This window comes from Aphelocoma coerulescens, chromosome 3 (assembly GCF_041296385.1).
Source record: "Aphelocoma coerulescens isolate FSJ_1873_10779 chromosome 3, UR_Acoe_1.0, whole genome shotgun sequence".
In the NCBI taxonomy this organism is placed as follows: Eukaryota; Metazoa; Chordata; class Aves; order Passeriformes; family Corvidae; genus Aphelocoma; species Aphelocoma coerulescens.
The window spans coordinates 114,344,950-114,633,307 of record NC_091016.1 but is presented as its reverse complement, the minus strand read 5'-3'; the positions used below and the strand labels follow the sequence as shown (position 1 = coordinate 114,633,307).

Sequence of the window (288,358 nt, the reverse complement as noted above, 5' to 3'; positions counted from 1 at the left end):
TTTGTGAAAAAAGACCAGCTGTCCTAAAAATAAAGTACTATTTAGTATTTAACTAAGTCTTTATAGAAGACTGCTCATTGGAGTGCAACACAATATATCTCCCACTTTCTACTCCTCAAACCTGCTCTTCTCTGCATCTTCAGCTGGAAGTTTTGGCAAACTGTTTGGGACTTTCTGAGGATATTTGTGTGGAGCAAGTCCCTACAGGACAGCCCTGCTCCACGTAGTCATGTTTTGACAAGAGCAAGCTTCTTCCATGTGCCAGGTAGCACATGGACAAACACATTCAGAGCCCTCCATGAGTACAACCCAAGTAGGCAAGCTGTGCCTGCCACCAGCATCCCAGTCCTGTCCCTCTTGCTGGAATTCCCAATGTGTTTGGCACAGTGTGCCTGACCCTCTCTATCACCTTCATCTTCACCCTTGTACTCTAAGAATAAAGACTCCCCTGGCCGCGGGGCACCCTCTCTTCCCTGCTCATTGCAATGAGGATATGAGTCTGCAAGGGTCCTCATAAGATTTTCTGCAACTCCTTTTCTTGCTGTTCCCTCTGTTTTTCCTTCCTTTCCTTTGGGAAAATTGAGATGCAGATGTTCAGCATAAACAAAGTAATCTTATTCTACAGCAAACAATCATGCAGTTACTGCTACCAGACGTGTCAGTGTGGCACATACAGTTTTCAGTAATGGTAGGGACAAATACAGCTGTTTCAGAATGGGTTTTCATCCAGCCTGGAAAAATGCTAAGCAAAACAGCTACAGAGATAAAGGAAAGAAGGAACACCTGCACTCTCTGGATCACCAATAAAGTATCCCAGATTACAGCATTCACTGCAGTGCAAATGAAGAGCCCAAGGGTCAAACAAAAGAGAGTCTTCCCAAACTTCTTTCTCAGAAGGGCCTTTAAAGGGCCTTTAATAGTTGCAGATGTATCCAAGGCTGGCTGTATGCTGCTTCTGCCGCCTGAAAGGAATGTTTATGGAAACTAAAAGAGGCAAAAGTATGAGGAATAAGGGATGTTCAGAGTCAGTGTGTTAAGCACCAAAATGTTCCCCTGCAGTTCTGCAGAAATGGAACAAAAATGGCCCTGATTGCCTTTGACATATGCCTAGGCAGGGTGCTAAAAAAGAACACACAGCAGATATTTCAGATACTTCTGCCAGGAAGGAGAAAACTAAGAATACAAAACTGTACCCTGCTACCCACTAGCCAGTGCTCTATGATAGTTATTTCAGTTAAAGTCTCTGTCCTTTCCTGCCCCTGGCAAATCAGATTGTATCAGCAAAGAAAATAATGACAAGGAAAAGGAATGTATAAATAATTGCCATAAATTATATACTGTTTTTTTCTACACAGAATTATCTGACATTTTAACTGAATAAAAGTCGCAGATTTGCACAATCTTAGAAAAACAGTAAATGCACTAAATTTTTCAACAAAACTTGGACTGTACTCTCAGGCTAGAGATTGACTGATAGTGTACAGGGAATGGAAAAGAATCACCCTTACTAACCAGAGCTTTCCTCAGAGAAGGAAGGGTGTGTTTTCATCAATTGCTGTTCAGAGCTGTAGATCAGTTTAAGTGTTGTAGTCGAAACCATCAAGGAATTATCTACCCAAAATATAACTATGTAAGGCAGTCATTCTCTGGGTGGGGATTTCCACATGTTGAGAGCAGTTTAGGCTCCCAGAACAGTCTCTTTAGTTTACAGATGTATCTATCTGACCCAAGATAACATAGCCTACATATTACAGCTGGTGATTGGGGTCAGCGGCTCTGACCCAGGAAGAGGTGACCGGTCCAGGGAGATGGTCCCGAAAGGAATCGCCTTCCCGAGGCCCGGTGTCTTCCCTCAGCTGCTGGCAGGAGGGCCCGTGCAGAAGCTGTCAGCTCTTTAGTGATTATCAGCTCGTGATTCCAGCTCAGCTCTGCAGGGCAGCCTCCAGGCCAAGCCAGACCAGAGAGAGAGATGAGAGGCCCGTGTGGCTGGTTCCTCACAGAGGTAGCTTTATTGTTGGTCCCCTCTGGCGAAGGGGAAAGCCAGGGACGAGAACTGTCTCTGCCACGGGCAGAGGGCTTGCTTTTACAGGGATACAGGGGATGAATGAAAGCCAATCGGTTACAAAGGATCTGCATAGGGTCTCCTAAAGGATTGTGGGTCTGTCTTTTCTTGCCATGACCAAAGAAGTGGTTGCCTTTCCAGGGAGTCCTGCTGGGCGATTGTGAAATTGCTGATAAGATCCCAGCAGAGATCCCTCCAGGGCAGGGGCTGGGCATACCCCACACCTACAGACAGCTGAACAGTGCCGCTTCAGACCCTGTGAGGGTATCCAGGGCAGACAATCTCCCCTGGGTCTCGTGCATTTCTGCCAGCCCTTAGAGAACATTTTGGAAAATGAAGACATCTCAAATGGCAGCTGGTACCTAAATTTAGACATCTTTCGTATTTAGGATGAGCAGGACAGATTTTCAGGCTCCACTGACAATATTGACTGGATGTCCACTGACCACTCAACACCAGCTCATCCAAAAGCATCCACAAATAAATACCTGGAGTCAGATACATTACTCAAAAGCTAAATCCCATCCCAATTTTAGATCACATCAAAAACCCCATAGTTCATAGCAGGAACTGCACCTTAGATGCAGGTTAAGAGTAGCTGTGTGTCATAGGTTAGCAAGGATAGTCCCGGAAGGGATGTCCTTGCTAAGGGGTGCTTACAGCTTCCTCTGGGACCTGATAGAACCTATCAGCTGGCCAGTTTGAATATGGACAATTCTTTAAGCCACTTAAAGTTGTGACCGCCTCTGTGATACACACTTAAGAATAGACAAACTCCCCCCCAAGCTCTCTCTCGTTTCCGGCGCTGGCACAGGTGGCTGCAGGCCCCGTGCGGGGGCCAGCGGGCCCGGCCAGGCCCTGCTTGGGCCAGGCCGGGCCGGGCCACGGCCAGCCTGGAGCCATGGACCTGTTCCAGCTGTGGAACCCCCCCCACTGCCTTGCTGTGGGCAGCCGGAGCAGCTCGGCTCTCCCCCCTCTCCACTGCGGCCAAGATTTCAGCAAAGCGGCACCTCTGTCCGGCAGAGGTCAGTGACCAACTGCGATAAGCCACATTCCAGCTGCAAGGCTGAGGTGAGATTAACCCTTTTATTGCTGTGAAGAGCTGAAAACCTGAGGGAAGAGAGAGAGGAGATGCTTAAAGCTGAAATTCTGTTGTGAAGCTATGATACATCAGAGTATCCCATTGTAATTTCATGAAGATCTGGGGGGTGGAGTGTTCAACTTGTAAGCAAAAGCACCTGCGCTGAGATAGGCAGATGCTGACACAGCTGTAATTTCATGAGAAGCTTGGACAGGGAGAGATGAACCAAATGAGGACTTTTGCTCCAAATGGGAAAGGAGAAAAACCTCAATTCCTAGAGATGCTCCCAGAGATAGTCCTAACGATGAAGATGAGGAAGACCCTTTGCTCCCAGGGAAGGAGAAGGGCCTCTGTTTCTTTGTTTCTGAACAGCTCAACCTTAAAATTGTACCCCAAAAAACTTTCAAGAGTGGACCCTCAAAAGCAGTTGCGGGAAAAGCTGCAAGTCGGGGGAAGGGACTCACATCGCAAGCAGAGAGACTCCTCTTCCTAAATGGACTGAACAATATTTGGAAGTGGGTGGCTGTCGCGGTGTGATACTGTTTTCATAGCACGAGCAAGAAGAGACTTCTCTTTCTACATGGACTGAACAAGGTTATTATGGAAGTGGTAAACAGACTGAACATCTTAAGGGTTGTCTTTACATTGTCAGTGGGAGAAGGGAGGAAGGTGGGGGGAGGAGGAGAGTTCTGAAGGTGGTATAATTTTTTTTTTCTTTCCTTTTCTTCTTTTAGGTCTGTTAATAAACTTCTTTATATTCTTTCAAGTTTGGTGCCTGCTTTGCATTTCTCCTAATTCTTATCTCACAGAAGATAAACAGTAATGAGTATTTTAGCCCAAACCACTACACTGTGGCTCTTGAGTCTTCCTGCTGTAAGGTCTTTTTCATTTTGATTTAGTTAATCTGCCTCCATGGCCAGGAGCAGAGCTGACCTTTAGAGCCCACACTTCCACATGAACACCAGCAATGAGAGCGATATTTTCACTGCTTTTGTTGCTTTCATAACACAGTACCGGAGAATCCTGGAGTCCTCTTATACTGACATTTCCTTTAGAGGCTGCCTGCAAGGGAACAGCTACTGGTTTTGTTCCATTTTGGAGGAGTGTGCAGCTGAGGGGTCATATTTTTAAGGTAACACCATCACTGTGAACACATATAGCCCAAGTGAAATTTTTAAAGCACCTCAGACTCTAATTTCAGATGAAAAATTAGGCTCTTTGTGTCTAAGTGCTTCTGAAAATCCCACTAGGGTCCCATTTGCTGATTCATTGCCTAACTTGCTTGTAAATTCTGCTATGGCTTGTTCAAGGTGACATACAACTTTTGGATGCTACTTTTCATCTTCTTGTCTCCTCAGATCACTTTGGTTTTGGTCACTAATCTTTTTGCCTCCCTGACCCCAAACCCAAACTCATTCCTAAGGTCCATCTGGCATGAATGCATCACAGTGGGATGTGGTCTGCAGGGTCAGTTCATTTGCTGTTTTCCTCTGCATACAGTGAGACCCAAGGGATTCTTCCTCATAGCACTGCACTCATTTTGCATTTTTGCTATTAAAAATCTTCCCACAGTCTTAGTATTTTGCTATGGGTTACTTATATTTGAATTAGCCACTTAAACACATCCAATGAAACAGGTAACACAATCTTTCTAGGTAGCTGCTGTACCACAGTTTCACCAGAAAACTAAAAAAAAAATTATTAATATCCAGCATAAAAATTTGCTGCAAATACAAACAATTCCTGTTTTCTTCTAGCAGTAGGAGGCTTGGAAAGTAATCTATCATTGTTTCCTTTCTAACCACTTTTTCTAGACATGGAAACAGCAAAGGGCATTTTTTTCTCTTAAGAAAATAAATCCATTTCCTCATAGTTTTAAGTTGATTTCTCTGTAACAAGAAAAGTTGCTGTTATTTGACATATCCCTGATCTAAAACGGGGAATGGATGAACATATAAGAGAAGATGGCACTAATAAATGGGAAATGGTTTAATCCACCAATTAGGTACCAGTTTCTGCCAGGTTATCTCAGGAGATGTTGGCCTGCTGCCTGTAAGCCTCTTCACAAACACCTTGTATGCCTTCAGCAATATATACAGAATGATGAAGCTTTCAAAAAGGAAATCTCTTCTGAATGTCAGAAGTGACTAATTTCCTCAGTATCTTGAACAATTTTCCAAAGCTGTAAAGTAGTATACAGGAGAATTAGCTCATAGCTGTGCTTGATTTCCCTAGCCAGTAAATTCAAGCTCTATCTCTGCATTTTAAAATGTTTTATAATAGGAAGTGAATTCCATAATTCATCATCCTACTCTCTCCTTATGTGAGTTTAAAATTCAGCTCCTCATCTTTTATGAGGTGGATAAGCAACAGTGAAATTAAAATAGGATTTTTCATTATTTGTAAGAATTGTTATATCATTAGAAGGGTTATCCAAAAAACAAACAAAAGAGCTTGTGGGTTACAAATAGTTTAGAAAAAATGATGCAATCCTCATATTCAAAAGAAAAGTGATATACCATATAAATGACAGATGTCTGTTGAGAAACTACTAAAGCTGGTGCAGACAGCTTTGGACACCAACAAGACGCTTGCTGAAGGAAAAAAGCACATCAAAAACTTGCTGGCTTGAAGGACTTGGAAAGAAGTAGTAGAGATATGCTTCAGATAGTTTTCGCCACTGTATCAGCAACACTGGCTTTCTTTCTTTCTTTGGAACTGAATGTGAGACAAGGATCAGAGAAATGTGGCTTCTGGGATGGAAATGATTATTCCTTTCATATTAACTGAGTTGCAAATGTGTTTTTCTTGTGAAAAAAACAAAAAGCAAAAGAGTCATAAAACAAAACATGATCTTTTTTTTAAATGAAAACAACATTCAGAGTAAAAAGTCTGATCAAATGGGAAAATGAAACAAAATTTCTGCCTCTTGAAGAAATTTAAAAAAAAAAATTCCTGACTAGCTACGATCAATTTAGGTATAGAAATGTTGGTGAATAAAGCAATAGATGGCATTACTTTATGGAATGCATTACTTTCAGGAATGACAGAAAGACCATGTTAAGCCTTTCTAACAGTTCCTAAAAAAAAATACGTTATTATAACATTTAATATTAGATAGATATACCTTTTCTCTTTGTTATATATAGTCATAGAAGGTCTGTCTTAAAATGTACATTTTATCTGGTTTTCCTTAGGCTTAACAAAAGATTTGCCAACAATTATATTGAAGAAAACTAAAAGGAGCAGTTAATCTGTAACACATGAGATCTCTCCAGTGGGTCTGCTACTGGGAAAATGCAATGTTATCAAAATAAAACAAATGATAATGGCAAATTTTTGCAACCGCACTTTTTATTTTTTCTTCATAAACGTCTTGTTTTCCCTGCACAATTACATCAAATGACATTTTAGACTTTTAGGGTAGTTCAAGGGGAAAGCAGAAAGCAGGAGTACCCAGTTTCCAATGGAAACAAACTTTATGCAAACCCTGTCTACCAACTGCTCGCCTTACCTCCCCTACACAAAGTCAAACCTAGTTGCTTATCAATAATTAGATGCTACAAGGTGGAATGGCAAGACCCATTAAAGCCTGAGGTCATTTTGCTTCCATGTAGTAGGCATATAAACAATAAATATAATTCTAATTTCCCTTTTACTATGACCCCAAAATGCTATGAGATTTTTGCAAGTACAAAGTTCATGGTATAACTATTAACATAGAGCTGAGTAGATCTAAATGGGCAGTGTAGTCAGCACGTGGAATCTACAGAATATGGACAAAACAAAGTTGAACCTGAAAAATCCTCTTCAGTTTATGTAAATTATATAGCTCCAACAACTCTAAAGAATTTACAAACTTATGTCAAATCCCACTTGTCAACTAACTGATCCGTAATGCTTAGCCATAATCTGTACACTTCCTCTAAAGAGTAAAACACGATGGTTGACATGCAGAGAAAATGCACTAATCAGTTAATAACCTCTGTTGCTTGACAGATCTTTTCTTCTTACACATAATATCCAAACAAATAGTAATATAAGAGTTTTATTTTCTCCAGGATTTTCCGTGCAAATGTAAGAAAGATATATATTACTTGTGTTGTTCAGAACATCTGACAGTTCTGCAGTATGCTAGCAAAGCCCAGCTCATATAGCTGATTCAGTGAGCATTGATATTCATTAAAAGCAATAATAGGGTGATATTGCCCTGATTTAGAGGTCTGGCAGGAAAGTGGTGGCAAGAGTCAAAGCTGGCCCCAAATTCCCTGTCTTACTCCTGACCCAAGCATGCACATACACCAGCCCACAGCTCACTATGTCCTGCTGTTAAAGGAAGTCTGCTTCTCACGAAGAGCAATGAGGTCAGGGTATGATCCACTTCAGTCTTGATATCTTTGCACTACAGCTTGCACTACAAGAGCTGTGGCTTGCCATGGACTTGATAAGCTGCTCCATTGGCACACCGGGCCAAAGTTTTAAAGACTGGTGAATGCGATGCTGGAGAGCTGTGCCATGGAAAAGGACCTGGGGGTCCTGGTCGATGGTGAGTTGAACATGAGTCAGCAGTGCCCTGGCAGCCAGGAGGGCCAAGAGTGTCCTGGGGGGCATCAGGCACAACACTGCCAGCTGGGCAAGGGATGGGATTGTCCTGCTCTGCTCTCCACTGGGGCAGCCTCACCTCGAGTGCTGGGGGCAGTTTTGGGTGCCACAATATGAGAAAGGCATTAAGCCATTAGAGAGCATCCAAAGGAGGGTCACAACAATGGTGATAAGCCTTGAGAGGAAGATGTGTGAGGAGCTGCTGAGGTCACTTGGTCTGCTCAGACTGGAGAAGAGTGAGGGGAGACCTCACTGCAGTTACAGCTTCTTCATTAGGGGGAGAGAAGAGGCAGACACTGATCTCTTCTCTCTGGTGACCAGTGACAGGACCTGAGGGGATGACCTGAAGTGTCAGGGGAGGTTTAGGCTGGATATCAGAAAATGGTTTTTCACCCAGAGGGTGGTTAGGCACTGTACTGGCTCCCTAGGGAAGTGGTGACAGCACCAAGCCTGACAGAGTTCAAGTGTTTGGACAATGCTCTCAGCCACATGGTGTGACTTTTGAGCATGGTCCTGTGCAGGACCAGGAGTTGGACTGGATGATCCTTGTTGGTCACTTCCAACTTGGCATAAGGTGTGGGTCCTTGACTCTCAGGAGGCAAGGTTCAGCCTTGAGCTGGGCACAGAAGCCCTTTATTACATTATTTACATTTGATGGCCTGGGATATTGCTAAATCCCCCATTTCCCAGGAAAGATTCTTAGATAGCAAGCTAGAAGTCATTTCTAGTTGTCCTGAATTTCTGCAGAAAATAGTTTAAGATTAGCTGGGCCATCATTGACACCAAGGCTCTCTGCCTTGAAGATGAGGTCACAGGTTCCAGTTCCAGCTCCCTAGCGTGTTTGTTTATTTTATTCACTGGCTGTTTAATATTTAATATATAAACACTACTTAGGACAAGAACAGTGTCATGGGTTAGCAAGCATAGTCCCAGAAGTGATGTTCTTGCAAAGGGGTGCTTACAGCTTCCTCTATGACCTGACAGAACCTATCAGCTGGCCAGTTTGAATATGGACAATTCTTTAAGCCACTTAAAGTTGTGACCGCCTCTGTGATACACACTTAAGAATAGGAAACTCCGAGGCAGAGTCTCTGTCTTGTTTCCGGCGCTGGGACAGGTGGCTGCGGGCCCCGTGTGGGGGCCAGCGGGCCCGGCCGAGGCCCTGCCTGGGCCAGGCCGGGCCGGGCCATGGCCAGCCTGGAGCCGATGGGCCCTGTTCCAGCCGTGGAATCCCCCCACAGCCCTGCTGTGGGCAGCCGGAGCAGCTCAGCTCCCCCTCTCCAGTGCGGCCAAGATTCAGCTGAAGCTGCACCGCTGTCCGGCACAGATCATGTGACCAACAGCGATAAGCGAAATTCCAGCTGCAAGGCTGAGGTGAGATTAACCCTTTTAGTGCTGTGAAGAGCTGAAAACCTGAGGGAAGAGAAAGAGGAGATGCTTAAAGCTGAAATTCTGTTGTGAAGCTATGATATATCAGAGTATCCCGTTGTAATTTCATGAAGGCATAGGGGACGGAGTGTTCAACTTGTACTTGTGAGCAAAAGCACCTGCGCTGAGATAGGCAGATGCTAAAGCAGCTGTAATTTCATGAGAAATTTGGACAGGGAGAGATGGAAGCGATGAGGACTTTTGCTCCAAATGGGAAAGGAGAAAACCTCAGTTCCTAGAGATGCTCCCAGAGATAGTCCTAAAGGTGAAGATGATGAAGACCCTTTGCTCCCACGGAAGGAGAAGGGCCTCTGTTCTTAGAGATTAAATGTTCCCAGAGGTGGGTGAAGAGAACTTTTGTTTCTGAACGGCTCAACCTTAAAGTTGTACCCCAAAAAACTTCAAGAGTGGACCCTCAAAAGCAGTTGTGGGAAAAGCTGCAAGTCGTGGGAAGGGACTCACACGCAAGCAGAGAACACACCCAGGTGGCTGTCTCGTTGTGATAATGTTTTCATAGCATGGGCAAGAGAGACTCCTCTTCCTAAATGGACTGAACAAGGTTATTATGGAAGTGATAAACAGACTGAACATCTCAAGGGTTGTCTTTTTACATTGTCAGTGGGAGAAGGGAGAAAGGTGGGGGGAGGAGAAGTGTTCTGAAGGTGTGGTATAATTTTTTTTCTTCTTTTAGGTCTGTTAATAAACTTCTTTATATTCTTTCAAGTTTGGTGCCTGCTTTGCATTTCTCCTAATTCTTGTCTCACAGAAGGTAAACAGTAATGAGTATTTTGGACCAAAGCACTACAAACAGGAATCCACAATTCATACTTTTTAGGCAAATTTCTTCATAACATTATTAAAGACTTTTCCTGTTCTTGTGTTTTCTGGCTTCTTGTAGTGGCTCTTCATTTCTTTGCTGCACAACAAAAAGACTTCAAGGAAAAGGGGAAGTGTCTCAGGATGTCAAGATCATGTCGAGTTTGGATAGTTTCCTGGTGAATGATTTTGAACTTCTCCAGCATTAAGAGCTTGTGTGGGGTTGTTGACTGTCCCTAGGGTGAATTACCCCTGACATCTGATCCAGGTGAACTGCAAATTAAGTGATTTCTCTTTCCTCTTAATTAGTAAGGTAGTCTCATAGAAGTAGGTGATTTTTTGCTCATTTTGCTCATTTTCACGGATACACCATAGGTATATTTTGGATACCTTTGATTGAGTTTTTCAAGAAACTAAATAGCAAAGCAAAACAAAAAATCTCAGCTTTGACTCGGGTAAGACACAGAGCTGCAGGAAGGAGAATTTGGTGGGAGGAACTTTAGATACCTTTGCAATTTCACCAGCATTTGCAGACCTGAGGATTTCTGATTTTTCTCCTCAGGCTGCATCCTAAATTCTAACTATATTCATTTTAAAAATTCAGTTTAGAAGTTTTCAGTGATCCCATGTTCCTCTGTCTCAGTTTTTCTTGTTGCATACAGCTAGGACCATTTCCCTGCTTATGACTGGGGGTTTAAGAACAGCTACTGAAAACTTGGAAGTTTTTGTGCTGTTACACATTTCCTTGGATGAAATTTTCATTAAGATTGCTGGAGTTCAACTCTTGCTGCTGCTAAGTTAGGTCAGTATCAGCGTAGACACCCAGTGAGGAACTGGCTATGAAGTTTTCATTCAACCAGGAGAAAAGAAGGATAGAAAATGAAGCAAAGGAAAATGAATGAGAGAAAAAAGTGAAGGAAGAAGTGGGACAGCTTTGTCCTTCAGAGTCCTAGAAGCTCGTATCCACAGCAATAACTTATTATCTCAATGCTTGATTTTAAAAAATAAAATAGTAAAAATATAAAAAATAAAAAATAATTTCCTGCAAAACTTAGCTTTTCATGGTACTGATTTAAATGGGGTCCTTAATTTCAATTGGGAGTATAAACACTTATTTCAGTGATTGTGTTGGAATGAAAAACTGAAAGAAACATGAGACTGAAAAATCACAAAGTGTATGTTAAGAATGCTCAGTTGAACAGAGAAAACAAGGTAGCATCCCTCCAGAAGAGACCAATATCTCAGTCCTTACTCTGACAAGATGCTGAAAGGGTCTGAAAGCAAATGTCTCCAATTCATTCTAGCTGGGTGGTGAAAGAAGGATAGCCTGCATAGAAAGTGTATTTTACTAGAGTTCATTACAGGACTTGAAATTAAGAATAAGGCTTTGGTCCTGCACCTAAAAAACAAACTTGAGAAATGTTTCCCATATGGAAAGCAAGCAGAAAGAATTGTGCGTTAAAGAAAAAAAATCCCTCCTAAACTAAACCAGACCTGTCCAGTCCTGTCCCAGCCTGAGGTTAGACGAATATTTTGTGTGCTGCTTTGAGATACATTACTTCTGGGATTCTTTCCCCATTTTAAGTAAAGAAGGCTGGAAGACAGTCCATCTGATTTAAGCTATTTTACTGGGAATTGCTGCCATATTTTGAGCATGTTCCAAGTAGCAGTTGAGATATAAATAGCAGAATAAACAAACAGCTGTGCAAGCAAAGTTGAAAAGTCAGAGACCAACAAGATTATCAGCTGTTTCTGCAGTACTTCCAGCCTGCTCACATACCAAATGTGATATCATATGACAAACATATTCTTTATTGCCAGCATCTAGATTTGGCATTTCTTCATTCCCTACTTATTCTGAAGACTCTTTTTCCATATTTCCTTTCTGAAAATAGAGAAAATTATATTAAAACCCCCAACAATGAAAGTCCCATGGTTTTGGTCAAAATTCCTGGCTTATACTTTGCATTTCACTTGCTTTATGGTATATTTATAAATATAAGGGTAGTTATATGTTGCAAAATGAAAGTCCAGAGGTAAAAAAAAATGTTCCTTCCCTTCTAAACCTACTTTTATTCAAGGCTCTGAAGTGGGAAGATGTCTTTTATTTGATATTTGTGTGTAAATACTGTTTATGATAAAATAATGAGCAGGCATAAGACTCTGTGTATCTCATATTTGATGAAGAATACTACTCATTTGGCATTTCTTCCTGACTATAAACACAAAGAAATAGACAATCCTGCATAATGAAATAGCTAGACTTATGAGAATGCCAGTCTTTTAATGCTCTCTACAGATACAAATAAGTTAAAATGTATTTACTGGTTGCTGAATAAATACCTGTCTTCACTGGGTTTCAATCTATGTCCTCTAGTTCACAGGAATTTTTTTTATTAAACTGAGTTAAAGCTTTTTGGTTTTTAATGGGCTATAGTGTGGGTGACCAAAATGTTTAGATCTGTTAACATTTTCCAGAGCTCTGGTGCAGAAGATGATTTATGATTCTTACCAAGAAGGACCAAAGTGTCTGTTGAAAGTACTGTGAAGAATCACATTCACTTTAATGCCTTGAAATTAAGCATAAAATTGAGCTTCTTTCATTTATTTTACTGCCAGTTTCAATAGTGTAGTAAAAGCATTTGAATGCATTGCATTGGTGTTCAGTCATTAATGTGCAAAGGAAGTTAAAGTGTATTTTAAAGACTCACTGCCCAAAAGTAATTTTTAAACTGCTTTGAAATTCCTCTTCATGTTTTGACATTGTTTCAATGTATTATGACTTATTTATTTCACTGGGAATGGCCATTTGCCCTTTAAATGTGCCAGTCCTTTTTTGAATCCTGGTAGTTCATTTTCTAACTTGGGTGTAGGTCTCCTCTGATTCAGGTTGTCATGTCAACATTGAAGTGATTCTTCTGAAACACTGCTCTTTCGTTGTTGTTTTGTGAGTGATGGTGGCATTTGTGAATTCTGTAAGTATGATTGCAGCTTGAAATTGGAGAGTTAATCTAGGAACACTTATTCTGCTGCCATTAAACCACAGTCTCATGGGATGAGCTGAGAGGAAAGTACAGGATGCCCAAAACATTTACTATATTGGACAAGAAATTGGAGCCCTTTGAGCTCTTTCCAAGTACTTTTATGTTTGACCTGTCCATTAGTCATATTTGGTCTATGATCTCTGAAGTATCTTTTATAGGAGGTGAGCTAATAGCTGCAAAAGATGGAGAGTCAGCTAAAACACTTAAAGGGATACAGCCTATCAAAACAAGATGGAGTTTTCTATATTAACAGTTTAAGTAATACACTAATATGCCAATTACCAATCTCAACCAATTACCAATCTCAACATTCTGTAGAGACGGAATGGGTATCATCATTCCCATCTAACAAAAATTATATCCAACTTCCCATGGTCACCCACACAGCACGTAGCAGAGCTAAGAGTGAAATGAAGGTCTAAGAAAACACTGCTTGTGATCAGCCAACAGCAGGCTCTGTAACAAGCTACTTGCTATCTAAAGAGTTATGGCATGGGGGAAGGAGAGAAGCAGAGCAGTGAAGTCAAGGGACAGAGGAGAAGCAAAATGAGATTACTTCCCCCAGGGAATTCAGTGGTGAAGGCAAAATTAGAGTTTGCGCACATCACTCATAGTCATGCTCACCCCACCTGTAGGACATCCACAGTACAGTGCAGAATGTGTTTTCCCGAGTGTCGATGTTTATGGCACTGAATATCCAGCCCACCAGATATTTTAGAGGACTCTCCTCAGACAGTGCCAGGCAAGAGCTGGTAGGTGTTCCCATTACTTTACTCAAGGTCCTGTAAATATAACTATTTATCCCAGTCTCTATGTGCTAATTGCTATCCCCCTTCCAAAGTCAAGAGCTTTCCTCTCTCCTCAGACAATACTGTCAGTAAATTCTCATCTTAGTGTCCTTCACATTGCTCCTGACACTTTTGTTATGTAGAAATACCTTTATACTATTGCAAAACTCCTCTCAAAGCTTTTCTTTGCCAAAACACTTCACAGTGGTTAACAAACAGCCTGCTATTTTTAAATCTTTCTGCACAAGTGAGTAAGTAAGTATTGAAATACTTATCTTCTGTCTGTACCTAGCTATGGTCTCCAGATTTATAAATGCTTCACACAAGGCAATCCAGGTTAAGCAGAAGGGTATCCATGCACTATTAAAATACAAATATGCCTTTGTTCATGTTTCTCTCTTTTTAAGCCTGTTTAATCTAGAACATGATCTTTACATGCAGTCAGTCAGATATGAGAAGAGGTTTATGTCAAAAGCACTGACTCAGAATCGTTCCTCAGCCTTTACTGGGCAGGATATGTGGCTGAGAAATGAACAAAACTTCAAGAACAACCAGTTTCCTCAGGTAACAAAAACTTTGCAGAAGGAATCGGTATGGGGTCTGCTCAGACCTGTCAGGAGAGCATTCTTTTTTTTATTGTAGAAATAGTAAGATTAACAGTAAATATAGATTATTTCTGGTATGTTACTCCTGGTGCTGGAACTAGTAACTGGTAGAATTAAGAGGAAATGAAGTTTTATTAAATATTTTTTAAATTATTTCAAATATTCTGTTTTTATATAGCAATGTGCACCATGTTGGTTTATTCTATTTACAGCAGCTAAAATAATATATCTTCAAGAAGATGATTCTTAACATAATGATATATGTACCAGGACTCTTTTTTGTAGCCAGAGATTAAGTTAAATTTGTAAATGTAGGATTTTTTGTTCTACAGTGCATAATTTTGGTCCTAAATGTTGAAAATAAACACATGCTTTGACCTCTTAGTATAAAAATAAAGTTACAAAACCAAAATTATCGTGGATTTCTTTCTTCAGAGACATGATTGATATTATCAGGCAGAGAAACTTTCTAGTAGTATGGATACCTCCTGAATCTGGGACAGCTAAAGTCCATTTATGAATTTTCCTTTATTTTATGACAGGTACAACATCGTGGAGAATCTGACACCTAGCATAGACTTTTAATGCTCATGTAGAAGTAGAGCAAAAATCTTGGGATCTGATCACAGAAAGTTTTTCTCATCTTCCATCATTTAAAATATTTATTACTGTAATCTTTTACTTTGTCTATTCCACCAGAATGTTGGAAGCTCACGTCTTTATGAGAGACAAGATGATGCACCACAAAAAAAAACAAAGCTAAATATTTTGTTCAAAACAGAAGCATGTCATGCCTGGGAAAGGGAGCTTGATGCTTTTTCTTCTCAACATTTAGTATCATAACATTCACAGTAATGAGCCACTTTACATCGGGCTTTGATTACCTGGGGTGAGAGAGGATGTAATGGCTGACGTGAATATCACTACTTTGAGCTCTTCAGCTATTATCTCTTTCCATCAAATGTAAATCTCTAACCAGATTATGATTTTCTGTCTCTCTTTTCCTATATATTGCAGTAAATCATCTAAGACAGTTAAAGGAACCAGAATTTTAGATTTTATTTCCTTTCACTAATCTTGTGACATAAATTCAGCTCAGCTTAAATCAAGCACTCAAGCTGAGCTGCCTGCTTTGCATGCTGATCTGCCAGTTGTCAGCAGCAAGCTGAATGGAAATCAAAACCAGTATCTCAATATTTGAATAACTGTTATTGTAAATAATTGCAGGAGTGCAGCCTCTTAGAGAATGACTATATATTGAAAGTGTGAATGCTGTGCCTCTAAAGTGCTTACGCTGCTGCTTGTAGACAAATGAAAGACAGAACACATCAATGCAACAAAAAAGACAGAAAGAAGAAATGAGATGCAAAATTCTTACAGTGCATATAAATATTTAAATGTCATGTATAGTTAGAATTGTCAATAAAAAGGTTAATATCAGCAGCATTTCCAGGAAGAAGCTCTGAAAGATGTGAGAGGAAAATGCCACCCTGTGTCTTGTCACTTGCTCAAGTTAATCAGAAGTCCCAAGATGAAATGCAACCTAAAGAATTCCATCTTCTTGTTTCATATGATAATAGGGCATTTTGTGTGACTATAATTTGGTCTCAGTTGACTTGAAAATTGCTCCAGGCCTCCATGAAGTGCTTAAAGTTGATAATACAAAATACACAAATTTTGCAACATCTGTTTCTCACTTTGATTATTTTGCATAGTTCATTTTGCTCCATTCCCAGGCACTAACATGAACTTTTTAGGTCTAACAACACAATGTACCTTTTCAGGTTATAGCACCTACTCAACAATAGTTCAATCAAAGTTATTTTGGAAGAACTTCAGTTCTTTTATTATATTTCAAATAAGGAGGAATCTTTGGGGAAATAAGGAAGCATAGATAAAATGGGCTGTCTCCCCCATCTGTCTGAATAAGTGCAATTCAAAAGTAAAGCAGTCCTAATAAAGTAGGAGAATGAAACACTAAAAAGGACCATTGAAAAGTGGAATAGAGAATAATAGCTTTGTTTTTTAAAGTCAGCAAGGGGCTTGCATGTTAAATGTGTATAAGGTCAAATGAGCCAGATGAAATAAGTATTTATCATTGGCTAGCACAGAGTGAATTCTGAATGGAAAACAATTTTCAATTAACTGGTCATGCTACACTTATCTGAGGTTATGTTGCATAATCAATCATGAAGAAGTGTTATTTGCCTACTGTTTATGAGCCAGATGGTTCCAATACTTATTTTAAAACTGAAATACGATTTAAACAAAGAGGGGACACAATGGCAAAACTTGACTCCCACTGCAAAAAATGAATAAAAGAAGTCTGTGGACTCTGTTGATGCATAATTTCAAAATATTTTGAAGATTAATATATATGTTGGCATCTAACAGCAGAAAGAAACATGGCATTATCCTTTTAAACTAATTCCATGACTACTTGTCATAGGTTAGCAAGCATAGTCCCGGATGGGATGTCCTTGCCGAGGGGTGCTTACAGCTTCCTCTGGGACCTGATAGAACCTATCAGCTGGCCAGTTTGAATATGGACAATTCTTTAAGCCACTTAAAGTTGTGACCGCCTCTGTGATCCACACTTAAGAATAGACAAACTCCCCCCCAAGCTCTCTCTCGTTTCCGGCGCTGGGACAGGTGGCTGCAGGCCCCGTGCGGGGGCCAGCGGGCCCGGCCAGGCCCTGCTTGGGCCAGGCCGGGCCGGGCCATGGCCAGCCTGGAGCCATGGGCCTGTTCCAGCCGTGGAACCCCCCCCCCCCCACTGCCTTGCCGTGGGCAGCCGGAGCGGCTCGGAACCCCCCCCTCTCCACTGCGATAAGAAAAATTCAACATTCCAGCTGCAAAGCTGCAAGGCTGAGGTGAGATTAACCCTTTTAGTGCTGTGAAGAGCTGAAAACCTGAGGGAAGAGAAAGAAGAGATGCTTAAAGCTGAAATTCTGTTGTGAAGCTATGATATATCAGAGTATCCCGTTGTAATTTCATGAAGGCATGGGGGACGGAGTGTTCAACTCGTAAGCAAAAGCACCTGCGCTGAGATAGGCAGATGCTGAAGCAGCTGTAATTTCATGAGAAATTTGGACAGGGAGAGATGGAAGCGATGAGGACTTTTGCTCCAAATGGGAAAGGAGAAAACCTCAGTTCTTAGAGATGCTCTCAGAGATAGTCCTAAAGATGAAGATGAGGAAGAGCCTTTACTCCCAGGGAAGGAGAAGGGCCTCTGTTTTTTGTTTCTGAATGGCTCAACCTTAAAATTGTACCCCGAAAAACTTCAAGAGTGGACCCTCGAAAGCAGTTGTGAGAAAAGCTGCAAGTCGGGGGAAGGGACTCACATTGCGAGCAGAGAGACTCCTCTTCCTAAATGGACTGAACAATATTTGGAAGTGGGTGGCTGTCTCGTTGTGATAATGTTTTCATAGCACGAGCAAGAAGAGACTTCTCTTCCTAAATGGACTGAACAAGGTTATTATGGAAGTGGTAAACAGACTGAACATCTTAAGGGTTGTCTTTTTACATTGTCAGTGGGAGAAGGGAGGAAGGTGGGGGGAGGAGGAGAGTTCTGAAGGTGTGGTATAATTATTTTTTCCTTCTTTTAGGTCTGTTAATAAACCTCTTTATTTTCTTTCAAGTTTGGTGCCTGCTTTGCATTTCTCCTAATTCTTGTCTCACAGAAAATAAACAGCAATGAGTATTTTGGACCAAACCACTACACTACTTTTATAAAGAAAATTATTTCACTCTTGTTAATTACTGCAGGCTATGAAAGTGGAAAGAGACAATTAAAATGGTAAAGGGATGCCTGCAGATTGTCTGTATTCCCTCTTTGTATAGTGAAAGATGGTCAACTGTCCCCTTAACTAGCATTTATATTGCATCATTTGGTGTCTTTTAGCATGTGTCTTGAAGTGGTTTCTCTCTTAGGCTAACCAAAATTTCACTCCTCTGCCACCTAGAACCCCTTTGCAATGCTGCTGCAAGGCCTTGTGTCATCCAGCTCTCCATGAGCCTGAAATTTTATGGAAAGAAGGCAAATTTGATGAAGGGTCTGGAGTACCAGTCTGATGAGGAGCAGCTGAGGGACCTGGAGGTGTTTGGCCTGGAGAAAAAGATGCTCAGGAGTGACCTTATCACTCTCAACAACTGCCTGCAAGGAGGCTGTAGCCATGTGGAGGTTGGTCTCTTCTCCCAAATAACAAGTGGTAAGGCAGGAGGAAACACCCTCAAGTTGTCCTAGGGCAGGTTTATATTGGATATTAGGAAAAATTCTTCACTGAAAGGTTAGTCAAATATTGGAACAGGCTGCCCAGGGAAGCAGAGTCACCACTGCTGGGGGTGTTTAAAAGATGTGTAGATGTGGCATTTAGGGCCGTGGTTTAGTGGTGGACTTGGCAGTGTCAGGTTAACAGTTGGACTTGAGGGTCTCAGAGGTCTTCTCCACCCTAAAAGATTCTGTGATTCTAAGATGGAAAGGCACTTAGGGACAGCCATACATAAATCTGCTTTGCAGCACCTCAGACACAGCATGTGGCTGAGACCAGCCATGGGTGCAGACACCACTGATGGAAAAGATGCAGAGGCTGCCCTGTCCTGGTACCACAGTGAATGACCCCACACCCCACAAGGTGTTCTCACACAGAGACAGATGTAGCTGCAGGCACAGTATCACCCATTCCTGTGCAATACAGAAACAGTAAATGTCCCATCCTTCATCTCCTTCAAGAGGGACATATTCAAGCATGATAGAATCAAGTTTTTTTAGAAGAGATCCATGATTTTGGGTTCCTCTTGAACATAACATATAACTATGCTAAGCTTGCTCCTTCCCAAATTTGAAGTCCTTACAGTACTGAGGTCAATGGCAATTTATCACTGAAGGTATGTATCAGACCTGGTTCCTTTACAGTCTCTTGAGCTTCTTTACTAGTCACCTTTGGAATTTCTGCCTCTTGCCTACTTTTAACTAGTTAAACAAATATATTCTGCACTCAAGAGCACAGAATGCAATTCGTGCTGACTTTACAATTGCTTAGGGCAAAGAGCTTTTTTCTCGAAAGAAAGAACTCCCAAAACCTTTGTAATATAAACAAATATCAATAATACTCATGTCTTGGAGCAGTCTATGTTTCCTATGCCAAAGTATTCAGTTAAAAATTGATATATGCATGGGGCAATGAGAGATGATGTTCATAATAAAGCATTCTTAAAATTTAGCTTGCTTCAAGTAGTAAATAAAATGGTTAATTGTAATAATTTGATTTAATAAATACATCTATAAATGTACAAGTGACTCTATTTGTAAAATATCAAAGAGGAATTCTGTTTCCCACAAATACAAATATTCCAAATAACTTGAAAGGAACTGCCCACATAATTACTAGTAAGCATGTGCACAAAGATCTGAGAAATGATTGCATAGTCAGAGGCATTATTTTCAGAAGGCAGCAAAGATTATTTTAAATACAAACACTGTATCACCCTAGAATTTCAAGCATTTTATAAAAGCTAGTTAATTATATTTCATGTTTACTGAACTCTTAATCGGAAGAGCTCAGCATCTTTTGCAGTACTTAATTAATTTTCTCTTCTGACACCAAAGTGAGGTAGGAAAATATTATTGTTCTCTCTTATAATTTGAGGGAAGCCAAAAGCAGTGCCTCTTTTCAGTGATGCTGCAGGTCACCAGCTGCCTCCATCAGCCTATCTCAGCAACACACTGAACACTACTCACTTGCTGTGTGCTTTTTGCAGGTGTTGGAATTTTTCTCAAGCAGTGACATGTAAGAAAGTCAGAAACAGCAGCTGACGGTGATGACTTTGAGTTACTGAGCTAACCAGTAGGAGAACATCTTCTCTAAAGAATGCTAACTGTAAGGCACTTCTACACTCTCTTTTCCAACATCTTTATTAAATCAGCTTCATACACTTACCAGTTGCTGTTAACCAAGTGTGCATTGACACCAAAGTAAACAGAAGGGTCGTGCTAACAGAGACAAGATGTGTTTCAAAGGGAACTGAACCCTGTGAAACAGAGAAAGCAATTCCCCAGGAAGTGCTAACAGGTGAAAGATTTGCCTGCATACCAGTGCGTCCTATGGTGGAAGCCCTCCTGCTAACCAATGTTGTGCTAATTAAATTGGATGCACTAAGTTTACTGACATGGTTATTATGCATCAGATACCACTCATCTCAAACTTATGCAAGAATTTCAAAGTGCTGGTGAAAGTGTAGTTGGCATTCAAGCAGTATAGGATGTACACAGGAAGTGCACGTTGTGTTGTGTTGGGCTGGAACAGTTTTTGTTATAGAACAGGAGCAGATATTTTCCTCTTAACCTGCCTGCCCATACCAAGGGCATGAGCTGCACACCTCAGTAGTGTTGGTTACTGTGCTGTTCTTCAGCAAGTGGGTAGCATATTAGTGATGTGTCTGATGTAACTTACTGGTAATGTGCCTGGTGCATCTGCTCGCATCTGCTGGAACATCTTCAGGCAGGACTTAGGGACTGCTTTACAGAAACCACTTTGATGACACTACTAATATATTTCAATCTCCATTTGTCTTTCTGTGCAGTTTTCTACAGCTACCACTAAGAAATGCCAGTAGCATTTGGGAGATGAAAGGAAAAGCAGTCTCTACATTCCTGATATTCCTGAAAACACTGGTCAATCACTTGCTTATCTTCTGCTGTTAGCTGTCACCACAGCTTCTCTTAGGAAACTTTGCAGGGAAAGGGCAGAAAATCTGACTTGACTCTCCTCATAAAATAGCAGGTCATCATCTTCTAGCTTCTGTCTAAGGTCACAGACAGGGAATATTTGATAAGAGTTAGCCAGTAATCCTCTCAGAGATAAGGATTCCCTCCTGCAAGTGGATACTGCAGGGGTTTCAGTGGCAGAAGAGGATCTCATCTGCTTTCCATCCCCTCTTTTTCCGTCTTCCAAGAATGGAGCCATAAAAATAGCTTTGGATGGTTACAGAAATCCTTTGAACATTGCTAGGAGTCGATGGCTGGTATGATCCAAGACTCTGTGAAGAAGAGGGAAAGTGTTTCCTGGGCTGATGTCAATCAAATACCTTTATAAGCTTCAGCTCATGCCCAACATGTGCACAAGGACTGTATCAATGGCCCAGTTAGACGGGGTTCATTGTTCAAGGTTATCATACACCTTTCTCCACTCTTTGTAATCAAACCAACTCTGAACAATTGATTCACTTTTCTTGCAAATACAGAATGGCATCTTTTGAGGCATCTTTGATGAACGTAAGGGACTTCTCTCTCTTCACTTCCAAAGGTATATAAAGCCATGATAGAAAAGATCATGCTATATATAAAAAAAAATATATATATAGAAAAAGCAGTTGGGAAAAAAGATCTGTAAGACTGGTTTGGAGCTTGACCCTCACCAAGTTCAGTCCTAGCTTTGCTGCAGGATTTCTTTTAGATCATGAAAAATTCTACATTCATAATGAATGTAGAATTTTCTGACAACTCTCTTTTATCATGCCATTTACATTAATTTCAGAGAAGTAATATAAAGGGTTCTTAAAAGTAGAAGCTTATTCTATGTGCATGTACTAATTCAATGACATACACTCATACTCATGCAAAAATACACATGCAAATTTTGTGTATATTTACATGCATGTGTATATGTATAAGTATATGCAAATATATAATAGATATATTAAATAAAAATTATGCCTGTATTTTGTGATGGGTATTCCAGTCAGAATACTCTAATACTCTGCCTTTCTTAAACTCTCCATTTTCAATTCAAAGAGGAGAAATGGAATTGCATTTCTATTCAATTTTCAAGCTTATTCAGCACTTTTGGTTCCAGAGATGGGATTGGTACTTTGTCAGAGCAGTAATTTAATGCAGGTCCACACGCAGAAGCTCAGACTAAAAAATTCTTCATCAACAATGCAGTATTCCCTCCTCCTGCAGTGCAATCGCTCTTCAATTTATTGAAATGTGAAGGTGATTCACTGGGAAAAGAGAAAAAATCATCTTGTCCTGAGAGTTATTCATAACCCTAAAGACATAGGGACAAATCCAAAGAGATCCTCAGGATCTAAAACAATCATTTGAAGGACTGAGCTACAAAGAAGCAAAAGTACTGCACTGTAGTCACTTAAGTTGGAAGTATCTACATCCCCTCTGTGGCAATAAGGACATGTAAGGGTATTGAAAGTCTGCAATAGGCCTAATTGTGTATTCTTTGAACTTGACTAACTATTAAATATTCAGATCCTCCTTCTATAATTTACCTGATTCTTAGTGCTATAGAGAAAACCAGATTGTGATTAAAAATAAAATAAATACTCAATACACAAATTCAATATTATTACTCTACTACTTGTATTTAACCTGACAAGCCATACAGTTTATTTGTCAGCCAGCAAGACACATTATTTAGCATAAAAAATCTTCGCAGAATTTATTGTTTCTACATCATCTGAGCATCTTGCTCCACAGTTCTTAGAGAAATCTGTGTAAATGCATAGATGTCAGCCTGTAATTAATCAGTAAGTTTTTTTGGTAGGATGAATCAAAAAATGCAGCCTAGGAGACAAGATGTATAGGGCTATTTCAGGGCCTTGATTAAGGAAAGGTGCTTTACTTTGTGTCTGCTCCACAGCAGACTCGCAGAGCAGAAGAGCTGCCCAAATAATTGTGAGAAACTCAGTTGTGAGAAACTTGTGTTTCCCTCATCACTCTCCAAATTTTCTCCCTGCCTGGACATATCTGTAGCTGGATATAAACTCTGTATTGTGACATAGCCTCTCAACAGCTTTTCCACAAGGAGACCTTATTCTTGTGTTTAAATCCTCTCAGTGGGTGTGTGCATATTTAGACTTAAGATTGTTAAATCCCAGACTGAAGAGAATTTGTGTCTGGTTCACATCACTGCTCTTCTGGAGGCCTGAACTCACACTTATCAGTTACTCAACTCACCTTTTTTGCAGACCTTTCCAAGGCCCTTGCAGCCTGAATCCCTTGCCAGACTTTTCTGCCCATCAAAGACTATGCCCTCCAAGAGACCCTTTTTAGGAGATTCCTCAGCATCCATACTGAAAACACCACAGAGGCATGAAGCCAACTTCTGTCACCACTCTTTCTGTGAAGTGGCAGCTCAGAGTTTGGAAGATGCTTTATCCACACACTTTATTCAGGGGCCAGAAACACGTGGCTTTGGGAAGGAAAGCAGTTCTTCAGCTCCTCCTGTGTCCGGATCGCCAGGTTGGGAAGGTAGCCACTCTATCTGCAACAGGTTGGTGCAGGCAATGTTGTAGGCTGTGTTCAAGCCTCTTCTTCCCTCTAAAGTGCACTGAACACCTCTGGGTGAAAACTCAGCACCTTATGGAAATACTGATCCTCTGGGACAAGAACTCAACAGGAAAAGGCCCAAATTCAGCACTGCTAGAAATGTGTCATCTACTGAGTAGAAGCTACTGACAAAAGTTAATATTTTCCAAGGTTAGATGGCACAGCAGACACACCTTCGGCTGAAAAGACAGGTTAAGGGGCTTATGAAAAGGGGAATGACAGAACCACTGTGATAGCTCCTAAACATATGCAGTTCCTCTGTAAACAGTACCCAAACAAAATCCTCTTTTAAGTGTCGATGAAGTTTGGGTCTGTACTTGTAGTCTGAGAGTGTATTCAAAACATCTGGTACAGCCTGTGTACCCACTTGACTCTGCTTCCAGCCATCAGCCAAATTAGTACCATAAAGTAGCTTTTTTCTGTGAGTTCTGGCTTTGAATCACAACAGAAATGTGTGTAATTCCAGAGAGTCATTGAGGAGTATTGAGGGGGCCAGTTTTGGCCAGATTATTTTCGGGGTGAGTTTGTTGTGTGCTGAAAAGAGTGACAATGCTGTTTTGAGGATCTGGTTTTCTTTCCAGGACCTTCATACCACCTAATTTGCTATCAACACCAATAATTAGAAAACTGGTTTGTGGGACACTGGATGCAGTGGTCTGCATAGAGTTGGTTGGCAGTGGGTGGAGAGAGTATGAACAGCAGACTGAGAGGCTACAACACCGCCAGGGACTGTAGCAGGACTGTGACAAGCCAATGCAAACTGGTCAAGTGCTGGTCACATTTGATACCTTCAAGATGCCTACATGATCCTACTGTCCCACTAAAACATCCCTCTGATCACCTTTTCTTGCTGCCTTTTGACAAGGTTTCAACAGAAGGATGAGTTTCAGGTGAGGGCTGGCCTGGGAGCTAATATTTGAAACCACTGTGGCTGAAAGGCAAGTCAGATTTGGCTCTCCTGCTTCCTAGGGGAGCACTAAAAGCATCAGGCTACTAGTTACAGTTAAATATTGCAGAAAGACTGCAGCCAGCTTCCCCCATTTTCCTGTCTTATCCACAAAGCTGGGACAGAGCTACAGAAAGACTCCAGTATAGTTCACAGAGTTTCAGTGTGTCCTATGAACTGAAATTCTTCAAGCATCTGGGAGACAGGCAGATCCATATTAGCTAAAAGGTAGGCAAAATGTGGCTGGATATTAAATCACCTTAAACCCCCTCAAAGCACAAAACAGTACACACCTACTACTAGGAGAAAATATCAGTTGAAGTTCAGTATCCTAGGCACATACACTGGGAAAATTTAATCACCATAAGCCTATGACAGAAGACAGTTTTAATGGTTTAATTACAGATATTACAGCAGCTTTATTGATAATATATGCAGTTCACAAAACAAATTCAAGAAAAATTCTCTGTGAGACACTGACCCTCCTGAAAATCCCATGCTGTGATCCTTCATTTTTAGTACTGTCTTTATTGCCCCTAATATAAACAGATTTGCTTTCATAAAGGTTCCAGAATTTGGCCCAGAATAACACCATTATGGACCAAATAACAAGGTTGGGTTTACCTCAAGCAATGACATTAAAGATGGAAAATTCACTAAAAGACACAGGGAAAAATACACCAAGAAAGTAATGTCAACATTTTATTTGTGCTGAGGTAGCTTGCCTTATTGTGGAATAGTCAGCTGAGATATTTGCAGTTTGTATAGTGGCATTTTTCAGTTTTATTGAGATTTTAAACAGTAGGAACAAGGAAATAGCAAGCAGCATCATTTACATGTCAGAGCATATCCAGATTCCACAAAGGCAGCAGCAATTGCCAGCAGTCACAGTTTGAGCAGCTGCACAGAACCCAGAAGCTCCATTGTCACGCAAGCGCTGCGAGTCGTGCGAGCGCCAGGAAAGTGATGTTAAAAGGGTGACTGGGAGGGGGCAGTGTGTGATTTAATGTGAGCCCTGTCCTGATAAAGGATGCTTGCCAGTAGTGAAAGGTGGGTTATCAGATGGAGAAGCAGGTATTGGCTATGGATCTACTGGTGAATGGATCATATCCATCACTACTGCCCTCCTCACACCACACATTGGGAGTTTGGCCATTGAAGATGGGCTACACAGCTCTGCTGGCCACTTGAATGGGAAAGTGCTGCTGGGTCTCTTCAGGTGCTAAGGAAGGTTTTACCTGATTGAGTTTATAATCATGACAGGTTCAATCATAAATGGGCCCTCAAAGAGACTAAAGATGCTCTATGAGGAAAAAAAATCAAAACAAACACACTTTTTAAATGGAGAGTTGACATCCAAGGAATTAAAAACCCACCGTATCTTGCAGCCTCCATGACTTACTGGAGGAGGAGAAAACTGAAACTAAAAGAAAACAAATGAAAAAAAGCAACCAAAATTTAACTTCTTGCTTAGTTTTATGCTTTGTGCAAAGGAAAAGATGCAACTTACATTAATGTTGTAAAATTAGCATGCAGTGTATAAGCAATAGGACAAGCATGTGCAATTATATCTGACTGCAGAATAAGAGCACACAATTGTTTTTTCATTTCTTCTTTATATTAAAGAAATGGCTGCAATTTTTTTTTATTTTTTAGTGCTGGTGAATTTTTTTGTTTGGAAAACTAAATCAATGATTACAAATGAACTATAACATCTTTTTTCTCAAACTAAGCTACAGAGAATAAATATTTAAATGTTCTTTAGCTTTCTGGTAGTAATTCTGGATAAAACAGATGGAGATGGTAAAGTCTACTTTAAAAATTTAGATGTAAGCATTGCTATGTGTCTACAACTTCCTCTTTTCCTTCTCCACTCTTTACAAACATCTCTTCATTCAAGTGCATCACAAAAACAAACTTGCTTATTCATGTAAATATGTATATCAAATAGCTCATAAGATGATTGCTATAGAACAACTGTTGGGTTTTATTTGCAAATCATAGTTATAAATTAAGATGAATTCTTAAAAAGAGATATTACTATTCCCTACAGCTAATTCAAAATAAATGAAATAATAAGTCCAGGATCAATTTTTGAAAGGTTAAGTAGTCAAACAAGTTTGATCACATGTTTGAAAATCCACACTTAGACTCCAGCTTTGGAATTGGAAGTTTCCCTAAACTTACAGCAATTACTGATTGTTTTTAGACTACAACTAATGTAGAAGTGGTACTTTTTGGTATTTTTGTACATATGCTTTTGATTCCTATCTGAATGAAGAAATTCTTTGATGAGAAACAGTGGAGTAAAGACGTAACACGGCCAGATTTTAAACCTCATCATTTATTCCACTTATTAGTAACTCTTATCCTACAATATCCATTTCTCTGAGAGCAATGACACTTCCAGCACTCACATATTTTAAAGCTCTGCATGTAGTCAGTGGATTTTGCATGGGAATTATCTGAAGGACCCCAAAGGAAAGGGGATCTTGATCGTGCCAGTGAGTGTAACAAAGTGCTGAGCAACTTGTCAGCCTGCCCAAAAGCATCCAGTCCATCACCATACCTGTAGGACAGGCTTTTGTGAGGTCCTCACTCCAGATTTCAAGATCAAAAGTATCATCAGTATCCACACACGCACCCCATAGCTGTTGTCATTACTTGTTTTGTTGTTGCACTCAGTATTGGGGAAAAAAAACAGCTAGAAATTATATAAGTTGCAAAGTTGGCAGAACACTACCCATAGGTGCACTGCCATCTTCTGGGAGATTTCATCCAATTTTTTAGTCAGATGAATTTGTCATTTAGTCCAGTCTCTGTCCAGTGAGTGAAAATGTTGATTTCCAGCTAGCCACCAGTACAGCTAAAAGATTGTATTTTAATTTTATGATCTCTTCCTTGACTCAGCACCAAGAAATAATAATAGTCACAAACTAGAGTTATGAGCAGTAACGCGTCAGACTGCTTAGAAAGATCTCTCTCATGGCCACAGAAGGCAAGAGATCACTGTAAAACATAATTTTCAAACAAAGTGTTCAGAGTTTTTAACTAGTGGATCTCCTACCCAATAAACCAAAGGAAAACATAAGAAAATATTTGGGTTTCACATCCAGTCAGAGATTCATTATGAGTTTGAGACATATTAGCTGATATTAAAATAATTGAAGTTATTTTTGTATCTATTTTTTCTTGATGATGCACACTGACCCTCTTGAGCAGGGTGTTAATAAACTTTCTTGGACATATCAGTTGGAAATCAGCTTCATGAAGGGATGTGTGCTTCTAAAAATATTTTAATACTGCTAATAAAAAGTCTGGATGTCTCAGATAAAAAAAACAAACACTCTGGTCTTTTGAAACATTTTTTCTCAAAATAATTATGTTCGTTTTTATAGAGAATGTAGAAGAACACTTCCCAAAATCTCTTGCAGAAATCACATTAGTCTGTAAAATTTTTAAGGCTAATATCTACCAAGTCTCCACTGCACTACACTCGGCAGGCTACAGAAGGTCAGTCTGTGAGTCCTGCAGTGCAGATGTAAGGAAATAGAGAAAAGAAAATTTTACTCCATCCTATTAGGTAAGTAAATGTTATTAAGTGAAACAACCTGTTTAACAAAGTTAAAATATCCATTTTACTGAGCCTCAAAACCCTTTAATAACAACATGTTTTGCTGCTTATATTGATAAGCAATGGACATGAAAGTAACTATCAGCAATACCAAAGGAAAAAAAAAATTCATTTATAATCACCAAACTCAATAGGTTTCTTAACTCATACTCTTTTTATTCTATCTCCTTTAATCACAGGCTGGATGTATGTCAGGCTGAGCAGTTGGAAGGACTGCCATTAGCTAGTGCTGAACCTCATATTTGCTCTTTAGGCTAATGAGCCATTCCCAAGGCAGTTTATCAGTTACTACTCTCAGTCAGTCCACCAGGAATCGCACTCATCAAAACAGTTTGCAAAGCAAATGCCTTGTCCTGAAATGAAATTAAATGTAGCAGCTACTACAGCTGATAAATGCTGGTAAGCTCAAGACAGGATGCAAAGATTCCAGAGAGGTCAGTGACTCCTCCTCTGCCACCACCTTGTCACAGCTCAGGCTCTAAGAACAAGGTTTCATTTGTTTAGTGGCTGTCTGCTACCAGCTGCTTTTTCCATGTCTCCACTAACTCTGACCTCCAGAGAAGCTCAGCTAGGGTCTCTGCCCTGTGTTTTGAGGGCAAAGGTTATTACAATCAATTAGGCAACAATGATGTCATCTAATGAACTCGAACCATGTACCTTCAGACTTTCTGTGACCAAGAGTATCTGTGATGTTCAGAGACGTCAACTAGGGGCATGTTCCAATCACTGTTTAGTCAGCAACTTAGTTTTGTTCCAACCACTGTTTAGTCAGCAACTTAGTTTGGCAATTTTGTTCCTAAAAATGGGAGCCCCTGGGAAGCTCACAAGTATGAGTGTTAACTAATGGAAAAGGCTGCCAGATCCAAATAGCAAACTCTGGTAAAATACCTTCTTATTCTCCTACTATTATCTACCCAGTGAAAAGGACCTTGCAAAGAATAGCAGTCACTGGGCATAAAGAGAAGTTCACTGATAATATCAGAAGTTAAATCCATAGTCAGTGTTTCCAAGGAAAGCTTATGCACACCAATAGGAATTCAATGAAGGAGGCATGTTTCCCTCAACAGTTATTCTGTGCCATAAATACACTCCAGAAAATTTAGAACTGACAGACAGCTACAGTTGAGAGGTACCAAAGTATGTTTTGGGGATGGGAGAGGACTGGGAGGAATGGATTGTGATGCACAGCAATGAAATTATAATGTAAGTGTCCATGCTCACTCATGTCAAATAAAAATGAGACAATTCAATTTGAAACTGGGACCAGATGCATTTCCAAGATCCAAGCAGGTTTCCGGGGCTGCAGATGAATGGAAATAATTTGATGACCAGATAAAATCAATCCATGATTTTGTCAAAGCCAGCTGTCACAAACAAAGTAAACAAAAACTGTATTTTTCTAATGTTGATAGACTGCTGCTATCCACACTCTCAAGAAGGAAAGGAAGAAAAAAAAAAACAACAGAAAAAAGAAGGATTAAATGGATTTAGAGACAAATTTAATTAAAAGAGGGATATAGAAGTAGAGTAGATCTGTTTTTGTTTTCCAGACAGTATCACAGTAAGCTATAATGCCCTTCCCCTGGAAAGGCCAACGTGCCCTGTGGGACAGCTTCAGTATTCTCCTCTGTTGAGAGAAGATGCAGAAACCATGATGACCTAGAACACAGAACCTTTCCAAAACCAAATTTACAAACACTTCCCATCCACAGGGATCAGAAACAGAACGACTGGAGAGGTCTTTAGTATAGGGATTATTAAAAGCCACTGAGAAAAGCTGTGACTACTTGGGCTCCTCGTCCATCTTGGTTTCATCTGTAAATCTGTGATGGTCTTTTTACCAAAAGTGAAATTCAAGAAGTTTTTCCAATGTAGATAGCAGCTAACAAGAAAAGTTCCAAAAAGACTGCAGTTTTTAAAATTATTGCAAACTGATTTTCTTGTCCATGGAGACAATTAACTCTTGATCTCACTCTTTTGCTCCAGACTACACCTGCCACTCTGAAGAGTTTACAGATGAAGAAGTGCCTGAACATCTCTCTCCATCACCTCAAGCTGGGACCTCTGCCCTGTTCCTTGCCCTTCTCCCAGCTTCAGCCTGGCAGAGGCTCTGCCCTGGGCTTCCCAAACCCACCCACCAGCTTTCCAGCAAGACCTCCTCTGGCTGGGAACCACGCAGAGGCTGTGGTTTGCCAGTGACCTCCAAAGAACGAACACACAGCTCATTCCCGGTCCCTTCCCCTCTCGCCCTGTCAGAGGGCTCGGATGGGCTGTAGATTCTGTTTTTCTTTCAGCCCAAGTCCATTTGAAGTCCATAGACTTGTGTTGCTGAGAGAGCAGGACATCTGTCACAGCCATCACAGCTTCAGCTTCCTAGTGTGCTCCTAACGATATTTTTATGGAAGGGTCAGGAAGAAATAAAGATGTTTTGATACAAAGTATTCTGAGTTATTCTAATGCCTACAGTGTGAAAGACACACATTCATTTGGGACACAGTGAAAATTCTGGGGTTTAAAAGCACCACCTACCCAAATATGACAAGAGATGAAAATGAAGCACCAAAAATCATTAGATACTTAAGCAAAAAGAAGTAATATATTTTTTGCTGACATTTGACTTTATACTGTAAGTGGCTTTTCTATATTCATTTAAGGATAAGTTTTATGACTGAGTAAGGATAGATGCTGGAAAAAATAATTGTTTCTTTCCACCTTCAGAAATTAGAAATGTTATTTTAAATTATTACAAAGGCATGGACTGGAATACAATTTCACAGTTTCTAGTGAATTAATCTAGAACAAAAATAATTGCTCACTTTCCCACAGGAAGAAATCCTTATGTTTCACCCATGCTCCCTTTCCTGCATGATTAACAGATACTTCTGAACCAACCACACATGACCTCCAGTAACCATTCACAAGGGGCTAAAGTCATAAATAGATACAGTCATAAAAATATTTATCTAAAAGCAAAACAACTCTCAAATCAGCTGAGCAGCATGATAGGTTTGCTTGGCACAAGAAAAACAAATCAGATATAGTTATAAATATCTGTGCTGGTAATGAATACAAGCTGGTTATATTTCACTGAGAGAAAAAAATAATATTGCAGAGCAGCTCTATCATGACTTTCAAACAGTAGTGGAGAGTGCATTATTAAGCTCAGATCTCAACATTAACAGAAAACTCAATTTGTAGTAGCATCAACAAAGTCTATATAATATAAATATCTATTAATAATAAGCAATGACACCAAAGACACGGATAAATAGAGCAAAAGACTATAAATAAAAAAGACTGCATGTAACTGCCCAAATAGGCAAAGCTGGAAGTTAAATCTTATTAATGCTTTAATAAAATGAAAGTGTCCTTCTATCAGGACAAAGTTCTCTAAGAGCTGGGAAGCACCTGGAAATGCCTATTGTGGTTGTCTGCTGTACTCCAAAGAGGCAATCTATCCCCAGAAGCTGTATCCCAAGCAGATCCCTTTTTTCAGCTTTTTTCCTTAAGTTCTACAACTGTTGTGGTGGCAAAGCAGAGTTCAAATGTTGCACTGCTCCATTAACTCACTCTGGGCTTTATCCTGTTGCCAGTAACTCACATGTCAGGGTTGTTGGCTCTTTTCTCCTTTATCAAAGCGAGGAAGGATGTAGATCTGCACAGCCAGGTGCAATGAGTGCTGGCCTAGTTTGGTTTTACAGAGAACAGGAAAAGTTTAGGGGGAGGTTTGGGGACCTATTAAAAATATTTTCCTCTCCAATTAAGGAGCCATGCATGTATTTCCAGCTCAGCTGGAGACAAACTAAGCAAGAAAACTGTACCAGAGACGTACAACAGCATTTACAGTATGATTCACAAATTAAATACTTGCCAGTGGGACACAGAGATGGAATTTATTTCCTTCCTTGTGGAAGGAGCTACACAGGTAGGCAAAGCACAGAAGAGTAAGACTGTCATGTCCCTGACTTTCTTCTAGTCATCTTTCACATTCAAACTTTAGAGGCTGCTTGAATTTAAACCATGTATCTTGAAGCTTTCTAGCACTTAAGATAATTAGGTGTCACAGGTGATGTCAGATGTTAAATACAATGAGATTTCATCATTCATACAGTGAATGACAAAGCTCTGCAAACCACAGATGTCTGGCATCTATTCAGGAATTAATTGAAGCATTTTGTTCAAAATCGCAGGAGACTCAGTGCAAAGTTTAATGATTATGTAGCTGGCACTCTTCAAGCACACTCATGGGCTGGCTGATGAAGAGGTCAAACACTGTAAGATACGTGAATGTAAGCAAAACATAACAAAGACAGTCAGCGCCTGAATCTAAAATTATAGTGGTTATATTCCGCAACCTTGAAACTAGATTGGGAGTAAGTTCAGTGCTTAGAAGCAATTTAAAAAGTCATAATGCCTCTAAGGAAAGAGTGAACTCCTAAGTATAAAATGTGGGTATATTTCTGCTATCAGCACACTGAATCAAATTATATCTGAAAAATAAAGAAAGTATGGGAAAAAACCTGTCTGTCCTGACTAAGGAGAGAGAGATTGGATTTCACAGAACTAAATGGAGTCAAGGGGTTAAGGACAGGGGTTCAAAACACTTGAGGGGATAAAAATGTAAACTGACGTATTCAAAAGAGCCCAGGGAAATTAGACTTTTGTATTCAAACACTGTCAGAAAACAAATTTTTCTGTTGCCATGGAAATTGAAAGAAAACCAAAACCCATTCACAACCACAATGGAAGGGTAGGATTTTGAAATTTCCTCTGGCAGAAAGCTTCCAGTGGAAAAAAAAGGATTAATTTAGAGGATAAAAATACATTGTTTCTGGCAGATGAAACACTTTGTACAGGTAAGGAACAGGATTTCCTTTCAGTTGTCCAGCTCACCTCTATTTATGTAATTAAAATGGTAATAGCAATATGATAACAAACTATAAAAACTTTCTCAGTACTACATGCAAATATGTGCATGATAATCGATGAGTTCACAAAGAAAGCAATTGCACTTTGACTTTTAAAATCTGAGAGGAAATATAATTATTAGAGATCCCTTATGACTGTGCTGATGGCAAGACAAATCGTGTATGTAGTGCTCACACACCAAAATCATCTATACCAAGAAAAATTAGGCAAATACATCAAAGACTGGTAGTAGCCATGGAATTTGCTCTCATGGCAGACTGTCCCTGTGTCTCCATCATGCTCCCAAGGACCCTTTTACCAAGTAAAAAATTATTTCACTTTTTTATTGACATGTATTCCCAGTTTTCTCCTCAAAAGTCCTTCTTCCTGTTCCATGGGAAAATACTGGCCAATACCACCAAGTACATGAGCCCCTTCCTTTGAGTCCAAGATAGAGTCATAAAAGCAATTCAATGTACGAGGCTGGGTCCCATCATCCAGCTGTTTTATCCTCAGCACAGCCCAAGATCCCAGCCAGGGACACCTCTGGACACAGGTAGGTAGCCCACTGAAGTCCTTACTGAAGCCTCTGACTCAGAATCTCAGTGGAGCATGTTTTCCAACCCCCAACAAAGTGAAAAATTATGCAAGTCATAGGTCAGACTCAATGATCCTGATGAGGTCTTTTCCAACCTCACTGATTGTATGATTCTGTAATTTGGACTGCTGCCACAAGTATGGAGTCACTGAAAAAAAGGGTTGAGTCTCCATCAAGGAAACAATGATCCAGGGCCTTTTCAGCTTTTCAGGCTCACATCTCCCTTCCATCCACTCAGCAGAGAATTGTTATTATTCTACACCTGGGTCATTGGAGCAATCTACTCTACCTTTACAAAGATTTGGATCAGCATGACTGAGATAATGAGCAGCTGGTGCTGGGGCTGAGCCAGGGGTCCCAGGCAAACAGGAGGAATTCTTGAGCCACTTCTACCATCAGCCCTTCCTCTTCATTCTCCTTGGCTTGAGCTTTGTGCCCTAAACACTAAAGTAAAAAAACCAAACCTGTGCTTTTCTTGCAAAAGGCTTTCATATACAGTAAGATTTCTCTACTGTCCAAATCTCCTCTTCTCTAGACTAAACAGCATGAATATTAAATAATAACATTATAACATTCCCTCTTGAGCTGACACATCCATTTAAGAACACTACAGCTTACCAGGCATTAAGCAGTTACTGGCTGGTGCAAGTTTATTTACTGAAGAGTACTCTATTCAAAACATATTCACTAATTACTGCAGAAGAACACACATATCCATTTGTAATTATGACTTAAAAGAAACAATGATTTTCTCTCTGATCAGCCTTCAGTTAGATTCCCATCAAAGGAATCACATGAACAGATGGGGTCCAAAAGGCTTTTCATGTGTTTTCTTTTTTTGTGCTTCATAAGGAGGCTCTCCCTCATAAACTTGTTAAAATGGACTTATTTCCTTTACCAGGATGTGATATTCTGGTAACTGCTTTTTGTTTTCTGTCTTGAGCAAAGCAGATAATTTATTTCTATTTACCAATAGCATGAGTGATTGGTTAAGTGTCACACACATCAATGGATCCATGACAGCAATCATGGAAATGACAAAGATTTTTTTTTCCTCTATCTGACTTCTCCAAGGAAAAAAAGCATTTTCCAAAGAATACAGCTAAAACTGGATGAGAGCAACTTTTTTGTGAATAGAAAATTCATTGAAAAAGGCTGTGACAAAGAGAGAAGCTTTATATCTGAATCCAGCCCACAGTTGGTGGGAATCTTCTACAAAACAAACAAACTGAACAAAAACAAAACAAAAAAGGCAGGAGGGATTTTGGATCAGTGCACATTTCATTGTGAAATTTTGTGAGAGCCTCTTGTTTCCAAAGATGCTGAAATGTTGCATTTCAACATATCCTAAAAAAATATTTTTTCATTGTGAAACTTTTTTTTAATGTCAAACCAGACTAAGTTTAATTAGATGCAAAATAATTAACTCCTCCAAATCAAACTAAACATTGAGTCAAAGTAAAAAAGCTTAAATTACAGATTTTTTTAGACAATTTGGTTCAGCAATCAAGTAAAAAAATCAAATTTTTGGTGTATTAAATTATACTATTTTTCATATAACTATGATAGGACAGCACAGAGGACAATTACTTTTCTTTCCCCTTAAATTAACGTCTTCCTTTTTTTTCTTAGACATTTCATTAAAGACATGAAAAATGTCATGTTAAATAACTTGGCCAAAACTAAAATAATTTCTTCCAATAAACCCTCAGCTTTTTCCACTTCTCTACAGAAGCCACCATTTTCCCAGGAATGAGGACTTCAAGATCCCTGCCCCACTTTTGACCACCACACCCTTGCTAGGGAAGGAGCACATAGACTGAGAGACCACTGTCACCCTATGCAGTTTGAATGCCAGAAAGAGAGGCAAAAGATGTGATGGAGACCAGAAGTGCTGGATGACAGAATGGCTGTCACAGGATCACATGGAACTTCAGACAGGGTCACAATGTTTTGTAGCCCGGAGGTGTTTCACCGTGGGAAGCGATCCTTGATCCAGCCCGGATCTGTCCCAATGCTCCACGTCTGCTCTATTGCAATGCCCAAAGTTGTCTCTTCTTGGTGGAAGCAGGACTGGCTGCTGATCCTTTCAGTACTCTTGTTGCCAAATGACCACAACAAAATGCTTAGTGTCCGCTTTCCCAGCACTGGATCTGACTTCACACTGCCAAAGATAACTTTTAATTAAGGCAGCAAAACCTGACAAGATTGATCACAGAGGTGGTTTCCTCCATGCTGAACCATCTCAGATTCCAAACTCTTTTTTCAACTACACCTTTCAACCACCTAATTAACAAGTTGTTCATCATCTGACTTGCCAAAAAGAAGGAATCTCAATCTCCACAAAAGGAGTCAGAGATAGAAAAGAGCCAGCAATTTTTCTTTACTTGTCCTTAGGTTCATGTTCATGTTCAAATGTCTATATAGCTTCCTCTTTGATGATTTCACCCAACAATGATCACTTTGATAACTGTGGAATTATTTGGCCATGAGAGTTTTTATTCAAATATTTTTGCTTGCCCTTTTTCACCACAAAAAAAAAAAAGCCAAGCATTTTTCTTCTCTTTTTCATCTTCATCCAAAAATAACCAATCAGCCCATGTAGGGTCTATTCCAAGTGGTTTTTTTTTTGTATGCTGGACTAGATTTGTGATAGGGAAGTCATCTGCATTTTAAAGGAACTGGATACTGAAATTATATGCAGAAGAACAGGATTTTAGTAATAAAAGCTGTTTCTTCTGACGTTATTCCCTTCACCCTTTCTTTTAGTTTGCTGAATATCTGGGAACATTGGATGGATTATAAAGCCTGACACATGCTGTACACATAGAAGGGGAGTGCGTGTTGCCAAAGCCCACTTGGATGCAATGAAGTACAGAACCAAAAGGAAAACAAAGTCCACAAAGTGAGATAGACTGTTCCCTTCCCAAAACAAATTTATCTCCCAGGTTACATTCCACAGCAGTTTATCAATACCGTAATGACCACAAGAAGGGAGAAGGCGCTTTGCAAAAGCTGTGCCAAGACACTTGGTCCTTTTAACTTCCAACCACGAGTACAGGCTGGGCAGAGGCTGGATTTAGAACAGCCTCAGGTAGAAGGACCTGGGGGTGTTGATGGATGAGAAGCTCAGCATGACTCACCAATGTGCTTTTGCAGCCCAAAAAGCCAATGGCATCCTGGGCTGCATCCAAAGCACCGCAGGCAGCAGGGTGAGGGAGGAGATGCACTGCTCCACTCTCATGAGAGCCCACCTGCAGTACTGCATCAGCTCTAGGGTTCCCAGCACAGGAAGGACATGGACCTGTTGGAGCAAGTCCTGAAAGGTCCACAAGAATCACCAGAGGGTTTGAGCACCTTTCTATGAAGACAGACGGAGCGGGGGTTATTCAGCCTGGAGCAAAGAAGGCTCAAAAGTGACCTTAACTGTGGTCTTGAGTAGACAAAGAGGGACTACACAAGAGCTGGAGAGAGACATTTTACCAGGGCATGTAGTGACAGGACCAGGGGCAATGGCTTTAAACAGACAGAGAGTAGATTTAAATTGGATGTAAGGGAGAAATTCTTTACTAGGAGGGTGGTGAAACACTGGCACAGGTTGCTCACAGAACCTGTGGATGTCTCATCCCTGGAAATGTTCAAGGTCAGACTGGATGGGGCTATGAGCGACCTGGTCTAGTGGAAATTGTCTCTGCCCATTGCAGGGAGTTGGAACTGGATGATCTGTAAGGTCTCTTCCAACCCAAACCACTGATTCTCTGTGGGAGATTAGGAGAGGAAAAGCTTCAAGACATAGAAGATAAGATTTTCCAACAAAACATCTTTGCAGCATGTTCTCTCTACAGATGTGGCTCTTGTCATCAGCCCCTCTTTCCTATTCCATTACCTCCTTCCAGTTGTTCTCATTACATCTATTTTCAGTTTTCAGGTCTGAGGAAGCATTTTAACACTTGTGGACATGGACAGGGGCATTGGACTCTAAAGGACATTGTGGAGAGGGCACAGAAGGCTGCAGTCAGTGCCACCTAAGCAGCAGAGAGCCACTGGTGCAGAGATGTCTTCTTTCCACCCATCACCTGGAGCATGGAGCATACAACAGCTGCGTGGCACATCCAGCACACAGATCCCCTACCCCAGTCCCCAGATTCCTTCAATGCTTATTTTCATAGGGACTCTCAGTGGCCCTAAAGGCTCTCCAAACTCTAAAGTTTGTTATACCACTCCCATTCCTGCCCTGTCATTACTCCTATGACAAGGCAGAAAAGCCAGGGCAAAAAATTTTTGAGCCACCTTGTTGCTGCCTGTTCTGAACTTCCCCTCCCCCTCCCAAAGACACGTGCTCCGGCCACATGCTCCGAGCTCCTTTGTTCGAAGCGCGGGCAAAACCAAATGTAACTCAAACTCTTCAGCAGTGTCTGATTGGCCCCTCACCCCAGGTCCTCCCCTTCCCTCTTCTCCGAATAAAGGATAGTCGAGGGGAGGCTCCACCCTCTCTCAGCTCAGCTATCTTCCTGTGAACATCTGTGGTTGTCTCTCTCTTTCTTAAGGCTTCTAACTGCAGGAAATTGAGCGGGCAGGGAGCTATATTTCTCCCTCTTTGCTTCTGCTGATGGTATTTGCTCTGCAGCTGATACAGGTACCGATTTTAGAGCTATTAAGGTGCTAGATCGCCTGTGCTGCCTCTCTGGGCTGCTCGAGGCTTTCTAAGGCATTGAAATACAAGCGCTAGCCGGTATAAAGCTGAAAAGATACCATCCACACCACCTCTCCACCCTCATCTCAGTATTTGCTTGCAAGGAACACTTGTGTTTTATAAAACCTTTTCAGATACCATAAATCTTTTTGGGATTAATTAACATATTAGGTGGAGAACACAGATGTTTTCAGCAGGTGGCAATACAGTGAAAGCAGGCCAACAAAACCCAGCAGTTCTGCTGCATGTGCCTTTGGCAAAACCCCACAGTCCCACTTGCCTGCTCTCCCTGCACACCTCTGGAATGCAGCAGCTCCTGGGCAGATTAGCAGAGTTTACCTTTGGTGACAGACAGCTAAAAGCCTGAACAATAATGCTCTGACAGCTGTCCAGACAGTCTGAATATGGCCAGATATATGAACTTGCAGAAGAACTAGACTCCCATTTATAGAGGCAGCCTAAGAGCCAAGAGTCCATTACTGCACCAGAATATGCAACTAGAACAGAACCAGATTAACACCCAAATTTTTATTAACCTTTAATTCACTGAACACTGCCAAAACTTTAGTTTTGGGACTTGAGATACATCAAATGTACCATACCTATGCATAAATTCATATGTTTCTTAGGAATGCTTCTGATGAGTTCTTAAATTCATTGTCAAGACTGAAAGGCTGAAACCTAACTTTTCCTTCAAATTCAATTGCCTAAAAGAAGTCTGCAGATAAAGATTGTCTATTATTTGATTCTTCAGTAAATACACAAAAAAATTTCAATGCAAAAGTGTGTGATGCCAAACAAAAAGCACGGGATATAAAAATAAATTATAAAATCTTCATGCTCCCCTCCACACTACCGACTGATTCTCTTTCCACACCTCTAACTGGAATTAATTTAATCTTTAAAACACCCAGCAAGGGAAAACAGTGCTATGGTTTTGGTACATTATGTTTTTGCCTTTTAAAAAAAACTTGGAACAACATGAAAATTAATGTCCCAAGGGAAGTGGGGTGTTTACAAAAAAGTCATGTTCCTTTTAACTTCCTTAACTTTATTGTGCCCTTCTTTCATTCAGCGCTCTCCATCACCACAGAACAGCAAGACTGTTACTCCATCCCCCCCCTGAAATATTTAGAGAAATAAGAAAAAAACTGTTTTCCTTTCCACAGAAGAGGCATATAAAGCCATGCTGTCTGACACCAGGATCATTCTGGTTCATAAGGAATTTGCTCAATGAGCATTCAATCAGCTTTTTGGCACCTGGAATTATTTATTCACCACTTTTTTCCCAGAAGATACACAATCCAAATATGCAACTGTGTAAACTGAAGTAATGGATACTTAGCTGTGTACTTAGGGTTACACCACCTGGAATAAAATTAGGTATCAGGACCTAAGCCGCTCTTCAAATAATTGATTTGAAAAAATACCTAAAGTCCTAAAATTCACAGTTCAGGAGCAGGGAAAATCTCTTTCCATTAAATGCATGTCATTTGATGCTGTCAAAAAATAATATTGAGCTAGAGAAACTACTTTGAACTCTTTCACACTTATAGTTTCCAGGTTTCTAGGAAATGGGGTAGAAGCCACAAGGATGATTTATAGCACGTGCAATGCTTCAGAAAGATCCAAAGTCCAGTCAGCCTGAAAGGCAGCGACAGCATCACATCTATAAACTGGCTCAGAGAAGAGCACATTTTGTAGGTGTAACTCAAAGGGAAGACAATGCACTATTCCACCTCATGGAATGGGTTCAAGGCTAAATACAGAATCCTACCTGTGATTCAGTAAAAGCCCTTGGATTAACACAAAGTAGCCTTCATATGGCTGCTGCTAAATGTCTGACCCTTCAACTTCTCCCTCATTTCTGCTTTCTCTCCCAGGCCTCGTAGACACATAGGAGGGTAGCAACACCAAAAATTCAGTGATACTGTTTTACCTCCCCAAAGGCTATTTCATACAGAACTCATTATTTTCTCACACAACCACCTCCCTCTCTAGGGACCACTGGCTCCACACCTAACTGCACCCAGGAAGGGTCTGCTGAGCAGCCCTTGAGGCTACAGGGGGCCCTCAGCCTGTATGGTCAGTGTCAAATGTGCAAAAGAAGAGAGGGAAGCCTGCATACCAATGCTTGTGGATGGTCCTTTGCTCCTTCTCACCACTGAGGCAGCTGCAACAATAAAACAGCAGTGGCATCTAAACAGTATTTCTGCAATTTCTCCAAGCCAAGATTTTTTTTTCCATCTCTAATGCTGTAATTCCAGGACTTGGCTCCACTATTCTATTTGTATTAATGCACAGGGACAGATTTAACAACATATGACTGAGTAAGAATATTTTATATGTCTTAAAAGCCAAGAAATAATGCAAATTTAGGTTATAAAAGTACTCTCAGCATATTGCACCTGCCTCTTTGCCAACACCAGTTTGCTCCCTCTCATATTTTATTATGTGTTTTTTAAAATTACTACAGGACGCTGAAATTCCACTTGCAGGTCATTACAGAATCTTAACAGACAGCTAGCAAGGCTTTTTGGGAAAGTCCAAATGAGACCACATAAAACCACATGGTATTAGTTCTCCCTCACTTAATGTTTTCCCCCACCACTAGCCCTCATCCTGGGAACTCAAATCCTTGGGTAAAGGTTCAGAGATTTGTTGGGATGCTGCAAAGTCTCTCCCTCCCACTGGCATACGTGATTTAGAGAAAACTGGTGTGTGGATGAAAGAACCCTTGAGCCACAGCCCTTGACCTGATAAAAACATGTGCAAAGGCTGTTCCTTCCAATATATTCATTAAAAAGGTATGAGATGCAGGTGGTTTTTCAGCAAAAGTGTCATACCTTATCTGATCATATTATATACCTAAACGAGCTCTGTCCAGAGGGCAGATATACAATTACATATAAATGATATTCATCCCCAAGGAGCTCTGCCTTTACTCCTTACTTACCTGTAACAGCCATCGGCCCATTCCACTGTGAATTACCACTCTATGCATCACCTGAATTGTGCAAGGGAGGTGAGAGAGCACCTAAGCTGAAGTCAATAACATATTGTAACTTTTCTAGAGACACACAGTGACCTTTTCTTCTGCAAGACTGTGCTTGGACCACAGGCTCATCAGGAAAAATTAACTACAACTATTCACGAAATTAAAAGAATAGGTCTCAGCAAGCCATGACATTTTGCTGTGCTTAGAAGAGATGCCGCTATTCTTGTGCAGCTGGAAATTGCTGAGATAGTTTTAATGGCATCTGCTGTCTCTTGATTGACAGAGCATAAATATTTCAGAAATACAGGCAACAGCACTGCAGCCACACAGCACCAGACAGCATTATTTACTGACTGCGACCAAGCTACTGCTATCAGTCACAAACTGCATATCCAGCTCAGGGTTATTCTGACTCTGTTTGAGAATGTCCTCTTCTGGATGAAGAGATATTAGCAGCTTCGCAAACACTGTCAGCTAATCAAAAAATATTAGAGAAGCTCTCCACAGCTTAGTGGTTTTTTGTCACTTGCCCTAGATGCTAGGAATATGTGGAAATGAATAAATGTATTAATACACAGCAGCCTGTCAGGAGCCCTTGGCATGCTGTGAGCCTGTGTACTGCATTTGCCAGTCAAATCTGCCTGATATTCTCAGCACCCCCTGACAGCAACCCATTCGCATGGGAATCAACAACGAGTCTGTTTTTAAATGGTAATATCTGGCATTATCACAGAATCATAGATTATGCTGGGTTGGAAAGGACCCACAAAGATAATCAAATCCAACTCCTGGCCCTGCACTGGACACCCCAGTTACCATACCACGTGCCCGAGAGCATTGTCCAAACGCTTCTGTCAGGCTGGTGCTGTGACCATTTCCCTGGGAAGCTGTTCCAGTGCCCAACAACCCTCTGGGTGAAGAACCTTTTCCTAATATCCAACCTAAACCTGCCCTGACACCACTTCAGGCCATTCCCTCAGGTCCTGTCACTGGTCACCAGAGTGAAGAGATCATTGCCTGCCCTTCCTCTTCCCCTCATGAGGAGGTTGTGGATTGTGAATTTCTACCTAAACCATGAAGTGGTATTTCATTTACAGGCCTGACACAGATGTGATGTTTATTTACCCCACACTGATGTTCAATAATCTGAGCAACCGTGACTTTTCTTACAACAAGCACTGCCTGCGCTCACTAATTTCATCCCTGCTAAGTTTTACTTGCTGCTATCTAGGTGGATGGAACAAGTCTTTCTGGATTCAGAAAGACCCTCATTTTGGGATATAAACAGGCTGCTGGATCACATGCTCGTTGGGAAGGGGGGCCAAGATAGGTGCAGGAGGGGATGTAAGGGAGAAGGGAGGAAAAGGGAGATAAGCACTGGTGGGAAAAAAACCCAGGAAATAAGTGAAGTGTGGACTCTGTCAACTTCTTCTTTTCCTTTCTTCTGAGGTCCTCTCATGCTTCTCCACCAGCCCTTTTTACTGACAGCTTCCTGCCTTTTCCCATTTATCTTCTTCAATTCCTTTACACTGGACTTTTTCTTAACCTCTTACTGACACATCCCAAAAATTGGTCCCAGGAAGGCAGGAGCCTTGGGCACTGGGGTGATACCCCTGCCAATTGGAAGCCTCTCAAACAGGGAACTGCAATACAGTGCAGTGCTGCCTTCCCACTATACACTAGAGAAAACCATGCAAAGATGGATGCTCCTGTGGAAATACTGGATATCAAAAGGGAAGAGTTTGGCATCAATACAAAGAAAGCAACAACATGCCACTAAATTTTTTGTATAAAAACAAACAAATCTCTCCCGTACAAAATGGGATGCATGCCTGAACAGTAATCTTCTTTGTGCTTTGGTGTCTGAAGCAGAGCAGCTGGATGGTGAAGCATTTTTAAAGCAAAAAACATGTGGTTCAGGAAAACAAAACCAATATCCAATATACCTTCTGTTGACATTGATTTCACAAATCAACAATATGCCACTGTAGACCAAGGAGGAAGACAAATTCAATAAGAAACAATCCCCTAGAATCTGCAGTATCTCAGTGTTTGCTCTTATCTGCTTCCTCCTGGCACTCAAAGCTTGTGACACTCTCTAGCACCAGTGCATGTCACAGCACTGCAGTTCTGCCTTGAGAGGAGTATCTTTTGGCAGCAAACACAGCTCACATCCTGCTCCCAGTTATGTCTGTGTGAAATCAAGGTGCTGGATTTATTCCAGCAAAGAGCTAAGGATACAAGAAAACCATTTTTAAGATACAACTGATTTGAAAAAGGCCAAGATCTCATCACAGAAATCAAAATAGAGTACACTGAATGATACACGGATATGTACTTTACTTTCTGATGTGTTCCAAAACATGTATCTCACTTTGCTGCAAGCTGTATCAATGCATTAAAAAAGTCAGAGGAACTTAAACAGTGTAACAGCCTTAAGACTGATTCATGAGTTTGATCAAAAACTTATCAATTTTATGACAAATTACCAGTCAGCAAAATTTAAGTTGTGTATTCTGTGATCCTTGAGTAATGCCTCATACATAAAATGAAAATTTTCAGTAGCACTTTTTCAACTATTTAATACACTTCCTTGCAGGTTTTGTGGCATTATAATATTTTTCATTGCTTTTGATTTTCAGTGGCAATGTAATATATGTTTATGTGGAGACCACCAAGAGGTTTTCTTTGGACAGAAAGTAACTGTTTTGCTGTTATTCTGCTGGTTCCTATTAGATTCATATGCACATACGTATTTAATATTTTGTGTCATTGCATCTTTTTAATATTAATTGTTGAGTAAGAACAAATAATATTTGGGCTAACTTTCCCTTTTGGCATTCCTACACTAACTATGGGAAGAATTATCTTTAATTGTGAAGCATCACATACCCTTACAACAGTCAGCAAGTAACAAGCCAAATTTTGAGGTTTCTCCAAAGCTCAAAATATTTTCTTTAAGTCCCACATCACTATATTGATGCATAGCAGTCCTGAGGGACACATCTTTACAATGTATAGGTTGATCCTGTTCTTTTTGTTTCTCCATCTCAGAAAGAGGTTATAGCTCTGTGCCTCAGTAAATTTAAGTGCACCTCAGCTACTTACTTAATGTATTTTGCAATAGAAAATCTGGCAGGCACATGAAAAATCAAGCTTCTGCAGGGGCTAAAATCAATTGCCATCTTCTGGCATATTACTCAGTTTTGAAGTCAGTTCCTATGAGTTTGATCTTCTTGAACAGAAACTCAGTGCAGGCTGCTGTATTTGACCCAATAATATTAAAAAAAATAAAATAGTCAAACCTCTCTTTAAGGAAAATATTGACATCACAGTGCCTTCGATTCTCTGTTGCCCAGCATCTAATTTAGTCACCAGACAAATGAAAGAATATGAGTGTTCAGAAACACGATGGACTATAAGGTCCACTTAACAATATAAGGTCCTTGAACTTCTCCAGCACTGCTCTATGCTAAGCTCAAGGACTGGCTTTCCTTTTAAATAGCCCTAGAAGATTCTGTTTGAAACACAGCAGAGTTAGCTGGCTGCTTAAGAAATCCCTGGAGAGGAGGGGAACACAGAGCTGCAGGACTCTGCTAAGCAGTGAGCACTGCTCCAGCCCATAGCACACACCAGGAAAGCTGCCACCACCAGCAGATGAGCTTTAGAAAAATGAACTGTAATAGTTTCAATACAGGTGCCCACTTGCAGTGCCCACCCTACATCTCTGGTGGGCAACATATGGCAGAGAAGAGCTCGTCCTGACAACTCCACTGCTTGGCACTACAGCCCTGGACAGAGACCCAGAGCAGCCGAGGTGCTGCTCACACTGCTCCCACCACTGAGGCAGCAACTCCCAGCAAGGAGCAGCACTGGTAGTAGGGAGCAAGAACTTCTAAAGATCACCACAGATGTTTGCTTTAGTGCCCACAAATCAAAGTCTCTGGGGAAGCCACCAGGGTGGCTTAATCACAGCGGGATCCCCTCCAGGCACCAGAATTGGTCAGGGCCACAATGGCAGGAGAGGTGGCTAAATGGTACAAGAAGCTCATATCCTGCCTACACCAGACACTTCATCCTGGGACTTATGATTTAAACCCTTTAGGACCTGACAGAGCTCGGCCATGGCTGGATCCTAGGAAAAATATAGGCACAATGGGAATCATTTTTTTTAACAAACTAAAAATGTATTGTGCTTTTGGAAAGAAATTAATAAATATTATGCTTCCATGGAGTAGAAATAATATGTACCATGATATTCTCTGCCCCAGCTTAGGAAATGGGTTCCCAACTCTAAAATTACATAAATGTGTTAGTGAGCACAGTTTTACATGTACACAATTCCTTCTTTTATCTAATGTATTTGCAGGTAAAAACTTCACTAACTTGTGCAATAGTTCTTATATATTTGTAATATACCTCTACCTGAAGAGCAGCAAATTATAAAAGCAAATTCTGTGTAAGGTATCAGAGTGCTTCAGGGGAAAAAACAAGAAACAAATCAAACAACAACACCCACAAAGCAAACTTATCTCACATTTAAAACTGCTTTCCCAACTTTTTTTCCCCAAAAATGTATAACATTAGTTGTGTAAAAACTAAACCACTATATGAGGCATATTTTAAAGCCTCATATAAACAATGAAGCTTTAATGGCATCCTCAGAGCAAAGAATGTCCAAATATGGCTGAGAGTTAAGTACCCTGAGAATCAACTGCTCTTAATGAATTCACTGAAGTTTGTAGGTCCACATTTACTAGGAATCAGAAGAGAAATAAAGAGAAGTGATCGTGATTCAACTCATTTTCCAGTACCATTCTCTAAAGATACCATGTTATAAACATCCTCCATATCTTGGATACTGGAGGCATCTGTTGAATCTTGGTCGCTGACTACAATTCCTACTGAAGAAAGGCTAGAAATGAAGGAGTGCATCTTTTTTGCATAAATATCCCTAATGTTAAAATAGGGTAGGTCATTGCTTTTCTCTTTGCGATCATTGTTGCACTGGTCTCTATCAATAGCTTTTTGCTTTTGGTAGTACTTAGAAAACTTATTGAAAATAATGGTGATTGGAAGTGCTACCACCAGTATCCCACAGATAATGCAGAGGGTGCCAAGCAGCTTTCCAGCAAGTGTGACTGGGTAAGTGTCCCCATAACCAACAGTGGTCATGCTGATGGTTGCCCACCACCAGCAAATAGGGATGCTCTGCAGTTCTGACGAGTCATCATCCTTCTCCACTGAGTAGACAAGCACTGAAAAAATAGAAATCCCAACTGACAAAAACAAAAGCAGAAGTCCAACTTCTTGATAGCTGTGTCTCAACGTAGCGCCCAAAGACCGCAGCCCTACAGAGTGCCTGGCCAGTTTCAGGATGCGAAATATCCTCATTAACCGCAGGATCTGAACCACTTTCCCCATGTTCTCAATATCTTCACTTTCTTCTTCCTTGGTGTCCACAGCCAGTGTGGCATAAAATGGGATAATAGAGACAAAATCAATGATGTTCAGTGGTTTCTTCCAGAACTTCTTTTGACTTGGAGCGGTCAAGAGCCTGATCACTAGCTCAGCAGTAAACCAGATGATGCACGTAATCTCCACAGCTTCCAGCACAGGGTCTCCAATCTCCCTGTCATTGGCATCCAGCCTTTGAAATTCTGGCATGCTGTGAATACACATGGCCACAATTGATGCCAGAACAACACTCAGGGATGACACGGCAATTAACTTGGCAGACAAGCAGTATGCAGGATTTTCCATTCTGACCCAGATCTTCTTTCTTATTTCACCAAAACACAGATTGTCAAACTTTTCTAGCTCTTTATCAAATATGGATGACTCTTCATTGGAGGAGTCCATACTGTCATTGCTCTTCTGCTCCCAGTCTTTAACAGGACCTTCCTCTTTCCGTTCTTGGTACCGATTGCTGCAGCAGGAATCAATAAACAGCTCATTTATCCCCCAGTACTCTATTTCCTGGCAGAAGGAAAAGACACAAAGTTCTTCCATAACGTGAAGTTTGCCCGTATAATAAAAATTCAGAACATATCGGAACAAGGAAGGATTCCTGTCAAAGTAATATTCCTTGTCTGCCACACTATAATCATCACACAGTTCTAGAATAGCCTCTTCTGAATGGCATTTGAGAAGTTTTCCCAGTCTGGTATGGGGAAATCGGAGCAAGGTGCTTTGATCCACTGACTGCTTAAAGCCACCCACATTCAAATTTATAAGCTCTGCGTCTTTGCCAGGTCTGCGGAAAAATTCACCATAAACCATTTTGGACAGACGAGTTCCACTGCTGTTGCCCAATGAGATTACATTGAACCTGAAAAGAACATAAGATATTGTTAGAGCATTTAATTCAGTCTTGCTCTTGTGACACATTGTTTTCTCCATCTCCGGTTACTGTGAGATGCTGTAACAAAACAAACAAAAAAAGAAACTAAATTATGAATACCCTTATTCAGCATTTCACAGGTGTAGTTTTAAATCAGTTTGGTTTACAGCTTTAGCAAATTTGAAAGCAGTAGGTTCTGGTTTAGGTCTCCTTTTTACCAGGGTGAAGGAAGAATGCTGAATTCATCTGCAAGTCAGTCTCTGTTCTACTACCACAATGATATTAATAGTCATGAAATCCATGTACTTCAGTGATGCAAAAAATCTTTAATTTAAAGAGAAAACATGTCAATCAATCAAAATATTTAGGACAAAACTTTTGAGCAGGTTTCTCTCAACCACAGTTTCAGCAGAGTTCTATTAATTTATATGATGTTGCAATTTACAATCCACTACTTCCAATGTTATTTGCTTGAACGTGGACGGCAATTATTTCTGTTGACATATTAATTCATTTACTTCTAGGGTAATCCACACAAGAGCATTCTGTGCTCTTGAAAACATATCAAAACTGCATTTGAAGCTTTCCAATTCCTGACTTCAGAATGCTGTAGTACATATTTGGGTATCTGCACTGCCTCAGGTATTTTTCAATCTGCCTTCCTACTCACCTGAAGCATCACAACCCTCTTACAACCTTGGTCGGTTCCAGAAGCAATTCCTATTCTGCCACAGCATAGCTACAACCACTGAAGTAATGCTGAGAAGTTGGTGCTGAAGTGTCATTTCTGGGAACAGAAGCTTTCAGAGATGGAACTTCCACAGTAATTTTTCCTCAACAAATAACTGTGGACACCTGCAGATGGACAGAAGGATGTTTAAATGTTTCTGTATTTTACTATAAATTCAGCTGAAACTGAATTCAAAAGGCAGTTATAGTTACTAGTAAGTTAACCTTTACAGAACTGCTTTCTTGCTTTCCTTCCAAGGAGTTGTTGTCAAGCCAAAACTTGCCATCAGATTATGTCTAACTTCAGATCATGAGGAGAGTAAATTTTTTTGATCTCTGACACTTAAACATTAATTGCTGTAAACTAAGATAATTTATTTCAATTCAATATGGAAATCAATTCATTTTAAATTTGATAAGATAGTATCAAAATTCTCCTGTCCTAAGAGATGACACCATATGGTGTCATGGTCAGCATGTAGGGCTGGGGGAAGAAGAGAGAAAGGAGTGGGACACTCAGAGTGATGGTGTTTGTCTCCCCAAGTCACCATTAAATGTGATGGAACCCTGCTCTTCTGGGGATGGCTGAACACCTGCCTGCCCATGGGAAGGGGTGAATGAATTCCTTGTTTTGCTTTGCTTGTATGTGTGGCTTTTGCTTTACCTATTTTATCTCAACCCACAAGTTTTCTCATTTCTCTGCCCCATCCCACTGCAGGGGAGTGAGTGTGAGGTTGAGCTGCTAGCTGAGATTAAACCACGACAATATTGAAAGGATTTTGCACCTTAAGATTTAGTTTGAAGGCAGGTATTTACTAGCTAATAGAATGGTTGTAAGACACAGTTGCTCCAGACATTTCTCAAGGCTTCAGTTTTTAGAAATCATTAAGACATAAAATAAGAGCACTGATCTCCCCTCACAGAAGAAGGGCAGCAAGACTCATCTAAAAAACATTACCACACTTCACTCATGATCTAGAGCCAAGCTCTGTTTTATACCACTATAAATAAAAAAAACCATAAATCTGGACTGGGGTGACTGGAAGTCAAAAAACCTCTAGTTATTGATTCATTTTAGTCAATAAAATCTCCACTTCTAGCAATTCATTAACATGAGAACACTGGCAGTGTTAGTGAGCACTATAAAAACCAGGCAAGACCTCAGACCACAGAGTCATAGAACAATGAATGGTTAGGGTCAGAGGGGACCTTAAAGATCATTTCATTCCAACCTTCCCTGACGTGGCCAGGGACACCCTCCACAAGACCAGGTGGCTCAGAGGCCCATCCAACCCAGTCTTGAAGCCTTGAACTCTCTCAGGGATGAGACATCCACAGCTTCTCTGGGAAACCTGTGCCAGTGCCTCACCATCCTTCACAGTAAAGAATTTCTTCCTAATATCCAACCTATATCTACCCTTACTCAGCTTAAAGCCATTGCCCCTTGTCCAATCTGGGAGCTCTTCTCACTATGACAAATAGTGACAAATACAAAGCAAGTTTGAACTAAAGCAAGATCTTAGTGCTCAGAAAATTCTTAGTACACTAGACTAACTTACTGTTGAGATAGCAATATAAAACCATATTGATTATGCAGATGATATTCATAATGGTGCCTCCATGAAATTGTTTTGTATAATAAATTCAGTGAGCAATAATTTACTCCTTTATTTTGAGGGTACTGTAGTCATAATTTGTGCAAAATACAGAGAGAAAGTGGATCTTGCCTAGAAAGACCATGATCTGGAACCTGCTTAATGTATTACTACTATTAAGAGATTTTTAGGTTACAGAAAGAACGTACAAGAAAGATTCATGATAACTATGTCAAGAGGAGCTTCATCCTCTGAAGTATGTCTTGTTTGACTTGCAGAGACCTTGATTCCTGAGCCGTGGACCAGGACATTGTTGTGCCAAGTACCATCAGAACGATTTGTGTCATTTTAACAGGTGATTCAAGCCACAGGGCAATGACCACTGGTGACAACTTCTGTCTCAGCACAACATGCTCTCTGCTCAAGGAAACCCTTTACTCACTCAGGAAACTTTTTTTCTCAAGGGTAAAACTCTGCTCAGCTAGAAATTATGTTTTCCTGGAGTGCCAAGGCCTGTGTCATGAACATCCTAAGAACAAAAAGCTACCACAAACTTTGAAAATCTCAACTTGAAGTGCAACATTAACCTCTTTGATCTTCTGCAGATATAGATAATGGAAATATTGTAACAATAGATAACATAAATTGGTAACCATTCCAAATCACACAATTTTTGCCCTGGAGAGAGTATAAGAGAGCAAATAAACACATACCAGATGTTTGTTACTTGTTTGCTTTAATTGTTTTAGTTGTTTCAGTGAGCTACTGGGTAAGAACTCATATAGAATAGAAAATGAAACAAGACACAGAAGAAAAATGCTTACTGGAAGAATGAACATTATTTTCCAAGATAAAAAAACCAACAAATAGAAGTTCCAAATGTTAAGCTTCAGGGCTAAATAAAAGCTAGTAATAAGGAAAGCTGTGTGAAAAGGATGCAAACATTAGAATAAAAACCAAAATGACAGGATCTAACTCTTCCCAGTCTAATTTGGAGATGAGCTCTAGCCAGTCACACATTGTTGGTGAGGCCACAGGCCCATTGTCTGTCTAGGAAGGGAAGTTGAAAATTTCTGGGCTTTTAGCATGCTGTGAAATCCCTAAAGCTCTCAAAGGGGGAGTCAGGGAGACAGCTTGCATATACAGTTCCTTTGAGACAGCTATGCCACAGATGTACAGCATACCCCAAAGTGCTGTGGTTTCCAACCTCTTGTGGAACAAACGACTAAGAGATTTTTAGTGACCATGTAGATTGCCCTACTACACATTTATTTGTCAGCAAAGTTTCTCTTGCTCAGTTATGTTTTGCCTGGTATCTACACAAAGTGCCCATTCTCTGTGAGGTCCTACACCACAAGCTTCAGAACATCTTTTTTCATGTGTTGTATCTTTGAGCATGGTACCACCTTGGCTACTGGTAACTCCAGACGGGGGCAGTTTCATTTTTATTAGCATTAATCTGTGATTATCCAGGCACAATAGAAAGAAAGTTCACCTGGTTTACAGTTGCTGTGCTCTGCTGCTAAAAATACTCAAACCACATGCCTATAGATTTTCTATGAGTTTCCTTCATGGTTATGTTGTCTTAGCCTCACCTCCTGCTTCCTGCACAGCTGCACTCCATGAACCTCTCAAGACTAAGTTCACATTTTAGCATGGTTTCTTCTAAGTGAAGGAATGTAAATAAAAGGGCCTAGTCCTGCTCACAGTGAAGTCCCAAGGGATATAACACTGACATGAACCTGAAAGGGCACACAAATCTCGGTAAGTCTACAAAGTATTTCCAGAGCTCAAAGTCATTTTTTCCCAAGGAATCTGATGATCTTGGTAAATTTCCATTTTTGGGTTCCCAATTCAGACAATTCAGTAATGAGCAAATTCCTTCTAAAGAATCTTACTTTGGCACTCAGCCATGCCCAGGAACCATATTTTGTCTCCTAATGATGCAGACAAACACCTGGGCTCTAACTTCTGTTAATTTCCTGACAGTTAAGAGCTTCTACAAATCATCCAAGCTACACATGTGCAGCTTTTGACACCTAAGTACTTCTAAAATGCTGTGGATAAGAAACCCTAACAACCTTCAGCTCAGGATCAACACTTCACTGATTTTTTAAGTGTTTGAATTTCTCCACTCATTATAGCGCAAATACTTGTCTAATGCACGGCCTAGAAGTACTGTCTACACTTTCTGACTCACTGAGCAGAGAAAAACATTTAAATGCATATATAATTTACTTGATCAATCACAATTAGCGATTTGAACTGAAATCCAGTCAGCATGACTTAAAGCTGCTGTCTGTCAGCTGGGCAGTAATAACTGCTTTGGCAAACACAATTAAGCCAGGAAAAATGTAAGGTAATATTACTTGGCACAGCCTCTTTCACTGTGATATAAGCTGCAACATACAACTCTCCTTTGTAATACTTGACACAGCAAAGTTAATCATAAAGTCATTCACAGACTATGGAGGCAGAGGTTAACTTTAAAAAGTCATCTAACACAAATAGCAAGACCATCTGAAGAAGCCACTCTGTGGTTATGGATATTCTGTGAGGCAAAGAGGATAAATTCATCAGCTAAATTATTTTCTCAGCTGTAATTTATTTTTGTATTCCATTGGCAGTATTATCCTTTGTGCAGCATATTGCATTAAAATGCCATGAAAATAATAGAATTATGCAACTACATTTCTTTTCAAATGGATTCAGTACAACCTCCCAGAAGACCAAAGGTAAATAAAGTTTGAGTTGAAATATCCAGGCCAAATTTTGTTCTGATGTTACTCCCATGTAAGCCTTTTGGCTATGTTCACCCCAGTACAATTCTACTGGCCTGAGGCTGTTTTAGAAACTGAACTTGTGCCAAATGTTTGTGCAGCTTTGCAATACAATGAAGATCAGAAAGAGATGATCATCATTTGGAAACAACAATAGCTGTTAGAAGCATTGCTGACATTCAAATGCAAAATTATCTAAATACTCACACCTGTGGAAAAATGATCTTCAAATACAGGGGGTTAAAAAAAACCCCAAAACACCTCCTCCAAAAGACTGATAAGGAATAAATGAAGTTTATTACAGTTTGTTACAACTGAGAGCAAAAGAACACAAGCAAGAATAGAAAAACAAGCACCTGCAGGCCGTGGTTCACACCACTTATCTGAGGCACAGGTTTTTGGGGGTGAATCACCAGAGGTGGGGTCCATCTCTGCCCTGACTAGATAAGCAGCCTGTAGGAGTAGTACCATAAGGTGTGTAACTTCCGTGGGACTAATACAAGGTAAAATGAATCCTCCCAAAGTGAAATTCTGTGAGGATGCTGGTGAGGACTGAGTACATGCCAAGGGTTGGGTATGAGAAAGGGGCAAGGGAAAACACACCAGCTGTAGCCTCCACATGACAGAAGCTTCTTTGGGAATGCAGTTTGTGATCTGAATTGCTTTCTCATATACATAAAGAACAAGTAGCAACATCTAATACCACCCAGTTATCAGAATGTCACCTTGTAAAATGATTAAAGGGAAAAAAAAAAAAAAAATTTATTCTCTCTCTGACTTGAAAAACTCCTGGAGATAACACACATTATGAGAGTTAACAAGGCTTGCACCTTGCAATGTTCCCAAAGGCTCTGCAATTTATATTCTGTTCATATAAATTAAAAGATCATTATCCACAGCTAAGTGGAAGTGACAGATTAAAATGTGCTTGCTTGAAAACCTCCCCGTAAATCCCCACCATTTAAAGCACAGTCAGAATGCTGCAGTTACAATACCTGTTCTACAGACGGCTCAGACAGACAGCTGACCACATTAAGCACTTCCCTGAGTTGTATGGTCCCAATGGCTGAAGTTCACAGAAATATTTGAGAGGATACCAAAGACGTTGTTACAAGCAGGCCAGCATTGCTGTGGTTTGATGGTAAAAGAAACTGTTTCTCTCCAGGTTATTTTGGCAATAATCTTGTTTGACAGGTCATCTTAATGGCACCCATCAAGAGTAAAGCTTCAAACCATGAAGTACTATCTGAAGTGGACATTGTAACTTATAGGTCTAGGTATCTCTGCAGAGAGGGCAATTTCTATGGATCACTTCCACAAAGTAATATTTTGTACCCCATTTTCCACTGAGTTCCCCATTGTTTCCATTCAAGTACTTCTCCAGTGATCACAACGAACATAAAATCCTATCATTACAATTACTGGGGTAATTTGTGGTACCACTAGTTGTCAAAAACATCCTATACATGATCCCAACATCAGACGCTTCCATATAGATAAAAGTGATGCAGAATAAAAATATACTAATATACTTATTAAAAATAATTCTGCATTCTCCCTTCACTGATTAGTCTAGCATCTAAGAAGATCCTTGGTGAAACTGTAATTCACTTACAGAGGTAGTTTGGTTTTGAAAGGTTACCTACCTAAGCAAGTAAAATGATGCAGATATCCAGACACAGAGAGAAGTGTCCCTGAAGTCACACAGCAGATCAGCTGCCTACAAACAAGCCCACATCCCTCTCACACCATTACCCACTTCACAGTCTCCTCAATAGCTATCCACACCACTCCAGGTACTGGTACCCTGAGATATCTGGGCTCAGAGCCAGCAGCCAAATATATTCTGACAGACCAGTCCTTTAGCAGCTAATTTAAAAAAAAAAAAAAAAAAAACAAAAAACAAAACCCCCACACATTTATTTAGCATAGAAAATTTAAATACTATTCCTGTATTTACAGTGCAGTTTCAATGTCCATGGTTGTATCAACGGGCTATGATGGCAGAGGTGAGAAACTGCCCCATCTATCCCACCTCAACTCCTCCAGGCCTAACATAGACAGATGAACAATTTCTCTAATACACAGGGCCATGAACCATTGAAGACTTTCCTGAGTTTCTAAGGAGAGTGGTAATGGCTCACAAGCCTCTGCACAGTGGCAAATTATCCCCACACTGAGCCATAACTCTTCCATTTTTAGGAAAATAATGCAGACCTTGGTGGAATTCAGAATATTCTTATCTCTTGTGGAAGGGGTACACAGTGTTAAAATTAAGATTTAACTCACTGCCAAGAAGATTGATCTGATACTTAAAATTTTCCACTCATTTGTCCATCCTGCATTTCCTAATTGGAGTCTGATGAATTGTCCTCCAATTCCTAGTATAGATGGCAGAACTGTTGATCACTTCTGTTCCGAGATCATCTCTTCCCACTTCTTATCTCTGTCTTTTGTTTTCAATTTTTTCGTTTTTGGAAGCAAGGTAATATTTTTAAAGGACACAAAGTCCAATCACAACAGTCAGTTTTGCTGGGTGAAAAAGTTGTTCTGAACAACGTAAAATCTATGCGCCCCATGAAGTAGGATTTTTCCTCCTTAAACTGGGAAGAGACATATGAATACAAACACCAGGATTATGTTGTAACACATTATAGCAGAAAAAACTGTTAGGAACTCTGAAATCAGTCCTACCTGTGCTATCAGCCACACCTTCACTAGCAGCAGCCACAGGAGCAGAAGAGATAAAAGGGCAATTCAGCTGCAGAGCACAGGGCTAAGCCACTCACCTGGCTACACATAACTTTTGAATCCATTACAGCTTTATTCTGCAAAGTCCTGGCTTCAGGATAAACTGCTTGAAAAAAAACCACCTCTGCTCACAATACTGTTCTGGGTGTTACCTCAGCCTATTTGTTGGAGTATTTTTATTCATTTATAAATAAGATGCTTACATTAGTAATATACTATTGAATACAGAAAACAGGTTTAGAATGTACCTTGAAGAGTAATATAATTCAATTCCTCCACCACCTCAAGGCAGGATCAGATACTTCTAGACAATTTTTGGCAGAGATCTATTTAATGTCCCATGATAAAGCCTATCCAGAGAGGTTGTGGAATCTGGTCCAGTACTTGAATGCCCTTGTTCTCTCAAAATTATTTTCCTAACATCTACGTAAGCATGCTGCAGTTCAGGCCCGTGGATGTGTACACTTAGAGCAGATTTGGAATGGGATGGAGTCACTGAGGATGGACAGCAGAAACAGGCTATTTACAAATTCTCCACAACATTTCAGTTCCTTCCTTTGCTATATATTTAATTTTACTTGGCAGTCTGAGTAGATAAAGTTACATTGTATTTATTATTTTATGTTTTGGAAAGATTCTATTAATTTCAGAGATAAACAAAGGCTTTCTTTACCACAGTGAAATTCTCCAAGATATTCAGAGTCTCTCAGGCAACAAGAGCACAAGCAATTGTTATTGTGGATATTTTGAGTGAAACCTTTAACTGCAAACCTGTAAAAACATTTGTGTTTGCAGCATGTTAATCTCACTAAAGGAATCTGTGTTGTTCAATATAAATCCTCTTGACCCAAGACAACTCTGAAGCAGAGCTCCAAACCTCACTTACATCCAAGTTCTGCAGTCGGCTGTGGTCCAACGTTCACTTTCAAAGCATCCGAGTAACTTTTACAATGTGCTAGAATGCATGACATGAGGCCACAGGCTAAGGAAGGAATATGTGGAGGCAGCTGGAGAAAATACCTGCAAGAGATGTAGGGTTCAGAGCCACAGTGCAAACCTTACCCACACGGAGGCCTCCAGAAGCCTCCATTTCTTGGAGCACTCAGATTTTGGTACATGCTCACTGGATCCTGTTTAGTTACACCAGTCAAACTCTTGACTTTCCAGGTAGCATCACAAACTAATTTGTGGTGAAAAGATCCTTTGGAGGTCCCTTTGTCCCACCCAGTGTTCAAAGCTGGTTCAGTTAAAGAAGGCTGTTCAGGGCAAATTGATTTTTTTAACATCTCCAAAATTTCCCAAACTCTCTGGTAACATGGTCCAGTCAGCCCCTCTTACAGTGAAAATATTTCTCCCAAAGCCTAGTTAGACACTCTTTTGTTTCAGTTTGGGTTCAGTGACTCCTTCTGTGGACCTGGCTATAGGCTTGCTAATAAAGTCCAGATGCAGCTGGCCTTCACGGTGAAGGCACAGTGCTCACTTGTGTTCTACGTGCTGCCCATCACAACGCCCATATCCTTCTCTACAGAGCTGCTCTCCATTCAATCAGCCCCCCAAACTGTAGCATGGGGCTGCTTCATCCCAGATGGAGTTTCTGCAGGGTGCTGGCAGCCCTTAAAACAGATCCCATCAGTGTATCAGAGTATTATTAGACCTCTCAGTCCTTAAAAAACAAACGTATTCTCCCTGATTATTTCAACTTGGTTTTCCCCACAAAGCATTCAGCAGAAAGGACATTTGCCAGAAAATGTGTGAAGTGAGTACATGACAGGCTAAGATATAGAATTGCATCACTGCACCACTGTTCAATTGAATATTCATAGAAGAAGCTGAGGCATTGTCTTTGCACACAAAAAGGAACAGCCAGCAAATAAGTTTTTTCACAAAATAAGCATCAGTCCTAACCAGTGCAATTCATTTCAGCACCTGTCAGTATAATTACCCATTGTTTTTCCACGAAGTGTTGAGTAGACACCATCACCTGGATTTACACATGCAAACAATACCACACATTGGCACAATTTGTAAAGTACTGGAGGTGCTATGCGTGTGGGCTGGATTCTGGCTAATCCATGTGTTTGCACAGCCCATAACAACACAGCCATTTAATCAACTCAATGTCAGTCCTTATAAAATTACTCTGGTGCAATTTTCGCTATTGTCTTCCAACAACAGAAAGTTTGGAACAGATACAAACCCCAATTAGATTAGAAGAAACTTCAGGTCAGAATCCAGCCCTTTCTCCCTTCCTTCTCCCACCTTATTTTTACAAATATATTTTTACAAATATATTTTTACAATGTTTAAAATCACCCACACAAATGTTCAGAGAGGAAAAATGAAGGAGTGTGGGTGCATAAATCCAATTCCACAAAATTAGCAGATGTTTTGTGGAAGACTTTAACAGGAGAAGGGTTTTCTTAGATTTTTGCCTGGGCTAAAATTCTGCTAGATAGATTAATAAACTCCCACAATGAGCCCCAAGGATTTTGAAGGCACCACATACCAAGAGGTCCAAAGGAAGATCTGAGATCCTGACTACATGTCTTCCAAGAATTAGAGTTAATTAAGCATATACAGTGCACTGGAAGAAACTAAGAGCAATACATATTTGGATGTAGTTGGTAGTTTCCCTTTACAAGCTGCTGCTTGAAGCAAAGGACCACTGAACATCACTGTAAGCAAAAACTTGTTTGGTCTTAAGGATAGTGCTAATCTACAACTCTCTACAGAAGAAAAAGAAGATAATTGAAATGATACTTTTTTTCTTTCTGTCTTATTTTGAATGAAGTACTTCAGTATGTGCTCAGTAAAACTCTGGAGAGGAAAATGACAACTTTGGCCTCTCATTTCATTTGTGAGGCAGTTTTCCCACAGTCCCCAGACTTTGTATCTGAATACATAAACCCTTGATATCATCTGAAATAAGTAATATTTATCACTAAAAGAAACAAGTCTGATTGCCTAAGACCCAAGTCTCAGAGCCAGGAACTTTTAGAGGTGCCAGATGAGACTTGGTCCAAATTTTTCAGAGACTTGGTCCAAAGTTTTCAGATAGAGTTGAATACACAAAAAGCAAAAGGAGTCTTTTCAAGTCATGTTGGACTTCTTACAAGCTAATGAATAAAATTGTGCTTGAGTATTGCCTCAAACTGGGGCTTTTGCTCAGCTCCAAAGTGATAGCTTAAGAAGGCTGAAACACATCCCCTCCCTCCAGCAGTTGCAGAAGGCCTCAGAAAAGGCTGCCTTCATAGTCAGGAAATGGATGAAGCAGCCAGGAACAAGCACTTTGCCTAGCAGCAAGTGCCTGCAGATTAAGCTTTTCTCATTTTCAGGATTCACAGGTTTCAATATGAATCCACAATAACTCTTATTTGAGCACCAAACATACTATGAGCTAATTTGTCCTCTCTTTTGTTCTTTTCTGTCATTATAAAAAATTGATCAAAGTGTGAAAAACTTCTTTCTGCCTGGCCTAACATAGAGCAAACTGTAAAACAAAATCATGACTCCCTGAAAAGGACAGCTTACAATGAGAACATAAACAACATTACTGTTTCCAGACTAATAGAACTGAGCTAAAATATCACCAAGAACTCATTCTATCCCCCTTGTCCAGCTCAAGCTTTTAGCAATTTCATGGGTGAGTTAAAAGAGCAGTATTGATCCATGCTGGCTGTCCTTTTCAGAGCAAACATCGCACTGGACAGGAAGACACACAAATCTTCTTAGCTTAAGAAGAATATACAAGGCAGCATCATGTTCAGCAGCTTATTCAGGGGAAAAGGTGTCTGCCCCTAAAATGTCATGCTGAAATCATCATTCACTGCTTGTCACTAGCTACAGCTAAGCCGTGGAGGACTGATTTACATTTGTGCTGCAGTAATGAGTGAGCTGTTTTCAAAATGAAAACCTAACTTATGTCTCTATTTGCTCTTCTCTCAACTGGCAATAAATGGAGTTCATAAAATTTCAAAGCAGCTTTGGAATTGTAATCTAATTAAATCAGCAGTAACTGATTGAAATAACTGAAGAATTATATATATATATATATATATATGATAGAACAAAGCCTTCAATAAAAATGAGTCTTCCTTGGGTCATACCCAATCTTCCACCACTCTTGGTTTTAACCATATTGATTGACAGCAGTTGTCCACAAAATTAATATTGTAGATTTATAATTGCATCTCACAAACTATAAGGTTTATTCTTCTCTCACTGAAATAAGGAGTGAGAACCCCCTTGCTCTCTGTAACACACCCTGCTGTGGTACCAAGAAGGTTTTAGAGCTGAAGCCTTCACAGCAGTTTACACTGCTGGAAGCAGAATAGCTCTTGTCTGCTGAAGGAGAGGAGGTAGAAGAGAAGCAAGGAGCACAGCAGAGCAATCAGAAGTGCTTCCAATTTTTATGAAACTGCCCAGGCTGTGTCTTAACTCCTCTATGCAAATCAAAGCGATCATAGATTTTTCCTGAGTTGGTTATCTGCCTCCCACAGATAACCTGCCTGTACTTACATGAACATCAGCAATCAATTTGTTAGGCTCGAAGAATAAAAAACAGAAATATGAGACTCCTCCTATATGGGGCAGAAAACTGCCAATACTCAGTTTTACAAGACTGACATATGAGATAGTTTTTGTCCATAAATCTCATAGCACTTTATTAAGTGCTGTGAGAACGATGCCTTGAGCTCCATGCTTTGGAAGCCAAACCTGAGACTTGAGATGTGACCTTTTCAATGTCATGTAGCAGGTCAAAGTGGTCTACTTCAACATGCCCAAGCTCATGAAGTCTCTATCTTTGCTTTTAGTGAGAACCAAAAGAGAAAGCAAGCAATCCTCTGCACAGGTTGAGCTCTGAGCCTGTCATTAGAGTAGCACTGGGTTAGAATGAATAGACACATGGAAGAATTAAACTATTTTAAAGATATCAGTTGGCATCCAAACTGGTTGTCCAAGTTGATGAACAATGGACAAAAACGTAAAAAACGAAGAAAAAGGGGGAAGAAAATTCTGGGTCAGCTCCTAAATAACCTATCCTCCTCTCCTTAAACAAGCCACACTCCATTTTGTCCATGTGGACTTTGCTGGTTTTTACTGGCAGCATGATAAGAGCAAAAATTTTCAAAAAGAAGGAAAAAAGAGAAGTTAATTTCTTAACCTTTACCTGTTGGAAAAAAGGGTCCGTGGACTCCCGCAGGGGGAGAAATTGCAGTCCAAGCCAATGTGGTTGATAAAAGCAAGCTCCGTTTATTAGCAATCCAGAGGCACTTATCTAGTATTCCAGCTTGTTAACTCTTAAGTGGCTTAAAACCTATCAGAGTGCATTTCTGCTTCTACCTAATTAGATTACATTGGCAAACTTCTACTAGTTATGTTATGATTAAAAGAATTCAGAGTTCACCTCCCTCCTCCTGGTCAGCACATCTTATCTGCACAGCTGCATCGCTTCAAAACTCCCTTCTTGTTCCTAGGCTTGTTTCTCACACAGGGATTTTTTCCTGCAGACAATTTCTCACACTAACCTTTGCTTGCAGGCCTATTGCTTCTACAGTTCTTTTATTGATCCCATAATTCTATCAATGATCCATGTCCCTGATCCTTTAATCATTTTGCAACATTTACCCTAATACAGTCCTGTTCAGAGCACACACAGCTCCAGCTGCACAGGTGCATCTCCAGAGCACTCACACAGTACAACACCTCACAGGGCAAGAAGGGACAACTTCATCTCTTGCTGCTGCTGGCAGAGGGGAGGATGGTGCCAGGCTGTCTATCTGCACGTGGATTGATTCTGGATTCACAATCCAGCAGCTCTTGCTGCCCAAGATCAACTTTTAAGATATAAACCCACCTGGAGGAGATGGCAACAGACACTGAGCAAGCTGAGGTCCAACTGATGTCTGCAGCCAGGGCACATGGCTGCTCTGAACAAAAGGGAGTCAGAAGGGCTGAGACACAGCAGACTCCCCTGGAACCCCCTCCCAGAAATTCCTCAGCAGGTATGAGAGCTGGTAAACCAAGACATCTCACCTCAGTCCCCACTCAGCTGACAGGGATGGGAAGGAAGAATGGATAAGACACCTTAGTGTAAAGGGCAAGAAGATGAGCTGGAGAGTTTATGAATAAAAAAGATGGAGAACAGAAATTTGTGTTATGACCAAGGACATTGGGAATACCCATCAGACAAACATCAGTGATGGAAACAATTTAGAGAGAGCAAAATTAGTGAACCCTTCCATGAAACTTTGTCTCAACATTACCAGCACACAGAGACCACGATGTTTACTCCAGACTTACCTGAGCTCTTTGCTGAGCACTGCATGTAAACCAAGGTCTCAGGCTTTACCTGTAACACAGCAAATGGCCCCAAATCCACAGCAAACTAAGCAAAACAAGAATAGTGAACACAATGGGACCTTCTAATATAAATGATAAAGCTCATCTTCCCAGAAGACAGATGTGTCTTGAAAATTACTGTGGAATGAGCTCCCTCAGAAACTAAGGACCAACATGATCAACACCATCTCCCTCTGCAAGAAAGGCAAACATTTTAGAAGTCATCTATCCTAAAACAGAACGAAAACCAAAAGTAAACCATTACAAGCCACTGTCACATACAGAACTCCCTTACAAGAAAAATGAGCCAGTTATCCACAAATGACAGATGACAGCAGTTTAACACACTGCTGTTAGGACTTCAGGCACATTATGAATGAGACAAGATGAGCAGAACACATTCACATAAAATGGAAAGTACAGTATTAAGAAAAGAAGAATCAGTAAAATATGTGAAAATGGAAAGCATCAGAAGGAAATGAGGTATATAAAAGAAAAAACGGTAAAGAATGGAGAAACATAGTGAGGTAGTACCTGGAAGCAGATGATCCCCTGGCATTAACTGGTGCAGAACCATTGTCTGGAACAGGTCAAGGACAGTTTCTGTCATCTGAGGATTTGGTCCTCCACACAGAACCAGGCAATGGCAATGACAGGATCCTGCCCGGTTTTCTTGGGGTGCTTTCCCCTCAGAAAGTAAAGAGGCAACACAGGAAGAAAATAAGATGATGCCATAAATTAAAAGGCAAGGCTTAACAGAAATAAAAAAATAGATGAAAAGCAAGAAATAAAAACAAAGGGATGGGGCAAAGGCAATATAAAAAGAAAATATCCACAGATTAGTGGAATATATTTTATTTATTCATGAGCTCTGTTTTATTATGTGTCCTTGGCAGATGTCCTACAACTGAAAGTTTGCAAGGCAGAGGAGGATGCGAGTTTAGAGACTTGAGCCTTGTTTCTAGTCATTAGCCTTGGGCAGATCTTTTTAATATATGTGCCCCAATAGGAAGTAAACAAGTTCCTTAAATCAAGAGCCTTGGGACAGGAGACAGGCTGCAAACAAATGGGCTTAGACAGGGACTCCAGGAGGTAAGACAGAAAGCATGATCTCAACCTGTTTTCAAGTAACCAAGGTGAAGTTCAGGCTGCCCAACAGGACACGGTCTCCTGCCTCTAACCCTGATTCACACCATACCCTGTCCTTCATACGCCCTCCTTGTTAAGCAGCACTTATTTCACCTGAGAGCACGTGGGCTCAGCTTGCCCAGCTGGCAGGGACGGGGATGCCAGCAGCAGGCAGCCACGGGAGCGGCGGCAGCACTCTCTGGAGTGATCCCAGCACCGAGGCAGGACACTTATCCAACACCAGCCAGGCTGGGGGCTCAGTCAGAACAAAGCACACCTCTGGCAGATGCACCGGTGCTGAGTGGGGAACGCCCAGCTGCCTCCACTCTCCACGCAGGTTTAAGGTGCCTCTGCTCAGCTCAGTCGCTGCTGAACCTTGCTTTGCATTGAGGCTGAATGGTCTTGGCACTGAGTGTTAGTAGTTGATTTTATCCTGCCTATGGCTGTAATTGCACAACTAAGGTGATACTGGCGGCTAAATACTGATTTATCATCTTTTCAGGTTTAAGGTGGTTTTATTCTTCTTGCCCTGGGAAAGTTGCTAAGTCCTAGAGCGGGTGAGCAAAGAACTGCTTCTCCTTCAGGAGCTCTCTGTTTCTACAAAGGACATTTTAGTAAAACATCTGACCTCACCTGTCCCAGGAATAATGCTAGGGGTCACACTGGAGTTTCCATCAGCTCAGCTGAAAGCTGTTCATTGATTTTCTTTTGCCCACACTCACAAATAGGAAGTTGAAGGGCTGCTACAGTTTCTGTGGGTTGCCTTAGTGCTGAGACAGGTAACAAGACAGACATTTATAGATAAGGAAGAAGGTCTCTAAAAAAAGAGCTTTAATGTCCTCTGCTATGAATACATATGGATTTACTCTTTTTTAATTGCAAGACCCACTTAAACAAATCTGTCCATACTGTATAAAGCAGATCTAACAGACAAGTAAAGAACTTTGATTTAAAAAATCTGATATTATTTCTGGACCTTCCCCATATTTTAATTCCTGAAAAAAAAAAAAAAAAAAAAAAAAAACCACGAATGATACAGCGCCTCTTTTTTAAAAAGAACTGGTTTGAAATCTACAGCTAAGAAGCACCCTTGTAAAAGCTAGGTATGATTACTGTCAGTTAAAGTTCTTTTATCATCATTTAGCTACCTACCTGTATTCAAATAATTTACACAATTTCAGGACATAAAATCAGTTTTGTCTATCCACAGTGCTATCTCAACAGAAATTTAGATACAGAAACTAAAAAATGCCTTCCTTATAAGCCAATTGTCTTTCATTCCCCCAAATGATTACTAATTTCAACACTGCTGCAATGGGCAACTTCCCCCCAGCAGCAAATATTGAATACACCTTGCAAAGCTGAAAAGCCACCTCTACTTCGTGGCTTAGGATATCAACTCAGATCAAAACCTCCCAAAACTGTAGGTGATTTAACCCTAACTGATTAGAGGAGAGAAGGATTTTGGGAAATGCTGCAGTTGTGACTGAGGAAAATAAGAATGAGTGGTCCAGAACGTTTCTCTGAAAATGAGATCTGCCCAAGGTGTCCCAAGTCGGACACCCAAAACTTGACTCACACATCCCCTCTGAAGCTCCCGGCTCCTGTACAAAAGGTATTATTGCTCCCTCTGTCCCCTTAGGACGTTAGCCTGAGTGCCTTATGCCATCTATTGGCCTAGACCAGCGACAGGCGCTCGGAGGAGAACTTTAATTCTGGGAAAGTGACTGTGTTAACAGGAATCTGTCCATAGATCTGTAAATTCCGCTAATGGAATCAATACACTGCCGCTGCTCAGATCTTGAGGTCTACCTTGCCCAGCAGACACGCTGAGTTCAGCTCCCAGAACAACCAGCAGTTGTGCTTTGCATTAGGCAAATGAAAAATAGTACTGACACAGAGCGATCTCACAGGCAAGAAAATCCAGAACATAAGCAAAGGGAATGTTCACTGTCCTACAGATGTACATAAAAAAGTCATTTCTAGAAAGAGGAAGCTCCTTCAAAATCCACTTAGTTCTAAAATCTGGTTAACTATTCCCAACGTAGTTAAGTCTACTTTAAATTGAACGCGCCGAGTGAAGAAACTTTTCCCACATTCCCTTAGCGACAGAGGCTACTGTTGCCATTACGGTAGCCACGGCTACTTAAATCTAGTTTACTTTTTAATCTAAACGAGTTTCTAAAAGACAGGGCAGAGCTCTGCAATGCGAAAGGACTCAGAGGCATCGCTATTGATCCGCTCCCGCACAGGCCATTACAAAGCAGCCGCGGAGAGCTCGGCAGGACGCGGTCCCTCCGAGGGCCACAGCGGTGCTCGCGTCCCCGCTCCGGAGTCTCCTCCCTTCGGGGAGCGGAGAGCGGCTGCACGTCCCGAGCCGGATGGGTCACGGCAAGAGTTCGGCGGGGCAGCGAAGCCCGCCGAGGCTCCCCTTGTCCTAGGCGGCATCCCCTGCCCCCCCTCTTCTTCCTCCTCCTCCTCCTCCTCCCCCGACTGTTTGCCCCGCAAAACGCACGGAGAAGACCCCGCACCCCCGGCACCGCGCCGGACTCCGCGCTGCCCCCGCCGAGCCGCGCAGCCGCTCCCCCGGGGCCGCCCCGCCGCGGAACGGGGCAGCGCTGCCTACCTGAGCCGCGGCCGCCGCCGGCCGCCCCGCCGCGCTCCGCCCGGCTCCGCGGGGCCGCCCGAGGTGGGAGGGGAACGCAGGCGGCGCAGGCGGGCTCAGGCGAGTCCCCTCCCCGGCCCCGGGCATCCCCCGGCCCCGCGCCCCGCTCCCGTCCCGGCGCGAAGCGGGACGGGCGCTGCCTCCGCCCCTGGGGTCCCGCAGCGCCCTCGGGGGCCCCGCTCCGCTCCCCGTGGTTCCGCACCGTGCCTGAGCGGTATCGCCTTACCTCCGGCGGGCACCGCGCCGCTCATGCCCGGGCGGTCAGCGTTCCCCACAAGTCCCGCTCTACGCCCCGGCGGTGCTGCTCCGTGGCTGCAGGGGATCCCGCCCTCAAGGTTCCCCTTCTCTCCCCGAGGGTTCCCACACTTTGCCTGTCGGACCCGCACAGCTCCCGCGGCGTCTCCCCGCGCCCGGGGAAGTCCCGCTCAGTTCCCTCGGGGAGTCCCGCAAGCCCCGATCCCGTGCCCGGAGCACGCGTGGGGACCTGGCTGCGCCGCTCCCTCGCGTAGGCACCTACCAGGCACCTCTAGGTAGTCCCCGCTCTCCTGGGGCTCGGGGAAGGCGCGGGAGGGGGGCAGCCCGTGCGGAGGGGCGATGCTGCCGGGGCGGAGCGGGCTGGCGAGGCCGCCTCCCGGCCAGGGCTGCGGCAGCGCGGAGGAGCGAGCGCTGCCCCTGCCGCCCTGCCCGCACTCTGGGCTGCGGGGCTCTCACCGCCCCGCTTTTGTGCGGCGCCGGGCCGGCACTGCGCGGAGTTGTCAGCCCGAAGGGATTGATCTGCCATTGATTCCCAGCGCCGCTCTGCTGAAGCGGCACATACGCGGCTTGATTTGCGGGCGGTACAGCCTGAGATGCGGAGTGTACCCCACACGCTGCAGAGGGAAGTAACTTGTTTTCCGTGTTGTGCCCCAGAGTAGTTGTCTGGCTGTATCAGGGCTGAGTTCTGCCCGAGTTAAAGGCAGAGGGCAATGGGAAGCCAGGCCAGCTCCCAGTGTAACTCCAAAGCACAGCTGCGACAGCCTTCCACGATTAAACATTTCGTCTGTTTCAGTGATGTCCTTTTGAAAACTGCCGACACTGAACGTGGAGGTTTATTCCTTCACTACAAATTTTGTCACAATATATTTTCTGCACTTTTGCCAAACTTCTCAAAACTTTTCACTAAGAAAAAGTACTCTAAAACATCATCATCATAACCATAAGCACAATTAGGGAAAAAAAAAACCAAAAAACTATTTCTTCCAATTTTTTCCTAATCAATTTTACCTTGAAAAGAAGTCTTACACAAATATTGCATAAAATTCTCCTCTGTTTTGGGGGCAGATTTATTTGTGGTGGGTATTTTTAGAATTCATTACATATTTTAAGAAGAAGAATTCAACGAATTCACTGTTTTTGAGACAACACAAATACTTGGTATGCTGTTGTATTTTTGGTAATAATTGTTTAGTGTTATAAGAGTCATCAGTTGTGAAGACTGAGGACAGAGAGCATCCTAAGAGAATATATTTCTCTCTGATTTTGTTTACTGTCATCCCCTTAAGATAATATTGCTGTGCAGAAAGGATTATTTTTATTACGTGCTATGAGGTAAAATAGCATTAATTAATTTTTTATCACATTTCTCTTTCTTTAATCACAGAAGTTTTAATCACTGCAGAATATGTCTTGTCCAGGTATTACATCAACCCTTCAATGCTGTGCACAGCAATATGCATTTATACTACACGTCTTTTCAAAAACCAGGAGTACAGAACAATGTTTAGTTACAGAAAGTTTGTGACAAAGCCATGCACTGAGTGCAAAGTGAGTTTGTCAGAACTGCTCAAATACAAGAATGTGAACAGAATACTTCCTGAAGACAAATGAGGTCATCTTAATGGGTCATTTGGAGATTGCAGCATAAAATTTGAAAGATCCTGCAGAAATATTGTTACTGACTTTTGGAAATTACACTGCAGCACAGCAGCCCATCAGATGGTTACACAACCTCAGTCATCACAGGCAAGAAAGTGAGATGCTGAAAATTGCCCAGGAAGGTGAGCTGCAGCTGCCTGGGCAGCAGGGACACACACATTTCTGTAGCACACAGTGACATTTGTAGTGACAGAGGGGGAAATGGTAGGCTTATTGCCTATGTCAACACGCCTGGTGACACTGGTGGCTGTCCTCAGTGCCTGTTGTGGGCACTGGATACGTCCCAGGGTGCTGCTCTGCATGGTAGGGAGGGCAGAAACATGCTGCCTTGGCTTCTCATCAAGGCTGTCGAGCTGCAATCTGCATTATCATAACTTAGAGCTCCTTACATCAGCATGATCTTGCACTGCTCTTTTCTAAACAACAGACCCAGTCCCCTGAGGGCAGCACATTTAGAAAAGCCAGTTCTCTCCTCCCAGTGTTCTGCAGACCCAGGCATCTTCTCTATTTTGTCTGCATCAAGAAATATCACAAGATGTAGGAATTGTATTTATTTTTGTATTTGATGCATCATGGTTTCTTTTCACATAAGCAGTGCATGAGCACTAAGATGTCTGAAGAAACATCTTCTCTTTTCAAAACAGTTTTTCACATGCTTCCTCTAAAACACAGCATGATCATGCTTTTACATGGAGGGCTGACTAGTGGTTTTTTGGCAGGTTTTAGCAACTTCATTTTAAAACATGCCCTGGAATTTGCTCGACTCAATCATCTGGAAAAGGAAAGAGGTCATTTCTATCTTCCTGATGCAGAAAAACTTACTGGCAGCTGTTTATGGTGGGCATGAGCCTAGTTCCTGGCAGTGAGGAAAAGACTTGAAATCTAAGCTATAACACCATCATCTTCATTGCACTGCAGTGGTTTATAATATTGCAAAAGGGTTTTAACTGTTGCTCACCAGCTTAAAAGGATTGTGAGACAAAGACTGTTAGGGAAAGTGGCATACATAAGGCTGGCTCGTAATATCTTGTGCTCTAGCCAAGGGTCAACTAGGAATATTTGTATTTGGGAACAAATCATTACAAAGTGTCCACATTAGTCTTTAAAAATATTAACTCCTTCAAAGTTGCTGGTAATCAGTTAACTCAAGACAAAACTGTTGTTTTAAATTCCTCTTTAGATAAGAAGATTTTCACCAATGGAATGAATGGAGTGAGAAGTTTGAAGGAGTGAACATATGGCTACATCAGAAGGGATTGTGACCCCCCCATAAAATGGCTAACATCCTTTTTATGGCTCTTTAAAGCACACAGTGGGCCTATCCAAAGTCAAGCTGCCACTGGCTAATCTAAACTGGAAACAACAATACCCTGCCTGAGCACTGTTGTGCATGTGTTTGTCGTGTTTGTGTAACGTTTCCATCCCTAGGGGCTGGCCATTATCCCCACTATTTGTTTTCTTCCCTGAATTGCCTTCATCCAACCAAATTCTGCCAGCAGTTACACCAGGGGGACCCTATTAAAGGCAAATGGACTCAATGTTCTTCCTGAAGAAATGCTCATAATTTAAGCTGGGACAAATTTAAGTGGGACAAATTTAGAGTAACTCTGCCTCAGGTGCTTTCTTGAGGAAAAAGGAAAAAAAAGGTGCTTAGAAAGGCAATTCTTCTGTCAGTGAGAGCTGAATCTGCTCTAACTCTGCCTGCTGCAATCCCACCCATTCCAGCCTGCAAGAGGGGACATAGGACAGGGACTGCAACACCACTTGCAGCCCCTGCAGTACTTGCTGGTTACCATCCACAGCCATCACAGCAGCCAGCACAGGGGTTTCCACTTGGTGCACAAAAACACATACAAATCACAGTTTTTCACACTCCCATTGACTTACATGTGCCTCAGTGCAGGACTCTGAGTTTCATTTGCAGCCTGGCTGGATGAAAACTCTCTCATTCAATTGAGTTTTACTAGCTCCAAAAGCTTAGTCTTGCCTCTCATGCAAATCAGAGGAACTACTGTTGCAGTATTATGTTTTTGCATTGTCACAGGTGAGAGATAGATTGGAAACTGAGCCCTCTTGTGCTTAATTTTGTATTCCAGACCTGGGGACTGTCCTATGCACTTTTGATTTAAGAAAGTCAGTGGGAATTTTCAATTCTTTTTATTCAGTTCAAGAAGACAAACTTTATCTGTGAATGGCAGGGCCTCTCCTTAATTATCCTGAGAAAATAACTTCATATAATGCAACATAGTGCCTTCAATTCCCTAAATAGAATATTTCTAATAATAAAATTATTACCAGAAAAAAGTCAAAGGGTTTTAAAGGGTTTGTGAGGCAGCATAACCCAGTAACTTCAGGAAACTGCGTCTGCTGCAGAGCCAGGAACAGAACTTAGAGCTCTGGAGGTTTTTTTTACTACTTTTTAATGCTGAGTTTGGTAGTAAAGTATGAATAGTCAGAGGAGAATACTGCATTTTAATTTAAAAGCATCTGAAAACGTTGCTAGGAATATGTGAACCATAACAGATCTTCAATTAAGCAGAAGGTAAGAAATTTATCAGTGTCAGCTCCCTGGTTTCCAGGCTATTGACACAGTTCTTAGAAAGAGAAGTCAAATGTACATGTGCATTAAGCATACTGCATTTCTGAAAATGATGTTTTCCATTAATTATGAAAACATCGAACCTTCTGTGTGAAAACACAGAACCTTTTTAACAGAAGATGGACAGTAAATTACTGAATCACTCAGCGAGGTAGGTAGGAAATTCCTGGTACCTTGTCTAACTCAAACCAATCTGAAATTACAACGTGACCTGTAGCAGGATGTGTCTAAAGTAGGGCCTTGTACGTACAATATATAAATGACAACTCCTGTGGAAATGCTGGATGCAGCATCTCTCATTACACAGGCTACCACCACAGTAATTACACTTTGGATATGTAACCTGGCTTGGCCATCACAGCTGAATTCTTGTTTACTACAAATACACTGGGGTTTACCAAGCTGTGCCTTTTTAAAAAAATAATGGGAAAACATAGTTCCGAAGGTAAAAGAAGACAAGGTCTTTCAATAAGGAAAGGATGTCTATAAAGGATGGTGATAATGGCTTGTATGTAATATTTAATTTCTCCTACAAGTTTTCAGCAGGGAAAGGAGTGGGTGGGTGTGCTTAGGAAGCTACAGCAGAAGGTGGGGCCTTCTTTCTTCAACCTTTTTTATCTTTATTTTTTCATTTCTCCTTTGCTGTCTTTCTTCTCCATTTTCAACTCCATTACTATTCAGCATTACTAGGGTAGTCCCTAAGGAACCTCAGTCCAGGCACATAATTTCATTTGGGTAGTTGGGATACAGTCAAGTACAAAGGAAGAAATTATGAAGATTGAATAAGACAGGGCTATAGAAGGAACTGAAGGCAAGGGTTATAGAAGGGTTTGGAAGGAAAGATAATACTAAAATGAGGAGAGCAATATTAAAGCTACAGCAGCATTTCAATTTTCCTTAATTCTTTTCTTCTATTTCTCTTCAAATCTAAAATACCTTTTCTACTAGTTCTAGTTTCTTTTCATTCCTTTTAGGGATTTTTCATTATTTTGCATTTCTGTTCAGCTCCAAAGTCCTTGACATGTCCATTTCTCTGACTTTCTGTCACCACCTGTGTGGGTGAAAAATAGGATTGCAAAGATTTTCTTCAGTACTTCAGAGAAAAATGGGCCAGGAATCAATATTGCTATACTGGCATAAAGCAGTGATCATTGAGATGGAGGGGTATTTACATCTGAAAGCATTCTACCTTGCTCTTCTCATGAATAATGAAAGAAATCATGACATTCTTGTTGGGCTGGGTTAGCCAAAAAAAATCTTTGGAGCACATGAAGGGACTACTACATTTTCATTTCCATCCTTTGTTTATTTATTGTGTTCTGGGGGAAAAAAAAATACCACTAAAAGGAAAGATTTTTGTCCCCATTTTGAAAAGTTTCTATTCTGAAGAATCGATGGATGCAGGCCATTGACACCACTGCTATGTAAGTTCCAAAGAGGTTCAATACAGAACTCTTTCAGTTCTAGAGACACAGCATTTTAGCAAAATGAGAAGTTTGCCAATTTGCATCCATTCGAAGGCTAGGTTTTCAGCCGAAGATAAACAGGACCTTTTATTTTTATCAGTGACAAGTGGTTTGATGTATTCTGTGTATCTTAAACATGCACCTGATAAGAAGAATTGTTTTTCTGGGGGAATGTTCATCTTCATGTGATTGAGTACAGGGCAAGCTTAAGCCTATGGCTGGGGCTACGAACCTAAAATCAAAGAATTAAATGTAATGTAAAGGGAATCACATTCTATGTGATTAAAGAACAGGCAAATCTATTTCTGGTTAAGACAAAGGATATTTACATGACTATTTTTTTTTTTTTTTTTGTGATTTAGCAGTTGTGCAAGAAGCACTCTCCAAAAAAGGCAGCATCAACAAAATGACTGCACAGCTCATTGCAGATGAGACACTAACATGTTCTTGATTACAAGAAAAGAAACACTGGCATTCAAGAAGGAATGCTTGTTCTGCCCTCAAAAGAATTGATAACCATCCTTATCACTGTATCTACAAACACGGTAAAAATGCAGATGTCGAGTGGAGAAAGTGGATTAAATGGGATGTCTTACTCTGCTTTACCAAAGTCTTATATGGCTGCTATCTAATTTTCCATCAAACAGCAATATAATCTGTTGCATTATGCTCTATAGTCTCCCCAGAAATCTCCCTGAACCCAGGACATTAACATCTCTGAAACTCCAGCTTAAAACTCATGTCAGGTCAAATTCCCAGCAAAGAATGACTAAGCAGGACACAGGCCATACTGGTGGTTAATAGTGCTTATAATTGGCTTACTTTTCACAGTGCACATGATTTTTTTCTGGAGCCTGTCTGTCCCTTTTTAAATGTGATCAAGCTACATTTCATATAGAGCTTTATTAGCAGAGCATATAACATAATACAGTTTTGTGCTGCTTGAAGGTGGGAGCTATTTCCCATCCAGCAGTTCAAATCCAGCAGTAAGGAGAAAGGCCTTTTAGGGAACCCATCTGCTCAGAGTTTAGACTCAAAAGAAAAGGTGTCATCAAGGTAACTGGTCACCACATGGCTATGAGCCATCAACAGAACAAAATCATAAAAACCCCAAGGTATCTTCAGCAGAGATTAACCTTCATATCATTTTGCACAGCTCTGGTGAAACCTCATCTGTGTTCTAGTCGTCTGTATCACAGAAAAATGTGCTACTAGGATGTTCAGACAAATGGAGAATCTAGTGTAAAATAGGATGAGAAAGACTAGGGTGCTTCAGTCCACAAAATGAAGACTAGCAGTATGAATTCTCCTTTTGAAAATGAGGCAAAAACCAGGAGGTGAATAAGAGTAAATTGTACTCACAAGTTGTACTGGTACAAGAAAAAAAAAATCAATATAAACTGGTCAAGAACCCCGTCTGGATAAAAACTAGAACATTTCCAAATGCCAATGAAATAAAGGTCTGGGACATTCTTTCATTAGAGAGTTTGGGGGAGCAAAAAATTATAATGGTTTTTTGAGTGGGTTTTTTGGAGCTGGTTTGAAAATGATTGTCTAAAGGATTGCCTACAATTTTGGCGTACAGAGTACAGGGATTTATGGGCTCATAAACTTCTGAGATTTTTAAGAATACCCCCACAAGTAAATGTGAAAAACCTCCAATTTAAAGTAGCACCATTTAACATTTGCACAAAGAAGCTGTGATTTGTTACCATGATCAGAAGCACTTTTAATGTTATAACCAATTTCTTATACTGATTAGAATCAGGTGCTTTAAGAACTGCTTCCTTCAACAACAAACATCTATTTATATGTGCAGTTTGAGTGTGGAAGCACTAGATAAATGTAGATGCAAGCAATGCATCTGATGAGACTGGTTTTACCAAAGTCAAAACAGGCAGGCCAGCAATAAATCAGCTATGGAGCAACCTGATTCCTTAATGGAAAGATAGATGAATCCTACTGTGAGCTTAGGTTTAATGGCACTGTAGCACCCCCCTGTACAAATGCAATAAATAGTACAGAACTCAGTAAAATATTTATCTGAATGAATTATGAAGGTTGTAGCACAGTATCAAAACATGAGCTTTCATACCCTACAAGTGTGTGAAAAATATTTGGATGATCCCTATAACACTTGGATTTTTCCAGGTATCTGACTTAAAGTAGTTTCAGTAGAATCTGTTATTTTTACTAATACTTGAACACCAGACACTGTTCATTGACTGCATGAGATAAAAAAAAACAACCCACTTCCACTTATCACCTTAAGGAGATGAAGACATTCAAAGCATATTGAAAGAAACTAAACATCAGTGTTTCTTCCCAATGCTGAGCTATAAAGAGACTGCAAAGGAGTTTAAAGCAAATGGCTTTGCAAACACAGGATTCAGTTGCTACACACAGAAGCTCTGAAATCTGTCCTGGGACATCATCTGGATTAACATGCAGTATTATCAGGCTGGTGGATAGCTTTGAAAGCTCCATCATTACTCCAATACTGATGCCAGAGTGCTACTCTTTAATTTAACCACAGTATTGAATGGGGATCCCCTCATCTTGGGTAAAATTAAGCCATATCACCAACTGTAACATGGTTTTATTTTACTGCAGTAGTCTTGCCTCTAATATGTATAAAATCCAGAATGGCATATCTGTATGTTGTTTAGGGCACGGCAATGCTACCACAAAAAGTCAAGGAAGCACTCCCCAGCTGCAGCCCTTCCTGGGCTGGCAGGTGGCCAGGGCATTGCTGCTCTTTCAGTGCAGCTGTACTGGGCAGGCTGGAACTCCGGTGTGAACTTGAGCTGAAGGGACTGTGACATGAATGAGTCCACGATGGAGCAGAGATCCACCTGCAGTCCATGGAGAGTCCCCTGCCAGAGCAGGTGGATGCCTGAAGAAGACTGTGACATTCCAAGGATGAAATGGGGAGTGGGTAATGAAGTTGTATTGAACAGTGTGGGACCTGGGCATGATGAAAATGGTATGGAATAAAAAGTGGAATGTGCTGGTTTGGGCTGGGGTGGAGTTAACTTTCTTCACAGTGGCTGGTATGGGGCTGTTTTGGATTCGTGCTGAACACAGAGTTGATAATATAAAGATGTTTTTGTTATTACTGAGCAAGGCTTACACAGACCCAAGGCCTTTCCTGCTTTTTGTACTGCCATGATGGCAGGGGGGCCAGGCTCTTGTTTTCCCTATTAAACTCATTTTATCTCAATCCACAAGTTTTCCAGCTTTTACCCTTCTGATTCTCTCCCCAGTCTCACTGATGGGGGAGTGAGCACACAGCTGCGAGGGGCTTGGCTTCTGGCTGGGGTGAAACCACAGCAGGGCTACTGCATGAACAATCTGTTTAATTTGTTCAAAAGCCTATTGTTGTTCAGGATCCCATTTAAAATTGTTCTCCCATTTCACATGATAGAGAGGGCTTACAATCTGACTCCAGAATATGCATCCTCCAAAAATCCTCAGCACCTAGGAAAGCTTGTATTTCCTATTTGCTGGTTGGTGAGGACATAGCTGCTATTTCATTGACCACATCTTTTAGAATCTGGTGACATCCATCTTGCCATTTTACTCCTAAAAACTGGATTTCCTAGGGAGGTCCCTTGACCTTACTTTGCTTTATGGCAAAACTGGACTTCAGGAGAATCTGGATCATCTTCTCCCCTTTCTCAAAAACTTATTTATTAGTGTTGCCCTGATGCTTTGAGAGGCCTCCTAGACACAGAAACTAGACAGGAGTAAAGGAATAAAGGTAGGTATTTATTTCAAAGGCCTTCAGAGGTAGCCCCTGGGGAGCCAGAGGCTACTGCCAAGATGGACCCCAAGATGGACGACAGGTCCCGAGTTCTTCACACTTTGGTATGCAAATGAACCAAACCTATAAGAGTTAATTGTCCAATTAAAGCTTCAGTTTAATGATGTAAGTTCCCCTCCACTTGCCCCCCTTGGAGGCTCTTTGGTTTATACTTTTTGGGCCTAGGAGGGTCTGGGTGTCCTTGAAGAGCAGGCCCAGAGAGGCTTTGTTATGTCTACCTAGCACAAGAGAGCAGAAATTAACAGGCTACAAGAAACTTCAGAGTTATACACTAAGCAGTACAGTGATTTGAAAAATATAAAAGTTAAAACCTAAGGCATCACCCCCATATGATGATATCATCAATGTACTGCAAGTGATCTGGAGCCTCCTCCTTTCCCAGTGCAGTCTGACTCGTCTGCAGCCACACTACCCCAGCAGCTCCTTCCACCTTGTAACCAGCATTACCCCACAGCTCCTCCGCCACGTTTACTTGACCAGAAGAGACTGGGAAGAGACTCCCTGCAATGCTCCCAGCAATGATGTGAAATGAATAACCTCCGAGTCTTGGCCATGCTCCCTCCTGGCTACTGCAAAAATTAGTTCTGTCCTTTCCAGAACCAGGACACTGCCAAACTACAAAGCATCCATGGAATTCTGAAATGTTTGGTATTGGCATTCTGTCATCAGCTACCATGGTACCCTGTGAGAGCTGTGGTTCAGTTATTATCTTCAATTTCTCTCTATGGAGAGGAGTCTCTTGCCATCCAACAACTTCCACGCTGCAGGACAAACTGTTACCCATCAAGACACCAGAGAGCATTGCAGCTGGGGAAGTCTGGCAAAGGAATTTGAACTACTGTGGAAAGAGATGAGATCACAGAATCATAGAATCATTTAGACTGGAAAAGACCTTTACGATCAGCAAGTCCAATCCTAAAGACATTTCATGTATAATCTTAAAATGATATCCAGAACCTCAAGAGATTTTGGCCCAACATCAGAGCAACCTGAAGAAAAGCCCCTAGATTCTTCTAGATTGAATTCCTTCTGAATTCTTTTTCTCTCCACACTGAAGTTCAGTTCTTTTGAACTTTCTCTTCTGCTAAGTATTCCATTATTTCTGCTCTTTATCTCTCTTTTGGAGTAAAACAAATGTCAAACTTATTACCAGGACATAATGCCATTTTTTGACTGAAACTAATGAATGTTCAATGACATTTATTGTGGAATCAATAGAGTATGTGAAACACAGAACAGATGTGACCAGTATCTCATCAGGCCACAAATATTTCTCTTTCCTGTAAAATACATAATCTAGAGCAAATTTTCCCTGTATTCACCCAAAGGCAGTGTAAATCTAGATTGATTTAATTTAAAATACTGATGTTACTGTAGATCACAAACAATCTTCCATTCTTACCTGGCCATTTTTGTACATGTATTTTGTAGTGTATGAGCAGTTCACAAATTTTTTTTGTAACAGTACTGTGAAACATTATTAACTGGGTCTTATAAATGCAGGTATTGGTGTCTAATGAGACTTCCAAGATCACTTAGAAAATCTGCAGGATGCCCAAATCTCAGTATAACTTTCTAATTCAGTGCAATGATTCCTGGTTTGTCTTATTACTCAGGATGAAGAGGGGAAAAAAATGGAAGAAGGGTTTGGAAGACCCAATACAGCTTTTCATTAGCAAAGTTTTTCCCATATTCTCTGGAGTTTAGTTGGAGGTTAGGACCATTGTGCCATTCTGGTCTTATTCATAGGGTAGTCTCCATATATGAGACTGGTTCCTTACATTATCCATTGGACAAGATGGGGATATTCCCAGACCTTATCCATATGTCTCATGGTCCCGCATAAAGGTCATTCATCATTTGTCTTTTATTATTAGAATCTGTTTCCACAGAAGAAGGAAAAGACAGAATTGTTTCGTAACCATCGTGAGAAATGCTGTGAAACCTTTAACTTAACCCTGAACAGATGCCAGTCCCAGGAACAGGAGATGCATCATCTGAATTTAAACTTCTGTACTCCCCACAAGCAATATGGAGTTCTATAAGCACTGCAATACAGATAAACACTGATGAAATTGAATACAGTGATTTACATTATTCAAATTTTTAAAATAAATCAATCATTAAAACCAACTTTTTCACTGATTACAGTGTGCTGGGAACACAACCTCCAAACTTGGAGAGCCTAATCCAAAACCCACCAAAATCAAAGAGGATCAGATTGTTGTTCATTCAAGACTGCAGCATTAAACATTAGACTTCAATAAATAAGCATAAAAGTGTATTTAAATAAATTACAATTAGACTTACAAGTTAAATTTTATGAAGATGCTCTGGGAAGATTTCTCTTGCTTATGTATTGCTTCATTGGAACTGCTAAGAAGAAATGGAATTACTTGAACAGATGGAACAAATCGATTTATCTGTAGGTGATTACACACTATTTTCACTTGCTATCTCTGTTGCTACAAAGTCTAATTAGTACTGGTATACGGTTGCACACCAGAGAAAATTTCCTACCTTCTTGCAGCACCGAAGACTTACTCACTAGAGAAGTAAAAGATATTGCAAGGTCTCCAAGACTCTACATAAATAAAGATTCCAAATCAGTGAAATGCGAGTATAAATCCAGAGAAGTATTGATAGTCACCAAGGAAAATAAATCTGTCTGAAGAGAAGGAGGATTGAAGATGAGCTAAAAATACAAAAAGATTCTCTTTGTGTGACCCACCTGTATGACAGGAGCTACTTTATGTGTCCATTACTTTGAGGGATATAAATGTGCAATAGCATCTTTAAATATAGACAAAGAGAGAGAATGGGACAGAAGAGTAAAATGTGTTTGTCTATACTTGAAATAGAACTAGATCATAGATTGTATTTTCAATTTAAGAACGAGTCATTCTTTCCTTGTTTATTACAGTCATCAAGTAACCATATATAACTACATACAGACAAAGAGAGGGTTGTATGGGGGCAGCAATTATTAATGGACATTACTGAATGATAAATAAAGAGCTAGCTCAGAACTGGTATTCATTGCACACAGATGTCTGGACCATGGGCAGATGTCTTAAATCGTCTACACAAAGCGCTTTTGTGCTATCACAGTAATCTAAATTGCTTTGCATTTGGTTCCAGGCATTTTCACACACTGCTCTCCACTGCACATAAATTCCTATTCTCGAATCCCATCTAGGCTTGAAAGGCCAAATTACTTCCTGGTGAAACCCTTTGGCTTAACTTGTCTCAGTTTTATTGATGCAGACAAACTTTGAGACTGGTGTTTTCAATCACAGGCAAATTCATACATAACTCCTTAGGTTATGGTACTGGTTCTGGGGAGGACATCCACTGCTCCTGGAGTCCTGGAGTTGAAGGAGATGAAAGCATGAGCAGGAAGAAGGAGGGATGGCTTGGCTTCATGCGTGCTCTGTGTGCAAACCATGATGCCCTTCACAGGACAATATGGTTGTGACCAACACTCTTGAGGGGAGGCTTGCTTTAGACATCCTGCTGTTCCCTCTTCAGGGAAGAAAGGACTGCCATAGCATGCCTTCTAAAGCTTTAATTCAGGATCTCTGTCTTTTTAAATGCTATCAATCATCATACCTACTGCTCTGGGCTGCAGGGGAGCTCAAAGAAAACCACCGTAACTCTGAGACAGGCATTTTCCTGACTCTCTGAGGTCTTAGAACTACTGCACTCCCACAGCAGGACTGTGCTTCACTGCAAATCAAGTCAGTGATGATTTAGGAAATAATTCATATCCCCAGAAGAGGCATCTCTTGCAGCAGAGACAGCCCAGCATAAGTTGCTGAGTTTTAGTTAATGGCCTCATTCTATCTAATGTGTCTGCTCTTGCAGATATCACTTACAGATGAACTGTATGTTTTCTGTCTCCCCATTTTTTTTTTACATGGAAAATATTTGAATTAGGCTAGCACATAAACACACTGTCTAGGAGCAGACTCGTGGGAGGAGGAGTTAACAGAGAGAGACAGATGGAGCAGTAGTTTGTATATCTTATTTTGCATTGCAACCCTATGAAGACGAGTGATGCATTTCCTAGTGGACATTTTACAAAGGTCACTTTATAAGGGTGAGATTGCAAAATCTCTCTCACTTTTATATCGCCAATCTTCTAGATTAGGGACAGACAGGGGAATCAGGGCCAATCAGGGAAACAGAACAGGGATACACTTACATGACAGGGCAAAGCATCCTGGGAGATGCCTCTTTGGTCACCATGACCTAGGGAGGAGTCTCTGGTACCAGGAACTGTTTCACCAGTTGACCTTCTTTGTCCCCTGTACTACAGGCTCACCGGCTACACACTTTTACTATTCCTATTAGCAAAGAGTTATCTTTGATGTTAATTTAATATGCACTTTTGCATGCAGGAAAAATAGCTTTCAAGGTATAATTAACAGCCATATTAGATTGCATGGACCTCCTTTTTTCCTTCTTGCTCACCTGCTTGCTGTGGGAGAGCTGTCGGTTATCAGCTGAAAGGCTGGTGACATTAAAGTACCCTGTACATAGTTGTTAGCACTGAGAGTGTGCATAACACTACATCCTTTTTTCCTCTTCTTGCCCTGATACTGATTGGAAGGCCCAAAGGAATTCTTTCCCTGTTACTGGACATTTTGGTTGTATAGTTTGACTAAAGCCTTTCACTTTATCAATTAAAACTGTGAAAGACAAGACTTCTTTCTCTCTTCCACAGCCCCGAAACATAAAAGTGTATAGAAATTAATCTACAATTGATGGGGGGAAAAAAAAAAAGAAAAATAAGGAAACAAAGAATCACTGAGAGTGACTGTGTGGGTAAACTGGATGGGTGATGCTTTCAATAACACTGTGATAAGGCTGTGCTGTAGCAGAACTACTACTACTTTCATTCCAGTAAATGGTTTTTAATTATTGGGATACTGTTTAAACTCCAAGGAGTGACTAAAACACCTCTAGAATTCCATTTTACCCTATAATCTCAGCCTGCATGTGAGTAGTGGCAGATTGAAGAATTAAGGGAAACATGGCTGGAATCTGCTTGGGATGGAAAAGCATAAGCAATCTTGACACTGCCATGGGCCAAGGTTACCATTACTTGTGATATGCTTGTCAACAGTGCAGATCTTCAAATGTTAAGTGGAGTTGACACAAACTAAATGAAATCTCGGGCAGTTCTTTGGTGGTACCTAATATCAAGTTCTGGAAAAATTGAGTAACCTTTCTGTAATATTGTAAAAGCACATTGCACAGCGAAATAAATCCATAACTCTAATGGTCTCAGCTCCAACAATAATAAACAGGGTCATGATATCCAATATTTAAGCCCTGACTGCCTGATCATGGGCTTATTTATTATTAGAACTGATTATTTATATAATATCCTTGGTGGATAGTGCTTCTCAGGAAAACTCCCCCTAAAGATAAAAATGTATCATATAGGGAATTTCAGAAGGAAACAACTGCAACACAAACCAGTTGGGAATAACACTTGTTTCTGGAGTAAAATCTAAAACATTTTGGAGCATGTCAGACTTAGGATTTCACATTCAATTAATTTTTTTATACTCTTGAAGATGTGGGAGGGGTTCAGTAGGTGTCCCGTGACAGCTGCACAAATACACGCCAGTTTCAAACGATCCTGTGCAATCTTTGTTGGGTTTAAGAGAGAACATTGAACAGCAGCCGCCGCCCGGGCTGCGCTCCCGGGAAAGTGCTGGGAGCGGAGGGAGCAGCTGGGTGATCCTCCGGCTCCCTCTCCAGGACATCTGGCTTAATTACAAATAAATCCTCCAGCTCTGCGGCTCGGGCAGCCTTCTCATGGGCAAAGGGAGGAGCAAACCCCAAAAGTCACAGGAATAAGCCTAGGACAGAAGAATCCCCAATAAAAGGTTAGCTTCGATATTAAACTCAGTGAGAGAGGGATGCGGGCAGCTCTGAGCACTCCTTAGGAACCACTGCCAAGCAGCAGTAGTGCTCAGCACTTAGAGACAATGTGAATAGACTCCACAATAACCCCTTTCCTCGCTGTGTGACCTGGCTATGCTCTGAGGACCAGCAGCTCAGCTCAGCAGCCCCAGGAACATCCCGCTCCCACCCATCACTCACAGTGACCAGAGTGCTCCTGCTCATGTGGTGGGAAACTGTCACTGACCCAGACTCAGGGCCCAGGGTCTAACTTCTCCACCTTCTGCATGCAGCAAAGGCAGGGTCCTTTTCTCAGATCTGTTTGTAGTCAGATTCATTCCTCCACAGTTTTTGGGTTAATTTTCTTCAAATTTGAGCATAATTTCTGCTTTAGGTGTCCTACAGGTCACCCAATTAGACAGTTCTTCATTTAATTTGTGATGCCCATCAGTCTCCAGTACGCTCCCTTTTACAGTTAGTTTTGACCTCTAATCTTAAAGGTTAACAGTTCCTTTCTATTTTGTTAATCCAATTGCCTTAAAACTGTATTTTAATCCTCTGCAGAGGAGGCACAGTGAGTTGGCTTTGGGTAGCAAGATTTTCATAGCAGGGGGACTATAGGGGTGGCTTCTGCGAAACGTTGCCAGAAGCTTCCCCCATGTCCAACACCCTATACCAGCCAGCTCCAGGACAGACAGACAGACTCACCACTGGCCAAGGCTGAGCCAATCAGGGATGATGACAGCATCTCTGAGATAACAGAGTTAGGAAGGGGGAAGAAAAAGCCCTATGCAACTGCAGCCGGGAGAGAGCAGAGAGAATGTGAGAGCAACAGACCTGCAGACCCAGGGTCAGTGCAGAAGGAGGGGCAGGAGGTGCTCCAAGCACCAGAGCAGAGATTCCCCTGCAGACCATGGTGAGGCAGCCATGCCCCTGGAGGTCCATGGGATCACAGAGATCCACCTGCAGGAGGATCCTTCACCAGAGCTGGTGGATGTCTGAAGGAGGCTGTGACTCTGTGGGAAGCCTCTGTTGGAGCAGGCTCCTGGCAGGATATGTGGCCTATGGAGAGAGGAGCCCGTGCTGGAGCAGGTTTGCTGGCAGGACTTGTGACCCTGTGGGGGACCCACACTGGAGCAGGCAGTTCCTGAAGGACTGCATGCCATGGGAGGGATGCACACTGGAACTGTTTGTGAAGAACTGCGGCCTGTGGGAAGGACTCACGTTGTAAAGGTTTGCAGAGGACAGTTTTCTATGGGAGAGACTCCACACTGGAGCAGGGGAAGAGTGTGAGGAGTCCTCCCCTGAGGAGGAAGGAATGGCTGCAGCCACCATTCTCTGTCCCCCTGTGCTGCTGGTGGGGAGTAAGTGGAGTGCAGGAAGAAGGAATGGATAGGGGGAAAGTGCTTTTAAGACTTTTAAGTGCTCTTAATCTAGTTTTATTTTTCATTATTCTACATTGATTTGATCAGCAATAAACTAGACTAATTTCCCCAAGTCAAGTGTTTTTCCCATGACAGTCACTGGTGACTGATCTTTCCCTGTCATTGTCTTGACCCCTGAGCCTTTCCTTACATTTTCTCTCCAGCTGAGGAGGGCACTTGGCACCCAGCCAGGGTCAACCCAGCACATAAGAGCACAGAAGCTGCAAAACAATGGATTACCTCATGCTTTACCAGAACAGCACCAGTTTAACAGAATACTCTGAGCTGGAAGAGACCCACAGGGGTTGTCAAGTCCAGCTCTGAGGTGAATAGCCCATAGAGGGATCAAACCCACAACCCAGCCATTACTAGCACGCTGCTCTAACCAAATGAGCCTTGAGAACCTGAAAGTTAGGAGCTGACAGACATAGACAGACCTAGAAACTAAAGTAGGAGCAGATTTAATCAGTAAAGCAAATAATCAGGTGATGTGAATTACAGGTTCATAATTAGGAGGATAAACAGCTGTAAAAGGGTTTCATCAGTATAAAGGTGGCAGCCTTTCTATTTAACCCAGAGCTAGAAAGGTTTTGATTTCTATGCAAATCTGAGAAAGAAGATTTTTGTGTAGTGCTGTAAAGGAAAAAGCACTTAGATGCTGAGCAATGGAGCTGAACCTGGTGCAGAGGTGAGAGCTCTTTGGCTGCTAAATATAAATGATCTTACTTAAGATATTAAATATATTGACTTTTCTGGTTTACCTTCCCTGACTCTCTAGTGATGACTAAGGAGATCCCATTTTCTAATTTCCTAGTCTGGAACTGTTGCTCTAAACTTAAGACTAGTTTAATATTTGGATGAGAACTTTCTGAGCAAGAAATTTGTTATCATGTTTTCAAAGTTGAAACTGCTCCTAATTCCTGTCTTCTCTTACAGGTTATTACTAATAGGAATATTATTCTCTGAAGTACAGACTAAAGAGAAACCAGGTAATGCTGATAGAAATTGATTTCACATCAGTTTCCAGGCTTTTCTATGGGTGATATCTAGGCTTATGTGTGTATTTCAGAAGAGTCTGAAGCTCTTGTGGCAGCCTTACCTGCATGTTTTTCTGAGAAAATTTAAACATACAGGGATTTGTTGGAAACGGCACTCTTTAATTTTACATGTCACTATATTAAGTAAATGTTTCTACCTTTCCTCATTCTGGTGATAAGTACTGATTAATCAATAAGGACTTTATTCTTATTTTCTTGAGTGTAGTTGTTGATAGTCACCATACAGTATATAAGATCTTTTATCATACATTAACTCAGCTGGCAGCTGAGTACCAGGCAGCTGTTTGCTTATTCCCTGTTCCCAGTGGAATGGGGAGGAGACTCAGGAAAAGGCTTGTGGATTGAGAACAATATTTTAATAATGTGAACCAAGTAAAATATTATAATAATAATTATAATCACAATTTTAATTTTTAAAATTATAAAATGCAAGAAAAATTTGTGATGCACAGTACAGTTGCTCATCAAGACTGATGCTCAGTCTGTCCCTGAGCAGGGATTGGTGTCTCCCAGCCAACGCCCCCCAGTTTATATGTAGGTCATGACACTCTATTGTATGGAATACACATTTGGCCAGTTCAAGTCAGGTGTCCCCGCCCCGTGCTACCTCCTGGCTTCTTGTGCACCTCCTCCCTGACACAGCATGAGCCAATTGGAAAGTCTTTGACTCGGTGCTAAACACTGCTCAGCAACAAACAAAACTTCAGTATGTTATCAACATAATTCTTGCCCTGAATCCAAAATACAGCTCTGTACTAGCTATTAGGAAGAAAATGAACTCTAACCCAGTCAAAACCAGGAAAAAATATAAAGATATCAGTGATTTGACTCAGAGGAAACAATACTCTTAGCCAAAAGTGCTTCCTTAAAAAACAGAGCTGGTCCTGGAGCAGCAGGTGCAGAGAGGTGTTTCTAGGACTGTGTGCCCTGCTCACAGTGGGTCCTGTATAAAACACATTAGCAATTCCCAAAGATCAAAGTAAATAGATACTGGAGAAGGTTTTATCCAGCCTGGAGCAATTATATAGCTTCTGCACTGAATCTAGTTGGTATCTTGGAGTATGGGTGGAACAAGGTCATGCTCCCCAGCATCTGTCTGATTCTCCTTAGTGTGATCATCTCTGATGTGGGAATTACATCACTAGTTAAATTCAGGCTACAGTGCTGAACCCTCTAGGAAAAAGAATCCTCTCAGGTCTTAAAACACACCATTATTGTAAAAGGTCTAGTTGGTGTTAGCTCATGATGCCATACAAACTCGTATTTGAAGCAACAAACCCCATTTATTAGAAGTTCATGTCAAAGTAGAAGCTGCCTCTGGTCTCTAGTCCTACACATAGGACAGTTTGTACCTGTCTCCTGCCTGTAAGAGGTTTGGGAGCCATGGCCTGGTGTATGCTGGGGTGATATCTTGGGACTGGAGCTTCTCAAGCCAACACCTTTGCTCCTGGGTGGTCCTTTCCCAGCATGAGCCAGCTGGCTTCTGGTACTGGTACTTGGGCAAGTGACCAGTGTAGGCTGATGGACAGCTTATATGGCTGCTCCCCACCCAAACTGACTTTGGGCTCCTCTTATGAATAGAGGGGTAAAGGTGGGGGTTTCTGGTTATTTTGTGGTCTGTTTGCAGGGTTTCATTGGTTGGGATTTTTTGGTTTACAGGGTTGGGGTTTTTTCTCTTTGCAGGAGTGTGTGGGACTTTCATATTCTGTTTTATTTTATCTGAGATGTTCACATTAGGGCAGCCAATGTAGTACCTTTTTGACCCTATTCCAAAATCCTATTTCCATGTTGCAGGTAGCATTGCCGAATCATCAGACACTGTTACTACTAGGATACTAATTTGGGGGCTGGATTTCCCCCTGGAATTACTGCCAGTATAAACCCAGCCTCTCACCCCTCCTGACCAGAGATGTATGACTGTCATAACACTGACTTTATAAAGTAATCTGGGAAGTAGCACATTTGTTTGTATCTTATTTTCAGTCCCCTCCTTACCAGCCTTTCAATGTATCCAACACAGGACCCATGAGTTCAGAGTGCTTGGGGAACCTCCTGAGGATAACACTGAGTGCAGAATACTTTGAGAACAAACACTTATCTCTTTCTGTTGTTGGTAAGTTGATGTAGAAGAACGAGAGAATTACACACAGTGAAATGTTTAAAGTTCTCTGAGGTGCTTCTAAACTAGAATTCCCTGGATTATTCTACTATTACACAGCTTAGTAGGTTGGATTTCATTGTAAGTAAAGATAGCTTCTACCTTGATTTCTATATAACTTATACTACAGAGTTGTATTTTGATAACTTAGCCATGATTAGACTTGATTTTGCTATATTTGGGCTCAAATTGAAGTGCACATGGTAGCTTCTAGGCATGTTAAAGCTAGTGGATTTTCTTTGTGATAAGAATGTTTTCTAGTAACCGTACATACTACTCTGAAAATTCACTAGCTGAAGCTGACACTACATTACTTATTTTTGCTCTAGTGGCTTTTCAGCTTCTTGGCTTCAGCTTGGTGGAGGCATATACTTAATGAAGTTTAAGAAAAATTAGCTGGGCCCTCTAGCTATGGACTTAGTAGTCAGCAAGTGGTGTGTTTCTGTGAAAAGCATCCCAGAATGCCCTGGAAGGGCATAGTGATACTGATTTTGGGCTATAAACACCTGCTGTAAATGCATAAAATGTAAATTTGGCCTTGAAAAAGGTCTCTATGCCATCCATTTTTCTAGAAGGTTAAACTTGTGTCAAAACCTACTTAAAATGTGCTCTTGGCTCAGGCATCTTCAGTCATACACAAAGACACTTTGCAGCTGAGATACATATATCTTACACCATAAAGCAATTATTTTTGGAAGGAAAAAGCCCAAAACAACTAAAACACAAAACAACAGAAAGCTCAGAATCATAAAAATGGTTTTGCGTACTGAAAACGTCCAAGCTAATCTTTAGTGTGTTCACCATCCTGGCGGATTGTCTCCTGAAGAGACTCTGCTGGGCAGGCATCAGAGAAACGTGAACCTGTGCCAGCCACAGGTCAGCATGTTGCTGTTGCCATCTGTCAATCCTGATGACTTTGACACTGATGACCCATCTGACTGTTCTGTGCTTACTGATCCCCCTTTAGGATTTAACATCTTTCCATGTTGGCGGTTTTAGGGGGTTTTTTTGTCTTCAGTCCTTCAGCTTCAAGTGTTCCCTGTCCCAGTGTGCCAGTAATCTTACCTTTCTTTCTTTCTGTAGACTCTGTCACAGCTCTTTCCCCACTTTGCAATTCTCTGAGCCCAGGGGATGCAGCTGGGCTGTATCAGAGCAGGTTTCTCAAGGAGTTTGCAGAGCAGGTGTTACACCTGTTAATACAGCTCTTTGCTATTTATTTGTCTGTAGATCAGTCTGGCACAGCCTGGGAGCTCGGTGAGGCCATGGCAGCACAGTGTGGCTATACAGTAACTTACAGCTCCTGGGGTAGCATCGAGTTCCGTGCTTCTGCACTGAGCTGCCATTCTCGCTTGGAGGTAAGTCTGTTACAGACACTTTGACTACAGTGCTCTTGTACACTAACTTTATGTGAGAAATGACCAAATTATTGATGGGCATTAACTGAGATGTCATAATGTCTTGAGTATCTATTAGCAGAAAAGAATTTCTTTCTCTTCAAATGTATCCAGAGGTCTGAGAATATTCCATGCTAGTGCCATTTGGATGGCCTACAGATGAACACATGAAGTATATCACAAGTGCCCTTGAAGTGCAACTACTTTCTTGTGGATAACTATAGGAAATTCTATCTGGCAGCCATGTTGCACTCTGCCCTAACAATATTTAGTGTCTGGAGACACATCAGGGTAAAAACTCAAGCTTTGGTATGTGGCTCACTGCTACTATGTCATCAAACACAAAATCAGCTATAGCTTAGGTTTGTTTGGTCTGTTTTTTTCTTATTGTACACTTCTGGGGCTGTGCAAAAGGAACAAACCTGCTGCCCAAAGTGTTTATGTTGCTGTGTATATATACACCTACATGCATATATCTTGTATAGTTAATGAAGTTGAAAGTGATAATGCTTCAGTATGGAGTTGCTCTTCTGTGCAGAGGCTGGTGGGTGTGTTTGGTAATTTACTTTTGGGTCACAAGGATAGGTGATGCCCAACTAGGGAAAAATCAGTCTAATGAGCAAATGCTCCCTTTGTCCATGCAGAAAGATGTGTTCACAGTAACTATACAAATCAAAGCATCTCCTACTTCTGATATGAGCAATGCTACAACTCATCTGAAAAGTGCAAGTTGCCACTATGGTCTGTGGAGCCCCAGAGAGTTAATATGTGGGAGTAACTACATGGAGGTGAGTACTTATGGGACCGTGCTAAAATAAGGAGATAAGTACTGCAAGGTACTCCTAGATTGTTTCTAATACATATTCCTAAAATCTAAGCAGCTTCAGACTGCCCCACCATGAGCAGCTCATGAGTGAGTGCACAGTATGCATCTTGAATGATACATTTATATTATGATTGTAAACCTATATTAGCACTAATAGCTAATCAAGCTGTGAAAAGGTAATCAAAGGGTTAAGCTCATGGATTGAACCCACTGAATGTTGCCCCAACAAATCTTATTTGAGACAACAGAGGTATACTTCCTGAGGGAATTTTCCGTGCTGAATTTTCTGGGGAGGAGTACAGAAGGGGAAATGGACTCCTTTTGGAAGAGGACATGGGAGTCAAGAATAAACTTCTGGTCTTAACTGGAAATAGAAATTAGAAAGGTGGAAAATAAAAAGAAACTGAAGTCAAGCAGACTATAGGTAAAGCACCAGGCATGGTGACATCTCTGTCTAGGAAATGCTGGTTTCCCTTGGAAAAGGCCTGTAGAGTGTTGAAGACAAGGAAACAAGTGCTATCCACAAACCCCTTACAGATGCTTTTTCCCTTCAGATTTCTGTCAGGAGGGAGGTTCCACAGACTATAAAAGACTTTGTTCAAGATGAACCTGAGGACTGGACTTCTGTCTTTCCAGAGGTAAAACTATTGGTTTTCTTCCTAATAAAAACTAGTGCTACCTCTGGCCCAACCATCCTTCTATTCCACTTTCAAAAAGTGCCTATTCCTAAGTAGGAATAGAAGAACTTCTGTACCAAGTGGTTTTAGTATGTTTTTGTAGATTAGACGTACAGACAGCTGCCTGTGGAGGCTGTGTCTCCAAGGAAGAAATCAAGTCTTCCCCAGGCAAGGGTCTGTGCAAAAAAAACCAAAACTTCAAGACCCTATGGCCCAGAAAAGAACAGTGAAGAGGCTTTTTTCTTCTTGGACTTTGTATGTGCAGAGTCTGCGGCAGTGCAGTTAGTGCCATTAGTTATTCTCTGATGCCGTTAATATGGAAAGTTTTCTGTATGCGTGAGGGTGGGAAAAGCTGGAAGGGTAGCCCACTAGCAAAATTTAAAGTAAGGGAACAAAACTGCTGGGCAATTCAGTACAGTAAATCATTCAATGTAGTAAACGTGTTACTTTGAACATCATATTTAAATTATTGATTAATTTTACTGAGTAGGCAAAAGCAGAAGCAGCCTCAATATGGCAGATAGTGTTTCATCAGCCAGAAGAAAAAAGGGCACTGCTTGTGAGCAATGCTTGGAGCGCAGGCTATGGACTCAACACCACAGACTCCAGGGTTCTGCTGCGAGTGCCACACACTGCTGCCCAAGTTCAGCTGGTCAAGGTTGGTGTGCTCCTTCTGGCCCAGCAAGCTGCCAGTCTGTGCAGGTGTAACCAGGTGTCTTCCTACAGGATCAGGGAATTACCTTTTCTGTGCTGAGATCAAGTACATTTTACAAATACCAATGGGTGATCCTGATGGTGGATACTGGTGTGGCATGTCCTGTAGGTAAGGAGGGTGGTACCCTGCTCCATTGCCAAAATGTACAGGGACAGACTCATGACTAATGAGCTGACAGCTTTCATGTCTTGCCCCTAAGATGGTGTGGACTACGCGAACCAAACAATCACCTGGACTGTCCCAAAGTATATTCCACCACTCTCTGCTGGCATGACTAGCTTTAAGGATGTGCTTGTGGAAGCTGGTGTGGATCTACGCAAACTCTCTGCCAAGGAAATGGCTTCCAGGAAATATGTGTTGTTGAATGAATTAAATGCAATTATGATGAAGATTCCAATAGGTGCAGAAGGTGGTTATTACAAGGTCGGTGAGTTATATTAGGTGCGAGGCAAGCAATATTCTGGGGTGTTTGTTTTCTGATGAGGAATATTTCTTCATCTTGTTCCTTTCAAATGAAAGATGGGAGTGAGGGAGAACAAAAGGTTTGTTAAAAACTCCAGAAGTCCTGACTAAAGATAGCTTTTGAAATCACCACTTTATGAAGAATTTATTTTCTTGCAAACACAGACAGAATCCTACACAGAGCTATTGATTTGTGATTTCCTCAGGTTAACACAGACCTTTCATCTATTAGTCCTGATGTATGCTCCTTAGAGACAGCTCTAACTGGATTGTAAAGCATGCATGGGTTCTGTTGTATTTTACAGAGACCACTAAAAAGAATGGGAATAACCCATTAGTCCAGCAGACCATGTGCTCTTGGGATGGGCTCAGACTACACATGTAAATCTAGTTGCTTGGTGTGGACTGAGTCCTGGGCAAATGTAGCAACTGCACTTCTACTGAAGTTGCAGGAGTAGCCCTTTCACTGTGAAATAGTCCCCTGCTGCTTTGAAACTTGGGGAGTGGGAGATACTTTTCCAAAGGAAGTACTGAGATAATCTAAGCAGGGATACAACAGCTCAGGATTCCTTAGTAGAAAGGGCAATTGGTTGGCACTGTAGTTTTAGCTGACCTTGAAATGATCCAACAACTTTAATGCAAAATCATGCTATACTAAAGGGTGCTGACTTGAAATTCTAGACTTCTGTGAGCAATGGACAGCTTGGGGCAAAATACAGCATCAGCCTGTTCTTGGAACACCAGTGGGAAGACAGCAGATGGGGGCTAACCAAACACACTATCATCAAGGAAATAGAGACACCATTTGAACAAGCAGAAGTTTCTATAACAAATAGTAAGTAGCTGAACATCAAATTTACCAAAGGTTTTGGTACTGTTAAGAGCTTAATGCTATTTTTCCTTTTCAGATTTAAATCTGAGTGCGAGGCTAATGAATGTGACAGTGGGAACATTCCTCCCAGATGTTGAACTTGTGAACTTAACCATTGAGGGGGTTGCTGTGGCTGTACCTGAAGTTGTTCAGCATGGCTACCTAATACACAGGGCCAGATACACTAATGGAAGCCAAGCATACATAATACAAATCCCACTTGATGCACCAAGTGTTAAAAAAGAGGTGTGTACTAAGACACTGCAGCATCCCACAGTATAGAAATGATGATATCACTTAGTGATTTTTCCTGTCTAAATATGATTTTCCTAGTACATGAGAGAGGCCTTGAGAGCATATACCCTGAATGTCACACTCACATTTGTCACCCATCCATCAAGTGAGACCTTTGTCATCCCAGTCATTGCACTGTCAGCTGTGAAAGATGCAGGTAAACTTTGTGGAACTTGAGCAAAACTGGCTGTGAACTCTGCTGTGAACTGGACTAATTTCAGCCAGGGATACTGCCAGTCCCAAGGGGCTGTATTAAACCAATGGCAGCTGGCTGACTCTTGGCTGTTTTGCAGTACTGCCCAGCGCAAGAGGGTTTTGTGATGGGAGGAACCTTCATCTCATTGTCAGTCATGGGAATGTGGACCAAAACTGGCTACCTTTCATCTCAGACTGGCACTTGACCCCAGAGGGTGCACAGAAGTACAACTACAGTCTGAGGGACAATGGCACTCACCTGGCAATCTCTGTCCCTTTCCTTTCTTCCCACGTGAACTATGAGGTAAGGCTGCCAACATGTAGCAATTGAAAGGCATGTTCTAGCTGCGAGATGTCAACATGACACAGTATATTCTTGAAAGAAAAATAAAGCTTCTCTTTGAGACAGTCTTCAAAGGCATGATGGAGGATTGTTTTCTGCCCTTGTAAGAAAACTTATTTTTCCTTGGTTAATTTTGGCAGAAATGGGCAAGGAAAGAAAGAAACATATTCTGCATTTATTTTAAGGCTGAGCGTCTTTAATGACAATTATACATGCAATGGAGTTCGTATTGGGTTCTATTGCAAAACAACTGAAAAAGCTCACTGTGTGAGCTTCTGGATTAAAAAGATACATCCTGTGGGTTTGACTTTGCTCAAGCACTATTACCTTTAGTTTGTGATAACCTGCCCTCTTAGTTTTTGAATGCTTTAGTTGAACAGGTTGTGTTTATTCTCTTGTTTAACCTGTGATTGTCATCTCTAGGGCTTTCATACCTCTGCAATAAAGGCTTCATTCTACTTAACCTTGAAGGATGGCCTCACCTTGGCTCACAGGAGGGATTTCTCAGTTTCCTGCATATTTTCACCTTCAGAGCTAATACGTAATAGCATGTTGGGGCTGTTAATGCTATTTGAGTTGCAAAACTAAATCATGCAGTCTGAAATGTTTCTAGATTTTAGAGTTCTGTGGCACTCTATTTGCTTGTCAGACATCCTACCAGTTAATATGCCACAAGGCAAGCCAAATTAAATATTGGAGTGACTATGCTGCCTAGGACGGGAATGGGGGAAGGAGGTGGGAAAGACTACTTCCCCTCACACCTCCAAAATCAAGAAGCTTTTTTAAAGAGTTTTTGTGGTTATTTTGAGAGTTGAATGAGGTGGGGGGGATTTGGTGGAATGTGGGGAGAATCAGCATATAAATTAGTCGTTCTAAAGCTATTCATCAGTATTATGTCTACTGAGTATCTTGGCTAGAAAAATCCCTTTGAAGAGGGTGAGAGCTCCTTGTGAGCTGCTAAAAGAACTTGCCAACAAAGCCACGCAGAACATCTTTGTTGTTAGGCTACAAAAGGAGCTTGAATCCTGATATTTCTGAAAATATATATTTCTCTTTCAGAGTGCCTGCCCAATGGCACTGTGATCATTACTGCAATAAAACTGGTAGGTGATGAAGACCTGGACACTGCTCTGCTTGTCTTGAGGGACAGACAGTGCAAACCCAGTCTGGTGACAGAGAAGACTGCAACCTTCAAGTTCAATGTGAACACTTGTGGAACAAGTAGAAAGGTAAGGACTTAGTCACGTGAATTTTACTCTGCATTGGGATAGGGTTTATTGCTAGATGTGGCAGAGCTTCAGAGGTGAGCAGAAGCTACATGGAAACCAGCACAGTAGTACATCTATACTCTTTTTCTGAGCTTATTAAGTTTGGTTGAGCAAAAGTTCTTATTTTGTAAGAGCGGTTTTTTTCAAGGTCAGAGGTGCTTTCTGAAACTAGCCTTCTGTTTGACACCTCTGAATTGTTCAGTAGTGGGCTTGAATGCAAGTTAATGCTGGTGAGATATACTTGTATGCCTTGCAGAAGCTGGCTGGATGTTGCTAATGACTATGTGGCCAAAGACTGGTGGGGGTACTGTTCCTACCACCAAATACTGTACAAATAGAAAACAGACAAAATAACAAAAAATCAGAACATGCCTAAATTCAGATCACAATAAATGCAGCTTGCTTCTGCATTGTTGCATCTCATTCTACTCACTGATTCAGTAAACAGACACAGCTGTTGTTTTTCTCAGGACCCATGCACTCCCTTTCTAGGGTGTTCTGTCATATTCAAGCTAGTAAACTTTCTTCTTAACCATGGCATAGCTGTCAGCTGTGGTCAGCTTTAGTTCAGTGGGCATTGGTCTGCTGGCTGGTAATTTCTGGCCATTTCTAAGCATACTCTGCTCAGTGCAATCTTCTAGTCAAGTGGAGGTACGACATTGTGCCAAACACAAATCAGACTCTAATGGGACTCTCCTGTTTGTAATGATGTACATCTTTCAGTTCAACGGCACAACCATGACGTATGAAAACGAGGTACTCTATTTCAGACCTGGCAATGATACACCCATATACCAGTAAGTGTCATTCCCCATAAAAAGGTTGTACATGTTTTTTGGTTGTAAAAAATCTAATGCTAAACCTCTTCTCTCAGACTGAAATTTCTCTGCTCGTATGCAGTTGAGCAGACAGTTGATGCCAGATATGAATCTAAGAAGAGCCCACCACCCAGTACTAAACCAGGGTTTGGCTGTCTCACTCTTTCATTGAAGCTTTTCAAAGGTAACATTTATGAGTTACTATTGCAAGATGATGCCTCTGCCAGCAGAAAGGGCTGACTGAAGCCTGAACCAAACACTCACCCTGACTGGAGTGGCCTTGATTTTCCCTTCTCAGTATCTATATTGAGACAATTTTGAATTAAAATCTTAATCTAATACATTTTTGCAGAAGGAGTGTCTCACTTCTGGATCCTCAGAGCCAAGGAATATAGTTGAGATTTTTGCTTTCATTGCTGATCTTGCTTTCTTGGCATTCTATCCCCATTTCTTGACATTCATAGGCTGTCCCACACTTTACTATTACAGTGCTAGAGTAAATGGTAGTGGAAAAAGGAGTGAAGCAGAAAGTTCATGAATATTTACTCCATAAAGTAGAAGCTCTAATATCAATACTCTCTTGCAGAGAAATCCTATTCAGAGCCCTACCAGGAATCAGAATATCCTGTGGTAAAATACCTGAGGGAGGCCCTGTATTTTGAAGTTGAGCTGCTCCAGCCTAAAGATGCAAGACTGGACCTAAACCTGGATGACTGTTGGGCTACAAACTCCCAAAGCCAGGACAGCCTTCCACAGTGGCACATCCTTAAACATGGGTGAGGAGGGCTTCCCTCCTGTTTGGTAACTGTTCCGCACAAGGTGCTGTACCTCAGGTGGGAAGAAAGGGGAAGAGGTAGAAGTCATCTTGGACACAATTGCTGCTAGGCTGTGGGGCACATGTTGGTGTCAGCACAGTGGCTGTGCCTTCTGGGGGCAGCAGATCATGTGAGTGGCCAGAAGTGCTTCTAGCTAACAGTTCTGGCTGGAAAGAAAAAACAAGCAACCCTGACTGTGGCCAAAGGGAGGGATCATGAACTGGGGAGACTCTATTCATTCCCCTATGGCCCAAGGAAAACGGAGGGGGAAGCTCCTCTGTATTTCACCTCTTTGTTGTGTTTGAAGATCTGGTTGAAGGTTTAGATTAAATATATTTTCTCTCACTTTCCCAAACAGGTGTGAAAACAACAAAGACTCCTACAGAACTGTCCTCCACAAAGTTAATTACAGCCTCAGAGCAAAATTTCCTCAGCACCTAAAGAGATTTGAAGTGAGGATGTTCGCCTTTGTCCAGGGCACATCTCTGTTACAAGAGCAGGTGAGATGTCTCTGTTCTATCTTGAGCTGTTAGCAGTCCTGACATGCAAGCCCGGGGTGGTGCATGCAGCCAATGCTGTGTAAGGGCTCAGCTGGCCACATGCTGCCTGGGGATATTCGACACCTCCTTGAAGGAGTAACACTCTGGCAGGGCTCATAAAGACCAGGCACATGTGTTTGGTTCATAGAACAAAATTATAGACTCATTCAGGTTGGAATAGACCTCCAAGATCCTCAAGTCCAATCTTTGATTCCCATCATGCCCACCAAATAGTATTGTCAAGTGCCACATCTACTCATCATTTGAACACTTCCAGGGATAGTGACTCCACCACTTTCCTTGGGAGGTTGTTCCAATGCTTTACCACTTTTTCAGTGAAAAAACTTTTACCTAATATCCAACCTGGTGCAATGTGAGGCCGTTTTCCCCTTGTCCTGTCACTAGTTGCCTGGGAGAAGAGGCCACCCCCCACCTTGCTACAACCTTCATATCCTTTGGGGTTGGTATACATGAGATTCCAAATAAGACTTCCCTAAACATAATCTAAGTATTCTTGTCTTGTAGCTGTATTTCCACTGCAGTGTGGTGATCTGCAACACTAAGCAACAGCCTTTAGACGTTTTTTGTCCAAGGAGATGCAATCCTGGGAAACACAGACTTGGTAAGAAAACAGACCTTTCTCAAGTCTCTCTTGAGTCTTGCTCAGCAATTTGGGATGTGCTCTCATGAGTTGTGTCAGGTCTCAGAGTTCTAGTCCTAGAATATGCTGTACAGGGAATTAAAAGCTGAAATGTCTTACAGCCCACAGTGCACATCCACATGGGCAAGTGTCTTCTGGACCAGTGCTTGTTAGGAAGAAAAACAATCAGGAGAGGAGAGGTTGGTGTCAATCTTAAATTACACTACTGGAACATCAAGTGTACTGCTGCTGCAATATAAAGGACTTGTGTGTACCTCTCTTCTCCCTGCAGATTGAATGCACTGACTTCTGACAGACTAAACAAGAACTACTTTGGTTTATGAAGTTGCAGTTGGGTGGTCTAAGCAAGCATAGCCTTCAGCCCAGATTCACAAGTAAATCTGTTTCTGCAGTAACTACAGGAAAAATAGATTGGCAGTGCCTACTGAGAAAAGGGTCAGCTAACCACTATTGGGTGTAACTCTAAGTTAAATTAGTGTTGTTCTTCTCTGTTCCTCTCCAGCATTAAACTCTTTGTTCATCTGACCTAATCTGCTCAGCTAACATGTCTGAAACTTGTTACTTTGCAGTTAGAAGCATCTGTTTTGGGGTAGGGGAGGAAGATGGCAACAGGTGTGAACTTAATTGTAAATCACTTTGAGTTTGTTTTTTTTTTTTTAAGCTTCAGTATGAACAAAGGACTGCAAGGAGCTTAAAGTCAGTAAAAGAAAGTGGGTTTTTTTGAAGTAAGATGGGGATGAACATCCTTGATCCTGTAGTGGCTGTTGACAGGAAAGCTGTAAACTGTGATTCTTGTAGGAGTGTTGTGGCCCTGCAATGTCAAGTTGCCTTCCCTAGGTGGCTGAAACCACTCAGAAGTAGCATCGGTGACTGCTTAGCTGAGTATGCTGTCAGCCTAAATGGAAACAATCTTTAGTGAAGACTTGTATTGTCATTATAACTATTACATGGACTCTATCTGCAAAGTGTTCTTCCTTACTAGAGAATGTGATGCTTAGGGGTTCCTGTCAGATTTTCCTCTGTGTGTTTTGTTTTGGATTTTTTTAATGGGTAAAAAATTTCTTGATTTCTTCTTTGCATCTGAATAGTGGTGTGAAGACAGTTTGGATTCAATATTGTATTTTCCTGTTCTAATGAAAGCTGCTGCTTAGCATGAATCATGATCCCTTAAGGGTAAATACACAACAATGGGTGTCTGCTTTTTAACTTTAGATTAAAGAGAATTATACAGCAGGAAATTTCTGTGAAGGTTAACTTGAGCAAGAAAGTATTTTGTGAATCTATTTGCACTTTGTGAGACACATCTTTTCAACTCCAGCTGTCTCTGTTGTTACCTGTACAGAGATCCCACTAAACAGTTTGTGCTGTAATTGCAGCTCACGTTTTTAAGTCTTGTTTGTCTTCCAGTTGCCTGCTAAGCATATCTGTAGTAGATGTCTTACTGCCATTTCTGGAAAAATCTGTGTGGGCTTCACGATGAGGAACATATCAAGATGGTTTTCCAGTAGAGAATGTTATTGTGATGAAGGATTCATTTTGCTACTCCTGTTGTAGATGAAGACTAAAGCTGTGGAGCTGTGATATTGAGGAATATCAACATGGAAATAGCAGGAAAATGCAGAACACCTGACAGCAGATTTGTCAAGTCAATGACTTGATGCCCAGTGCTTTCCCCTGCATTAACCCTGTGCGCTGAGGACTGGGTAATGCTCAGTCTGCAGGAAAAACCTATTGAGAAATCAAGGGAGACACCTCTAATGTGCTGCCAGGGTTTTGCACCTAAGAGAATACAACCATGGGCACTTTAGGTGGTGTGGTGACTTCCCTGTGTCTTACATCATGCTGACTGTCTCCCCAAGAAACGGGGAGTTTTCTCTAGCTGAGTGAGTGGCAATCTTCATTTCCCATGACAGTGCTCTACCAGCACAGCACAGGCTGCCTTGAGCAGCCTGAGCCACCTTCTTTCTTAGATTTGTGTGGGGGAAAAGTGCAACAATTAGAGACTGCTGTGAGAACCTAGCCTGAAGTTGGACAGCCTATTTCAGTACTGTTAACTCTGTCTTGGCTGTGGCTTCCAGGGTTTTCAGGTTTTTTTTCTTCAAACCAAGACTCAAGGACATCATCAGGCATAGAAATTTGGTATTCACAATCTTGTCTAAGACACCTTCATTTATTTTCATAAGCTTAGTCAACACCTTGAGATGCTTTATCTGTTGATGGAATTTTAAGAGTTGTAGAAAAGCAAGGTGATGTCCAGGTTCACTGGGGCTCTACTCTTCAGCTCTTCTAAAAGCTTTGTTTAGTGCCATTTTGAAGGATGAGGTATCATCTTATCTATTAACCTTTCTGATATGTGGGAAAATTCAAGGACACTTCCCTCCATGGTTGGACAAGGATTTATATAAAGCTTCTTGTCAGATGTTCCAGCAGCCTGTGAGATACACAAAATCCATTTGAATATCAGTAAATTCTTTTAAAGACATGACAGTAGTACTCTCTCTACCTCAGAGGTGTCTGTTTATACTAAAAATCAGGAACTGCCTTCCTGGTTATATATATAAAAAAGAAAAAAAAAATCTTCAAGTGTTTTATCAACACCTCTTTGCCTTTTAAGTGGATATTTTATGGCCACATGCTTTTCCCCTGGTATTTGGGATGTTATTTTTATATCCCTGTTAACACAAGTTGAAAGCAGATCAATCTTCTTTGTTTATGCTTAATGTCTTCTGCAATTTCAACAGGTGAATGACAAAAGTGTAAGGGAAAAGAGAAGTCTGGTGTGATTTGTTTTTATAGGAAAATAGGAACAATAACAGAAATGTACTGCAGATAACATTTATTTGAAATGTAAATAACTAAGTCACTGCTAATAAGTAACCTCATTATATCTGGTCACTGATAGAAAGGCAGAAATCTTTTTTTTTTCTATAGTCTATATTCAATGACAGCTAGTATTTTAAAACTCTACTGTTTTTGTGACTTAAAGCAGCAACAATTTGCTATTAATACTGAAAAACTAAGAAAACTGACATTTACTTTTTGTCCCAATTAATTTTCTCTCCTTGGCATGTTCCTTTGCTTTTTCTTTTAAATGTCATTGTCTTCAGTAAATGCTATGCACCTAAATCCAGAGCAAAACATGTTCTGACAATGCTCTAATGATGTGCAAAGCTTAAAGAAGTTCAGGCCTTGGCTTCTGCCACAAGTCTATTTGAGTCTTTAGACAGCCACTTCCATATCATTTCTGCTTTTATTTGTGCCTGTGAGTCCAGAAACACCTAAAGACAGTGTTAGCTAGAATGTTAGAAGGCCATGTGCTTGAAAAGGAATGCTTTAAATCATAAATAAGGTGAGTCTTTCTCCTTATCATGACATCAAGTACTGTAAGAGAGCAAGCCTGGGCTGATGTTGGTGTATAAAGAAGCAAAAAGTCAGGGGCTTGATCAGGGAAGGGGGTTCAGAAGGACCCAGCTTCTATAACTCATTAGAAACAGACAGCTTTATTGGGATCTGTGAATCCTCTTTCCGGTTTCCTGCCTGTTAAAGGCAATAAGAGGATTTGTGGTTGCATGACAGATAAGTTGATGAGAGAGAAAGTCAGTCAGACACTAGCTCCTTAAAAGCTGGGGGTGTATTTATGTTCTTGTGGGGTATTTTTTAGCTACTGTTAGGCAGAGTTGGAAGGATAGCTCCTGGCTTCCCTAGTCAGAGGGGGATATGGCAGCTCCCAGATAAGCAGCTCTCCCAAGGGACTGGCTGAAGCCCATTTGCAGGAGGATTTCTTTGTCCCTAGCACACCTATGTGCAGCCCAAATGTGTTACCATAAAACCTCTTGGCACCTACATGGTGCTCCTCAGCATAGAATTTCAAAGCACTGTGTGTGTGCGGGCGGCCCCAGGCTCCCCTCTGCTTTGGGGGTGGGGGGGTGTGAGCTCTGTGGATTACAGAGCTGGGGCTTGCCTAAGGAGTTTCTTCCATGTGTGAGCCTTTAACCACTGGGGAATATTCTCTCCAAGGTACTTATCCTTACCCTCAAGAGGGGATTTGGCCTCCTTGCTCTCCTCAGGGTCTATGTCTAGGTATTGCTGCTGCTGGCAGACAACACTGCTGCATCCTTTGTATAGAGTAGGCAGAGAAGTAGTCATGCTCCTGGATTCAGGTGGAAAGCCCATAGTGCTGTGTGAGGCTGTCAAGCCTCCTGAATCCTGGGCTAATGCCCTACCTGCAAGGCCTCCTCCTTTGCATTTCTGTGCCTCCTGCTAAATAGAGCAGTATCATATCTGCCCAGCTGCCCCAGAACAGCCTCTGGACCCTGAGGTAGAAAAAGAAACCCAGAGTCTATTCTAGTTGGTACCAGCAACTGCTCCCTCCAGCAGCACCAAGTGCCTGGCTCGTGGCACCAAAGGAGTTAACTGGTACAAAATCCATTATATGTAACTGCCTTCTCTGCCCTGCCTTTTCCTTCCATAATAAAAGATTTAGGGTGGACGTGGGGCTGAAATCACTCTTTTCCCTGGCTTCTGAAACTTTTAGCACTCTGTGGTTACACCTGGTTCCCCCTCAGCAATTCACCCAGAGAGGAGGCAAGGGCACAACTCTGAGCATGAAGAACAGCTCAGGAAGCAGCTGGTGGGGTCCTGTCATCTCACCTGATTTGGCGCTACTTGCTCATTTCTCTTGCTCTCAGCCTGCTTCTGGGCTGTTTCTCTCTGGCTCAGTGAAAAGTGTATGTCTTTAAGTCCAGAAATACTTGCTTTAAAAGGAAAAAAATGTACTTATGTGCAGCAATTGATGGTAAGTAATCACCTCATCAGGAAACCAAGAGTGAAGGAGTAGTAGTTCAACCAAATTGCCAGGCTTCTGTATCTCAAGGCTTTTCCTGAAGTTGTAAAATCTATTTCAATTAACTAATTTCTTTAGAAGGAATTTCAGTGATGTGCTAACCTGCAAAAGGGTGAGCTCTTGGGCACAGAAGAGTTAATTTGATTGTGTAGGACTAACCCCGGTTCCCTTTCCTGTGTCTTTTTAGAATGGTAAACAACTCTATCCCTTAGAGTGGAATTAATTTTTTCAGCCATAGCCTTTCAGCTGTTTTAGCTTTATTTATGGGTTTACTTTTAATATATTGTGTTGAGAGAAGGTGCTTTTATGTGAGATATGGTCTCTGTTTCTGTGACTTGTGCAACTTTTTCAGACTGAGGTTCAAATTTTTGCCTCTCTTCTATAGACTGTTGTGGTGTTGCTGTCAGTATTCACTACAGCTTTATGGACCTTACAGTCCTGAATGTTAGATTTCATAGCCCTAAGTGGGGAGCTTGATCTCTTTCATGTTGCTTGGATATCTTAAACTCCTGGGCCTAAAGGAAAAAGAGGAGAAGCTTTAACTGTATTCAATTTTATTGAGAATAATGAAATCCAACATCTAATAGCAGCAGGCCTTGTGCTGTTTTGTACTGTGAATACAGTAGTTCTGATTATTTTCTCTGGATCAGCAAAATATGTATGCCAAGTGGGAGGAAGAATTACAAAAGGTGGGGCTTATAGAGATGTTTTATGTTAGGCAGAGCAAGAATTCATTTCTTTCTGGGAGGGGAGGAATAAACCTGACTTATCCTGGGAAACCTCAGTCACAGGCAGGTACTAAACCTACTTCTTCCTCCTATTCCCACACCTAAGTTGCTCCCACCCCCCACACAAGTGAAAGGAGAGATCTCCTGAAAGGGGATCAAACAAATGGTGTATGAGTACAACCTATTCTAATAAACTATCTGCATTGTGGATGTGGGCTTTGGCCCTACTGTGGCATAGTGATTTAGTGCAGCTTTGAGGTAGCCCTGTCTTTCTGGAGCCTGGGGCAGTGGCCCCTGGAATGTTGGGGCCAGGGAGTAGGCACAGCCAAGGTCTGGTTCACTGACACAAAGGCAGTACAATGCTCTTCTGAGACTCACAGCCTTGCCTTGGTGATTACCTAGAGCTCCACCTTGGACTTGCAAGGAGACAGAGGAACTCCCCTGGCACCTAAAAAGTTACAGCCTAGCTCGTTCAGAGTCTTTACCTCCCTCTTTTATGGGGGTGATGGGAAATTCTGACTGAGCCACTCCTCAAAGGTGCAGGGTACCTCCTCCTGGGCCACTTTCTCCATACAGCATCACTCAGCTTTGGCAGCAGAAGTTCAGTTATCAGTTTTTGTTTGCAGATGGGTAAACTGAGGCAGCAATGCTGGATGACCAGCCAAGGTCATAAATAAAGTAACAATGAAAGCAGATCCTTTAAACTCCTTGTTTCTCTGTTTTACTCATGATGCTATGGGCTTCCATAGCTGGAGAACATAGTCTCTACCTGTAGTTTCAGGTGTGGAACCTTTAAAGCACAAGGTTAAAAGTCTTCCCACAAATAGACTTTTGGGTCTTTGAGAAAGAATGCAAGATCAAGCTGTCAGTTATGTTTCTATGCAAAGTCCCATAGGTATTGCATCAATCCTTTGCAAAATAGATCCAGATTGACCTTCCCTATGTGGCAAATCTGCTCAAATCTGGATCAGCTGCACAGACTTACACTGAAGAATGCTCTGCTGCCATTAGTGTTGCCACCTCATGTCTTGAATTTGACAGTTTTATAGGTCTTTAAAAGATTTTTCTGCTTCTATTCTTGCTGAAACACTAAAGCCTGTAACAAATCTAACATGGGTTAAGTACAAACAGAAGCATATAGGATAGGCTTAAATGTAGTTACATCTGAGTGACAGTGCTAGTTGCATAAATTTGAGGGTAGTTGCTTTTTTGGGATAGAATGAAATCCAGCACTGATTGCCCCAATATGCGTATACCAGGGGAGAGGAGCACTGAATCAGCTTAGGCTGATCCTTGGAAGAAAAAATGTACAAAGATGATTGTATTTTTTTCCAACAAACAGAGGGAAAGAAAAAAAAAAAGATGATTCAATAAAGTTTTAGCTTTGCAATGCTCTGCTACAGGATTTATACATAAACTTAAACCATCTACTCCACACAGACATGGTGATCTGGGGGGAGACAAATCTGTTACCTTCTAGCTGCTGCTGTCTTTATGCCTTATATCTTCCCCAGCAGAAAAAGTTAATATGACTTAATTAGCTCCCCACAACTGAGGTTTGCTCCTCTCTGGTTTGCTTCATAGGTCAAGTCTTATGAATCAGTCAGGCAATGAGATTTACAAAGCAGTACATACTTTTGGTGGTATGGTGCCTATCAGCTGGAAGTCAAAGTAATTAAAGATCAAAACTACATCTTCAGTTGTTTTGGTTCTTTTTTTGGAAATGTTTTGTGTGTGTTACAGGATTGGGACTGGCTGTAGGACACAGCTGCTCTGATGACTAAATAAAATAACATGATTAATAAAATGACATGATTACCAGAGCCCTCCTAGATTTCAGGACACCTTGAGAATAAAACTTTGTATCTTTGTGAAACCTGAATCAATTTATTTAATGTCAGAGAGTAGGATATCTCAACCTAATCTTATTTGTTCAAGAAATTTGATGTACAAATGTCTTTCATCATTTATCAGCATTGAAGAAGGGGTTTTTTACACATTAAATACAGAAAAATTATATACTTCTGTATATATTAATAAAGAGAGGAGTTAACAGCAATTTATCTATACAAAATGTCAGTTTGCTTATATTTCATTTGCAATATTTAGCAGTCATCACTAGATTTTACTTATCTATCAATCATATTTATAATACAGGATACAGACTATGACACTGATATTTATTTGTTTACATGCAAAGATGTTCTCACTATTACTTCTTGATTTTTAGGTACAGTGGAAACATGGATAAATAGACAATACTTGAACTAAATACATGTTCTTCCTTATCCTATTATTAAAGTGCCTACAAATCAATACACTTAGTATTCTTACAAAGTTGTCATTTTTTAAAATTCAGTTTAACACCTATGGATTTGCTATTGTCCTTATAAAATAAGATCAGTCAGAACAGTGATATGTAAATCCTAGGAAGATCAGTTGGCTTTTTTTTTTTTACTTTTGTATCAGACTAGGTTTAATATTTCTCAAAAGCTTATTAAAAAAAAAAAAGTAAAATAAAAAAAGGCAAAGAGCAAGGCTTCTGTCTCAGCAACCTGCAGCTCAGGTTTTCAGGCAATCCTACATCACCTTCCAGCATTGTGTCCCACGTACAGCGGTGGCTCCCCTTCGCTTGCGCTGTCCTTCTCTCACACCCTGCCCCACTGTACAACGAGGAAGAAATTTCGATGGTTCTTTGTTTGCAAAGACCCTGAGCGTGCCCCGGCGGCTGCTCCCAGCGGGCTCTACACCCGCTTGACGCTGTTGAGGAGCTCGGTCAGTTCGCTGATGTACTTGATGGTGTACTTCAGGGTCTGTATTTTGGTGAGGGGCTGGCCCCGCTGGCTGTAGATGGGGGGCAGGTAATTGCGCAGCGTGTGGAGCGCGTCGGCCAAGGTCCTCATCCGCAGCTTCTCCCTCTCGCTGGCCTTCCTCCTGCGCTGGGCAGACATCCGCACCTTGGTGCCCTTGGGCAGCCGGGCCTGCCCGGGGCTGGGCAGGTAGGCGGGGGGGAATTCCACCAGGCTGTATCCCACCAGGCCGCTGCCGCCGCTGCCATAGGGGGTCTCTGCTGCTGCCGGGCAAGGGGACGAGGAGTAGGACTCGAAGGAGGGCGTCGGGGACAAGCTGTGCGGGGGCGAGATGGGGTGCAGCTCGAAAGACCCAGCAGAGCTTTTCCAGTCCCAGGATGATAAGCAGGCGGAGTGCTCTGAACCCAAAGCATCTTCCATGTTTATCAAAGTCTCGTGCAATTTGTCCATGCTGGAGGAGCGCTGGGGAGAAGCAATGCCCTCTGCCCACCAGCAAAGGCTGGAGCCGCCGGCTGCCGAGACCTTTTTATGATGGAGGGAGGAAAGTGACAGAGTGGGAACACGGGTTTGGTGCGAGGAGTTCAAAGGAGCACCAGAAGTGCTAAGATAGAAAATGAACTCCTGATGTGCTAGTTTCTTCTCAGTGATAATTATCAACCTTCAGCTAAAAAGCCTTTAAGCTAACAGGCAACAGCAAGAAAGGGAGAAAAAAAGATTATCTTCTTGCAACTAAACCAATTAAGGCTGCGCATCTACATTGAGTGTTGCACTGGGGGTAAAAGTGGTGAGAGAGGAAAAAGAAAATTAACCATTTTACAAAACAATGTACAGATCTAGAATTTATTGGTTGCTGAGACAAACCCTAAATTTACGCTGTCAAGCCCTGATTTCTGGGTAACTGAAGGTGATGGCACTACAGCAGTGAATATGTGATCCATGCTCACTGCTGCTGAGGTAGTCCCTTATCTGCATCTTAATTGTGAAAGTCAAAGATGGTTTGTTTGGATTTTGTGAGTGTTGTGGCTCTGTGGATTTCCCTTCTCATGAGAATGCAACAGGATCATTTTGGTTTTCAACACGTGAAAGGAGGAAAGAACTGCAATGCATTCCTGTGCAGTTTGTAGCTCTATTTGCTACTTTAAAACATCAAAAAAGGAAATCAAAAAGGAAATTTGTAATTGTAAACAAGATCAAAGTCCCATTAAAAAATAAGAAAATGTCATTAAAAAGAAAGATTTAAGAAATCAAATATGCAGTGTATAAGCTTTGGGTCCAGATAAATGTTTTACATAGAAATTTAATTCAAAGTAATATACAGATTATATATGTGTTAGAGAAGACTAGAAGCTACTTCTGTAAAATTTTCTACTTCTTGGAATCTGTTCTTCTGCCAAAAAAAACCCTTTTCCAGCCTGACTCAATGCAACAGTGTTATATGTTACACAGTTCAAGTGAAAATGTATAACTTATAAATTCATATCATTAATAACAAGCACTTTTTATCTCTAGACTTCAGTACAGCTTACAGTGATGACTAATGTTCTCTATTACTGTGGGGAAAATGGTTAAGTGGAGGCAAGGAGGACCTTTCCCCAAATCACACGACAAAGCATTAGGAGAGCCAGGAAAACTGTCCAAAACTCCTGAGCTCTGCAGCTGTTGAGCAGCTCAGCTCCCAGCCATGACTTTGTGTTGGCACATAATGGAAGCAAAATGTAATATATAATGAAAAGAAGGTGAGAACGTGTCAGCCTAGAGGGAAAATCAAAGCAGGATTTATTTTAGAGTTTCCTCCTGTGTAACGATCTCTGTGTGCTCCATAATCCACTCCAAATAAAGGCAGGGAATGCCTCTGAATGGCACAGAGCCAAAACATGCTGAGATTTTCTGGAACATGCCACTTCTTTTTGTGAAATCCTCACTACAACCACACAGAAAAAAACCAATCCAATACTCAGCATAGTCACTGGAAAGCTTTAGTGAGTTTTTATGAGTTTGTTATCAAAACGTGAGGAGGCAGCTTATGGGACACTTACTGATTTTATTCTGAAAAAGTACCAAAAAGTAAAGGATTTTTGCATTTCAGCCTGGACTGAGATAGTTTGACTATCATGACATCTACCTCCCACAAGGACTCAGGGCACAACTCCCACAGACACAATTGCTTTCTGTTTTATGGTTACCCCATCATTTTCTGAGCTCTTCTTTGGTCCTTCTTTAAGGAAAATGAGCTGAAACAGTCCTAAGAAGCAGAGATGTCTACTAAAAACTAAAATGCAGAAATATGAAGGACAGGTATTTCCTGTGACTTCAGTGATCTGAATGGTTTCACTGAGTACCAAGACAATGATCACAATGCCATAAGTTAGACACAAGCTCTAATTTTGCATAAATAGGGAACTTGCTCTGTCCCACTCTTTTTCCTTTTTCCTGCCCATATTTCTGTTTATAGTGTTTTTTCCATTTGTCAGGTCCCCTGCTCTTATTTCATGTCAGTCTTTTTTCTGCTTTTCCTGTTAACACAGCAATTAAAAGACTACAAATAGAAAAATATCAGGGGGTGGTGCTGGAAGAGGAGGAACTTTTGTCAGGGTGTGAAAAGAAAAAGAAGCTTCCAAATATATGTCTGTATATACGTACATATACATGTCTACATGTACATAATGTATGTACTTGTAATATAAAAAGATATTAAAAATACTCATAGTGAGCACATATAAAAACTGTTCTGCACAGCAATTTTCATTTTGGAACAAAATGGTAATTTAATGCAGTCAAATTTAGAAGCAAAAACTTCAACAAGTCACTTGTTTGCTGACTGTAAATAATGTACTTCACCAGTTAATTTCTGGGTAAATCATAGAAAGTGTTGCTCAGACACCAAGGGAGGAAGAGATTTTGTGCATGTCCAAGATTTTGTACAGATTTTTGCTGTGAATGGCAGATGAACACATTCTGATTTCATCTCTGTGTTCTTTTATATATTGGGATTCAGATGAGATTAGGCAGGGAAGAGGAATGTAAATTATAGCAATAGCTATATCTTTTATTATATCTTATGAGTAAATGTTTAGAGCAACCAAGGCAGGATATGAGAGTATGTAGATGACTGCTCTTGTTGCATGAAAAATCACTGGATTTTATAAGCTTATGCTCTTGTAAACTGTTACACAAGCAAGAAAAAATTACAGGCTTTTCTATATTAATAGATAATATGGGGCTAATGCCTTGCAGTTGTTGTGCATCCTTTTTATGACCATCGTGCTCCCTGACACTGTTTTAGCTTGGACACACCTATTTATGTCCCAAACACTGCCTGACTGTGGTCCCGGAGAGGCCACCAAGGGCACAGGGGTGGGCAAAGGGTTTCCCCAGACTAAAGCAAGAGTTGCCACAACACATTTTCAGAGTCAAAGAAGGGGCTGTGGCCCTGTTTGCTCTGCTGTTGGAGATGCAGACAGAGGTTCTGTTTGGAAAACTCATCACCCATTTCTAGCCACAGCCACCAGGTTCCCTAAACAAACTCAAATGAAGTGTGCCTCAGTTTTGGCTGAATTGGGAAGCTGTGTAATATCTCTCCATGATTCTGGTGTGATCCACAGCCTGCTTAAGTCAGAGTCTCATGGTATGTAGCTTGGTATGTAGTTCTTGGATTAGTTAGATTTGGACATTTGCACCCACAAGTATGACAATTCTCACTTAGGAAATTATCTTGCAAAGTAGAGACAATTATAACTGGCAAAAATCAACAGTTCTCAGTGTTATAACACTTTAAAAAGGTATCATACAGAGGAAGGCAAGGCTACAGGCTGGATACCAGGTTTATTTTTCTATACCCTATCACAATTGGGTGCTCTCATTAAAGTGCTAAGAAAGTCTAGAATTTCAGGTGGCCTCTTCCTAGACAGTAAATTCACAGCAAAAGAAAAAAAAAAAAAAAAGAAGTTTTGCAATCTTTATTTTATTCTGCCTCCTGCAAATTTTAGGAATTTCCTTTTTGTTCATTAATAATGTCACAACATTGAAGGAAAGTGAGATACAAGGCTAATACCAATGAAATATGAACTGACAAAAAAGGATAAGGCATTTTCTTCTTGACCAGTAGTTTCGATTTTAATTTCAATAATCTATTCTGCAGTACAAAGGCTAACATCTCAATTTTCATCTCCTTTAAAATTAAATGTTCCCTGCTCATATTTTTGAATCCATTACAGGAACATAGATGCATAAAAGGAGAAAAAAAATTTCCATTTGAAAAAAATCAAACTACCCATGGCATAGAAAATTTTTAAATTTTTAAAATAAGAAATCCAGACAATATGCCACAATTATGTATGGTGAAAAAATGCATTTTTGTGTACAGTAATTTACAACTGATCTAATCTTTTTTTCTGTATTAGAATGTATTTCCAACCAGAGTGTAATTTTGGTAGGAGAAACAGACAGTGAGCAAAAAAATTATGTTAGCTGGGAAAAATGCAGGCTGAAACAGAGTAAACATGGATAGATGTGTTTAAATAACACTAATCCCATCACAGTCAGCCTCCTTTATAATTAGGACAGAAGTCTAGGCTTATTTTTTACAAGAAGCAACTCAGTAATATCCTTGTAGAGCACTTAGATGATACAGCCTCATCTTGCAGCTTGTAAGGTGAAAAAAAAAATACATCTCCCAAAAGCTTTTAAAGTCACTTCACTTCCTACTTTACAAGAGGTTTCCCAAGTATTGGCTGCAAAGCTGCCTGCTGGCTGTGGAGGTGGCTGTGGCCATCCTGGACGAGGAGTCAATCGCCACATATAAAATGTGGGCAAGCAGCTGCAGGTCTCACTAACTTCAGCAGACGCAGCAGGTGTTCAACACTTCTGAAAAACAGTGTTGAACACCTCTGTTTACACCCAAGCCAGCAATAAAGGAAGGAAAGGATCCACCACATTTGTTATCCAGAGTCACATTAACCACCAGACAATGATTCTCTCCTTTTTAAGGTTTTGCCTCAATTTGGATAGAAGAATTTTTTTTTAATTTTTAGGCTTTGAAGCTTCCTTCCTACTTGTGGAAGAATGTTTAGTCTGGGTCTAACCTCAACTGAAACAAATAATACTTCTAAATAAGCAAGCTGGTCAACAAATCCATTTATTTGGGGTTTTTTGAGGTCAATATGCCAAAGAATGCAGATGCATAGCCACTTAAAATTCCTAGACAGAAGGAAGGCAGTAAGAGAACAAGGACCATTTCTTAGTCCAGTCCTAAGAGAGGGAACCCAAAACCCTTACTACAATCATTAAAAATGAAGTGTAAATTGGATGTCTAATTGTTATTAGACAATTAGACCATCTTCGGCCAAGCAAACCTGTGGCTAGCACAAGAGATAATATTTTTATCAATTTCTAGTAAGACCAGAATTAGGCTAGCTCTAGCACTGTTAAAAAATCCTGCCATAAACATTTAAAACCTTTAATGTTCTCTACTCCAAAATGTCCAGACTGGACCCTGCTCATGAAGAAGAAACAGTCAAGTGAGTATCACTGATTTCTTCAGAGCTTTGCATAGTGAACGAGCATCTCTCTGGTGTTAGCCTGGCAGGATCAGACTTATCTATTTGCTTTACATCCTCAAATGTAAGTATTTGATCCTCCAAATAGTGTCAGCCTCCATCGACTGACAAGTGACATCAGCTCTGCAATTCATTTAAAACATCTGATCTCCAAGCAACTGGCTTCCCAGATGAAAAGCCCTACATGTGGAATTTACACCTACCCACCTTTTAAGTAGAGAGTTTATTACCTAGTGGTTTTCAGCTGATATTTAGGAATGTCTTTTTAATACCCCTGTTAACAGAAGTTTAAAGGAGGTTTGACTGTGTGGTTGGTCTTTAATGTCCACTGGCTACTTCAGCCAGAAGGAAAGGGCAAAGCTGGGGCGGGAAGGAGAGCCTAATAAGATTCATTTTGCTCAGAAATGGGAAGTAACAGATATTATCAAAATAATAGAAGCTGTTTCTGCAGGAGAATTCTATCATCACTTAGTGCAGCTTAATTATATCAGCTTTCACTTTTAGTTTTAAAAACTGTTGTCTGCTGTAATGGAGTGGATATATCTCAGTTTTTCATGGGAGATGTGGAGGGTTACCTGTTGCAAATATTTCAAGATCAGCAATGCCTCCTTTCCTACCCAAAAGCATACATTCAAATTTAATAAATTGTGAAGTACAATATATTTTATCCCCAAGTGTTTCTTCTTCTGTCCCATGGACAGTGGGATGAACCATGTGTAACAGTGGTTTCACAGGCCTTATTAAAAAACTGCAATAGCACCTAAGGTTTGTACTCTTGCTTTTCAGATATTAAAATGGGTTTTCATGCATTCATTTTGCATTCATTTTGCGTTCATTTTGCAACATGATGAATTTTCCAAAACTAGGTAAATCTTATAAGAAATTCCAATAGCCAGGAAAATTGCATTAAAAGCTCAGTTGTGACTATTTGTAGTCGAGTTGCAGAGCTGAAGCTGGCTGTTTGTGAAGGGAGCTATTTTTCAGTTGCTGTGATTATACTTCAGCTCAGGCTGTTGCTTTTTGTCCACTGAACCACCTCATCAGTAACTGCTCACTTCTTCCTCCCCCACATCCTAGCACTGATGTGCTGAATTTCTGTATGCTGCTGACAGAAGCCATGTTTCATCTCCGTGCTAAATGAAGTTATGCTCTGGGCACAGCCTGCAGTTCAGTTTAATAATTATAAAATGGATCAATAGTCTGGATAAGAGACAACATACAAGTGTTAGATTAAAAATTTTATTTAGCACTTACATATTTCACATTCTGAAATAAAATGCTGTATGTCTGTTTGAGCACCTTTCAGGGCACATGGTTAGCCAGCAGGTGAGGGCCATTGACTTCAAACTGCAATCACAAATTTCTTGGCAAGTTGCTAAATCTTAATTTTCATCACATTCAATCCCACCAAAAAATCCCAGGTCTGTCCTTCAGGCAGAATCTGAATGGGGTGTTAATTTGGGGGTTTTTTTTGCATTTGCTCAGAATGCTTCCATTAATTTTGCCTACTGAATTACACTCAGTCTTAAAACAGTCCCATGAATATATTTGAGTAAAATTGTTCGCATTTTTATAGGTTATGCTGCATATGCAAAGGTTTTCAAATGGTATTGAAATGTGGGTAGTGGTTAATGTCTTGGAGAGCAGAGCTTTCATCAGAGGGACTGGGGAAAATTATCTGGGAGCAGCCTTGGGATGTGCAAAGAAAGGCTGTGGGGATAATCTCCCTGAGCAGCACAGGCTCTGGGAGATAAGCCAGGAGGCAGCTTCTCAGAAGACCTGGGAGGCCTGGTGGGTTGAAACACTGGAGCAAGTCCAGAGAAGGGTCACCAAGCTGGCCAGGGGACCAGCGAATGTGGTGTGTGGGCAGAGGGCAAGGGAGCTGCCCAGGGCAGGCCTTATCACTGCCTGCAACTACCTGATAGGAGGTGAAAAGAAGAGTAACCAAGCTCTTTGCAGGAGTTCACACTGGAAGAAAGAGGCAGCAAACACAATTTCTGAGTCTTAAAATCCTTTGACCTTTCAGTGATGCATTATAGGTTTCCTGCTGGTGATAGAAGACACAGATATTTTTCCTGCTTGATTAGATTTTTGGACAGTTGTGTTTGGGTTACAAGGTCATAGTGCAGAGGTCTGTGTTCTCTACCACTGAAGACCCTGCTCCTTCTCTCTACCTCATGATCAACTTTTATTTTCCACTTCTTCTCAGTTTTTCTACCCATAGCTTGTCCCATCTATCACTAAATATTATTCCTTTTCCTCTTTATAATTTAATTTTTCTCTCTCTCTCTCTCTTTCTGTAAGGTTTCATCCACTTGATTTTCTGCGTCTCACTCTTTTTGATGCTTCTTGGTATTGACAGTAGAAAATTATGCCTTTTCTTGACATCCCCTGCTCATATAAATCATACATCTCTCTTTACTCAGTTGCATGGATATTGTCAACGTTAGAAGAAGGAAACAATTATCCACTTGAAACAGGCTTTTCAGGCAGTTCTAAGCACAGCTTATCAAATAGTTATATTGTTATAGTATATACTTACAGATAGGGACTCAGTTAAGGTTGTCAATTTGAAAAAAATAATTTACTTCAGGTCATTGCTGTTCAGAAAACTATTATATTATTTTTATTTCTATTTTTAAACACAAAAGAAAGTAAAAAACCTAAACTCCTACCAGGAATACTTATGTATGGGCCATTAAGCCAAATTTATGAATCTATCAGGTCAAACAAAAAGAAAGTAAAATGTAGAACTAGAGGGAAAAAAGAATTACCAATCAAACCCTTAGATTGCCTTCATTCTGAGAGCCCATTTAGCTGTGTGCTGCTGTCCCCATCACTCTGAAGAGACACAGACATCTGTTTTGCACCCTGCCTGAGTTCCTGCTTAGTTAATGGTAATTAGGATGTGTAAAAGCGGTGCATGCATGAATAAGCAGGTAGATCTCACAACAGCAGGTATGCAAATCCAGGAGGCAGCTGGTCCTGGCTGCAACTCCACTCGCTTACGATCCAGTTTGCTGCAATCCAGGGAAAACAGTAAAGCACTGTCTGTAGAGAGAGCACAACCAGGACAGGAAATCAGGTCACCAGTGTCCCGTTCTAGCCCTGCCACTGACCTGCATGATCACAAAGACACTCTGTCTTCTGCTCTTGCTCCCCCAAATCTCTCCCTTCATTGGCTCCAGGCCGTGTCAGGGGAGGGATTACCTCTCTGCAGAGATCTCTATAGTGCCCACCACAGCGGTCAGCTTAAAAGACTGTATAAAATGGAGACGGAAATAGCAAGCAATTAAATCTAAATTCTCCAGTTGATACTGCTTTAAACCAGTTGGGCTTCCAGAGAAGTGATTCTCTATAGTAAATAGTGGCAAATCGGTTGTAGCAAAAATAAAAACAAAGAAGAAAAAAAAAAAAAAAAGGAAAAAAAAAGAAAAAAAGAGGAAAACGTTGATTTCCCTGACATTGACCTGCCCTGTCAGGCTGGGACGCGCATTCATCAGTCTCTCGGCTCTTATCTCATATCTGACATTCTGTGATGAGTTGAAAGCAAAGTAACACAGATGGATGGCGTTCTCTTTTGAAGAACAAAATGTACCGGGAACTGAATTTTCAAGTACATTCAGCGTGAAGTTAACTCCTTGACTGAAGGAGCATCTTCTAAAGGAGAGGAAAAAAAAATCCCCAGGGACTCAGAAGAGCTATTGGGGCTTCCCTACTGATGTGCATCCAAAGTAAGCTAACATTTACATAGTCCCTGCTGCTTCCAGTGTACTCCAGACAATGGCTAATCAATACTCATTACACAGTTTTAAAAAGACCGAGTATTCTGGGGTGGTGAGCCGCATCCTCCCAAATAAAACCCAGAGCCTGAGGCTATTTGGCCAGACACCTCCATCCTTGGAGTTTTCCTGAGATCAGACTGGTTGTCCTCTTCCAAGGAACCTACCAAGCCTTATATTCTTTCAGAGGAAAACCTCAATCTGTAGAAATATCATTTGCTAATGGCACAGGAAGGAATTTCATCCAGGGGATTTTTAATTAGTGAACTCAGACTACTTGAGGAATCAAATCTGAGATGAGAATGAAATGAGGCACTGGCTCACACACCTGGAATTCATCATTATGATCCAGCAGAAGAATCAGCAAGTTACATGGAATTTTAAAGAATCATGAGGAATACAATAGTCCTGTTTCAAATACTCCTACTTCAAATATTCCTACTGAATCCTTAGACTCCCTATTTATTTTTGGGTCAAATAGTAAATATTAAGAACATATTTTATATATCCTAGGGTTGTGTGTTTGATTATGCTTGCACATGCTCATGGTGCCAATAACACCATTTTTTTGATTTTTTTTTTTCAAGGCTTCCTCTTTCAGCCCAAAGATAGCTCTCTTGACCACAGAGTTAATTTTTTGGGGTTTTTCAGCAAAACAAAAATATAAATAATATTTAATAAGCGGATCCATGGCTGCCACAGTCTTTTCTTGAGTTTACTTGGCATCAAAATTCTTTGAGTGTCCTGCAGCAAGAAGGTCCTTTCAATAATAAATTCAAACCTATAGAAGAAGCCAATCTTTATAGCTAGTGGGCCATCAGACTGTATTCTTTAAAATTTTCCATTAGGACTTTCTCTAATTTAAAATAAACTCTAATAAAAGAAGTCTCAATGTATTTATTTCTAGTGTTATATAAAGGCAACTCAAATTCAGCAATAAAATATTTTCTGGACACAAATAGTTTAATTATTTTTTTCTAGTGTACATCTTCAGAGTGACTCTCAGAGCTGCTTTTACTCCTAGATCTTCCACCTGGTAAAATGTGCATGTAGGTGTCTGGCCAGGGGCACAAGCGCTGAGGGGAAAAGATCAAAGGCCTATAAATGTGTCAAACTTTCAAATGTAAATCACCTTCCATAACGCTGCTGAGAACAAATCCTTCATTATCACCATTCTGTGAAAGGCTTAAATTAGCCTGAATTAGCTGAAAAGAACAAGAAAAAGAAAGCCATCTATCTTCCTGTGAGTTTTATTACCTTTAGATTTATTTGGCTAATGGTTTGATAGCCCACTAATCCGAATATCTGCATAACAGATTCTTCAAATTATCCATAAATAAAATATGTGATCACGAAATGTTGCTATTAAAGTGAGATCTGTGACAATAGATTAATAAAAGAGCACTTACAATAAACCACTCCTTTTCATTGCCAAACTATGAGCTACTGTGATTGATATAATAGCAATTATCAACTGTCTTCTCAACTTGAATCACATTTAGGGGAATTTTTTAATGTGCACTTCCTAAACTGTGTGTTCTCCAGATAGATGCTGTACCCATCTTTACTTTTGGCTGTCATTCTGCAAACATAATTACTTTCCTAAGAGGTACTATGTCTTGGGGTTTTTTTATGGATAGTTTCAGTGATGTAATAGAATATTTGAAAAATCTAATTGACTAGAAGAGCAAGAGTTATAAACCCCCACAATCACAATATACTTTATTTATAAGGAAAAATCCTAGCACTGTATTTTCTTAAATGATCATCTGCAGAGAGGTTTTGTTAAGGGAACTTTATTTGGAACTCGAAAGAGGATAGGCTGCTTTCAGAAAGCTCTTGGTTGGGCTGGACAAGGTAGTGTCTGAGGGGAGCTGGCTGGGGACCCTGAGCTCTGTGTTTTCAGAAGGTGTCCTCGTGTGGGTCTGGTGAGACTTCCCAGAACATCTGTGCTGGTAACTTCTATCTCCACCATTGGCACTTTGTACCTCACTCGCTCTTCTGTTGGTCAGATTTTTAATATATTCTTCCTCTGACACATTCATCCTGCCACAGTCACTTACATGGGGTTATATTCCAAGTTATATCACCAGTTAATCACAAGATACAAACTCAGGTCTTTTCCCCAGGGGTGAGTAACAAGGTTGTAAGATTTCCATACAAGAGGGCTATACAAGGTCATATGGACACCCACATGGATTGTGACATATGAATGCAAGACTCACAAGCTGAGAGCAAAATGAATCTTGTTTATTGCAGAGTTAAGACATATGTACTTATACATTTAGTGTGAGAATCTCTGTTCAGTCCTTCACATGCAACCCGGTTGCAGGCCTGTAATAAATCCCTCGGCCTGACAGTTTGTGAGTTTCCTCAAGGTCTGCAGGCTTCGAAGAAATGGGATGCCTTTCCTGTCCTTAGTGTGTAATCTACTTTCTTCTGTGCTGCCCAGGAATTTTCTGCAGTGTCAGGCTTGTTTCTTTCTCACAATGGATGAGGACCCTACAGCTTTGAAATCTCCCTGTTCACTGACATGTCAATGCAGTTCCACGTCTTTGGCTTCTGTGGTGAGAGTGGCCTGGCCATTGAAGGACACTAATGATTGTTGATAGCATTTTTTTCTGAATCTGTAACTTATGGCTTCCCAGCACAAACTGTTTGGTTTTGTAATAGAAAAGAAAAAAAAATCCCACGCTTAAATTGCTGTTATCTTACAAGGTAGATACATTATGACAAAGAAGTTTTTGCAAGATACACACCAGTATTATTTGAAGAAATATAATATTCTTGATGGATTTGTTCAGTTCTCTGTAAAAATTCAAACATTTTCGATGCCAGAGCCACATGTCCATTTTACAGTTATATTCTTCAGCTTATCATCATTGGGAGAGGAACATTCTCTCTGTAAGACCTCAGTGGTGAGCTGTAGATAACAGAACAAGCAAAGAATTCGTGGCCTTTTAAAAATTTTTTATTAAATATGCTAGGTTGTGATACAGAAATGAATGGATTCTTACAAAATAGTTTCCAGTCCACTTTCTAAACCACTAACACCAGAGATTACAATGTGGAAGGTTCTGGAGTCGAAGGTTCTGGAAAAAGGTTTGTTTGGTAAATAGAAACTTGGCCTTTGAAGCTGAAAAGCCCACCACCAACCCCAAATAGAAAATGCCACTGTTCATCCTGCTTTCTTTCATTCTTATTTCTCAGAATCTCTGCATCAAACCACGATAACCTCTTATCTATGTGATTATTGTAGTGTTTTCTTCTGGTATTGCTAAAAAGAATATTCTTAAAACAGAATAGCAGAATAACATATTCTATGAGTTTTTACCATTACCATATCAAAAACCAGAACAGGTAGCAACTGACTGTAATACTGGGGGAAAATAACAATATGCCATCAACTGAAAACAGTATTTCTTTACAAATCACAAACAAAAATCATGAGGTTACAACTTTTCCTAAATATCTTTCTTGAAAATTCTAAGCAATCCACAAGAAGATAAGGGTTTTTTAGAAATGGAAACGAAGTGACATCCTCTTTGATGATGGCATTTCAGTAGACACCAGAACAAAGGTGTGCTTCTGCTTGGAGATGTGTGAGCACAAACCCATCACCTTCCCTTGGACTTGATAGGAAGGACACCTACAAATCTCACACATCTCATGATAAATAATAAATACAGAAACCATGCTGTAAAAGCTCGTATTTTTCAGGTTAAAAGGCAACAGAAAAGCAGGAGTAGATGTTGGGCTGTGCATACCTCACTAAAAATTGTTGTAGGAGCCATACACAGGGAGGACAACAGTTTGGCTGGGTTTGTACAAAGGCAGAGTTGCTGATCCGCATGCCTTGGGCTTTCCCAGGGAGTTGTACCAAATCTGGCAACACAAGTGCTCGGGAATTCAGGATTCATATATGCCCTATGCCACCCCACTGTAGTATTTCCTGCTCTTCTGCTGTATTTCCTAAACTTCTCTGCAATATCAGCATCACCTTTCTCAGTTTTTTGAGAAGGCAAAGCTTTTACATACTCACATACCCCTCCTGCACCCTCCGTATTGCTTGGTGTGACTGACAGCCAAAGACAACCCACATCACAGCTCAGCGAAGCCCATGGGAGCTGGCTGCCCAGCAGACTGTTAGCAGAGCCACTGCCGATTTCTTTCCATCAGGAAGGCATGGCAATAATTAGCAGAAATCAGACTATATTCCACATTTCTAACTGGCAGCTCTGATTTGGTAAAGAAGCCATTCAATAATTAGAAAAACTAGCAATACATTATTCTGGAGATATAGTCCTATACAGCCCCTGTACAGTAGGTACGCATGTGGCTGTCACTCTTGAAGCCCTTTGTTCCATTAAACCCCAGGTTTTGGGGATTCTGAGACCAAGTTCAGGGCACTTTCCCACACAGATGTAGATCAAGCAGCAAATTTAACTCTCTAGTGCAGAAGGTTCAAAGAAAATGTTTACAACTCATTGCAGTGGGCTGAGAGACAGAGAGGCTTAAAGGCTAAAGCTGCTCTGGGACCTGGCATTTCTGTTGGACTAGAAGACAGCCTGAACTCAACCTCAAACGGGGCCAAAAATTTCATGTTCTTGCAGCAGATAAAACTTGGACTGTTTCTAGGATTGGGCTTATCCTGTCTGTCTGTTAGTATGTGGTGTCACTGCCAGGCCAACACTGGGACGTTGGGATAGGGGAAGAAGCCAGCACTTAAGAGTTCATCTAGTTTGCCCATGAAATTACCCAAAACAGACCACACTCACAGTTCCTTCTACCATGTGCCAAAGAATACCCAAAATTTACCACAGATCCAACCTTTGTTAAAAATACTTGGTGGGACAGCTAACTGGGCTTCAAGCTTGGCTGCAGAGGTGCTCTAGCAGAGAAAATTGCATTTTAAAATAAGATATTAAAATAACAAATACTAATGTAGAGCTACTTCTACACTATGTTAGCATTAAAAATATTCCTGATTAACTTCTTCTCCTTGATTGATTTTTTTTCAGGCAGCTAATGAAAATTAAATATCCATTAGGTATTTTAGTAGGGGTAGCTGCTTTTAATGAGCAAGATTTTCAAAGGTAGGTCCCTTTCTCCAGCTGTGCTCAGTCTCTGAAGTGACAAAACCTCTGAACTTGGTCAAGGGAAATTGGGGCAGGGGTGGAGACAAGGCTTGAGTTTAAAGAGCTTTTAAAGTTCCATATGTGATTAATCTTAAATTCAGTACTGATAGTAGCTACAGTGCAGGATACAGGAGCAGAACTGTGCAGAGTGGTTCTGTCACCCATGGTAATTTTGTTTTCTTGAAACAGTTAAAGTGTTTTGTTTCCTGAAGGAAAAAGCGCTAAATCTAGCACCGAGTTTATGGTTTTGTCAGTAGCACTTGGGTTTACAACAACTCCCAGTAATATTCCAACTGCAGTTTCCTTTTATCCACTGTTATAATATGGCAGGGCCTGACACCTTTTTAGACATGAAAAGAGTATCTTGTCTCAACTAACAGCTGCCATTAGTCTCTTTTGCCACTCCATTTCCAAGCATCTTCCTTTAAATAAGAGCCACGGCTGTGCAGACCCTAAAAGTTAAATAATCCCCTTCTCAAATTAGGAAATTTCTTGGGTAACTAGCAAAAGATTTATTGCATTCATCAAAATTTTGTGTTTGTTAAGCAGGTTCACACGTGGATAAGTATTTCAGTACTCTCTATCAATGGGAAAATGTCAGTGGGATACAGAGACCTTGAGAGATGGGTTTTTTTTTCTAGCTCTCTACGTATATATTCCATGTAAACAGCATTTATTTTACTTTCTTGTTGATTGTGGACCTGAAATAAGTGTGCTTCAATCCTAAACAAAGCCAAGTAAACGGTTCCCTTTGTCAAGATATGCTAAACAAATGAGCTGCACTTAATGTTTAATACTGTTTAGAAGTGGAAATAATGATATTTATACTGCTAAGGTAGAACCTACAGCTCTGCTCTGTATCTCTGTGAGCATCATTCAAGCTAGAGGGATGCCAGCATGTGGAGTGACAAACCAGGTAAAGTACTCGGGCTGGGACAGCAGCTGTGCAGAAAACCTTTCAGAAAACTACTTCAAGAACGATGGGCCCCTTACCTGCCCCACCTCCATAGTAGGTACACTTTCATTCCTTTTTATGAAGCACCTGGTAAAGTCAATTCAGACAGATCAGGAAAGATGATAAATGAAAATCTATTCAGGCTCATGAGGTTGATGTATCAATTGATTTATTCTTACAGGCAGTTTAACATAATCCTGTAGAAATATTCCCTGCAGAAGAAAGTCACCTTAAACCCCCTCAATCTATTTAAACATCATTCTCACAAGTGTGAGATGTTGCAAAGCAGTCAGCAGAGTAAAAAGCTCCAAAGAAAAATCATCCCTAATCCTTAGACTGCGTAAATTACATAAAGATGAGAAATCAAAACACTTTAAAAACTTTAATTACCCTTCTGTAATGAATCACAAGTTTAATTCAAGCAATAGTCACCCCCAATGATAAATGTTTTTATTTGCTGCAATGAGCAGCTACAGCCTAAATAGAGGGTGCATCATACACAGTTGTTTTTTCACATCTGTTGCTCCTTCTCTAGTGGCAGGAAACTGGCACAAAATTTGGATTTCATATGAATTCCATATGCATTCCATATGAAAAAAATTGAAAATTTTCTGCTTTTCATGCTTGAACTGGACTTGTGAAACCAGATTAATTAGTAGGAAAAATCAGCAACATAACATTTTTTCCTCTGCAGTTCTTAATATCTTATATCTCATTTCTGACTTCCATCCACAAAATATGAACTAGTCATAATTCTGGCACAGTATTTTCATCTCCTCATCCTTTAAAGCAGTCATCCCAAGCAGATTTGGAAAGCAAAGCAAATTCCCTCCAAAAACCACTCTGGCTCCCCAATTCTAAAGAAAGCTCTAAACCACAGACATCCACACATTGTGGGTGAAATTGAATGATCCCCCAACAAAAGAGCACATTCCCATACCCTGGGAGGGAACAAAATCTAGGTTGTTCATGTGTTGTTGGCATTTTTATTAATGAAAATTTAAACTCTTGATTTCAACTTTCAGTATTCAAAATCATCAGCAAGAAAAAAAAAAAAATTATACATAACCGAGAACAATGTTTTTCCACAAAAAACCCCCCACTCAGATCTCTCCATTACTGTCCACTGAATAAGGAATGGTTCCCTGCCCATGGCACAGGGGGTGGAACTAGATGATTTTAAGGTCCCTTCCAACCCAAACCATTCTGTCATGCTATGCATCTCTCCATTTACAGTTCCCAGGTGACTCTTACTCTCCTTCACAATACTATTCTTCCAGCTGGGTGCTTAAGAGTCTCCACAAAAGAAAGACCATCTCCAAAACGGAAAATAAGTTTCCAGTATTTTTGATTTTTTTTCTTATTTCTAGAATACATTTCTCATTTGGAAAATCAAATATAAATAAAATTTTCCATCTACCCACAGAGTAAACTAAGAAACTCCCATTTTGGCTATCTATAAGCTACCAATGTCTTCCTTAAACAAATCTGGAATTCAGCTTCCGAACTTGGTCTTTCACCATTATAAAGAATGGGCATTTTCTCTAAGGCACAGATATTCTAAATTTCTCTTGTTAACAATATATCTTGGCAAGAGTCATCTTCCTTCTGGCTGGTGCACAGAAAGAGTTACAAAGAAATATAGACAAGGAGGCATTCCTTCAACAGGCAGTTGAAGACAACTTTTTTTGGTGTATGAACAGAGATTGCTTCTATAATAAAGATGCAGGAAGAGCACCTTCAAAACTATAATTATACTCAGGTCTCCCCTTTTAAAATAACCCCAAATATTTACATGATATTATTCAAAGAATTTGCAATATGATAATTAGATTTTTCTGTAACTTAACTTTCACTCTGTTATGAATTGAAGTGAATGTTAGATGGGATTTCAACCTTCTTTAAGAAAAAATGCCCTAAACTGTAACTGATTAATTAAAACAGTCATCAAATTCTTTAAATATTAGATATGACAGCTATAAAACCAGAGTATCTTTTCATGGTTTATTCCACCCTTTGGAAGAGGCACACCCCCAAAGAACAGCTTATTAAGGGGCATGGGAGATGCAAATTTAGCTACTGTGCAAGGCACATCTGCTGTGTGCCTCTACTTGGTCCTTCAGAGATCGGCAACACAACCAGAAACACAGGATTTCAAAACCCATTTCAAAATTTGCAAAAATTAAGTTAGTGGAGCAGAATGGAGAATTTCAGTTAAAAATGCTGCATCACTTTGTCTTATTTAGAGTATCCAACAGCACTGCAGGCACTATTCTCGTAAGTGTGTTTATAAGCAAGACTAATAGCTGTACACAAAATCCTCCCAATTGGTAGGGAAAAAACCCCTTATTTCTTAAATAAATCTCCCTCATCCTTGCATATTGTATCCTGATGCTTATGTATCAAGTTCAGAATGTAAATACAGCCAGAATAACTGCTACTTGCCTACAATCAACTGTTTGGTACTCTTGTTAACATTATAGTTTCAAACTTCAGCTCCAGTGACAGCACTTCCTATCCATCAAAACTGTGTCCACATAAAATTGATAGAGCATACTGCAGAAACTTCAGGAAAGAACTCTTCAAGAACTGACAGTTAATCGATAGTTAACTGATAATTAATTGTTATCATAATCTATTTTATGGAAAGCCTAATTGATTTTGATTCTTCCTTTCAGTCTTTCAGAGAGGGGAAGGGGACTGTCTGCCCATGCGTAAGTCAGAACAGCCCTTTTGTCCTGCTGTGTGGGATCAGAACCCAATCTCTCAACTGGTTGCTCTGGACTTTGGGAACAATTAACTTCCTGTACAGAGGCTGGTTTTGGAGATACCTGAACTGAGAAGCTATTAACATCTTTCTTTAAACTGGTAGTTTTCTTCTTCCCCTTAATTGTAAGGGCTGAGTCACTGTTTGTCCTTTTGCTAGTAACAACACTACTCCTTTTCTCGGTAAAACATTTTTTAAACTGGCCAGGGTTCAGTTGCCTTTTCTGCTGCTCATAAATCAGGATTTTATCCACGTGCCCCTCATCACTGTCTTCGCTAGAAGAGCATCTGTTCTGACAGACACTCTTTTTAGAAGAAGCTTTCCAAGTAGTTTCAATACAGGCTTCTTTAATGTGACAACCAGTTGCATCTGCTGGCTTTTGAGATGCTGGAAGCATGTCACACCCAGGATGAAGAGTCTCTGTTGTTCGCCCACTGAAGGCTAGAGATGTTGAACTGCTTATGTAAGGGCCTTTTTGCACCATTTCAGCCAGGATGTCAGCTTTTTTGTACTCATCTGGATAGATATGCACGCTGGATTCACATGCAGAGTTTTCTGAGAGAACATTTTTACTTTCCTGCACTGGTTTATTTAATTGACATGAGGAAGAGACGTAGTTCCTATCAGGATGCAATGTTTCTTTTGCTTGTTTAAAACATTTCAAAGACTCCAGTTGCATTACATCTTCAGATAAAGGCTGTGAGGGAATGGGAGCCTTCTTCAGTATTTGCTCACTTAAAGACCACTCCTGAAGTTGTCCCATAGCAACATTTGAAAACAAATCATCTTCACTATCTGAATGCATATCAGACTGTGCAACATCTGAATATTCTGAGCTATTTCTTACTGTTTCACGACCTAGTGGATGTGAGTGTTTTATGCATGTGGTTAAGTCAGCTGCTGGATCATGGTCATCACCCCGATGGGCTGGTGAAGTGCTGAAGGAGGGTCCTTTCCCATCAATACTGCTCAGCTGCAGACCAGCTGGTACAGAGGATGATATCTCTGAATATTTAGTGCTTTGTGAGGGCACAGATGAGTCAGCAAGAGCAGCTGATGCTGGCATGTGAACTGCTGTTAGGCAGGAAGCTGCAGCTAATGCTGCATCTTTTGATCCAGTACTTCTCTGCTGGGTCTGGTCTTCTGAGGGAGCTTTTGTATTTGACATGGAGTGTTTCACAGGAAGAATTCTGTTTGTCGGCTTTAAATTAATTTGAGACAGAAGATTAGTAACTTCATCGCAAGCATTTGGTAATTCCTTTTCTTCTGGTCTGTCTTTCCTTTCTGAAAAAAAAAAAAATAAAAAGTGCACTTCAAACAGCATAAAAATCACAGTTCAAGTTTCTTAGTGCTAAAGTATAGAATAGTAAGATTAAAGCATAGTCCTTGCAGGGTATCATGACCTCATCTTGTTTTGGCAGGATATTGTTCAGGAGTGGAAGAAATATTTTCTGCTTTTTTGCATTCTGGCAAGACCCAAAAAATCCTAAGAAATAAGCTGCTGGACTTACTTTTCTGTTTCTTCTGAAGAACTTCTGACTTTTCTTCTCGATAGAGGGCAACGACATCAGGATAAGCAGCCTGAAACAAAGACTCTTCTTCTATTGTGACTACAAACAACTCCACAGGCTCATCTTCTGGATCAACATAATGTTCTGAAAAAATAATGAATGTACTTTTGATATGAATATACACACATCAAAGCAGGGAATGAAAAACCAAACGGCACAGATTTGAGTACAAAGAATAGTATGATAATTGAGATTTACCTACAAGTGAAGTCTTTTTCTTCCTGCCAGTCTCCTGGTACAAATGGACACACTACAGGGAGGAGTCTGGCAGCATAGAAAATTTTCTAGCTAGTAAATAGTGACAGCTTCAGGTACACAGTGAAATAAATTAAGAAATACACAGTTCAGATCTTATTAACATGTACCAGAAAAAGTCGCTGAAGACTGAGTCCCTTGCTTTCTAGGTAATTCTTTTTCTCTTTAAAGCATTGCTTTTACTTTCAGGGTATATGAAATTTGAAGCACATTTTCTGTTGTTTCCAGAGAACAGTTTCCAATCTCACCCACAATTTACTGCCTCAGAGTGTTGCCAAAGTGTTGTCCTCTCTAAAGCTTGATTTTATCTTTTTCTATGAACTGTTTTGTTCCATAATGTACACAGAAACCAGACCCACCTGGTTTTTGCCATTCAATTTCAAAACAAGGACTTCCATTTTTAATACGTGTCTTAACAATCCTGTAAGAAGAGAAAAGTCCATTAAATGGCCCAAATCTACGAACATATTTCAATTTTCTAATTTGGATGATTCAGAGAAAAAAAACCTTCTCATGAAACTGAGATTTCTACACCTTTTAAAAAAATACACCACTCTGTATACAGTGATATTTGGACTACAGACTTAAGCCCTGAAGCATTTTTATTTCTTTTAACACTCAGAAGACCACTTACACAAAAAAAAAAAAAGTGCTTCTGTAGAAGACAAACATAATGCAGACTTCTACAAACATCAGGTTTAGTATGTTCAGCTGACCTGCCTGAAACACAGATCCTGCTTGACCAACCTGATCTTCTTCGACTGGGTGACCCACCCAAGGGGATAAGGGAAAGGCTGTGGATGTCATCTGCCTAGACTTTAGTAAAACATTTGATGCCATTTCCCACAGCTTTCTCCTGAAGAAACTGGCTGCTCATGGCTGGGTTAAGAACTGTTTGGATGGTCAAGCCCAGAGAAGGGTGGTGAGTGGAGTTACCTCCAGGTGGAGGCCAATCACTGATGGGGCTCCCCAGGGCTCAATACTGGGGCCAGTCTTGTTTAATGTCTTTATCAGTGATCTGGATGAGGGGATCAAGGTCACCCTCAGTCAGTTCACAGATGACACCAAGCTGACTGGGAGTGTCGATCTGCTGGAGGGCAGGAAGGGTCTGCAGAAGGATCTGGACAGGCTGGATTGATGCTGAGGCCAATGGTGTGAGGTTCAACAAGGCCCAGTGCCAGGTCTCACTCTGGGGTCACAACAACCCCTGCAGTGCTACAGGCTGGGGAAGAGTGGCTGGAAAGTGACCAAGATGAAAAGGATCTGGAGGTGTTGGTCAACAGCAGCTGAACATGAGCCAGGTGTGCCCAGGTGGCCAAGAAGGCCAATGGCACCTGGCCTCTATCAGCAGTAGCGTGGCCAGCAGGACCAGGGCAGTGACCCTGTACTTGGTGGCACTGGTGAGGCCACACCTCAAATCCTGTGTCCATTTCTGGGCCCCTCACCACAAGAAGGGGTGGTAATGGAGGGGCTGAAGTGCGTGCAGGGAAGGACAATGGAAGTGATGAAGGGTCTGGAGCCCAAGTATGAAAGGAGCAGCTAAGGAAGCTGGAGGTGTTTAGTCCAGGGGCACCTTACGGCTCTCTGCAACTGCCTGAAAGGAGGTTGTAGCCAGGTGGGGGTCAGTCTCTTCCCTCAAGTAACAAGTGATAAGCCAAAGGAAACGGCCTCAAGCTGTACCAGGGGAGGACCAGATTGGATAGTAGGAAAAATTTCTTCACAGAGAGAAACATTGAAACAAACTGCCTAGGGAAGTGGTTGAACCACCATCCCCAGAGATGTGTAGATGTGGCACTGAGGGACAGGGTCTAGTGATGGACTTGTCAGTGTCAGGTTAATGGCTGGACTTCTCCAAATTAAATGATTCTCTGATTTTAAGATACTAATGGCAGAGAAAGCTGTGGCCCTGGACAGTAATTTTTTGAATGACCAGAAAGGGTCATTTATATCTTTTGCATGAGAACATGAGGAGAGAGAGAACTTGAACTGACCAGGGACAGCCACTATGGGATTTTTCTAAAGACTATCTACATCCCAGTTTAGTAGGTTCCTATGTGTGAAGAGTAGGATCATGCTGATCCTGCTGAACCCTTACTGCATCTTTAAATACTTGTTAACAAAAGAAATCTTTGAGAGCACGCATTGTCTTTTAAACTCTTGAGACACTAAAAAGTGTTATAAACAGAGAATGCCAATGAGTTCATTCATTGAGATAAATGCTGGTAATGTACCTTGCCAATCTATTTAAAAAGCATCTCCCAACCAGTCTCCCCAGTCTTTTGAAAGATAACGCTGAATAGAACAGCATCTCTGGAAGTAATAATTCATGACTATGACACATCAACCCAGAAGAGATACTATCACACCACTATTGACTGTCCTCCTGTCCTCCAAGAATTAATGTCTAAAAATCTTGACCAGCATGGAAAAACCACTAACCTTGTTCCAACAAAAGAATTAGGGGGGCAGAGGGAATTTGGGTTTCATTTGAGAAATGAAACCATCAGATAAAGTCACAATTCCCTTCACACAGTGAAGTTCAGATCTGCTAACAGATACTATAGATTCTAAAAGTTTACTTAAGTTTAAGAAAAGATTAGATCATAAAAAAATAAATTACATTGAGGGCTGATAGAATAAGAAAATACTAATTCCGGCTCTGAAAATTCCAGAGTAACACAAACATGGATGGTGGGAATTATTCTGGGAAAAAGTAATTACATGCTTATATGCTTTTTTCCCCCCTGCATGTCCATTTTTAGTAACAGTATACTTGGCCATTTTTACATTCCTAAATGCAGCAGTCCTCAATGAAATGCAGTTTTGACACATAATACAATGACAGCTGGTAGGTCTGATAAGCAATCAGAGACTATGATGCTCATTTCTAAGCCTGAGCTCTTTGAGACACAGAATTGAATTAAACTTCTGCTAAGAACCTGAGCAGAGGACCTAGGCAGATCCAAGGAAAAGGAACAAGGAGCAAGCATAGAACACAAGCACTGCCAGTTAGAATGAAAGGAAACTTCTCTATGTATTTATTACTTTGTGCAGCAGTAGTAGGATTGGTGCACTGATGTGAATTTTTAACCTCTATTCAAAACAAGCAGAAAGTTTGAAACAAAGATGGAAAAAAACCTTGTGGTTTTGCTCTGTCAACAGAAGTAAACATATTAAATTCAAGTAATCAAACTACATTACCGTATTGCCTGCAGCTGTTTTGAGTCAATGTATCCAGATTTTCTCTGGATCATATCATAACATGTCAACAGTGCTAACAGCTTCTTACAAGCATAATGTTTGGTCCATTCCATTTTTTCTGAAGCAAATATCTGTTCATATACAAAAAAAACCAAAACCAAACTTTAAACTTTTCTTTATTTTGTTAGATATCATGCTTAGACAGTTATGCAGTTGGGACACGAGAATAAATAATTAAAATACCTAGGGTGCTTTTATACATTAAAAGGGTAGGGAACAGCCATCCCTACCAGGGCACATTCATCAGCTCTCAGTGACAAGCCAAGGGAACAGTTGTGTGGTGGCAGCAGAAGGGATAAGACAGTTGTTAAACACCTTGTCAGACTCACGTCAGCTCTGCAAGGAGCTGTGAAAGTTACAGATGTCACATGTGAGAGAATGAACATGGACTCTCATTAAAGCCACACTGTTTAACTGTGGTCTACTACACTATCCATAACTCTTACACTGCCATCAATCCCAAAAAATGAAACATTGTAAGGGATACGATTTTGCCAATAAAACCAAGTAAAAAGCCTTCCTAAAAAACAATGATAATGTGCATATATTAATACCCTCACCCCCTTCTAGTAAATACTGGACAATGAAAAACAAACACAAATGAGCTTTCTCTTCATTCCACTTTTCTATCCACCTATTTACAGCAACTGATTTTTTCCAAAGTCTTCAATTTTAGGCTTTCAGAACAGTGAAGTATACTAAGATGTTGTAGCAAGATTCTTTAATTCTTATTTTGAGTAAAATTACCAGTGAATATCACAATTATCACAGATGGCTTCCTTAGTAATAAACAAAAGACTACAAAGCAGAATATCCAATATTTTGTTATATACCTGAAAGGACAATAAATTTGGCCTTTGACATTCCTTTATGCTGATCAATTTGTTCTTGTTTACAAGAAACTCTTGGATAACCTTGAGATAAAACATAAAAGACACAGCTTAGGAAAGGGCAGAAAACTGAAATTTCAACTAATCGATTAAAAAAATTTAAGTAGGCTTGTTTGTTACCTCAGAGAATGGAAAGCCCTCACAACTCTTGGCTTTTCTGCAGGTAAAACAAATGTGTTAGGTACTGAAGGCAAATGGGAAAAATGCAGAATATAAATGCTCACCCTGCACACAAATGCAGGGAAAAGCAGTTAAATTTTCAGGCCATTCCTACTTTCTGATACTGTCCTCCACTGCATTTGCTTGTTTCACTCGCTCCAACTGATGCCATGCACAAGGGCAGCAGTGTTTGGAGTCACTGGGTTTGCAGCATCTCACAGTTTCACAGATTTTACATCCATTGTGCTCATGTTCCTTGTAAGATCCTGTAGCAACAGACACATGAAGTGAGGAGAAAAAGGCTTTCCAAAATCTCCAAACCTATAAAGTCAATATCACAAATATAAAGCTCAGAACACATATGAATCCAATGTGATAGCAGCTGTAAGCAGATCTGAGTGCATTAGCTGCATTTATGGATCTACAGTAAAAACTGAAAAAGACATGCAGACTTCTATTTTTCTGAAGACTTTTTCCCTCAACAGTTCCAGATCTTAAGCTGACAAGTTATTATCTAAAAATTACAGAAGTAATGTGTGATAACCTGGAAAACACATGTAAGTCATATATTTGAATCACACTTTTCCTTCACCAAATGATGGGTTTGAATGAGTTCACTGATCAAAGAGATGATACCAAAATGAAGGCCCTTGGGATTAATTTCTTTTTAAGAAACCACTGCTGCAAACCTCATCAATGCTAATGAGATTAGGTCCTCTTGATGTAGGACCAATTCAGGCAACAAAAGAAATAGCTGCTGAGCAGTATAGAGTATAACATGCTTTCTTTACTGATCATATTAAAAAGGTAAATATCTGGGATCCCACAACAGCATTGTGATAGCGTTCCATCTGCTGCTAACTAGTCTCACATTTGAAAAAAAAGTAGACCCAAGCCTTAAAAGTGTTAATATAAGGGTACATATATACAACATTGAAAATGTGAAGATGGAAGCTGAAAAGCATTTTTATTTCTAGTAGTAAAAAACCCCACATCCCAATAAAACAAAGAAAAACCATCACCCTCACCCTATAACAAAAAGTAAACAATTAGGCTAAAAGTACAACTCAGCTCTTTTCACACTGACCTGGATGATGGCACTCTGAACAGTGAATTACCCTTTTAACAACCAAAGGTGGATTATCATCATACTGAAATTGTTCCTTCCACTGCTCAAACCTAAAAGGATGATGTTAAAAGGATCAAGAAATATTTTTAACTTTCACACCTGAAACACTGAAAAATAATCTCTTTATACTTCTCAAGCATCTATCCAAGAAACAGTTTTCCAACCTATGAAACAGGGTTCTTTTAAGTACATTATATTGGATTTCTAGTATTGACACACACATTATGATAACAAACACAGAAAGCACTTGGTATCTCAAATCCTTATTCACAACCCAATTAAAAGTCTCTTATCAGTCCCTACAACTTTCACTCCAATATATCAACATATACCTGCTAGGTCAAGAGCTAGGAGTCAGCTAATGTTTAAAACAAGTAAGAGACTTGCCTAGCAAAACACCCAACTCCTTTAGCAAACACAAGGTAAGGAATGTGGTAATATCACCCTTAAATTAAAGTATTACAAATATTGTCCCGGAGCTGAAGTACATACTACTTAGTCTTTGAATAAAAATGTACTTATGTAACTTTCCATTTTACCTTTGCAGTAAGTTTTGACCTCGCAGAGTTTCAATTAACTTTAAAGCTTGTTCCTTCCCAACTCCTGGAATCCCCTACAGAGAAACACAAAACATTATTTAATTACAACAAAATATACATATTTGCACAAAAAACACCTTTATAATATTATGTAGAGAAATGACAAAAAGCGATTCCAGATGTTGAAAATAAATTGAGAAAAATATTTTTGACCAAGTTCTAAGGGCAGAGAAGGTAACAAATTACAGTTGTACTGCCAGTGTAACACACAAGCTGTTCTTATGCTCAGTAGCACCCTAGATAAAACAAGGCAAAGAAAGAAGGAGAAAGTAGTAATAAAATAGAAGATTCAGAATAGAGAAGTTACAGTGAAGTGGTGAAACACTGGCACAGGTTGCCCAGAGAGGTGGTGGATGCCCCATTCTGGAAACATTCAAAGGTCAGGTTGGAATGGGGCTCTGAGTGACCTGGTTTAACTGAAGATGTCGCTGCTCAGTACAGGGGGGGTGGACTAAGTGAATTTCAGAGGTGCCTTCTGACCCAAATTCAGTCTATGATTTAAAACACACATACTGCTTTCCAGTTCTTCTTTCCATCTTTACCCTATTTTGCCAAGAATCAGTAAAGTATATATATTACAGTATATACAAAGACTGTATTGAGTGTACTTTCTACATCATCATTACAAATAGATCTATACTTGTTCAGCTGTAATGGCAGAACTGAATACATGCAACCACATAAAATAAATCTACATTCCAAACCAAGTCCTCATTGGACTACAGTCATTCAAGTGGAATCAGATATTCAGCTTCTGCAAGGAAAGCATTGTTTTGATGTATTTTCAACAAAATAAGTGCAATTATAGCATGATATTCTCATTTACCTGTTCTGTCAGCCTCCATTCCCAAAGCACTCCTGTAATTCACCTTTCCTTCCTTTTAAGTTTCTGTCTTCATCTACTTTGCTGAGCTGCAATAACTCAAAGGACCTATCTGACATAATTGTGACACTTTAGGACTATATAAGAAGCTGGCATTCCAGGAGCTGCTTTGGTACAATAACCACTGATTATCCACTGGTTTTTTTTTTACTCCCTCTCTTTACACAGCAGTAACAAACTATTTAAAGATTCCTATAACAGAAGCAAAATTTAAAAAAAAAACCCAAAACAAACGCCCCTGCAAAAATAATGAAAGGTATGTGTTATTCCAGTAGTATCAGTTGTTTAAAGGACAGTTTTATCAAACTGGGACACAATTACTTAAGAATAACTAGATATCCACTGTAAGCCTGAATGGGAGCAACCACTGCCTGAAGTCACTACATGATAAACTGTACAGAAATCAAGTTTCATCCCACTTCTCTTCCCTTTCAAACAGCATTACAGTAGCTTCTGTTCAAAGTCTCAAAAAAGAATTCAGGAGTTTACAGGAAAGAAAAAAAGAAAACAGTGAAGTAGTAATGAGTGAGATTCCTCTCCATTAATTAGATAGACTTTCAAAGATGACTTCTAATTGTTTGTAAATTATGTATTTACAAACAATGGAACAGGAATACATCCAAATTGCATCCAGAACCACCTTTACTAATAACTATAGCTCAAAACCATCACTACTAAGTCCTCCAAACAGCACAGACAAAGCCATTTTTTCTCATTTTCCACAGCTACTCTGCCAGGGATGCACTTGTATATGATTTGTTACAAAGCATCCTCACAAACAATGGAGTTCTCACACTCTGGCTCAATGTAATCAGCATCTGAACTTTTGCCTTCACTTCCATTATAAGAAAGGTTTGGAACAATACAAAACAGTCTTAGAAAGACTGATGTTCATGAACCACTTTGAATATCTTTAGCCTTTCACAAACAGAATTTACAGCGACTTGCTACGCACATTCTACTGGATCTCAGTAATCAGGCATTGCATACAGCTTTGCCAGCATGCACATCCCCCTTGATACACTTTGTTGCTTTTCAAGACAGTGCAAGCACCTAATAAAAAATAATTATATTGCTTACCTTTGGAAGATAATCACAGCCCAGAAGAACTGCTAGCCCAATCAAAGACTCTCTGTCACAACCAAGTTTCTCCTTAATAGAGGACATTGTGTAACAGTCAAGATGTGGATCCTGCAAGAGAAATTCATTGCACATTATTTCTGCTACATCAGGGAAGGAACTGCCCTGAGTCACGTTCAGTTGTGATTGCTTACTCACCCCTATTCACCCACACCAAAGGAATCTTTGAAGGGTAAAGGGACTCAAAACCAAAATGAAAACTTGATTAACATTAATCAAAACATAGGCCATCGCCTTTTCCTCAAAAATGACAAAAAAAATCCCCACACAAACCAACAACCCAAAGTGATTCATTTTTCTAGAACAGATGACCCTGACAGACACACGCTCACAAATTATTTTTTTATGCTTATTTATATATGTAACTAAGCACACCTGAAAGACTAAGCTTGCCTTCATTGTTGGTGATAAATTGCAAAGAGGCTGAATGAAAGAACCAGGTCAAGGAAGAACTCAAACATGGTGTCTCTAAAGCAAATAACCTTCCATCAACTTTAATTTTTTTTTTAATAGTAGTTTTTTAAAAAAATTTGTAGTGCACTTCTTTTGTTCTACTGATTTTCTCATCTCTCTGAAGTATTTTCTCAACAAGTCTTTTAGATGAACACTATAAATTACAGAAATTTGGGCTAGCCTTTCACCAGTTCTGGAAAATTGTATTCTTAACAAATGAACACTTCAGCTCAAGGCCATAAATTATTTAGGTTTTTGAATGACCACAACAACTGATTATGATACAGATGTACAATCCCTACCCTATTCATGTTCAATGGGGATGAACAGAATTAACAAGTATATTCGTATTAAAATGAACCTGTAAGATGCAAGTATGGGAACACTTATTAGACCCAGGAGGCTGACCACTCCCATATGACCTAAGGGTAAAATTTCTAAGAAGCAACTACTTCACTCAACTTCTCCACTGTAAAGAAGGAAACAGGAAAAGTTTGCTATTTAGCTTTATAAGAGACACCACAGGGTACTACAAACACAGGCAATATTACCCTGTTCTCAGTAGTTTTGCTCTCCTAGCCAATACAAGAATTACCAATGAATCAAATTTATTTTAAACAAACCCAGCTACTGCAAGGTAAGTTTAATAACATCTAAGCAGTTTTTTCAAGTCCCTTTCTTTCGGTTTATGTTTCTATAATGAGTCTATAGCAAGGATGAGAACAGGGTGAGGTACATTACCTTAGCATTCATGGCAAAGTTCCTATAAACTGTTTGAGCTCCATACAAGAAAACATCTCCATCATTGGTAATGCAGCCATCAACATGTCCTTTTGCATTTAGGTATGCACACATTGCCTCTGCTTCTCCAGCTGCTTGAACCCAAGGGACACCTAAACACTCCAGCAGTTCAAGACACTAGAAGAAGGAAGACAAAAGGAAAGACATTGAATGCTGAGCTATTAAACTCAGTTATTAGCATGCATTTTCTCAGACACAAGTACATATAAAAACTGCTACTCTTGTACTGCCTATGTAATACTACATCAATGAAAGCACTAATGCAGCAAAAATAGTTTAGTTTCTTGTAACAATGAAAAGTAAATGTGCACAAAGAGCTAAGAATTAACTACAGGACTTGAACACAGCATGATTAATGGGCACCCCTTCACAAAAACCTTTTCATTGTAAATAGATATTCAGGATGTTTTCAGAAGAAGAGTAGCAAAGGAATATTTATCTTTGTGAAGCAATACTGTTCAGTCAAGAAGTAATGCTGAGCCAGAATAGACATCTTCCAACAGGTGCCAAACTCCCCGAGAATATCAAGCACAGAAGTATGATGCTGTCATCCTACCAAGACTGGGCCACTGTATAAGACACATCGATACATACTTACCAATTTCAGAGAAAATAATTTATTTCAGAATTTAACAATAAACATGAATTGGTATATACAGCATAGTGAAGCCCTGAATGTCCATAAATTCCACTTCATAAAATTCTGAATAGACAAAAATGGTTAATGGGAGTGTGAGGATACAAAGAAGTATGGATACCAACACCATAGAAGAACAGTAAAGTTAAATTTTGCAATAAATACTCAATTATGGTTGTCAACCACAATAGCACAACATGCACGGGAACATGTTGAATGAGAAAATTATTCTGACACTGTTTCTCTTCTACAACACTTAATAGATGCTGTGAGGCCTGCCTTCAAAGGTGCACATTCCTTCAAACCTCAAACGTTAGGGGTTAATGACTCAAACAATTGGCCATTTGCAAAAGCAGCAGGTGCTGTGCTGAGGCCAGGTTTGCACCTCCCAGCTGAAGAGGAGGAGTTTTTGGGTGTGTGCTGGTGAAATCTCTGATCCAGTATGACAAAAGGGGGGCACACCCACCATGGGAGGATGACCACAACAAACCAGCCTTTGTTTAGCAACAAGCTGGTTTTTGAGCTGGGTGAGGCCAAAAATAAATAGATCCTGTGAGGTGGGATAATGCTTTTTATCGTTCAGATTTCCTCCCTTGCACAACTGGCTCAATGTAAAAGATGTACAGACCAGTCTTTCAGTGTCATTTCACCCTAATCTGCCCCACGGGATCTATTAACAAGAACCTCAGTTACCTGGCCTTCAGGGATGGGTTGTAACAAATGATACTAATTATTTCAGGTTCCTGTATTTGATTTGGTTAAGATTTCTTTCTATCACAATAAAAATACTTAAAACACTCAGTTACTCACCTCTTTTAACATGGCTTTAAATAAAGATCTCCCTGTTCTTGCAGCTCCAACTTTCTTTGAAGGTCCATAGCGCATCTCATTCCTCTTGCTCATGGTGTCTGCTTTCAACCTGGGGGCCTCTCCTTCCATGACAAACACTAGTTTAATTCCCATTGATGTAAAGAAAGAGAACCGAAAAAATAGGTTTCTGCAATAAAGCAAAGTGTTCCATAAGCTGTACTATTTGTGAAGCCTGATTTCTTCAGACATTTTCCTTATATCCCCTGTATTTTCCTGAGCCTACCTCTGGAAAAATCCTAGCATTGTCTTCACATCTTATGGTTCTCTCACCCCCAAGCTAAACAAAGCCTTGATCTATATTCCTGTCTTTGGTTGAAGTTGTCATATTATGAAATTGTAGCAGCTTTACAAAATTCCCAAGAAAATACCGCTAAAGGACAGGAAAGATCTTTTCTGGGCATAAAGATGTAAGCAAACTTAAAAGGCTTAATAAAAAAAAAACATTCAATATCCAAAATCTGCTTGCAAACACATATTCACATTGATTATTTTATATCAAATATTAATCCCAAATCTATCAATACAGGTACATCTGAAGGGGTGCCTGAATTACCATGCCAATTTATTTCATATGCAAAACAGCACCACTGATGGGTGGGATTTTACAAGACTGCCATAATAAATATTTGGACTACAACAGTAAAATTAACAGAAGTCATATCAAACAGCATATGCTTTCACCAGTAATTCCAGTATCAACCTTTCAAAAGGAGTAGATCATTTATATCTCTTCGACTGACATGGAGAGACCATTACTCTAGATTTAATTTTACAGTTACTACTGGCAAAAAACAGTAAGCTGGTCTTTTGAGGTTAGTTCTATTTTCACAAATGATGTAAAAAAATCAATCCATACATTAAGTTACTCCAAAATACAAATTCTCAAAAAAAATGCACTGATGAAAATTGCTGTATATTTTCATTTTTGTCAGCACTGTATGTAGAAAACAGCAGTTGAAGTTATAGATGCTTAGATATGCTCATTCCTTGGGTGAGTCATTTAAATTAAAAATATGCATATTCTTCAAGATTGTTCAAATGCCTGAAGAATGATTTAAACATATTTAATTCAACATGGCACTCAACTCAGAATTAACTTCAAACCTTCTACATATGTAGCATAAGTGATAACTGAATCAAAACACCAGTCATCTGAATTTCAGAGCTACTCTTAGAAGTCTTTCGAGTAAGTAGCATATTTAAAATATACACCTCCAAGACTTTTGGCTCGAAGAATTTATATGGATGCCATACCTGAGATGTGGCTTGGTAACTACTCCAATCATCTTTTTAACAGTCTGTGCTTCACAAACCCACAAGCTTAAATCAACAGCAAGCGTTTTCCCTCTGAGACTACTCAGGTTGACAGGCTGTCTCACAGGCTCAAGGATTTGCCACAGATAAGTCACTCCCATAGTTTCAGCTTCCTTGTTGTCAGAATGCAGACTTTAGCTGTGAAGACCAAACAAAAATAGTTTCAGAATATGACATGAAGTATTATGAATGTGAGGTTCTGAAAATAGATGTTTGCCATTACCAGTTCTACTTTTATTATCCAAGAACACTTGCAACCAAGTCTTCTAAGTGAAGTGACTCCAGTTCACAGACGGTTTATTACTAAATACCTTCTTTGGATTGAACAGTTGCATTACTAGTAAGCTGAACATAAATAAAAAAAAAACCTCGGTTGAGGAAAAGAAAAAAAATAAACAATGAAAAAAATACTAATTTCCATGTGTCCCTTACATACACACAATCCAAGTTTAATTTAAAAGACACTGGATTCCTGAAGGAATTACTTCCTGATTTGAGGTAGGATTCACATTAAAATTTTCTGTTCAAACAGAAGTATCTTACAGCTATTTGAGGAATATTTACAATGACAACACAATTTAAACTTTCCTTGCATTCCAAGATGATACAAGAAGGGTCAAGACCCCGAGATTCTGGCTGGGGAAATTAAAGCTGGAGTTCAGAAAAGAATGACGGTATTGCAGTGGTTGCTCACAGGTTGCAGACATTTTTAGCATCCAGCTGGCATACTGCCCTACTGCTTTAATCCAATGCTGGTGGAAGCCTCTCTGAGCAGGGAATCAGCACTGATTGGCACTGAAATTTGGGACGAGAACTCCAATGCAGTACTAGTAAGAAGGCATTACTTTATTCTGGCCCTGGATGCCTGGGGAATAGCTCCTCCCAACAAACCCAACGTGCACGCCTGGCTCAAGATGGCACACCCCTTTCTTATCCAGGGATATCAGCGTTCATCAGAAAATTGTTATGTTTCTGAACAAATTATTACTTAAGGCAGGCACAGAACCCAAATTTACTACTTTGGGCAATCACAGAGCCCTTAAACAGGACTGGGCCAACTTGACTTATTACTATGCTCTCAACACAACATGATGACCTCGGACTGTCCCTTCCAACAGAAGTTTTGACATTTCTAACACTGTGATTGGAGAGAAACACCAGTTGTCATACATGAAATCCCTATTTGTGCTTGGTCTTTGCATATTAAGTGCTTTAATTAATTAATTTTGAGTTAAATATTTTCAAATTGAATGTTAAAGTTAACCCATCAGCCCAGGTACAAAAATCAAGTTCCATTATCAGTGTTTTCAATTGTTCAAAGTAGTTTATTAAGAGAGTTGCACCCTTCCCAGTTAAAAATTCCCAACTTAATGCTCCCTTTTCAAACTTCAAACCACCTGTACACCATAAGAGTTATCTTTCCTGTGTTTACTGTACACTTTTACAAGTGTTTTAAGATGTGCTGGATGTATTTTAATACTTTTTTTAGGTGTTTTTACTTGTACTTTGGTTCCAAGGCTAACTCCAAAAACCCCAGTTCTAACAGCCAGCATCTATTTTTAGCCCCATAGCCATTACCCTGTAGGCAAGCTCCACGGCAACCTGAATTTTAATGAAGGCATTTTAGCACCCTTATCTCAACTGATACCACCCCTCTGACAACGATGAGCCATTGGTGGACAGAGATGATCTGTCAAAGAGCGAGCACCAATCACTTTAAACCGAAGGGGCAGGCTGTGGGCGGAGCAAAGGCACTATAAAACAACGAGAGACAACGACACACCCTCTCTCTCCAGCCTAGCGGTGGTGGATGTCAGTGCTGGGAAGGCCTTACTCCTATTAAGGAGCCTTTAGTAATTTTTTTGCTTTTGGACCAGCCAAAAGCTAGCCTAGCACTGTAAGTCCTTTTTCTCTACCTGAGGTCCAGTGCTGTCTCAGCCAGAAGATCTCAAATCCCTGCGTTCCTGGGGCATACCATCTGTCGAGCCATAGGATCCCAAAATTCTGTATTTTTCTAATTTCTGTAATTTTTCCATTTTCAATAAATTATTTTAATTTTTTATTTAACTAAGAGTTGTCTCATTTCTCACACCAGTGCCTATGTTTTAGTGTGTCAATTTTGGTATTGTGCAACTAGCCCTACCTATAATGCATGCTAGTTAAAAACATACACCCATTAGGCAGTATATTTCTTTACCTTAGTTATACAGCTCCACTCTCCATGGTACCCCATTAACACACTCAATTTCTTCTGTTTTCGTTACTCTTCTGGTTTTCACACCTTGCCAGTTTTACACAAGGCCTGTAGTATATACTCTGCTTTCTCCCCTCACAATACCACTTAATTCCTGCACTTATTGTACAAAGTTTGTCTCATGCTTATTTATTTTCTCTCTTCTCCCCCAAAATTAGAATATAAAAATCAAATAAAATCTGGAATGTTTTTTCTTTGTGATTTTGACACTACTGTATACTCAGATAAACTAAAATGCTCCTTTGAATAAATCAGACTAGATGACATACCTGCTCTCAGAGATCTGCTTAAGATACATGAGGAGCTAATCCACTGTGTGGTCGCTCATATTTAACACCACAGTCTGTCAGAACAGCCAGCCTTTGGAGGGCGCATTCTTTTGTACTCTAATTTGGCTTTAAAGCAAGGCACCTATTCAATTCCAGGTTGTTTTTAAATCAAGTTCTCATGTTAAGATTTACTTTCAACAGAATTTAGGCCTCTAATCCATTTCTTTACTACAATCACTCAACCTCATTGTAGTTGTATGCATACAGAGCATAGTGGATTGCTTTGTTGTTATACGTCAAGCCATACAATTACTTAAAAAAACAAAGTAAGCATACAAATACAATTTCTTGAAGTCCAGGATGAACAACTTCCCTGATGCACAGGGGAGGTATCCATCCAAACCTTCCTGAAAGACAAGCACAATAAGGAGACAATAATAAGAAGACTCAGCTTCACTGAGAGAACACTTAACAAAAAAGGGAGTTGCCTTTTTGGTGTTATCATTTGGTTTCTGCCAGTCTGCATCAATACAATTTCTTAAAAAACAACTGTTAGTTTCTAAATATTGTTATGGAGTGTCACATGGTACTTAATTAATGGGACAGACAAATACACTGCAAACACCCTACGTTCCATTAATTAAAAATTTTAAAAAAGTATGTAAGTTGAAAACAAAAAAAAGGCTTTTTCATTGTCATAAAGTATAGCTATTTAAGGACTTAAGTTTCTCAAATCCCATTGAATATATATCTAAGGGTGAGTTCTAAAAGCCTGCCAAGACCTACCAGTCTTTGCTATCTTTGAGTCTATTTTGTAAAATACTTAAATTTGGATTCTGAATACAAATAGCTCAACTACTCGTAATATGAATGATATGTCTACTCGGATTTCATTTACGAGCTTCGTTCACCACAAGCCTCCAACACTAGAGAGATACCAACTTCCACAGAAGCAAGACTGAACTTGATTTATTTTCATGTAATTAGAAATCACTGAAGATCATTAACAGTAAACATTAACACCCCCCTACAAAACCTTCTCAATGTCTCTTTAGATCAGAATGCGCTAAAGTTATAAAGTTTTTATGTTTTATATCATGCTTTAAGACTACATTCTGCTCTACTAAGTTTTTTACACAGCCGGAAAAGCCAGTTACTTAAAAATAACTATAGAAATATAGAAAGCGTTTAACGCTGAAATTCAATTCATACAAAGATACTTTCACACATTACCAAGGTAATTTGCAAAGACCGCCATGCATATGCTTTACGTGTCACCCGGAGGCCTTTAAAAAGGAGGAAAAACAGGGGGAGGAAAAGAGCAGAAAGAAAAACACGGCTGAGGAAACACGAAAGCCCAGACGTTTTTACCAACTCTCCTCCTCTCTCTTTCTGTGCTCCCCCAGCGCAGCTTTGCCAATAAACCTGCGCACCCAAAGGACAGCAGTGGCGTGCTCCAGCATCTGCAGCTTCCTCCTCAAACGCCTACGGATTTTTCCCGCTGGATGAACACAAGCCCGAGCAGCTGCCCGAGAGCGAAGCGCCCGGACGCAGCGTTTGAAACTCCCGCCCCGCTGCGCCAGCGCTCCCCGCGCACCGCGCCCACAGGAACAGGCGTGCCCGAGCTCCCCGCGGGGTGCTCAGCCTCGGCTCGGGAGCGGGTCCGCCTCCGCTGGGACGAGCAGGGACTCACGGCCAGCCGGGTGCGAGGCCGCCGAGCTCGGTCGGACCCGCTCTACAGGAGCGACGGCTCCGCCCCCCCACACCCGAAAATGGCGCGCGCACGGAAACGGGCCCGCGGGACCGGAGCGCGCAGGCGCCGCGCTCGCGGCGGCCGCTCTTCCGCCCGTTGCGGCTCGTCCCGCCCCGTTCGCCCCGCCGTGCAGGGATCGGGAGCTGTCCCAGGTAACGGGGCGCGGAGCAGGCGAGGGGCGAAGGGAGGGGAGAGAAGGGACGGGTGACCCGTGCCGGGCGAGCGTCCTGGCGGGCGCTGTCCGGGCGCGCACCCGCTGTCTGGACAGCTGGGAGGGAGAGGGGGCGGCCTGGCGGCCGCAAGGCGGAGCAACGGCTGCCACCCGCTCCTCCCGCTGCTCCCGGCCCGGCGCCAGGGTTGCTGTCGCAGGTGGCTCTGCGGGGCCAGTTAGCGGCCGGAGCTGGCGTTTGTCACCCGCTGCCTAGCTTGCGTGCCCCGCCGGGTGTGACCGCTCCCCCCGGGTGCCCACCTCTGCCGGCGGAGAGCAGGAGCGGCGGCCGCCCGGGCGTCCCCGCCGCCAAGGGACCCGTGTCTCTTTTCTAGGGGGTGGGGGATCCTTCCGGGCCGTGCGGTGTTGGTAAAAGCAACAGGTAATCGTGGACTCGGGGGATTTCTGCCCGTCTTTCGTTTTCGCTGTCCATAGAGGAGGCGGAGCTGCCCTCTGTGCCGCAGTGCAGTTCTGGGCTCTTCAGTTCAAGGGAGAGATGGAGTGATGGAGCTCCTGGAGCGGGTCCAGTGGAGGGCTGTGAACGATGATTAAGGGACTGAATCATCCCTCTTATGAGGAAAAGGGTGGGGGAGTTAGGCCTGTTCAGCTTCGAGAAAAGACTACTGAGAGGGCACCTCAATCTCTGTAAGTAAAGGGAGCGTGTCAAGAGGATGGACCAGGCTCTCCTTGGTGGTGCCGAGCAATAAGACAAGAGGCAACAGGCAGAAACTGATGTACAGAAAGTTCCACCTGAACATGAGGAGGAATATCTTTACTGTGCAGGTGACCACGAACTGGAACAGATTGCCCAGAGAGCCTGTGGAGTCTCCCGTACTGGAGATACTCAAGAACCGCCTGGACACAATCCTGTGCCATGTGCTCTGGGATGACCCTGCTTGAGCAGGGAGGTTGGACCAGATGACCCACTGTACTTCCTTGCAGCCTTACACATTCTGTGATGCTGTGGGTCAGGCAGTGCTTTTCCAGTGTTTAGATGGGATTGTATAGGCTTCTTATGCACTGTCTGCAAGTGTATTAGCAGAGGAGTCGTGAACGTCGGACATGTAGCCTAATGTGGAGCATCTGGCTTGGATAGTCCCAAAAAATGTAGAGCGCCCCACGGCTGTCTATGAGGCTGGGCTTCTGACTTCAGCCCTCTGGAATACCTCCCTTTAAGTACAACAGATAGTGTTGTACTGCTTTCATTATTATTAACTGCTAGTGTTAATTTGTAATTTTATTGAAATTTTTGTGATTGTTAAATGTAGCGTGCTATACATCAGCTAAAGATCTCAAGTATTTTCTTCCTCTTCTACCCTTTGCTTCTTCCCATATTTTGTGTTCATCCCACCATAGGTCTGTTCTGGTGTCTTTGCTTTACCTCTGTTTTGCCAGCTGGATGAAAGGCAGGGTTATAGCTGGGCTCAGTCCGGGGTGTTTAAAGTGGATGTCCCACAAGATGGGGACACCTTCCTACCTTACACCAGGCCAGTGAGGGCTGCTAGAAAGCCACTGGTATGGGTTTGGTGACAGCAGGTTGGTTGTGTCAGCTCTGGATGAGGCCAGCTGTGACCAGCCAGGTGGGGAAAAGGGAAACAGTTGTGGAACTCCATTGCAGTGAATACTGTGGAAAGATAGGCCATTGATAAAGTTGGAACATGGGTGAACATCAGTGGATGCAGCCTCTGCCTTCCTATCTTTTCATGTGTACAGGGTAAGTACTTTTCTACTATAACGTGCAGCAGTCTTTGTAGTTTTATATAGGACATTTGGGGCTTGCATTTTTCTTTCGTGCTCTCATTATATGCATAATTTGTCATAATTTGCAGGGATTCTTTGATTGTTTTTGTAATTGAATGTCTTGCCTTTATTTGCTCCCAGTTATAGGTACAGTTTTTATTCCTAACTGTATACTCTTACGTTCCATGATAGTGAAATTTATTTTCTTTATTAAATCAGTACTCTTGATTTCTCTTCCTGAGTGACGGTTGGATTCTAGTTTTAATTATTGACTCTGTCATCACAAATTTCCGTTAACATAGTTCTACTTTTTATTGCAATATACTGAAGTATATTTTATACTTCAGTTTTTAAATATGATGCCTGGTCCGTTAAAAAAATCCTCTGTTAACATTTGTCGATAATGACCATTGCTGGCTTCTTAGTAATCTATTACATATTTTAATCTGGCTTCTTAGTAATCTATTACATATTTTAATGTGCCTTGATGTATGTTTTTGCCAGTTTAATTGTTTCCAGTATAGTATTGCATACTTTAATAACCTTCAGATAGGTTGGATCAGCTGCTTTTTCTTTGCCTTGAATAGTTATTCCCAAACTGTTAAAATTAGGGTGAGTAGTGCTGAGACCGAAAGCAACGATTTTGTCAGTTAAAAACTTAATGAAGGAAATTTGGGGTGTCTTGGTGCAAGAGTTGTGGGAGCAGATAATGTAAAAAAAGGACTTTTCTTGTCAAAAATATTAAGATGATTCAAAAGTAAAATTCAAATATGTGTAATTTTCTGTGTATTTATTTTTTTAAAGGTTCATTATTTCTTCCTGTGCCTTTTAAACCCTTGTTTCTTGTAAAATATTATTAATGGGTTCCTTGTGGCTGTGGTCAGTTTCTTGCTCCTTTTGGCTTTTTTGTACTCAGGGAAGGTGTTGCATCCACTGATATTTGTCATAATTTCTGAGGCTACTTAATACAGTTTGCTTGTAGTTCAGTTAAGTTTTGTTTGCAGTACTAGCTCTTGAGGAGTTTTGAAGTGCAGACTGTTCTGTCTTTTGCCTTCTTCACAGTTAGATTACGTGAGATTATTTCATTCTGTTTTCTACTCTTATACTCCCTTTTCCTTAAATATTCAAATAGTATAGCAATGGAACTCATAGCCCTCATCTTTAGTTTGGATGTTATTAATTACAACATTTAAAGCTTATGTTTTCCCTTCTTTTTAGAGAAAGATTTTAATGGAACAGCAGATTCGGTGAATACTTGTCTTCATATTTGAGTGATGGATGCCAAGAGCTTGCAAGTGACTGTTTGCTGGTCTGAGTAACTTGGGCACGAAGGCATGTTTTTATAGTAAACCAAGAGTAGTATAGAAAAAGGTATGTAAGCTAAATCATGAAGTGTATTTGCTCCTTGATTTCTATGTGTGATATTGAACTACATAACATAAAGTGGATATGACAGTTTTGCTGTAAATACTTTACGGGCATCATCATTGTAATAGAAATAGTAATAATAATAATCATCATCATCAGTAATAATCATCATTGTCCTCCTCCTCTTCCTGCTCTAATATTTGATAAAGAAATCCCTGCCATACAAAATTATTGTGACAGTGTCAGATGGGAAGTTTATTGCATTTCTGCATTTGCTTTGAATTTTGTTCATTGCACATAATGGAAAGGGATTAATACTGATTTTTCTTTATCTTTTAGATGCTGTGTCATAGAAAATTAATGAGGGGATCATAAGACATGGTCTTTTATAAAGCAGTCAACAAATAATAGAATAGAAACTAGATATTCTTTGTAAGGATGTAGGAAATTTTAATGTCTCTTGAGTCTTTTATAATAAATACTCTTCTCTGTGACTCTTGGTAGTATGAGCTGTCTGACCTCCCATCAGTTGAAACCAGGCAATAGATTGACCAGAAGACTAGGCTGACACAAGGAAACTTCTCAGAGAAGCATCTTTTTCTCCACCATGACCCAAGCATACAGATCTGCATGGTGACGTGGTTAGGGAACTCACCTAACTAACATTAAAAGAAAGAAGTTTTTTCCTGCATTACTTTTTGGTAGAATCAGAGCCTTGAGATGATTTATTATTTTGTTGTGTAAAGAGCTGCTTGGACTCGGGGATGAGACAGAGGGAAGAAGCGCTGCTTCTCTCCATTGCAGCATGAGTTCTTATGACTAAAGTTGTACTTCAGCAGTCTTTATTTAATTGAGTTCTCTGTAGATTCTCCAAGTAACTAATTGTAAAATATTTATGGAGAGAATGTGGAGCAAGACCCACTTAGAAGCTCCAGGAGGGCCTGAGGGCTTTAACAAGGGGGCCCCACAGGGTCCTGAGGCTATGAACTGCACAGCTGGACCCACTGTGCTGACCCACCCAGCTTTCTCACAGACCATGTCACCTCCCTCTGGGATCCAGCAGATTGTGTTAGGAGCAGTTAGGATGACCTGTATGTCTTCTCTCCTGGATCATCCCATCTGTCCTGTGGGACAAGGAGTGCTTGCTTGTTATCATCACTTGTATCCATGATTAGGAGTGTTCTGGCCTCCAAACCCCCAGTGTATTTAGACATGTGTTACGAACTTTGGGCATGCTACATCTCTAGTGCTGGTCATTCTTTCCTGCACCCCACACACTTTTTAAAAAAAATTGTATTTTTACTAATTTGTTTTTAAAAATAAGCAACCTATTCTTAGGCCATGTGTCATGCAGTGATCTTTCTATAGAAGTGAATGTTAAGTACATTTACTGCCTCTGAATTTTGCTCAAACTGGTGATGTGCATTAAAGTTGATTGCCATCTTTCTTAGAAGGGAGCTCTAGGTTAAATTCCAGTAAACAAAGTTGAGTAGGAGAACATAATCCATTTAAGAAGAGTGTTGATGTTGGAAAACTGTGCAACAGATGTCAGTTTTAGCCTGTTTTGGATACTTACCAGTAGCTGACTTAACTACTAACAAATAAAAGGATTGTGTATTGCATTTGTGTAAATAGCACCTTGCTTCTGCTTTGGATAAGTATGTCAACCTCTGTGTTTTGTGTGGGGCTTTGGGCCTCTAGGTATGAAGAATGTAGTATGTACTTCCAAGGGAATAAAAACCATGCCATAAGCTTACGGTTACAGAAAATAGGAGATTTTTATATGTTTTTAGTAAGGCTTGTTACTTCTGCAAGATTTGTTTCAGACCAGTCCTATTAGTGCTGGAAGTCTGTGTGTTATTTATTGATTTGTAGAGGAAATTTATATGTATGTCCTCCATGTAGAGAGAATAGTTATCCTTTATTAGGAGCATTTTGTTTACTGTGATAACATTATACTACTGTGTGTGTAAGAAACAGCGCAGTGCTATGAATCTGAATTTTCCTTTATTCTACTTTTATGTGTTCTGCATATTAATTTTCTTGGCTTTTTTCAACCACAAATAATTAATACACTTTCTTTTTGCCTGTGCAGCTGACTTCAATGAAACCTGTATTGATGCTGCTGATCATACTATGTTAGTTAGGTACTTTTTACCACTAATCTTCAAGTCCATTGCTAACCGAAAACAATTCTAGCAAGTATTCCGAAGTCTAATTACTAAGGAAAACAGAATCAAGGTTGATTTTATTTTTAATCAACAAATTCAACTTGATTAGAATAATGAAGCTGTGTTTCTTTTGTTTTGATGCAACTCTTTCATGGTAAGCATAGGCTTAAACTACTAAGATTTCAGTTCTGGAAAAGTATTTGTTGCAAAGTTTGCTGTGATTTTAATAATTGTTTTACCAAAGTAAATATTTTGGTATGTCAGTGCAAACACTGAAACCTATAGTATTTCATTACTTTCATTTTTTAGTACTCATGGGTAAGAGAAAGGAAGAAAGTGTTTCAAGTCGTGGATCCCAGAAAAAGCAGAGAAAAGAATACACAGATATACTTGGTGATGAGCCTAACGAAGAAGAAACTTTAGAGTTCTCAGCTAACAGTAGTGCCTCTTCACAGTCGGTAAGTAGTTTACAGAGTCACAGGGATGAAGATACCAGAAAAGTTCTATCCTTATTGAAATAAATGTCTTGGATGTAGGCTTCAGTAGAACAAAGATGAAAGAAACTAGGGATACTATCTGTGATGAGGACTTCTGCATGAGGTTATTCTTAACTTATTTCTTCTGTGTCATCTAGTTATAATAGTCGATCATAAAATAACAATATTCTGGCTTTGTACAAGGAATACTACTGAAGTTGTCAAGTAAATGAAGGAAATGGATTTTGATAGAACTATGGTATATTTTATTTATGGTTGTAGTAAAAGCTGAGAAAATATTTAGAAAACTAATTATTTACTAAAAGAAGTGCCAAATACTTGTTTGTTTTGCATAGCTGACACTTTCAGATGTCTAAAAAATCTAGTGTTTGAAATGCAAATTTTGATGGAAAAGAAACTTGAAAACAGGAATATTATTTTTTTCTGCTTTTCTTTTAGTAGTTGAATTTTAATTCGATGGAGGATTTTTAAAAAATAATTTTTGAGATTGCAAATACTGTCCTGTGTATTTATGTTTCTTTACCAGTGGTAAAGACACTGGACCAGGCTTCTCTGGGCGTGGAACCTGTTTGGATGCCATGTGTTCACCAAAACCACTCTGTCACTGCCCTCCTCACCTGTGCAGCTGTCACGATCTGCTAATACAAGCGAGGGTCATGCTGGTTCGTTTATAGATCTCAGGAGTGCAAAAGGACACAAGGGATTTCAGTCTTAATCAAAACAGTGCACCTTTATTAAGTGCCCACAACACAGCAGTGTGATAGAGGAGAGAAAGAGACAGAGAGATAAAGTAAAAGAGTAGAGAGGAAGAAGCTGGGGGGGTGGGAATAGCTACCAACGGATGAGACGAAGTCCTCGTGGCCTTCTGCCAATAGATTTGTCTTCTTTCTGTGAGGAGATCTCATCTCAGTTATTTCAGAAAGTCCCTTCATACTCCTTTTCAGAAGCGAGGGGCAACTGGTTTCGTAATAACATTGCAAAGCTAGAAGCTAGCACTGACTATCACAGGTACATACCAAGCATGCCTTTCATAGGCAGTACTGCCTGCCATGGTTTACAGCCTAGCAGCGTTAGCGGGTCTACTTCTGACATGAGTTTAGCAGTGCTCTCACTTCTGCTTTCTAGCTGTATCTCCGCATCTCCCTCCTTTTCCCCAAGAGGTGGGGAGATCTACAGCCAGTGTTATGAGGCCCATTGCTTTGGGAAACAGGTACAGGACAGGTGTACAGGACAGGTCATTCCTTTCCACTTCAGCACAGTCCTTCCTGCCTGGGCAGCAAGAACAGCGCAGTCCACCGTGACCTGCACTAATTTCCTCAGGAATGTGTACCAGTTCCCAGCGGGCTCACCTGCAGGCAGCACTGGGCAGACATCCCGCCTCAGCCAGGCCGGGACTCCTGTGTTCAGTCTCTGTCCTCGGCAATGATCCTGAGGCAGATGAGGGATCGTCAGACCGTCTCTTACAGCAGGGGAGAGAAAATAGAACAAAAAGCTCATTGCTAAGGGCAGAGAGAGATCACTTCCCAGTGCTTGTCATGGGCAAACCAGACTCAGCTTGGGAAAATTAAATGAATTTATTAACAATCAAATCAGGATTTGAGAGATAATGAGAAATAAACCCAAATCTTAAAACACCTTCCTTCCACCCCTCCTTGGCTCATTTTCACTCCCAATTTTCTCTACCTCCTCCCTGCAGCAGCACAGGAGGGCTGGGGATGGGGGCTGCAGTCAGCTCATTACATGTTGTCTCTGCCATTCCTTCCTCTTCAGAGGGAGGACTCCCACTTGTTCTGTGCTCCAGTGTGCATCCCTTCCTCAGGATACAGTCCCTCAGGAACAGCCTGCTCCAGTGTGGGTCCCCCATGGGGTCCCATATCCTGCCAGCAAGCCTGCTCCAGTGTAGGCTTCCCACAGAGTCACAGCCTTCTTTGGGAATCCACCTGCTCCAGCATAGTGCTCTCCACAGGCTGCAGGTGGATCTCTGCTCTGATGCCTGGAGCACCTCCTGCCCCTCCTTCACTGACCTTGGTGTCTGCAGAGCTGTTCCTCTCACATGTTCCTCTCCCTCCTCTCTTCTCTGGCTGCGCTTGCCGAAATTGCAATTTCCCTTTCCTAACTCTTAGCCCAGAGGCACTACCAGTGTTGCTGATGGGCTCAATCTTGGCCAGCAGCGGGTCTGTCTTGGGGGTGGCTGAGATTGGCTCTGTCAGACACAGGGAAGCTTCTGGCAGGTTATAATAGCCGATCATAAAATAACAGAAGCCACCCCTGTAGCTTCCTGCCCCTGCTACCACAGCCTTGCCACCCAAAGGCAGTACAGCTTCCTAGAGAGGTGATTGGTGCCCCAAGCCTGTCAGTATTTACAAGACATTGGACAATGCCCTTAATAAGATGCTTTAACTTGATCAGCCAACTGTGTAGATCTATTGTCTTAATATTTTATATTGTATTGATGATAAGTTAGTAATAGGGAGAACTGGAAGTTACTCTGTGTGAGGGATGAGCTTTGGTAACTATTTTCTTTGTATTTTTCTGCATAACTGCTCTATAGCAAGCAACTTTACACAGTGTCATGAAACCCTTCTGCTTCCTTGTGGCTTGTAGCAACTGATGTTTTATATCATACTGTCATTTTAATGCTCTTTGCATTTAAAATATATTAATTTAATCTCATTAAAATGCATACATAACTTGAGTTTTAATTGCCCATTCTTTAGCCTGATGGTGAAGTTGGGATAATTGAAAGTATCCAGCTGAAGAACTTCATGTGCCATTCAAATTTGGGGCCGTTTCAGTTTGGATCAAATCTCAATTTTGTTATTGGAACCAATGGAAGTAAGTATTAACTGCATAGTGTTTTTGTCAAAGAACACTTATGTTAATAATATAGAAGATGTTATTTTTATTTGAAAAAGAACCGCTAGCAATCTTTTAGGCATGGACAAGGATTCACTTTTGAAATTAGGTACCACACAGGTCTATCCTGGTAGTTAAGGGCTGGTGAGTTAGGTCTTAAATTTGGAGATTTTTGCAAAATATTATGTGAATATAACTATTTTCATAGCTAAATAATACATAAGTTTTTATTTGAACTAAATGTACTTCTGTGTTTATTATTAAATGCACAATAATTGTCCAAGTGCCTGCAGTTCCCATCACTGAGTTTGGAGGAACCACAGTGCTCGTAATGAGGGGTTGAAGTACTGCTAATAGTTGCTTAATTCTAAGCGACATCTGAACCACATTCAGCAACATCCTGCTTCCTGATGGTTTCAGATTCCCAAGGATATTCACAGTTTTCAAAAGCTGTTGTAGTTAACGTGGAGAAGAAGGGGAGGATGTCTCCTCTGTAGCAGGTTGTCTCCCGAAGGAGGAAGGGTACAAGGTGTAATTGTGAACAGTTGCCGCTGGATGGCTCCGGCAGCCCAGCGGTGACGGTGGCGCCGAGTGCCCGGACCTGGCGAGTTTCACGGCCGGCGGTCCTGTCGTGTCCTGTCGTGTCCTGTCATATCCTGTCACATATCAGTCAGCATTACAGAGTACTGCAAAATGATAACCTTTAGCCCAGGCCCCAAAGGTGATAAACACCAAAACAGGGAGCGTGTGCTACAAGGAAGATGTTACATAATGCAGCTCTGAGAACCAGCACAACAACTCTGAGAGCAAATAAATCAGCATTGTGATCAGCAGCTATTAAATTAATATAATGAATGCTTATAGCAAGTTTGTTTTAATGGACTCTGGTCAGTTATCTCAACCCTTGGAGCCCCACACTGGGTGCTGGAAAGGACTGTTGTCATTTAATCCCTTTTGGCAACTAAATACTGTACAGCCACTCACTTCCCCGTGTGCCCCAATGGGATGGTAAGGAGAATCAGAAAAAGGTAAAATGCGTGATTTGGGGTAAGAACAGTTTAATAATTGAAATAAAATAAAATAATAATTATCATGAAAAGCAGAAGGAAAGAGAGGAGTAAAACACAGGAGAAACAAGTTATGCATAATAGAGTTGCTCACAACCAGCCCATCCCTGGCCAGCAATCAGTGGCTCCTGGACAACATCCCCCAGTTTATGCACTGGGCATGACATGCTATTGTATGGAATATCCCTTTGGCCAGTTTGGGTCAGCTCTCCTGGCCATGCTTCCTCCTGTCTTCTTTTGCACATCACTGGCAGAACATGAGACACTGATAAGTCCTACTTAGGAACAACCGTGTTACCAGCGTTATTCTCCTGCTGAACCCAAAACACAGACCTGTACAAGCTACTAGGAAGAAAAGGAACTCTATTCCAGCTAACCCAGGCCAGTGTGGCACATAGAAACTGTTACAGAAAAAGGATGTCGTACCTATTTATACGAGCTCACTTCCTCTGGAGAAAGAATTAAAAAAGTTAAACATAAATTTTGAAAGAGAGCTCAAAATAGATAGTTAGAGAAATGGTAATGTGTGATTGATTTTTTTTTGTTGTATACGTTTTCAGTATGCTTATAAAGAAGAGGAGATTCCTTCCTTCTGACCTAGAACGTTGTTGAATGCAAGTTGCTAAATAGAAATAACAGAAGTTTGGCTCAGCATGTTGGGTTTTTTTTAGGAAGAGCCTTGAAAATGACAGATACTTTTCTAGCATTATTGTTCTTTTATATGTTCAATAAGGACTGAATTTGGACTTCTAATGCATAAATATATAAGAAGTCAAAAAACTGTAATACAGGTGAACTGGAGTAAAAGTTACAATAGCTTCTCTTTAAACAAGTTGAATGCTTCAATTACAGGTGGAAAAAGTTCTGTATTAACTGCACTAATTGTTGGACTTGGTGGAAAAGCCACTGCAACTAACAGAGGCTCCTCATTAAAAATGTTTATTCAAAAAGGAGAGACGTAAGTAAAACTTTAAAGTGGCATTTGTAGTTCAGTGATTGTCATTCCGGTTAGCTGAGTTTTCTGTTCACTCTAATTTTCTGCCTCTTATGGGGTCCACTGGACTTGAATAAAAAGCATAACATTGAAGAGACCATATTTAAACAACATGCTCCCCTCACAAAAAAATCCCCAAACCCTGAAAACGAAAAGCCTTAGAAGTTTTACCAGTTATATACCATGATTTCTGAATGTTGTGGTTTAAAACCAACTGGACATTAAACTCCAAACAGCTTCTCTCTTTCCACTCCAGTAAGAGAGGGATAAAGGTAGAGATTATGGGTTGAGATAAAAATTTCCTGAATAAAGTCAGCAATGACATTAGGAAAACAAACACAGCAACAATACTAATAACAACAATGTATAAAAGAGGGTGATTACATGCAAAAATACTCACTGAGTCTGACTCAAGGTGGCTGCACCACAGCTTGATCCGTGCAGCTCCTAAGACAAAGAAGAAAATGGCGAATGGAAGTGTCCATGCCCATGTTGTGAAAAGAAGAAACAATGATGGGCAAATCATCTGCACCCACACTCCCTCCCCAAGCCCGAGACAAGAAAAACCATGATGCCCAACACCCATGGTGGGACTGGAGCCACCCCACTGCTTCCTTCAGTGCCTCCCTCGCTACCACTTTCCTGGGACAAAAGGAACAGAATGGTGGCAGTTCCAGTTTGTGTTCCCCTTCTCTTCCAGGTGAAGCTGTACCCCCAGTGATGATGTGTGAGGCATTGAGTAACAGCACTCACATGGCTCCTCACAGTAATGGCAAGAAAATTAATTCTGTCCCTTGAAACTGGGACACTGAACTAGCTAACACAGTGATATGTTCTCTGTATTGCCTGCTCTTGTGTCTTACTTCCACTCTGTCATTGGATATCTGACAGAAAGATGGAGTGCACTAGAAAAAAATTATAGGGAACTAGTTATCATTGTTTTGCAAGCAGTGAGATTAATTATTTTTCAGTCTTTCATTGAGGTGTCATGAGTGAATATACAATATAAAGACCTTGACCTATGGCTGGGAACTTAAACATGCAAGAAATGGATTCATGTCTGCTGTGAGAGTGGGGATAACATATTTAGAGAAACCAGTAAAAAGATAGGAGGTTTAGGAGTTTACATTTATGTTAAGTTGTTATTCAGAGTCCCAGGCTTTTACTTTCAGAGGTGCTTAGAGTAAAATGGTTGGCAGTACTTGCCTTATGTATATTAAGTTAATGTTTCAGCACTCACTTGAGAAACAGGAAGTTAGAATTTGGAACTGAAATCATATCTCCTCTCTTCTAGAAGAATCCCTTAAGCATTCTGCTATAGATTACTTTGGTTAGGCTGTAGAAGCCAGGCAACTGTTTTATACAGAACCCAGTTTGAAAAAAGGAGAACTACCAAAAAGCAGTTTGATTCTGCGATGTAGAAGGAGGGCATTCAGATGGGAAGGGAAGGTGGAGGAAATCTCTCACAAATATTTGCTGTTGGCTCATGATAAAGCTGACGCATAGGAGGGGCAAGCAGTCAGTGAATGGCAGCAGTGTCTCTGTCATGGTTGTGGAGAGAAGGGCTGGAGTTTCTGGCAATGTCTGATTCCATACCACCCACGTCATGGCACGGCCATGGTGTCAGCACGAGGAAGCTGGGGCCAAAAGTGGAACGGTCACCAGCTTTTGCGTTTGCTGGGCTTGAGACAGGGGATGTGTAGGTTTCAGGGTCAGCCTGGCAGACTCTGCCCCTCTCTGCCACTGGCAGTCTGTCTCAGTTTAGAGACAGGTTTAGGAGAAAACACTCTGGAATGAGTGTCTCTTCTAAAGAGAAGGACTTCAGTAATCCCTTGTCCCAGTGAGAAAAATGAATACCAGTGGGTGAAAGTGAAAAAAAACCTGTTTGTTAACAAAGTGCCCACATGGCACTAAAAAAAATTGAATAAATACTAGATATTGAACTTTGAGAACCTTAACCCACACACACACATACACAACCCACCCACAGCAGAACAAAAAAACCTCAAAATGCCAGGGGAGGAAATAAACAGGCTGGCCATGTGGCAAAGGGGGGACAAAATGGTGGCTGGCTTTTGTCTCAGGGCAGGGAAAAAAAGATTTCATGCAGCAGCTCATTCAAAACAGATGGGAACCAGTTGAACCTCTGCCATTGGTCTCTTCCTCACACCAGGTGAAGCTGGTGGATTTTGGTGTCCTTTATCTTGTTGGTTCAGCTTTTCCTGAGGTCTCAGGCTGGCCAGAGTGGTCCCTGCTGGCCTCAGTGATTATCTGATGTCGTACCAAAACCAAGCCAAAACAGTTCAAGAATAAAAACAACAAAAAAACCACCAGAGGATTGCTGCTTCAGTCCAGGGAAAGGTAGAGGGGGAGAAAAAAGGAAACTTCTTGCTTAATCTACTAAAAATCTACTTAATCTACGAGTTAGCTAAGCATGAAAGTAACCACCAATCTCCCTGCACTGAGCACGCCAGGAGTGAGACTTTGAACCAAGGCCGTGTAGGAGGCTGCAAGGCTCCCGGCCCTCCCCTGGACCCACCTTAAAGATGCAGCAGCCATTTCTGGGCATAAAGCAGACGATCAGGAATAGAGTGTCATCATAAAATCACCCCAAGACACAGTCCCTTTCCTGTTCCTCCGAGCCACGGCTTTTCTGGTTTGGTGCTGAAAGACAGCGCTGGCAAGCCCGAGATGCCACTTGGAGAAGAAGAAAAGCGAGGGAACAGCAGTGGCACAGAGTGGAGCCCAGCCAAGCTGTGTGGAGCCCCAGCCACAGCCGCCAGGACTGCGGCAGCCACCGGAGCCACCGCAGCCGCTGCAGCAGCCGTGCAGCACCACCGCTGCCGGAACCGCCGCGCACTCCAGTCCTGCTCTTGCACAGTCAGGCTCAGGAAAAGGGTCCCCTGACCTGTTTCAGAGACCTGTCAGGTCTCACCAGCTTTTGTTTTTCCATTATTTTCGGGCTAGGGAAGGGGAAAGTTAAGCCATGAGCATCCCAGACATAGGTGCTGTTATTTTCTCATGCACCACATGGCCCAGCAAGGGACCAGTTGCCGTTTTGTGTTTGTCGGGAAACCATGCCAGGCACTGTCTTGGGGAAGCATTTTTGTTTGTTTGGTGGTAAATACCCTTCTGTGGGTAAAGCCCTCTGTTTTGTACACTCTTATTAATATTGTTTTGGTTTTGAGATTTTGCAGTAAATTGGGATTCCTTTTTATAATCTCTCCTATTGATTCCTCCACTGTGGGAAGGGGGTGGAGAAAAAAAGGTAGCTTGAGTGGGTTTACTTTTCCTGCTGGGTTTTAAACCAGCAAAGTGTCTAATGCTGTTTTGGCTCAAACCAGATAAATACGTGTTCTTCTGACTGGTACAATGACTGACTTGCATTTGTGACCTTTAGGACACATGACAATTTGTATGGAAAATTAAAATGTTCTGATTTTTGTTGTTGTTTATAGATTTGAAATTAATTTCAGTTTTCTTTTTTATTATTTTTGGGGTTTTTTTAGTTCTGCAGATATTTCCATAACTTTGCGGAACCAAGGCAGAGATGCATTTAAACCAGAATCATACGGTGCCTCTATTACTGTGAATCAGCACATTAATCAGGATGGAAGCAGAACTTACAAACTGAAAAGCAAATGTGGTTGGTGGTAGTTTGCTTTGTTCTCAGTCTTAGAAGTTCTCTAAACGTGTTCATGGCTTTGAATGACTTGGTGTTAGTAAAGTTATTTCATAAAATCATTCAAGGATGATGATGATGATGTGCATTTTTTTGTCTTTATCCCAGACTAAGAACGTTTTAGTCTGTTGAAAGCATTATGTATTTATTGATATGTATTATTTAGCATGTCAGGTTTTACATTATGTATTTGTTTTTACTAAAATCTGCTTGTGTGATGAGGCTGAACATAGTTTTTAGTCTTTTTTGAGGTTTATTGAATTTGCTGATATATCTAAATTCTGTCACAGGGGGTTTATGAGTCAAAGAAGGACTTCAATTAGAAGTCTTCATGTTCAAATGCAAATACATTGAAAAAATAATGAAGAAAACCTCTAACCAGTGTTTCTCATTTAGGACTAAGTCTGTTACAAAAATATAAAAATCTCATTTTTTACATTTTCCTCATTGAACAAAAGAGTGGGGCATTGTATGCCTCTTTACTTTCAATCTATTGATATTGTTCCTTTCTTTTTTTACCACTAGGGGCCATAATTTCTTCAAAGAAAGAGGAACTCATAGGAATACTGGATCACTTTAATATACAGGTAGTTTTTGTAGTGTTTAAATTCTGTGCAATTTAAGAAGATATTGGCATGTGGTATTCTTGAATTAAAAAGAAATGTGCCATTCCTTAAAGGAGAGAGTTTTACGTCTTCTAAGTTATTTAAATCAAATGCATCAGCAAAAGGAAAATTGAAATTTGTACCTCATACAATGCAGAATAGGATTCTGTCCCAGACAGATAAGTGTATGCTGTCATCTGTGATCTGTGAGTCGTGTGTCCTGTTGATAAAAGTCTTGACATATATGGGTTTCTTTTGTATCTGGAGAGTTTTTTCTGCTCATTATTTCAGGTCTAGCTGTTTCAGAAATTTGAATGTGATTTTACTACTAAGTGATCAATAAAAGATCAGGTAGTGCATGTGAAGTTTAAAATATTCAACATACTTAGAGTGTCAAATAATATAAACTTTGGTTAGTATGTATTGATTTTATTTTGTGACAATGTCTGTAAGAATATATGGGTCAATTCATTGCATTTATTGCAATACTTTGATACAACAAGAATTTCTAATGCTGATTTTTTTAAATAAATGGAACTTACAGGTACTGTTTTTAAAGCAGTCACATATCCTCCTGGAAGCAGTTCCTTTGTTGTCCTTGCTGTGGTTCTGTTATGTAGTTGATATAATTGGATTTTTAAGTTTTATGTTTGTTACTGGTTTTGTTTGTTATGTTTTGGTTTTTTTGAAGATGTGAGAGAATTAGAAAGTTTGATTTCTGAACCTTAGCTTAGTACTAAGTTGCAAGACTGGAAAAGAGTGCTTACTTTCATGGATTTGCATTTACATGGTAAGTTGTAATTAAAATAAAATGAAAATGATTTCTTTTTGCAGGTAGATAATCCTGTGTCTGTTTTAACCCAAGAGATGAGTAAACAGTTTTTACAGACTAAAAATGAAGGCGACAAGTACAAGGTAAGAAAAACAATTTAACATAGTCAGAAAACATGGAAGTACTTATTTTTAGAGTATTTGGAAAAAAAAAAATCAAATTCCTTAATTTTAATAACCTGTTTTAGGCTAACTCAAGTAAGCAGGTAAATACTGCACAGCCACACGCTCACTTCCCTTCTGTGCTGCCCCCAAGCTTGGGATGGGCGAATGGGAAATGAAGAGTAAAAGTAAAAAAGAAATTAGAGGAATGAGATAAAAATTGTTTAAAAACTGAAGGGAAAGCTGGAAGGAGGGAGAAAGAAAGTGAAACTAAGAGATGCAGAGGCAATCACTCACCACCTCCATTGCTAGACTGACTCCCAACCAGTTCCGAATAAAAAGGTGGCTAATCCCCCTAAACCCTCTCTTACCTGTTTTTATTTCTGAGCATGACTGCTGGTTTGGGCTGGGTTAGAGTAAATTTTCTTCATGGCAGCTTATATAGGATTATGTTGTGTATTTGTGCTGAAAACAGTATTGATAATGTGGAGATATTTTCATTACTGTTTTGTAACTGCTGAGCAGGGCTTACACAGAGTCAAGGCTTTTTCTGCTTCTTTTTCCACCCCACCAGCAAGGAGACTGGGGGTGCACAGGGAGCTGGGAGGGGTCACATCCAGGACAGATGACCCCAGCTGACAGAAGGGATATATCACAGTCCATATGGCATCATCCTCAGCATATAGAGCTGGGGGAAAAAGAAGGAATTTGGGGACTTCTTTAGTGATGCATTTGTCTTCCTAAGTCACTGTTAGGCATGATGAGGCCCTGCTTTCCTGGGGATGGCTGAACACTTGTCTGCCCCAGGAAGTGATGAATGAATTCCTTGGTTTGCTTGGCTTGTGTGTGCTGCTTTTGCTTTATTAAACTGTTTTTATCTCAACCCGTGTGTTTCCTTGCTTTTACTTTTCTGATTCTCTTCCCTATCTGTTATGATCCAGTTTTAAGGTTCTTAGAAATGCCTCTGCCCAAATTAAGGTGCAAATGAGACCATATGCCAGTGACAATAGTAAGGGTTTTATTTGATGGTAAATACGAGAGAGAGAGAGAGAGAGAGAGACAGAGACAGAAAGAAAGACAGAAAGAAAGAAAGAAGTAGAAAATTGGTGGGGGGGATAGAAAGAGTGACAGGGACAGAAGGAAACTATAAGGAAACTATCACCACTCTGTGGATCCCAGCGATGTTGGTTGATCCTCTCCAGCTGGTCTCTCGGTGGTGAAGGTCCCCCCCGAAGGCACAGAGTCCCATGGGTGTGCATGCTCAGGCTGGGTGGGCACGTCTGGCCATGTCCCCCAGGGGTAGGGGTCAGTCTCTCACAGCAGACTGGGTCAGACATTATAAGTTCCTGGGAGCAGAAAGTGTTTCTGATAAGCTGGAGAGAAGCAGAGCCCAGCTTCTGTTTGTCAAGGCTGGGGCCTAACAAACATTTCGAATATCACATTGTGGCCCAGGGAGGGGTGGAAGTTGTACCACCACAACCTGACCAGTTTTTCACTTTGGGTATCATTCAGCATGCAGAGGTGTTGGGGTGAATGGTCTTTCTGTCATAATTATTCAAAGTCCACTTAGATAAGGTGCTAATCTCATATCTGCATCTTTTTATTCCTTTTTAGTTTTTTATGAAGGCAACTCAGCTGGAACAAATGAAAGAAGATTATTCATTTATTGGGAAAACTAAAAAAAATACCCGTGTTCAGATAGAACAAGGGGAAGAGGTATGTAAAAATTTAAGGAATTCTTAGAACAGATCTGAGCACTGAAGGAAGTATAGGAGTTAAACTGCATAGTTTTGGTTTTATTAAGTCTCAGTGGCATTAAATTTCAAAAAACCCAAATCTTTCCAAAATTTCATATTGAACCCCTGTTTTCTTTTTTAAGCGTCTTGAAGAACTTAAGCAGGTTTATTTGGAAAAGAAGGAAATTTTCAAAAGCATTGCATTTGTGAATGACATGCAAAGTCGTCTCAAAGATTTGAAACATCAGATGGCGTGGGCAGTGGTAAATGTCTTACTAAAATATGTTTGTTCATATGAAATGTACTTCATTCCCAGTCTGCTGTGGACATGCTAATATAGGCTTCTCTTTAGGTGAGTGAGATGGAAAAAGAAATAGAGCTGCTTAAAGAAGGTGTCAAAGCTGAAGAAGGAAATACAGAGTTCCTTCAGAAGGTAGAAGAATGGCAGGTATGTATATAGGCTAAACTATGTATCACTCTAGTTGTAGTCACCCCCCAAGTCAGAGATCTGTCCTGTAGGTTTTCTTCGGTATCATTGACTTTAGAAAAGATCAATAATTTCAGCAGACCTCTGGAAGTTTTGGGATAGTTCTTAAGACTTCTGTAGGTAGCAAGAAAGAATAATTTTGTCATACATTCAGAGTTGCATAGGAAAGATTTTTTGCCGAGTAACAGTCATCATTATTTTGAATCTAGACTCACAGAATAGTTTGGGTTGGAAGAGGCCTTAAAGATCATCCAGTTCCAGCCTCCCTGCTGTGGGCAGGGACACCTTCCACTGGATCAGACTACTCAAAGCCCCATCCCACCTGGCACTGAACACTCCAGGGATGAGGAGGCATCAACAGCTTGTCTGGGCAACCTGTGCCAGTGCCTCACCACCCTCACAGGAAAGAATTCATTCCATGTATCTAACCTAATTTCCCCTCCTTCAGTTTAAACCCATTATTCCCTGTCCTATCAGTACAGATAATGAAGAATCCCTCTCCAGCTTCCTTGTAGGCTCCCCTTCAGATACTGGAAGGCTGCTGTGAGGTCTTTGTGTGACCTTCACTTCTCCAGGCTGAACAGCCCCAAAACTTTTCAATCCATTAAAACTCCTCCAAACTTCCTTTGTTAGCACTCATTTTCGTTTTTTAAAATATGTTTTTATGGCTTTTTTTCTTTCTTTTAAGAAATACTTGTTTTGCAATTGAGGCATTTTTGCTTTATGATCAACATGTCTATGTAGAGATGAAGGAACATTGTCCAGATGCTGATTTCACTTCTTTTGATATCGTAGTACTTGGCCCTATTGTATTAAGAGTCCTGTGTTTGAGTAAACATTGAGATAGAAAAAAAAGGTTGCTAATTCACAGATTTGGTAGTCTGTTGATTTCCTGAAAATGAACATTTATGAGTTTTAGCATATCCATAGTGGCAGTGACTTGCTTTATTTTTTTAAACCCAACAAAACTCCCAACAACTGAGACATGTCAGATGGATCCTTTTGAGAGATATTTGTCCTGTAACATTAAGAGGTTTTGGAGAAAATTTTGTTCTGTTACTACTTGTGTATCATTTTGTTTTTTCACCAAAGGTAAAAGTGAATGAAGCAGAAAAAAAGTACAAAGCAATACAAGACAAATTGATAACCGTAAGTGAAGAAGCACAAGCCCTTCATCCTCAGTGTATTTCTTTGAAAGCTGAAGTGCAGGCAAAAAGAAAAGCAGTCAATGAAACTGAGGTAGGCAAAAAAAACCTTTCAAAGTTCATACCAATTTAAGGCTTTAAACTTGTCCATGTTCTACCCATCTGTACTTCTACACCTGTATCTTGGCTTTTTGAGTCCATAGTGGAGTTCAAAACAGTGCAATTTCCTGCCCGTCTGGAAGTAGTGTCTGTTTGGGGGCCTGGCATTTATATCTTTACTTAGTTACTAAACGGTGTTAAGTTTGAGCTTAGGTTAAAGTAAATACATTTATGTAATTATTGTAAATCCAGTTATGTTTCTCTGGTTTGGTGCAGTTCAGTATTTGCTCAAAACTGTAGTTCTTTTGGAAATGATTTCTTCTGTTTTTTAAACTAATGTATCCTGTTTTCTTCATAGATAGTTTATAATCGTTCCAAAACAGAGTTGAAACGTCTGGGAAAAGACAATGAACAGCTATGTAAACGAATTGAAGAACTGAAAAGCTGGTAAATACAGATACAGTGATTATGGTGTATGTTTATTAAGGTGCAGGTAAAAAAGAAGTGAGCTTTTCTGATTAATGAGAAAACCTGCAGTAATAGAAAATATTTATTTAGTCTTTAGCAGGGCCAGTTAAATATTTGAATATTTCTGATCCGCATCTTTGCATACCAAGATTTTGGCTAGAATGTAAAGAGGCAATTGGGTAGCAAAAGTGTGGTTTTTTTTTTTTTGTGATAACAGACATTCTCTATCTTCCATGATAGTGCAAACCAAATATGTCTTAAACTTAATGCAATAGGAATGTAACTGGGAAGAGTTACATGTGATTAGAAAATATTAAAAGAGAAAATAAAATGGGCATTATTGTTATGTAGATCTTGCAAGTTAACAGAATCGTAAATGTAACTGATGTGTAAATCTTCAGATAATAAAGTGTGTAAATAATAAAGTTCATGTCACTTGTGAATCATCAGTATGGTTTTAAAACGTGGAAATATGTTCTTTTCTAGTGCTAATCAAGCTTCAGAACCTGAAAAATTGGAAAGACAAAGGAGAATTGCATACTTAAGGGAACAGTTAAAGGCATTCCATGATGAAGAAATAATGATTGATCAGCAGGTGGATCAGTTTCAGCAGGCTATATCTAAGTGTAGGGAAGAACATTCTAGACTCAGGTAAGTTATGCTTTTTGAATGTAATTGTTTACCTCTGTTTCAGGTTAGAGAGAATCCCTTCTTGTATGTATCGCTTCTTATGTACCTGTGATCCCTGAGGTATTAGGCTCCAGTTTCTTCTTCACATGATAGATACACTTAGGAGTAATTATTGATTCTATAGTTGAGGCAGATTCACAGAGGTTTTGAGGCAAAGTGGTTCAAATACCAATTTAGCCCATACCCAAGATAGAAAAACAAAGGACACTGACTTCGAGTTGGAAACCTGAACAGTGATTACTGGAGGGGATTATGGCAATATCATTTATTGTCTTAAAGAATTTGAGAATTCTTCCTTATTGCGCCTGATGTATTAGTTTAAATGCCTTTTATCAATTACTGTAACTAATGCTTACTGTGTGTTTTGTTGAAGATCTTTGAAGACAAGAAATTGAAGCACATAATTAGAAATAAAATAAATTTACTATAATTTGTTAGAAATAAAGAAGTCTTGTAAAACTGTTGCAAAGTAGTAATTTTCTCTCTTGGTTTTTTGTCTTATGTTTCTTGAAACTATAAAAATATTGCATGTGTGTACCTAGCTTTTTATTGAACTACTGACATATTGATACACTGTGCTATTAGTAACTGAAAAACAAGGCTTTATAACTATTTTAGTGCACTTAAGGCTCTATAACTACTGAAAAAAAATCTTTTATCTTAGGAGAGAAAACAGTGATGTGCAACAAGCACTGGATGCCAAGCAGAAACAGCTGAGAGACCTGAAAGACAGTAAAACAAATACTTTGAAAAGATTTGGACCCCATATACCAGCATTTCTTGAAGCAATTGAAGTGGCCCATAAGCAAGGACGCTTTAAAAAGAAACCTCTTGGACCTTTAGGTAGGAATAACTGCTGAAACATATTTTCTCATGGGATTATTTTGTATGGCTGCTAATGTAAATAGTGGTCTTTTAGGAAAACTTTGTTCTTTAAGGAGCTTCAGATGTACTTTTTTCTTCTGTACTTCCTGGACTATAGGTTTTATCCTGGTGGGTTATCTTTGTCATGCTTCTGTCATGCACTCACTAACAGGTACTGGCTTTCCCCATTTTCCAGCTGTTTTTGTTGAGGTATTTTACAATAGTTAACTTTCAGTGCATCCCTCTGACTCCCCCACACCCTCAAAGCATCAGACTACTGTGCTTTGACTGCTTGTTCCCAGGTGGATAGCACTGTCTGTGTCATGGACAGATTTTGTTCAAAATGTCCAGTGGCTGACTTGTAGGTTTGTCAAACTTGAGATGTTTTGCATGGGGCAACTCAAGACAGACCCAGTTGAGATTTTCTTGGAAAGGTGGCTTTTATTTGTCTTTTGTCCAGCTCTGACAGTGGCTGCTATTTTCAGTTTGTGAATGGAAGGAAAGGTTTCAGCATATTCTGGATGTAAAGTACACAGCATTTACTGCAGGGTAAGAATGTGCCAACACGTGCTACTGAAGACAGGGGATATAATGGAAATCTTCATGTCTGTTTTATTTTCAGTATAGTTGTTCCACTGCCTTCATCCTTAAAGAACTAAATTGTTGATAAGCTATCTTTGCCCTGATACAATTCTGCTAAGCTGCCATAAAATTGGTACCCTAATGGAAGAAAATATAGGCCTCCAACCATGTGTAGGTGTCTCTAGGCAGAGAAATTATATGTTTGTGTTCTCAGGTCTGTTGTAGAGTCTTTTAACTTACAGTCAACTTCTTAATTTTTTTTCTACCTGTAAGAAAGGTTTACTTTAGACTCTTAGAAAAACCTGCAATACAACAAAACAAGAACCTTGAGTGGTAAAAGTGCTCTACTGCATGTTTTGTCATGGAACACAGCACCTAAAGCCTTGTCTCTTATGTTTATTTAGGTGCTTTGATTCATCCAAAAGATCCTGAACTGATCTTGGCTATCGAATCCTGTTTAAAAGGCCTACTTCAAGCATTTTGCTGTGATAATCATAGTGATGAAAGAACTCTTCAGTTTCTGATGTCAAAATATTTTGCCCGTGGACATAGACCTCAAATAATTGTAAATAAATTTCAGAATAAAATTTATGATACTAGTCAGAGGTAAGTTATGTTTTGAATTGTATTGCATAGTCTTGATGGTTGAAAAGAACTATTTGTAAATTTTTTTGTTTTGAAGAATCTCATGTGAGTTTTATGAATGGTGTTTTTTTTTTCTTCAGAGCTGTTCGTCATCCAGAATTCCCATCAGTTCTGACAGCATTGGAAATAGATGATCCAGTGGTTGCCAATTGTTTGATCGATATGAGGGGTATAGAAACAATCCTGCTGATTAAAGTAAGGCTTTATGCTATGTTGATCTTTAAAGAAACATGTGGAGCATATATGACACCTTCAATGGTAGTGTCTGTAATGGATAAAAGAGAGAGAGTAGGTTTTGCTCCCCTCTCTGCTCCATGTGTTTCAGGACCTTTCCTGTTTGTTTCTGGATTGTTTGCCACTACCTTTCTGGGCCTCTAAGTGGTTTTGTTTCCCACTCTAAATAGTCCTTGTGTGTGTAATCAGCCTCCTGACTGCTGGCTCTCTCTCATGTCTCTGTTAATTTGTGGGTTCAGGATGTGTCAGTTTTGGGTAGTCTGGGTGTTAGCAAAATTTGCAACCAGCCCCTACCAGTTGTACCTAGCAGCTGGTAGCCAAGTTTTCTGACACTATCTGATTTCTGATCTTAATTGATTTTTGATTTTCTGTTAGTACTGAAGATACCAGCTCCTGCAGATAAGATTACAGGTAAAATGTTCAAAGATAAAAATAAAGTGTATATGTTTTTATACAGAGAAGGCAGGGTAGTGTCTAAGCAAGCAGAACTAATGATGCTTACTTTTTGTGAATTTTATTGTTCTCCAAAATCTCTTGTTCCAGTTTATCCTCTGACATTCCTACTGGAACGAGGCAGTTCATGCTCTGTCTAATGCAGAGCTGACTGTTTATCAAGCATGGCTGTCACTGAATGGGTTACATAACAGCTGAACTTCATAGGCTTTTCTCATGGCAGGAATGTCAGGATCGTTCTTCCCCCTCTGCCTGAACTAAGCAGTGATTTTCATAATGTTACTGTCTTTGAGCCCTACCTGAACAATTTCAACTGAATCTGAGAGGTATTCTGTGGAAAAATTGATACTTTGGAATGGATAACATAGTTACCTTGGACAAAGCCACTTGTGACCACTTAGTCTGGCGCTGTCAGTGTTGGGGTTTTTTACCAATATGTTTCCCTGAACTTTAATTGAATATTGTTTGATGTACTTCATACCTTGCTTTGGAAGCTTGTTTCCTGTATGTTTATTCTGATTTGGACAGTTGAATATACCTGTGCATAGTAGCTTTTCCGTTAGTGATTTTTTTTTTCCGCAAGGCAAATTATAAGGGACTGATTAGACTACAGAATTCACAGCTAAATGACCAACTAAACTTAGTGGGTTCTTGAGAACATAAATGTCTTACACAACTAAGAAAAGTAGATTCTTGACGTTATAGATAATTTTCACATTCTTTCATTACTGTATTTCTTTTCATTTAGAAATGGAATTATTTCTGTGTGAAAACATCTAGACAACTTCTGAATTCTTGTCTTTAATTATGGTTGCTTTTCTTCTGGTATTATAAGGCCATTGTGTTTTTCAGAATAGCCGCAAGGCTCGTGAAGTCATGCAGTGCAATCAGCCCCCAAAAAACTGCAAAGAAGCTTTCACTGCTGAAGGTGATCAAGTGTTTGAAAGACGGTATTACTCTTCCAGTTTTGTTAGACCCAGGTTCCTAAGTCAAGATGTTGAAGCAGAAATCAGGTTAGCATCTTGCAATGTTGTGTTTGTAAAAAGTGCACTTGTTGGCATGAATAGTGGAACTGCATATTTGTCTATTTGCATTTACACTACTCTAGTCTCTCGGTTTTCTTTCTGAGATTTACACTTCCTTTTTTGAGAACTCCAGAAAATCTCTTCATTTCAGTGCCTTTCTGTGACAGGGACAAACTTGCATTGTATCTAGTTAGCTTGTGGCATGTAGATCTTAGTCGCCAAGTAGGGATTTTCTGTGCTCAATACTTGATGAAATCCAGCTACCTTCTTTTTTAGTTTATGCTTGGTGAAAAAGAGTATGGAGTCAAAGCTGTTTCTTTAAAAATACAATACTTGAACAGTGGTGTCATAGTTTACTGCAAGGGAAGCCTGACTATTCAAACCAAAGTTGTTAGCAGACATCCTTCTCCTACTGGTTTCAAACTTTGGATCTGCATTTCCTCAGGCTTTTGACTTCATTCATGGTAGGTATCTCTGAGAATTCCCTCACCTTTTATAATTTTAGGGTTTTTTTCTCTCATTGCTTTCAAAACGGCAGATAAAAAAGCAAAATGCACTTCAAAGATTACAAACTTGAACTGTCACCAAGAAAATTCATGACAGTAGAATACTTTCATTTTGAGGCCCAGATTATATTAGAGACATACTAAGTAATTTTAGTATTAATAGCTGATAGTATAAACTGAATTGAATGTTAAAATTTATTTCTATAAACTCAAAAGTTTTAAATATGTCAGTTAAGTGTACTTTGTTCATGTCAATATATAATGAACTTCACTCAAAGATTATTTTAACTTTCAAAGTTTTACAGGCATTCCATTACCAATTTTGCTATGAGGGAATGATGTAGGTTAGTTAAAAAAGAGTGCATTTTTACCCTTTGTCTTGTCATGCATGTAATTTCTATTTGTGTATTTCTGTATGTGTGTGTCACAAATAATATCTGTGTAGTATGTAATATCTCAATATCACTTTGTTTATAAAGTCACTTGGATAGAGAAATTGAAAACAAAAGGGCACAGTTGACAGCATCTCAGCAACGTTTATATTCCATTGAAAATGAGATTAGGCAAAATGAAGATCATCTCTATGGTCATCGACGACACCAAAAACAGCTACAGGTAAAAATAGGTACAGTGTTAGTTTGTAGAAACTCCTCAGTCTTTCCCTATTTTATTTTGACTTCTGCAATCTATTTGGAATGCCTGATAGTTTTTAATGTTTGTCCTTACTTTTGCTGTTTGCTTTCATGTTATTTATTTTTGTAGTATACTCTTACAATTGAGGACAGAATGATAGAGGCCACATCAATCCTAGCATATGCTGTTGTTTCTGTTTGGTATCTTTCCCTCACCTTGTGCTAAATCTTAAAAATTGCTACTGCTTTTTTTGACACTAGTAGTAAGTTGTTGCACAGAAGAGACACTTGCATCATATAATGCCTCTCCCTCCTTTATTTCTGTTGAGCCTTGCCTCTTCATTCCCAGAATCTTGTTTATCTTCATGCTCTTCCAGTATATTCTTAACCAATCTTGATATGCTGAATATTTCTTCATTAAGTATTCTTAATTTCTTTATAAACCACTTTACAACTGTTAGCCTCCTTTCTGTGGTTTCTGGTATATATATTTGTGGTGGGCAGTGGTGCTCCAGGTAGAGAGTGTAAGCTAATATATACTATATAAGGTTATATTCAGTAAATTACAAGTAAGAAGCAGCAAAAAAACCTGGCATGTGGTCTGAAATGCAGAAGATAAATATGAGAAGAAAAAATAAAATGTATTTTACTCAGTTGACATTTCGAATGGAAATACAGTAACTTAATTCATTAAAGTGCATGACTTTCAGAGGAAGTTACAGCTTATGAAAATGAATTCCATAGGTGGGTGTGAAGAGTTGTGTCTCGTTAGTCATTAACAAAACTAAAAAATACAAGTATCTTCTTTCCTGTGATGACCTAAATGAACAAATGTGAACTTTTCTCTTTAGTTAAGCTTCAGAACATGTATTTTCTTTTTCTTCTCAGATAAAAGTAAGAACAGCAAATGCAGAAATAGCAGATCTTGAAAACATGGAAGAACACCAGTCAGCAGACGTCCATATATTAGTAAGAATAGATTATCCAATTATGTCTAATCAGCATATGAAATAATGTCTTTTAATGTTAGCAATGTTTTGAAATAAGCAAAGTTGAATAGTGAAGAATGTAACACTTGCCATAATTCTAAACATTTCTGTAAATGGAATGATTTTATTTATTTGTAGTGATTTAAAAAAATTTTCCCCAGCTTTTGCAATATTTTTTCTTTTTGAATCAGAAAGTATTTATGATGATAATTCATTAGGAATGGTGTCATTTTCTAGGAGACAACCACAATCCACTTATTCTTCCTGAATTCCATTGTGTATTGGATGTATATGGGCCACAGATCCAGAGGGAAGTTACCTTGTTCTTTTTCAGTCTTTTCATCACAACAAACAAAATCCTCTTAATTTTCAGTCACATAAATATGAAGTTTCACTTTTATTTTGCAGTTTGATTTAGATCCTACAAGATCTGTCAGTCTCTTCCTTTGGGCTTTAGTGACAATTACACTGAGCTGCTCCTATTCTTACTAGAGTTATAGAGTACTTCATGTAATACCGTACCCTAACAGGGATAGTAAAACAAAAATCTGGTACAGTAGTTTACGAATGTGTCTCCTTTTATTATTCTTAACTTTAATACATTTTGACAGCAAGATGAAGTTGAAGAAAATAAGAGTAGGATGGAATCTGTAAAACAAGACATGCAGCTACAAAGCAGAAAAATGGAAGAACTGGAAAATAATCTCCAAGCAGCTGAAAAACAATTAGAAGAAGTGAAGGAAAAAATTCATCAAGTAGAAGAAATTGCTGGCCCAATTAAGGTAACAATATTTTCATATTGTATTTTTGATTTGTTTCATTTCTGTGTCAAGGTGAATGAGGTTAAGAAGAGGTGAGGCAGGAGAAAGGAACTTGCTGTTTCCTGATACACTTAAGGTCTACCTATAAAATGGAAATGGAGAATTTCATCTAATGCATATTGGAAAATAAGCTTGGCAATATTTTGAAGGTGATATTGATTGTTAAGTGTAGTCACTGTAGTATTTTATGTTTAAAGAGAGTTCATCTCCAGGTATTTTTAGTCATGGACTGAAAAGGAAGGAAAACCAGTTTCCTTTACTTTCCTCTTTCGTGCATCACATTTGTTGTTTTTGCTTGTTTGTTTCTAAGAAACCTTGGCTAAGAATGTTCATAACTGTTTATTTCTCAAAATAGCATTTGAAGTTCTCTATGAAGTGGTTGTTATTCTAGGAAGTTACATAATCACAGAAGGTACCAGTACGTAGTTTTAATTATTCAACACTACAGAAGGCACCTGGAAATGGCAGAGAAATAGCAAGACTTAAGATAAATAGCAGAATGGTGACATGCAAAATTTGGTATTGGCAAAAGGAAGGCAGTCTCACGTTGGCAAGAAGAACTCATAGTTTGAACATAGAAAACAGAAATAAGAGTCCAGGATGTTTATAGTATTGTAAACTTCTAGAATGATGAAATGAAGAAAACTTAAAAGATATGGGAATCTCTTACATGTCTCACTTAAACTGTATATTGCTATGTAGTCAGCCCAAACTAAAAGAGCTAACAAAAGACTAATGAAACAGGTCAGGAAAGCAGAAGATAAATGTGTTAGTTCTAATGTATCTTACGTGGAAGTTGTAGAGATATGATCTATTTCAAAACAACCACTGTGCAAGGAAAGAGAATAGATTATTCAGAATACGAAAACATTATTGCTTGTTATTTAGTGTACTGAACACAATCGAGGGCAGCACTGAAATTTCTGAAAAGGTTTTAAATCAGATGTGTTAAGTGTTCTACAGTTGTTTAATGAGCTGTTGATACACATCAATTTGTGGTTTAATATAGGATTAGACAAAAGTAAGAGTATCTGTTACTGTTGGTGATTTTTGGTTTTCTTGTTTGTTGTCTTGGGGTTTTTGAGGGTTTTTTGTTGGTTTTTTTTCTGTTTGATTTGGTGGTTTTTATTTTCCTTTGTTGAGACAAACCATCTAGTTGACAGGGATGAGGAAGAAAATTATGTCCTAATTCGTGTTATTCTTTATACCTCTTTGCTTCTCTGGAAAGATACATCACTTCAATACTATCAATACTTACATAGTATAGAGATTGGTGGTGGAGGGTCTGGAGCACAGTTCCTGTGAGGAGCAGCTGAGGGAGCTGGGGCTGTTTAGCCTGGAGAAGAGGAGGCTCAAGGGGGATCTTACCAGTCTCTACAACCACCTGAAAAGAGGTTGTAGTAAGGTTGGGGCTTAGTCTCTTCTCCCAGACGACAAGTGACAGGAGGAGAGGAAATGGCTTCAAATTGCACCAGAGGAGGTTTAGTTTAGATATTGGGAAAAAAAAAATTCATGGAAAGGGTTATAAACCATTGGAACAAACTTCCCAGGCAAGTGGTTTTATCACCATCCCTGGAAGCATTCAAAAAAATGTATGGGTGTTGTACTGGAGGACATGGTTTAGTGGTGTATATGGTGGTGGTGTTGGGTTGATGGTTGGACTTAATGTTCTTAAAGGTCTCTTCCAACCTATGATTTTATATTATAGGTATAGCAGACACTGAATTTTCACACAGAAATGCAGTTCTGGCTGATGTCACACAGGCATCAGAAGTTCCAGATAGAATGTAGTGTCAAAAGTAAATGCAGTTTTCTGAGCTTTTGGAGAAAGCATAACTTTTTTTTAAAAATGAAAATATCACCTCAGGATATAATTCCTAAAATCATTGCATGTATTTATTTCTTGTCAGAAGTGAGCATAGGCTTTCTCATAAACTGCTGTTAAGAATCCCAAACTCTAGGAGGATTAGTGTTACTGAAAGCAAACTAAGTTAGAACAACCTGTGATATGTCAGTAAACACTAGAGAGATTCTCAGGAATCTACCCCAACCAGCTCACATCGCGATTTGTTCCAAACAGGCTGAATTAAACCAGGCTGAGTCAGAAGTGGAAAACAGTAAACGGCGTTTGCAGCACTATGAAGACAAACAGAGAGAACACGTGGCTTGCGTAAATAAGCACAAAGATTTGCTAGTTGCCAAAAGAAATGAATTAGAGGTACGTGTGGTGGAGGTTTTTTTTAGCTATTGAAGTCAGATGGTCCTGATTCTTCTAATATTTAATAATAAATCATTCCACTTGTATAACATACAGACCGTATTAATATACTCAGCTACAGTGAGTATTCTCTCAGCTGTGTCTTACTCTGACTATGTAAAGCAAGTAAAGTAATTTTGTGTAAGTGAATTGAGGCCTCTTTTTTTTTTCTGACAGGACACCATTTCTGTCTTGACAGATAAATTAGGGTTCATCCATCTAGGACCATTTCTTCCATGTATTGCAACGAGAAAATTAAAATTAGTTAAAATTTTGGGTTTAAGCTAAATTGAACAATATTGTTTTGGTTTCTTGGATGGTAGGTTTTTCCTTGTACAGACCCCATATCTGATCTTTTGAAGACTTACCCAATCAAGCTTTATTAACTAACTCTGAAATCACATCTGCAAAGACTTTTGGAAGACTGCCCTATTTAAATGTGGTGATTTTGGTTCCTTATTTATCCGCGTTAGCTAAATAACTATGGTTGTATAAAAATCTCGAATATTTCAGTTCTTGGCACTGAAATAACTACCCATGTATAAGTGTTGTCAATAAAATTGTTAACTGGGTTTGCTGTAATGAAAACAGAAAGAACGACACAAAAATACTGTTCTTGCTTGTAGTCCATGTTTTTCTGTAGCACAAAATATTTGTTGTGAAGACTAAACAGATTTTTGAAAAATATGCCAATTCTTTGAGTTTCAAACATTCCTTTAGGAAAAAATGGCAAAAGCAAGGCAAATCTTCTCGGAGCGCATCATGGTCACCAGAACTGTTAAAAGTCTCGATGCAGAAATGAATCGCTTGAGAGAGAAGATAAATTCAGAAAGCAGTCACCGTGGAAACAGAGAAGAAATAATACAGTAAGTCATCTTTGCTGTCTAAAACAGTTCAGGTAGATTGGGAAAGAGAGGGGAAAGAAGAGTTTTCTTACTGACTCACTATGTATTTATGTGTGTTTTTAGTACTTAAGCTATGTATGAAGGTGTGGAAATGAGTTGTACTAATTCTCAGCCAACCAGTACTGAACAGATTTAGGAGTCCTGAAACACCTTCCAGTGATTTTAAGCAGCATCTTTGCTACATATATGATGTTACCAATAATCAGATACTCTCTTGAAGTATCCCAGTTATGACTACACAAATTTAACTTGCCATTGTTTTGTGATGCATTGAGTATTAAGCATAATTCTAGTTTGAATAACTAATGCTCAAGTTAGGCAGTTCCTTGAGGTTTTGACTTCAGTGGATTTCAAGGAAGCACTCCCCTCAGATATTCGTGAACATGGGGAACCCGGTCATTCATTCTCCTTGGTGAGAGTTTATTTTCAAAAGAATTAAAAATAGAAATAAGATTTCATTTTTGTCCACATTTCAATTGTCAGCAGTGTCTTACTTGACTCATCAAATGCTTTTAGCTTTAACGTAAATCATCACAAGAAAGTTTTCATTTGAATATTTTGATTATCAAAATTATTTTCAGCATTTACAACAACAGCTCAGTTTTAATGTAATGCATAGGTCTCCTAACTTTTCTGTTAATTAAAACAGGCAATTTCGTTATGCAAGGGAAAGATACGAGGATGCAAGTAATAAAGTAAAGAATTTGAAGAGATTTATTGCAGTGCTGGATGAAGTAATGACAGAGAGGCTCAAAGTGTATCGGCAATTCTTAAGGTGGGTTTAAGGCTCTGTTCACAACAATCTTTTTAACCTAAGCTTGCTCCCAGTTTCAATCTTACCGTGCCTGGCAGTTTAGAGGCAGCCTGGACTGACAGCTGGAAAAGCAGTGTGGTAGTGGAGCCTGTATTTTGCTTCATCCCAAAGGCCTCAATTGTGCTGCCTTCATCCAAGGCAGTTGTGTTTGAGTGCTGGTTTTGGTCAGTAGAATATCAGCAACATACGTGGACTTGAAATAGTCTGGGCCATTACTCATTTTAATTGGTTATAATTAGTGGTGCTGAGCTCCTATAATTTCATTGTGGGCCAAATACTTTTCCTCCGCCCTATGCTGAAAAAAATTTGAAGATCCTGATTCAGATTCTGTAATTTGACATCTTCTTCTCCATTACTGGGTGTACACCCCTTATGTCTTGCTTCAGTCCCTTAGTATCCTATACCTATCCATGAAGATTTTGTTGTTGCCTTCCTTCAGAAGGACTGGTCTGTTTTCTGTTGCAGCACTTTATTATTCCCTTTAACAGAAATGGCAGGATATTTTGATTGTCTCTGCTTTTTGTACTTTTTGATGTGCATTTGGGGGAGGTCCCAGTATGATCGTGACAAATGGGGATGATGAGGAGAATCCCAACCTTTGCAGGTAGAAGTACAGATTTACCTTCCAAATCTGATGCTTGCCTTTTGGTTCCCACATGTCACATTGAATCTTAGTCCTAGTGGCCAAGTTTAAGAATGAATTCCACCTTCAGACATGTTAAAGAACCATAATTCTTTCTTGAAGGAACTGTCGTGTATGGTCTAGGATATGGTAGAATTGAGGGGGAGGGGGTGGACAGAGAAATTAATACACAATATTCTTTAATTCCCAGAATCTAGTTAAGGCCATGCCAAGTTGTTACTGTGCACTCCTAGTACTGAATAGGGAAGCAGTGGAATGTGGTAATTTTCTGTTGAGGCTCTGTAAAAAGCTCCCACTTGTTACAACCTGCCCCAGAAGGTGAGGGTAGCCTAGGTTCTTGTTGATAGATCCCTTGGGGCAGATTGGAGTGAAACAACACTGAATTGGTGTTTGTATGTATATATCTCTATATATATGTAGCATTTATTTTTAGAAAAATTCAGTTGCATGGCAAAAAACAGGTATATAGCCATTTTGGTTTTTGCAATCCATAGTATTATGACAACATAAAAGCATAAAAATATTGCTTAAGAAAATGTATAAGAAAGAGAAGGAAAGGATAAGAACAGGAAGATCACCCAACCAATAGGCCTTACCAATCTTGCTTACAAGATTTGGTTTTTGCAACTTCAGTGTTGGTTGAAGCTACTGCTACAGACTGGGTCTGTCAGATGGTGAAAGAAATGCCCAGAACACAAACTGTCTTGGGTTTATATTCACCCAGGCTCAGCTGAGAATGTCCAGATACCTCCCCTGGGGTGGGGAGTTTCACACAGGATGATACAGTGTTGTGGATCACAAGGCACTTTGGGAGTCTTTGACACCTTCTAGGATGATACAGCTGTCTATGATGTCAGTGCAGTTGAGTCCAGTATGGCCCATCAGCAGAGATTAACCACCTTCAGGCTACTGTGAATGGCCCAGTACTTCTGGCAGGGAAGTAATCACAGCTGAGTTCACCTGAGTAAGGACAAAAAGACAGGACCCGCCTCCAGAATTTGCCTCTTTCCTTACCTCCTTCAACACCAGCTGTAGACTGAGGTGGGCTGTGCTTGCCCTCTGGGTATTTTGCACATCAGCAGCTTGGCCCCTGAATGTTTTAACCATCAGCATCCAAGTCTCTCTTCCAGTATCACTTGTGGATACATTCTTCTCCCCACACCTGGGTTGGCTGGACAATATTATCCCCTTTATCTTATCTCAGGTTCCCATCACAGTTTGAATTCCCATTAGTAGGTATATTTGGGGAAGAGTGGGCTTTGGTGGTTGCACATGAACAGCTGTTTCTCTGCAATTTGCTACAGTGGGCAGAAGTCCTTCAGTGATTGTAGGAATGTTTAAACTGTTGACCATTTCAGTCTCTCACACCAATCTGTTAAAATTTTAGAAAATTCAAAGCTGTACATCTGGATTTCTTACATTCTTACTTTGTGTCAGTGATTCTCTCCAGTATGTTTAATGTCGCCCACTTGAGAACATAACTGATTTTGGGCGAATGGCGTTAGTGGAGCAGGACTTAATACTTAATGATGTTGGACTGTTGATGAAAACCTGTTGTTGCTTTTTCATGTATTTTTAATCTTGCTGCCCTAATGTTTATTTGCTTGATTTAAGGAGCCTTTCTATGCAATGCAAACTCCATTTTGAGCACTTACTACGTGTTCGAGGTTGCTCTGGAAATATAATTTTTGATCACAAGAATGAGACACTTTCCATAACAGTAAGTTATTTTATATTACTTCAATAACCATAATACATAATGAATTATTATTTGTTTTAGTCTCAGATGCTAGAAATGCATTGCAAATGATAGAATAAATTGTCTTTCCCTCTCCAAAATGTGATCACTTAATTGTAGTGTTACAAATATTCTGATCAAGTAATCAATCATATAAAAGAGTTAATTATGATTACAAGTAGAAAATTGTGAAGTATAAGGTATAGAAATGTTAGGAGGGTTGTGTTTGAAATATGCAACCATAGGAACCTCACCAAGAAGTTACTTGACTTCCTGTGTTTTGGTCAAGACATTATGGGGGCCATCACTCACACCAGTTATGCTGGTTGGAAACCCCCCTACCCTTCCCATCTTGGTTTGAATATCAAGGATTCCAATCAGTGGACCACAGGAGATGCGACCAATGATTGTTTTAGGATAAGAATATTGATGAAGTTATATGACTAACAAAACCAGTCATTGTAAAGGTTAAATTTAAAGAGCAGGCATGTTATGCATAGTATGTAAAAGTACTTATGTAACAATGATTCAGCAGAAAAAGTATATAAAAATGGCTGGATTTCATCTGTTGAGCGGAACACATTGGAGGAGTTTCCAAAAGCCTGAACGAAGAAGTGTCTGCTTATTCATATCAAATCAGTGTTGGCTAAGTTTCTTTTGTCCTGTTTGGTGACAGTAGGATGTTGTTGAAAACAAGGAAGAACAGAAAACATTGCCATTTTAAATGGGCAGGTTGCTAGATTACAAAGAAAAAATGGGGATTGTTGTTTTATGCCAATAGTAAGAACTTAAGTAGTGAGTCATCCTAGTCAGTCTTTCAAAATAACTCACTCCTGTTTCATTGATAGGAAGTTCACCAGTATTTGTGTGATTGTATAATGGCTCTAGCTGTTATTTGAACAACTTTATGCATGAAAGTTTCAATACGTTTTTTTTCTGTGGGAGACTTTGTTTTAGGGATTAAGAGGAAAAAATGTGCAGTGACAACATAAATACATGTTGCAGTCCTAACTAGACAGGTGAAGCATATGTATCTGAAGAATTAAACTCAGTCCATAAAATATCAAGTCATTACTTGACTTTATCAGAATATATTTTTTTTAACAGCTGATGTCTCAGGTATCTCACAGCAAGGATCTGTATTTAGTCAAGGAATGTAAGTTGTAAAAAGAAAAGGGTTCCCTGGAAAAAAAGATCCCTCTTCAAAATAATCCTTATTTGCCTGCTTAGCTTGTTAAAGGTAATGCAATTAGCAGGGCAAGAAAATGCCCAAGTTTCATGTTACAGAAGGAGTGCCACAAGATGTCATCATAATCAATGTAACCAAATGGCCGTTCACAATGTTTCATGTATTCCACATAAAAAAAATCTCTTCCTCCTTTAAAATTCTGCTGTAAATCAATCACCTGCTTTTTTACTGTAGCTAGTAACCACTGGATTTTACTGTAATGTAACTACACTGGTTGACATTTATTAAACATCGTTTAAGGGCTACTGAAAATAGAGATTTGTATAACAAAACACTGACAGAGTCATTCAATCTGTTCAGTGTGTATGACTGTGATAGAGGAAGTTTCAGTCATCCTAGAAATGTGTTACTAAATGGTTAGGAGCCATTGCATTCCAGAATGGCAGTTGCAGTGAAATGCAGAAAATTGTTTTCAAGTGATCTCTATCTGTTCATTTCTAATGTGTTTGTTGTTAGAATTATGATTCTGTTAGTATGTCTTCATCTCAGATTGCTCCAATATTTTTATTTCAAGGTTCAGCCTCGAGAAGAAGAAAAAGCTTCCCGTAGTGATCTGAGATCCCTATCAGGAGGTGAACGTTCCTTCTCCACAGTTTGTTTCATTCTTTCTCTGTGGAACATTTCTGAATCTCCTTTCAGATGCATGGATGAATTTGATGTCTACATGGTATAGTTTAAACTTAAAACTACGTCTCCCATTCTGATGTGTATGAATTAGTGAAATAGTTGGGTTGTTACTTGATTTGCTTAGATGTAAAACCACTGTAGTTAACTGTAAATTATAAAAAGCCCCCAAACCAAAATCAAAATCCCCAAAACAAAATTTGTTAGGGATCTTGTTGACTTTGTTTGGTGACTTTTGAAGCTTATTTTGTTTCTGAAGTTGGTATGGAGAAATAGGAGCATTTCTGTTAATTTACGTGCTCAAACCTTTGTTCAGCACAAAAATAATAAATCAGCTATCATTGTGTTTGTCAGAGGTTGACTCTGCATATTGCTGTGACAGTCTGGGCTTGGCATGTGCTTTGATTTCTGCCAGTTTTGAGATCAGTGTGGGGTTTTTTCAGGGCAAATGTAGCAATTGAGTTCACTGTTGCTATTCATTTTATAGAAACAGACTTCAGCTAGTAATGTTTCCAAGATGCTGAAATGCAGAATAATGAACAATAAATACTAAGGTTATCTAAAACTGATAAATAGTACCTTTGTGTACAGCTTCCCTGTACAGACCACTAACCCATTCTGAAATTTATTTTCTTTTTTTTTAAGATTTATTTCCTACTTATTAATATGCAGGGTGGTACAAGTTTGAGAAAACATTTATTTCTATGAGACAAAGTTTTGATACTGGCTTATTTAATTTTGCCTCACTGTCCCTTCCTCATCAATCATTTATTTGCTAGGAATCACCTAGAGAGAACAAAGATAATATAGTTTATATTAAAGAATTGCAAAAAGGACAGTGTGCATCTAAGGTAGTGAAGCAGTCATTTTTCAGCCAACTTTCAAATCATAGATCCTCTTTTAAAAGTTAGTTGTGAAGAAGTTTACCCATCTTTCCAGAAAAGGGTGGACACTCAGAACTGTAGGCCTTGCAAAGAACTTGCATGCCATCTGTTCCATCAATAATTCCACACAGTTTGTCTTTCCACCGCAGTGCCAGTAAGTGCAGCCTTACTGTCCACTCGTTCTGTAGTTACTCTTGGCGTAATCACAGATCCCCACCACACAAGGACTCCATGGTGTATTTTTGTGGGAGATCTCTGGTTTCATGAGGAACACTGCACAGCATCAGAGCTTTGTTAGTCCCTGCTAATAACAGCTTCCTGTTGCACATCCTTTTCAGTAAGCCTAATGCGTAAGGTTATGTACAAAATAGCAATAATGATAGTAACAGTAATACTCCTAATAAAAACAAGCTCCATGATATCATAGCAGAGGTTTCATGGAGCCCCTAAATTCTTTCAGGTGATTTTTGAGTCAGGATTTTACAGGAAACATTATTCTGCTAAAATACAGTTCATCTCAGCATACTCAGTAAAGAAGTACTGTGTGTACATCAAAGCTGATAGAAAAACACTCTGAGTAGATGAGTGTGTGATTGTTCTGATAGGAGCTTTCCATTGCCCATGTATACTTAAAAGTACAGTTTAAGAATTTCCCAGACTATAATTTATAGCCTTTAGAATTTAACCCTTATGTTTACCCAGTTTTTCTTAGCTTTTATTAGTATTATTTGGTTATTTTCTGTAGCTAACCTTGACTGTATAGCAATTAATTCTGGTAGGTTTTCTAGAATCATATTTTCTAGTGTATTTATTGCTGTCAGTATCACTACCTGACAAATGTTTTGTCTTTAGGACATGGTTAACAGAAGAATTGCCATTGATATGATTCTGGAGAGGGCTGACTTTCAGAGGCATCGACAGTTCATTTTGTTCACACCCCTGACCATGAGGTAATACTGTTGTGTTTTATTTCAGGATACAAGAATTGCAAGGGAGTTCTCTTGCAAGGAGTGTAACTTGAAAAAGTTAAGTACGAGGAGAAAGAAATTCTGCTGTTTGTAGCAGTAGAACATAAACAATTAAGTAGTTAATTACTGATGGTTCTGTGAATTTAAAGGATTTTTTAAATAGGTTTTTTTTTTTACCCTTGCCTACATTATTGTAATTCAGTGGGACTTGAATCAGTTTATCTGAAATAAAATAACATTTTGAAATGTTTTATTTTGTTAAACAGGAGCTTCTTAGCTTAGAGCCCTGTATGTCCCTTTCCCCTTCCAAATATAACAAAAGACTTAGAATTTTTTTCTGTTAATGCTACAATACTTTCAAGGTGTTTGTCTTTTGAGTTGATTTTATTTTATTGATTTTAATATTGCCGATCTAGAGACTCATAACTTGCACCATTTTTTGAACATTTGATGTAGTGGTTCAAAATTCTTTCAAAACCCCCATATAAATCCCTGGTAGAGCCATTCCCAGCTTAAGGGGACAGTCATGTGTCTAACCTTGTGCAGCCAGCTCCTCTCTATTAACCCAGTAACCGGTGAAGTCTGAAGAGGGTAATTAAAGCAGTCTCCAAAATGAACTTGATTGATTTATTCCTAATTGTCTTCCCTCACTACAGTATATAAAAAGTAGAGTAGTGGTATCTGTTGTTACTTCAGTGGAAATGGTTCTGTGGAGATTTTCTGAAACCGATAAACATACAGGACTTTTTGTATGGCTACTGTTGAAAAATGTAATAACTCAAGTTCAGTTTGGTTTTGTTATATTGTTACATGTTCCATGTTCAGCAAACACTGAATTTAACAAAAATATGGGAGCAACTTCAGGAAAAAATCCATTTAGGATAATCAGTGGAGAAGCCTGACTAAATGTGTGCTTAATAACTTTGCTCATTCTTAGTATGATGTGATTGATTACATGTGTGTATAGTGTGTGCTACTTCAGGATCTGTAAGGCAAGTCCTTATTTGTATTCCATCATATGTTCATTTGGAGGTTTTCATAAAATAACGTTTTCTCTAATTAAGGCTGTCTAATTGTTAGAAATCACATGATTGAAATGACTGCTTGTCTTTACCTCAAGCTTTTACTGAAGTCAGGGTCCAGGATCAGTTCAGTGAAGTCCAAACTTTGCCCCATGTTACTGTTTTTTAAGACTGTCAAAGAAAAAAGATGGAATTATTCAAAGGAAAATATGTAATGTAAAGAATTAAATGGAAATACTAAAATTTGTGGAGAAGAAACACTGTTTAAATGATGCATCCTTTATTTTTAGTTCTCTGCCTATGAGTCCCCATATTCGAATCCTCCGCATGCCAGACCCTCCAAGAGACCAAAGAACACTGAATTTCCAAAATAGGAATAACAGAGATGAAGATCAATAAGTATCTCTGTATGAATATGGTATAATATTGAAGACAAATGTAGAATAATATGTGTAAAATTATTGCTTCCTGATGCTGAAAAAGATGATGATTTGTTAGATACTCTCAGGAAGATATTTCTGTATTGTTATTAATAATTTTTTAAAGGATTACTGTGTGCAGAGAACAAGAATAAGCACAGTTTGGATGAGGAGAAAATTTTGAATGTTCTGTTGATATTTTTAGCTACCAACTATAGAATTTTTTTATCTGTTACTCTGTTTTTTCTTCTTGAAAAGTTGAAATATATTTTGTATAACTATGAAGTAATATTTTAATAAACCGTTTGAACTAATACTTGTGGTAATGTTTTAGTGTCTCTACACACTTAAATTAGCATTAAGTTAAAAATATTTTCTTCGTAGCTATGCTTTATTTCTTAAATGTGTGCTAATTAATACATGCAGTAAAATGTGTTTCATTTATTTTCCAGTGAAACCACAGTAGCTGAACATGAGAAACTATTAGAACTTACTGCTTCATAATTAGAAAAGGGGAAAATTTATTTGTAGTATGTTATCTTGGTGGGAAAAAAAGTCCTTTCATTCCTTTCCTAAAGAGTATGAGTGTCTTTGGACATGAGCTTACAAAACCTAGCAAGCTGTGTCATTATAAACCTAGTTTCTTAGTTCCGGTAGACTAGTTCTTGCACACTCTTGAGTTCCAAGGTATAGAATAAGTCTCTAAATGTTCATTTTATTATGATAAACTAAATAGACACAAGTCTTTCCAATGTATGGGAAGGAAGTAGAATAAGAATTTTGGGAAATAATACGGTAACTTTTGTACAGCATTGTAGCCCTGTGTTTTGTTGGGTCTCCCTGCCTTTCCTCCCCTCCCACATCTCCCTGGGACTAGAGCACTTAAACTTGATATATTTAGATATTGCAAGCATTTATTGGGGATAAGAGGGAGAAAGAAGAACCAGATTTTTCAAAGTCCCTCAAATTAACCTTTTTTTCTCTCCTGTTCTTTTTTTCTCCAGGAACTTGAAATTGTTGGCAGCTCTTCAAAAAAAATCATTTTTTAGAGTTCAGCTGCTTTTCTTTTTTTGTTGTTGTTTTGGAGGATTTTATTGTTGTTTGATGTTACGCAGCTACAAAAGCCATTGAGACTACTCAGAGAAAAACATTCAGCAGTTTCTGCACTTTTTTAGTGAATAGCAGTTCCTCAATAAAACCTTATTACAGTGTAAGTTTTAACTTGACTTTGTAGCTTAATTTGTTTTCAGTCACAGCACAGTATTAAACTTCTATGTTTCTTTAAAATATGGAAGCTAGGTAAGACTTGAAGGAAATACACTTCATAGAATCATAGAACCATAAAAAATGGTGAGTTGGAAGGGACCCATCAGCTATATGATGTTCCCAGTTGATCTCTGGCAAGCTGAAGTCCCTCATAAGGAGAACAGCAGTTAAGCTGGAAGTGTCCCTCAGTTCCTCAGAGAACCATTTGTCAGTGTCATCGTCCTGGCCAGGAGGTCTGTAGTAGACTCCTAAGATGACACCTACATTTTTTGTGTGTCCTTTGATTCTTACTTAGAGGCTTTCAACGGTGCCATTGCCAGCTGTGGGCTCCATACATTGCATCCCTTCCGTGATGTACAATGGTACCCCATTCCACATCTGCCCTGCCCATCCCTCTGAACCTGTAACCATCCAACAGGGCACTCCAATCATAGGACTTATCCCACACAGTGTCACTTAGCCAGTGATATCAAATCTCTGGGACTGGGCCAAAGGCTTGAGATGGACTTGTTTGTTCCTCATGCTGTGTGCATTAGTGTAGAAACATTTCGGGTGTGGTGCTTTGCAGCCAACAAACCTGAAGGAGATGGAGGGATCCCATTAGTGCGCATTTTCTCAAGTTCTGGCACACCATCCCATTGCTCCCCACTGGTGAGCCTGATTTTGTCCCTTTCCCCCTTCCAAGCTGGTTTAAAGTTCTGTCAGTGAGCCCTGGTGGCTCCTGTGCTAGTTTCCTCTCTGAGATAGGTGCATCTCATCAGGTGTTTGTAGAGCAGGTGTTGAATAGATCATGCCATGGTAAAAAAAACAATTTTGGTTTTGCTTACATCAGCCTTGGAGCCATGTGTTAACCTGGTGGATCTGCCTATTCCTGTCAGTATTATTCCTTGTTACCAAAAGGATTGTGGGAATCACTACGTGTGCTTCTGGTCCTTCAACCTTCAACCCAAGGCCCTCAAGTCTCTTTTGACTGCCCTCAGAATTCTCTTTGTTGTTTTGTTGCTGCCACTTAGAACAACCAGTAGTGTATGGTAATCAGAGGGCCATAATAGACTGGAGAGTTTTCCAGTAACATTTCTTATTTGTGCACCTGGAAGTCATCAGAATTCCCTGTGAGGTGAGTCTGATCTGCATATCAGACCCTCCATTCCCCTTTAAAGGGAGTTTCCTATTACAGCTACCCTTCTTTTCCTGTTAACAGAGGAGGTCTTGATGTGGTGTGCAGGAGGTGTTGCTTTAGGAGGCCCCTCTGTCCCAGAAGGACCTTCACCCACCTCATCAATTGTCTGGCCTTTTTCCAGAGCCTCATACCTGTTGTAGAAAGTTCCAGTCCTACTTGTTTTCAGAAGGAGGAGGAACATCCTCCTGGTATGTGGAGTGACCTGCTTCCAGCCTTCATCTTGGACAGACCCTTGACTAAAAGCCCTTGACTAAGAGTCTCTTGACTAATTACTGTGCAGGGTTCTGAGTCTACCTGCTTCTCCACTACAATGGAGGTTTGAGACTCCTGAGAATCTTGAGACTGTGGCATCTCTGTAAATAACCTATCTCTTGCTTTTTCACTCAAATACTACGCAGCCTGTTCACTTCCTCCTGTAGCCCCTTCACCTGGACACAGGCCCTCAACCACAGCACACCTTCTGGGGCTGAAGGGATCTTTTTGTGCTCTTCACCAGATGCTGACTCTGTTTGCCTCTGTTGGCAGACCTCGGGACACCCAGGGTAACAGGCAGACTCCTGGCAGCTGTGAGGAGGTTACTGACAAAAGAGGACCAGGGGTTTTTGCTGATGTGTGTGGTGCAAGAAACTGTGGCCACCGACTGAAGTGGGGAGGTTCTGGCTGAGTTAACCAGGAGGAGGGATTGTTCATGATGAAGATACGAGGCATTTGAGCATGTTATGCAAACAGGCTGTAAAATCTCTGTCCTTGAAGGTTTTGGAGTCTATTGAATAGACTTCTGCATCTCCTTCAAGCAGGAAGCTGGGTAAGAGATCTAGGAAGTTCCTTACCAACATGAACAATTCTATAATCCCATAATTCAAAGTACTTACACCTTTAGAATTATGTGAAGATACTGGGGGGCACCTTGCAAATTGCATACTTGGCAAAACTTGTCTGGAACCAGCAGGTCAAGGGATGTGATTCTACCACTCTGCAGTTGTGAGATCCCAGCTGGAGTACTGCATCCACATCTGGGGTCCTCAGCGTAGCAAGTGCATGGACCTGTTGCAGCAGGTTCAGAGGAGGCCACAAAAATGCTCTGAGGGCTGGAGCACCTCTGCTATGGAGACAAACTCAGAGTTGTGTCTGTTGAGCCTGGAGAAGGCTCCAGAAAGACCTCATAGCACCTTCCAGTACTTAAAGGGGCTACAAGAGAGCTGAAGGGGGACATTCTGCAAGGTTTGGTGTGACAGGACAAGGATGAGCAGCTTTAAACTGACAGATAATAGATTTAGATTAGATATTAGGAATAAATTCTTATTGTGAAGGTGATGAGATGCTGGAATAGGTTGCCCAAAGAAGTTACGGACATTCCATCTCTGGAAGTGCTCAAGATCAGGCAGGATGAGGCCCTGGGCAACCTGTTTTAGTAGAAGGTGTCCCTGCAGGGGGGCTGGAACTGGATCATCTTTAAGATCCCTTCCAACCTAAACCATTCTTTGATTCTAGGACACGATCATGAGCCACATGTTTAGCTTGACTTGATTTTATGATGAAATTGGAGTATTTTTCAGACAGACGATAGAATGGCATTGCATTATTTTTATCCTGATTTTCTTCAGCATCCAAAAAAAAAAAAAAAGGCAAGAGTGCAGAGGCAGTAAAGAGTAAAGCATTTTTATCTTCATTAGTACTTCTGTAATGCATTGTGTGGAGAAAAAAGCTTAAGGAAAATTAGTGCATTCCTACTGAGCTAACACTTCAGCTTTCTCCCAAGGTTTTATAGACCTACTTGAAATACTGGAGGAGGTGGCAACAATTCTGGTCTTTGGTTCAAATCAGTACATTGCATCTATTCTAATTTCCCTGTACTTGATGAGGATATGTTCCTGACTGTATAATTATTATAAGCATATTTTCATGGTGGAGGATTAATTCTGAATAAGCAATTACTGAAGCCCTTGCATGGATGCACTTATTTTTGCAGTGATCCTGCTAAGGTCTCAAAACTATCATATGCCTGGTTCTTTTAATATAGATTGCTATAGGGGCTACCTAGAGAGAAGATTGCAATGCTGACATTAAGTTTTTGAGTTTGACTGTGTTTGAGATCTCAGTCATTTTGGATGGCAGTGCATTAGCTTAATGCTGCACTGAAGTAAATAGAGCCTGTCCAGCCTGTCCCATAACTTCAAGGTTCAGGGAAACATTGAATGAGGTATTGCTTCTCATACATGTAAACCAGAGGCATAAAATCTGAGAAGTATTCATTGTGGGCATATCATTCTCAGAAGTAAGTAATTTCTAGAATGTGTGTTTTAAGTTACGGCCAAATGCATGAATGATATCCCTCCCTAATTTGCTAAGACTATATTACCTGTGTAGTCTAAGTAAAATTCTGGTATTAGAAAATGCAGTTGATATTTCTGCTCTTGCTGTTTGTTTGGAATACGAAGCAAAAATTAGAGGATGGCTGTGGTTGTGGCAGCAATTGATTCTATGATCCTCCCCACAACAGCTCTTAGCAAACTGTGTAAAACTGGTTTTTACTGCTTGTTTTCTTTTCCCTTTAATTTTAAGATGAGCTTCACTTTTTAAATTTGAAAATACAGAGAATGATTTGGTTTGTGTCATGTTTTATTGTTTGATTTTTAGCTATTAAAAGTACGGTCTCATTTCTTCATAAGGTAAGGAAGAAATATCAAACATGCAATTGTAGGATGTTCAGATTGCTTTTTTTTTTTTTTTTTTTTTAATCCAGCAAGCAACTAAAAGCATCAGGGAAATGGGGCATAGGAAAGTTTTATCTGCAATTTCTGCAGTCTGATAGTTCTTCAATCTTTCCCAAGGCTTGTGTAGAACTTGTCACAGGATAGAGAGAAACTTGATTTATGCACATAGAATTGAGGAGGAAGTTGATTCTCCTCACTATCCCTCCTTTATCATCATACTTCATGCTTAATTTATCAGTAGTGATTTTTAACATGTCTGTTTATATTAAACACAGAGCAGTTTAGTGTCATAAGGTAAGAGGAAAGTCTCTTACTTCAGGAGGGAAAAACATTTGAAAACCAGGTTTAGGCCAAGAAAATAAGCTGTATTTGACCTGCACAGCTTAAAAAGCAGCACGGGTCTAGTAGGTGTGCTGGTAAATCTTAGCAATAGCATCTTACAGCATCAAGAGCTGCTTCATCCCTAAATATAAGAACTACAACTTCAGGTTTTGTATAATATGACTCTTCTAGTGAGTGAGTGCAAAGTAGTTTTCTTCATGCTTCAAAAATGAAATACATATTTCCCAGTGTACAGTGACAGATAATTAAAGAGATTGAACTTTTTTTTTTTTTTATTACCATGCTGAAGACATGAAATAAGAATTAGGGGAAAAGGTCAAATGTTATAAATTTATTTTGTGACATATATATTGCAACCTCTGTGGAAGCTTTTGAAAATTCTGGCAAAGATCAATACACTTCCAATAAAACCTTTAAACTTGCAATAAAACAATATTTTAAACATTATATATATATATATTTATATATATTCTTAATTAAAGGGTTAATTTTAGCAGGATTTTCTTTTTTTTTAATATACTGCATTCCTCTGACATAGCTCTTTCCAGATTGAAGGGATGCAAATGAGGTAAGAATTAAGGCAAACCTAAAAGGCATGCAAATGAAGTACATTTATATCCACTGACAATACAAGCACGTGTGGATCAGACTTGGGAGCCGAGGAGCTCTTCACTTCTGTCTGTCCAGTACTACTTTACAGCAGAATGGTGACATGATTTATAATAAACAGTTAACATTACCATGGGAATTCAGTGTCACTAACATTACTCAGTCTAGGAGACACAGAGCTAGCATCAGTAAAACATGAACAATAAATAATATAATTCACTGCAGCACAGGCCTGCTGCACAGGCTTCAGAGGAAGAGGATTGTTATGAAATGACATTGCACACATCACGTTGTGGCAGTTTATTTTTATAATATATACTTTTAAAATTCTTTAGCAAATGACATTCTCATGCACACAAGTGTTTCAAACACAAGAAGCAAGTCCATTTATAGGTAGTCCAAGCAAATTTTTGTGTGTGTGGAAATAGCTGCAAACTGAATGGAACATTAAACTTCTGTGCAGTCTATGACGCGTCGTACATAAGCTCATTTTTGAATGTCACACTGCAGGAGTAATACAATGGACGGATCACTCTTTGCAGCTTCTTTGAACTCATCCAGTGTGATCTGATCGTCTTTGTTCTTATCCATCTTACTGAAGATCTTGTCTACCCGCTGCTCAGGCGTCAGACCATCCTCATTCATTTTCATCATTATCACAGTGCCCACCATTTTGTAGATGGCCTTTGGAAAGAAACCAAATAGAAAATTCAGCATGAAATTCAATCTAATTTTTTTATGTGATCAAATTCTGGAAATATTCTAACAACAAAATGATTGCAAAGATTTTTTTGGTTGGTTTTTTTTTGTTGTTGTTGTTGGTTTTTTTGGTTTTTTTTTTCAAAATCCAGTGTCCAGAGACTTAAAACAAGGAGGAATATATTTTACTTTGTTTAGATGTAGGTTTATTTTGCTTACATTTTGCATCCCAGAATGAATTTCTTTGTCTTCCTGTAAAACTCTTGTGACTTACTCTCCTGATCAATTGTTTAAATGAAATATTTCACATAAATTCTGAATAATTAATTTTAGAAGTCATCACCTTTAAATAGGTTTCTGTGTGTACATGTGGGCACAATCTGATATTAACTACTGTGTCAAGTTGCCGGCAGATGATGAAGGAGGTGAACTTTATCCTTCCTCTTATATGTTGTGGTCATCTTAAAGCCCATCTGTGAGAGCACACTTAAAATAGCGTGTTGTTATCCCTGTAAATTTCTGTAATCATCTGAAGTTAATCTCCAGTAAGGCTTCAGAGACTTGAGCTACAGTCCAGTAATTTCATGGGTGTCAAATGACTTAGAGATTGGCTTTGTAAATCCTGTGCCAGGCTGTTCTTATGGTTAATCCATTCATCAGGGAAAAAAAAATCTCTGGATATTTAAAAGCTTATATGCACATATGTACTCTCTGCAATTCTCCAAGATTACATCTATTAACATGTTAGTGTGCTTGTACCACTTGGGCACCAGTGAGTGCAGGATTAATGTGTGCAATGTGCATTTAATGTACTGTACAGCCTCTGGTGAGCCTAAAACCTAAACTCTGTGTGAACAAGGAATCAAATTTTATTAATGTTGTGATGTTTTTGAGTGTCATATGGATCTCACCTCTATAATTTCCAGCATTTCCACTCTTGTAATTTTACCATCACCATCCAAGTCGTACATGTTGAAGGCCCAGTTCAGCTTTTGCTCAAAACTGCCTCGTGAGGTGATGGACAGGGCACAAATGAACTCTCTGAAGTCGATGGTCCCATCTCCGTTTTTATCAAAGGTTCGGAAGGCATGCTGGGCAAACTTAGAAGCATCTCCATATGGAAAGAACTGCAAAATAAAATAATATATAGAACTGTGTAAATGCAAAGGAGAGAGCTGTATACCTGCCTGCAAAACACCAAAGTGAGGCATTTATGAAGAGTGGCTGATGAGCTTTGTGGGAAACTGAGGATCTGCACTGTAAGGTTCCCTAACAGTTACACTGGAATGATTATTAAAAACTTATTTCTACAAAAATCTCTCAGGTTTCCACAAGCCATAATACAAATATATATAAAGCTGCTTGAAAGCTAAATTAACTAGGTGAATCTTAAAATGAAGTTGGGCATAAATGGCAGATTGTGTGTAATGTTCCCTGACTATGAAATACAGCAGCCAGGGTGCATTCTAAGAGAATTTTAACTAGCCCTTGACATGTTGCAACCAGGTATATGTGTGGGATTGTTGTTCATTTATTAAAAAAAAAAAAAAGCCACACATAACATAAAAACCCCTTATGAACATATGTTCTGTTCTGCCAACCAACATTCAAGTACATGAGAACAGAGACTCAGTTAAACAATACAGTGCAATGCTTTTCATGTTTAATATCCATTAGCAGTGAACACTAACTGACTGTAGCTTAACAAAATATTTTAAATGACCATAACATATAGGTTTTCAGCAGATACATTTTCCCCTCAGAAAGAATATGGTTTAAGACATTTGAGCCGGTAGTTGTTCTTTCTGTGGGCCAGGCTCAAGAAAACACACCCCTAAAGAAAGGGGGTTTTAAACCAGTGCTGAAGTCCTATTGCAGTGCCGGGACCATACACAAACAATGTTTGTTTCTATATTCCCAGCAAAACTCCATGGAGGTTTTAGGAGGTCCTGCTCCTAAAATATAAACATGTGTTACTCCTCATATGAGAGCCAGCTTATTTTGTGCTTTTAAAAATTCCAATTCTTAGTAAGTACTGCATTTATAATGTAAGTTTGAAGGAAAGTCTTCAGTGGCAGCTGAAGTGGGGCTGCATTTTACAATTTTCCATTTCCCCATCCAGAGCTGTGTCTTGCCTTAAAAATGCAAAACTGAGAGCTCAGCCAGCTGCTTGCACTATGTGGCCATGTGGGTCATGTCAGGAGCCACTGCTGTGTTGCCACAGGGGTCCCAACCTGAAAGTGTCCTTTCAACTTTCTGTTTTCCTTGATACCAGCTTTTCAGACATCACTGTAGATAGCATTTGCATTGCTGAATAGGACTGCTAGAATTGCTTCTCTGGCTCAGTAGCATTACAGTCATTGCAAAATCCTCCTTTTCACCCCAAAAGAGAGAGCAGGGGTTTTGCCCAACTCCATCCATTCACAATATTTCCCTGTTGTTAATTACTCCTAAAGGGGTACAAATTGCTGTATTATCCCAGAAGTGGTATCAAATATGCCTGTCTCACTTCCCAAGTACCTTTTTGGGAAGATACTTGAATATGCTGTGGAGGCATCGAGTGAGCAGGATGCCGCACCCACTCCAATGGTAATTTATTCAGGTTAATATCTCTGTTGAAGTTGTGATTTTCTCACTTGGCTTTGTAAGGGTCAGCATCTGCCCACTGCTTCTACACCCCTTTTCCAATAGCTGAAAGAGCATTTGGTATTGTCTCCTCCTGAAAATGTAACCTCTGTGCCTGTACTCAACCCTAGCCCTGTTTCTGTTTTGATAATCAAAACTGATGGAGCTGTAAATACCTTGAGATACTGCTGCAGCCTTCTGTACTTTCTGCTCTTTGGTCTTTAAATATGATCATGATTGGGCTCATCAACAGATACAAAGATATTTGGGTTCTCTGTTACAACTCAGGGTTGCAGTGACTGCAGTTACCAGACTTTGCTCAATTGTTCTTCTAGTGACAACCTCAACTTTTTGTCAAAGCAAAGAGAGCTCCCTCCATGGGAAGGCTCCTTGGGCTCACAGCCCTGCATTCAGGGTCAGAACAAAGATTGTGAATGTTATCCAAAACTTGAATGTTATTTGCATGTTATCAAAAATCCTCATTGCTTCCTCTTCTCCGTGATCTACCTCCCCCTCCAACTCCTGTACAAGCTGCAAATGTTAACATAGGTGATATTTAATTTTATGTGTATGTATAAATCAATGTGCACTTCTCCAATCCACTGCTGAGAGGTTAAGAAATGGCTCTCATGGCCCGTATTCCACCATGAATTCCATGTACCCCGCCTTTTATTCTTGAGAGTCTGCTGGCTGTTCAAAGCTGAAAGGACAAATCTTTTGCTTTTTAAATTGGTGCTGATGACTGTCCTGTGATGTATGTGTTACAGAATGAAACACTTCAAAATTTTACAGTCTTCCAAGTATTTTTGCGTGGAGCTGACTGTTGCTGAGGATGCTGCCTGATCTCTCTTCCTATGACTGTCACTCTACAGTCTCTGTAAAAGAAAGGTAAATAGCTGGAGGGAACTGAGACTCTTCTTTTCGCTGCCCATAAAGCCAAAACACAGGAATGGTGCAAACATACTGGTGAGACCAAATAACTAAATTACAATGAAAAAGCACACCTACCCAAAAAGGGAAGAAGTGTCAGACATCCAAAAACATGTAAGAGTCCAAAAACAAAGAGGGGAATTGGGATGGGTTAGTGGCTGGAGATGATGAAGACCATTTTTAAGTTATACTGGAACATATTTTTTGGTCTCCCACTGGAGAAGCATCAGCAAGCTGTGACTACCTCTTTGCTGGTCACACCATTAGCCTCATGTAGCAGGGAAAAAAATATCCTTGTAATTTTTTTATCACAGACAAGTCCATGATTTTTTGTCTTCTGATGTGAAGAAGACAGTGGCACTGCTCAGAGCTAAGCCTTGGCCTTTACAGCCTCATACGGAACTGTTACCTTTTTTAAATTTTTTTTTTCTATTTGTCTCCCTGTAGGGAATAAAAGCAGTAAAAGGTCATTTAGGGACTGAAGGCACTGTTCTTCAGTCTGTACCTGCTGATTTGTATTATTTTTAGCTCAGGACAACTCAAAAACATTGTCAAAACTTGTTTAAGAACCTACTTGAAGATTTCCATTGGCCTGTTTTGAAACTTCGTAAATAAGACATGAAGTAAAAGAAAACTAAAACAATTACAGAGCAAAAGAAGCCAGCTCTGGTAAAACATTTTTTGACTATTGAAATACAGTGAGGCCTTAGCAAAGTATAAAGGCACAGGCTTTAACTACTTTCAGAGCAGTCTAAGCCAAGTGGTGTAACAAAGTGGCAATGCGAGACAGGGATCTCTGGAAGACAAACACCCACTTTTTGTCAGAGGGAATATGAGGAGGGTGGTTTAGTCTGCCTCTGGCATGAGCTCAGTGAATATGTCAGAAAAAAGTAAAGAAACACAACTGGGATTTTCAGGTACGCCTTCAGTGTTCTCTGCAAACCCTTGACCAGGTGATCAACCTACATATGAAAGCAACAACCTACCACTGAAAAGGACATTCTATGCACCAGCATTGTCTCCTGATTTACCCTTTTCATCTAAAAACCAAGACAAAATATACCAGCCAGTTCCATGGGTGACCCAACACTGTTCATTCCTTTGTTTCTGCTTCTCTAGTCTCATCTAGTGAAAGGTCTCCCTGGTCTAGAGAAAGGTATACCTGCCCAATCCAGGAGGCTGGAACTAGATGATCTTTAAGGTCCCTTTCAACCCAAACCATTCTAGGATTCATCTCTTACTTGGTCTGTGTATTTTCTAACCAGTTAGATCAATATCCTGGGGTGTGAACAAAGTGTTATCTCTGCAGTCAGCTGCCAATTAGGAAATGAAAAAGGAAGATTAAAAAAATTCCCTTAATCTGCTTCTAAATTTCGTATGAGAGGATTATCATTCAAGCAGTCCTGGAATCAGAATATCTAGCGAATAACACCTACAAATTGTACATAATCCTCGGGGAAACTGGTCAAATACCTGGAAATATTTATCTACTTGGCTGCAGCTGCTTTAGCCTCTTTGAAGTGATGCTGTTCACAGGCAACTCAGTGATCAATTCATTCAGATCATCTTTGGGAGGGAATTATTGCAAAAGCATAAAGCATATGCTAAAGCATATGGCTAAAACTTTACCATATGGCTAAAACATAAAGAAAAAAAAATGCAAAATCAACGTCCCCAAAATTCCCCAGTGATTGGGAGGGGTTGAGAAACAAAAGGTGTCTCCATCCAGCCCCACAGGATGGGGTGGAGTTAACCTATAGACTGGCCTGAGTGGTGCTTTGTTTTCCATGTGATATTTTATCATGGGATATTGAGATGCATTTCTATTAAAACAGAAATTCTGCTATAAAGTAGAGAAAAGCAGAATTACACTAGTGTACAGAAAGCAGGGCACACTGCCTACACATGCCCAGGTGACGACTGATGTAAGGTCACAGCTTCCAGAGCTGGGATGGGAGCTGGAGCACAGAACAGGAAGTGTGAAAGCAGAAGATGGCACAGGGCTTCTTCATCTCAGGCTTGGAGAAGAGGGAAGAAGCAGCTGCTGATTCCCCTACCAGAGGAGATGCCCCCTTTGGGGCTCAGCACTACCAGCTTCTGAAGCAGAGAAGGGGGATGAGGGGGCACAGCCAGTGCAAGGAGCAGCACAAGCGTTGTCAAGGGCCAGCACACAAAAACAAGCCAAGCATTAAACAATTGATGCTGTTAGGCTTTAGGAAGGATTTACTTACCCTTCTTATCTGCTTTATTAGGGTTTTATTTTATAAGTCTGCTAGGCATCCAGGTTAAGTTTGTCAATGGAGAACATGAGCACTTTGAGAATAAGAATGTTTGGCTGCTTTTGGAAGCTCAGACAGGTATTTTTTAATAGCAAACTCTTAAAGTTGAACCCAGATGCTGATAGCTGCTAGTCTAGCCTGGTCTTACAGCTCCTCAGAACCAAGGTCACTGGGGAGGATGCCTGTGATGATGGGGAGCATGTTGCTCCTTGATTTTCCAAGAAGATGAAGTTCTGGGTTCCTGCCAGCAGTACAAACACAGGAGTTCATCGGATAAGAAAAAAGATTACTCTTTAGTTGTCTCCTTTCAAAATAAAATAATTGAAATTTACTATAATGCACTGTACTCTTGCACTTCATATGTTAAGGCATGAGAAGAAGAAGAGGTGTCCAGGCTGTGACTGTCAGGACCTGTCAGGAAGGCTGTGCCACTCTGGTACCAGGGTGACCTGCAGGGCTGCAGCCTGTCCCTGCCACCACCTCTTTGTTAAAAAATGAAAACTAATGTAACAAGGGCATAACCAGGGCAGCACAAAAACACACAGCCGTGCACCTGTCCTTGTTCTGGAAGAGATCTGACTGCTGCACTCTCCAGCACATCTGCAGTGTAAGGTAGAAATAGCCCATGGAGGAAACTGCCTCCAGCTGCCTGGCTTCAGCCTGCCAGAGGGTCCCACGGAGCGGGCACCATCCACAGCTGTGGGTCTGTAGGTCTAGCAGCAGCTGAGCCACGGGGCTGAGTCTGTGGAGAAGATAATCTTGTGAACTACCAAAGACCAGAGTCTAAATGTCTCTTTGGATCCAGGACCTGGTTCTCAATGTGTAAATCTGTGAGCTGTCCCCACCTCAGAGGTGCACTGGGAGGATAAATACAGAAGATTTGTGATCATTTCAGATGCTGCAGCAGTGGAAGTCACAGAGCTGGCAAGAAGTGGGGAGAGCTGCCAAACCTCATGGATGTTTGTTCATGTCTCTGCTCAGCAGCTTTAATGCTGTGAACACGTGTGCATGCAGAGACACATGGGGAGGCTTATAAACAGCTCTTAGTTCTTTACATAAAGAAAAAAGTATTTAGATGAGGCAAGAAATGTAAATTCTTCTGTTCACCTGTAAAATTCACAACTTGTACAGGCTGAAGCGGGATCAGCAAAGAGTTTGTGTCTCACCCAGACCTCCAAAGACTGCAACTAGCCCTTACATTATGGTTAAGGACTAAACTGCTGTCTTGCAGGTGTTTCTAAACACCATAGAAATGCTCATTTGAAGAATATGGAGAAGTAATACTTGAGAATTTAGGAGCTGACCATGAATTATCAATACCAGTTCCTTGCAATTGCGTGAGGCATGAATTAAGAGACCAGAGAACAAGCACAAACCACAGACTAAGATAAATGGAGACTAAAAATCAAGAATAAACCAAGAGATTGGAGGAAGATGGATAGGAAAATAGAAGCCATGCTTCTTCTTCACAAACACCCATCTGGTAGAGTCTACCTCTAAAAAAACATTCAACCTGAAAAGGTAATCTTTATATTCACATTTGTGGGGAATTAGTCATTAACTAGCAGGAAATGAATCGATTTTCAATCCCAGCTTTTCTCTGATTAGATTTGGACAATAAGAAACTTAATTGAGCTGGGGTAGTGCTATAGGTCAATACACTAGCAGCTCAGCTATTACTCAGTGCTAATAAAAAAAAAAAATCAGGGAGAATTCACATCAAAACAATTAGTATTGCTAGTGCTTAATGCCACAACTATCACTGATTAAATGTTATTTCTCTTTGATCTTCCTTAACTGAGCAGCAGCACTGGAACACTTTATTTATTTTCAGTTTGGAACAGTCTTCCACTACCCCAAGGTCAGCGACAGCACAGGGCTATCAGGATCCTGCTGTATTGTGGCTATGTCCCGGCCTAATTACAGCTTCCTTTTTCTTGACACTGTGTTATCTCTCTAGGAATCTGGGAACATACCAAATGCAGGATACACTGGGATGTTTCCTTGGTTTTTTTCCCCTCCTTTTTTTTCTTGCTCTAGTAAAGATCATCTGACTTCTTCTCATTTCTGAAAGAGACTATTTTCCCAGTGAGTTTTAGTTCCCAAGGTTCAGAGTATTAACTTGAATGCTATGCCTGCTGTGTTGTGAAGTCCTTAGTGCAAATTGCCCAAAAGAATAGGACTACAGAAGCATCAGTAAGTGCCATTTCCAGCCAAAAAGGGATTTGAAACACGAGTCACTAAAGTCTGAGACAACCATCTCATGAATATACAGATGGAACTGCAGAAAAAATACTTGTGCCTGAAATATCTGATTGTCTCATATACTTATGTAATGTGTCCTCCTAAAATTCCTCTACATATGGAGTTGTTATAGCCCAGTACTTCAGAAAGGAAACTGCAGAAAGAGAAGGAAAATGGCTGTAGCTGGGCCTTTCAGAGAACTGATACTTCCCAAAAGGGAGGAGAGGTAAGGGAATGGAACGGACCCCAAAGTCAAAGGGGACAGTTGGGAAGGATGGCAGCAATAGTGGTAGTAGTTGATATAATAGAGAAGAGGCAGGTGGGCAACATCTTGGTGTGGTCATTTTTTCCCTGTTGTCCCTAGGTATATCCTATTGACTTTTATTTTCAGTACTGAGTTTGAAAGCAATCCAGCAGCTCACAGAGGAGCTGTACTGAAATGAGGTTTTAAATCATTTAAAATCAGGCCTGCATTTTAAACTGCTGCGAGGTCTGTTTCAAAGCTGAGAGCAGATAGGTTTTCAGGCATCCTTCTGAAAATTCTGTACAGCCTTACCTATGAGATTCATCCCTCTGTAACTCTTCCAATTCTGTTCTTATTGATACTTATAACAAAAAAGACTCTTTTACCACAGTACAGTTTTAAGAAGACAGCTTTCCAAGATAATGTATTTTCTTCCGTATCTATCCTTCTCTAATAACATAAACCATTTCAAAGGTCAGTGCTAAGACTTACAAGCCCAGCAGGATACAAAAACCTTGAAATACCAGCCTTCTGGTGCAAAGAATCATGCATCTATAGATACATATATCTATATATACCTAGAGAATCTATATCTGTCTACCTATAGAGAAACATTCATCAAGGGGGTGGACTGTGTTCTTATTTAGAAATGAGACAAAACTCACTGATGTCCAAAAAACCCACTTTTATTTATGTGAAGCATTGTGCACATTTGCAGTTCCCCATGGATAACTACTATTATTGCTGTTATTGATAGTCACAGTATCTGGGAATCTTGGTTGAGCAGCATTTGGATAACACCTAAACCTCAACATGTAAGAAAGAGGAAAAGACAGAGCAAGGAGGCTGGAAGACTTTTATTTGTGACTTGAAAGGATTTTCACAAGGGTGGGAAAGAAGACAGGAATGGTGCAACCCATTGGGTCACCTTCTGGGAATTAAGAAGCTGTACAGGCAGGGCTAGAATAAACCACAGGGATTCAAGCAATTACAGCTCTCAGGTACACTGCCTCCTTGACTTCAGCCTCTCAGAGTTGATGCCCTAACGGGAAGGGGTCTTGAACAAAGACCTTCAAAGGATGTCTGAAATAATAAAAAGGAGCATCACTCTCTTGTTCCTTGTCTAAAATGGTGCAAGAAGGGAAAATCCTCATCATAATACAATTTTCTTTTTTTTATCAGTTGTGTTCTTTTCTGTCTTGTAGAAAGAGATGTAGAGAACCTCCCTTTGGGCCATATGGACAACTGCTTTCACACAGAGATGCCATCTCCCTGCACATGCTGTTGCTGGGCTGGTACTGGCTGTGGTCAGCCAGTGGAGACAAAAGTGGATATTGATACTAGTGACACTCAGTACTAGATGGTTCCCAAAGGTGTCTCCTTTTTAGGGAAAAAGCCAGGCAATAAAGACAGTATCATCACACAGAATCAAGTTCCTCCCAGATTTCATCTCAATCAACTCCAATCAGCTCTTGGGGGATGCAGATTTTTGTGATATTCCATTAACTGGATCTTTGGAGAGGGAAAATTACCCACATATTCTGTTTCCTTGGAAGGGTAACTTTGTATTATCTCCTTCCAGTGGGTTTCTATGGGTTTATCCCCTCTTCCAGTTATCAGACACAATCACAAGGGCTCATTTTAGGGAAATCCATAAACCTATTACTATAAACTGGAACATGCTGCCTTTTGGCTTAAAGCACTGCAAGTGAGAGGCAAGATTGCCTCCTCTCCTGCATTTGCCTACTGATGTAACCTTAAATCCTTCAGTGCATGGTAACTTTGAATTTCAGCTCCTTTTTCCCATGATTAAACTACCACTGATGGAAAAAAAATATGAGTAGAGTAACCTCTTCTATTACAGAAAAGCCCAGTTATGGGCTTACCTGCCTCTTGGTTCCTTCAAAATCTTGTAATTATTCATATACTTAGTCTGCAAGAAACTTAACACTAAAATGCAGTAAGACCATAAAAAGGGATAAGATAAATTCTAAAATCTTTAGAGAATGAGTTACTTTCAATTAAAAATTATCTTTTTCTAAAAAGTGAGAAAAACTATGCTCACAAAAAAACCATCAATATGCATGCTTGAAAGAAAGCTACTATCCATGCTCATTCTTCTAACACCAGGATATCTCATGGCATGCACTATTTGACATCATTACAGTGACTGAAGTTTCAGTAGCACAATTAGGAGTCATCTGAAAGGAGACACAACAAAAAGCACTTAAGCAGTACACTTCCCTGATGTTGATTCTTTGCTGCTTTATTTATCACAGAAGCTTAGTGTAGCTACATGTTTTCCTTTGGATTAAGTTTCCCTCTGTGCACCAGACCAGCTGAAGACCTCCATACCACTTCAGTTGTGCATAAAATTCTGAGCCTGACAAATGTAAAACCGACATCTTCACTGGAGTGGTGAATGAAATTTCATTTCAACATCAGATCTATATAAATTTTTTCCATCGGCTACAAAAAAAAAAAATCTCTAAAATCCTAGAAGTCCAACTAAATAAAATTGCAAGTAGCAAAATACAAGATGTATTCATAGGTATGGCAAAGCGTAACTAGAGGGATGTATCATAATCAACGTTTCCCATTAACGAACATTACCTCAAAAACATGCTCAAAAATGTAGAGTGATGCAATTTGAACTGCCCAGCACTGTAATTATAGTAACTATCTCACACTGGGGAGCAACTTTTACTTTTTCATGCTAATTAATGAATATGAGTAATAGATCTGAGTTCCCCCCCACCACCACCAAGTGTTCTGGTAAACATGTTAAATAAATCAGATTGCAGGGTTTCATGAATACACAACAACAGCTACTCAGTCCTTAGCAAGCACACAAGTATTCAATAAAAATAATAATGGCAAAAACAGTACAGTAGTGAGGTGAGAACTCAAAGGAGGTTTGATTAGTCACATGAGCCTTCAGAGAAGTTCATTCTCTTATCTTGTGAGAGCAGTACCCTGTATCATTCTTAATATTCTTGTACCCCAGAGTCAATAAAGATGATTAAAATGGTGTATAGACATTAATAGTTGAACAATAAACTGTGTAATTGTGGCCAACCTATTACACTACCAACTGCTTTCCAGCAGGATTCTAGTTTGTGCTTGCCAAGAGGGAGCCTCCCAGGAACACTGTTCTTGGTGAAGCCAGTTCCCAAAGCGTCCTTTTAAAGTTTACAGCTGGGGGATACAGGCCAGTTCCCAACATCCACAAGTTCTTTCATATCTCCTCCGTGAGTTGATTGCATATAGTGCTCTCTAGAGACAAGGTGTTTCTAGAGGCACAGTAACAACACAGATTTTATATTTACTTGATAGACTCACATTTCGCACCAGGTGTAATTAAGGATAAAATATAATGGGCTAATTCTAGTAAGGTGTTAAATTCTCAAAAAAAAGAAAAATATCAAAACCAAAGTCACAAGAAGATGAGAATTAAACAAGAAAGCATTCTCTCAATTGTTTGCTGTTACCACAGAGTTAACAGGTAGGCCTCTTCTCCAGCATAGGGACTTTTCTGAATTTCCTCCTCTATTGCATTCCTTTCTCAACACACTCCTATCTTAGAGTTTTCTTGATGATCAAAGGATTTTAGAGGTCAAAGACTCTAAACATTTAATAATCCATTTGCAAGAGGCATTCAATGAACAACCACTCCTATGGCAGCTGTCTCTAGATTGCAACGAGTTTCACAGAGACACCCTGTGACATCTTTAAAAATATATCACAGGGCTGGCACTTCAACTCCTTTAGAGCTCATGTTCTTATAAAAATAGGGCAAGCTTCCCCTCTTATAGCATGAGATCTTTATGGAGAGGTGGCAACATCTTCATAACTAAAGTTACAACCAGATTGCCTTGTAAAGAAATCCCAAAATTCTTTTTATCTTTCTTCAGTGACATTCAAACACCTGAGGGTGACATATGCCCCGGAAATGACCTTCTACAAACCAGCCAGTCTCTGAGAAAGTAACAAATACTGATTGAACAAGAAACACAGGAGAATTGTGTCCAGTCCTTGTTAAACAATAGGAGAGAAGAAACTTTAAATATGGACAGGACATGTCTAGAGAAAAACAATAGCCTACAAAGCTGGTGGGTGCCAGTCCTTTTTAGTGCTGTCAAAATACAGACAAGCTTATCTGCCAGGCTGGGGTCTAGGGTCCAACTAGAAATCACAACACTGGCATTTCTTGCTGCACCTGGGATGGAGCTCAGAGGATACCTAGTCCAGCTGTCAGGACAGATTTAGCAGCATCATCTGCTATGACCCTGGGAAGAGACAGTGCATGAGAAAGAAGGCAAAATCCTAAACCACAGCTCCAGAGCTCTCAAATTCAACATTTTAAGCACTGACCCAAGAAGACACCATTAGCAGTTAGGAGCAGTATTTTGGGTTGTTCAAGTACACTGGAGAGAGAATTCTCTGAAATTTATGAATGTCAATCAGGGAGTGCTCTCTGAGGTAACTCTGCTCTTCTTTTCTTACAAGGAGTTGGCAAGAGCCTGCACCTCCACTAGCTTAGTCTCTCAGAATATGAGCAGACTGCCAACTCTTTGGAAGCTCCCAGAGCTGAATGATATTTTCACAAAAGTCTGCCAGCTGGAGACTCCTTGTGTCAAGGTTTTGGCTCTCATCATTTGGGAAACAGTGAGTGTATACTCAAAGCAAGCACTGGAAAAGGTAGATTTTTCACAGCTGTCTGGATTATTCATGAAGAAAATTGTCTAAATTCAATCTAAATAAAGCCCCGCTGGGAGAGAGAGAAAGTCTCAAATTTAATCACTTCTACCTGCTGTCAGCGTCAATACTTTTTCCAGCCCTACCCTAAAAAATGTTTATATCTGGATTCTTGTATTCACTACATTTATGACACCCTCTCAGCTGTGGAAAAGTCCTTATATCCAACTGGTGCCACAGGACCTACCCTCATCTGGGAATATACCATCTTTTCTTCTGGTAGCACTGTTTGACAAAAAAATATTTTTGTGAGTTGATGTGTTTAAATGGTTTGTCCCATTTAGCCCAACAAACACCAATTCAATGCTCATTGCTCAGTGGAGAGAGATGCTGCATTTTAGTGGGGTGATAAATCCCAAGTGGGTAATAAAGCCCAACAGCAGGCATGACCCAAATCCCATTCCAGGTGAGAACTTTGTGATTTCTTGGGCTGAATAGATGAATATCTCAGTGAAGTGTAAGATTTTAATTCTCAACTGAAATATCAAGTGCTGTTTCCTTGTTCTGTCTTAAACTGATGATGTACCTATAGCCCTTCCAGGTTTACCAATGCACAAGACAGTCCTGTTGCATGTCCAGTAACATGCATAAATATCTGCAATTTACAGCTACCTATTCCAAGCGCTGATCTGAAATTACAGGCAGAGAAAGAGATAGTGTGGTGCTGAAGCTCGATTGTGATGCCAATTTGAGGCCACAGCATCATGTGTTTGAGACCTGTCATGAAGCTGAAATACAAGTGAAGCTGTCACAGCAATGCACTGACAGCACAATTCAGCATGCTCATGAAGTGACTAAAATCCAGGACGACTGCCGAGCCAAGGGGAAAAAAGCTGGTTTTTTCCTACCCTGTGTGCATAAATAGGAAAGATCTGGTTGTGTTGTCCTGTGAGAACACTGAGATGTCAGTCTAAAGCAACAACTAACATGAGCTATAATTATGGAGTGGAAGAATGTGTTGACTTTTCAACTGAAATGTATCCTTGGCTGTTTCTCTTGCTGCAGCAGAGTTGTGTTTTCACAAGAGGGCAATGTACATTTTCTAGTCACAGCAAACCCGTTTGTGCTTTTCCCCTGACAGATATCAACATTCCCATTGTCTCAGGAGAGACAATCTGCAGATGCAGCCAGCTATACCAATTTGTAAGATGTGTACTTAATAACAGGTTTTCAATTTAAAAAAGAGCTGTTTTCACACCTACAGAACTCTGAGCGATCCCAAAGTGCTTTGCTGGCATCAATCTAATCCCACAGCCTACACACATGGGTGGACACCAGAGAACCTGCAAAGCCAAGCAACAAAACAAACGAGCTTGTGATATCACACAAAAATAAGCCATCTACCAGCTTTTATACCTGACCTATCACCTTATTACTTTTTGGGTCCATTTGCTTGGGGCTGTCAGGTGAAAACAGCATGGAATTTGTTTTACATAGGGTTTAGGAAAACTCAAATTCCCAGATAAAGGATCATCCTGCATTTGCAGACTGAGTCTCCAGCGAAGCACAGCCTGTATAACACATACCAGGAACACCAGGGTGGCTGCCCATGTGTTGCAATCAAACAGCACATGAACAATATGCCCAGCACTGATGCCAGAAGGTGCAAAGCTCATTGTTTCAGTGCAAATCAGTTATGCAACACACAGACATCAGTTACACAACACACAGACATTGGGAGGAGCCACCTGTTATTCACACTGAGTGGTGTGGAAGCACGTAACTCTCCCCAGGAAGACTACTGAGAAGTCCAAACACAAGAAACAGCATTTTTTGAATTTGGATATTGGAAAGAATTATCACATCTGAATCATCTACAGCTCTCAAGCCATGAAAGTAAATAGCACAATACTGAGAGGACAGGCAAATTTCTGGCTGCTCTGAATAGCCCAGGAATTACAGTTTCCATGTCAAGCAGGTGAGATCTTGGTTTCCAAATACTTTGGATCATGCATCTGATCTTCTTCCAAATTCTCCATGGAAAGGTTGGTTTTTGGTTTTAGGCATTTGAAACAAACACCAAGGCCAACTGATGAGCTAAGAGGCTTTTATGTCTGCGTTATGTTTCTGAACAAGTCCCAGCCACTTACTTAGTCATTTACATTTGAATACTGTGCCATTCGTTGCTTTCTATTGCACTGTTTAATGCCAGGTTTTCAGCTTTACTTAAAGATTGTCCGAAGGTGAGGAAGAGTATCAAGTGTGAAGGACCTTCCAGGAGCTCTCACAGTGGGGGCGGCCAGTTTCATACCGTCTCAGCATCTGATGCTGCTCAACACTTCTGGGCTGCTAAAAGCTAGGCAGCATCCCAAGAAGCTTCAGGGAATTGGCAGAGCTCTGGGGCCCTGCAAATAGTGACCATTTTCACTGGAAAACAGTTACAACGCACGAAGGAAGGTTCCCCCATGTTCCTCAGCTTGCATCAAAATCCTGTGGGCATGTCCTCCCCTGCCTGGCGAGCGGACGCAAGGAGGCTGCAGCACTGCTGTACCTTCAAAAGCCCCTTCCACTATCATCTCTTTTCAGTTTAACTTGAAAAGATAAAAGCAATTTAACCTTTCCTGTGTTCATCTTGAAGGTTTTATTCTAAATATATTTTGACAGCAAAAATAAAGACAAAGTTTTAATAGAACTAACTGAACCACAAACTGAATTATGTATTTCCATTTCAGGAGACAACCTCGCTGCTAATAACATCACTCTCCCTCCAAAAGCATGCATGACAAAATTCAAAGCATTTCTCTGTTCCTTCACGGCGTTTGGCGTCTGGCAGCAGCAATGCAGCACAGAGAGCTGCCTCTTACACGTGTATGTGTCATGTGTCTCACTCGCTTTGTCCGGGAGCTGGGGTGGGACCATCTGAATTGCTGAACCAGTCTGTCTGGAAAATTTGTATGCTAGCGGATTGAAACGCAACTGAACTCTGGCAACATCCCGGCTTTGGATCTCTGCCTAGAACCTTTATTTCTTCAGTGTTCTCTGGAAACATGCAGCAGCTGCAGGCGTTCTGTAGGACCCCCACATCAGCAATCTCCCCCAGGAATGGAAGCAGGGTTTAAACTGTACTGACAGCCTGGAGCATCTTAATTTTTCAACACTGGATTCTTTATTTGGTTCCCATCTTACAGAAACAATAGCAGTCACCAAGCAGCTTACTAAACCAGGGTCAAATCCTGAATAGATGCCTTGCTCACAGATTTGTTCTTAATTAGGCAAACACCCTCTGAAATCACCAAAAGTGCCAATCAAATAAAGGCACATTTTATTTTGTGACCACAAGGAAAGGGGTTGAAAGAATTTGCATCAGCTGCTAAGCATGTGCTCTAATGACCACCACTGGATGTTTGGTAGTGACCTTGATATAGAAAACTTTGATCTCCTGGTTTCTTATCCAGTTTCTAGATAACCAGAATAACCAGAGTGAATAAAAATTAGGATGGGTAGAAACTGTGTGTGATATAAGAAAGAGGACCATGAAACACCAATCCCAGACATTTCACCAACAAAAGAGGCAGACAGTGGTAAACATGATTAATAAGAGCAAGCCAGGAAACAGCATTACATTTCAAAGAAGTCTAGGGGTGAATAGCTAGAGGAAATGAGATACAAAGTCTTTCACATGTAGGTCACCACTTTTAATGCAGCTCTGCTCATAGCAAACTCCAGTCATTAATATCTGACAGCTGTCTGGCAGCCACGTAGAATGAGATGGTGGTCTTTGTTTAATTGCTAGTGGTATCTGCAAAATATAACATATCAACAGAACTGCAATGCTGTGAAAAGTCTAAGTAGGAAGGTCAAGGACTGACTGGGCTTTGACAGAGGATCTCTACCCCCTTACCAAAAAGCTTCATTTCCTATTTGTGTCAATCTGATATATCTCAAGGGTAATAAATCTTTGTGGGTGAACAGAGGATAAAGAGAGCAAAAAACAGTTCAAAGAGAGCTGTGGTAACTCTGCTGCCTTGAACTCAGACCAAGGCCCAGCTCCCCAGCTGGTGGTGCCACTGAAGTGCCAGCACACCACCAGTCCACACTGGCCCAGGCCTGCTCCCTGCTCCTTCCAACAAGAGCAGCACAAAGCTGAGACCAGCAGATGCGAGGGCAGACACATGGAGCCAGGGAAGGAGAGAAGAGAGCAAACCATGGCCACAAAAAAGAGACTGAGAAGGAAGAAGGTGCTTTGAACAAACCTAGAGGGTAACAGTGCAGAAGATGACCTTAGTATGGACCCACAAGGAACTAGTTTTCACATCTCGGTCCAGTAAGAATTTAGGATGTGCACTGTTGGTCCCACTCTGTCTCTCAAAGGGGTTACAGAGGACACCAGGGGCTGCAGAAACAGCCTGGCCACATATCACTGACCCACCCCTCAGCCGAGGGTCCCTGTCAGAGTCACAGCAACTTGCCAGTCAAGAAGTAGAGTGTGGGGAGAGGTTGAAGTTGAAATTCACATGATTGGAATAAAGGGTCCAGCCATAAATGATGAGTAAACAGAAGTCTTTATTGCTGCCTTTTCAAAGCCTTTTCTTTACTGTAAGAGAAAGGTCTGAATTTCCAAAGCCCATGTGAAATACGTAACATTCACCTCAGGAAATGAGAGATTATTTTACAGCTCGCAAGACAAATCTGCCCAATTGCATATCAAAACAGAAAGCTATGATTTCTATGTTTAACTAAAAAAATATTATTTAGTTTTGTGGGTTTTTTTAGTAAAGACCAGGTTTAAAAATTCAACTTTGATTCATAAGAGCAAATCGTGATTTTTTTCTCTTTTTCACTAATGCCTTTGTTTTCTTGGACAAACTTTATCTCACTTTATCTGTCCCAAACCCAGGTGTTCCACCTCAGCTAGCTATCAAGCTTCTCTCAACAGTGACTGAAGAGAAGCAGTCACCTCCAATAGGAGATTGTTCTTCTTAAACTAGGGGGATGTTTGGAATAGGTAGGATGAACTCTCCTCTCAGGTGGTGGTTGCTGGAGATCCCCAAGGTATACCTAGTTTAGACTCCAACGTGACAAAGTTAAGTTGACCACAATCTTTTGTAACCTGGAGAGACTCTTCAAGCATTTTATGGTTATTTTGAATGGATATTTTGGGCTCTGTCTTGACCAGTGTGCTCTTGATGCTATTATATAAAGCACAGTACTTTCACGAGTAATAGTCAGATTGTCTGAAGGTTGCTTGTGAAAATGACAAATCAAATATGTGTTAAAAAAGAATAGTATAGAGCTAAAAATGATGGGTGTATATGCTTCTTCTTCACAGTTACCAGTGCTGTTTAAACTGCTCAGAATAAGAAACATGCCAAAAAGGGAGTCATGGGTTTTGTTTGGATTTTTTTAAAGTGTTTTCTTTTTAAAACTCCTCCACTTGCTTTTGGAACTGTGTACATGAGATTCAAGAGTCACATTTGCAAGTATTTGCATTCAGCAACATCTTATAAAAAACAGTGCTCTTTCATATCACATTTTACATTCTATACTGATCACTCACATGGCCTCTCCAGCTGTGACACAGGGACAGACTTCCTAACAGAACTGGTTTTTTTGAATATTTTCACTGAGTGAAAAAATAAACTATGCAGAAATGTATTGCGGTAGAATACCCCCCCCCAGGTGAGTCCCCACTTTCCAGGCTAAGTCTGCATAGTACTCTCCAAACAGCTATCCATCAGGCTGGAAGGTAACCACCACTAGATGGTGGTGGTGGATGCCACACATGGGGTACCTGACATTTCTTGGTTGGCTTTCTCAGAAGAAACACTTGGGCACACCGTGCAGACCTCCACTGTGCTGTAAATCAGACATTATCCTGAATTGCACCCCAAGCAGGAGCCAAGTGCTTTAACTTGATACAGGCTGTTGTATCACTGTCAAAAGCTGCATAATGGAAAGTCTTAAAACTTTGGAAAAATGTTGTGCCCGGTGTGAAACAACTGAACACTGCAGGACATTGACGAAAACAAAAATGAGGAATGCGGGAGTTTCTCCAGACTTCATTTAAAATAATCACACTCTGCCCCATCATGCTACAGCTGCCTTTGTCGAATTTAGCTCCTTAATTGGCAGTGGAAACCTTTTTGCTTTCTCTCTTATGGAATTTACATGTTCTGCTGCTCTTCCTTCAAGCAATGTAATTAAAAAGCCTGCTTAGCATAATTAATTTGCAAACAGGTTGGATGAAATGGGATTATATCCCAAAGGCTTTTTCAGCATTAAGTGGAACTACTTCTTCAAGTATACTTTAATCTAGAGTCTCCTGTATATAAATTTCTTGCATTTTGCATTTTAAAAGTGCTTCATTTTGAAAGGTGCTACAACTGGCAGCCCCGTTCTGACTTGTGCTGCTGATATGGACCTAGATTATACAGCTCATTCTGAAAGCCTTGTCCCCAGAGCACCCAGTCCCTGAGCAGAGGGAGGCTGTGCAGTCAAGAGCGCCTCTGTGTTGAGGAGTTTTTTCTGAAAACAGCTTATCTTCCTCAAAAGTCCTCACTCCAACCTGATGTGAAACAGCAACATGGCATTTTAGACGTTAACGGGAATACTAAAATCAGTCCTGCACAGCCAACCAGAGGAATGCTGAGGGAACGGGGAGGGAGGAAAACCTTCCCACAGGGAGCAGCTGGGACCTCTGCTCCTGTGCCACCGCTCGGATCAGCAGCTGTCGTTCGCCTCGGAGATCTGTTCTGCCGCCTGCACCAAGACTTGGCATTATTCCTCCCTCATTTGTAGGCTTCATTTTAGGTTGGGTTTTTTGTTTTGTTTTGGGGTTTTCTGTTTGTTCTTTTTTGTTGTTGTTGTTGTTTTGGGGTTTTTTGTTTTGTTCTGGGTTTATATTTTTTTAACTGAGAACCTGTCCCCTTCACTCTACAAGGGAGAGATTTCAGCTCCCTTGCATGACAAACTCATTTCCAAAGAATGATAATAAATCAGTCGTTTATGGCATTAACAGCTTAACTCTAGAGACTTTTAATTCCAATACAATCACCACTACCTGGTAAAAACAGGCAAATGGAAAGCCCTACCACCCCAAACCTCATTTAAAGATTATCATCCCAGATTAGAAACAAAGAAGATTATTTCAGTGATCTAACCTGAGAAAAGATCATTCGGGTAGTTTTACAAAGAGGGAAGTACACTTGTGATGTGACAGAAATGGACAAATGATGCAGTAAAGAGTCCAGTCCCCTTCATCACAATCTTTCAACCACTTGAATTTACATGGAGACTGACAGAGTTGGTCTGTCAATTCAAGGCAAAAGGATTATTCTCTGCTAATAAAAACTGATGTGTTGTAGTAAAGCACCTATTAAACTCAGCTGTCATGCAACAAAAGTCATTTAGCAAGCTCGTGGTTTCTAGTGATTATTGCTATTACCTGCCAATACTATTTCTATTTGAGCCCTCATTCTACTGCTTTTATAAGCAGTTATTTTCTAAGACAAGCTATACGGTTCATCAGTGAGTGAACTGAGTGATGCTGCTCAAGATATCACTGATGGAGAATACTGGGGAGAGAAGTCACTGGACTTCATCTGTTGCTTCATGACTGGAAGCAATGAACATAATCACTGTATCACATCACTGGAGAGTTACAGGATATATCACAACTAAAAAGCCATGAACATGGTCTGCAGGGCATATCTGAAGCCTTGAATTACAAACTTATAATAGACGTGGAGGTTTCTCACGATCTATTTGTAAGGCTACTAATCATAACCTACTATAGTTTGAGCAATAAATTTAAAATCATAATGATAAGACAAAAATAATGTAATACATTTTATCTTGTTTTAAATTATTAATATAATGGGAGAGAAAAAAGTATTTGATTGCTACCATAGGCTTCATAATCTTAATTGGTTAATATCAAGTACTTTATTGAAATCATTAATAATTTAGTCTCATTATTAAGTACAATATTGAACAAGCTATTAAACTTGCTAACAGGGGACAGATAACCTCTTGAGCATCAGGCTCAGAGAGACTCATCATTGCATCTCATTGAGTGCCCATGTGAATTATCTGATACATCAGAAGGTTTCAGTGCATGGTGGTATCTTTCCTCCGTGAGAGTATTATGTGGATATTTTTTATATAAAACTTGTAGATTTTTTTTTTTTTTTGTGACTTTTAGTCCTCTGTTTTAATTGTATGAATCAGGGACAGAGACTCAAAACTCATTAGGGGAAGACAGAAAGACAGATGCAAACATGCACACAGCTCAATCACATGATCTTTATTTCCTAAAGAAAGACAGCAAATATTGCCCAGACAGATATGACAGACCAGCTCTAGGGCCAACCAGTGACCGTGGCCAGCAGCTGTGACACAGCACAGCCCAGCATTGCTCCCTTTGCTCAGCATAAGAGAGGTGAGGTTGAGGGAGACTGACAAAGCCACATCAATACCAAGTGTCAAGGGGACCTTAATGGGAGCTTAGAAAACTAAGTTGAAATAATACTTTCTAGTGGTGGTAAGATTGCATCTCAACCCCCAGCACTTCAAGGCACTACTTTATGAGCTCTAGAGGAGACTGAAACATGGCTTTTGTGGAAAGGTTTGATTTTGCTTTGGTGCCCTTCTCCAGGAAGGGTTCTCCATCCCAGGAATCAAAAACTGACAGACACAGCCATCTTCAGCCCAGGTCATCAGATGCTTCCTGGGAGCACTATTAAATCTAAACCTCCCACCTTCCTGGACATTTTTCATTGGAGAATCAGCTCTCTCCTGAAAATATTGGCTGAAGTGACTGAGCTCACCCTCCCACTGAGCAGGCACCCAGAAACACACCTTCTGTGAAGAAAAAAGGAAAAAAAAATTTCCTCTTGAATTTGGCCAGTTAGGTTAATTGTACACTTTTTGTTTCTTTAACATCTCTATTATGCTGGTACACCCAGGATCTCTTGTGGACACGCTGGTTGCACAAATTCTCCCCAAAAGTGCTCTTCATCTATACAGGCTGTTCACGCTCCTTTTCCCAAATTATCCCACTAAAGCAATTCACAGCTCTTGCTGTGGAAGTGCTTCATTTCTTTGAGACAGACTGTCAACACCTGGATTTCACTTCTGAAGTCTAACAGAGGGATGTGTAACTCATAGACCTTACCACTGAATCATCCATCCTGGGTCCCTCTTTCTTGGCAAAGGCAGACAAAGAGTGTTCTTCTCTCATGCTGAGAGAAGAAATCAAACCTAAGCACACATGCTGTAATAAACTGGACTCTGACTTGTAAAAAATAAGGCTTGCCATGCAGAACAGCCACTGCTCACATAGTTTATTGACTACACACAGCATGTTGAGCCCTCCACTAGCAGTGGAAAGGAAAATAACAACTACATTTTTTTGGTTGCACACCATGGTGGAGGGATAGCTCACTGACATCAATAAGCCTTTTTGCCAGAAAGGTTCTCTTATACACAAGAGGAAGATCTCTTTTAAAGACTAAGCCAATGAGAGGAAGACATCCTTAATAAGTTAAAAATATGCCTCAGAAGACCAGCCAATCATTTATTTCATCTTAATCTAGTGATGGTTGGTTCTCCAGAGGAATTAAAGACTGCTTTGGCAGTTGAAACCATCTCAGATTTTGGACTGTTTCCTCCAGTCTGACTGTTACCAAAACTGTCCATCTGGCTTCTCCTTCTATTTGTAGATGGCTCCCATTTTACAAGTGGACTATTTTAGCAGGAGGTTGCTCCTATTTTCTCTGTAGGTGAAGCAGCATTGCCAGCTTCACAGCTCTGTTCCTCACTCCCTCAAAACAGAACAGCAATTTGCAAGGACACTTTTGGGTGACAGCTCAAAGAGGACAGGAATAAAGACTACCTGCTTTTTCTGGATCTGTCCTATGGTCCCAGCTTCAAAAGCTGCGGGTTCAGGAGTGACAACATAATCCCTGTCCCCCGAGGAGTCCCAGCTGGGATCATGGTGAGCACAGCTGCCAGCACAACCATTGGCAAACACAACTTCCCACTGTCAGAGCAGGTGCAATACAGGGTCTGCTCTCATCCAAAATCAGGGGGATTAACGGATTCATTCTCTTGGATGTTAACCCAAGGACACAGTTCCTCCATTTGCAACAGTACTACTGGAAAGAATGATTAGTTGTTGCCTTGACTGATGTCATCCAGATGTGGTTTTTCTTAGAGTCATAGAATCATTTAGGTGGGGAAAAACCCTTAAGATCATTAAGTCCCACCATTAACCTGATTCTGCAAGACCATGACTAAATCACGTCCCTAAGCACTATGTCTACATGACTTTTGGCTCTTTTGTTTTTGTCTTTTTTTACTTAAAAGCCTTTTATTTTTGACCCATGATCCTATTTATCCTCAGCCCCATCTTGTATTTCACCTTCTCCCTGGATACATTAGCTCAAATTCCTTCAGTTAAGTTAAAACATGGGAGTGCAGGTGAGAACATTCATTGGAAGTGCTGGCATGAGGAATAATCAAAATATTTAGAGGTTTATTTTTCATCCCATGGTTTTTCTCCACTGGTGCTGATGACACAATCTCTTTATTCCAAGCACTTCAGGTCGGCGCCTTCAGGCACTGCCATTCAAGAAGTAATGTTATCCTCCTTTATGAGTCATAATACAGATGAGAAAAGAAAAAGGTAGCCATACTCTGTGAGATAGCAATTACTGCTCTGAGAACAGCAGTAAGATTTTCAAATGAGATTGGTTCTCCTTACAGCTTTAAACATATCCTTACGAAAAAAAAAAAAGGCTAAGAATACATTGCCCTTCAAAACAACATCAACATAATATGGTAAAAAAAATAATAAAGTATTATGAGGCACAGGAATCCAGAAAATCCAGTTAGAGACCCCATATGGATGTTAAAATGAGCAGTTGAAAGGCTGGGCTTATCTGAGGTGTACTTGTTTCTCAAAGTTCCTCTGCACTCAGTAGAGATATCCTTGTTCTTGGTGGTTCTAGGGAGAATTTGTATCTTGTTTCAGTAACTTTTCTATAAAAAATCTAGGAGACACTAATTTTAATCTGGTGAAGGGCTTTGCTATATTCTTTGGAAAGTCAAGGAAATGGTATCAACTAGATTATCTGTACACAGATGTCCACCTAGCCCATCAGACACCTCTAAGAGGTAAGGAAAGAATACACAGTGTTGACTCTCACCCAGCAGACTGTAAATACATAAATAGCCATGGATACATTTCAGACTTCATACTAGTGATGCTGACAGGGGAAATACAGTAAAATTGGACAGGGTTACCTGAGTGCTGAACAAAAAAAATTGTTCAGTCAGACTGACCCATTGATTTAATCTGAATTTTTGTATGTCATTTGTTCCATGTCATTTGCCATTTGTTTTTCTAAAAATACAGTGTGGTTTTATTACAAAAAAATAAACTAATCCTATTTTTAAAAAATTCTGCTACAAATCCAGTTGTTCTATTCTTATTGTGCACAGCCACAAATGCGTATCTTTTTTATTTCTGCACAGCATTTTGTTTCATTGTTTTTCACAATCTAAATATTTTGCCCCAAATGTCACAACAGTTTTGTTGCCTCATTTCAACAGTTTTGTTAGTAAAACAGTGTGTACCAAAGTACAAACAATACATGTGAAAATGCTTTGTCTCTTACAACAGTATTGCTAAGGGATTGCATGTATATACGTTGGTTTCAAGACAACCAAGGGAACTAAAGAATTAGGAATTTATTGCATAAGCTGCCTGGCTAAATGACATTTTATGATATTTATATTCTCACCAAACTGTGTCCTGAAGTGCAGAAAAGTGTAACCATTTTGTAGGAAACTTCCCTTAAATGCTTTAATAAAGACAGTTAAATGTGTTACTTGGCATATAGTGTTATCCTAGAGGAAGGAATGCCTTAAGGAATTATAAAATGCCTTCAAAAACTAGGGAAACATACAAACAGATTTTAGAAGAGAATAAAGAACTTCTGTTGAACATAATGAAAATCTGTCACTTTCTCTGCTCAAACAGTTTGAACTTGCTCATCATAAACTTTCTCTGTCCTACAAAAATTTGTCTTCCCACTGTTAGCATCATGCCAGCACTGCTGCAGAATTCATTTGCCTGTCAGTTGTCCTGCAGCCTTCATGGTACCTCTTTCTTCATTGTAGCAAGGCACAAATGCAGACTGGGTCTTCACTTCAAGCAGTGGATTTTACCTGTTACCAATTACAGTTTTGGAGAAAGCAGTGTTACACGTTCTTCCCACTGCAGGGTAGTTCCTCCTTTTCAAAATGTCTCCTTGAAGTCTGCCTGTTGCTACCCAAGGCTTGACAATTAGGCAGCTGGCCCTTGGGTTGAGGTTTCTGGGGCTCTTGGTGTGGTTTCACTCTTCACATTTATTCTCATGGTCCGTTCACCTGCTGCATGCACCGCCTTGTCCTCCAGTGCAGGCTACTTTGCAGGGTAAAGACAATCTGTATGCCTTGTGTTGGTACAACACTACTGATCATGCACCCTTAGACTTAAATGCTAAAGCCATTAACTGCAACAGCATTTCTAACATCCAAACCATTTCTTAGAAACAGTCCCACCCAACTGAGCCAAAGCCGAGACCAGAAACACCGATGGAAAAGAAAGCAAATCAAGCCTTTGAAAAGCACTTGAGACTGACTCCTTTCTTACCCAATTATAAATACCTTTGTCTCTAAAAGAAGCAACATCACTATGCAACATACAATGAACCAAACTTGGATGGAACTAGATGATCCTTAAGATCCCTTCCAACCCAGGCCATTCTATGATTCTGTGATGTAGAAATATTATGTGCATTAAATTAAATTTTCTTGGTGATGTTCTCCCTATTCCTTACTCCCCATTATCCAATACTGCATATATACCTAACACTTCTTGGTAAGGTTTGGCAAAGCAAAACCAATCTGACCACAGTGTGTTTTCAAGAAAACATCACCAAAATATAATCAATTGCTTGATTTTCTAAACTTTCTCTAACATATCACCCTTATTCACATGTTTCTAGAATGGAATTGTATTCTTCTTACACTGCCACATTTCTACATATTTCCAAAAACACATTCCTCACTAGTTATTTTAAGTATCTTATACATCTGTATTTCTATCCATCCTCTTTACAGACCTGGGATTTAACTCCAAGCTTTGGCAGGTAACTCAGCCCCGTTGCTTAGCAGCAGCTGAGCCACATGTAAATGCAATAATGGAAATTCTCGCGGTTACAAAAGTGGAAAGCCTTTGCCTGCTAACAGCGGATGATTATAAATCGTCTGGGAGTGGAGTAAGTGGCACTATTAGATTAGAAAAATTCTTTCCAGCAAAATACAGTTTTGAATACAAATCCAATTGGCCTGACACAAGTAATAGAGACTGAGGCTAAAAAAGCAAGAGTCAATATTTAATTATGATTGCTTTTATATATTGACTACTCCAGTATTTTAGCCATCATATGATTACCTGTAAAATAGGCCACTCTCCATTTCATTTAATGGGTGAAAGAATGGATTAATGAAAGACAACCGCAAAACTTTCACCGCCTTTATAGAACTGGGATTTGTTGTTATCTGTTTTCATTAAATCTTACTTTAAAAAGCATTGAACCAAGTGTCAATGTGGATCCAAAGCCAACTGCTTAGCACTCCACCTTTGCTCAAAAAAAATACCTGTTTTAATCTGCATTTGACAGATCCATATGCTGACAGAAACATGCAGATTACAACTCAAGCTTTCTAATTCTATGGTACCATCAGCAGAAAGGTCTCCAAGCTGAAACAAATGAACTTGAGAATGACCACAGACAATGATGAGAGTGGTCCCTTTCTACATGTACTTCAGTATCTTCTGCATTGCCGGCATGTAACATGTTGAGGGGTGAGCCCATACTCCTCATGCAATTTAGCTAATTTGCATCTAATTTGTCTAAATCTGAAAGACAGCTATGAAAGATGAGAATCCCTCTATAGTGAAAGGAGAATGGCACTTCCATAGCATCATTAATTTCTTAGAAAAATAAAGGTTTATGGTCAGATTAATTCCTTTGAGAGCTCTCCTTTGGTCCATCAGCTATTAAAGAAACAAAGGTGGTTCTGTATAAGGCAGACAAAATGAATAATGCCAAGGAACTACCTCTGTCTTTCCATTGACTCGAGAGCAGCCTGAATAACAAACTGGCCTTCAGATGGCATAATTAATCCCAACCCCTGACTCTTTGCAGAATCTCAATGGCAGAGATGAGGGTGACTAAATAATCAACAATCTATGGGAGAATGCCCTGGATTTTAACTGACAGACCCCGCATATCATCCCCAGAGGTGCAAATAATCTCCTGAAGATTAATTTATGTCTATTTCCACCTCCAACCCAGACTGATTCTTACAGTCTGTAAAACAGTTATTTTGATACACAGATCTTGTTCAGGATTTCTTTGACCTAAAGATAATTTAAAACCCGATATTTTACTCTACAGTGCCACATTCCCTGAGTTCTAGCTCCATTTGTTGTTTATACCTTGCATATTTATACATGGCACAAGATTGTTTTTCTTCACTGAACTCTGTTCAGGAAAAGGAAGAAATAACAGATTTTCCTATTCTAAATATTTCACAAAAGGTTTTATTTATTTCCACGGAATGTTATTTATTTGTGATTTTTTTCTCCCTTCTAAGTATGATGGTTTGTCAGCTTGTGACACTCATTTTCTATTCATTTTCATCAGCTGTGTCTCTGGCTCCCATGAGAACACTTTAATTTTGTTGCATGGCCCAGAAATATGATAATCAACAAATATTTCTAGGCCAAATCCATTGTCACAGTGTCAGCAGGCTCATGTGAAATACTGATGCAATTAAACACTGATTTGCCACTCCATCTCCCAGCAAGACAGATATAAAATACAGTTTGGTTTACATAGATCTTTTTAAATTATCCCCTTTAAAAACCTTATGAAAGATAATTGGTTATACTGAAGAACTGAAACAGGAAAAATGCTTAATACTTTTACGGTGTTTTGCATTTTACTGCTGTACAAACATTAACTAATTAAGCATCACAATACCCAAGTGAGGAATGGAAGGAAGCATTATTATGGTTATATATTATAATTATACTGTCTCATTTAGAATTTCCTGGGTTTTGACTTTTAAAGTAATTATTATAATTATCACAAAACTAATAAAAAGTCAGAAACTATTTTTTTTCAGTATGAATATGCTATAAGCTAAGCAAATAAATAGCTTACAAATGCCTAAAAGCACACTTTTTTCCATGTATCTCAGCTTCCATTTTCCCTTTGTCCATTGAGTGAACAGGATTTGATTTTGTTTCCACCAAAGGGGAAGAAAAATCTTTTCAATGATCACAGTGGATCCTTGAATTTAACAACAACAAAAAGATAAAGAATGTGTGAATTAAGATTATCTCTGTGATTTTTACCATTCTCATAAAACATTATGAGATCTTGATATAAAACATGCTTATATGTTCCAAACAACATTATAAAATCTGTATGATATTTTGCAATTGGGACTAATTTTTAATTATTATTGTTATTATGCAAAATTGCTTTTCTCTCCAATACCTCTTACCAAGGTCTGGATTTCTCTCCCCAATTCCAGACATCTAACAGCTCACTGGCACCCTTTAGACACAGGTAGATAAGTTCTTTCCAAGAATGATTTCTGCCATGTCTCTCATACATCTATCTCATAATGAGATAATTTTCCTCTGGAAGTGCCTTTGCTCTCCACTAGTAGCCAAGTCCCATGAATTTCTCCTACAATACTGCAATTTTCAAGATCTATAGGGATAAAATCCGCTTTATCAACCATACAAAACTGTCATACAACATTTGAATGTTCAATTGGCTCCATCATAATAGCTAGTCACTGCAAATTCTTAGAAGTCAACCACAGCTTGATCATCCTCTGGAAGAATCTTCCTTATAAGGCCATAATCAACCAAACAATAATTTGGAAAAGGATCTCATGTGGTTTCTTTTTAGCTGGAAATATAGTTTCCTTCTTTTTTTATTATGTAGGATAGACCTAATAATAATAATGTTTGTAGAGTGGATCCAGCAGGAGAGAAGAAAGAGAAGTAGTCTAATGAACCCAAAATATACACAATACTCTTTTGTTGGCAAGTGAAGTTGGAAAAATAAATAAACCAATAAAGATCTGATAATATATCAAGCATGTCAAGCCAAGATTAATAGAAGACACAACAGAGGGATGGGATGCCACACAGAGGGGTCTGGACAAACTTGAGAAGTGGGCCCAAAAGAACATCATGAACTTCATTAAGGTCAAGTGCAAGGTGCTGCACATGGGTTGGGGCAATCCTAGATATGAATACAGATTAGGAGAATTCTTTGAGAGCAGCCCTGTGGAGAAGAACTTAGGGGTTCTTGTGTGTGAAAAGCTGGACATGACCCCACAGCCCAGAAAGCCAGTTGTGTCCTGGGCTGCATCCAAAGCCCCATGGGCAGCAGGGCGAGGGAGAGGATTCTGCCCCTCTGCTCTGCTCTCATGAGACCCCACCTGCAGTGCTGCATCCAGATCTGGGGTCTCCAGCACAGGAAGGACATGGATGTGTTAACAGCAAGTCCACAGGAGGCCACAAAGGTTCTCCGAGTGCTGGACAGGCTGAGAGAATTGGGGTTGTTCAGCCTGAAGAAGAGAAGATGCTGGGGACACCTTATAGCAGCCTTTCAGTACCTTAAAGGAGGCTTATAGAAAGGAGGGAGAAGGAGTTTTTATATGGGCAGACAGTGACAGGACAGGCACAATGGTTTTCAGCTGAAAAAGAACAGATTTAGATTAGATGTTAGGAAAAAATTCTTTCCTGTGAGGGTGGTGAGGCACTGGCACAGGTTGCCCAGAGAAGCTGTGGATGTCTCATCCCTGGCAGTGTTCAAGGACAGGCTGGATGAGGCTTTGAGCAACCTGGTCTAGTGAATGGCATCCCTGCCCATGGCAGGCAGGTTGGAACGGGATGATCTTTAAGATTCCTTCCAACTCAACCAGTTCCATGATTCTAATATTAATAGATTAGTGTTCCCATCTTGCAATCTAGAAACCAGCCATAGCTCTACTCAGCCTGATAGGCTTCCACCTAACCAAACCATGGCTGGAGATGGTGCTCAGATGATTTGCCAGTTAGAAAAGGAAATTGTCATCAAATGCCATCAATAGGGGTTTTCTGCAATGTAACTCCTTTTCTGCATCAAGTTGCCAATACAATCCTTGTGCTAGTTATAGATAGTGTTTTGACTGCACTTGCTCCATGACACTAGAAAGACCATCTGGCTAAACAGATGTGGTAATCTGATTTGTTTGGCCAATGAGCTGAAAAACCCACAATGGCTTGAATGGGAGTTCCCAGGAGTGCCCAATCCAGCATCTTCTCCTCTGTGCTTCCAGATACCATGTTTATCACTTCAGGAACAGCTTAATAATGGATTATTTGCTTGTGAGAGCTACCAAGAGAGAAGAAATTTCCACACAAGAGACAAAAAGAGGTGACCATATTTTCATCACAAAAAAAATTAGTCATAAGGCCATCTGTCATTCTTTTGCAGTGTTTCATATGTTATAAAACAAGAAACTGCAAGCCAAACCTTAGTCCACAGGTGTCAGGTCTCCCATGGATTTGAAGAGAACCACTGGTTATTCAATCTGTTTATTTATAACCTTATCTAAATTCTGCACTGCAGGTCTTCTCAGAACCATGTGTTTTATTATAGATGTATAACCTTAAATATGGAATGGCTTGTCTATATAATGTCCCCCTGCCAACATTATCTTCAGCATCTGTCTCAACTTTTAAGACTCTTCAGTTTATAAAAATAAATGTAATTTTAGATCTTTCAAAGTCTACAGCAAGTTTACACTTACCCAACCTCAATTTGTTCTCTTTTAAATTTACTTTCATTTCTCAAGCCTATACTGTTTGATACCACCATGTATATAACTTGCATTACTGCAAAAAAAGTTTAAAAAACTAAAAATTTACAAAGAATGCCCCCCCCCCATGGAATTATAAATTAGAAATTTATATGTTTTAAAGATTAAAAGGAAGGCATTTCAAAAATCTTTCTGGAGACATTTCATTTTAGGTCAAGTAAAAAGTCTGTATAGTTCCTTTTCTTGAAGTGTTTCTCAGCACCATTAACAATGAATAACAAATGCCCATTCATTTTGCCTTGCTCTGCAGTATCTTGCCAGTGTCTGTAAACTTATATGTCAGAAAAGTTTCCAGCTATAAGGTTCTCCTTTGCATAAAGGATTGGGTTGGCCTTCTGATATTGGACTGATATTGTCTTGAAGTAAGGAGAGAGACAAATTAAAATAAAATGACCAAGTCCCAATCATAGGCTGAATGAGCACAACTAACAGCAAGCTTCTCATTATGCTGAAGACACAAAGCCAAGTGTGCAGACGCTCAAAAGCTGGAGAAGAAAAGGACAGAGATGCAGACATCTCACCAGGCTTCACCACTCATCTAGCCAGTGGCCTAGGGAAGAAGGATAGGAGCTGGCTGAGAAGGAAAGAAAAGGACATTACGGTTAAGAAAAAATGGGATGTATCTGAAGATTCCACATGCCTGGCAGCCAGGATTGTATAGGAGTTTGGAGATGACAAGGTTGCATCTTCTGGAAGAAGGAGGGCACTTTGTTGCTTGAGGAGGAAAACATTTTTTCATTATATTGCATTTTCTGAACTTAGGATAGCAAGACAGCAAGAATTGAGGCTTTAATGCAATAAATGAGTTCTGGTAATTTTAAAAAGTACATTTTTAATCCATTATAGATTATATCAAAGAACTATCCTCCCTTTGGTCAAACTTACCCTCCACCATAGTGTTTCCACTTCAGTGTAAGTGTGACATGCACTGTTACCACTCCCTTTGGTTATACACTACGTGATCCACAGTAACTATGGACTGCATTTCTTGTAAAGAGTTTCTTTCTCCCTTTGTTTTTCTTTTGGCTCCAAGACATCCTGTCTGCATAGCAACACGACTTCAGCTGTCCCTTGACCCAGCTATTACACCAACGTGCTGGCAATAAAACCTGTGTGAGGCTTCTTCAGCCAGCAAGCTACGTGAACTCACTCACACCACCCACATACAGGACTACCATGGAATTTTTATATCATGTCTACATAAAAGGGAAGGAGAAAAGACACAAAATATTCTCATCCACTGATGTACGTTGCAGTGACATGGGCCAATCCACAGAAATCAGTGGTCCTCTTAGGAATACAAACTGGCTTTCACAGCATTATATGTGGAACAATACTTCTATGAATCTGGAAACATAAATATAGCCCAAAGTACTCTGGCAACATGTAAAATGCACACGCATGAGCCCAGAATAGATGAGAGCAAAGAAAATGATTGAGATGAACAGTCACGTGGAAATAAAAACACTGGGTACATGTATAGAAAATGGAAACAAATAACTGAAAACTGCCTGAAGGCAAGTACTACTGGTGATAATCCAGGGATAATGTTTTCATAGGGATTAACTGTTCTGGAGCACTTTTCCCATGTGTAAAGAACGACATACTTTTTATTCAGATAGGTTGATTTGGCAGTCTCTTTATTTCTAGCAAAAACTATTTATTGTGCCTGTGAAGAAAAAATTCCAACCTTGGACAGCCAGAATACAGTTGTTTTTTTCTCTCCCACTGATAATTGCCTGATGGATAGAGCTCAAGAGCTAATTTCCCAGAGATAGTCCACTTCTATAGGATTATTAGAAGCTTGTGTGCCAAATTAGTGATTTTGAATCTTGTATCTTTAATAAATTTGGCTACCAATTAACGTAATTTTTATACTGAATGTGTTCAATTCATCCTTTGGAAAGAGATTTCATTTCTTTGGCAAAATGTCATTATTCTTACAGACAAGTAACGACGAGGTACACCACTTTAAAAGAAACTGCTGGGTACAAAGACCAGCATTTACCTTTTGTTAGCAGTATTTTATTACTCAGTTATATTTCTGTGGACCTGCTGGTGATTTTCTGTAGGAGAAACTAAATTTTCTGAGAAAGAAAATAGGGTCTCCTTTCAGGTTGTTTCAGAGCATGTGCTCTTTCTCATGATTTTTCATGTTTCAAAGACACCCCAGGGTAGTAGATACAGGAAGCAGAAATATCTTTACTCCTACAATTCTTGGCCGTACATTAGAATAATCCCAGAATTTATGTCTCTGGGAAAATAACCTCAGGTCCATTAAACATCATTTTCCTGCTATACAGAAAAACTCCTGGGGAAAAGAATCTTAAGAATAAATGAGTGGATAGACTAATACACCACAGGGGCTAATTTGCGGCACTGAGAAAGCAATTCTAACACAAGGCCACTAATTTGTTGGGTTTCCCTTGTCATATACTGCATTTAATTGTAGCAAGAACTAATTGACAGATAAATAATTGCTTCTTCAAGCCAGGACTAATATAGCAACTTTATAATTAAATATTACTATTACTATTATAAACTGCAATTTTCAGCATCATGTTCTAGGCTTTAACCCCAGTTTGCTTGCTGGGCTCTTAAGAACCACAGTGTGGCAGAACCCAGAAAATGTACCTTTCTCAGGCCTGGTATTATCTGAAGTATTATCTTGTTTTCAAAAAACACAATCAACCAAACAAATGTCAAGCATGGAAATTATATTTTAAAATAAATAAATATCTAAAATATTTAAATATAAAATATTGGGAAGTTTGACTTCTAAGAGTAATAAATAGAGTAATAAGACATCCCTTGTTCTGTACAAATGTGCAACAGAAGAGATGAGATGAAAACAATTGTGCAATATCAGTACTGTGAAGCTGATGCTCAGCTGTACCTTTCTGTGGCTCTAGATACACATGAGATGGTGTGACTGTATTCCTCCAAGAAAACTGTGGGATTTGGTCACCACTAAGCAACTGTGAGCTCAGAAGTGATTGCCACCTAAATCACTTGTCCTACTCAAGAAGTCTAACGTGTGTACATAATGTTTGTTCCGAGTGTACCGACCCACACGTAATGTATGACTCAATGTGCTGAAGATGCTTTGTACTGAAATGTAGAAATTGGACCCTGAGGGAAGGATTTGTGTTTTCCTCCTGAATGAAATTAGGATTCCTAACTGAGCACAGGGAACAGCACCCGACCTGCCAAGGTGTGGGTGAGAGGGTAAGTGGGAAGCAGAGGGTAGGTGGGAAGCAGCGATTTCAAAGAAGAAACAGCTCCATCCTTTCCTGCCAGGGCAAAGGCATGTGTGTGTGGATAGAAGGACTCAGAAGGACAGAAGGAAGCTAAGGACATCTGCAGATCACCAGGACCACATCCAAACAGCATCACCTTCCAGAGACCAGCACTGAGCAGCTGGATGAAAAACAGCCGGCTGGAGTTTATTGTGGTGAAAACAGATCCATGCTAGGAGGAAGTACATCCCCGAAATTTATCTGCAGACCTGTGATGTCCTGTGAGGCTTTCACAACACAATTTCTTGTTTTAGTTGATCCATTCTTAAACAACTCCATCATTTCAGTTAAATGATATAAGCTGTAATTATCTGCACTGACGCATAAATTTAGGCACTGTAATTGCTGCAGTAATAAACACCAACACAATCAAAGTTTTTCAGAACTGAAAAGGTATTTAGAAGAGGGACACAGATACAGCCAACATGGACACGAGTAGTAGTAGTAGCCTGCGAACACAAAAGCAAATTCAAGGACTGTTCCTTTTGATCAGTCCCTGTGCATCTGGTGTTAGCACCAGGGACAGGAATCACACAGCCAAAATTCATATATCTTGGAATAGGGCTTCATCCATCTCCTACCCTAATGGGTTTGACAGGGAGGAGCAAACTAGAGAGTATCTGTCAAAGAAAGCTGTGAAGAGTCATAAGAATGCTCAGAGGTGTGTAATCTCCTAGTAAGGGATAACAGCAGTCCTAGGGTATATCCTACCAAATGAAAGGGGACCTCTAGAGCCATCTCGAAATAACTTCATAATTTAATATACTGTGGTGGTGTACTCCCCACTGATTCATTTATTAAATGCCTTTCACATTGTTCCTCCCCACATTCCCCTGCCCCTAGCCCTGGCCGCTCCCTCAGGATCTCCCTGTTGGTTCCTGTACCCCAACCCCGCCCATGTACCGCCCATGTATCACCCCTGAGAAGACTGCCCTGCGCCCGGACCACGGGGTCTCCCTGCCTCTGGGGGTAGCCAGAACAAGATGTGTTTAAAAGTCCTCTGAAACCCTCAGGGAGGGACCCTTCTGGCCTCCTTCGCCGTCACTGTGCTGTAAGGCTGACAGCTACCGGAGCAAGAGCGCGGGGCCGTCCGAAATGGACTGCGGGAGTGCGACAATGGTCACACTGCCCTAAGCAGCTCCACTGAGCTCAGGGAGAGCTGCAGCTTGCTAAACTCAACCTAGCATTACAACAATATACTTCTTCTGAAAGCAGCTGATAAGCTCCATATACAATTTTATTTCAATTAATGATGTAAGAACTTTAATTCCTTTTTTTGTTAACATGGAAATAATCCCCAATTGATATTCACTTTGAGGTGAACTGCAGTATTGATTTACACTTTTGTATATACTGCTCTTCCACTGGAATACAGGGAGATTTTATTTAGAGCTGCATGGTAAGTTCTGGGCTATTACATGCAACCAGACAGCCAACCTTCACAATTCCTTAACCTGGTGGATTTCACACCACACTTCTCTGAGAATGTTTCATATGTATTTTAGTAAAATGGCAAAATCTTCTCCTGTCTGATTTTCCTTGTGTTTATTACTTTATCTTCCAAGCCATATGTTTTTCTCATTTTGCTTTGTTTGTGATTGAATATAAAATTAGGATAGCTACCTAATTCTCATGCCAGGTAGCAGTAAGTCATCTCAATTCAGCAATCATTGGGTTTGTCAGTGCAAACAGTCTATTCCTGTGAGCCTTAATTAAACATGAAAAGATGGAAATTTACTCTCATTGAAGAAAAAGAAAGTTGATATCCCAAGGCACTGGAAACATTCAGGCTACGAGTAGTAGAAATCTGACTGTAATGTCAACTAATGTCTACATGATAATAAAAACTGTGTTTAACTTGGTAACTCACCGAGCTCCCAAAGACTTTTCCATATCACAGTACCCTGAAAAAGCACTTGATGTTTCATTGCCTGCACAGCTATAGCTTCCCACAGCAGCATGTGTTGCAGTGGTAACAGTGATTTCCCATCTCAGCACACCACAAGCAGATGGAGCAGGCTGACACAAGCAATGCCTGGCTGCGAGTGCCATGGTTCACTCTAATGCATCCCTTTAATTTTTGAGAGATTCATACCCAGCTACAGTGACCCACAGCTGTCCACCAAGTACATATTAGTAAGGTAAATTAACTTTCTGCAGGACGGATGAGTTTCCTGTGAGGAGAGAGGGAGGAGAAGGTGAGGCATGGAGTCAGAGACGGCGCAGTGGGGTGAAGGAATGCAGTTCAGAGCACAAAGTTCCTGCCCATACCTTATGAAATAAGAATGCTCTTTTCAGCTCCAGGCCTTGTGCACAAGTGAGATATTGAAAACACACTTTGATACTAGAGGAAAGCACTTCAATATTTAAAACTAAAAAACTTTACATCACAATAATTTACTCCAGTGCTGAAATGAAGTGCCCTGGTTTAATGCTTCCTTCAGGAACCCTGTAATACTAAACAGCTTTTTTTTTTGAATATATTAAACCAACAGAAATGTTTATAGTTCAAGAAATGTGACAAGAAGAAATCCCTGAAAGACCCTAGTTCACTTTCTCTCAAGTAACAAAAACACCTGCTTACTAGCCTTCAGAATAAGGCTGGTATCATCCTAAAAGGATGCTCTGCATTTCAAAATCCAAAATCCTTTATCTAAAATACAGGTTTCCACTAAGACATGGTCACAGTTTAACTGTAGAGCACAGAAACCTGTGTAGATCTAGATTAGATATTTAACATCTGGCCAGAAGTGCCATACTGATATGTGTATGTATGACTCCAGGAAGGCATTGCCAAGACATTCTGTAGGAAAAAAGAACAAACCCTCACTCCAAAGAATTGAAGTAAAGGACATTTATATTTTGACCCATGAAGTAATTTCAACCCTGACTTTGCAAAAAACATCAAGCAAACAGTTTAACCTTTTTGCATTTCAACTGTTCAGACACAATATAGAGATTTATGAGCTCCATTCATGATGATTTTATTTGATTGCAAGAGAAGGGAAGATCTCCAAAAGAAGACAGTCAATATTCTCTCTCTCTCCTGCACATCCTCAAGGATTTTTCACTGGTTTTGTGAATACTCTTCCTTGTGATGAGAAGGAAAGCACTGAGACGGGATGAAGGGAGGTAGGAAGCAGAAGTTTCAGGATGAAAAATGTCTGAAACACTTGACTTTGCAATGGATTGTATAGAGGTTGTGAACCACTGATCAGTCTTGATAGCTGCTGTGAGGACTGTGTAACAGTGGTAAAATAAGCATTGTTACAACAAATAGTAGGTCTGAACACGATAACAGCTATGGGACTTGGTGCTGACAGTTCAGGTTTTTTTCTCTGAGCACTTTTGTTCTTTGTGTTAGCAATGGCTCTCTCCATCCAAGCTGCAGCACTCCTTTACTACCCTTCAGATAACCTTATTAATAAATTCAGTGTTTTGCTTCAGAAATAATCACAGTATCCCAAATTCATTGTTTTGATTTCTCGGAGGAGTACAACATAGATCAAAGGTGAGCTGTAAAGGAACAAGGTCTCTTATAAAAATGCATGACAGTTTTGGAAACTGGTGATCTTCCTTCAAAACAAAAGATAAAGTGAAAGTAATTTGCATGTTATTGTTGGAAAATTTACCCAGCCTGCATTCTTTTATCAGACTATGGTGGAAACTAGGGCATGCATGTACATGGTGATATTTTTAAGCATTCCAGGCTGGATCATCTTGTCCTGTCTGGATGTACTCTCTTCAATGCATTGCAAGTGAGTTTTGAGTGCCTCTAAGAACCACATATAGCCACAGAGTTACAGTTATATTCAATACTTGGTAATAATCAGAGGTTTGGACTAAACCTTTGCATTCCACACATCTGCTGACTCTGTAAGCCCTGGAGATGCCATTAGACAGTTGGACTGCTTTTTGGATTCATGTGACCATGATTCCTGCCTCTTCCAGACACAGCGTCAGCATATGTTACTGATTTGTTCAAGCATTAGGAAGATTCTTTCCACTAGCCAGGATACTCCACAAGCTACTATTTGGAGCAATTAAGATTTAGCTGTTTAGATTTCATCTCTTAAATTTGTCTGATTTCCTCATTTTCCAGATTTACAGTCTCCAGAGGAGATTGTCTGGAGGATATGGGCCATTATATGCTCTGCAACAGAAGCAAGAAAAAAAATAAGAAAAAGTATTTCAGCCTTTAAAATTAGCCACTAGCCATAACACTGAGAGTAGAAAAGCACTTGTCCTTCTTTGCTTTTGAAACTTTTTTTAACAGCTTCAGGACCCTTATTTTCATCCCTTCCCCCCACCCCAGACTTAGTTTTTAAACCACTGTTGCCTTTAAATGACAGGTCCCAGTGTGCACATTCTTCGCACGTGATGAGAGGAGCTCTCCAGACTCCAGATCCAGCTTGTAGGACTGGACACTAATGGTTAATGGAGCTTGCACCAGACTTCACTGCACTCGGGTGTCACAACGATAAACAATTTTGGGAGCTCAGTACAGTCCTAAGAGCTTAAGTAAGGATCAGGAATGAAAACTCCCATTAGCTTCACTGAGATTAGTGTTTCAATCTAAACTGACTCCATTCCACATTGTTAAAGGCTCTTAGTATCCAGTGTTGTGATTTACAGCCATATTTTCAGAACTGTTTGCTACCCAGCATGCTGGTTCTCTTCTGGAAATTACTGTTTTCAATTTGCTTTGCAGCTTAAATGAGAATCCATGTTTATTTACTCTATTTTGTTTTTCAATATGGTTGCTGATCCTTAAAGCTCTGTTTACTAAAGACAGATTTTAAAATCTGTTCCACAAAATGATATTAAGTCCAGACATTATTTTTCCTGGGATAAGCACAGAGACAGAAATGCAGCAGAGAGGCACATTACCAGTATCCTCCCTTTCCCTGAATTGCTCAGTCAGCTTCAAAGTTAACACTGCCTTTGGGGTTTGTTTGATTTTGGTTTTAAAAGTAAGAAGCATTCTGGCCCTTTGTTTTAAAATTCATGGAGCACAATCTCAGCTTCTGTTTGAAATATATAATAAGCCTTTTATGTGGTTTAGGAGTAGACCTGCATTTTGGCACAGCACCTGCCTATTCATATCTATAAAGAGAAGAAAATGAATAATGGCTAAAGCAGTTTTGTATGGAAAACATCCAGGCAACAAGACCATGCCCTTTTTTTTAGCCAAGTTCTGTTTGAAAAGCAATTGCAGTCTCTTTTGGTTTTAAAGTTATCAGAGCCCAGTTTTAATACAGCTTTGGAGCACCAAGCACATTGCTCATCCTGAAAAGCACTCCCCAGTGATAGTGCTGAACCACAAGCACAGTTGCTTTTCAGCACACTGCTGTTTAGATTCTGCTGTATTAATTTTCTTTTCATAGGAACTTCACTGAACTTCTGGTGAAAAAGAGAATTTCTTTCTAATGATTTACAGTAATTGTATCAGATGTGCAGATTTGTATGAAGTGCTTAAGGAATGCATTAAGAATCTCTACCTCATCAACTGTTTTACAATCCCCACAAGCAAAACTTCTACTGAGGCCAGTAACATTACTGTCATTCCTGTCCAGCCCCTATTTCCCTATCTAGATATGCACTTACAGAGCCACATTGTGATGTCCCCAGACCAGTGCTATTTGTTGCTCTATTTGTTTGCATCAAACATTTCTAAAATAGCAATATTAGTTTTATTATTCTATATCAGTTTGAAAGATTCAGAAACACAGCAGTAATATTAACCAACTTAAAAAAATTTTAGAGTCATCTTTATAAATAAATACACATGATGTTTTCTTTGCAGTTAAATTCAGGTCATACATCCAGAAAATATCCTGTCATACTGTCCAGAAATACTGCTGGCATACCAGATGTGATCTGGAAGGTAGCAGCAAGGCTAAAGTCATTGTGTGGGTAGATAAGTATTTTTTCTAATTATATATCATATTTATACATTATTTCAAGACACGCTGTAGTTCCACAGTAACACAGGATTGGTATAATATGCTAAACATATTAATTATATTTGGCATCATATACCTAACACTGGTATAACATACCTTAGAAATATTCCTTTTATAGGGAGAGCTTAAGTGGCCAAAGCATAGTCACAAAACCAGCACAGCTCCACCAGTTAAGAAATGATCCCAGGAAACATCAGTTTCTGCCAGTACAGCAGCATCTGTGTTTGGGACATCTGTAAACACAGCTGTGCCATTCTGGAATCCTACTTTTTTACAGCCACTGAAAGCCTGAAATCCAGCTCTAACCTGATATTTTGAGGAGCTCTGTGCCATCTTTAGAAAGATGCTAATCTGTCTTGAAAGAGGCTGCAAACACACCCACTTAAATTTCAATAGATTTTTGAGATTCTTTTGTTCTACACATATTAAAATGAAGGAATAGAAATCAATTCCCTTCAAGGCCGGAAATGTGAGACAGAAGCAAAAAATATGATGAAACATTTGATTCTAATTAATGAATTTATTTTTTTTTCTTCATTTAAAAGTTGCCTATAAGACTCCAAAACATAGCTAAATAATATAGGTGCAATAAATTCACGAAGTTACTTATTTAATGTTAGCATTATATCACGATCACTCCTAACTGTACCCTTCCAGTTAAAGGACCATTGGTTCTTGTTTCTATTAATGCAGAGATATGCTTCTCATGTTCAGTGACCCAGTTCCAAGAAGTATCACAATATAGAAGCCTATTTTCCACTTAATAAACATGCATAATTCCTGTGAATATTAGCAGTGATTATGCACGCTTACACACTCTAGGGCATATTCATCTAAACCCAGGGAATTCAAAAGATCTGAAGGAAAATGTGTTTGGCCCTCTAGACTGCAAGAAACCCTGAAGAATGATAGGAACACTCAAGAGTTTTTTGTTGGTATATTTTACTTTAATGACAGTTTTGTATATTAATTCCTTAGCTCTCTGCCCACAATGCTAATGTAGCTTTATGCAAGATAAAAGAATTAAGGACTTTTTAGGAGAGCAAAAAGGAAAATTAAGACAGCCAGTAAGGATTAAGCTTAACAGTTAGGATATTCTCTTTGAAGAAGGAAATTCTAGGTTCCAGCTTGTCTGATGCTATTTCCTACAGAAAAAGAGGTTAATTGGGATATTTCCAGCAGCCCAGAAGGTCATATCTCATCACAGGTAGATGAAGGAGAGGGCAGGCAGTGCAGATTCAAACAGAGACATGATAATTCACAGAATGGGTAAAGTTGGAAGACACCACAGTGGGTCATCTGGTCCAACCTCTCCACTCAGGCAGGGTCATCCCAGAGCACATGGCACAGAACTGCATCCAGAGGGTTCTGGAATATCTCCAGTGAAGGAGACTCCCCACCCTCTCTGGGAAATCTGTTCCAGTGTGTGGTCACTGCACAGTAAGGAATTTCTTCCTCATATTCAGGTGGAACTTCCTGTGCACCAGTTTCTGCCTCTTGTCCTGTTTCTGGGTACCAGGAAGCAGAGCCTGGTCCATCCTCATGACACATCCCCTCAGATACTGATAGACATTGATGAGGTCCCCTCTCAGTTATTTCTTCTCAAAGCTGAACAGGCCCAGCTCCCTCAGCCTTTCCTCGTAACAGAGATGCTTCAGTCCCTTCATCATCTTTGTCACCCTCTGCTGGACTCTCTTCAGGAGCTCCAGCTCTCTCTTGTCCTGAGGAGCCCAGAAATGGACACAGCTCTCCAGATGCACCTTACCTGGGCTGAGAAGAGGGGCACAATCACCTCCCTCGACCTGCTGGCAATGTTCTTCCTCTAACTGATTCAGTTTTCTACAGCTTAAGGAGTACTTAAACTTCTGTGATAAAGGTAAGACAATTACATTATTTTTGTTACTTAAGAGAGAAAGCAAAAGGACTCCAGTCAGTTGATTTTGCCTTTTCTACTGTTCTAGACAGTTTTCTGCAGAAAGATGCAACTCTCATATGAAAATAGATGCATATACCCCAGAGAAACTTAGAATTTAGCACCAGCTGCTATGCTGAGCAATACCTTGTGGTTTTGCACATTTGTTTACAAAATGTTGGCTTGAGTTTTAGCTTCCTCAGAATGTTATCCACAGATTTGTCCCCCTCCCATGCTCTGTGCAGACCATCAGGACAGCTAACTCAGTGTTTCAGTACTTAGGTCTCTTTGTGGCTCTGGGCTTGCAGTATATAACCAACTCTTCAATAAACTACTCCAAAAACTGCTGAAGCATTCACTTCATTCAGCACCATGGAGGGAAACATAAGCCCTAACAGTTTGCCACATATTTTGTATCCCAAGAAGAATCTATCTACCCAAAAATGGACCAGTATTTTTAATGAACCTATGATACTGCAGAAATCATTAAATATGCAATAGTAAAAAGTATATTTCTGCCTATTAGCTGCTTATTTAAAAGGGGTGTTCTTGACTAAATATTTTTATAGATACTTCCACTAAAAGTGTTGCAAATAATTTTTCTGTAAAGTCCATTTGTGTAACTGCTATTTATTTTAAGCACTGGATGATTAGTATTCATAATGGAAATTTCAATAACAAATGTTTCCAAGCCAAACTAGAGTAATTCCCCCTTTAGTCAATACAGTCTTCATCTACATCAGTAAACAGCACAGCACAATTGATGCAAATATGTAGAGTTGGGAGAGTTCATGTTGAGGACCTGACATCCACATCACACATATTCTGGAGGTTCCATTTCAGACCAACTCAAGCTTTTTAGCAGGCATTAGATATAGTAACACATTAGGTGTGATCCCAGGACATATCTAGTTATGTTTCATTTAAAAAAACCCCAAACAGTTTATATGCCCTAAGATTGTGCACCCCACTCTACAGTTCTGATGGAAGAGAAGTGGAGATAACCAGGAAATTCACCTCAAAGTCTTGCTAATATAAAGTGTTTTGGATCTTTAAGCTGAGGGTATTTTCTACTGGGTGTAAGTAAAAAGAAAAGTTTTCTTTGCCTCTAAGTTAGGTGACCAACACCTTTTTATCAACACACACGAAAATGCACCACACAGCTCTCACGAACAAAGAAACAGTGTCATCTTAGGTCAATGTAAATTGGAAATGAAGGAAAGTCTTGTATTTTTTTTTTCAAAATATATTGATCTATGGAAATCTTCTTCAATAAAATCCAGTTCAGAACAACAGATAAATATCATCATTACAAATAAGTTCATGCAGAGGAATTACGAATCAATACATGCTTCATGTATTTTCACCCTGAATATACTTTAAGTGAACTGAAATGCAATAAATGTAATCATAATGATTTAGGTCTCCTGCTGGTGGCTCATCCTGGAAACATCAAATTCGCATCTGGGGGTTTATCTGCAGCCAGCAGCTGGGGCAGACAGAATGTCCTAAACAAGAGAAGCCGCCACCAGGCCAACACTCAGACTATGAGCTCCTCAGAGACATTATTTTACAAGCATTTCTGCAACACAGAGAGAAGTAAAGCTCTGGATTTACAACAGCTAATCGTATTTCTCCTCTGCAAAATAAGTATTTTGCCCTGTATAAACATTAAATATACGATGACAATAAACTGGACTAAATATATGGTGGTGCCATTACAGCGCAAAAATGAAACCCCACAACTACCAAAGCAAGGGAGGGAATCGTTTTTGATGTCTGTATCTAAAGATACACGAGGCTGTAAAGCTAAAAGCCGGATATTGCAGCTCAGTAAGACTACAAAGCTGTCTTCAAATTTCAAGAGCAAAATACTGCTTGCACTCTTCATGTTATTTTTTGCACTACCATCTCTGCAAGCATGATACTGAATTTACTCTCTGATATGTCTTCATGAGTAAAGTATCTTGTGAAATATCTATGAACGCTTCAAACATCCCTTTGAAGGAGGGAAGTCCTGGCAGTTCTGGCATGTTTTCAGAAGATGTTTTTTTCACAGCACACAAATTCATTAAAAAACCCCAACAACAAACAAACAAAAAAAAACAACCAACCCAAACCAAACAAACAAAAAACCACAACCCAAAAAAACCACCCAAAAACCAAAACAAACAAAGAAAAACCACAAAGAAATCAATCAACCAACAAAAACCAAACAAAAAAAAAAAAACAAACAAGCAAACAAAAAAACCTTTACTCTGATTTTCCAAAAAGAAACAATGATTTCTGGAGAGTTGACATACTTTATTACAAATTTTGTAAAGACCTTTTACTTTTCCCAGAAACAGGTATGAGAAATGACAGGATGTCTGCTCTTGCTGGATGTGCAGTGAGTACTGTTTAAAATGGGATTTATAAATTATCAGTCAAAAACAACCAAAATACCTGAGGCTCTACAAATTCTTTCATCTGAAAATATAATTCATTACAAACTCATTTGTTTCTTAAGAGAATGATTGCTAGGCAACATCTTCAGCAATAAATATTAAAATATGAAGACAGAAACTTATTTATGTAAGCTCAGTTAGAAGTTTTTGCTAGAACCGTTCATTAGAAAGAAAAAGGGTCTAGGTAGTAATTTGCACAGTGATCTGGTTCAAGGCTGAAGAAATTTAGGAAAGAACAGTAGCATACATGAGGGAAATGACAGTCCCACTGGTCTGCAAAAATTGTCATTGTGCTCAATATTAACTACTTACATTTGAAAGGCTGTTTTATTTTTATTCAACCTCACATTGTATTTACGAGCTGTTCTGATCCTACAGCTCATCATTGCCATTCAATATTTCTCCTAATTAACATTACTTTGAAGTCTCTGACCTTTAGGCAGACACTCAATTTTGAATTAAAATATAATTATCTTTGTAACATGAATACACTTTTTATGCTACCCCATGTCCTTCTTGTTACAGAATAAATACATAATAAATGTAAGGAAAAGACTGCACTGAACTTGGTAAAGTAATGAAAAATAAGAAGAAAATAAACTGATCAGCCTACTTTCCTTTCCCAATAAAACCGGAATGAAGTGACAGCAGGGAAAAAAATAGAGGCAATACCTACAGTTTATGGAAGAAATCCTTTGTGCACAGTGCATAATTTATCTGCAGGTCATACTATCATGAAACTTCACCACTTTTGTAATTGTGTCCAGCAATCATGGTTTATTGAACAGGACCACGGCCATCCTTTGAAGGTGAACGAGGTCCATGAATTTCAGAGTGCAGAGAATATATTATATTTCTTGTGAATAAATCACATCTTTTTTTCTAAACTTTTGGTTCCTGGTCACTATAGTTACATGAATCACTGGTGTGATGAGGGTAACACTTCCCACTCATCTCCTCATCTTCACCATTGCTTCTCCCAGCAAAGTTATTCCTTAGTCTAAATGGCCAGCAGCTCTGGACCATATGTTTGCTTTATATTACTTCATAACTTTTTCTACAGCCAAATAACTTACTTTTAAGTTAACAAATAACTTAGTAAATGTAAACAACTTACTTTTACGTAGAGCTGCTGAAACTCCTCAAGGTTCAGTCTACCACTTGGACAGTCCTTTAGAAATCCTTTGTACCACTGTTTTAGCTCGTGTTCATTGAACTCCGTGCTCTTCACCAGATCCTCCATCACCTCAGGGGCCAGCTTACTATTTTGTTTCCCCATTTTGCCTTAAGAAGAAATAAATGAATACAATTAGCCAAATCTGAACATTTTAAACTGGAATTAGCCGAACTTAACACTTGTTTTATATTCACTGCTGCTTTCAGTCAAACACAACTTCACAGATTCACTGGTGAACATGCACCTAAGTTATGCTTGAATATTGGAGGCTGAAAATAGTCAAAAAGGCAACATTCTTCTTTCATTTAGGAATCTTAAGGCCTGGAGACAGACTACTCATTTGCCTTAAAATTAGGCATTTTACAGCTTTTCTTTACAGTAAGATTGAAAAAGATTACTTTTATTTTATTTGAATGTAACAAAAAAAATTTCACAGATTCAGGGATGTCCACAGAATTCCTCTTTATCTTTGTCTTGAAAATATCTTCTGATATGACAGCCACATTAGCAGCTACTCCTCACATGTCCAAGGCTGTGGACAGACAGGCTGGTAACATACAGTGCTAGGTATTCCACTGGGAGGAAGCAATGCAAGAGTCCACAAACTTGATGACAAAAAATGATGAAACCAAACTGGAAAAATAAATTTAGTTCTTATATATTTGTACATATACATGTATACACAGACATATGCATAAATAGATGCATATTTATATATTTAATGCACAGTTGATAAACATTAGATGGTTTACATTTCATCACTGCTTACATTTCATCACTGTTAGCTCTGAAGACATTCACTGCACTTGTTATATACATTTTGTATACACTTAAGCATATTAAATATAAACCAGACAGAAACACAAAATTATATTTGACCAAAGACATCCTTTGAGACAACTTTAGGGAAAACCTCATCTTTAACTTTTTCCCATTTTGCTACAGTTTTTTCATGACAGATGTCTTTCAGTTACTTTTTAATCAGATGACAGACAGCACTTAACTTGTCCTGTAGAGAACTGCAAAGCGATGAATAATTTCTTTCCTGAGCCTAGTTTTGCATTTCCATTTTTATCTCCAGTATAGCATCTGTGTCTAATGATTGCACCACACTGAATGCATTGATTTCTAGTCCATATCACCACCCATTCCTCCTTTTAATCTATTGCTTTTGGCATCTTCCCCTATTTCAAAACAGAAGTTTCTTTCTCCTCAGAAGGACATACTTTGTTCTGTTCCAATAAATCAATATATTTATATAATTTCCTTTATGGGAACATTCCTTGAGCAGGTGCAAGTTAAAAATTCTTCTTGGTCTGTGTGTGTGGCCAACACGTTCCCTGGTGCCATACTGCCAGCAGCAACAGGTCTGTTCCTAAAACACCTCATGGCTCCCCTCCCTCTTGGCCATGGTCCTCCCTGATCTAAACTTACTCCATGCTCTAAATTTACTTGGAGGCTCTGCCAAGCTCCCATCCACACGTTTTGGAAAACTTAGCACAAATATGTGAGACTTTAATCTTCCAGCTAATTGCCACAGGTGAAACTGTGCACGCAAATGTCCATAAATCTGCTGCTTTGACTAAATGATGAGTTTGTAATTTATGGTATTCAGAACAGCTACCCCAGCCTTACCTTCGAAGTCCCCATCTTTTCATGTATGACACTGATCCAGTTTGGCATAATCTGAATTTAAATCCCACGGAGACTAAAGTATACGAATGCAGTTAGCTCCAACTCAGCTTCTACAAGAAACAATGCTTTTTAAAATTTATTTTATTCTTTATGGGGCATGTTTACTTCCCCTTTTTTCTTTTTTATTTACATTCTGTTACCTTTTGCAGTAATAAGGTGCTTTGCTTAGGACCCAGAAAACCCTAAAGATACTCAGCAGTTATAGTAACTATCCTAGGTAGATTCAAAAGGTATTTTTTTTCTCTCCTAATTTAGCCAAGTATGCTTTTACTTGACTCTCCACCTGTATTCCTATCTCCATAACAACATTTACAGATGAGAAAAAGCATTCTCAATATGCAAAAATCAGGTGATTTTGACAGAGCATTTTTCTGTTATAGCAGCTTTTTAATCTTTATCCATGTTAGTTTTACAGCCCTTGGACCTGGCTCTACAGAGAGGTGGAACAGAACTGTGAATCTCTGCCCCATCTGCCAAAGTTGCCTATGTTGTTTTCAGTAATGTGAACATAATCCACGGTAGCACATCTACAGAGCATGGAGTGGGTCTGCATGTGTGTAAGAATACATGAATAAAGACACACATATCCACACATAACCTGTCATCAGAAACAGAGAAACAAGTCACCACCTTTTTGCCTCTGTGGTCCAGATCCCTAATTTTGGGCAGTTGCTTGTCTGCCACAGGTTGTCCAGTAAGTGCCAAACACTTTTCATCCGTTTCTGATGTACCTCACCACAGAATAACCTCTAGTAAAGGAAACCACAGCTGACATTTTGATAAACACTCTCAGAAACTATTTTTTCCACAGAACCAAACCAGAATTTGAGAAAGGTATAATTTGTGACTGCTGGGTTCTGTACTCTTATTTGCTGCTCCAGCACAGCATGATCCATAATCTGCTGGGTTCTGTTTGGGACAGAGTGAGCAGACTGACCAAGCTGGTCACAATGCTTTCCTGGAATTAGAAGCACTCATTCTTTCTTCATATTTTAAAGCTCTTTTCTTATGGAATTGAATTACAATCTGCAAGAAAGCTCAAGAGTCTCATATAATTATCAAATATAAACTCACACTTCTGGCTCTGGGAGATCCATCTTATTTGGGAATAAAAACTCAAATACATAGATTATCTAGTTAATCATATCCTAACATCTTCTAGAGCTTCATTGAATCTCTTATTATTGTTGAAAAAGTACAATCACCCATTAGCAATGAGTATGCTATTGACAAAACATTTTGTTTTCTAAAATGAAAACTATTTTTAATTAACTTACAATCACAGTTTCCCAAACATGCTTTTTCCTTGTGAAAATCTACAAATATGCCTTAGGAAAAGACAGGAGAGAACAGATGCACAATCACTAAGTTTTCAAGAGGAGGAAAGATCACTCTGCAAGCATTTTTTTGTTTAGTAAATTTTATAATTTTCAACTATAAATTTGCCAACTGCCATATTTCCAATCATGCAATGTGACAATCCAAGCACTGCTATTCATATTTGGTTATGTTTTCTGGCAAAAAAAAATAATGAAAGGGAAAAAAAAAAAAAAGGCAACAGGCTTCAATTCCAAACCATTGTTGGGGAGAGATTCATGATCCAAGGAACCAGGTATATGGGTGCCACATAGCATCAATAAGGTATCTGTTCCCAGTGAGTTACTCTGGCAGGAGAATGCTTATTAACACTAGCAAGGGCAACACAATCCAAATTAGAGATCAAGAAAAACACTAAAACTCTATTGTTGTGCAACTAGTAGCAAGAGCAATGAAGGCTGAGTTTAAAAACATTCCTTTTCTGAAACACCTGAAAAGGCTGTCAGCTATCCAGAGAAAACTGCTTTTCAGAAATACTTAGTAGGCTATTCCAGTACTTCACTAATTAACACCTTAATTGCTGCTTTTACAGGTCCATAGGAAAGTCAGATTTAAAAGATGGAATTTTATTAAACAGCCAATCCCCAGCCTGAAGGAGTCCAGGATATGCCAGCAGCAGGCAGGGACAATATGAGGATAGATCTGACTGCTCTTTGCCCTGCTGGACCTCAGGAGGCCCACGCCAGACAGTTCCTCCAGTTTTAAGACTTGGTATTGTTTGTTTCATATATTTCCTGCAATGCTATCATGTGTTCCACGTCTGTCCTGTTTCAAAACCTCTCCACTCTCCACTCGATCATCATCCAAACCTCCTGGCCAATGGCAAGGTTTTTTCCCTAGAATATTTCACAGCAATTCCCATACAGGTTTATCAGGTCTGCCTCTCCAAATTGGTTTGCCAGTAGTAAACTGCCAGTATAAACACAGTTTTACAAAACAAAATTTAAAGACCTAAGAAAAAAAAAGTTTAATTTCAATAGCAAAACATGACTTACGGAATCTCGTTTGCTGTTTAATGATTTCAAAAGACCTCCCCAACTGTTGCTTACACAGCTCCATTCCCAGCCTTCTTTCCCCTCCTCTCATTCCCCTTCAGCCTCCTTGGCGTGTGCTCAGTGTTCAATGGGACCAAGGGCAAACAAATGGAACTCTGGCTGTTCCTAAGGAAGAGTATACTGAGTGCTGCCAAAGATCTCCTATTTGTGGTGAAAAGGGACCCAAATTCCACTGAGAAGACTGCACCAACAATGTTCAACAACATCCCTAAAACCCAGCTCTGTGTTGTTTTGCTTACTTTCCCTAGTTACATAAACCCATTCTCTCTCCACGTTGCATTAGGAAAAGTGTTGCCAGCAGATTGAGGGAGGTGACCCTTCCCCTCTGCTCAGCACTGCTGAGACACCTCTCTCTCACCCGTCCCCACGTCACTGTGTCCAGTGCTGGGCCTCCTGTACCAGACAGACATGGACTTACTGGAGTCCAGCAAAGCGCCACAAAGGTCATACAAAGAAAGTCTGAGAGGGCTGGGGTGTTCAGCCTGGAGAAGCCTCATGGGGTCTAATCAATGTGGGTCTAAATACTCAATGAGGGGAACAAAGATGGCAGAGCCAGCCTCCTCTCAGAGATGCCCAGAGAGACAAGAGGCAATGGGCACAAATGCAAATTCAGGAAATTCTGTCTTGATGTAAGAGAACACTTCTTTACTGTGCAGATGATCTAACACTGAAACATTACCTAGAAAGGTTGTGGAGTCTCCGTACTTGAAGATATTTAAAACCCAACTGGACACAGCTCTGAGCAATCATCTGTAGTTGACCATGCTTGAGCAGGGACTTGGACTTGAACATCTGGAGGCCCCCTCCAGTCTTGGTGATTCTGTCATTCTGTGAAGCATGGGGAAATGGGGCAGTCACACCACCTATTTTTGATATCCACAATAGCTGCCTAATTCCACTAAATTCCCCCATGTGTAGCTGAGAGAAAAAGTGCTCCTCCAAGGGAACATTTGGAGAAAAGGTACTGGTGACTGAAGCCACCTCCCTCCCCTCACTTATTCCAGAAGTGCAGAAAGATTCACCTCATAAACCCGGGCACAAGCACCAAAGTGATTTGGGCTACCCCAGCTTATTCCCATGCACTCTGGCTGCTTTGACACCTGCCCATGTTCATGGGCTCCCTGTCCCAGGATTTCTGCAGGAGCTGAAGTAGCTGGTAGTCAACCAATACCTCTGCAGCCTCATGAAGTCTGTGCATTAAATGAATTCCCTTTATTATGAAATTAATTACCTTTTATTATGGTACATGTTTTTCTTGGTCTTCCCTGGCTTTGGGAAGTGGGAATGACTCGTGTGGACTATGCCAGAAGCAAATGACAACATTCACTTTGCCAGCTCAGCTGTGCTGGCAGGCACTCATTAGGCTGGAAGGAAAACTGTGGATCATCCCCACCCCTCTGCCCACTCCCAGCCCACAATCTCCCACAGGAACGTGCTGACTCCTGGGGACGACATGTGAAATCCAGGCGTTGAGCAAGCAAGCATGGTGGGCGTCTTTGCAGTCTTTGACACCATGCAAATCTATAAACGGCACATCAAACAGTGTTTAGACTCCAACATACACATGTATATAGGGGTAACAAAACCCCAAACAATTAATGCTGGGGAAAGCAGAGACCTATGTCTATAATCTACAATAGCAGAATAATTTTCACATGATTTTTAAGCAAGCTGTTTATCAAATTTCCAGCCTTGTGCAGATAACTATAACTCCTAACAACTCCCAGCATTGTTCCTTTCTCTTCAGGCTATTTCAGATACTGCCTTTTCTCTACTAATGTCAGCATGAAGGATAGTTAGAAAGGCTATCAAGCCACACAGATGCTTCTTTCCTTCAAATACATTTATCATTTCACAGAAGTTATTTGGAGGTAAACTCTGTCTTTCATGCACAAAACAAACAACAGCCTCACACCCAAAGCCCCATGGAAATAAGTATCCAAGGAACTATATGTGTGGAAAATAAGAGGAATTTTCCCATCCCCATGGTGAGAGACTGTTTACCAGGGGCTGTAATGACATGACAAGGGGCAATGGCTTTCAATTCAAAGAAGGTAGATTTACCCTGGATATAAGGAAGACATTTTTTACAGTAAGGCTGGTGGGGCACTGGAACAGGTTGTTCAGAGAAGTTGTGGATATCCCATCCCTGAAAGCATTCAAAGCCAAGTTTGATGGGGCTATGGGCAACCTGTTCTAGGGAAGGTTCCTTGACCATGGCAGGGGCCTGGAACTGGATGAGCTTTAAGTTCCCTTCCACCCCAAATTGTTATACAATTATATTTTCCCTAGGCAATTAGTGAAGTACTTCTTCACATCAGTTGTCAACACCATATTTAAGTCAGCTTGCATGAAACAGGGATGGTGCTGAAGCCTGTCCTATACCTTGCATAGTAGAACTACCCAGGAAAGCCTTTTTTTCTCCCAATACATGCAAAAGATGAAGATATTTTAGAGGAGGTTCTGGCACTGTGGCATGATACCAGCTCTTAAGATTCTGACATGATATAAGTCCTACACTATGATTAAACCTTCTGAAAAAAGGGTCAGTCAGCTTAGAAGGGACTTTTTCCCTTCATTATCTCTCCTGTAGGCCAGCCAATTCGATCCTCCTCAGTGGCCTTTACTTCATGATGTCATGGCATCTGCAGCTCTCCAAACTCCTGCAGGACAAGAACTCCCTCACTCAGCTCAGTCCCATCTTCCGACTCCTTTCTCAGAACCCCTGGATCCACACAGAGCAGCTCCACACCTGCACTTTGTCCACAAGAAAGAAGGGCTGCAACAATAACCTGTAGGAGTGGAAGATGAAAGCAATCCACCTCCAGGTGTTTGCTGCCAGGACAGAAAGGCCAGCATGCCACACACTGGCAGAGGTGCCAGGGGCTGAAGGTACCCAAAACAGTGACAGCCAAACGGGGCTGGGCAATGCCAAGCACTGCAGCCCTGCTTTAGCTGACCCTGCTAAGCAGGGCTGAGCACTACAGAGTCTTCAGAGGTCCCTGCCAATCTCCACAGTTCTGAGACTCATGAACACAGGCATCTTTTCACTAGTAATTGTGGGAGAAAATTGATCATCAGGTATAGGTAGAGTTAATATAGTTTCATATTATTATATTGCCCATCAGTGATCTCAGGACCATGTTGTTCCCTTTATCCAGAAACAAAACTGACCCTAAACTAATATGCTTCCTCCTTCACACAAAACTTAGGGCTCTATTCTAGGTTTTGAACCAGCCATGACCAAAAAATAAGGATTTACATATATGTGTGTATGAGGAAGAACTTCTTTATTGTGCAGGTGACCAAGCACTGGAACAGACTGCCCAGAGGCTGTGGAGTATCCCTCACTGGAGATATTCAGGAACCATCTGGACACAATCCTGTGCCATGTGCTCTGGGATGACCCTGCTTGAGCAGGACCAGGTGACCCACTGTGGTCCCTTCCAAACTGACCCATTCTGTGATTCTGTGTTTGTGTAACACCATACTGAAATTAGAAGCAGTCATGATTTACTGCTGGTAACATAAACTTCGAACTATGGATGAAAAAAATAGGCTAGGTTCTGATTTATGTGGCACTACAGCAAAAACTGGAATAAATCCAGTGATTTCAGATCACTTTACTGGCTTTACCAAATATCAGATTCAGGCCTGTAATCTTTCTGTGTAAAATAAATGGAGGAAAATAGAGAGTAATGGCATTAAGGAATGCAATTATCAAACCAAATTGAATAATAAATGGAGAAAAGATGTTTAAGCAAAAGAAGGGAGATATTTTTTTATATTTTATTTGAAATGAGATGGATATTCAATTAGATTCCAGCAAAAAAAAAAAAAAAAAAACATTTGAAAGGGTAAAACCTTTGCAGGAAGATGCTCTAACATAACAATGACTGATATATAGGGGTTTTTTTCTCTAGGTGACTAGAAAGTTAACATTGGGTTCATTTCACTAAAAGTATGTGCTAGTTTTCTGGTAAGTCTGGAATAAAGCAAAAGGGTGTTCTCTACATTTTCAACATGAAAATCAAGGGCAATACCAGACCCACAAGTAGTTCCACCATTGATGCAGCCCTGTGAGTCACACTAGGGCTCTATTCAAAGCCCAATGCTGAAGCCAGCAGCTTTGGTAGAAACAAACCTGGAGACACATGCTCTGAACGACATGGCAGGGGGTCTTATTTCTGCCCCCTTTTCTCATTTGGATTGGGAAATTGCTTACAAAAAGCCATAGCTGCCTTTACTCCTTTGCAAGCAGACACAGATGACAAGACATAGTGTAAAGCTGAGACTTACTTGAGTTGTTCAACAAGACACAAGTGCTCAGAAGAGCTTCCAGGCTCTACCACCTCGTTTTAGACTTGGAAAGACAGGGACAAAATCCTTCCTTTGCTTGTTCTTTCTCTCAGGCTCTTTTAGATCACATGGAGGAGTGTCCATATTTCTGGAGAAAGCTTAGGCTCTGAATGATCAGCTGTCCTTAAGAAAATTTTTGCTTCCTCCTTATCTCCGTTATTTTGCTTTGATATGTCATAACTCAAGCTTGTTTGTGGTTTATTTTTTTTCCAAGCCCAATTATTTTCCAATATTTCAATAGAATTTTGTGATTTATATGTTCTAGAGAATTTAGTGATTAATTTCTGATGAGAATAATCAGCTTATTAATGCTGAATGTCAGACCCATACCTGAGTACATCTGTTGCCATAGTTTCATTTTGCTATTGGTCCAGTGTCTATTGACAGTGGTGATCAGTAAGTAACAAGGAGGTGTGATTTGAGGAGGAAGACTCATTTTTCAGCAGTGGAATGAGTATTTTCTTCGCTGGACTGTTGTCCCAGTAAATTTTGTCCTTGTAAATAATAATCTTAAAATACCTGCAAAACATTTACCTTTCTCTAATAATTCATATGATGAACACCATTGCAATCACCTAATTATCCAGAATGCTCCAACATCAGAGCCTTGATTGCTGTGACAAATTTGTTTTGTACCTTATATGAAATATAAGAGTTTTTGATTGCTTTCTCTGAGGTTTTATTCTAGAATATGGTTTCCAATAGGCTTTCCCTCAGGAGATGAGAAATCTGTAGCCTCCTGGACATTACTACTTCAAAGTGGCCACTGGAACAAATTACATATCAGCATTATAAAAAGGTCACTTTCTGAGCCTTGGATTTCAACACAGTGGTTTATACAATTTTAGGTATTTCAGAGATCTATCCAATATTTAGTACTGCACCTTTTCTGGGATAGTTGCTGGAAATATCTCTTTCTGGGGGAAGACTGACAAGGCATGCCTGAACATTATGGCTTGCCTGAGTATGTTCCAGTGTTCTGGAACCAAGGGACAGCATTTGTGTAGACTGTAAACATCCATCTAGTTTTGTTATGCCAAACTGTATCAACATTTCATCTGCCTGAGACACAGGATTTTTTGTCAATTTGTAGAGACTAGTGTCAATTCTAGTGTCAACTAAAATGCTGCTTTTCTTTGAGATAAAGATTATCGAATGTTCATGCTTGGGAATAAGGTTTTTTAGACTTTAGCTGTTGCCTTGACTTCATTTACATATATGCACAATTTCTTTTTCTTAGTTTCCATTTGTTTGTAAATAAATATTCATTTATTCTTTCATAATGCTATAAAAAATTAATGTGTGCTTTCTCTCCCCTTGAATTACAGGATGTCTTCTTATCTGCTATCAGGTTTTTTTATTGTTAGTTTGAAATGTCACTGTACTCCTCTGTTTGATATGTGCAAAGCCAAATTCCCTAAGCCAGCATGCTTACCAAGAAGTACTTTCACTGTTCACCTTCCAGCCTCATTTTAATTTGAGTTTGGATCCATCAGGTGCCTTTTTAGGATCGCATCTCTGACTCATAAGTCATTGGCTTTACTCAATAATACATTTATATCCATATTCCTCATCACAACTCTTAAACAATTACTGCCCTGCCTTCTGCAAAGGTAGGCTAATCAAATCTTTACTTTTTAAAAAGTCAGTTTTCTTTGGTCCCTCTGCAGTCAATGGAGATGGTCAGAAATGTCAGTGAATCACCCCATGCAGAGAGAGATGTCTGAAAGAGGCAGTATGAATATATGTATGCATATTTTAAGACAAAATGAATCACCAAGCGTCTCCTTCTTTCTGCCACTTGTAGAGGCAGCCCTGTAAACTTTCTTAGATGTGAAACTGCTTTTCTAAATGCTTAAAGTGATGCAAGAAAAATCCCACCTTGCTCATTGGCAGTGGACAACCTAACATTGTTCCTGAACTCACTAGGAAAAACATACATTTGCCAAAGTTGATTGTTATTCCTATGCATCACAACACTTATTCAGGTGTGATTAATGTCATTACAAGGGCAACATGCTGGTGTACCAAATGCAGTCCTTCCTAAAATGCTATTTACTTCTATCAAAGCAGTGGAAAAACTCTTTCCCACTCTTTTCCAGGCCCCCACAAACAAAAATGGTTTTAAATAGCTGAACTGCAGAGACCAAACTGTTCAGGATTGTTTCATTATGCCCTTGTCATTTCCTGATTTTCCCTCATTATAGTTCTTAACCAAGTACAGTCCTGGTCTCTAAGAAAAATATTTTTTATTATTATTAAATACAATATTCTTTTGCAACAAATTTCACTCTGACCATCTAAATGCTTGTCCTGGGTTGAGGTGTATTCTATTACCATCCTCATGAGCTGTTGAAATCAGGTGGGGCAGTGTTTCCTTGCCTCCTCCCCCCAGACTATCTTGCTGTTAATGGCCCATCATTGTCCTGCCCCATGACTCAGAGATAACTCCCTCAGGACTATCTTCTGTTAATGAGCCTAATCAACACTTGGCCTCATGACTCATTACCCCATTGTGAGATGCTCCACCCAGAGGGAGGAACCAAGCATCCCATCGTGGATATAATCCGAGACTGAACACCAGAGACAACCTTCCCACTGGATTTCCAGAGGACAGGAGCTACACAGCCACCACTGGACCTTCTGAGGAGGAGCAGACCCTTCTTCTACAGGATCACCACTTCGGGAGGACTGCAGCCACCATTCTACCAGACTGCTACCACCATCCTGACCAACAGGGACTCAGGTTGAATCTTGACTCTGTCAGTTTGAACCAGTGTTTTCTTTTAGTCTTTCTTTTTTCCCTTTTCTGTAATTTTCCCCATTAAATTGTTATTCTGACTTGGTGCCTCCCACTGGTTTGTTTTCAAACTAGCACAATGCTATATTAATTTCTCCAACTCATCTCTAATATCCAGCTCCCTATTTACCCAACAGAGTCCCTTTAGCAGCCGTGTCCAGGGGTGCAAGGCCCTGTCTCACTGCTCTGGATTCTCAGGGAGAAGCAGGTATGGTGAGCACGGTGTGGCCCTCCTCCAGTCTCTACTGGGAATAACAGCAGCCAAGGTAAGTGCTCAGACTGCTTTCTCTCTGTTCTCAACTCACACAGAGGGTCTCTTTTTCTTCTAGTTCATTCTCCTGTGTCCTGTGATAACAACTGAGACTCGCAAAGGATGAAGTAAAACTCTGAGCAGTGAAATCAGCACATTGTCTATAAATAGTGCTGTGATAACTGAAATAAATACAAGCTAACACATACAGGCACACCTTAAACCTTTGCTTCCACTCAATTTCTGCATGAAAAGGAGCACCCCAGACTCTGGTGTTAGCTGGCTTTTGCACACCCATGACTACTATGCATGAGCTGATTTCAAGAGATCATTTTGACCTATGTGCTAAACACTACATTACTAAAAACCTCGTCTCTGTTATGGCCAACGTTAACGGGAGTGGTTAGCAGGAAAGCAGATTACAGCTTTTTATTTTACTAAAAACCTTTCAAAGTCAAAATAAAGTGTTTGTATCATTGTGGCTAGTGATCCATTGGCGCAACACTTGCCCCAAATTCATTATAAATGAATCGTCAGAACTGTCCCTTGTGACTGCTTCAGATGGAGCCTGATTTAACGCAGAGGAAATATATTACTGAGAAGATGAATCATAATTCTGCAGAATGAAATCAATGGCTTTACACCTTTGAGTTGGACACTGAGGGCTGATCAAAAATGTTACTCATACAAACGAGTGAACAGATGAATCACGTACACAGCTTGAACAGGGAAAATGTACTTAAAATTCGATCAGAAGTACCACTGACTATGAAAGAAAGACAAAAGAAAACCTGAAAATGCCTTCCTAAGGTAGAACTTTCAAATAAAAATTCTTTTTTTGCACTGCTATGAAATGCAAGGTGTTTCCGTCACTTTTGATATTATGTTTAGAATAAATGTAAAAAATTTACTTCGATCGGTTGAATGACTCATTTGAAATAATATTTTGGTTTCTTCAATCTAGCTCTATAAGCAGGCAGGTTGGTAACAAGGACAAGATGCCCTAATAAGTACCCACTGGTATGACTTAAGCCACTCCAGTCGACTCAGCTGCTGAGACACAGGGTGTCCCATGTGGGTGTCTCAGATGGCTTAGGTCCTTTCAGGTGGCACTAGACACCTCTGCTTAAGCAGATGGATCAGCCAAATGAGATCTTACCCTCCAGACTTTCAGCAGCTAACTTAGAATCATAGAATCTTTAGCTTGGAAAAAACCTCTAAGATCAATTCCAACTGTTACCCCAGCACCACCGTGTTCACCACTAAACCATATCCCCAAGTGACATATCCCTGTGCCTTTAGAACACTTACAGGAATGGTGACACCACTACTTCCCTGGACAGCTTATTCCAATGTCTGACACCCTTTGAGTGAAGAAACTTTTCTTCATATCCAATCTAAACTTCTACTGCAACTTGAGGCCATTTCCTCTCACCCTGTCACTTGTTACCTGGGAGAAGGGACCGACTCCCACCACCAACGTGAACCTAACAAACCAGCTGAAGGCCACAGTGCCCTGTTTCTATAGCAGAGAAAATCATTGCAGAGAAACCTTCCTCACTGAAATGAATTCATCAAGCTTCTATCTGTAGGGTGTCCCTCTGAGTCCATGAAAAATGCCTGCCTTCCCTTAATCCCCACTTATGCTATGCAGGCAGCACCTGAAAGTTGGGAGGGAAATAAGGTGTCTCTGATGTCACCTAACACACTGACTCTGCTGTGCCCTGCTGTGTTACACAACGAGCTGGGAGCCTCCCTGCCCACTCGAGCAAGCACACTCGCAACCAGCAAAGAGGGCACCTGCAGCCAGCTGCTGTGTCAGCAGTGCCCAAAGCAGAGCTGCCAACTCACCTGCTCTTTGTGCCTCTGCATAGATCCAACCACAGAACCACGGAATCATTCAGGTTGGAAAAGATCTTTAAGAACATTGAGTCCAGCCATTAACCCAGCACTGCCAAGTCCCCTCTGCTATTTCATAGAATAATGCACAAGAGGTTCAAATCACAGCTGAACTCATTTTTCAACCTTGACTGGTATCCTTAATGGATATTGGAGCAAAAAAGGTCAAAGCTGGGAATGTGTGAAACTGAACTGGCCCTACCAGGACTGCATTTAGAAGTATTCACTGACAACTGTGCTTCCTCCTCTAAGAGATTCCCTTTCCAGAGCTGCCAATCCAATTTCTGTCATAAAGCACAAAATTGATTAAACTTTTAATATGGCTTTAATGCAGACTGAGAACATGAGTTCTTTAGTGCAGACTGACTCTATTACATGGGCAAGCCCAGCATCAAAAAGCAATAATGCATATAACCATTACCTGGTGTTTCCCCATTAATTAATGTTAGTAACATTTTGAAATCACTCACAGATAATATAGATGAGCCTCACAAACCCTTCTTTCTGGAAAAATGTAAGTAATTTTACAGATGACAGAGTTACTAGCAAGGTTATTGAGAGGAAAAAAGAATGCACTGACATTAATATTGATAGAAACTGCAAAATGAGCAAAAAGGACAAAGCAAAAGGAATGCTGGCTGCCTCAGAGGAGACTCTATGTCCCCAGTACAGGAACCTCATTATTATTTCATGACCTTAATGGCAAGCCCCTGGGCCTCGTATATGTCCTTCATAACTAAAGACTAATTACAAACACAACCCAGTAAATCTCAGCTATGCAGCAACTGAAAGCTGTTAGCTATTTCTTCTAGTTTTGCCTTCATTTATACAGGACAACAGTTCTGCGAGACAGCAAGGTAAAACATACAACATTCCACGGGTCTCAAATATGAATCACAGCATATGGTCTTTCTATTAAAAGATGCCAGAGGGAGAGAGAAAGCCTCTCATGCTAAAGGACAGCACAGTTTCATCATTTCATACATTAAAAGTAATTGGAAAAATTTCTTCCAACTGTTTTTCAATGAAAGCACTACTGGAATAAATTTTTATAAAAACAGGTTGCTGTCCCTGTGCTAATAAAACTGATAAATTGCTCAGCTGAATCCATGTGTGCGCAAACATGCTTTTTTCTGGTGAAATAATAAAATGTATACAAAAAGAAAAAAGAGAGAGAAACACAGTTTAAATTTCAGTAGCATTTACCATGGCCAAGAATTATAAAATCTATACTGAAGAAAGAGGAGAAGAGACCAATACAACACACCACACATTTGTAGTACCACGTTGTCCATCTTCATACAACTTCCATGCCTCATCCTGCAAAGGACAGCAAGTTTATTGTATTTTGGGCTTTTTTAGTTTAAAGAGATGCCTACTTTTCAGACCACTTTCTAAAATGCTTATTTTTCTAGGACACACAGTTCAGGAGTTATATTTTTAGTGATGACATAAAAAGGCAAGCAACATTTTTGATTTGGATGTATCAGTGCATGCAGAACTCCTTCAGCAAAGTACTTGTAAAGCTGCTACAAAGGAACAGCTCTGGGACAGGCCATAGTAATAAATTCGACAAAACAGAAAAAAAAGCAATGGTGAGTCAGATAAAAATATGGAGGAAAACAAATGAAAGCTATATAAATACTTAAATTATTATGAAATTCACAAAAAATGTTGCCTGAATTCCTTCAGGTTAGCAACCACCAGGATAAAGCAACTGATCAAAGTTGCTAAGAACAGACAAGCTGACTCAGAAATCTTTCCAAAGGTCTCAAAATTGCAAATCTAAAATATGAGCCTACAGTTCCATTAAATTGTCTAGGAAAATATAATTTTGTTCTGATTCACTGTCCACCTATGGTAGATAAGGACCCACTGAAGAAACTATATTAGAAAAACTAGCAAGAAAAAGACATTATTGTAGGCTACAAATCCTGGAAAGCATGACATACAACTCTAATTCTCAAGGAGCCGGATGTTTTTTCCTAACTTAGGGCTGTCTATAGCTGAATTGTCCATGGGAATAGTTGAGGTCTGTGGAACTGAACTACGAAGGTGCTGGATTAAACAAGAAAAGTAACCATAAAAAGACATTTTCATTTTATAGCAGAGCTGCATTTGCAGACACAACCTCGAGGCTCTTGCCAAAGCAAATCAAGGAGGATTTCTCCAGATTGAAGGGGAATTCTTGGAGGTAACAGGCAAGTGCAAAGAGCCTGGACAACCTTCACATGGCTGTGCCTTTCACAGCGACTCCCAGGTGACAGGAGACAGCAGTGGGTGAAATATTTTTATTCCCAACCATGATACTAAGCAGGAACTGCACTGGCAGATACCCTTGACTATTTAAGTCTGTAGAATCTGGAAAGCTAGAAATATCAAACACTGCCTTCCTTGGCATTACCTCATGATTACTTCACTCATCACTGGAGAATGTGGAGGCAAAAAGGTTTAAGATAAAAATGGTTGTGCTCTCTAATGATTCCAGAGGCTGGGAATGACATAATCTCTTTGGGGATGATATAATCTCTTTCATATTTATTATACTTCTGCAATAAAGCACACAAATTAAATTGATGCTAAGAAAGAACAAAAATATGTCTGACAAATAGGAAAATAACTTCTTTATAATCAAACACCCTTTTCACCACTGAATTGCACCCACAGCTTTTTTAATTGCAAAAATGCCCCATATCTTTAGTATAGGAAAATAACCCCTACAGTGGGATTTAAATCAGCTTGCTTTAATGCTCTCAAATTTTGGTGTATGTACTAAGCTAGTAATTTAGACCAACAGAGACACAGTCATCTCCAGGTAGAGACTCAGCAAGTTCATTTAAGATACTTCTAGGATGGGATGAGTCATACTTTGGAGGTGCTGTTCTCTCTCTACTGATTCTCCAGACTATCATGCCTAATAATCACTGATCAAATAAGCTTTCCCGAATTTGTCTGATCCCTTTTTGGCCACATTTATATCTTGGTCTCCACAACATCCTGTGTAAATCAGTTTCATAATTTCATTAAACGTTATACAATAATTTCATTGGTGACCCTCTTTCTGGCACTGTGAGAAACAGTGACTATTTCTTATTCACCTGCTCCTCATCAGGCATGAAATAGCCAGACTCTGCCCAGCCTGTGTGCCACATTTCTAAACAACTTTACTCCCTATTTCTAGGCTTTTTACAAATTTACTAATTCTTTATCATGCAAGTGACTATAATTACAGATGGAATGCTCCACACACTTATAAAACAGAATATGTTTCTACTGTCCTACTAGTCCCTAGATATTTAAGCTGCTATTTGATATGAATTGGTAATTTCAGAGATCTATCATCATTAATTTCCATTTCCTCTCCCACCTTCTACTAGTTATAGTCATCAATGTCCCACAGGCATTGCCTTCCTCTTATTGCCAGTAAATCCACCTGATGTTTTATATTCCCGATATTCAGTATTACACATTCATGCTGCAGCAATTTATAGTCAGATTCAAATCCAATTGTTATGGGTAATCTCAAATCATACACAAACCTTCTCACTTCACTAATCAATTCCACAAATCATTTATGAATACTTTTCATTTTTTTCCCATTCTCCATCACGTGCAAAAAGGTATGGCAACTGTTTTTAAGTCTATTACCTTTTACCATATTATGGGTATATAAGTACTACAAATAACTTGGAAAATTCAAAACTAGACAGAAAATGCCTTAAACATGTTGTTATCATTAAAGGCTAAAAACCTGATAAAATATTTCATAGAGTCCCATATTTTAACAACTTAGGAAGAAGTGTAGCAATCATTTAGGGCAGAAAAAGTACGATTTCACACACAAATTCCTTATTAATCTCTGATATTTGTCATTGAACAAAAATACAGTTTTTGGATAGGCACCTGGTCTTGATTCAAAGTTTGAAAGCAAGAGATAATCTACCAGGTCTGCAGTTGGATCAGGCCCTGCTTACATTAAATGCTGTGCTGGTAGAGCTGTTAATTCTCTCTGGTGTGACAACACAGGAGAAAAGTTAAAGGAAATTAAGGCTGCAGTTTATGTAAAAGATAAACATCAGAATAAAAGATAATAATAACAAAAAATCCCCAAATCCCCAGAATACAGCATCACAAAACAAAGTAATGTTAAAAACTATTGTGGCACTTTCCAGGAGTTTGGAACACCTACTAAATCAAATCAGAGGACATGATATAAGAAATATTCCCTGCCAGAAGGCAAAGAACTGTTTGAGCTGGTTATACTTGTAGCAGGGTTTGGGGTTTCTTTTCTTTTCCTTTTTTTTTTTTTTTTTTCCTCCTGAACTACTCCGAAAAGACTCAGTATAAAAAGAACCTGTTACAGAATGCCCTCTGGAAGTGAACAAGGCTCCAAATGATAGGCTTCTGATAGCAATATTTTTCAATCTCCAAGGCAAAAGAGAGTACAGAACAAATGGTATTCAGGAAACCTGCTTTTTCATGGTGAAAAACAATCTTTATCTTTCCTGATCAGAGTAGCCCTGTTACTACAACCAAGCAAAGAGGGAGGAGAGTGGGTGTGTGTGTCAAGAAATAGATTCAAGAAAAGGGAACAAAAGTCTCTTTTCTCACTTAAAAAAATCTGACAAAAATCTGAGATTTTTTTTTTTTTTTTGGTGAGAAATGTATATATCTTGGAAAGGAGAAATGTGTATATCTTGGAAAGGAAAAATGCAGACTTCAATGCAAGTGGTATAAGGAGCCAGCTTTACAAAAACATGTAAGTGCTTCTATGGGTATGGACTACTGGCTAATGTAGGTACTGTTGTCTAATTGCCTTGGTTCATTTCTGTTCAAGTAAATCAAGGTGATATTCAGTGTAAATGTATCAAGCATTCCTCCAGCAGCTTGAGTGCTCTTCAGAAGTCTCACCAGGTACCTAAATAGCTATGCAAATCTCATCTCAAGTACTTAGTTGCTGCATTCCCTGCTCAAAATGCAACTTAAACTCTGTCACCTTTACTTTCTAAGAACACAACACCAGCATACAAAGCAGGCCACATACTGAACTTCATAAGGCTGTGAATGCATGCCTTGTCTCATGTGGTACCACTTCTTAATATTCTGAAGGTCCCAATTTCTCGCACACTGCCACTGTGAACCTGTGAAAATTCAGGTTGGCATTTGAGTCTTCATAAGAAAAGCCAGGACTGTGAATGATCCTGTATTATATCAGTGTTAGTCCTGGGTGACTGCGAGTGCCAAGCTGTGAGTGCACATTAACAGAGTAGGGTACGGCTCATAATATAAGTGGTGCTGAGAAACAACACCACATATAGAGATGTACACACACAATAAATATAGGTTAAGCTGGTTTTATTATGCAGACGTGCTTAGCATTAAGAATGTCCACACAGAATTACCATGGCTCTGCTGGGAGACTGACACTTAGGTAACAGCAAATCGATTGTAAATCTCAGGCCCATGTTGTCCCTCTTCTTTCTTCCTTGTCCATCTTTACCCTGTACTTTTGGCTCCCTGGCTTGCCAAGCCAGTCCCGCTAAATCTGTACTAGCTTCTCCTGACTCTTTCTCCCACTTCCCTTCCCTCCTTCCTTCCTTCCTATCTGGTTCTTACTCCCCACCCAATGCCAATTCTCATCACCCCTGGTGTTTTGTCTGTACCCTGTCTTTTCCTTATCTGACTTTTCATCAGCAAAAGCAGTGAGAGCAGTGATGTTCATAGCATGCAAGGTGGATACACAATGGAAAAAAACTAGAGGTATGCTTGTTTAAACTACAGAGGAATTCATCTGGGCAACATCTTGTTGACATTTAAACAGTCTTGGCATCTCCAGGCACAAAGATAACACAGCCACTCCCAAAGAACAGAGAGGGATGCATGCCCAGGCTGCCAGCAGGGCTGTCAGCATCATTTGGAGAGGCAGAGGCTGAATGGGAGGCATGGCAGCAGGACACAGCATGTTTAAATGATGCTGAAAACTGTAAGATATTGGAGAGCATTTTATGTTAAAAAACAGATTGTAAAGCTAAGTGAATTATGCAGCTTATAATTATGTTGTGTAAAGCCTAAGAAACCCAAGACAGCCATGAAAGGAACACCATGATTTACAGGTGGGGGGCGCAGATGCAACAGCGAGGACAAGACTGAGACAAATGTTGCCCTCACATTCGGGCAATCCCCAACTACCCCAAAGCACCACAGACAGGTCAGAGGAGAAAACACTCAAGGAGAGAGCCGAGGTAGAGGCTTTAACTGGTTTTGCTTGTTTTTCCCGGAACAAATGCAGAAATGAACATGACTTGCTGATGCCAGTCCGCCCCTGACCAAAGGATGTAATGAAAATGGAAAACGCATTGAGGCCAGAGATGCCATGTCACTAGCATTTGTACTCTCTCTTTTAAAAGCTAGCTATACTTCTCAAAAAATCACTTTCAGAACATCTAGGAAAAACCTTTTGTAGTGTTAAGAGGAGCAATCGGTTTATTCCTCTGCTCTGCTTGCCACATAGGTGTGGTTCCAAAAAAAAAAGCAAAAAAAAAAGGGGAAAAAAAATCTTAGATCTGACATGCGTGGGAAAGCCCTGAGGAGCTACAATCTCCCGAATATCCAAATAATTACCATCTTGAAGTTTCCATCAAATTAGTGCCTGCCTCCAAATAAAGCCATTTGACAATCGGCTTATTCTTCACTAATGTCACGCTCCCACCCTATTCCAGTATCTGTGTTCCAAACTTCCTTAGAAACATTTTTTTCTTTAACTTGAAAAGAGTCACATTGATTTACGACTCCAAGAAGCTGGCGAGAATCCAGAAAACCAACCAACCGCCAGCCTTTCATTTAACCTGTTCCATCACGAAAATCAATTAAAGTGTTTTTTTAAATATTATTAATGATTACAGTAAATAAAAAAAGCCACAATTTTTAAAACTTTCATATGACCAGGAACAACAGAAAACTGAGCAACTGTACTATTAATGACAAACCATTTGAAATTACTGCAAAGAAAAACAAGAGAAGATTCTTCTCCTCTAACACAGCATCCATAAATCATACACAGAATAATAACAGGGAAGTTATTATAGTCAGTAGCAGGGAACTTGATTAATCCAGGTTATTTCTACCTGGGTGGTAGCCACTAGAAGCTGGATATCTAATCTACACTAGTCATCAAGGCTCCAGTGTGCAAGAGAGAAACAAGCACCCAATTCAGCAAGAGGTAATTCATTCCATGCTAAAAGTATATATAAAAGGTGGCTGGGATTAATTGCTCTCTGGAAATGCCTACTCTTTTTTGATTAAGAAAAAAAAGTCAACACAGTTTAGACTAAACATTTAACTCCTAGATAGCTAGAATGGCATGAAAAAGTATTCTACCCCCAGAGCTCAGACTGAGATGACTCTCCCAGTTCGGGGACAACTCCAGAGCCTTCAGCCAAACTGTGCTCCAAGCCTCATGACCCCAGCCTCAGCACTGCCTGCCTGGCGAAGCCCAGTAAGGAGGCAGTGGACCTTTGCTGAAATTTTGGGACAAAATCCCTGCTCAGCATTACAGCAGCCCCTGCACAGACTATTCCCAAGGAACTCTTTCTGCCAATACAGACAGTTACCAACCAGTTTCAAACAGCAGATTAACTAACAAAAATCACAGAGTTTTATGTTCTCCGATTTCTCTGAACCATGTCATATATTCATTCCATTAATAAGCTTCTCTTAGATTAAAAATGGGGACTTTGTTAACCTAATTATTTTTAAAGGTCTTTTTGACAGGTTAATACCATTGCTGATGACACTTCCATGGGGAATGACTTAATATCAACTGGTTCCAGTCCTTGGTAATTAATTTACAGGAAAGAATACAACCATTTCTACAGTAATTTACTTCTATAATTCTATAAAATAGTTTTGTACTAATTCATCAGTAAAAGTTAACTCTAGAAAACACCATCTATCTGGTGTTGCATAAAGAATTAGTTGTAGCATCCTCACTGCATCTACAATGTGTAGTTTGGAGCACTGAGAGATAGGTAAGTATCCTCAAAGTCCTACTTCTCCAAACAGCACAGGTCGTTTTGACATTTTTAAGAGGACTAACTTACTAGGCATCTGAGCACAGTGTAAATTAAATAAATGGGTTGAAGCACATCCAGTCACAGCCAAGGGTCCCAGTTCAGATACTGTGTACCTCTACTTCCAGGTTTTGTGACATGTTTCTCTAGATTCTTGTTTTTCTTGAAGAATTGTCCTCTGAATATAGAGCTGGCATACAACCATCGCTAACTTCAGCCTTACTTAAGCTTCTTTGATTTGCTTTCAACCATGACATATACTCACTTTGTCCTTGCTTTTGTTCTCTAAAGCAGTTTATAAAACTTGAAAAAAAAGGAGTGCTTTGTATCATATGGAAAATAACTGTGCTGTAAGGAACAATACCAAGGCTGAAAAGCCTAAAATTAGACCTGTAAGCTTTGCTTTCATTGGCAGCGGTGTGTGAACATTCATATTGTCCCAATCCCACATTCTACCTCTTTTATTCTTGCTAAACATTCTACTTTCTGAAAAACACCGAAGTTTAAAATTAGCAAACCTGTCTGATTCAAGGGTACACTGACCTTGGTGATGGGCTATTTTGATCACCTTTAGGCCTTAAGAGTGAATTACAAGATCAGCTATTTTCAAAAGAAGCAAAGAAAAAGCATTTGCAGAACAAAAAGCTGAACATCTCTGAAATGGTGCCTGGAATAATGCTGTAATTTCTAGCTTGCTTTTTTTTTTTTTTTTTTCCCCACTCCTATGGAAACTCAAAAGCAAATCTAATAGCTGTATTTTTGCTGAAAGCAAGCTAGTGAGGAGATATGCACTGTATAAAGCTCCTGGTGCTGGGCAATGTGGGACTAACAGGGATAATTTAGTCCTAACAGGTTAGCATCTATGAAATACCCATTCCCTTCTCAGCTATGCTCATTCAGTTCCTACTGTAGTCAACATGGGGATAAATAAGAGCAAAATGTATTCAAAAGGTCAAACTTCAAGGATTTTCAAGAAAGCCACAGAGAGGCTAAAGTGAAACCTATGAAACAATGCTTGCTACTGCCTTAAGTATAATTCAAGCAGCTGCTAGCGTCGTGTTTATTTTGAGTGTCTCCTTGCGGAATTTCAGGATAAAATATGAGATTGGCAGTCAGCCTGAAGGGGGTATAGTCAGAGCAGCCCAATTTCAACAGACTATCAAGATGAACTGTGGGGAGCTATTTTACAGGTTTATGGCTATAGCTCACTCTGAAGCACAGTGTTATTAATATTTGTAGAGCACTATGATATAAATAGCAACACTACATCCACCACCTAGATACCTGTGGTATGCTCTGACAGAGCACTTTTTAGATAACCAAATACCATTAAATGTGCCACAAATGCTATACTTGAGGTAGGATATTAGATACAGATGTAATGCAACAGTTTATGCACCAAAAATGTTGATGTGGATCTCTAATGCAGCACTAACATTAGGAGACTTAGGCACTAACTCTGGGGTGATTTTCTGTCAGAAACTAGAATTAATTCTAACATTGTTACAGCACAAGGAGCCAAATAGTTTCTTGGAGTTAGGACCAGTGGAAGCCTAGATAAAGCTGGTTCTGAACTGTATTCAGTGTTTCCCACTGAAAAATCTGTGGCCATAAAAAGTAATGTTTTCAAAGATGAAGAGCAGCTGGAGAATACTATTTATTTCATCACACTGATGTTGTCAGTATTTCCTAATGTTTCCTACACCCTGGAAACAGTGTAGGCTGTCCATCAAGCTTCGATTACCAGCAGCAAGCTCCATGGGTCACACGGTGGCATTTCAGACAAAGCTGAGCTTTTGGAAAAAGAACGGAGGCTGATTGCGCCACTGAGACAAAATGGAGATGTTAACCACCAATTAACCACCAATTGCCTCAGGAGCAGCAAGGAAACCCTGAGAAAGGTAAATACACCTTTCTCAGAGTTTTGTCCTAGTTCCAGCCTCAGGATGAGGTAATTCCTTCCTGGGACAGCCCTTCTTTTGTGCCTAATAAAGGCCAGGTAATTGCATCCTGGATTTTGTGGGTAGGAACATGATGTGCAGCAAGACCATTTATGGAGCTGTGGTTTCAGTCTCATGCTTAGCTTTCTATTCTTACATATAGAGAACTACTTTTACTGCCTTGGTACCTGGCATTTTTCAAGTTTCTGTAATTCCCCCAAACACATCAAATGATTTGATCATTATGAACATGCCTATACTTGAACAATAGTTCAAATTAAAATCGGTAGTGGATATGAACTACAAAAGGCATTCCTGAGAAATTCAAGGTGATAACATTCTCATTCCTTCCTTATTCTTCAGAAAACATCTTGTTAATACAGTTATATTTCCAGTGAATTCCCTCGACTAAGAGTACTTATACATAGAACTATTTTGGAATAGCATTTCCCAAAGAACATCAGGAACAGAAGAACTTCTCTTTGCTATTTACTTTACTACAAAAATGGGGGCTCTCATTTTTCATGGAATCATATAATTTGGCTTGGAAGGGACCTTAAAGATTATCCAGTTCCCACCTCTGCCACAGGCAGGCACAACCTTCACTAGATCAGGTTGCTCAAAGCCCCATCCAGACTGGCCTTGAACATTTCCCGGGATGTGGCATCTACAACTTCTCTGGGCAACACATTATACATCTTCTCACCATGCTCATAGTGAAAAATTTCTTGCTAATATTTAATCTAAATCTGCCCTCCTTCAGTTTAAAGTCATTACCCTTTGTCCTATCACCCCATGCCTTGTAAAAACTTCTCCAGCTTTACCCCTTTTGGTACTGGAAGGCTGCTATAAGGTCTCCCTTATAGAAGGTATAAAAGATACATGGACCTAGATTCTAACAGTAATAAATTTCATATTATTTATTAATTCTTATAATGGATAACCAGTAGCAGAATTCTTTACTGTGAGGGTGGTGAAGCACTGAAACAGGTTGCTCAGAGAAGTTGTGGATGTCCCATTCCTAGAAGAATTCAAGACCAGGCTGCATGGGACTTTGAGAAACCTGGCCTAGTGGAAAAGTCTGCTCCACTCCAAACCATTCCACACTGGAAGGAGAATTTCCACGTAAAAATAATGAAAAGAGTTAAAGATTCTGCAGTGAGCTGTAGAATCCTTTTTAAAATATTTATATTAAATTAAATTAAATTAAATTAAATTAAATTAAATTAAATTAAATCTCCTTTAAAAGAATCCCCACAGATCCCTAAATCCCCATACAAGCTATGCACACTGGTGCTGAATACTTCATTAACTTATATACGCCATACTATACCATATGGAAGTTCAGCACAGATATAGGAGGCAGATTTGCAAATTCCTTCATGAATAGAGTAGGTAAATGTATGTTAGGCTCTCCTAGAGCCAACTTACAGAGCAGAGATAATGGCACAATATCCTGTGTGTGACTCAGAGGAGCATGAGACTTTCCCTCCAAGGTTCACAAAGACCTTGGGGAAATGCAAGGTTAAATTTGTGACCTGGGCATAATTTGTGACCAATGTGGGATGTTTGTATCTTAGAAAAAAATGGGTCATCATTCAACCTGTCTGTGCTGTCTTCAAGTTTCCATTCTCTTGGAGTACCTTCATAGTAGGTGCCAGTTGTCACTAAATGGTGGGTGCTGAGGTGAGCTGTGCACTGGATTTTGGGACTGCCCCAGCTCCTGGACTTGTCCCCAGGACAGCCCTCTCCAGCCTGCCCAAGGCAGACACCTGATGCTGGCTGGCTGTGCCCACACCAGATGCAGAAACAGGACCTCAGCAGCATCCTCTGTGCTTCACTCCACACCACCTACTCCCCAGCCAAGAAAATATTTATTCCAGCCAAAAGCAGTCTAGACATAAGGTAATATATGCAATGCAGATGCACAGGAGATTATACCTGACACAAAACTAGAAGAAACCATCTGATAAGAGAAAAAATTGAGACAGGTTGAGTAAGCTTCATGCTAGTGAATATATTCCTATCATGATCTTTTTTAAAAGCTACTTCATCTGCTCGCCATAGGAAGGGCTGCTTGCCGCTTCCCACCAGCCGTATTCTGCCTCTCCACTACTTGCAGCTTGTTTTGATTTTGGCTGAGTGGAAGATAGATACGGAAAATCCTTGCAGGAATGGCAGAGTGCAGGGAGCAGCCTTGCCTACTAATCGATGCAAGCTGCCTGGGAAGAGAGGCAGGATGATCATTTCCTCCCTGCTTGTTCATCTGCTCCCCTGGGAACAAGTTATACTGCAGTGACACATTAAGGCATGTGCTGTCAAAGTGCTTCTGGCAGAAAAAATAAGTGAAGTATCAAGTGACTGAGCCCTTTCAGCTAGCCATGGGATGCAGGGCTGTTCCAGCCAAAGCAAAGTCCCACTACAGCTGAAGCATACATTTAAATTTTTCATTTAGAGTGATAAGAAGTCCCATTGAACAGTCTGAAGGTACAGGAGCAGAATAAAACTGGCAAGTTATTTTGTTGAAAAGCAACCAGAATTTTCAGTTCTACTTTTAGACTACACACCTAGGATGGAAAATCTGTTGTACGAGCTCCTGAGTCTTGATGTGCTGAAAAAAAATGGTACAACCAACTCTTACACATGGCAGATTTTCTTCTCTTGTCTTCCATAATGTGGACTTGGCTGACAGCACTTACTAACAACTTGGAGCCTGATGGAGTTGAATTGGCTTATATCCAGCATGACTGGTGCTCAAATGACTCCATCTTTAAATATTTTGCCATAATCATAAATGGGAAGTAATGATCACCTACAGCTGACCAAAGAAATAAGGGATTTTTAAAAGGAAAAACAGGAACACAGCTTATGGACCATTCCACACAAAATACATACTTTTTATTTTCTTCTGCTCTAGTACTTCTAAAAACACTATTTTTACCAGGTCTTGGTCTTTACATTGTCACACCCATGCCCCTCTGAAACAAGCAAGAGCAGGTAATAGCCACTCCTGCCAACGCTTACTGCAGCGACAAATCTCAGGCACAGCCCATGGATTAGCAGAATGTAACTGGTTATGCCTGTTCTCTGCACTGGACTGAGAAATCTTCACATTTCTGTTCACTCACACTCAAAGTGATTTCCAGGTAATGCTTCACATGTCCAACGGGAAAAGCTACAAAGCCTGTTTAAAATGGAATTTGGCTGTACATTATAGGAGAGCTTTGCCATTTAGTATGGTGCAAAGCACAGGGGGCAGTCTCACGCCTCTTTCTAAAGGATAACTTCAAATCCAAATGAGAAACTGGTCAGACTTTATTTTTTCATACTACTTTGACAACCTTGTGTGCATGTGCAATGAGCATGCTGACACCTGCATTTTAAATGCAAAAACCTAAAAAGGAAAAATATTTCAAGGACTATGACTAAACTAATAATTAAAACTGGCATAAGAATTGTATGTAAATACAATATAATGATGTAATTAATCCAATGTAATTAAAACCCAGAGATAATGGAGAGGTGCACCTCCTCACTATCTACTTAATGAGCCCAGTCCATGCTCTGCAGTTCATTCCTCATCAGCTTTAGTCCAAGTGGATCATCATTATCACACCACCACCCAACAGATCTCACCAGCAAAAGCATGGGAAACTGGGAGACATGTAAATACCTTCTTATTTCCACTTTATAAATATTCCAAAATTAAACTGTTGCTGATACTAATGATTTAAATTTAAGTTATACATATTTATTACTTTTATTACCTATTATTAATGATTTAATACTGTTGCTAAATTTTTATTTCATCAACTACACACAATCACTTTCTCCTGTAAGAATTTATAAGGTTTGCCAATATTGCTAAACTGCAATGTTTAACTTCCTACCAAGTACCTCAGAGAGCCAAGAGGAAAGACAAGCCTCAGGAACAGGTCACAGGCAGACAACGATCACAGCTCTGTATTGCTCCCATTGCACCATGGGATGATTACACACTGATTTTAATTTGACACCATCCAGTTCTGCTGCCAAAAAAGGTTACACTCTCCAAAGAGCCACATTCATTTTCGGAGAGAACTCCTTGCCTAATGTCTTGTGTATATCCCAGGATTTGTGTGGCCACGTGCCAGGTAGATAAGAAAAAACTGGTCATGCCTCTTCACCCAGAAAAAGAAAAAAGGGTCATTTGGGTGAGGTAAACCACAAAAAAAAAAAAAAAAAATAGGAAGGGTAATAGGAAAGTGAAGCAGCAGGGAAAACTTCCCTTTCTAGCAGATGTGACCATAGAGCCCTGCCAGGAAAGGCTGGGTAGGGCTGGATAGAGAGCTCAGCTCAAGCTGGTGCCATGGTCCCCTTCCTGCTGCCAGGAATGTAGATCACCTGGTGCTGGGGCAATCAGACATCATATTTCACTCAAGGTAGACCAGTGCCACACCAGAAGTCCAATGAGACACTGCTTTCATCCAAATTTCTAGTCCTGCATCTTCATTCTTTCAAAAGCCCAAATGTGGTCACTCCCCCAGCAAATCTTGTACTTCTTGTCTCTCTGACAGAAGACAATCATCAATTTGGGAATGACATCAGAAGTGTATGGACAACTCTTTTGAGGTAGAGATTGGTGTTAACTGATGTCTGGCTCTGAAATACTTGGAGGTGAAAAATTTACACATTTGCGAAATGTTTTTTACTTTGACTTGTAGCAACTACAAAATTTGTGAGGCTTTGTACAACGTCTTTCAATTTATCTGTGCTAACTGAGCTCCTCCCATGACAGGAACTTCATTTGTAGCACTGTGGTCAAGCACATGGGTAAAACAGGGTCTACAGTTCTCTGAGAATAAGGGTTTGGGATTCCATCCTCTGCTTTGCCATCAACTCTAAAAGCTTCTGGACAAGGTATGTTTCTGCCTTCTGCATCATCATGTAATACTAAGTGAATGAAATAATCTTAAATTCTATAAATTTGCCAGTACTGTAGTTGTCAGATCCCATTCAAAACTGACATCAGCAGTGAAAAATTACATGGCACATAAATACAAATGCAAAACAATGAGCAACTTACCACATAAATGCTTCAAAATCAGCTCTCCAAACAGGTTTTTACTTCAGAAAAGCAGAATTTTTAAGAGCAGCTGTTCAGTCATAAGATCAATGAATCATATGATGAAAGAACATATAAAGTCTTATGCAAATACTTCACATTTTATTTTTGAATCCTTCTCCCCACTTAGTTTCATGTCACAAATGCCTTCAGATGAGCAAATTCCCCTGCACCCACACAGAGCTCACTGCCAGAGAGAGCCTGCACTGGGGGTGTTTCTGTGGTCATTTTTAGGACTTGTATGTGACTTAAAATCATCTCAATTCTCTTCCCCCTTCTCCAACAGCTACATCTATCACCCATCTGACACACAATGTAAGTTAGCTCAGCTCAGGTGGTCATTGGCAGCTCAGTAGGGGCTTCCTCTGAGCACCTAACTCAGATGCTGCTGCCCTGGTACAGTTCTGATACAGCTTGTCTGTCATTGCATCTGAAGAAGCAGTTCAGAGAAAAGTGGCAAGAATCAGATGGATTTATCATTAAATTTAATATTTCCTGCAAATTCAAATTTTCCCTGCAAAGTTTTCTCACAACACCTAAAAAAATCACAAAAAGTAGTGAATCTGTTAGTACTTTTCATATTAATCACCCTTTTTGTGAGACTCCACTCCTCATTCTTTCCTAGATGTTGACACCTTTGCCTTCTGCTATCTTTAAGTGTTATCCTACTCCTTTTCCTCGCTCCCTTCTTCCTGATTAATTTAAAATTAATCTCCCTAGCACTGAAATCCTCACAGATCTGATCTTGCCTGCATTTGACATGATTCATGATCACACCTTCTTCTTTTCCCTGAGTCTCATCTTCCTTAGACTATGAGCTTGCTAAACACTAACACCTACATTTCTAGTCAACTCTGTGTGTTCAAAGCAACAGATTTCCCCATGTATTTAAATCTAGTCACTCACAGACGTGTTTTGGTGGTTCAGTATGTACTTTGTACTATTCAAATCCACTCCTTGATCCAATTTTTTCCAGTAGGGATCCGACTGATCAGCTCACAGAATGGGTCCTTACACTTGTATGGCCTTGGACTTTGGTCCAGCTACTTCAGGATGGGATTGATCCAGAAATCTCCATTTCACATTTAACTCTATGGGAATTTTTAATAATGACCATCAAGCCATCCTTCCATGTGTTCCTAAAGATTTCCTGATGTCAGTGTTTGTCAACAGCGCTGCTAACGCCACTGATGCCTTTTCCTGGTCTTAAAATCAAGAGTCAAACACGGTTAGAAAGGAAGAAGGGATTTTACCTTGGTATTTATTTTAAAGATCCTTAGGTGCACCATGTCCACGTCGAATGCACCTTACTGCACACCACAATGCACACCCACAACAGATCTGGTCTAACATTATAGGTCTTACTAATTAGCATATCTATCAAAGATTCCCCAATGAGAGGCTTGAATGAGCCCCCCTCCCCAAGGAACCTTCCCCTGGATGGTTCTATCTTGGTTTACAGAATGTGTTCTGGAGAGGACCTTGGGGTCTGGGGCACACTGATCCCTACCTACGAAGCTTCTAAAAGGTTTAGTCTCCTACCTGAACAAACAAGTCCAAGAATGTAGGCAAAAAGCACTAAGAATACAGAAGTTCTAAAAAGGTATAACAGGGGTATAAAAGAAAAGGCAAATAATCATCCTGGCATCACCACTGCCCACTGATGGCACATGTTTCACTGTACAACCACGTCTAACCACTGTTACTGTAATTTAGTTTTTGAAGCGTGGCAAGCTAGCATAGCACAATTGTCAGACAGTGACTTTGCTCCTATAAGCTGAATGAATTTGATACCTTTTGTTTGTTTCTTTCTCACAGATTCAATGTTTATGCAAGAGTACCTCATTAGTCAAGTGTCCAGAGCAATACCCCTAACTGTTCCTTCAGAACAAACAAAAAATGCTAATTTCTGCAGTCTTCTTGAAGGTATTTTCAAAGGAAAGCAGAAGTACAAGACTGAAATGGCTGCTGTGTAGGTCTTTGTAGAATTGAGAACCTTGTAAGTTACTGAGTGACAAAATGCAGAGTTGCAAAATTAAGGGAGTATGTTAGTTGTCTCACATAGCTTCAGATGTTGATGACCTTCTGAATGTATCAATGCTGTCAACAGTAAATGGTTGGGTTTACTGGGCAATACAAGAATTACAATCTCCAGCTATCTCTGTTATATATAACACCAGAACAACCTTGAACATTTCACGAACTCTTTCTTTTATCTGGAGATGAGCTGACATTGATATATTGTTATTGGTTTTCACTAATACACTCCTGTTGGCAACAGGGAGATGTTAGCAGCTGAAATGAGTCACATATTGCAAGACCTTGCAATTTATATGGAAGAAAGAGCAATTTTAAAAATATCTCTGTCTCCTCCTCAGCCGACTGTGCAATGCAAGACACCCACTAAAACTCAAGTCATAGTCAGACAGTTATTTTGCATATATTTGAAGCACACAAAGTTCCAGGGTTATTTTTTTTATTTAAATTGACTAGCTGCATTTCACCAACAGTAAAACAGCATTACAAAGTAATGATACGACTGTTTGACACTGAAATAAAAATTAGTCTTGAATTTTATATTTACCATGGATTTCTCATGCAACAATTCAGAACCTTGTTACATTGTTTTCATTTATTTATAGTTGCACATTATTAAAAAATCTACAGTTGGTTACAAATATTTGAAGGAGGTAATAATCTAAAATAATGTATCTCACAAACAATAGAAGTAACTTACCAAAAGTTCTCTAGCTCATTCTCATCTAAAGAAAGCAAACTGCTTTGTAACTGAAGGACTTGCACTGATAGATTTTGTTAAGCAAATTGACAACATAGATGTTATGGCATTAGATGATAGGTACATACAATAGAACTATTTACAGCACTGTGCAGGAATAAAAACCACAGAGCATGTTTTGCTAAATTATTGTAACATTTTCAGTCTCCTATATTGAATCTTCCTACCCCAACATTCCACAACCCAGGAAAAAAAACAAAAAAAAGAAAAAGAAATATATAAGCTGTGTTTCTACTCTGCAGATTCACAAGAACATCTTGGGTCTTGCAATATGATACAGCGTTAAGGCACTGAAGAGAGCAACTCAACAGAAAAAGCAGACAGACACACAGAAAGAACACAGCTGTACTCAACATCTGTTTACATTGTGCTGTGACTTCTAATAGACTTCTTTTTGAAAATACCAGACACCTGGTACATATCTAGAGATATCCAGATACAAACCCAGCTGTTTAGGACATATTCTAGGATGTATCTACACTACAGCCCAACAGCTGGAGAACAGTGTGTGCTTCAGCCAGCTTCCAACTCTCTGGCTTTGCCACTGTGAACAGCCCCACCGGGCAGAAGCAGAACGTGTATGAATGTATCCTAATTAGCTCTGCAGGAGGCAAACCCAGCGGCTGCTATCAGACATGGATTGGCTCAAAGTCCCTCTATGAAATCCCTGTACATGCACCTCATCTTTTTGCACAAGTTGTAGGTACAGTATATATCTTGTATGTTGTTAGAATTGTAATAAAAGTATTTACCCTTATAGCACTGTACATACAGCTGCACTTTCTAGAACATATGCAAAGGCCAGATCCTTGTTTTATAAAGCTCACAGTTTAAAAACCAAAACAAAACCACAGCTAAAATGCAAGATGAAGGAAGCATCCACCATGGTTAAACACACATAGCCAGTATCATCAGGGAGAGGGAGGCTCTCAGGCAACAGGAGACCTTTGGAGAAGAATCAAAGACAGGAAGCAGAGCCAGAGAGGGAGAAAAAAAGGGAGCAGTAAAAGCTAAGGATAAGATAAGACATGAGGCAGTTAGTACCTGTTGACACTTCAGGATTACATTCTCATATAACGGAGTGGGAAGCCTGACTGAGTAATGTTCACCTCTTAAACCACGTAGAAAAAAGTGTTACTTACTCATCTGTGTTCCAGTAGCACCTCTTTGTGGCAGACACTTGAGAAAAATGTAAAAACATCATAACCCCTTCCAACCATCCTATTTTCCCAAATAGGAATTAAAATGAACAAACAATAGCCATTGAACTAAATAGCTAAGAACTCATGCAGTGTGGGGGACAACTCTTGCAAACAAAACCTATTTATGAAGAATGATAAAGGCTACTTTGTGGTCTTCTTACCATAACTGAGGAGGAAAATGGAGTCTTAGAAGCTACTTCTGTTAAGTACTTCAGCATTTCAATAATACTGGTGTGTTGTTAGGATTTCACAGTCAGAAGGAGGCAAGAATATTTATGCATATGGAAAAAAACAGTTTGTGATTATTTGACTCTCTTTATTTAACAATGCATGATATAAAGTTTTAACAAGGTTAAACACTTAACATACTATTATTCATACTATTATTCTAAATTTTCTCATTCTGCATGGATGGCAGGGACCAGATTCCAAGTCCACTGGAGCTCTTTGTAGAGCATTGGTCAACCTTACTTGTGGTTGACGAGACATATCCAAGCCAGATTAAAAAAACAAACAAAAAACCCCCAACACAACAACAAAAGCCCAATCAAAAAAAAAAAAAAAAAAAAAAGAGGTAGAAAATACAAGGTCAAACTTTGCTGGACATTTGAAGATGCAGTTCTTTTGTATAAGTCAGTCTGGTTTGCAAAAATCATTAGTATCATCACAGGTTTCATGCATCAAACTAAAACCCCTTTTCAGGCTATCATACTTCCAAACAGAAAGCCTTCTATGCCATTCAAAACATGAATTTCAATAACGTTCATTAATGTTGGTATTCATTTGAATGATTTAAAAAAATGTATACCTGAAAGGAAAAATGACTGCTTAAAAAAATACAGTATATATTCTGGTGTAATGAAAGAACATCGACTATAATGAAGTTTACTGGATATGTGCTGGATGTTAATACTTGCACAAATAACTTTTTGCAGCATTATTCATTATATAAGCTGATTTTATTTTCAGTGCTAAAAACTTGTTCAAAGTTCACTTCCACTAACTTTAGAAAATCTTAACTTTTTTCTCTACATATACCAACTTCTACTAAAAAACAAAAGCATTTTAATTTTAACTACTAACTAATGTCTCAGATTTCATTCTCTAAGAGTCTTTAGTTACTTCATATTTCTAAATATAGCAGATAAGAGTACAGAGAAATATGCTGTATTGTAAGAGCTTTTATAAACAAGATTTTCTAATTTTAGACTACTCCATTCTGAATAAAGTCTAATTAAATCACATATACTCTCAAATGTAGTCCACAAATAGGATCATATTCACGTCTCCTCACTATCTGATTCCATCTTACAGTGAATGATTTAATATCTACTTTTGAGTAAAAATGTTTTATATGAAGTGGAACACTAAACTTTAATTTTAAAAAGTGATATATTATCTTTTTGAAATTATTTTTAGATATTAAAATCTAGTCATAGGTACTCTACACACACCTGGCTGAACAGTTGATCTATTTAAGATTTTTTTTTCAACTACTCTGGGGACTAACTGGTTCAAGAACTTGTAGTGAAGTCCAGAACCAAGACATTTTAAGACCAAGGATAACTAATTACTAAAAAGCTCAGAGAGAACAGAGCTACATTTTCCATTCTCCATGGTCTTTAAATCAAGACTGATTTTCTTTTGCCCTCCAAAATTAGTATGTGTTTCATGAACAGGAGAGTAGAGGCATTGCTGAGTCAAATGCTATGGCCTCTACTAGACATGATTAAAATGTTCATTAATCTCCCTTGCAGATTTAAACATTTATGAATCTAAGGGCTTTCATCTCTAACATACAACTTTCTATTTAGCTAGAAGTTAAAACTAATAATTTTCATCAAAAATTTTAAAGCCTTATATTTATTAGTCTAAAAACTCTATAAATTACTGTCATAACTTCTTTTCTTCCTGAGTATACATTTTGACTCGTACAGTCAAAGTTTGAACAACCAAAGTAATCCCACTGGTTGTTATTATATTGGTCGATTCGACTCATTAGGAGTTAAAATAAAACTATGCTATTTTTTATGCCTAAGTACTGTATGAAAATACCTTGACAGGACCAAAAAAAATTTTCACCACCACTTGTAAGTCTTACCATTATGGATGTCAGTTTTGAAATCTTTTCATAAATGAACTTCGAGAAAGTCTAAGTTAGTGAACAAGAAATAAGAAATATTATTTTTTCTGGTATTTAATGGTGCTGCATAAAAACAATGATGCTTCTCTGAAATATTATTTTTTCTGGTATTTAATGGTGCTGCATAAAAACAATGATGCTTCTCTGAAATCATCAATTATTTAAAATTAAAACTACTTTAAGCCAAAAGTGATTAAAGGTCATTTTAACAAAAAAGTTTAGTATCTCATATATACATTAGTGTAAAAGCTATAAGAATCACCATTACATCTTTTTTCCTGCACATCAATTCAGACATTTTTAATATGGATTGTATAGACAGTCTTCCTCAAATGGTTTTGTAATGATAAAGAATTTAAAATTCTTTATCTTCGTATTAAGAAATTATTTTATTATAATTATCTTAAAAGATTCACTTGGTAATCTCAAATTATCACTTCTCATTACTTCAAAGCTTGTAGGTTGTTGACAAACTCATAGCAAACTCCTGCTTTTTCAGAAGAGTGAAACCGAGAAAGTTATAATACATTCCATTACATTTTTACAGTCTGGGATTGAAAATATTACTTCATGGGGTTTATTTCAGAGAGAAAATCTTCAATAGTATCTGTAACGCTTATTCCTTTGTCCTTGATATCATAATTTTGGAACACATCATGCTTAGTCCAACAAAAGTGCAGTTGTCCTTTCACTCCCAAGGAGCACTATTTATTTCAATTAGCTGTGGTTTTACAAGTTATTTTACAGAACATATTCTGTTCCTTACTTTCCTCAGGGGAATAATCACAAAGAAAAACAGCTTGATATTTTTATAAACACATCAGTGAATTTGTCTATCAAGTGATTTTTATCTTTTTCTCCTTCAACTGTCTCCTTGAAACTACTTACTTTTTTCAACTTTCATCTATGAGACCATTTCTAATAATCTGCCCTAATTTCCTACATGTGTATTATTGTCCTTTGAGTCACGTTCACATCCAAATGTGGAAAAGCTCTTGAAAGCAGAGACCCTGTGGATAACATCCACATAGTTAAAAAAGAAAGAATACATATATATTCTTCACACTTTATAACTTAAAAAGCAATATGGATTTGTAGCACTACCCAGAGATTTTGTATTCCATGAACAAGTATCCTCTTATCATCTGTTTAGTTTCCTTTGAAAAGGTGTATAGCTATTACCCTCAGACCAACAGCATAAAATTCAAAAGGTAAGATTCTCTCTCTATGAATAAAGACAATTAGCTGGAGCTGAGGTAAGAAAGCGCCGCCCTGTGATGGGAGCCCATGTGGATCCTTACATCTTCCAGCACAGCAAACACTCACAGCCTTCCCTGTTGGTCCTGCATTCCTGTACCACACAGCGCTTTCAGCGATGCCATGGAGAGAAGCTATGGAGCAAACCATGGTCTTTCCCAACAAAGAAATAAACAGCAAAGAAGATAATTGGTAAGGCCGAAAGTGATCCAAAGATGCAACAAACACACATAAAAAGACGGAACAAAACTACACTCCGAAGGAAGAAAAAATATCCCAAACATGTAGAGAATGGCAAAAGGTGTGCAAATGCAGGTGATAGTGACCCAAAAGAAAATGGAGACAGATGAAATGGTCTAGGCTCATTACAGAGTAGTCTGAATCAAAATTAGGCATGAGAAATAACGCAGGAAGATCACATAGTTGCTTTTCCTTATTAATATAAGACAAAATTAAAGGAAAACAAAGAAGCCATGGGCAATCAAACCCACCTGGAAACAAGCTTCTTTACAGACCACTCCAATGAGTATTTAGCCCCAAAGCACACTGTTAAGCAATACGTATTGAAAACAAAAGGAGGAAGACCGGTGCTGACAATGTTTAACATCACAGACAAGGAGCACAGCTGCTCAGGGTAAGTTCTTTGTGTCTCAATTCCTAGGACTTTAAAACCAAATCTGTCTCCCATATTTTAAATTTTCTATCTTCAATTAGTGTACATTGCTGTTTGATTCACAATTAGAGGATGAGCCAGCACTTTTTGGCCAAGTGACATAAAGTTCTGAAAATCTACAGGAATCTGCAAAAGTTGACAGAACTGAATACCTAAAATGGGAGCATGAGGCACAGATACAACACAAAAAAGTTTAGGAATCCATTTTGCAGACAGACATAACATTACAGTTCCAAATCTGAAAAAGAGAAGCAGGACAACAGCTTGAAATGTAAACAATTACAGAACCACCCACAACAAAGTTCACCATGTTCATGTGTTTGTTAAGGGAACCTATATTCTTAGATTTAGAGCCTTCCTGCAGCTATACTGAGTGTATAGACAAAAAGAAAAGTCAAGAGGCCTGTAGCACCCCAACGGTGCTGCAACCCCCAAGCAGGACCCTACTGGAAGGCACGCTGGGATCCCCCCAGATCCCAGACATGCTGCAGTCAGCAGGATGTCGCACCCTGGGACACGTGGTGCCTTTTCCAAACAGCACCCAAGCCAGCAGCATTGCACCGCTTCCATCCTGCACAGCCAGCCTAATTTCCTCTGCTCTGCCCTACCCTGCCCCATCACATCCCGGGTGGACTTGGCCTCATCATTCTGGCCAGAGCAGAGTTTTCCTTCCGGCTGGTGCTGTGGGGTTGTATCAGCTATGACTCTTCTGGCACAATACACCAGGGGAAGGCACACAGGGAACCACACAACGGGACCAAGAGCAGCGGAGACATCTCTGGCATTTGCTCTGCATTGTGGGTTACATAACGTTGTGATACTCCAGAGTAGATGTTGCTTGACGACACAGCTGATGTGCTGGCAATAGCTGGATGTTCCAGAACAAGGAGCACGTTGGAAAATCAGTGGTGTAATTCTGTGTGCAGGTATACTTTTGTATGGGGCAAGAAGACAGGCAACCTAGAAAACTGGTAAAATATTGCAGCCCCATGTCATAAAAGTTTGTGGCTAAATAACAAGATTAAGGATTCAGTCCTTAATTAAAATGCAGGGATAACACATAACCAAGATGAAGAATATGTTTCCTTACATTTCCTTGACAGCAACATTAGCCCAGACTACTTCACGCTTTGTATGAATGGAGAAAAACATAATTAAAGTTTTAATTAGAATTGATTACAGTCCACAAACCTGAAATGGATTGTGCTGCTTGAACACTGTACCAGAAGATCTTTCAAGTGAACTGATGTTCTTAAATGAACTATGTTCTTTAAAAAGGAAAGGCACTCTGTCAAGTAATAGGGTAGTAGTGAAAACTAATGACTCCAAAAATGTGTCACAAAAACAACTACTAGTAAGCACACATTCTGAAAGGGACAGTGATTACATATTTACAAAGACTGAGCTTCCACATACACTTATTTTTCTCTGTGATGAATCTGTTGCATATCATATTCTGGTTATAAAATATGTACACCTTTTCACTCTTCATAAAGAGATGGTGATACCTCTGATATCTGAACTTTCCAATGTATAAAGGAAGAGAATGGCTATCCACAGGCACACTAATAAAAAATTGCTAAAAATATTTTGCCAGCAGAATTGTTGGAAGTACCTGTATCTCCTAAACCCATCTGTTACATTAACATCTTCTGTACAAGAACACGGAATTTATTCATATATTTGGCCTTTTAATAATTAGCTACAGCTCTAATGCCCAACTAATCACCCTTCAATTTTAATGAAAAGGGCAGGTGTTTTCATCACCCTGTTATCTGCACGTTTCCTTGTCAGCCGAAAAGCCCGGCGGTGCAGGTAAGGCCCCTCCCCGCCTTGCTGCACTGCTCCGGGTCGTGCGGGACTCGGGAGCGCGGTACCTGAGCAGCGGCGGGAGCTCCGCCCGCTCCGGCTCCAGCTGCCCCTCGCCCGAGGAAGGCGGAGAGCCCCGTCCCACCTCCGAAAAGCCCCTGAACAGGCTCCTCCAGGGGCGGGGAAGTGGAGGGTCTGCAGTTGCGTAAGATGAACCCCCCCCCCCCTTCTCCTCCCAATCTCCGACGGTTTCTCCGCACGCCAGAGCCCGGAGCAGCCAGCCCGGGCTGGGGCAAGTCAGGGAGGTGCCGGGGGGGCACCCAGGAGAGAAAAGGCTCATGGCATTGGGGACAGGATGCGACGCTGGGGTGGGGGGAACCTTGAAAGTGGCTTCATGCAGGAAGGGGACCGCCCGGCTGGGGTGGGAGGAGGGAGGCGTTCCCTTGTGGGGGCAGTGGGGAGAGCGGGGGACTCCGGGGGGTGGGGACACCCCCGGGCGGGCGGGGGGAAGCCTCGCACCGGGGGAGCCGGCGGCACGGGCAGCCCCGCGAAGGACAACGAGCGGCGGGGACCGAGGGACTCGCGGTGCCCGGGGACCGGGCTGTGCGGGAGGGCGGCAGTGCTGGGGACCCTTCTGGCAGCCGCCGCAGGGAAACCCGCAGCGGCCCGCGGCGGCCCCCGGATCCCAGACATGTCCCCGCCGCAGCTCTGGGCACCGCGCTGGCCCCGCACCCCGCGGCCAGGATCCAGTCCTTCTCGGCGGGGGGCTGGAAAAGGAGGGCGAAGAAGCGCTCAGCATACCGGCAGGCGTTCCTCCCCTCGCCCCACACACACAGCACGTCTCTCCGGGAGCGAGCAGCTCATTTCCAAGCGATGCTGGCGCGCAAAGTTGCGCCGGTCGGGCAGCGCCCGCGCTCCCTCCCTCCCTCCGCGGCCGCGCACATCCCGGCCCCCGCAGAGCCCCCGCACTCCGCTCCGCTCGGGTCAGCGCGGAAATCTCCTCCCTCGCTTTCCGCCCCGGCTGCTCACGATCTGCCTCAACCTGCTCCTCCTTTTGTTTTGATCTTTGGAAATGAAATTCTCTCTCCTGCCGTCTCCTTTCCCTCCTCCTTCTCACGCCTTCGTGTGGGAGATGCCCAGGATCGCACACCAGCTTTTGTTATCTCCTCCCACCTCCATCTTCACTCCGATTGATGCCCTAGTAAATAGCAGGAGCGCGGCACCTCCGCCCCGCACCTACCTCGCTCCCACCTGCAAACACCTCGCGTGTTAAATAAATTAAATGATAAAATAAAAACATCCCTTACAGGCATTAAGAAAAGCGATAAAGCGACCGCATGGATCGGGAGCACTTTTGCCTCCCCCGTGGTGTGATGACCTTGCGAGAGCTGCTCTGGCGCTTGGTTTCGGACGGTCTTTTTTCCCTTTTTTTTTTTTTTTTTCCCCCTTTCCCTACTGGAAAAAAAATCACGCCCTTTTCGCTATCGCTTTTCAGAGGAACACGAACGCCAAAGACTACCACTTCCACCAAAGCGTTTCCAAGCGCAAATTGTTACGCGACAGCTCAGCTCTTCCTTTGGATGCTGTCAGTGTTTATATCCGGATCGGTGGGGGATTCGGTCTCTCATCTCTCAAGAGTTAACCGCAAATCGCTCCGGGTACGATTTCCCTCCATCTCGCCAGTGGAACAACTCCCGCACACGGACCGCGCACACCAACTTTCCCGGTGAGGATGACCCCCGAGCGCTGAGCAGCGCCGAGGCCGCGCAGCCCTCGCCTCAGCCCCGCTGCGCCTCTATCCCGCCGCCTTCCCTGGAGCAAGAGCCCCGCGCGGGGCAGCCCGGCAGACGGTTCTCGCCCGCACCTCGCGGGTGGGGAGCCCCGATCCCCCCCCCCCCTTTCCCCCTCCGGTCCCTCCCCGCACTTACTGCGGGCGCGGGGTCTGTCCGCGGTGCGGAGGAGGGCACAGGGCCCGGGGTCCCGCCGCGGTGCTGGGGCCGGAGGGACACGCGGCGCCGCCTCGGTGCGCGCCCGCCGCCGCTCGCGCCGCAGCTCCTGTGCGCGCCCCCGCTCCGCCCCGCGCGCCGCCCGCCGCCGCCCCGCACTGCAGGACCGCCGCCCCGCGCGCCGCCCCGCGCTCCGAGCATGCGCGCGGGGCCGGGGAGCGCGGGCGGGAGCGGGGGAAGCCCCGGGGCGGGCGGGGCGCGGGGCCGGGAGCCGCGGGGGGCGCGGGCGGAGGGGCCGAGCCCTGCGGGGGTCGGCGGTGGCACCGCGGCCGCCGAGGCCACACTCGCGGTGGAGCGCAGGCTCCCTGTGCCCGGCGTCGTCCGTGCCTTGCCCGGCGGGCTGCGCTTCGCTCGGCGGCTCCTTCGCTCCACTGGTGGAACCATGGTGCGCCCTGCGTGCGGGGTAGCGCCGGCAGTGCGGGCGGCGCGGGGCGATCACAGAATCAGTTAGGTTGGAAAAGACCTCTGCGATCATAGAGTCCAGCCTTTGACCAAACACCACCTTGTCAACCAGACCGTGGCACTGAGCGCCACGTCGTCTTTTCTTTAACACCTCCAGGGATGGTGACTCCACCACCTCCCTGAGCAGTCCATTCTGATATCTGATCACCCTTTCTGTGAAGATTTTCTTCCTAATGCCCAACCTAAACATCCCCTAGCACAGCTTAACACTATGTCGTCCTATGTCCAGTTGCCTGGGAGGAGAGGCTGATGCCCATGGCTCCTTTCATGCACAAGTGGATGGCACTGGTGGCCCATGCACGGAGCCTCCTGTAGCTGTCACACGTGTGCGTAGGCGTCACCTTCCATTGCAAGCCATGCTTCCACCGTGGCTCTTGTCCACAAGCTTCTTATACTACCGTGGAAGTTAATGCTATATAGTTTAGATTTAAAACATCGTTCACGTGAAATTCAACTCATCTTGCCCTTCGGTATAAAACCCAGCTGATGCTGCCGTGCCCTCGCTTTTGTCACTGTCTCTGTAGTAGTTGCTGTTGTGATAGGAGTAAAAGATCAGGGCTCCTTCACAAGACACTGCACAGCATGTAACTAACTGTAGGTCCTTTTTAAGGCAGAGACATACATTAGTGTTTACTTTCATGCATGGCAAGTTCTGTCACTGACTGTTTACATAAATTAAGCATATTTAGCATGTCCTAAACACAACATTGCAGAAAGCAGATGGATACAGCAAGGAGGTGAAAGGAAGGCAAAATAATGACATATATAAAAAAGAGTAAATGACGCCGTGCCTGTTTTTAACTATCTGCTCATTATTTCAGAAGGAAAGATAAAAGCATGAAGCTTGTGTAATAAGTGATAGATGGAAATAATTCTTCGTTTACAGTTTAAATGCCCAAAGAATTAAATTATAACACAGGCTGATGTGTACAAATGTACAGGAAGTGACAGTATTTTCAGTTTGCTAATGTCGACAACCGAATTCATAAGTTGTCTTTGTGTGATTGGCAATATGGACCAATTTTTCTCCCAGAATTACTTTTTTTGTGTAAGGCAGCAATTTTATGATTTTATGCTTTTTTTTTTTTAATTTCTCAGTGCGCCCCTGTCTTCAGTTCATGTTTTTATTTTCTAGATGTATAAAAATACAGCCTGAAAATGCTAAAAATTTAGTTACATTCCAGGCTTAGCAAAAAGAAACATGATGTGATACACTTCACTGGGTATCTCTAAAATTCATGTTTTATTTGTTCTGATTAATTTAAATTATTTTCTGTCATCTTCATATTTTGCTACCTCATTGCTTTCTTGCCCTGCCAGATCATTAATAATCATCTCTAGCATGAAAGTTAGAGTGCTGTAACATCTGCTTCTAAGTTTTAACCACATTGTTCCCTCATATTTTCTGTCTCTTGCTCAGTTCTTTGTAAGTTTGTCTCTTACCATCACAGTGCAACATTAATTCTGTGTGACCTATTTTGATTTTGTCCATATTGCAGTTACTGCATGACTTCATCTCATCTTCGTAACTCTTCTAGTGGCAGCAGCGTAGCTATAGGAGTGCAGAGCTCTATGGTGGCTCTAAACCCAGGTATTTACTTGGTGTCTTAGTTGGGTTTTGCTATCTTCTTCCACAGCTGCCCAGGTAGCAATATCTCAGGCAGCTGGTAGAAAGCTACCTTAGGCTTGAATTTCTGCTGGCTGACTGGGACTTAGAGATGATGCCCCTTTCCTTGTCATTCATTCAGGGTCATCTTTGGCAAAAAGCTGAACATTTGTTTACCCTCAAAAAGCAGAAATTATAGGTTGAATTGAAAAAAAAAAAGTGGCTAAAACGCGTTTAAATAGGACTTTCTATGTCATAGTATGTTTTATCTAATTCAGTGGCATAATTCCCATCAGCTACAAAAAAGGTGTAGATTAAGCAGAAGATAGTATGTAGTGTGTTTTCATGTAAGACTTCCCCTGTCTACATTTAGGTAATTCCATCTCAAATCAGCTTACTTAGACTGTGTTTTCAAATGCATTTGAAAACATGATGCTCATCCAGAAAAAGAGGTACTCTACAGTATTATTCTAGAAAACTGGCTAAATTTTACATGTACTACAACACAGAAACAATGCAATACAAAATCCCATTCGAAAAGTTTATATACATATAAAACCTCTCCACTTGTATTATTAGTGCTTTGTCAAAAATGGCCCTGGTGTAGATCCACAATTTAATAAGAGTTACCTCTCATTCCATTCATGAGGTTATCGCTGGAAAGGTAATGACATTACCAGTGAGTGTGCTATTATGACATCTTACACTGTGCTGTCCTACACTGCATGCAATTCCTGAGGGCTTTTGTAAGCTGGGTGTAAAAGTTTACCAGTTCAGATCATTGGCATTTTCAGCCTCTTAGCATTCACTTTTTATCTATGCAAATGATATTGTATTTTAGACTGTGGAAAATTACATTCACTACACTTGCTTCTCAAGATAGATAATGGTAGACTTTTCCATTTTCTTGCTATACAGTTCTTTGGATTCTTCCAATGAAACTAATTGTTGCCAACTAATTGTTACAACTTCAGATGATTTTTTTAATCTAAATAACATGATGCTCATAATGAAGCTACAGCAATGTAAAACAAGTCGGGGTCTGACCCAAAATTTTCTACTGAAAGTGTATATTTTTTATTTTACCATCAGAATGAACAGTGTAAATATAAGAATTCTTAGCTTATGAATGAATAGCATAACAATGTGGGTAGTTGCTCCTTTTACAGTCTTCCATGGCTTGCATGGGTCTCCTTTAGGCTTTGAATCTCCTAAACGTTCTGCTTATACCTTTGAAAGAAGCCAAGTGAGGCCCTAAGACTCTGATCTTGTCAAGGGAGATAGATAGGCATCTCCAGAGGGAAATTCAAAATCTAATGAAATTGAGGATCCTCATCTCCTTTTTTCTCTCCCTTCTTTGCTCCAGAGTAGAAAATTCAATAATAAAAGATGCAGTAGTCTCTGAGAGGACTCACTATCTCAGCAGGTGGCTTACTGGTAATGAGTTGTTGTTTTTGGTTTTTTTTTTAATTTAGCATGATCTCCTGTTTTGCAGACACCAATTTAAATGCAGAATACCATTCTGGGGTTTGCATTTTCCCCTCTCTCTTTTATGCTCAATACTTGCTAAGAATATATTTGTGTATATATTTTACGAGAATCAACAGCAGAAAAAATATAATTGGAAGGAATTTGAGTCTATATCTATATCTCTAGCTGTATGCTTTATGTTCTGCCAGGCCTTTTGAAGGAATGATTTCCTTTTTCCCTTCTGTGTTCCCTTGGTGCAGTTTTTGCACACTGAGATGTACTTGTCTGTTAGATGGGGAGCTGAAAGCAGCAATGCGGCTGCAAGGATTGGCAGAAGGGAGCTGCTTCAAGGCTCTGTGATTAAACGAAGCTGCTGCAACACACTGCAGTTGGAAAAGGGTGAGATTCTTGATGCTCAACAGCAAACAATGAGCATGGATGATTTTATCACTTTCAAAATGACTATAGATTGTCTTGCTTCTTTAATGTGCTATATATAATTATATGAAAATGACATTTTTATATGTGTATTGTCTTTCACTTTCATCTCTCATTCATTTTTTAAATAATGCCCCTAAGAATATAGATAAAACCAAATGTACTTTACTAAAAAAATGCAATTTTTCTTCTTTATGAAAGGTATTGATTTCTTGTGTGGAGATCACCTTTGTTTGTGTCAAACCAAATAAATTATAATTCAGTCTTTTCATTAATGAGAGCATTTATTACTCTTCAATTTCTTAGGCTCATGGAATGAAATGCAAAGAAAATACCATTTATGTAACATCATCTCCAATGTTGTATAATACAGTCACAACTGGGGAGTGTGTGCAATGCCTAACTTTAGATCCTACATTTGATAGCTAAATACTTGTCTATTTGCTTGCATTTCCTTTCATGTCAATGTAAATACAAAGAAGCTGTCATAGGGTGATTCAGGCTGGGAACCTGGCTAGCAAAAGTCAAGAAAAGAAATATTTAAGTTCAGGTACCTAAATGAAATGTCTAAAGCTAAATGGCATGAGGCCAAGTTTCACTCTAGTAGGCTGCTTCCCACAGAAGCTGTTCCAGTTGTTCTTCTTAAGTGAGGCATTTGCTCAAGCAGAAATAAAAGGTTGACATTCTGGACCTGAGAAATATAAGCTTCAAGTAAATAATGGGTGTTTAGAAGGATAGGAATGACAAAACTTAGAAGCATTTCATTTTCTGCAAATGTCCTAAACATAGCTTTCCTCTGCCATTTAGCTCAAGGCAGAACTTTTACATACACAAAATAATTCCTGTGAAGTCACGCTGGTCATGTGCTCTTGAGATGTTCCAACAGGGCTTTGTTTGCTTATTTGATCTGCGAGTAATTGTTCTTAGCTAAAATATTATAATGTTGACATGGAAAAATTGGAACACAACTGTGGAAATAATAGCAAATCATGAAATAAAAACAGAGGAAAAAGCCACAAATTGCAGCTAGGTTAGCAGATTTATTAATAATGGAATTCTTAGTTTAAGCAGCACATATCAAAGCAAACAAGATGCTACCTAACCTTTCTTTTTTGATTATCTTACTCAGCTTGTCATTTGTGTTATTATTTTTATTATTAATGTTTGTCATACAGATCTGTATGATTAATAATACACTTCAATGCTGTGGTATGAGCTTATTTTCTACGAAAAAATGGTGGGAAGCATAGATGGAGAATACGCAGGCTGTTTACTTGCTTATGGACAAAATATACTCACAACTTGGTGGATACATAAGTAGTTTGTGTAATTAAACTGCACTGTGAGACATGATGACTTTGTATAATAGTCTTTATTTCAGAGGTAATACTTTTTAATATGATTTGGTTTGAGAAAACAGCAGTGAATCAGCACTCTTGGACCATAATCGCAAGAGCAGGATGTACTGCTAAGAGCGGAGATGCATCTCAGAAAGTGGGCTACTGGACATAAAATCAGTTCAGAACCAACAGACAGAAAAGAACCATCAGAGAAAATAGATGTTAAACAAAACATTGAAAACTTATTTCATAATTCTTTCATAATTTGCAATGAAATCTTTCCATCTCTAATGCTAGGTCATCTTTTTCTGCATCTGTTAACCCCTAACATAAGTCCTCTGCCCACACCTTTCTAATTGCCAACATCTCTATTTGCCAAAATCCTGCTGCTGCTTGTCTCCCCAAAATACATCACACAGCCTCCAGTCTTGTAGCAGGTATCAGAGATATCAGCTTGAGAAAATCTTATCAAAAGCAAAGCAGTTACACGATGTTTCTTTTACAAGAACCCCTCTCTTTGTAGTAGTTTCTAGTTGAGGAACATGCAGAGTTGGAGTACATGTTTGGATCACGATGCTTAACAGGTACCGATGAATTACTTAGTAATGAGTTTGTCATTATTAAGGAATTTATATCTGTGATTTCTGTAACTTCGTGTTGAAGTGAGTTCTACATTTAACTAAGTTTTAGATATGTGAAAAAAATATTTACCCATATCATTTGTCTAGAACCCATTTTTCACATTCAGTGGTGAAAAATGTACTGCCACACTAAAAAAGAGCTGTGTAATACCAGCATATTCATTTGAAGTAACATTGAAAATGATAATTTATAAATATTTATTAAAATACAGAATATAAAAATAGAAGACATTAATACTGAGCTAACTGTACTGATTCTTTTCTATCGGATAAAAAAAAAAGTTAAGCTTAAAAACACGTGTTCTGTAGCGTATCCTGTCACCATGTATACTTGTTACAGAATTCATGGGCCTTTCCCCAAAGTCAGACCTCAGGGAGCACCTGGGTATTGGTTTATTTATTTGATGTGGGAGGATGAAGAGGGGAAGATGAGGAGTGTTGGTGTTCTCAGAACCAACCTCCTAAAGCTTGATGTGCTTGAAGATCATTTACCTGTGAGAACCATCCTAGATGGTTTAGCCAAACATCAGACTCTGTCTGAAGTGTTTCTTCTTCCCTGGGCCTCCCTGAATAACTCCTATTCCCTTTTGAAGCCCTGTGTGTAGCCCTTATTGTTACACTTCCATCCATTCTGAGTTTTGCCTCAGGTCCCTGTCTGACCATCCTGCATGACTATTTACTGCTTCATCCCTGGAATGTCCCATGCTCTCTGCTGCACTGAGCAGCCCCTTACCAGGGGCACTTACCCTCTTCCAGAACAGCTCCTTCCTCCCAGAGGATGGTTCTACCAAAAAGTAAGAAAGGGTAACTGCGTACACACTATATTTCAAATTTAATATATGGATTATTGTCTTATGTATGTATCTTATCATGTAAGAGAAATAGAATTTTAATATTTTTACTTGCTCTTGTGACTTGTTCAGCACTGATGGAAAAGTAAACAAAGCAAAAGGAGGAACAGTCTGGTGTGGCTGTCATAAACAAATAAATATGTAGCAAGACAGAACATTTTAAACAAATGCAGCAGATACTTCACAAAACTGTTGTCTCAAATAAGCATTCTAATCTCCTCTAGTTATATTTATTAGTCTGTGGCTGTCTGAGATATCTGTGTCTCTGGAGGTTATTGAAAAATATTCACATACTTGCTAGGTTATCCAAATTAGGTATAATATAGCAATAATAAATGTTTGCTGTGTGCGTATTTTTCTTTCATTTTCAACATGGCTTTTTACTTACTTTTTTAAAAATTTGGTAGTTTATTTCATGTTTTATAGCCCTGTACACTGTATGAATAATTTTCCTCCAATTTTCAGACTCTGAATGATCATGATTTTTGTCCCCATAATTCTTTTCTATGTGGTATCTAATGTTCTGGTCATCATACTTCAAGTCATTCTCAGGTCCTGTTTTGTTCAATAATGAGCCCATCAGTGTCTGTATTTTGGGAAGTTGTCTCGTTTTTGAGGCAAAACTTCAGGAGGAAACACTCCAGAGTGTCTCCTCCGAAGGGAAAAGGGCCTCCCCTTTTCCTCCGTCAATGAGACAAACGGGTCACAAGAAGTGAAAGTGGGAAAAAGAAACCAAACTGTTTATTAACACACAACCAAAACAGGGTAGAACAGGATTTAAAAAAACCCTCAAAATACAACAGATTCCCAGAGAGGGAACAGACCCCCAGGCTCGCACCAGCCGGGGCCATTCCGCGGGCCCGCCGGGGCTGCACCCGCAGGCTCCCCAGACCAGCGAGGAGGAAGGGGAGGCAGTGAGGCAAGGGGAAGGGAAAAAAGAACAAGAAAAAAACCCCCAGAACCTTTTCCCAGCTAGCTGGCACACAAAAGAAACCCAGAACAGCAGCACAGTGCTCCTGGCGCACTCCCTCCCCAGCCCTGCCCAGACCCCCCAGAGCCTCCGAGCCCTTGGGCTGAACCGTTCAACCGCCCCGCACTCGGTGCCGTGGCTCCGCCCCCCGCGTCCATCTTAAAGGCACAGCGTCCTTGGGCATTGAGGTTAAGGAATAAAGCGGCTTCGTAACGTCACCCCAGGACAGAAGTGAACCAAAAATCATGGAGTTAGTTACATTAGTTTGAAATCAACTCACTGGGAAAATAAGATTGCCCCTAGTTCTCTATTACATGATTTCAGGCTGCTGCTAATTGGGAAGTACATTGTAACACAACACTGTATCACAGCAGGAACAGCAAAAAATTGAAGGCATGTTGAGTTGGATGAATTTTAATAAATCTAGAAACTAATAAAGGCCTTAGACTAGGTATTTTAATTTACCATTATTTATAATGTCTTTTAATCAGATATAACAGGGTCTTGGGAAATGTTGAGTGTACTTTACTTCAGGTAATCATAGAATCAGAGAAAGGTGTGGACTGGAAGGGACCTCACCTCTGCCATGGGAGGACACCTTCCACTAGACGAGGTTGCTCAAAGCCCCATCCAGCCTGGCCTTGAACACTTCCAGGGATGGGAAGAGTCCACAACCTCTCTGGGCAACCTGTTCCAGTGCCTCATCACCAACAGAGCAAAGAATTTCTTGCTTTTAACTAATGCAAACCTGTTCTTATTCAGTTTAAAGCTATTCCCCCTTGTCCAGCCACTACATGCCCTGGTAAAAAGTACCTCTTCAACTCCCTTGTAGGCATCCTTTGGGTACTGGAAGGTGCCCTAAGTTCACCGCAGAGCCTTCTCCAAGTTGAACAGCCCCAACTCTCTCAACCTGTCTCCATAGAAGAGGTGCTCCTCTGAGCATCTTCATGGTCTCCTCTGGACTCACTTCAACAGATCTATGTCCTTCTTCTGCCCCAGAACTGGACATGGTACTCCAGGTGGGATCACACAATAGCAAAATAGAGGGTGAGAATCACCTCCTCACCCTGCTGCCCGTGCTGTTTTGATGCAGCCCAAGACACATTTGGCTTTCTGGGCTACAAGTGCACATTCTTGCATCATGTCAAACTTCTCATCCACTAACACAGCCTTCTCCTCAAGGCTGCTCTAAATCCATTCTCCACTCAGCCCATATTTGTGCTTGGGATTGCCCCAAACCACATACAGGACCTTGCACTTGGCCTTGTTGAACTTCGTAAGTTTTGCACAGGCCCAGTTCTCAAGCATGTCAGGGCCCCTCTAGATGGCATCCCTTCCCTCCAATGTGTCGATCACACCACACATCCTGGCGTCATCGGCAAACTGGCTGAGGCTGCACTCAATCCCACTGTCCATCTTGCTGACAAAAACATTAAATAGCAGTGGTCCCAATACTGATCCCTTAGGAACACCACTTGTTCCTCTCCTCCATTGGTGTCCACTTGGACACTGAGCCATTGATGACAGCTCTTATAGTGTGACCATCCATCCAGTTCTACCACGTGGTCTGTCTATCAAATCCATGTGTGTCCAATTTAGAGACACAATGTCATGCAGGAAAGTGTCAAATGCTTTGATTTTGCCAGGCACCAAAGCAGGGTTGCCTGTCCCTTCATTTCCCCCTGCTTTTTAGAAAAGGGTTTTATGGCTTTCCCTTTCCCAGTCAGTGGGAACTTCACTGGACTGTCACCACTTCTCAAATAAGATGCTTAGCCATTTCAGCCACCAGTTCTCTTCAGATCTGTGGATGCATCTCATCGGATTTTATGGACTTGGGCACCTTCAGGTTCCTTAGAGTCAACAGTCCTGAGTTTTTGAGCAGTAATTTGTCTCTCCAGATCAGAAGTGTTGGATGAGTAGCTGAAAAATATCTTTATAATAAGCTTGTCATCCCTCACCTTGGGTAATTTAAAAAATAATTTGATAAACAGAATGGTTTACCTGGAATGCTGTTCTAAGAAGAGCTAGTATCTTCCTAGTTAATAATCTGAGAGTACAAATAATTTTGAAATAACTAGACAAGAACTGAGTAGATCTGTGAACCCAGCAAAGCAATTTAAATCTGTTCTTTTTATTTTACTGTAGTTTGCAATAAATTGTTAGGCTGTATGCACACACACATGGATGTGTATGTGCTCATGTGGCACTCGTGGTAAGAGATCCCATCTTCACCTTTCTTCAGTATCTTAATCATGAGCTTTCCAGAAGCTGATTGCAACATACAATTCCTGTGCTCCTAACTAGTCTTAAGAAGGCACAAGACAGAGGAGGGATGCAGTTCCTCATTCCTTTTGCTCTGAAGAGCTGTCCACTAATAAATGCAGATCATGTTCTGCTCTCATTTCTGAGTTGAGTGATTCTGCAGGCATACACAATCTGGAAACTCAAGAGGAAGCCTGGGTGGCTCAGCCTAAAGGTTTGTTGCAAGCGATAGTCTCAGTGAAGATAATGTTTCCCCTTGTGATCCTGCTGAGCTTGCCTACTGGAAAAGTGACAGCTTAACTTTTGGTTAGCAGTCAATAAATGAATGAGGAGAGGAGAGGAGGGGAGGGGAGGGGAGGGGAGGGGAGGGGAGGGGAGGGGAGGGGAGGGGAGGGGAGGGGAGGGGAGGGGAGGGGAGGGGAGGGGAGGGGAGGGGAGGGGAGGGGAGGGGAGAGAGGAGAGGAGAGGAGAGGAGAGGAGAGGAGAGGAGAGGAGAGGAGAGGAGAGGAGAGGAGAGGAGAGGAGAGGAGAGGAGAGGAGAGGAGAGGAGAGGAGAGGAGAGGAGAGGAGAGGAGAGGAGAGGAGAGGAGAGGAGAGGAGAGGAGAGGAGAGGAGAGGAGAGGAGAGGAGAGGAGAGGAGAGGAGAGGAGAGGAGAGGAGAGGAGAGGAGAGGAGAGGAGAGGAGAGGAGAGGAGAGGAGAGGAGAGGAGAGGAGAGGAGGTTCCAGGGACATTTCACTGTGGGCTTCTAGTACTTAAAGGGGACTTATAAAAAAGAGGGAGAGTGACTTTTTACGCAGGCAAATAGTGAAAGGACAGGCAAGAGCAGTTTTTAAACTAAAAGAGGAAAGATTTTGATTTCGATTTTGATTTAAATTAGGAAGAGATACTATACTATGAGGGTGTTGAGGCTCTGGTAGATATTGCCAGAGAAGCTGTGAGTTCGCCATCCCTGGAACTGTTCAAGGCCAGGTTGGATGCAGCTCTGAGCAACCTTGTCTAGCAGAAGGTGTCCCCACTCATGGCAGACGGATTGGAACTAGGTGACCTTTTAGGTCTCTTCCAACACAAACCATTCTATTGTTGTATGAGGACATGTCTGTGCTCCATAATGTTATTCCAGACAGACATCTCATCCTGAATGAGTTTACTTAGGATAGTCATGCTAATGCATGCCTGAGTCCAGATTTATTTAGCGCCTGGTCCAACAGCTTCCTATATGCAAATTTTTTAAAAGTTCATGACCTTGAATTCTGCAATACAGTTCATTGCACCATATTTTCTTGCATTATTTTCTCTTCAGCCTTTTCTGAAGCAAGTTTACCAATTTCTTGAATGATTACCATCTAATTGCAGGTACCTTGGCTAAGATTCACTTAGCTGAATTTAGACATTTAGACTTTGGAGTAGCCCTCTGCATTTTCATTTAGACACACTGTCTTGCCAGTATAGTCAGTTGAAACAAACAGGCATTTTTAATCTCTTATCTCAGTCTTAATATTTAAATCACTTGATATTTAATGTCAGCCCAGAAGTGCTTATTTTTTCCCACTGGCTATAAAGGGAACCTTGAGTGGTTAGCTCAGATACAGATGTCCTAAATTAGGTTACATGAAAAGCACCCTGTAGTTTTCAGACTGACAAGAAATATTGTTAATTGTAAAAATGGCAGTCCTGGTGCTCAAATCTGTGGGACCTACACCACTGACCCAGTTGTTTCACTGTTGGATTTGCATTAATTTAGATTATATTTCATCTTCTGCAGACATAATGTATTTTAGAATACATAGGGAGATCCAGTCCATGTGCCAACATTTGAATCTAATAATCTCTTAATCAGTACTCTGGTTTTAATCTTAAATTTTAGATAAACTTTGTAAGAAATGGATAATAGTTGAAATGAAGTTTTACCTATTGGACCTACAGCATGTTGATATTTCAGAAGTTTAGGTGAATATAACTGTACTTAATTTAATCTTTATTATAAAGAGATTGCCATTACTGCAAGTCATTTTACATTTTCTCTGTAGCTGGGGACATATCACCACAAGGCAATGTATCTTTTCAGTCTCAGAGTCTTAGACGAATCACCACCGAGATGAGAATCTCCCACATTGGACATTTAACTTTCAAATTACAGAAGTGAGGTGATAATTAGCTACACAGTGAAAGGGCTCAGAGTTTACAGCTTTGCTTATTACCAGAATGATCCCTTTCAGTGGCAATGTCGTAAGAAAGTGGTGGGTTAGGTTTTAATGTCATATGGTGTTCTAGATTATTTGTCTTCACAAAACAGACGCATTCATGATCCTTAACTCTGGTGCCATTTCAAACTAATGAAAGTCCTAGGAAGTGTTTTGTCCCATTTGATTTAATATGAGCAGTACTGTAACTGAGATTCCGTTGCTTCTCTTGAGAAATTTGTCTCATGAGTTCAGAGAATCGTGGAATCACAAAATATGCCGAGCTGTTTAAATGTGGGTTAGTGTATATACATAATTTTTGTGTGTATATGCAACTACACACACACACACACACACATAAACATTAAAGCTACATTATTTACTGCCAAATTTCATGTGTTAAATGATTTGTCTTCTTTACAAAATTTGTTTAGAATTTTTTTAATTGACTACTTACCTGGCTCTTAGTTGTTCTTAGGCAGCTATTTGGAATAGGCCTTCCTATAGGAATTAGCTTTCCTGTGGATTGGTCTCTTTTACCAATTGGTTGATATTTAACAAAATATCTGAGCTGTTTCACAGATACTTTAAAGGACATTTGAGCTGTTTCATAGATATTTAATCAGCTTGCTTTCCTCATGTTGAGTCTATTCTTAATTTCTATCCACGGTTGAAATGGGGTTTTTGTAAAGACTTACTGAAGTGTCATTTTTAATATATACCTGTGTTTACACATAAGAATGCCTCATATAAAATTGTATAAATGTACATGACTGTGATATACAAAAATAGATATGATAATTTCATACAGGTATAAAGCCAGCATATATGTAATTGGTCAATCTTTTATGTGAGACCAGTGATGATCAGTTTACAAGATACTTTAGAAAAAATGCCTACAGTCTTTCTCATGTTAATAGTTGACCATGTTTAAGACTGAGCCAAGCAGGAGCCAGAAGCTATTTCATTTTGCAGTTGTTCAGTATGAACCCCGAGAAAAAGTTCCATGTTCTTAAAGCATTTTATCCCCCTAAGGCTTTTATTCAACAAATAAATTTCTGATTCACATACTTGAAAAAAGAACATTAAATTCTTCCTGTGTTTCCTCCACCCATTTTTTTTTCCCTGAGACCATGAAAAACATTTAAAAGGGAGATTCTATTTTAAATAATTAACAGATCTCTATTCATACCATGAGTATTAATGAAATTCTGTCTCTTTCAAACTAGGAGCACCTGAATAGATTAAAATAGATTAGAAAGAATAATTTCTGAATTTAAAAGTGAACTGCTTATTAAATCAAAGTAGTGTAGCAGTTGTTTTAGCAGGCAGTCAGTGTGGAAGCCATTTACCGGTTGCTAGGATGTCTCATTTATAGTGTTGACCTTCAGCAAATCACTGCATGCTGTGAAAGAGTGGAGAGGAACAGCCTACCTACCTGTACATGCCACCTGATTCCTGGGACTTGCTGAAGAGAGACACAATGCTCTGGCAATTTACAGCAGTGCCAGGAATGCCTGGGATCACAGGAAAGTTATACTCCCATTGGAAACTATACTCCCAACCAGCCCACTCAACAGATGAGCAGAACTGAGTGGTGATGACCGGACATTTTATCCCTGTCTTTGTCTAGTTCAACAACTTTTTCTGTCTTCCAGTGTTTTTCTGTGTCTGTGGAGAAGATCTTTGTAAATAAAGAGATGTGTACAAATTAACACTGTAGCTGCACTGTGATTTCATGGTATATATATAGGAAAGCATATTCTACATGAAAACACAAGAACAAAGGGCTTCTATTTTTTCAAGATAATGAGAAAGAGGCAGTGATTTTTTTTTTTTTTTATAACAACCTATTGTCTGGTTGTTGAAAAGATTGCTTTAAAGAAATAAAACCAAAGATTCCTGGATTTTTTTTATGTTGTATCACCAGTATTTTACACTATTCACTTCCTAAAAATGAAAATAGATTTTATTTATTTTTATTTATTTTGTATTTGTTTTCAACAGGTAAAGGATCTCTCATATTAATGGTCACATAGCAATCTTTATCATCATTCCCATTCCTTAATGTATCATGTTATTAATTTTTCCTAGTGTTCCGGTGTCACCCCAAGACACCTAGACTTTTCAGTCTTGCATACTAACAAATTAAAATATGCATTTTGATCTAAAATATTTTTATGTATGTTATTATAATTAGACAACCTTATTCGTATCAAGATAACTTTAAAAGATGCTAAGAGAAAAGTGCCATTCACTATGTCTAAAACTGATCTGGATAAAATGTTTAAAATTATTTGGTTTCACCTTACTAATACTGCACAAGAGGTCAAAGTTTTATTATTGACTGATTATTTTTGAATTGTGCTTTCACAGGGAAAAATATTTGGATTTTGATTATAAGCCATTTAGAATATTTCATCATTATAACCTACAGTTTCCTCAAATACTATCAACAGTATTCCTGCTTGTGAAAGTTAAGGGAGTTTCAGCTTTGTCAATTTCATTTGCATCATTCACCTTTTAATCATAATTTTCAGTGCAGTAGATAATTTATTCCAGTAAGCCATAATATATTTCCAATGGTTCCATATTAAATTCATTAAAAGATGTACTTTATTGAATGTGTTTTATGCTCACAGTTTATGCCCACAACTAATACTCTGTATTATATCAGGAAGCTGTGGGAAAATAAAAAAGAAAAATAATGCATCTATCAGTTAAAATGTGCCTGTTCCCTTACAGTGTAAACACTGAATTAAAGAATTCAGAACATATTTGTCATTGCTAATAGATAGGAACAAAGGAACATGTGTCTGGAGGAGAGCTTTAGCCATGGACTGCGTATGTGAATAATTGGGAGTAGAGATTTTGGTAAGAAATACAATTTCTTCAATTGTAATCCCATTACAGGAGACAGTTTCTGTAGTCCAAATAAGAGATTTTAATTTTGAAGAACTTATGGGATGCTAGTATGTAATGAAAGCTCCTCTGGAACATTTCCAGGGAGTAGCGTGCTCTTCAAATTCCAGCCAATTGTTTCAAAAGTCAAAACTTTCTATCACGAAAACAAAATGTACCATTGTGCTGTTCTGTCTGCTGAA

The 288,358-nt window shown here is 40.1% G+C and overlaps 6 protein-coding genes across 15 annotated transcripts; 2 read left to right on the top strand and 4 right to left on the bottom strand.

Moving 5' to 3' along the window:
• Positions 1-43,384: 43,384 nt before the first annotated feature.
• KCNS3 (potassium voltage-gated channel modifier subfamily S member 3) lies at positions 43,385-65,864 on the bottom strand. 4 transcript variants are annotated; one of them, XM_069011633.1, is made up of 4 exons: positions 63,204-63,252; positions 62,621-62,767; positions 48,560-48,744; positions 43,385-47,877 (listed from the first exon to the last, which is right to left on the bottom strand). In XM_069011633.1, the coding sequence occupies exon 4, from the start codon at positions 47,826-47,828 to the stop codon at positions 46,347-46,349; it is 1,482 nt and encodes a 493-aa protein (XP_068867734.1). In that variant the 5' UTR covers positions 47,829-47,877; positions 48,560-48,744; positions 62,621-62,767; positions 63,204-63,252; the 3' UTR covers positions 43,385-46,346. The 4 variants fall into 4 exon arrangements, with proteins under 4 accessions (XP_068867734.1, XP_068867735.1, XP_068867737.1 ...); XM_069011634.1 differs by lacking the exons at positions 62,621-62,767; positions 63,204-63,252 and adding an exon at positions 65,841-65,864; XM_069011636.1 differs by lacking the exon at positions 48,560-48,744.
• A 17,725-nt stretch (positions 65,865-83,589) lies between these two features.
• On the top strand, positions 83,590-97,510 carry LOC138108670 (uncharacterized). Its single transcript, XM_069011632.1, has 22 exons — positions 83,590-83,715; positions 83,964-84,016; positions 86,106-86,198; positions 87,471-87,598; positions 88,282-88,425; positions 89,018-89,101; positions 89,631-89,798; positions 89,867-89,963; positions 90,055-90,278; positions 90,999-91,152; positions 91,226-91,434; positions 91,522-91,639; positions 91,776-91,981; positions 92,444-92,561; positions 93,080-93,249; positions 94,012-94,085; positions 94,163-94,290; positions 94,693-94,882; positions 95,280-95,421; positions 95,986-96,082; positions 96,223-96,300; positions 96,393-97,510. Exons 1-22 carry the CDS (start codon positions 83,693-83,695, stop codon positions 96,395-96,397), a joined length of 2,703 nt encoding a protein of 900 aa, XP_068867733.1. The 5' UTR covers positions 83,590-83,692; the 3' UTR covers positions 96,398-97,510.
• A 6,926-nt stretch (positions 97,511-104,436) lies between these two features.
• MSGN1 (mesogenin 1) lies at positions 104,437-104,952 on the bottom strand. The gene has a single exon (XM_069008633.1). The coding sequence runs from the start codon at positions 104,950-104,952 to the stop codon at positions 104,437-104,439; it is 516 nt and encodes a 171-aa protein (XP_068864734.1).
• A 15,069-nt stretch (positions 104,953-120,021) lies between these two features.
• GEN1 (GEN1 Holliday junction 5' flap endonuclease) lies at positions 120,022-140,938 on the bottom strand. Of its 5 annotated transcripts, none has more exons than XM_069011627.1 (14): positions 140,556-140,938; positions 136,602-136,799; positions 135,288-135,474; positions 133,781-133,957; positions 132,527-132,637; positions 130,504-130,577; positions 129,923-130,014; positions 128,951-129,101; positions 128,797-128,833; positions 128,620-128,700; positions 127,727-127,857; positions 124,885-124,946; positions 124,211-124,354; positions 120,022-123,983 (listed from the first exon to the last, which is right to left on the bottom strand). In XM_069011627.1, the coding sequence occupies exons 2-14, from the start codon at positions 136,760-136,762 to the stop codon at positions 122,584-122,586; spliced, it is 2,808 nt and encodes a 935-aa protein (XP_068867728.1). In that variant the 5' UTR covers positions 136,763-136,799; positions 140,556-140,938; the 3' UTR covers positions 120,022-122,583. The 5 variants fall into 5 exon arrangements, with proteins under 5 accessions (XP_068867728.1, XP_068867727.1, XP_068867729.1 ...); XM_069011626.1 differs by having other exon boundaries at positions 140,618-140,938; XM_069011628.1 differs by having other exon boundaries at positions 140,782-140,938.
• A 79-nt stretch (positions 140,939-141,017) lies between these two features.
• On the top strand, positions 141,018-181,178 carry SMC6 (structural maintenance of chromosomes 6). Of its 3 annotated transcripts, none has more exons than XM_069011623.1 (28): positions 141,018-141,089; positions 144,104-144,256; positions 146,734-146,882; positions 149,639-149,756; positions 151,697-151,802; positions 155,348-155,484; positions 156,046-156,107; positions 156,960-157,040; positions 158,673-158,774; positions 158,938-159,057; positions 159,147-159,242; positions 160,374-160,520; positions 160,884-160,972; positions 161,480-161,644; positions 162,348-162,526; positions 163,534-163,735; positions 163,855-163,969; positions 165,314-165,474; positions 166,472-166,607; positions 167,513-167,593; positions 168,225-168,395; positions 170,515-170,652; positions 171,412-171,557; positions 172,246-172,371; positions 174,668-174,773; positions 176,555-176,707; positions 178,401-178,498; positions 179,829-181,178. In XM_069011623.1, exons 3-28 carry the CDS (start codon positions 146,739-146,741, stop codon positions 179,935-179,937), a joined length of 3,288 nt encoding a protein of 1,095 aa, XP_068867724.1. In that variant the 5' UTR covers positions 141,018-141,089; positions 144,104-144,256; positions 146,734-146,738; the 3' UTR covers positions 179,938-181,178. The 3 variants fall into 3 exon arrangements, with proteins under 3 accessions (XP_068867724.1, XP_068867726.1, XP_068867725.1); XM_069011625.1 differs by lacking the exon at positions 141,018-141,089 and adding an exon at positions 141,258-141,527; XM_069011624.1 differs by lacking the exon at positions 141,018-141,089 and adding an exon at positions 141,534-142,859.
• Positions 181,179-185,020: 3,842 nt separating this feature from the next.
• On the bottom strand, positions 185,021-273,090 carry VSNL1 (visinin like 1). The gene is made up of 4 exons (XM_069008632.1): positions 272,955-273,090; positions 232,538-232,704; positions 187,679-187,894; positions 185,021-186,752 (listed from the first exon to the last, which is right to left on the bottom strand). Exons 2-4 carry the CDS (start codon positions 232,697-232,699, stop codon positions 186,555-186,557), a joined length of 576 nt encoding a protein of 191 aa, XP_068864733.1. The 5' UTR covers positions 232,700-232,704; positions 272,955-273,090; the 3' UTR covers positions 185,021-186,554.
• Between the last annotated feature and the right edge of the window lie 15,268 nt (positions 273,091-288,358).

Coding starts and splice junctions, on each gene's coding strand:
- LOC138108670 (XM_069011632.1), top strand. CDS start 83,693: ATGGAGCTGAACCTGGTGCAGAG. Junction 92,562..93,079: donor TTCACCTTCAGAGCTAATAC/GTAATAGCATGT, acceptor TTTCTCTTTCAG/AGTGCCTGCCCAATGGCACT. Junction 94,883..95,279: donor TGGCACATCCTTAAACATGG/GTGAGGAGGGCT, acceptor TTTCCCAAACAG/GTGTGAAAACAACAAAGACT.
- SMC6 (XM_069011623.1), top strand. CDS start 146,739: ATGGGTAAGAGAAAGGAAGAAAGTGTTTCAAGTCGTGGATCCCAGAAA. Junction 160,521..160,883: donor AAGCAGTCAATGAAACTGAG/GTAGGCAAAAAA, acceptor TTTTCTTCATAG/ATAGTTTATAATCGTTCCAA. Junction 167,594..168,224: donor CAGCAGACGTCCATATATTA/GTAAGAATAGAT, acceptor ACATTTTGACAG/CAAGATGAAGTTGAAGAAAA.
- GEN1 (XM_069011627.1), bottom strand. CDS start 136,762: ATGGGAGTGACTTATCTGTGGCAAATCCTTGAGCCTGTGAGACAGCCT. Junction 127,858..128,619: donor CAAATTTATTGTCCTTTCAG/GTATATAACAAA, acceptor GTATATGAACAG/ATATTTGCTTCAGAAAAAAT. Junction 123,984..124,210: donor TCTTCAGAAGAAACAGAAAA/GTAAGTCCAGCA, acceptor TTTTTTTTTCAG/AAAGGAAAGACAGACCAGAA.
- VSNL1 (XM_069008632.1), bottom strand. CDS start 232,699: ATGGGGAAACAAAATAGTAAGCTGGCCCCTGAGGTGATGGAGGATCTG. Junction 187,895..232,537: donor TTCAGCAGCTCTACGTAAAA/GTAAGTTGTTTA, acceptor TTTATTTTGCAG/TTCTTTCCATATGGAGATGC. Junction 186,753..187,678: donor AAATGCTGGAAATTATAGAG/GTGAGATCCATA, acceptor TTCTTTCCAAAG/GCCATCTACAAAATGGTGGG.
- MSGN1 (XM_069008633.1), bottom strand. CDS start 104,952: ATGGACAAATTGCACGAGACTTTGATAAACATGGAAGATGCTTTGGGT.
- KCNS3 (XM_069011634.1), bottom strand. CDS start 47,828: ATGGTTTATGGTGAATTTTTCCGCAGACCTGGCAAAGACGCAGAGCTT.